Source organism: Ciconia boyciana, chromosome 13, assembly GCF_034638445.1.
Source record: "Ciconia boyciana chromosome 13, ASM3463844v1, whole genome shotgun sequence".
Taxonomy (NCBI): domain Eukaryota; kingdom Metazoa; phylum Chordata; class Aves; order Ciconiiformes; family Ciconiidae; genus Ciconia; species Ciconia boyciana.
The window spans coordinates 12,197,238-12,441,030 of record NC_132946.1 but is presented as its reverse complement, the minus strand read 5'-3'; the positions used below and the strand labels follow the sequence as shown (position 1 = coordinate 12,441,030).

The 243,793-nt window shown below is 37.7% G+C and overlaps 6 protein-coding genes and 1 long non-coding RNA gene across 43 annotated transcripts; 3 read left to right on the top strand and 4 right to left on the bottom strand.

Moving 5' to 3' along the window:
* Positions 1 to 20,740: 20,740 nt before the first annotated feature.
* SNN (stannin) lies at positions 20,741 to 31,807 on the top strand. The gene is made up of 3 exons (XM_072878704.1): positions 20,741 to 20,864; positions 21,937 to 22,065; positions 29,011 to 31,807. Exon 3 carries the CDS (start codon positions 29,090 to 29,092, stop codon positions 29,351 to 29,353), a length of 264 nt encoding a protein of 87 aa, XP_072734805.1. The 5' UTR covers positions 20,741 to 20,864; positions 21,937 to 22,065; positions 29,011 to 29,089; the 3' UTR covers positions 29,354 to 31,807.
* TXNDC11 (thioredoxin domain containing 11) lies at positions 25,711 to 66,019 on the bottom strand. 4 transcript variants are annotated; one of them, XR_012045062.1, is made up of 15 exons: positions 65,770 to 66,019; positions 61,612 to 61,686; positions 61,105 to 61,321; positions 60,271 to 60,368; positions 58,178 to 58,307; positions 50,506 to 50,599; positions 49,172 to 49,284; positions 47,748 to 47,948; positions 44,379 to 45,162; positions 41,734 to 41,879; positions 40,384 to 40,493; positions 38,299 to 38,379; positions 31,809 to 32,466; positions 26,213 to 26,347; positions 25,711 to 25,984 (listed from the first exon to the last, which is right to left on the bottom strand). XR_012045062.1 is itself a non-coding variant. In XM_072878702.1 (14 exons), the coding sequence occupies exons 1-13, from the start codon at positions 65,913 to 65,915 to the stop codon at positions 31,842 to 31,844; spliced, it is 2,820 nt and encodes a 939-aa protein (XP_072734803.1). In that variant the 5' UTR covers positions 65,916 to 66,019; the 3' UTR covers positions 26,201 to 26,347; positions 31,809 to 31,841. The 4 variants fall into 4 exon arrangements, 3 of the variants coding, with proteins under 3 accessions (XP_072734803.1, XP_072734802.1, XP_072734804.1); XM_072878702.1 differs by lacking the exon at positions 25,711 to 25,984 and having other exon boundaries at positions 26,201 to 26,347; XM_072878701.1 differs by lacking the exons at positions 25,711 to 25,984; positions 26,213 to 26,347 and having other exon boundaries at positions 31,247 to 32,466; positions 65,770 to 66,018.
* A 603-nt stretch (positions 66,020 to 66,622) lies between these two features.
* ZC3H7A (zinc finger CCCH-type containing 7A) lies at positions 66,623 to 97,782 on the bottom strand. 3 transcript variants are annotated; one of them, XM_072877882.1, is made up of 23 exons: positions 97,713 to 97,753; positions 90,394 to 90,497; positions 89,163 to 89,202; positions 88,092 to 88,289; positions 87,380 to 87,538; positions 85,620 to 85,700; positions 85,492 to 85,533; positions 84,623 to 84,656; positions 83,780 to 84,060; positions 81,625 to 81,832; positions 80,547 to 80,611; positions 79,599 to 79,791; positions 77,721 to 77,882; positions 76,875 to 77,071; positions 76,525 to 76,622; positions 75,270 to 75,451; positions 73,137 to 73,213; positions 72,461 to 72,594; positions 71,980 to 72,085; positions 71,355 to 71,463; positions 70,309 to 70,442; positions 69,773 to 69,936; positions 66,623 to 68,454 (listed from the first exon to the last, which is right to left on the bottom strand). In XM_072877882.1, exons 2-23 carry the CDS (start codon positions 90,459 to 90,461, stop codon positions 68,265 to 68,267), a joined length of 2,922 nt encoding a protein of 973 aa, XP_072733983.1. In that variant the 5' UTR covers positions 90,462 to 90,497; positions 97,713 to 97,753; the 3' UTR covers positions 66,623 to 68,264. The 3 variants fall into 3 exon arrangements, 2 of the variants coding, with proteins under 2 accessions (XP_072733983.1, XP_072733985.1); XM_072877884.1 differs by lacking the exon at positions 97,713 to 97,753 and adding an exon at positions 97,209 to 97,341; XR_012044908.1 differs by lacking the exon at positions 66,623 to 68,454 and having other exon boundaries at positions 69,796 to 69,936; positions 70,309 to 70,458; positions 97,713 to 97,782.
* Positions 97,498 to 133,293, top strand: PLA2G10 (phospholipase A2 group X). 19 transcript variants are annotated; one of them, XM_072877897.1, is made up of 9 exons: positions 97,554 to 98,529; positions 100,429 to 100,527; positions 100,821 to 100,917; positions 101,102 to 101,193; positions 111,655 to 111,819; positions 114,485 to 114,542; positions 124,336 to 124,501; positions 127,299 to 127,405; positions 132,090 to 133,293. In XM_072877897.1, the coding sequence occupies exons 5-9, from the start codon at positions 111,817 to 111,819 to the stop codon at positions 132,233 to 132,235; spliced, it is 480 nt and encodes a 159-aa protein (XP_072733998.1). In that variant the 5' UTR covers positions 97,554 to 98,529; positions 100,429 to 100,527; positions 100,821 to 100,917; positions 101,102 to 101,193; positions 111,655 to 111,816; the 3' UTR covers positions 132,236 to 133,293. The 19 variants fall into 19 exon arrangements, 9 of the variants coding, with proteins under 9 accessions (XP_072733997.1, XP_072733998.1, XP_072733999.1 ...); XM_072877898.1 differs by having other exon boundaries at positions 101,074 to 101,193; XM_072877896.1 differs by lacking the exon at positions 111,655 to 111,819 and having other exon boundaries at positions 97,549 to 98,529; positions 101,102 to 101,699.
* Positions 110,876 to 118,508, bottom strand: LOC140658886 (uncharacterized). The gene is made up of 6 exons (XR_012044919.1): positions 118,450 to 118,508; positions 117,826 to 117,987; positions 117,007 to 117,139; positions 113,245 to 113,538; positions 111,323 to 111,745; positions 110,876 to 110,973 (listed from the first exon to the last, which is right to left on the bottom strand). It is a non-coding gene; the product is annotated as an uncharacterized lncRNA (long non-coding RNA).
* Positions 133,294 to 134,370: 1,077 nt separating the features above from the next.
* BFAR (bifunctional apoptosis regulator) lies at positions 134,371 to 141,098 on the bottom strand. 10 transcript variants are annotated; one of them, XM_072877892.1, is made up of 9 exons: positions 140,933 to 141,098; positions 140,355 to 140,440; positions 139,011 to 139,288; positions 137,954 to 138,155; positions 137,404 to 137,573; positions 136,601 to 136,745; positions 136,178 to 136,348; positions 135,459 to 135,661; positions 134,371 to 134,563 (listed from the first exon to the last, which is right to left on the bottom strand). In XM_072877892.1, the coding sequence occupies exons 3-9, from the start codon at positions 139,274 to 139,276 to the stop codon at positions 134,371 to 134,373; spliced, it is 1,350 nt and encodes a 449-aa protein (XP_072733993.1). In that variant the 5' UTR covers positions 139,277 to 139,288; positions 140,355 to 140,440; positions 140,933 to 141,098. The 10 variants fall into 10 exon arrangements, with proteins under 10 accessions (XP_072733993.1, XP_072733995.1, XP_072733987.1 ...); XM_072877894.1 differs by having other exon boundaries at positions 140,355 to 140,427; XM_072877886.1 differs by having other exon boundaries at positions 139,011 to 139,341; positions 140,355 to 140,451; positions 140,933 to 141,097.
* Positions 141,099 to 145,505: 4,407 nt separating this feature from the next.
* Positions 145,506 to 209,400, top strand: PARN (poly(A)-specific ribonuclease). Of its 5 annotated transcripts, none has more exons than XM_072877838.1 (24): positions 145,511 to 145,674; positions 146,086 to 146,163; positions 147,050 to 147,129; positions 148,910 to 148,977; positions 149,072 to 149,153; positions 149,879 to 149,939; positions 150,644 to 150,809; positions 151,022 to 151,087; positions 151,851 to 151,889; positions 153,826 to 153,868; positions 154,533 to 154,613; positions 156,786 to 156,842; positions 157,902 to 157,979; positions 159,166 to 159,209; positions 159,695 to 159,737; positions 161,451 to 161,526; positions 163,785 to 163,895; positions 163,981 to 164,050; positions 170,769 to 170,824; positions 175,576 to 175,662; positions 183,171 to 183,245; positions 198,603 to 198,792; positions 205,600 to 205,793; positions 208,482 to 209,400. In XM_072877838.1, exons 1-24 carry the CDS (start codon positions 145,656 to 145,658, stop codon positions 208,532 to 208,534), a joined length of 1,917 nt encoding a protein of 638 aa, XP_072733939.1. In that variant the 5' UTR covers positions 145,511 to 145,655; the 3' UTR covers positions 208,535 to 209,400. The 5 variants fall into 5 exon arrangements, with proteins under 5 accessions (XP_072733943.1, XP_072733940.1, XP_072733939.1 ...); XM_072877841.1 differs by having other exon boundaries at positions 145,514 to 145,661; positions 147,050 to 147,110; positions 208,482 to 209,399; XM_072877840.1 differs by having other exon boundaries at positions 145,514 to 145,661; positions 208,482 to 209,399.
* The last annotated feature ends 34,393 nt before the right edge of the window (positions 209,401 to 243,793 follow it).

Below are 243,793 nucleotides of genomic sequence, written 5' to 3'. Positions count from 1 at the left end.
GACTCTTACTCCAACTTCAGTGACATTATATAAATGTATTATACTATGACCAGTTCTCTGCCTACTTCAAAGGCTTGTGTATGCATTTAATTTTATTTCTACACACATAATGGAATATTTTCTTCTAAAAATCCTTCTCATGGTTTTGCCTCTAGACACACTTAAAGGAAAAGCATCTTTACAGATATATAGTTGATTAATTGTATTAGGCTTTCAGCTGGGCAAATTAAAACATTTAATAAACTTATATTTTATAGTAAATTCTGTGTTTCTGCTTCAAGAACTAAAGTGAATCACAGAGCAGCTGAACTGTTTTAACAGAATCTACAAAAATATATTAAATGCTTAATCTCAGTCAGAGTAACATTTACAGGCTTCTCATGCACTGTTTGTTGTTTTTCTGCATCCCTCTGTGTGTAAGTTTAAAAGCCAGTATTCATTCCTCTTTAGCATATTAACATATGGCAATTCCATTTCTGTAAGTGCTGGTGCATAAATAATTCATCTGGAATTAAAATATAAGCTCTCCCAGAAGAACTGTATATTTTATGAAGACTTTATACATAAAAAGAAATGCAACAGCAGAGAAAGACAACTCATTCTAGCTCAAAGGCTGGAAAAATATCCATAGTCACAAGACACATCTGGTCAAGTATTGTTTGGCTACAGGTATCTTCAAGAAGGTTTTTTTCAGTGTATTAAAGAGACAGCACTTCATCTAATTTGTTAAACATTATGAATGTCTCATAGAAAAAAGGTAAATTAATATAAATGTGAATTTTCCTAACAAAGGCACAAAACCCATCCCTGAACAAAATCTGAAGAGAATGAATAAAGGAACAGATAATTATTCGTATAGTTACAATTTCATAAATAGAAAAAAATTTCATTTATCTTCATTTACACAATATCCACACAAGATGAAGAGATGTTTACTATAGCTGCAAATTGATTTGTCCTGTAAAGGGTTGTGCTATGGAGTGGAGTGAAGGAATAGGGCAGAAAAAAACCCTATAATTAGGCATGCAGCAACATTTGTGTCTTTTCAGTACAGATCAGACAGTTTGCAAACACTGAACACTAAGTATAGGAAACAGAAGAAAATTTTATAGCTATATAGGTAATATTGCCTCATTAGCCTGCATAAAAGTGACAAGTTCAAAAAATAGCACTGTGTAAAAAATTCCATTATTTTGCCAAAAAGGTTTTCTTGCTGTTTGTTGCAGGGTCTGTTCAGTCCAAAAATGTCTCTCTGGTCGTATTAACCTTCCTCACAGCTATTTCTTACTGCAGGGAGTAGGTCCCATTTAGAAGCCTTGGTAATATCACTAGTAATTTAACTTTCAGAAAGCCGCCTAAATATGCCCCATTTCCAGACCCATGTTCTCCACTCTGTCTTGAAAATACCAGTAAAAGGATATGCTTTGGGAAGCTTACACTTTTGTGTGTGTGTTTTATTGAGTAATTTGGACTGCTACAAAAATTCTCTGTGCAGTTTGTCCTCATGTCAGAAACTGAAGGTGGAACACAAGAAATGAATGCAGTCTCAGCCGGCAAGTGTCTCTTCTTCTGAAGATCGTATTCAACATGAATTGCACTGAAACAGTTGATGTATTCCTTATGAACAGTTTAGTATGTGAGCTAAAGGAATCATATGAACCATACCAATGGCTGCAAACACAACTTTCCAAAGTAATGCTGGCAAAACTCTTCAAATGCTAAGTATAGTTCTGAATATAAATATTTTCCAAAAATAGGTAGTGCATTGCTGATACAATTTCTGTCAATGCATTGGTTCTAATATTCACTCAAAAGAATGGAATCATCTTGTGCAAAGACTGGGAAGTTCCTAATCTAGCCTAGCAAGCATTCCTTGACTTTGCCATTCAAAGAAGGATAAGCTATTTTTATTCATTCTACATAATAGCATTTTCAATAGTACTTAAATATTTTGGTCTTCTAGGCCAATTAATTTGTCAGATAGATATATAGTTACTCATCTGCAGCTGCAGGTATATACATAATGTGGCTGAGGGCTAGATATTTTCTTCTCCATATCTATCACATCCTGAATAACAGGGCAAGATCTCTGCAGGTTTAGACTTTATGAGCTCTCTCAATGAAATCTTGCTCTGGCAGCCAGTCCATATGGCAGGGAGTGCAGAGATCCTTCCCCTGAGACAGCAGATACCAGACTTGTCACCAAACTATGAAGCTACTTCAAATAACATAATGCTGCAGGAGTGTTTCTGCACCTTCACTATTTGACATTGTGTTGTTACCTCTTTGTAGCCTCTCTTTGCACTGATTCTTTGCCCCTGATTCACTCATTGCCTATGTGTAGTAATTTCTGCATTGGTATGGTTCATGTGATTCCTTTAGCTCACATACTAAACTGCTCATAAGGAGCACAGCAACAGCAGAAAATGGAGGTATCATATAAGGTATTTTCCAGAAGAGATGGGGTCTTTGTGGGGGACCCTCAATTGAAGAGCCTAACAAAAATTTCCATTTATAACAGGGCTGCTGATTCAATTTTGAAACTGTGCCCTCAGCTGATTCAGCAACAACCAAAAACGATGAGCCAAGATGGACTTAAGGTGCCAAGTCCTTGATCTGATTCTGCTATTAAGTGTATTTAGTAATTTGGTGTCCTAATTACAGCTCTTTCTCTTTTTTTATAGGCTCTTCTCTGCCTATTAAAAGGGAAAGGCGAAGCAAACACCGGGAGGAGGAGGAAATGTAATATCTACAAAGAATGAAAACTGCTTAGATTCATTGGCATGATTAAGTCACTTCAGAACTTACTGGGAAATTAAAGAGGGCAAAAAAACCACTTTTAGCCCAGGAATATGTTTAGTCTGCCCTGAAAAGAATGGAACAGAGCAGGATCAAGACTTCTCCTGCAAAAGAGCTCAATTGCACCAAAAAGAGCTCAATTGCACCATTTGATAAATGTGCTATAAAGAAATATAAATAAGTGATAATTATCACTGGAACTGTGTAGCATGTATTTTATGGCTTTGCAAGCTATAATAATATATAATCATACAATCTATGATCCTCACTTTGTTTCCCTCCTGCCTTCCACTATGAAATAGAAGTGACAGCACTTTAGGGGAGCATACAACGTGGTGAAAGTACATATCTCAAATACAACAGTCTCACAAAACACTTGTGCCCCTACCAAGCATTCCTCCAGGTCCTCGTCTGCCCCAGGCATTGCTCTGCAGCCAGGTGCAGGCAATGGTACACTAGCTCTTCTCACGCTCCAGGGCTCCCAGCCAGTTCTGATTATGCTGGCCTGACAGCATGCCTGTGTTAGTGTACGTAAATGGTTTCCCAACCAGAAGTCTGTCATGCTTCACAAGCTCAAAACCTAGGTAAATCTAATACGGGACTGTCTCTGCTTGACACCATAAACATGTCTTCAGCCATCTTTACTTCTCATGTCCTGAAAGGCTTAAACAGGTGAATTGCTCAAAAGTTTCTATGTACACCACGGTAGGATGGCTTGTTGCATAGCAGGGGAGGTAAGTGTTTAAAGTTAACTCTTCCCTGCTGCTAAGGAATCTCTTTGCTGTACCCTTATTTAAACACAGCTCCAAGCTTTCAATTTGTAGTTTGGATTTGTAGAGCACCGCACGTGCCATCTGAAGAAGCATCATGTCACAGTATCTTTACCTGAACAAAACTGTGCTACAAGCAGTGACCTGGAAGGTGCAAAACTGAGCAAGTAGAAAACCCACTGCTCCTCAGTTAAACAAGCTTTTAATCCTTTCTACTGTTTGCATAGGCACCATCACCTTAGCCTCATGAAGTCATAGCAAAAGTTCTGGCTAAGGAAAGGGAAAAAGAAAAAAAAAGAAAGAAAAAACAGGTTTGTACTAGCTAACTTTAAATGTGGTCTTCACTGGAAGACCCTCACTTGACTTTCACTTACTGATTTGCCTTTTCAGTACAGTAAATTAGCTAACATAAGAGTGTGGGCCACAGTTTCTGTCACTGGCTGCTGCTACATAGACAGAGACAGAGGGTGGTGTTTATTTTTACTAGGCTATGTATTATGTAATCAGAATACAAATGTAGATTTGTTTTTGCTTAAGTGAAAGGACAGGTTTGGAGAAAAGGAGAAGAAAAAATTCAAATCCCTAAAACTACATACACGATCAATAGTCATCTAATACAATAGGAAAGGGGATTCTAAAAAAATCCCATCCGTGGGTTTGAATCCATCAATTTGGCTTCAAAAACAGGATTCTGTCTAATTCTAGGGTTGAATAACTATGGTAGAACTTCATGCTGATGCACACAGAAAAGGATGCTTGAACGCAAAGTCTAAGTATTGTCCAGCTGGCACCAAAACTCACTGCTCTGCCAATTTTTAGTGTGAACACAGGATGTGCCTGGCTCAACACAGTCCACTCCACTTCTAGCTTAGAAGAAGTGAGTATAAGTGTTTGGTTTTGACACAGCCTAAGCATGAGTGTGAACTGTTGATGTTTTGTGGCATCAGTGTAACACTGTGTGGCTGCTAGGTGCAAATGCAGGAACTGCACCAAGTCCTGCCTGTATTCACGCATTTTAAAAAACAGACTAGCAAATTTAATCTCAGCAGCTACCAGAACATGTGAAGAGCTTTCACCATCTTGCTGTTAATAGTCCAAAAGTGTGACAATCACTGTTTTATTTAAAAACAGTGCAGGCAAGGATTCCACTTTTCTCACCCTTCCGACACACATAAAATTGTTTGCAAGGAAAAAGGTCAACTTATTTCAGGGAACACAACCAGCCTGCACTGGAACAAAAGTGTTTCTGCCAGGAACATAGAGGTCTGCAGATATGGGAACTAATGCAAAGAAAAGGAACAGCCTAAGGAGTAAATTAATTGCCTTTCTAGAAGTTACCAGACCATGCCAACAGATCCCTACATAGATTTGGGTGAGACTTTTCATCACAATCAGTGGAAATGTGACTGAAACAAATCAGCAATGGAACCAATTTCATCACTTACTAGCCTATTAGTGACACAGAGTTGCTACCTCATCCGCAGTCATTCACTCTACACTTGGGTCAAATACCTTCAAAGACCGAGGCCTGTATCACCAGACTAGCCTATTGACTCCCTATCAACAAAAAAGGCAAAGCACTATCTATTGATTTGTTGCAGTTCTTTTTTTTTCTTCAGAAAGGTTATCCTCCAGCTATGGTCTAGGCGCAAATCTGCCTGAAGTTAACTATTAACCTTATTTCACAGAATGAGCAGCCTGTAAATACTGCTGCCAGATCCAGTTAAGAGGACGGCTTAAGTATGAGTCTGATTTGCTGTTCTGCTGTTTCCTCAACTTTGTTTTCGACGGTTGTCCAGTAACTCCTCATATAGGCTTGTTCTCTAAGGAGGAAAACCTTAAAGTTGACTGAGGCTTAACTCAAGGGTTTTTAGACACTGCTAGAAAAGGTTTTCTGAATTCCCTATGCAAGAGTATACTTAATAAAATATTATCCTGAACAGAAATTCACTGAGCCTTTAAATTCCTTGTAGTAGTTAGATACCAATGCCTGATACTGAAATTGAGAACAACTTAGTCACATTTGATTGAAGACTAGGATCTTTGGGAAAATTTAGTTTAGCAGCTCGATTTAGAATTGTGGTCTCTTGCTACTGTCTCCAGCTTTCTGATACAGTCTTTTCTTTAAGTCCAAGCCCTTGGAAAGACAAGAATCTCAGTTTTCATTATTTTCAATGTACTCTTCCAATCTTCCTGGTTACAAAGGAAATTTTGAAAATGTATTCAAGCTAACTCTTTAAATGGAAGGAAATAACGCAATATTATTCTTCTTTTCTGGCATTTTAATCCCCTCTCTAGGGGCATTTGGCAAGAACGTATTGACTCATGGGTTTCTGAGCTTAGCAGTACGGACTAAAATACTCCTGTGGGAATACATACAAGAAAGCTGGAGAGGGACATCTAGTTCCTGGCATCTTTTGAAGTTATTTGAAACAGTACTGGTCAAGCAAATCATTAGCTTTGTACAAAAGAAACCAGAGGAAAAAATCAGACTAAAGGGCCTAGATACTAGGTCAGAGGTTCTGAACAAACTCCTTTAACTGCTGCAGGTTACTATCCAAAACAGTTATGTACAGGCTTTTTTGTCATCTTCAAATCTAAGAATAGTTTACAGAATCTTGATTTATCTTGACTTTGTGATTCCAGCTTCTTCCAACCTGCAAGTGTCACTGCGGGCCTCTCAGCAGCGCCTGCAGTGCAGGAAGGCTGTGTCTTACAACGCTGAGCAGCCAGGCATTCTTCTTGTTTGGTTGCTTGTTTTTGTTTTATCTGTGGGTTTCTGTCTATCAAACAAAGGTGCCACAGAAATCTGATAGACAGTAAATGCAAGGGACAGGCAGACACCACCAAGAAAAGCAAGACTCAAATAGTTCTCCCTGCAGTTTATTTTGTAACCTTTTTTCTGCTTAGTACTACTCATACTACAGGTACCAGAATTTATAAGGCTGGTTGCACCATTACAAGACCTAAAGTGTTTACTAATTCAGAGTGTGAGACTAAGTTTCCAAAATGTTTCCAAAATGTTTCCAAAATGATGGGAAGAACTGAAAGCCATTGAGAACAGCATCACTGGGAGCATTTCAGCCCTCATTTCCTCAATAAGAAAGTGGGTAGATAAAGCTGTTGGAGAAGGCACTTAACCAAAAAGAGAAGAAAAAAAATTGCTGCCAAGGTGTTTATAGCTTTTCCTAAACTAAGACATCATTTTTTTTAGTTCTTAATGGAATACTACAAACCTTTACCTGAGACTGAGGAATTAAGATGAGGCAAATGCTGAAGCTGAATTCTTCATCTTAAGTGTCAATCAAAAAGCTTGCTTGGGCCTGCTGCTCTTATAGGAATACCTTAGCTAGGCTAAGAACATTTATAATAATAGATTTTGAGCATATTTTCTTCATCAACAATTTTCTAGCATTACTACATTTCTTATGTTGTTCATCTCCTACAACTCAGCATTTCAGTAGCATGCACAGTTCTAAAGCATATAAGACTCATAATTACAGTTCAAATAATAAAGGAGAAATAATATTCTGCATATTTATAGGAAAAGGGGAAGCAGGAGATTTGGGTTCTGTTGCTGGATCTGGCACAGATTTCCTATGTGTCCTAGGACAATTTGCTTATATAAAAATATTCAAGTGTTGCCAGGGGAGTTGGAAACCTACAGTAGGCCTGGCTTCTAGAACCAAACCCCTTAGTACCATGTACTTTTTTCAGAAGCACTGAATACCCACAACTTCTGTATGTTTCTGCTGTTGCATTCAGCACCTCTGGCATGCAGTCCTACACACCAAGTTGGGCCCACAATCAGTGGAACTTCAAAACTGTGAGCTCTTTCATACCCAGCTGGGTTTTATCAGCTGTAACAACTTTGCCTCACCCAAGACAGAGAGAACAATATTAATCTATTTAACATAGGTAGCAGAAGACTATTGATGATTACAAGCATTGATAACCTTGAATAGTTCTATAGAAATACAGTGTTGATATACCAACATAGACAGCAGCTATCTGTAATGTGATAAAGCAGTGTAAAACCAAGTAACTGCCAAAAGCACTCTGCACATATGCCTAGGTAATATATTTAACCATATTTTTATAAATGGATTTTTAAAGCAAATGGGTACAGGAAACTGTAACTACCAGGAAAGTAATGTGTAAAGAAGCTGAGGTTTTGTATGTTCACATAGTTTATGGGAACATCAACTAAAAACAAATGAGCTGAGGTAAATAAATATGCAGCTGAATGGAGAACACTGTAACAAATGAACATCTTATTCAGATATTTCCATTCAGCATGCAAAAGAAACAAGATGACCAGAAGACTGACTTGCATGCTAATATTACTAAGGTCTACAGTAACATATTGGAAGACTTTGATTTAATCAGTTTATCATGGAAAATGTGTTGAAAGACACAGAGAAAAGCTGGAGTCCCTGTTCAAGAGCAATGAGTGTCATTTTTCTGCAAGGTCAAGGAGGATTCATCAGGATTAGGAACCTAAAGCAGGAAAAGGCTGTTAAGTGAACATTGTAGCTCTGAGAAAATATGACAAGGTCAGATAACTTAATTTTCCTGTTGGTGCAACTGAACGATTCTTCCTCTGCAAGCCAGGCAATCTGGAATGTTGGCCCCTGTTCTCCCTCACTTGCCACTCTGTTCCCTCTTTTCCTCTAGTCGATACCCAGCTTCACAGGACAGAGAGGAACATACATGTTCTACTTAAACCTTTGAGGCAGTTAAATTGCGTGACTCTGTTGCACAGGCTCTGATTTTGACAAGGTGTGAGTTTTAGCTAAGGATATACCTTTGACTGAAGACTGAGCTGAAACAAATCAATGCCCGTTAAGTTTGCACATTTAATTTTCCTGAGCACCCTCTCCTAGACAAGCTGATTCTAACTGCAAGAGGCAGTGCTTGGAAGCCCTTGATATGGCCTGACCATACATAACAGGACTAGGGCTGGTACTGCTGCACTTCCAAACCCCCATAAGCACAACAGATGAGATGATGTAGTTAACTACAGAAGACAAGGAACCATGAGGAGTCTGAGTGTAAAGGAGAGTAATAGAAAATAGAGATTCAGTAGATCAAGGTCTCTGGGACATCTCACTAACTGCCTTGTCTGGCATCTTCCTATCACGGAATAAACACCTTCCTATTCCTGGCACATCTATACTATAGATGTCTCTAGGTGACACTCTGGATGTCAGATTTCCATTTACAAGGCTTTTTTCATTAACTCAGCAGTAAGAAACAGGTCTCTCTAGAATGATCTGTTTACATTTCTGCCCAGCATTGTAAAAAGAAGGATATCAGTTGTGTCTAGGAGGCTTTCCAAGTGTCTTGAAGTTAGATGGAAACCTGGTCTAAGTGCTGTGTTGGGTCTGTGATAATCTTTCGTGTCACTTCCAATTTGATTCTTTTTAGAACTGGCTGTCGGAGTCTGCTCTGCCACAAGCTAAAGGTAAAACCACTGGATTCCCTTGTGTCTCTAGGTAACACACTGATTTCTATTCCAAACTGTTCTTGGTTTTGTTTGTTTTAAATACACCTAAATAGCATTTGAATGGCTGAAGAGCTGTATAATAGATTTCCCCAACAGTTTCTTTTAATTTTTTCAACCCTCTGAATTGTACTGCCTGCTACTCTGGAGATCACACTCACATCCTCTAGTGTTTTGACTCACTATCTACATTTCATTCCTATCAGCCATCTGAGCACATTGTAGATCTCTCAGCTACGGCTGTTGATCTGTATTTAGTAAATAACGTCCCGTTAAACAATCAGAAAATACATGACTTGGTCATATACCAGAGGAACCACAGAAAGAGCATTTCAGGCCTGTATCATAAGAGGCTGGAATACTAACTCCATCAAAGCTGTTAATTTAAATTTTTTCCTCTATATTATTCAAGATTCATAGCCAGGTTAAATGCATCTTTGAAACATATACATGAACACCAATGGGCTGAAGGTGCTCTGCACTACTATAGAGGCTTGAGTAACAACTAAGTAATCTGAATAAAACACTGAAAAGCAATTTAGGCTATTAATACAATCTAAGCCATATATGTAGACATGAAATTTATCTGGCTACACATTGACACTCCAGCAAACAGAAGAAACCTGTTACTACTTAAAATGGAAATACGAGAAACAAATTATCACACTGGTCACAGCCCTACCCAGACATCTGTTAAGAAATAAGCTCCAAGGGAAACCATACTATACTATGTAAAGCAAAACTGTTTGCGGTTATATCTGTTCACAGATGTAAATTGCACCTTAGTAACACCTTTCATGTTTGAATACCTACAAATTTTGTTGATTTTTCTGTTAAAATTGTATACCTAATGCCAGAAGACTGTTTCCAGAATCACTTCATATCTGATATCCTATACCCCACCTGAAGCTACATTCAGAGTCTTTCCATAGTTATGATGCCCCAAGAAGAAGTAAAACAGAAAGGGGCTATCATGTTTGGGATCATCTGCACAAGTTGCTGGGGTGGTACTGTCACTGTCTCCCAGTACTCTGTATTCTCCTTTAGCTTTTTAATCATTTTTCTTGTCCTTCAGATTGCCGGTTCTGTTTTTCCTGCTAATATTCTCACCATAGAGTTCTTGACTCTTCACAAGCCTAAAGGAGTTAAGGGAATTGCCCTGTATTCATAAATAACTGTTCTCTCCAGCAGCACCATTCACCATATGTTCTGTTATCTAATTTGCAATATCCTACAAGCCCCAGTACAGCATGTTGTCTTTGCTAGCACTCAACCAGTGCCATAGGCCAGCTGCTAGCATGGGGACAACTACGGTGTCTAACTCTGGAGAGGTCTAGGCTATCCGGACTATCCATTATTAGCATAGCTGCAATAACGTATAATAGCAGAGGAACTTCATGGGAAAGTCTAGTAGAGATGAGACTCTTCAAGAGACACAGAGGTCTCTAAAATGGAGAGCAGGTATTCAGTCAGGGTGTAAGGGCATCTAGGGAATAGACAGGAATAAGAGAAATGTCTTCATTGTATTTAAAGGATAACAGACTTTTCAATGTAGTAAAGTGATCTGATTTCTTACAGCAATTAATATCAGCCTCAAAGAATATGCACTTCAAGTTTTGGAATTATGAAATACAGTGGAAGAAAAAAGTTCAAACATTTCCTGCAGAAGTTGCCTTCCAGGGAATAAGTGCTGACTGGAGACCTCACCGTAAGGAATACCGTATAGGTTTTCTTTTACAGAAAAATGTAATGCTGTTTTGAAGTCTTGTGCATTCACCCTGGGGAATCTGCGGGGCACTTTGCATTGTAAGAAAGTTATCTTGTCATTAATGACTAATGACTGGTGGGTAATCCTGCAGCACAGTCCCTTTATCTGACAGGACTGCACACATGGATGACTTGCAGCAAGATTACCCTAGCATGGTTGCTAGGTGGCGAATGTAGTGCTGAGAAAATATTTGATGCTGACAGCTACTATAAACTGTTTTGTAGGGAACAGCTTTACCAGTGCATTAATTCTGCTGCAATAAAGGATTTTCTAAACTAGAGCTATTCCAAACAAAAACATCATAAAAATCAAGTTTACACTGAACTTTTGACATATACAACTTAACCCACATTTCTCAAAGGAAAGATTTATAAAAACAGAATTCTCTCACAGCTGAGTCAACAAGACAGCTAGGTCACTAGAGAAAAGGCTGTTCTGCTCCTTGCCCACAGATTATAGGCCTGGATCACAGGCACTCACAACTCTGCCCTCCCTGAACTTTGGAGGGAGTTGGCACTGTTCAAATAAGCATCTTAGCTGATGAAACAAGGATGTAAATTTTACTTGCAAAACAGTCAAGCACAAATGTACACTTCTTGTGCACTGCTCACCATGCAGGGTTAACACCTTGAATTCCTTTGTCTTCAAACCCTCTCTCCCCTAACGGTTTGCATATGCTGGTAACTACAGTACAGCACACCTCTCTCCCTAGATTCACACTCTGGTATCCTTGCAGCTTACTGGCCTTCCTCAGGAGATGTGGTCCTCCACACAGAGACCAGTGCACGACCTACCACAGCAAACTTCCATTTAACACCCTCTAAGGCCCTGCTACTCCTATCTAAACTGGTCACAGAATACTACCAATAATTATAATGTAGCAAAAGTCATGTACTCTGACATTTAGGATTTAACATAGCATAATGCAGTTACTGCAGAGCAGATTCAGTTCAAATTATGTCCAGCTGCAGATTTTCAGAGGGAGAGTACACCTAATTCTAAAAAGGACATTAAAATGTCTTTACTCGAGACTTGAAACAATGGAAGTAAAAGGAAGAGGGGAGAGTTACAGACAGATTAATTTGCAGGAATGTGAAGGAGAATGAAGGCCTTTGCACAAACAGCATCAGAACAGCTTACAGCTCAGCTTCTAGTACAGTAAGCAATTGCTGGTATTCAGGAAATTAACCTGAAGATCTTAACTGCAACTAAAACAATTACTCATAATCAGACTACTATCTGTAATAGTCTTTCCTACTAATAGATAAAATAGCTACTTCATGTATTAAATATTGCCTATGTTAAATGTTCTGATTGTTCTGACGCAATATTCCTGTCCTGGGTTTCATAGGTTGTGGGTTACCTTCCAGGATCCCAGAAGAGTAAACAACAATGTCCAGGCAAAATTTACCAGGAAACTTGCAGAAAAAAATTGGTGACCAGAGTTATCAAGAGACTAGATGGAGCTGTCTGAATTGATTTGCCAGTTTGGGTTTAGGTTTCCAGATCATTTCCACCTTCCCTGTTTACGACACTCAAAAACTATTTTGTCTCTAAATCACATCTAGCTTCTCTACTAACATCAGGCAGTTGTAATCATCAAGTACAGTAGCAAATGTTTTCATTAGATTTCTATTCTTTGTAGGTATCAGCCATATAGTGTTTTCTGGTTTTCTGTAATGGCTGACATTTCCAGTTTGAACTGTTTACTGTGATTCGGTTTCAGGAGTGCTCCTAAACTTCAAAGCGAAATAAGGCAAGTTGGCACAAATGTTGAGATAACAAGGGATTTCTTTTTCTCTTGGCTACAGTAGGGAAGGTTCAAACTAGGCTTCATCTGGAGAGATGTTCCACTGCAAGGCAATCTGTCACAATAAATGCAATACACTGGTGTAAACTATGATTTTCATTAGTGCACTTACACTGTTTCAGGAAGCGCTTGCTGTAAAAAGCACAACTATGGTGATAAAATCTAGTAAGACTGTCAAGAAGTTACTAAATATTTGACTACACAGCCTCAAAACAACATCACTCCAATCTGAATTTCTAGCTCTATGTGGATGTAGCTCAAGTACACCGTGAAGCATATGGACCAAATAGTTTATTCTACTCTGTATGCTGAAAAGGTAAAAAATGTGTTTTAAGCATGCAAATTAGCAATCTAAACAGATTTTCTTTGGGTTTCCCCAGCTAACACATTCAATATGTATCTTGAAGACCAGACAAGAAATATGGCCTAAGTAGGTAAAGCAGTAAACAAGGAGAGGGTTAAAAACCTGGTAGATGTTCAAAACTACCTTTTGTTTATTTGATCAAATGCACTTATAGTGGTAAACTTGAAAGAGAAAAGCTTCAGTTCCAGTGCACAAGATGGGGTATTTACCTGTCCATACCTCCAAAACTGGCCAAGGACTTATTATTAACAAGGGCCATACATATACACTAGGACTTCTTTATAATTGGATTTTTTAATACCTGGAAGAAAGAAGAAGATACTCAGTAAAATTTAGGGGTCCATAGCCTAGAGACCTTGGACTCTTAGGGACAAACGTCTCCTCAGTGCTGCTCTCCCTGTGCTGCCCCCCTCTTCTGGATTCACTTATGAATGTGAATCTGTTGTTCCCTTTCTCCTTCCTCTTTTCACTCACAAAAATAAAAGAAAACTTGGAGCCTTCTTTATAATGTGTAAGTGAAAAGGTGGAAAAATGTGACTGCATCTTGGGTTTGTTGTTTTTTTTTAAAAAAATGCAGGTAATTTTCTTTAGGGTTTTTTGTATAAGACATTCTGGTATTAGTTATAACATTTCCCTAGGGGAGTCTATGGTGGTCTGGAGAACTGAAAGAGGTGTAACATCAGAAATAAATCAATAAGTGAAAATGAAGCAGAGAGAATGAAAATTGAAGAGATTTACAGCCAAACCATTTTGGTTGTGTTAATACTGTAATTATATGATTTGAACAGATGAATACTTTTTTAAACCTATACACCTGCATCTCTTCTGGAAAGGGTGGAGATAAGAAGAACACAACCAGGAAGTCCTTCAAGAAGATTCCCTGGGAAATCTTTACAGAGAAAAGGAGGAACAGAAAGCCTGAAGTTCAGAAGTACTGTAAGCCTCTGCAAGCTTTGAAGGAATTAATAGATTAAAGTTAGGCCCAAATGACTAAGAAGCAAAACCAGAAGAGAATGTATTTTGATTTCTTGGGGTGCAGGGTTTACATTTACTGATTTTAGAATCCTGATAAATCCACCATGATGTTAATATTATCTAGTAAAAGGAGGCTAATGTCCTTTCTCTTTACATATTTCCATACTATTCTATAGTAGTTCATGCGGTCAGCTCTTCCAGAAAGTAGCTCAATCACCCCATTTATCAGGAAATGTTTCTTCATAAAAAATGAAAAAAAAAAACCCCTCCACACTTAACGGTTAGCAATATCATTTTTAAGACAATTTTTTCATTTTGGTCCCTGCTCCTCTGGAGTACCTGCAGGCTATGAAGGAGGCTATGCTCTTGCTGATCTAATCATACCCATTTTTGCAGTCCTTCAGTTTCATACTAAGAAACTAGTCAGGAGCTGATTGCAGACTGTTTGTCCCACAAAAAGAGATTGCTTTGCCAAAGTAAAAGCATATTCTGGGCCACACTACTGATGACAGAAGGAAATAGGAGTGTGCTAGGTTCACCAAGAAGAGGAAAAGGCTGCTACATACAGGAACATAAAATATGTGGTCTTTTTCCATGGATAAGAGGAAGAACTAAAATAAAAACTTTTTGGCTCTGCCTCCAGTCTTGGAACAGGGAATAGCTTTGTTGCTTTGTGGCAAAGTTAAATTGAAGGAAATACTGAACAACTCTACCAAATGTGGTTTCCAAATGTATATCTAGGAATCTATTTTTCAGCATAACACAGTTACGTACAGTGCCAAGCAAACTCTGCTCCTGCAAAGGGAAGTTTATTACACTGCCAGATCTTTCAACTAGGAAACTGTCACCTCTCATGTCTACTACAGACAGTTCCTGCAACCTAATTACAAAGCAACATTTGATTTCGCTAAAACCTGTATGGTGTCATGTTTAAAATAACATGCTTTAAAATAACTGTTGGATTCAAAGTAATAACCTGGAAGGATGGGAAACTGTCTGTATACACCCAGATACACTGAGTGAGCCTGAGATGGTGGCACTATCATCAGATGCCTTTTCTCAGTAGGCTTCATAACTCTGGCATAAAGCTTTATAAATAACTGCTGCAGAAAGGAAATGCCTTGTACCTTGCTCATCAGCCTTCAGATGCAAAACCAGCCTCCAAAGCATGGGACAAAGATGTTTCAACACAGCAAAAGACAAGAAATTTCTCTTTTTGCATATTTTGAAGCAGTAGAAGTGAATGGGAGATAGCTGTGTTTCAGCAAAATAAAGATGAGACTTTTCTGTGTCAGTATGACATATAGCACTGTTTTCACCTTTCTAACTATCACCTGTGTAATTACATACAAAAGCTGCTCTTTCAAGACAGAAGGCAAAGCATGCAAGCAGAAACACCTCTTGTCCCAAGTTAGGCTCTACGCCAAAAAGGGCTTCAGCCTTCAGAAGCCTGAAGCTAAGCTTACGCTCAAATGGGTTTTAAACAATCCTTTTTTCCTGGCCTGGATTCACAGTCTGTCATCATGAAGTACCACTTACAGCACCAATCAGAATAAGATAATTCATCATTGCCGTTACTGCTGTCACATAAGAACTATGTTTTGAGAGTTTTCTTTTAAACAGATAAGGTGGGTATTCCTGAAGGTGGAATTAATGCTGAAGTGAATTGATTCTACTACTCAGATATACAGTGAGTCTATTCTCACACTAATCTTAAAAGTGCTTTTACACTTTGTGAGTCATGGCAAAATGAGAGTAAGGTGCAGCATGGACACAGAAACATATATGTATAATTACAAATGGATATTCAGAACTGCACAGGATAACCAGTGATGTTACTTTGTAATGACTGCTGAACACTTTTAAATAAAACAACATGCTCATTCCCCTATTCCCAGGAGTATCAATTGCCTTCATTCTCTCACCACGGAAGAGCAAACACACCACACTTTCTGAATGTGATGGAAAATTAAAATAGTGGTATTAGTGGAACCTGTCTTTCTTCTTAGAATATTATCCTTCTTTCTTTCCTAGAAAACTGGAAATTAGTTTCCTTCACTATGGACAAATACTCAGCCTTGGGCCTCAGGTTATTCGCTTGCTATCTATCTAACGCAGTAAAGCTGCAATGACATTATGTCACACAGTAGCTTTAGCTTTGCAGGCATGAAAAAAAATGCCCCAAGTTTAGTGGACATGAAATAGCAAGCAAACATAAGCAGGCAACTTTCTAATATACTAAAGAGGTGTCAAACAGCTGAAATTTAAAAAACAACCTCAAACTTTCAGACAACAGTTGGAGCTGTAGAGATCTCGGCTTCATCCATGACTGAGTACAAAAATCAACAGATGCTTTCTTAAGCACAAGGCTATGGGAAACTGGTAGGCTTCCACAGCAGAAGAATGCACGAAAAGCTTCTGGGGCATGTACAGCACACAGAGGAAGCAAGAGGAAGCAAGTCTTGCTTTAGTATTACCCTGTGGGTTTTATAAAACTTTTAAACATTAAACTAGACAGACTCTTCATATAGTTTCATTCCTCTTTGTGTGCAGATGTGGATTAATAATTTCTCATTCTCTTCTTTCAGGTGAAATAAGAAAAGATAAAACTTACCCACCCAAGCTCCTGGAGAGATTCAGCTTGAGTCCCGTTTCTCTGTGATATGTGCTCTCCAGTGGACCTGTAAGTAAAGGTGCAAGTTGTCACTTACACCTCCTTGAATAGAGATAGTGGCAATTTGTCCTCTTTAACAATCCTTCTATAGACTTGCAAAACAGCTATTTCTAAGGAACAGTTAAAACATACATAAGAAAATGTTCTGTGTGGACCAGTCTGTTTTCACAATGCACTTTCTAGGGTGCAAAGATGATTACTGAACACATTTTGCAGCAAGGATTGCTACAAAACAACAGAAAATTGAACAGGTATTATAGGTGTAATATATGTCTGTTGCATATTTGTTGTCTTTCCAAGTGGGAATGGAGGAAGCACGTGTTTTATTTTACTAGTTACCATTTCAGAAGTAACACAACCTATGCCCCTAATTAAAGGAACAAATACTGATGGTAACCGTTCAAAATGTAAAGTGAATGGATATACAAAGAATATACTTAGAGGTCACAGGGTGTAACTGACAGAAAGAAACTCCAAAAAGAGGTGCGTTTAAAATAGCCACATTAGCTATCTGAAAGCTGTTGAAAGACAAGGAGTCTGTGATGTGATTTTGCAACAATGGAAACAATTTCTCTCTAACAAAATAAAATACAGGCAAATCTTAATCTGATCATGGATTTCTCTGACAGTAGTATAGTCCCTGAAGAGAACCCAAATAATCTCTATAATTAGTAACACTTAAAATCAACATTGCTGGAAACTATGCTAGGGGTCAGAGGAGCTCCAGCAGAGATCCTGATGACTGTGACAATGATTACAACTGACCCCAGAATTCTTCTGCAGATAATTCCCAGTGAAGTCAATAAGCATATATAATGGTTTAAAATGTTGAGTCCTGTGATATGAAAACATCAAAGCAAGAGGGTATGCTTTAAATGATGGTATAAAATTCAGCAAATTGTTAAATCTGTTCATATAAGTGATGAATATTGGGGGAAAAATCTTATTGATAAACTTATAATTTTTTTTTCTAGGAAAAGAAAACTATCTCCTATACTAGCATGTTGCATGTTCACAGTTGTCTATTACTTGTGCACAGCTAAGGAGCAATAATAAATAAATGAGAGGGAACTCTCAATTTTTCACCCCTAGCACAGCTGGAGAGCATGTTACTTGATTGCTTTAACTGAATCTGCCAGTATGTTTCACAAGCTCTGGGTAAAGTATAAAGTGGGTTCTTTCTGCTCCCCACTTGTGAGGATCAGAGATCACTAGAGCCTTGCCCCTGCTGTAAGCCTTAAGCATTAACTGGGGACAGGTGAAGGTGGCAAACTAAGAGAAGCTTTTAAGCAATTCTGAAAGATTAACAGCCCTGTACTTTCTCCACAGCAGACTGGAAATTTCCCATGCTATGAGCCTGTGCAGATCAAGCAGCCCATTTGCAAAGATAAGAAACTGATGTGAATGAACCTGCTTTGTTCTCTGTCCAATTTACTAAATATGAGTTACAAAATCACTATAAAAAGTTTCTCAAAGGCAAGAAGTTTTCAAATTATGCCAAAAGAGATTGCTGGTCTTCTCTTAAGGCAGTGCTATTACTGGATGGCTTTTACCAGTCAGATCTCTTGTAATTGCATTCATGCTTTTTGTACAAAAGGGCATGACCCTTCTCACTGAAGTGGATTAGGACACTCATATACAGTGGAGTCTACATCCATGGTTCTGTAAGTAAAACAGGCATCTCCACAGAGATTCAAATATCTAAATGGGATTTAGACATCTTATTAAAGTACTGGCCCAAAGGCTACTTCTGCATCTGCTCACTTGACAGAAAGAAAAGTTACTGCCATGGCCAATATTGCTCTGCCAGACAATCCAGACCATTAGTTACTGACAGTGAAAGTAACCCAGTGTTGGTGTTTGGTCTTCCACTTTCTTTCAAAAAAGATTCTGAACTTTTAAGGATGTGTTTAGAAGTACTTTATTATCTCTTTTATGGTGGCTGATGCATAAAGACAATAGAAACTGATGCTGTGCTACACTCATTAGATCCAAAGCTTAAATAAAACATTAAATTTACATTAAACAATGACTTTTCTAAAATGTTCTTGATTGGCTGTGGCATCTCAGGTATTCCATGCCACCATACATTTTTGATTAAACAAAACTACAAGATGGTGTGCTTAGGGCAGTCTGTACTATGAGACAGCGTCTCTGCTAATGCTGCAAACTGGCTAGATAGGATTCGGGAACAGTTCAGAGTTACCTGTTATCTTAGGAGGGCCTCCTGAGACACCAAAATGCGTGAGCGGGGCTGTACAGCTTCCAGGCAAAAGATGGCTCATGTCTAGACAGCTTCGAGAGCAAGCAGGGGAGGTGAGGCATCTGTCTGGGTACTGGGCCAGATTTAGCTTTTCACTGAATGAGAATGGAAAGGAACAACGCACTTAGGACTGTCACATGCTCATGGTGGACACTGTGTTAATGCAATGAAAAATTACTTTTACTCCCTAGAAAATTGTGCATGATTGTGCTGGTTTTGGCTGGGATAGAGTTAATTGTCTTTATAGTAGCTAGTATAGGGCTATGTTTTGGATTTGTGCTGGAAACAGTGTTGGTAACACAGAGATGTTTTAGTCCCTGCTGGGCAGTGCTTACACAGAGTCAAGACCTTTCCTGCTTCTCACCCCACCCCACCAGCGAGGAGGCTGGGGGGGCACAAGAAGCTGGGAGGGGACACGGCTGGGACAGCTGACCCCAACTGCCCAAAGGGATATCCCACACTATATGGCCTCATGCTCAGCACACAAAGCTGGGGGAAGAAGAAGGAAGGGGGGGACATTTGGAATGATGGCGTTTGTCTTCCCAAGTAACCATTACGCGTGATGGAGCCCTGCTTTCCTGGAGATGGCTGAACACCTGCCTGCCCATGGGAAGGAGTGAAGGAATTCCTTACTTTGCTTTGCTTGTGCGCATGGCTTTTGCTTTACCTATGAAACTGTCTTTATCTCAACCCACGACTTTTCTCATGTTTACTCTTCCGATTCTCTCCCCCATCTCACAAGGGGCGAATGAGCAAGCAGCTGTGTGGGGCTTAATTGCTGGCTGGGATTAAACGACAACAATAATATAAACCAGCATATATATTGTAAAACAGGTGTTTATATAAGTCATGGTAACTTCTGAACTTGATCTTCTGTCAGAGTCTATTCCCTCAAAACTCCTTTTGCCAGAAACCTCTGAAGACTTTAGATGAACCCCAAACAAGATGGGATCTGTCTTACCAGCAACTATACTGCGTCAGAGGAGTTGCAATCCTCCGTCACCTTTTTGCTCTCTGGCATCAGTAAGAACCAACTTCAGCAGAAGGGTGATGAAATCCTGTATTGGGCAATTTCCTAATGCCCTAATTTTCCTAATTTACATAGTTACTGCACCACCACCACGAGGTGAATTACTAAATATAATGGACACACTGGGAACTAGATCCTACTAGACGTTTAAGAAAGACGACCTCAGTGAGAGTCAGGGAGGCCTGTCATGCTGTCTGCATCGAGTCTCCGGCAGGAAGGCCTGGCCTGGGCCGGCCGGTGCCTGCCAGTGCTCACCAAGCACCACGGCGGCTCTGGGGTGGCCGTGGCGGGGACGGCGCCCTTGCCGTACTGCACGGAGAGTCGAGAAAGGGCCTTTTGCGGGGTCAAGGCGGTAGCTGAGGGGTTTTACCCCCGCGGAGGCTGGCGAGGGGAGCGCTGGGGCCGGCGCAGAGACGTCTGGCACCCTCAGTCCCTTCGCGGGGGTGGCTGCGGAGCTGCCCAGCGCGGGCGGCGTCTTCCCGCCCGGCCGCTGCTCCCTCATGCCCTCGCCTCGCTGCCGGTCAGGGCTGCGGGCTGAGGCGGCCGAGGGCGGCGGCGGGAAGGGGCACGCCGCTCAGGGGAGCCCTTTACCTCAGCTTCGCCTTCCTCGGGCCGCCCGGCCCCGCTCCCCGAGACCCGCCAACCCCTCACGGGGCGGGGCGGGGCAGCCGCCCGCCGCTGTCAGGGAAAGGGAAGGGAGGGAAAGGAAAGGGAGGGCCGAGCCGCCGCCGCCCCGCCCGTCAGCTGTTGCTGGCCGGGCCCTGCGCGCCGGGCGCCGATTGGCCGCCGCGCGGCGCCGCCCGCCCCCCGATATAAGGCGGCGCGGGCGGGGAAGGAGTCGTTGCGCCCGCGGTGGCGTCGGTGGGTGCGCCGCGGGAGGGAGTGCGGCGGGGCCGAGGCGGACGGTGAGCGCCTGGGGCGGGGGGCGCGGCGGGATTGATCGATCCGGCAGCAGGGCGGGGGGAGGCTGGGCTGGGCGCCGTGGGAGCCCGAGAGCTCGGGTGGGGGGCGGGCCCGCCACGCTGTGGGCCGGGGCGGGGGTCGGCCAGGCGGGCGCGGGCCGCGTCTCGGGGAGGGTCCCGCGCTGGGGCAGGGGTCGGAGCCTCGGGAGCAGCGGAGGGGCCGCCTGTGCTTTTCCCCCCACCCCTGGCCGGTGCTGGCCCTTCCCGGGCGCCGCCGCAGCGGAGCCGCTCTTTGTGTCTGCGGCGGCCCGGCGGGAGGGGTCTGCGCCCGGGCGCCGTGGGCTCCGCTCCGGCCCTGCCTCGCTCCCGAGCGGTGCTGGGGCGCCCCGCAGGCCCTCGCGCGGGCCCCGAGGGGCGGCTCGGGGCTGCCCAGGCCGGGCGGCAGCTCTGCCCCGTCCTCCCGAGCGGCCCGTGCCGCCTCGCCGCCCGCCCGGGGGCTCGGCCCCCTTCTCCCGGCGCGGTTGCAGCTGCCGCTGCCGTGCTGCAGTCACAAGGCGATGCCTCACGGCTTGTCAGCGGCAGCTCGGGGTGGGCGCGGGCCGTGCCGGCCGCCAGCCGGGCTCCTCTCGGCCGGAGAGGCTCGTCGCCGCTCGCTCAGTGCCGCAAAGCTTAGTGCGAGGAGTTAAGTACGTGCTACAGAGCAAGTCCAAACGGGCCGTGATGTCGACAGTCCTGGGAGTTCACGGTAATGTGAGTTGTTAAAAATGAATCTTGTTCCTTCCTCTGAGCATCTGCAGTGTACCGTGCTGTCTTGTGCTCTTCCTTTTCCTGACATGAAGGCAGGTGTAGACATCTGTCAGTAGATGTTGCTTTTGAATAGACCTAAAGAACTCAGAACAACCTGTAAGACCTTTACCTTGATTAGCAGGTAGGTGAAACAGTATTGGATCTTCTTTCCCTGACTGCCGGTACCAGAAGCTAATGGTTAGATGTCATTATGTAACTCTGGAAAGCCAAGAGAAAAAGGGACTTGGGATGCAGAGCATCTAGAGACCAATGTGATTCCTCTCCACAGGGGAGGAGCGAGGAGGAAGACTTTCCGGACAAGATCCAAAACCAGTGTGACCTTCACTTTTCTAATAAGGTGATTCTGAAACTCTGAGTAGAAGACTCCCAGCCTGAGCTCTTGAGCTACTCGGTACAGGTATGTGATAGGCTTTGGGGGTTACTTGCAGTCTGAATATTTGAGCTGAGTATAAAAACTGCTTGAATATCAAAAATGTATGGGTGCTATCTGGCTGCTGTTAGATAAAGCCATTAAAAAAAAACAAACCCCAAACCACACATTTGGAGAACTACTTTGAATGTGTAAATAGAAAGTTTTTTATCAGCAAACTTAATGTTGCTATCTCAGCAATTTTTCTAATATATCAAGAATTAAGCTATGCCACAGGCATAGCTATAATATATAATTAAGCTATAACACAGCATGTTACTTCTGATAACGGAATGTCAGAAGTGACCCTGTTATCTTATCAGGACAGACTTCTCATTAGAGCTCCATGTGAATGTGACACTGACAAATATAAATCTTGAGTGTGACAGATGCTTTGCCAGCCATGCAATTGCCTCTGAAGCAAACACAGTCTTAACACTAGAAACCTGCTTCAAGTTCTGTATAAACTGGCTGACTTGCCTGATAGGCAGTTACAGCATAAACCTCTTCCACTTGCTATGCTACTGAGAAGGTCTGCCTACTCTTGAAATTGTGTTGATGTGTCTGGGAAACTTCCTAGACTGCTGCTCTCCCCTCTCTTCATCTTACTGTATTTAAAATATTGACTTCTGTGTGGTTTAGCTTGGTATAAAGCTTTAAAAGTGATTCTTGATTAAGTGTAAGGTACTACTACGCCTCATGGGGAAACTAACTGCTATTCCAGTCAATTCTGTTGGGTATCGGGTTTTTATTCTAGTGTTTCTAACAGTTGCTTGAGTGCTAAGTTGTTGGAAGACTGTCCATAACTAATTAGCAACAGAAAGCCTTTTTTAGCTGCCTTCCCTGTTCTTTTATTCCTCGTAACAAGTATAATAAGGGTTGGGAGGAGAAGACTTGCATTGAAGGCTTCTACTAACAGCTCCCTGCTTCTAAAATAGCCTCTGGCCAAGCCCCAGTTTGTGCAAGGTAACTTGGCTTTATCAGAAAGAGGTGTCATTTACTGGAGTTAATTAAGAATAACAGTGATCCCACTTTTTTGGAATTGGTGAAGCCTGAGCACTCCTGTATTGTAAAGGCCTAGCTCTCTGTGGCTGTGTAGCATGGGTGCTGTATGCACCTGTGTGCCAGTGGTAGAATTACAGCGCTGATTTCCCCAAAGGGTTTTCCCCTCATCTTCCATTGTCAATAAGGATGCTCTTGTAATGAGTATGCAGCATTCCTCAAAAGTAATCTTACTGGCATATACAGGAAAAAGCATTTTTCACAATTAGTAGCATCTAGTGCAAGCTGCTGTTACTTTGTCTCTTAAAGATCTTAACTTGGAGGCTTTTTAACTCAGCAGTCATTACTAATCTTTAATTTTTTAAGCTGAAGGTCACCCTGGCAGCTTTATTCTCATTTCCTTTGCCCTGCCCCATTCAACTTTAGGTGAAATAGTGTAATAGAAAGTATACTTCCCGCCTTCTCCCCTGCCCCCAACCCCAAAAAACCAAAGCCCAAAGACTTAATACTTGCACCTTAAACATAACTGCTTGAGGATATTTGGTATAACTGCTTTGGTATATTTGGGTGAACTATAGTAGATTTACCTCTGAACCCTCTTCCTATAGCTTTGGCTTCTATGGTAGCAGTATTTCTTTTCAGAAACATGCTTGCAGGCATTAACAATAGTGAACTTAGCAGAATGCCTATAATAATGGAAAAACTTGGTTTAGAAACTAATGCCAGCCTTGCATTGAATTTGTCCCCTAGCAGCCTTCTGCAATTTGAACTGCCTTTCTGTTTGTCCTTTACTTATAGCTTCTGAATTGGATAACAAAACTTCACAAATGAAGTTCTGAGTAGAAGCTGGTATTAAGCAAAAAAGAAAAGAAGCAGTTATTTATAGAATAATGGTTTATAGCTGCTGTTTTCACTGCTTGATTGCTGTAAGAACTGAGATAGCCTATTTGCAGTTCCCACCAGTGAATCTGACTAATCTTGCTAATGAGTAAATATGCTTAGCTGCTTGCTTTGATAGCAAGCTGGGGGGGGGGGGGGGGGATATAGCACTAGAAGTGCCACTAAGTATGTATGGATGGTGTTAGCAATCCCTTTGAAGATCAGGAATTTACAGCCTTTAGTATCTTACAGTAAAAGTGATAAATGAAGTCAGTGCTGTTCCTGGTATGCTTATGGGCTTTTAGCTCAGGTATGCTTTAAGGGAAAAGTGAGTCTGAAAGCTAGTTGTAATCTCCTTTAGATCAATTTAAGGGGATCTACAGAATGCAGTATTTCTCCCATCAAGAAGTGGACTCTGAAGACAGCTTAATCTTGATTTCAATCAGTTGCTGGTGGAAAGAGTAGTGAGGTTGGAGTTCTGTGTCTAGAAAACAACACAACCCAAAGGCCTCTTTGGTACTTCTTACTAGTATAGTTACAACATGCAAAGGTACTGTGCTAAGGATAGAATTAAGGCTGCAGGAGAGCTTTAGCTCTAGGTATACAGTGACCTAAAGCCAGAAAAATAGCAGCATGAGCTAGCAACAACACTGTAGCTTTCAGTGCCAGAACACTGCAGGTGTTTGAAACAAAACTATCCAAAGCTAATAAAATAACAGTGCTACTATCCCAGTTACTATCATGCACCATTAACTAGCTGTTTGTGCCACTGTAAATCTGTACAGATGCTTAATACCTGACTTTATATAGGGTGCTGGCTCCAGACTCCTTGAGGGGGAAGGAGAAGAGGATATGCCTGCAGAAGGAATGACTTCTACACTTTACCTTTATCTCACTGGGAAGTGGAGTTGAAGTGCTTTCAGCAAGCAACCTTAAATTTTATCTAGTTGTCCTTTTCTTAGAAGGAGAATGTCCATGGAATAATCTTTCCAAAGATATGTAGGCTTGTTTTCTCCTACAACTCCTAGCATTAACTATGGTATGGTGCAAAGATGTGAGGAGCTTTCCAAATAGAAGCTAGAAAGGGCTTCTTGATGCAACCTGATTATCTTGACAGTATTAATGTGAGATCACACTTGTTTCTGTGCCTAGAGAAAGGGAATTTACTGGGCAATACATCCAGAGGAAGTTGTGTTCTTTTCTGTCCCAGAGTTCAAACTGATGCAGATCCTTTGAATTTTTAATCAAATCAAAAAGCATTCAGAATTTTAAAGGTAAAAACCTATGGATTTGGCCAAGAAGGATCTCTAAGAGGAATCTGTAAGTTCCTGTGTTGCACTCAAATTTGGACTGGAAATTGTTTAATAAGGGTAAATCAGTCTCATGCATCCTGGAAGTCCTAGTTCTCAATCTCTAACACTTTGTACCTTGCCATATCAAAGCAAAATCACTTGAGACACAGGAGAGCTTAACCCAGCCAGAAGTAACTTTCTAGTGTAAACAGAGTGAGCATTCATGTAGAACATCCTACCTCAAGGACAGGTCCTGCAACTTTCTGTTCTGTTTATATCTACTACTGTTAACATCTTGGTTGTCTTAGAGCCCTTCTAGTTAGTTGGTGACAATAAATACAAATGACCCCCTTAGACTGGAAGAATGAGTCTGATAATATTCTTCATTGTGTGTAAAGTTAGGAGCAAGACTTCTAAAAGACAAGATAATCTCCCAGTTGTTAAATCTGTCCTTCTGTAAAGGATTCATGTGAATTTATTCTAGAAGGAGCTGTCATGACTAAGCTGAGTTGACTTGCTAGAGCAGTGGATAAAGAAACAAAGTGTCATACCCAAAGTAATCAGCATGCTCTTCCTGGGCAGCTCTGCACCTTGAAACTCTGCTTAAGCTCTTGACTGGCATCTGCTGAGAACTTCATATACTCTAGAAGCATTAGCTGTGTGGGAGTTCCCAGTGACTGAAGTCACCCACTCATGGAGTACATGTGGGCCTGCAAGGTTCTTCCCAGTGCCTGCTGAAAAATAAGACTGATGGAGCCTTGGGTCTGATCTTTGTATAGTTTAACATCAGGGTTTTTCCAAAAGGTGGAAGTAGGGCTTAAACTGCCTCACAGCTTCAAGCAAGCAGTAGCAGTGTTATTAGGCAGTAATTGTGGTCTTAAACAGAAGTGTTCAAGAAGAGTAAATAAGAATTAAGAAAGTACTATGCAGCTCTTCACACAAGGACAGCAATAAATGCCTACCTCTCAACTCCTCTGAACTGCTCCTGTGCATGCTTTGTTCAGAAAAAGCACCTTCCCAAACAGTGGACTTCCTGGTCCAGCTGTACTCCTCAGGATCCCAAAAGAAACAGGAATGGCGAGAGCCCAGTGTGTAACCTGATAAGAGAAAGCCTTGTCTCAAGACAGAGGTCTGCACCTTTAAAGAGCCCCATTTCTCCCTCAAATAGGAACTTACAGATCTGCCTGTGTTTTCCAGGTCAAACTGAGACCATTGCAGTCTGTAGCTGTTAAAAAGGGGGAGGGAGAAATACATTCTCTTGCAGTCCAGATAGATGTAGGTCCTTTGTTACACGACACTGGATGGAACATCTAGCTCTTGCTTTCAAACTTGTTTCTCAAGACTGCTTGCTAGCTATTATGCTGAGGTCTAAAAACAGCTTACCAAAAGATCCTGGTGATACAGAGGATGGTGATGTGCAAAGTTTCATACCTTGTATAGCTGATGCTGTCTACTCACTCAAAGTCTGGTAGAGTGGTAGCATTTGCAATGCTAGTTTCCAGTATTAAAAGCTATTTTCTAGGTGACATAACTGTTTAGTTCTAATGTAAGGTTATGTGCTGCACCAAGCTGCTGTAGAGAAACAGTACTAGTAGGTTGTTATTGCTGCTAGGAATTGTGCAAGCTGCAGAAGACAGCTTAATGTGGACATGCAGTGCCTGCATGAGGAGCAAGGTAAACCATCTTTTAAGCTGATGCTGTACTGTTGTGGCTAGATCAAACAGTGCTGCAGTTCAGACATGCCCTGAGGAAAATGAACTACATGAAAGTCACTCTTAATCACCCTCAGCTGATCACCCTGTGTTGAATAAGCATTGCAGAACCAAGATCATGATAAAAATCATACACCTCTCTGGCTCCAGTGGGTATGTAGCTTTGCTGAGGGTGTGTGGTGTGGTTAGTTTTGTTTTTCTTACTTGGGCAAAATTGGGACTGCAGGACGTGGTTGGTTGTATCAAGTACACTACAAGCTATTGGTTGCTGTAGTTCACAGGGCTGGAAATGGAGCCAGAGTGTGCAAGTTAGTTATGTGACACCGGACCCTAATGGTACTCATGCTGAACTTCTTTGGGGGATGTGTCCTTACTGAAACAGCTATGTGGCACTGTGTGTGGGTCTGCCTTTCCATGAGGTGTTAGGGAATAAACTTAGTCTCTAGCTTGAGTTCTGTTGGTAAAGATACTGCACTGTAATTGCCTTGACTCTTTCATGTTGAAATGCTGGTGAGAATTCAAGTGCAGTAATAATTCACATTCACAATAACCTAATGGTTCTGGCTTGAGGTTGGTTAAGACTGACTTCTCCTGAGGGGTACTTGTGGGAAGATGCTGCTGCTGCAGCTGAGAGACTGCAACAAGGATGGTGAGTAAGAGCCTTTCCTGGAAAGGTATGTGGCCCTCAGCAGATTGTCACTTACGGCAGCCAGAAGATACTCCTGTTATTCCATTGCAAGTTAGTGGCTACATGTCAGCTGAAATGCAGACATTGTTCTGCACTTGCAGCTGACCTCAGAACCACTAGGGACTATATCTGTTGTACCTGAAATTGTAGTATTGAGCCTAACCTGATTCCCACAACAGTACAGAGGTAAGATGTTCCTGGGTAGGACTGGCTCTGGTCTCTACTAAAGTCTTCTATGAGTTTCTGTCTTGTTAAAGAGCTAGGGTAGTAGGAAAGAAAAGGGAATGAATGAATGAGTTATGTCCCAGTTGAAGTGGAGCAACATAAAGCTACCAACTTCGTAAACAAAACTTTGAAATTTAAGGCAAGGCTGACATGACCCTTTATAGTGCTGTGAATTTGGAAGTGGAAGTAACAAAAGACATTCCCGACACATTTTTGTCCTGCCAAAACTGCAGCAGACTAAGGAAGTCTTGGAGCTCCTCCTCTCCCATTTTCCTGCCTGCTGCCTCTTCCAATTTCAGCTGCAGTCCTAACACACTACCTTGCTCTTGTAGTTCAAAAGCCACTAAGAGGAGTGGAAGTTTAAAATAATGATCTTCCCCTTGTGTTTTGTTAGTCTTCAATAAATCTAGCTCTACCTGCTTCTTATGAAAAATACCTATAAAGCAACATCTGGGGTTTTTTAGTTCAATGAACAACCAATTACCATGTAGTCGACCCTTCTAAACAGACCAGTGTTATGGACAGGCTTAGAGTAATGCGTTAGCACTGCAATTACCTTTGCAATTAGCTTACCGATCCTGGAACTGTTAGTATGTAATAAGGATGTTTGTAAATTAAATTTTACAAAGGGCCAGACTTCTGACTCTCAAATGTACTGTTTCTGTAGGATTCCTTTAGGAAAACTAAAGGTAGCTGAATTGTACCTTGTTGTGGACTTGAGAGCTCACCCATGATTTAGTGTTTGTATTATAGTATTAAAACTCTCTATACTAAACTGTATAACTTCCATACAGTCTATTATGTGTCTGTCTTATCTTCTGTCTCCTTGTTCTGTCTATCAAGTAAAAATTGTTACCTCTTAGCAGGCTGACCATGTGCTATCTTGACAAGCATGTCAAGAGTTGGAAGTAAGTTTAGCTTTTGTTTGCTTTAGTTTGATGTAGAAACCTTAATCTTCAAAGGCAGTTTGAAGAAATAGCTTTAAATGAGTAAGAACTGTAGGAGTGTGAGAAGCTCAAAGCACTGAATGCAAGAGGGTCGTGTGCCATTGTGAAGGATACCAACCATGAATATAATGTTGCTGAATATGGTAAAACTGCACAACTTCATTAAGTGTCTAATTTTTCCACTGCAGGAGTCTGAAGATGCAGCAAGCCTGATAGTGAGGACAGAAGAATCTCCTTAAAGAAGTTGGACAATCTGAAATATTGACCATGTCTATTATGGATCATAGCCCCACCACTGGAGTGGTGACCGTTATTGTTATTTTGATTGCTATTGCGGCTCTTGGTGCCTTGATACTGGGCTGCTGGTGTTACCTGCGTCTGCAGAGGATCAGCCAGTCTGAAGATGAGGAAAGCATTGTGGGTGAAGGAGAAACCAAAGAGCCCTTTCTTCTGGTGCAGTACTCTGCTAAAGGACCTTGTGTAGAGAGGAAAGCTAAGCTAACTCCAAATGGCACAGAAGTACATAGCTAACTTGGAGCAACACATGTATATGGACTCTGCTTATGATGTATGTAACCAGCAGAAGAATCTCTATACTGTGAAAACCTGGTCAAATGTACACTACTCATCAGAAAACATCCTGATGAGGATTAGCTAAGCTTTGTTTGCAACTGCATGCACTGAGAAGTTGCACTTTGCATCAACTGTGTATCCTAATTCCTCTGACAGGAGCTGACTCACCTGGCATAACGTCCATTGCCGGCAATGGACGCAGGGATATATTGGTGTGAAGAGACTACTAGGGTGTTTTGTTACTTGAATGTTTAGCTGAGCCTATTTTGATGGAGCTACTACTGTAATGTGAACTACTTTACAACTGTGAACTGTAAATAGGCTGCCAGAAGCTTTTTGCTTTGTGTTCCACAGCATATGGGAATAATATGATGCAACTGTACATAACACAAGGGGACTCCTGAACCACAACTGTAGATGGGATTCCAGATCTTCAACACCAAATCTGCAGTTAAAGCTTGCTGCTGCTACTAACTTGAGTGCACAGCCATAAAGTCAGAACTCTTACTCTTAACAGTTTATTGGACTGATGCAGAATACTTTTTTTGAAAAAAAAGGCATAAGCCTTCAGTAACATGTTGAGGAGCTACAAGAAAGGAAGTTATTTCCTTTAGTTGCAGCTAGGTAGGTTAAGCTTTTTGGCTGCTAGAAGTGAGTTCTTTATGTAGCTACTGCAAGGAAATTGCCATTTTGATAGATTCCAACCTGGGAACTAATGATGGATACTGAACCCTCAGGGATGGTCCAGAAGGTTTCCAGGAGTTTGAAATGGCAGTAGAGCAGGCTTTTCTCTTCTGCAGGTCTGCATGCTGAAAATGTAGAAGTGGTTACCTGTTAAAACTGGCATAAGTGCAACTGGTATGAATTTTTCCTACAACCCCTGTTTTGTGTACTTAGCAGTTGGGGTACATTTTAACAGCCTGTTGTAAAAAGGCATCTTAGTCTACAGACAGTCAACTATAGAATTCAGTTAATGTTCTTGTAGATAACTCTTGATTTAACTGTACTACTATAAGATAAACTTCAGTCTTTCCTACAAAAACAAATGTTGATATGGAAAAGGGAGATTGCTGGTCAGTTTGTAAAAAGTGTTTAGCTAGCAATGGCAAAGTCCTTCCAAATAAGGACATCCCTTTCATTTCCTGCTCTGTGCTATAGTTCAGCTATAGGAACTGTAAGAACATGTTAAATGGGGAGTTCCGGACCTCAAAGGTTTGGGGGGAGGAGAAGGAACAACACTGAGCCACCAATGACAGCTTATGTATTCTAAAACTCTTAGGGTAGGCACACATGCTTTGAGGCCCCTAACCTGTTTTCTATGACTTTATACATAGCTTCCTTTGCCTACTGAAATTTTTAAATACTTAATTGCCTAGGAAGAAAAAAAGCTAGTGTAAATCTGTTCCCGAGAAGTTACAAATAATTAAGTCCAAGTTCTTCAGCTCTATAGGAAGCATTAGACTTGCTTCTTGTACCTGTATATACAGAATAACTAAGTAACATAGGCATAGCAAGCTTGCTTCAGAATTGTTACTATATGCAAGGCAATAATGGTCTAGGCAAAAAGTCTTGTCCCTTTCTTCTACAGTAAGATGTTGTCTTGCATTTTTAGTGCTACATGTGCCTTTTAATTGAAGGCTATAATTTGAAGCAAAACTAATGCTGTCAGTAGCAAAAAGCTCCTGATGTTGCCTCTTGAGTACAATATGGGGTACAGCTGATAGAGGGCTGATCTTACCCTGGCACATGTTTTTTAAGATACTAGTCTCATGAGACTTGCATGTATAGTGAGACCCATATACTTAACTGCTGTATTCTAAACCCCTTACAAATCAAGGCAAAACGGATTAATTCAGTAAGACTTTTTCTTTAGTTTTCAGTAGAGAACAGTTCACATGGCTCTTGCAGGTTTCAAGACAGTCAGATAACTGGTACACAAAAGTGATACAAAGTGCTGAAGTTCTAGAACAGAATAGTTGTAGCAAGATGACTTTGTCCATTCAAGTTTACTGATTACACAGATGAAGTATCTCTATTTTAATTCAGCAAAGAGAATGCAGTGTAAAGGGCAGACTTCAGAAATTATGGAAAAGTATAAATCAAAGGTCTAATTTCTCTTCCAGCAGCTGTAAGAGAAAGCCAGTGAAAAATAACTGGTCCTTAGTCAGAGGTGCTTCATACTGCTGCCCCTAAAAATCAGCATCTTTAATTTAAATGGATAGGTGTTTGCAAGTTAGTGCAATAGTAAAGTGCAGAAAGTGTTTTCTATTCTCCTCTTCTCTTTACATGTGGGTATCTAATAAGTTGTTCAAGTATACAAAAATATTCCATTTGACTTTTCTTTTTCTAGATCATGTGGGGGAAGAAGTCTTTATTTACAATGAATTTCAATAAAATTTGCATAAATACCTACCCAATACTGCATCATTTGACTCTGTGTAAGCAATCATTCTGTCCTGTTTTCACTACTGTGCTCTGTCTCTATGGTATCAATATTATCAATCCTTTTTTCCTCTAAAGTGGCAGTAGCTGTTGAAACTGATACATCATCTTCAGAAAGTATTTGCTCTGACTGAAGAGGTTCTTTAATGTCATCTTTGCTCTGTAGCTTTCCTTCCCTTGATGCCACCAGGATTCTCAGTAAAGTGTTCTCTTTAAGGAGGTTTTCTGATGCATCAGCTAATTCTTGAAGCTTTTCAGCCATTTCTAGTAATTCTTGATTCTTTTGGTCATATGTGGCCTGTAACTGCTCACTGTGGAGCTGCAGAGTCTTGTGCTGCTTTTCTAGTGTGTGTTTTTGCTGCTGTAGTCTATGTTCTTCTCTCCTAGCTTCAGAAAGCTGTGCTTCAAGCTGGTCATGGGCCTGATGAAGGGCAGTGATTTCTGATCTTAACTTCTGAATTTCTCTCTCTAAGTGGGAGATGTGTCCTTGCTGTAGAACTGTCTCTTTATGTAGGCATTCTTTGGTACAGGGCTCTGCTGAAGAAAGACTTGAGTGATGTAAAATAAATTTAAGGAGATTAGGAAGGTTCACTGAAAAGTCTTCAGGGAACTTCACACTTTGTTCCTTCCTAGAAAGACATAACAAGTTAATATTAAAATATTCAGATAGGTAAGCAATGACAATTTTATCTAAGCATCTGCTGTTCACCTCTAACCTGATTATCTTGGGTTTTTTTTATCAAGAATGGTTCATATCACAGCTAAGAGAAACCTGAACTCATGTAATAAAGATAGAGGATATAGTATTTTCTTTTGATGAACCCTTTTACCTGTATTCCAGTCTAGTTACTGTAAGCATATCTGCCCTGGATTGGTATCTGTCTGAGAGCAAAATTTTCTGTCAAACTGCAGGAAACAAATTTTACTCTTAAAAAAGTTATGAGCTTGAAGTACATATGGTAGCATCACTGTTGGGCAGGTGTGAGCAGAGCATACTGACATTTGTTAATAAATTGAAGGAGAACATTTAAGTGTTCCTAATTCTACATACATTGTTAGAAGTTAAGTCCAGATGTATAAAGCTATCTGATAGGAAATTACTATTTTGAGCCTATATATGTTATCCTGGAAGAAGGAGCTTAATGTGTTCCAACATCAGAAGGGTATTACAAGGAGCAGAAAAGTACAGTTTGCTTTTTAAACAGTAAACAGTCACTTAAGTCAGAAGCAAGGCCCTTTTGCTGTCAAAAAAACCTGTATCTTTTTACTTGTTCTTCTTAGTTCTTTGTCTTTATGCCACTGAGGTGATCCAAGGAAGCAAACCAAACAAGTTGTTTGTTTTTTGGTTTTTTTTCTCCCTGAAGCTCATTATATGGCTGTGAATACTAAGCCCAGCATATGAAGAGGTAGGCCCATTGCTTTCTGCTACAGCATAAACTGTTACTCTTAACCTGACAAAAAAGAGTTCAAGCTGCTTGAAGACCAACAAGTACCAAATTTCTTCCTCAAGACTACTACACCAAAAGACACCCACAACATCCAGCTGTGTCAAATGTTAAAATTATTGCCCTTTTTGGACAATGTGCATACTTTACCACAAAACATAGGAGGTTAAACTGTTCTCTGAGGACTAGACAGGAACTAACTCTTAACCTTCTCTTTCTGAACCAGTTACATCTTCAACCTTCCACTCAGCATGTTCCAGTATAACATGAGTTTGCTGCCTCCTGACTATTGCAGTAGAGCTACTTCAGTATGTTTAACTGGGAAGCTAGCTAATAGCTTATCACGTTGTATCGTCTCTAACCTTTGCCAGTCAGAAGCATATTCTCACTTTCATTAGGGAGCCATCAAAACAGAGAAGAAAAGCTTAGTTTACTTCCCTTTGGTTGCCAAAGTTGTAGCCAGATTAGTGGTAGGTAGCATACATTCAGCCATGGGTTAATTACACAAGTCAGAAAAAGGACACACCCAAACAAAAGTTATTCCACAGCAAGAAAGCCAGATTCCAGTATAATGCCTGATGCCTCAAAGTTTACCAGTACTGCTCCTGTACAACACATACCATGGACAACTCCTATGTCCCCACATGTGACATGATATTTCTGAATTGCTTACACTGTGCATCTGGAACAGGGGGGTTATTCAGTTACCAATTACAGTTGCCTCAAAAACACTTCCTGTGAAATCTAACTCATTAGCATATGGGATATAAACATATGCTAAGTTCATTTACTGAGAACTACTTATTGTATTTCAGGTAGAAGACAGATACCATATTTTAACAATAATTCAAGAACTTCAGCCAGATGAGGCTCCTGTTCATCAAAATTAAGCTATTTCTGGAAGTGTAAGCAACATGATTTTTCTTCCCCTGCAGACTTCTGGTGATCAACCAAGTTACTCTTGTAATTACCATCAGCAGTTTCTCAGCTGACAATCAGCTCACATCCAAGTTTAATGAATCATAACATGATTTAGGCAAAAAAATAGTCTACGCTAAGACTGACTCATTATACAGTGGTAATATTTTACGTCATCATCCATTCTTATTGATCAGAAACACATGTATGTATCAGAAAAGTATGTATCAGAAAAGCTGAAAGGCCGTTTTTTAAAACAAAAAGCAAAACAACATATTAACAGCACATGGCGGAAAGAAATTGAGAACAGAGTTAATTTGCAAAAATTTTCTCATAAGGCAAATGCATAAGGCGCTGCACAGAAAGCCTTAATATGAGGCACCTTTATATCCAAAATTAATATATGACTACTCTAGTAGTGCTACTCATACTACAAATACTATCAAAACCTCATTTTCTTGGTTACCTAGATGCAGTAAAATATAAAACACGCTGGAGAGGAAAAGCAGGAGAGAAAACAATGACTAGAGGTAAGGTACCTTTATGCAACCAATTGGAACATTATAAAAACAATCTTACTAAAACTATTAAGTCTGTCCCTCCAGAGACAGTCTAGAGCTGCTTTATAAAACAGACCAAGGCAAAATGAGTATCTATGGAAAGAAATAGTGAACACTGGACTTCATAGTAACACAGGGAAAATCGTCAGTATTAGAGGAAGCTTCACTTACCATAAATTATTTTACTGCCCTAAAACCTGCTTGAGCTATGCTTTAAAATAATTCAAGAAAAGCCTTTTCATCATCTTATATGTGACACTCACTCTGTCCCCTAGAAGGCATGGTTATGCAAACTAGATCCTTGTTCAAAAGTGGGAGGGAAAGTCACTTGACTCAAGTTTCCAAATAGTATGTTGGGGCTCATTAACTAGAACAATGGTCTTAAAACTGTAGCCACAACAATATTTGGAAATCAGTTTCTAACTTTTTCTAGCCCTAAAATTAATCACATTAGTATGGTTGTTAATATGGTTAGATCTAGTAGATCTTCAGCTTATGCCACTTGACCTAATAGAGTAGAGGACAACAGCATACTACTACTACTACTTGTCTCAATTGTCAACAGCATCTTTTTTACCATTACCATCATTTTACCATTACCATTTGCTGATGACAGAGTTCTTGAGGGAGAAGGGTGAAAATCAATATTTTTATTTTACATTGCAAAGAGGTGGGTATTTATTATAATGCTTGTTTTCATGTCCTTCCTATAAAAACTGTGATTGTGTAAGATTATTAATATTTTAAAGAAAGAAAAACAAAACCCAAGGTCAATCAAGTCTAATGCATAGGGCACGCATGTAACACCAAAAACATATCTGAAACAATAAACTGAGCACTTCTGAAAGCTTGTGGCTTGCTTGCATCTAATGTTTCTTTCCTGTTCCTCAGCCTATGAGAGGCTGTGTGCACCTGCACTGTGTGTACTGGTACAATGCAGAAATGACACACAGGTTTGACAGAGGATTTCAGAATTTCTCCCTGCTGCAGAGGAAGAGTAAGATTCAGGACCCTTGTATGCCATTCAAGGTCCCGTCCCAGTCCTAAATGTACTCTCCCGCCCTTTTACATCCCTAACTTTAGAGTTCCTTTTTTTCCTGACTCACCCTTTGTGCCTTTCTCTACCCCACCCTCCTTTGTCTTGCTTTTTTATGTTCACCCATTCATGAATCAATTCCCTTCCTCCAACGCAGCTTGCTTTCATCATCCCAGAAATTATTCTCAATCCTAGTTGTCTCCTTGAAACTACACTTCCCTGTCCTACACTCTTATTTCTTGGCTCTTTCTCTGAAGTCTTGCTTGCTGTATATAGTTTCACTTCACAGCACGTACGCCTTGTTTTACTGCTAATCTCCTTTAGATATTTTCCTCTGTAGGTGTTAAACTGCTACTGAAGCTTCATTTGTTTTCTGTTTTAAAGAAACAACACAAGGTTTCTAGAATGCCAACAAATCTGCTGCTACTTTTCTTCTGTGAAAAGTCCAGCACTTGTTACTGAGTCAGAATGAAAACTAAAACATTTTGGCAATATACACAAATTCCCATGATGTAATTCTATAGTATCTGTAAAACCAATGCTGTGTAATTTTTTTTTTAAATTACTGCTAAAAAAATTTAGTCAATAGCATTAAGGAGACTAATGACAACTAAAGTATCTGTGCTATTTCAACAAAAAATTTTTTAGAACTTTGAAAAAATGTATTTATGCTCAAGTGAAAGAGTGAAGTAAGTGTTGTTTTAAGAAAGAAAAAAAGATATTTCAATAACTACAGTGTTAGTATACACAGGAAGTTCTTACATGAAATAACTTTACTTTCAAGCATGGCTTTCACTTGAAGACTGTATCACACCATTTGAAACATTCATAGTTTAAAAAAATTTTTTTTTAAATCTTATGTTTAAGAAACAGTGCAGTAGAACAGCTCAATAAAACCCCCGAAGTATTTGCAATAGGTTTTCCAGTTTATCTAGGCATGCAACATGACAATCTTCCAATAACTTTTATACAATTTCCAAACAATTTTGAGAATGTTTTCATTTTAAGTACATTTTCTTACTTTGCTTCTTCAACTACCTTTTTTCACTCCATCCCATATTCTCTTTCTACTTGATCACAACATTCATAACAGTTGTTTGGGGGTTTTTTGCTTCATGTTCTTTTTATGGCAACACAATGATGTCACCAAACAAGATTAATGATATCACAAAAGCAGGAAAAAGAAAGTAATTCTACATTCTGATTTTATCAGGAATGAAAACACCTCTTATTTAACATACATTTCATACATTGAAATTTCTTTTAAAACGAAACTTATTTCAGTACAAAAGGGAACATAGCTGACATATAAATGCAATATAAAACAGAGGAAAATTTAACCCTTATTTTTATTAAATCAGGACAAGATATGAGCTATCTCTATATATAATGCCATTCCTATACTATTTAAAATCAGAGATTTTGCTTTAGATATTAGCATCTCCTCTAGAGAGCTTATAAAGGACAGAATTATTTCAAGTCATTCTCTCTGCCACTGTTAGACTAGTTCTTAACTGATGTAACACTTCCATGGTTTATGCAGACTGCCAAAGAATCCGATATCCAAAATACAGGTCCAGCTAGACACACATACATTCCCCCCAAAAGCCAAACATCAGAACAATGAGAGAAACGCAACCTGAAAAGAACTTTAGTTTGAGCCATGAACACTCCGAAGTCCCTCTGATTACATTACATTCATTGTACCACAGAGGAGTGAGGGAGAAATAAAAATTTACAGATTAGGAACACTGTAATATTTCCAAAGGATGCATAAGCCCTCCTTTAGTACTCAGATTCTCTACTTTTTTTTTTTTTAGACGAATTTTTAACTTTAAAAACATGTAACAATCTATCTCCTCTCCCTCTGTAATGTCAGGATTGTTAGGTTTTGTTCTCTTAAACAAGACTAAGCTTGGGCTGGATTACTTACTCTCCATCTGTGCTTATTTTTTATTTTTCTTCATTAAAAAAACATAGCAAGCAAATCCTTGCATTTTACTGCAAGAATCCATTAAAACATTCTTTGAGATCTCTCTTTGTTTATCCAATTAGAAGCGATTAGATACAAGTTGCACTAGATCTACGTTGCACCACCATCTACATAATTTCTCGCCCTTCTTCCTCTCCTGTAGTCACTCATTAATTTATTTGGACCATGCCAAAATAGTAATTTTAAATACAACCAAATAATAAGGAAAATTAACTGAAGAATAAGGTTAGTAATGCTGCTGTTCATAAAGACTTACAAACAATTAAATAATGACCTTTGGAGAGAACATTCACTATCTGCATACCATCAGCTATCCATGTGTGTTGGGGGTTTTTTTTGTTGTTTTGTTGTTGTTGGGGTTTTTTAATTAGAATATGCATAAAGTAAGAATGCATACATGGAAATGAATTACTGTTTGGCTTTTTTCTCTACTAAGACATGTAACCAGATAGTTATTATAACTTAGTAAAATGAAAGTTAAAAATCTACAGGGAAAAGAATTACATTACCTCTGATGAGGAAAAAATAAAATGGTTGGGAGATGGTCTGTCATAAATTCCCATGGAAGGTCATTTCGAGTGATATCAATTCTGTTAAGAAAAGACACACTGATGAAGAGAACAGGCAGATGAACAATCTGCATTTTCTTGCAAAACGCCATTTTAGGGATTGGGAAGAAGGAAATGCAAGTATCTGTGAAAGTAAGTCTAAATGTGTTATGTCAAAAATACATCGTGCATATGAGTCAGCATAATTAATTACCAATATTCAAGATGATGAATCTCAGTTTAACAAATATCTGTGGGGGGGGTTTTTTGCTAGAAAAATATGTACAGTATTCCAACTGCTCTTACTCAGCAATTAAATCGCACAGTCACTCATTATGTGCACATCTTCATTATGCACACACCCTCCTTCTCTGAAACAAACAGACCTGCCTAACAGTTTCAACACAAGACTGAAGTTTCTTCTATCCATTAATTTGTTCCTCAAGTACAACTCTACGAATATTTTCCCCTGAAGTAGTTTTGGGAGTAAATTACTTCGCTTCTTCCAACAACAAGCACATTCTTAAAGGCACAATTTTTTCTAAAGCTCTACATAGAAAGGAACGCCAGAATTTGTGAATGAAACACTTGTTCAGTTGCTTGTTATGTTTTTCTCTGCATTTTTAGGGTTTTTTTAATTACAAATAAAATTCTTATTAATTACAGCAATTTTATTATGGAAAAAAACATAGTTGATCACATCAATAATACTGCAATGAAAATAATGCAGCAAATGAGAGAACTTCAAAGTCAGGAAAGACAATGGGTGTAGATTTGAGAGTAGCATTACATCTCTGGGAATAAAGCCGCAATTATAAAAATCTGGAGTTATCACCTGTTTAATTGAATTTTGTTTCCCTATACATCTCATGCTGCCTTCTGGAGTACATTCAGTCAGAATGAAACAATGATGCGATCAGAGCAGATGTTGTAAGTATTGATGTATTATCAAATACATGAACAAGAATGTTTGGGTTGCACTGAAATATTAAAAATCCTGGAAATGCCAAACAAAAACATGTCTTTTTTTATACACATAAAAATATACTTTAATATATATATAGAAACATATTATACACATGCATATATATATATATAAATATATATGTCTATAAACTGGTTTTGGCTGGGATAGAGTTAATTTTCTTCATAGTAGCTAGTATGGTGCTATGTTTTAGATTTGTGATGAAAATAGCATTGATAACATAGGAATGCTTTGGTTATTGCTGAACAGCGCTTCCACAGCATCAAGGCCTTCTCTGATTCTCACTCTGCCCCCACGGTGGATACACTGCGGGGGTGGGGACACAACCAGGCAGATGACCTGAACTAAACAAAGAGCTATGCCATACCATATAACATCATGCTCAGCAATAAAAGGGAAAAGAGGGGGTCTTAGGGGGGTTAGCCATCTTTCACTTGGGCACCATCTGGGCATCGGTCTACCCCCAGGAGGTGGTGAGTGACTGCCTTTGCATCACTTGTTTTGCTTTCTTCTCTCTCCTTCCACTTACCCTTCAATTATTAAACAATTTTGTTTTGTTTTATCTGACCTCCGAGTCTTCTTGGTTTTATTCTTCCTTTCCTCTTCCCCCGTCCCACTGGGGATGGAGGGGGGGAAGTGAGCAAGCAGCTGTGTGGTACTTAGCTGCTCACCATGGTTAACCCACAACAATATGTATTTTGCCTATCTCAAACAATTTCTCAAATACAGTACTACAGGACATAATTATTTGCTACAAATTATCAGAGGGGTAAAAATTATTTTCTGCTGCTCTTTTATTGATTTACTTCCTGAAATTAGGAAGCTTCAAGGTTAATTGCACTGTTTAAAAATTCATTTTAACTAAACTGCATAAATACTGCAGTGAGATTGAAAATTTATACGGAGGAAAACAAAATAATGCCTTCAAAGAGAAATGAAGCAGATGACATTCACATCTACTATTGCAAGATTGTAGAGAGCAAAAAAGTAGTTATTTTCTAGGCTAATGACCTCAGTGAACTTACATTATTCTAGAGAGATGAAATCAGAATCTTTTTTACCTTGCCACAGTGAAATTATCTGGAGGCAAAAGCCGAGCAAGTTGAATAAAGATGTGATTAAGAGAAGCACAGAATCCACACCACTGTGCATAATAGAGCAGCAAGACATTCTGGAAAATGAAATGGAGAAGAGTTTGATTATCTATTGTAGTTAATCTGCAGTAAAGGAGGACTAATCTTCACAACATCTAAAACTTGGAACCCTTAAAATGTGAAAGGAAACTATATCCTAATGTTAATAAACTTTGTTATAAGCTATTTACTGATGCCCTCTGTCTACTGACTTTCCACACAAAAACTCTTGGGGAATTCTCTTTCCATAAAGAAAAAGACAAAATGAAGAGGATTATTTAGATTATTCAGTTTAGGATCATTCCCTTTAAGTGAAAATGCACCAAACTTTACTGCACTTCCCAAGATTCTTTTGCAATCTTAAATTCCTATGTATCTAACAGTGACTGTATACTTTGGGGTGGAAGATCATGGCTAGACTTCTGCTTTTTGCCTCTAACTAGCAAAGCAGGAGTTAGGGCTGCTGGAAACCAATTACTGGAGATTCATACATTCCCTGCAGACCTGAAAGACAATGCATATTAATCCTTACTATCACATCTTTAATTTCTTAAAGTAATTTAACTACTGTTCAGGATGACATCTTATGTAAAGCAATTTCATGGCATGCAATTGGAAAGCTTTTACCTGTGAGTTTTTTTGCTGTGTGCTTTCAAATAATGCCTTAGGTTTAAAACCTTCTATTTTTTTTCATTATGTTTACTTTGCAATAATGTTTAACTGTTTTTAAAGTAAGTTTAAAAAAAAATGTAATATATAGAAAAAAAGTTGTAGTATATTTATTTCCTTTGAGGTATGAAACACAGAAATCTGAATATTCTTCAATGTTACCTCAAACCCTATGTATTTAGCATGTGCTCCTGCTACAGTGGAAGAACGGAAAAGAAAAAATCAGGTCACGGACACTTTTTTTTTTTAAATTAAAATCTATATTTCAAACACACAGGAAAAAACCCACACCTCTTCCCCCCCAAAAAAACCCAAAAAACAACCCCCCAAAACCCAACAAACCTTGAACTGTGGCAGAAACCTGTCAGGGAATCAGTTGCACTCACTTTTTGATTATTTTAACACCAGAAGATGATCTTTTGCAGGTTTACTTAAGATTGCACTATTCCGAATTGCCTTTTTTTAAAAAAAAAATACTTTTGAATTGTTACAAAATAACATATCTATGTTACAAATAAGCAAAGCACATCAATGTAAAAAGGAATGAGAACTCCTCCTCAAAAGTCTGAGCAATGATTTGCAAGAAACTTTTTCAGTAATGAGGTGTACCTTTTCACTCAAAAACACAGTATCATGAAAGGTATTAGTAGTCACTTCAGTGATTACACGCTGTTCATGAAAATGGACTGAAGGGTCATCAACAAGATGCCTTTTCAAGGGACTGTAGAGAATACTGAAATTTTTAATGAAGTTCTCTGAAATGAAATTGATACATAACAAAATTATTTCAGTTTCACAAATATGTGATTTTAGCAGTTTTTGCTTTGGAATTCAGAACAACTTACAGAGAAAATACAAATTCAAACCTGGTTTCATGTCATTACTTTTTGACAGTTTGGTATCAACTCTTGAGTAACCACCACTTATGTGAAAACAAGATAAAATTTCACTGTTTTTTTGTTTTGCTCATTACAGACTTCTTTTCACTTGCCAAACTACTCTCTAATCTTGCTTCTACTCCTATTCAACATACTATAATAATAGTTCTCTACCCTCCTAATTTAACCAAACACCTGGTAAGTCATAAATAGGATCCTCTCACCATTTTTCAGTTTCTACATAGCATTGAAGTATTTGACCCTTATCTTGAAGCTCCACTTAATTCCACATTTATTGGCATTTATTCTTTCATTTTTTATGACTTTCCCTGTAATTCTCCTTTTGTTTTAGACCTTTAGAGACTGTGCTATTCCCATGCCAATAAGACCATCCATCTTTTGTATACCAGCAACCACCTTCCTCTTCATTCAACTTTCTCCATAGTTTTAAGATATTTCACAAGTAGCTGACCAGTGGTAAAAATTTAAAACAAGCTCCAAAGCCCTCAACTACCTTCAGCTACACTACTCTGAGCCTGGACCATGTTCTCTAAATTGCTGCAAGATATCAACTGTACCCTTCTTTTCAATTTAGATAGAGAAATTTTATTCTATGCATTATAAAATAAGAGTATTCAATAATCAAAACAAAAGATATAATACCAAACACACTAAAAATAATGATTTTATCAAATAGAAACATCTTGTGCTGGTATTCCAGTCCAAAAACTAGGCCCAAGTAAAACTGGCACTTTTGTACAAAATACAAAATACCAGATCATCAAGTTTATCTCTGAAATGCAAACAGCACTACATTTAATTTTATATTTACTATTCAGTATTTCATTAAATTCTCACACCAGACCAAAAGAGGTTTTTTCTTTCTAGATCTCCAGATTTTGAATATATACACAACATGATTAAGTAATAACTGAAAGGAGAGGGCTAATTAAAAGACATACTCCTGAATTTTAGAAATAATCTGTAAAAACTGAAATCTGTTAAAGGTATTAAAACACAAATCTGTTTCGTTATTTTAAAATATCAAAAGTTAAGAGGCTTAAGGAAGTAAAATAAAATTTAAAAAAAAACCCTCAAAGCCCAAACATAAATCAATCACAGTGACTCCTTGACAAAATACTTAGAAGCAAAAATTTTCCAAAAGTTCAAATGACTTGGAATAGAAATATACTGAGTGTTACTCAGCAGAGAAACCCTCATCATGCTCAGGAAATCCTGTGACCTGAAAAGAGTTTGAGACAGAAAGTACTGAGAGCAGAAAGGGGAAGGAAATTTATATCTCCTCACTCTGATCTTAATTTTTCCTAAGCATCCTTTTATGGTCACTGGGGTTTTTGTTGTTTTTTCCAGAGTGTTTTTCTGGGGGGTTGGGATGGAGACAGGATACAGGGCTGGGTGGGATCCTTAATAAGAACACTGCTATTTGTTCTACGTTGTGCATACTTTTGTACTTAGAGATTTATGGCAAAATGGAAACGTAATTAATGCTGTAAGAATTATATTAATATACCTTCTTGAAGAATTTATTTTAATACTATATTCACCTGAATTTACTTCCATGTTTACTTACACTGCTAACATTAAAAAACCCTGCATTTTCTGAAGGTGGACTCAGTTTTGCACATCATGATGATAGGTAAATGCATGTGGTTAGGCATGTTGTGCCTTATTCAATAACTTGCAAATAAATCAGAACTGCAATCACTGGGTTGGTTGGTTTTTTGGTTGTGGTTTGGTTTTTTTTTTTCCCCTCCTCCAATTCAGCCAGGAAATAGAGTATTGACAGATTTGGCCAAAACCACTTCAGCTCTACCTTGAAAACACGCATACTTTGCAAAATAAATTTAAAACAATTTCTAAGTTGGTTTCAGAGGACAAGAGGAAGGGCTAGTCTCTGCTGATAACTGGGCAGTACCTCATGAAATTCTGGGATATTTTAGTACACAGAACAGCTGAGCAAACACCAACACCACCACTAATATACAGATGTCTTCCGTAATATCAAATGTGTTAGACGCATAGTAATTTTTTTTTCCACAAGCAAATTAGTTTAGATTTTACCAATTCCTTCAATGCATCAATGCATCAAGACAGTCAAGAATCACACATTTTGAGGTTCACTTCTTCTAAAGCAAATTACTTTCGGTATATGAAACTTAGTTACTAATACTTAGGAATATCTAGAACACAATTCTACTGCTTGATTAACTACTAAATAAATTAGAATAGAATAAATTACAATTCACAATGTTGAATATAGTCTCACTTTTCAAAATGGCATTAAGTTTTCCATTCTTAAGTTTGCAAGTAAGCTTATTTTTCTTATTTCAATCATTTGTATACTAGATACCATACCCAGGGTAGATCCAACAAGTGACTGATTTTGATCCAGAACATAGTGCACTTCTTCTTTCAGGTCAACAATGGCGGCAAACTCCTTAAGATGAGTAGATCTTGATGCTCCTAGTCTCTCTGCGTATATCCAAAAAAGATTTGAATCCAGTAGATAGAGATTCAAGGTTTTGTTGGTCCTGCAGCTCAGACCAGTAATGTTAGTGCGACTAATATGAAGGTCAGGAATAAACCAATTCCTAGCCTCAATATGAGGAATAGAATGTTGGGCATTATCTTTCTTCCCATGGGAAGAAAATGCTACTTTGGGGGTCTGAAAGATGGTCTTCTCAGAACTAATGAAACTTAAAAAATGCCTGTTTACCGTCCTGCAACATGCAGTGTAATAGCTAAAGGGACTATAGAAACTTAAGAAATTGCTGCATTCTATGGTATTTGATATAACTTGAAAAAAGGTATGTTCCTGGAGGTAGAAAGAGTCCAAAGCTGCTTCTATCTCTAAAAAGTTACAGTGTGGCACATGGACTTTATTTGGTTTGACACCAAGTGTCTGGTTAATGCAAAGCTCACAGACATTGTGAGTTCTAGATATTGAATGCCACTGCGGAAGCACCACTGTGTTACAGCATGGGTACTTGGTTATTGAAAATGTTTCTGATAATTTCATATGTGCATCTGGTACAGAGGAATCAAAAGCTGGTGAATCAGTGTCTCCTAAGTGTTGAAGACCTGGCTCAACTGCCTGGCTTTTATTACAGTTGCGGTATTCCAAGGCCACTTTGGTAATCTACATGTGGGGGGGGAAACAAAATAAAAAAAAATTAAAAAAAAAAAAGAGAGAAAAAAGAAGCAAGATTAACTGTACGTACTTCACTCAAATGCAGTTATCTGTTGCAGGTTTAACAACATATATGCAATTAGAGATGGAATTTCAGAAACATGAAGTTGACTACTCTTCTCCTTAGTTCTTATAAGAAATTATAGGAGGCTCTGACTTGATAACAAAGTTAGATTTTCAGATATTTCATCATGTAAGAATTAAATGTACAGAACAACAAAAAGCCACTTCAAAATTTTTTCAGTCCACTAAACTGATCTCAAGGTTCTCTTTGCATCTTATTTATCACAGTGCAATAACGCTACATTTTAAGGTTAAATCCCACTACATGAAGCATTAATCAGTACAGGTTCCTGAATTTCCCTTATTTACCAATACAAGGAGAAAATAAATAAAAGCATTCCCATATGAAAAGGAAATAGAGATTGTTCCTGGTATAGATGGTGCACAAATTTTGTAACAATCGCTAACAGTGTTGAAGCAATGTTAGTATTCTCCCAGCCATGGGCATATAGTTGTAATACTGCAGGTGTACTTTGCATATAGTAACGCATGACTTATTGGGAGAAGAAAAAAAAAAAAGGAAAAAAAGAAAAAAGTCTGCCTCTCATGTGTGCAAACATTCCTGTGCTGCATCACTATTTTGTTTTTTATAACCAAGGGGAAACAAGCAGCGCAAAAAAAGGCATGTGTATAAACCACAGAAGGAATTCCCTTTCTAGGAGATAAATAACAGAACATACAAGAAAGGAAAATGAAAGAGGAAGTTTCCCTTCATCCTCATCTATCACATTAAACATAATCAAAATACAGAACATACACACATTGCTTGCACAAGAACACTTTGATAGGAATCATTATAATTATCAAAGTAATGTTGAAATGTCACATCTAGGAGGGGTGCTGTCACAGGACCATCAGGATTAAGATGTGGTGTATAACAAGTTTGTTACAGTCTTTAAGAATTCATTGTTAGATGTTTCATCTGAAAATGCTCAATTAAATACTTAAAAGAAACTTGACCCCTCGTACTATAATCTAGCCTGAAAATTTTGACTACCTACACAGAGAAACATGAGAAGAAATTATGAACAGAAAAACAGATTTGCGATAAGAAATCTCATTTCAGTGAGCTATTATCAGAAAAAAATTTTGTTCTGAGAGCTTGCAACAAACAACTTGACAGCCTTGTGCTTTGCAACTGCCTTACAGTCAAGTGGTTTCATTGCTTGATGAAACCCACAGGATGGCTGCAGTAAACATCTCTTCCTATGGTAAATAAGTTGCATAATCTCCCTCTATCAAAGTGAAGCTATACAAGATCAACTGGATTATTTTGTATCTCATTTCACATTTTGATATAGATAAATACTGTTATTTAGCAGAATGAAATCTGAAACGGAACATCTTATGTTGCACTGATTTGGTCTAAATAAGTGGTACATGTTACTAGAATGTTTAATCTGTGACAAGCATCACTGAATTAAGTCTGCCAAAAATAAGACAGGTTAGTACAAGAATAATCGCAGTTCTTTTCCCACCTTTCCGCAAAGATTTCCCCAACCCTATCTTGTAGCAGTCTACCTTTTATTATGTCTGTTTCTAGTTTGGCTAAATATTGTGTCATAAGTTATTTTCATTTTTTTCCTCATTGCTTCAGACACTGCAATATTAATTAGACCTCCTCGTGGAAACCACACATTCCAGGACATAGATGCCATATATATAAGTCAGCATTGCCACCAAAACTTAGCCCTGCTTTTCATCTTCCACAGATGCTCATTTCTTGTTCCACACTGTCCTTAGTGCTATGCGTCACCACTGTGATGTGCAGCTGTGTGATACACTAAATGGGACAATGGGTTCCAGCTGAAAAATAGCCCAGGGAAAAAATTATTTTTCAGCCAAGTTAGTTTCCCTATCTCATTTACTGCACAGCTACACAAACTCCTGTCCTACGCAGTTCAGAAATGGAAATAATGGCAGAGGAAGAGAAAGTTGGGAGGCGATTAAGGAACACATAGGATATAAAAATCAAATTAGTTCCGAGTAGTTTTTCAATTGGGCTATACTTCAAATAACACTCTGGTTTAAGAAAAGGTCCCTTCTTCCTTGCATAACCACCTCTGGAAAGACGGAAGGAGAGGAGAAATAGAATGGGGTGGACAAAACACAAGTTCTGCAACACTCAATACATTCTTGCTCTTTCGTTTGAGCTATGTGAGCTGGAATAGAAGATCAAAGATCTGCATCTCTCACACAGCACTCACCACAAAAAGAAAGAAGTCAAGGAAAAGAGTTACGTGCTTGTTCCAAGCAACTGTTGACATGAGATAAAGGCATGTTGTGTGGGATGCAAACCAGTGTAAGGGAGTTGTGATAATGGCTTGAGAAAATGTGTTTTTAAACAAAATTCAATACTTGGAACAGTGAAATAAAATGACACATATGTAACAATTAAACTCAGAACCTTGACTAGAGTTCTTAAGTTCCAGTATTTTTGAAGGAAAAAAAAAAATAATTATTTCACTTACTTCATCTAAAAGAGGATGAATTTCTGCTAAGGGATTGTAAGGTATAAATATAAGAAGTGCTGGTCCTTTCTTCAGCTCATTGTTTAGAAGAAGGCTTTTTCCACCATGTGGTCTCAGCCAGCGTATGAGCATCTCTCGATTTTCTAGAGCCCACTTGCAAATATTCTCAGCAGTATAGTTCATGATGTCATTTGGATAGACCTTGAAGGGGGAAAAAATAATTATTTGTCCTCACTTGGTTTATAGTAATGAATGCAGTTCTCACATATGGCATGCTTTGTTACTGTAATGCCTAAAACTCTCTTTCTAAATTTAATGACACTATTCAGCAAGCTTCAGCATTTCATATACCCGTTCACTTTGGGAAATCTTTCCAAATGCTCATCAGATCATAGTAACACACACAATCTTTCAGGCAAAAAGTATTCTACCAGGGAAGCTCCTCTTTCTTTTACTACATCTTTATAATCTTTACTTTTCTCACTGGTATAAATTTTCTTTAGAAGTGAAAGAGCTCAGTGTCTTAAGTTGGTATCATCATATATCTCAATTTACAGCATATTAGAAAACTTTTTCCCACTACTCATTCACCATATTAACTCATTTTAAATTAATCTTTTAAGACCCCAGCATCGAGACTGCATTTAAAACTGGTATTTCTTATTACTGAATGTGGGGAAAAGAAATGCATAATAAAAAGTGCTCACAGCTTCTAGGGTCATTTTAATAAATTAAGGCAAGTTTATCTTAAATCATTTGCACAGACAAAAGTAGTTTTATGCATTTACCAGTAATTTAACCTGAAAAATCCATGTTTTCCCTAGTCTCAATTGAATAAAATAGACATTACAATACTTAGCTTCACAGAGTTTCCACTCATGGTAGCAGTGTGGATAGATAAGGTCTCTATGCCAAACAGTAAATCTGAAAGTTAGTATTTTCAGCCTTAGTCTTCCAAAAACGAGGCACTTGGATTAAGACTGACTATAAATTTTCAGTGAAATTAATTTGCATGATTTTTCTAGTCAGTGTAATGTCATACCTTTAAACCGAAATGCAAGTTTTCACTATTCCTACTATCTCTCCACAAAATCTCTTTGTCCACATGCTCATTCAAGTAGCCTTCTAATTCTGACCCACTGAAAGAGGTAGAAACTTTAGGAAAAAGTCTTTGTGTAGTGATTTCTGAGGTGCTTGGGCTTTTTGGGTTTTGTTTTGGTAGAGACGATCAACTTAGGTCTCAGCTACTCTTTAGAACAGCTGCTGACTGGTAGAATGAAAATGTGTATTACTGTAAAAAAATATTGTTCTTAAACATCCTGTAGCCTAAAGCTCCATGAAACACTTATTCATGGTCTACTACGACAGAGCTTCAATCTCCATGTACTGTCTCGGAGTCACTGCAACATAAATACAATACTCACAAGAGATGCGTTGACATGTCTGTGCAAATACACACTGCCTGAATGCACCAATGAGATCTTCTCTGCAACACGTTTATCCGTGATCACTCCAAAGCGTATTGTTCCAAGGTAATCTGAAAGGGCAAATTTTCAGTTTTTAAATACAATTATACACACTGAACTTCTCTCCTGAAAGCCTTAGAAGAACACCTTCAAACCAAAACACAGAACATTGCTGTGTAAAGGCACAGAAATCTTACTGAATAGCAACTGCCAACACTGGTGATTAAGTGAGGCAGAAGAAAGATGACAAGAGCGGGCAAGAAGAACAAACGTGTTCCTCTTCTGCAGTCTAGGTATAGAGAACGTTAACCTGAATTGTCCAATTTCTTGATTTGCTTATGGTATCACAGATGCACCTGGGTACATGTTATGGCATCTCAGAAGCTAAGATGAGATATACTTAAGGAAAATGTATGAACGTTGACTGTTTAGATGATGTACATTTACAGTAAATATATATTATTTAAATACGTATTATAGTATTTCTATATTTATAAATACGTACACACAAGGATAGAATGCTTCTCATCTTTCCATTGCAAAGAACTATCCCAACATATAAATGGGGAAATTACAGAACAAAATATAGGAGAACAGGCTCTATATCATATACCAAGTCAGTGGCACAGTAAAAATCAGAATAATGGTATGAATTTCCTTCATTTGCTGACAGGAAGAAATATCCATAAAATGTGCTAATCTTAAAGTTCTATCCAGAATTTATGACCCCCCAAAAAAGGTATTAATCATATACAAAGTTCGAATATTTAAATGCAAGAGTTTTTGTATTTTAGATTATTAATGCAAAACAACAGGGGGAGAAAGCCCTTCTCATCATGCTATCTTGTAACAGCTCTATAATTCCATTCAGGAAAGCACTTTGTTGAATTCAGTTACTAAGTATTAACAAAGTCACGTTCATCCTAATGCATCTGAACCTGACATTTCAAATGTTGCACACAACAAACACTCTTGGATTCAACTTAAATAAGTGCTAGTCTGATTTTGACTCTATATGGGTCACATTTAGGGTTTTGAGGAAACTGTATCTTAATGTATCATTGAATAGCAGCCTGTCCTATACATTACTCCATGACGACAAATCACATAATAAGCCTTTTATGGAAGCAATCCTTGCACTATAATAAAAGACAGTCTCATAATTAGATTGACATCAAGTAACACTCAAAAGGGATTAATTCCCAAGTTAGAAAATCTTGCAAAAAAACTACTGATGACCATATACATAACTCATTCACAGATGCCTTAGATTATGAAAATGAAGCTTTTACCTTTCTTTAATGAATGTAATGCTGACGTGAAGAATGTTAAATAACCAGGCGGTTGAGGCGAAGCATTGAACTCAAAATATCCTAGAACTCCAGGCTGAAATAATTAGAAATAGAGTTAGTTAAGCTATTTTCAAGTATAAATATATGGTGCACAGCAATTATTTGCCTACAGTAAAACACAACAGATTTTAAAAAGACAATAAAGTTTACTGAAGAACAGTCACTTTATGCTGCAAGAAAAATTTTAATATCAAAAGATTGAATGGAAATCAGTTCTAAAGTTGTCATTCAAAAGCTATGTATGAGAGAGGGGTTTTATGGCTGTAGATGCATGTTTCAAACCGCATATTTCCCCATGTTAGCTATTGAAGTTCACTAAAACCAATTAATATTTGCTTCACAACTATTATATGAGTCAGTTCCAGCACCAACATAAGAACCATAAGCATCATAAGACTTCTTTTAGAATTGGAATATAAAATGTCATTTTTCAGAGTATGAACAACTTAAACAGTAACACTTAATTGTTCACTACATTCCACATAATTAGCAACAACAGATGAATTCACACATTTTGTGCGTGAATACTTGAACTGCTAAGCCAACTTATCATCCCATCATTAAGCTATCAGTCATTGTAAATTATTTCAGTATAACCTGCAGGAGTCAGTGAGAGACCAGCTGCACAAAAATAATGAAAGAGCCTCATATCCCACCTGCATATCCATAAAGTTCTTCAAATTGCCAAACAGACAATTCAAAATTTAAAAGACCTGAACAGCTTCATATTAAATTCAGGAAGAGAATCTGGGAGAAGCTGACTTGGAACAGAGAGGCGCGTAGTCTTTAGACTTCTCTTGTTCCAAAATTTCAATTAAGTTTTGGTTTTAAATTTTGCAAAATATAATCCATTAAAAGTTATTACTAATTATGTTTTTTAACATGTCGCTCAAATTGTCTTAATAAACTTTCAGAACAGAGTAAGTGATAGAATTTGGTTATTTTGTGTTATTTGTTTCCCAGTTCCACCAGTGCATACAGAAAGAGCATTTGATACACAAAGCAAGAGCACTCTAGGGATTGCTGTGGAACAAAAGATTCCAGACTCACCGATCACCCATTTGTGTGGCAAATATATTCCCACATAAGTATTTCCATTTGGTATTTCAGAGGCTGCTTTATTTTTTTATTGAGTTTTACACATAAAATCTTTTATTTCTTTTTAAAACATGAACATATATTTTACCTGTTACTGTCATCAGTGACATGAATTCAGTTATTCACACCAGCCATATGAATTCATACCACCATTCAGTATGAATTAGTGATCTCAGGATGCTCACCGATAACAACATTGCCCATTCCAACTAATGACCTGCTCTTTTTAGGCAGGAATAATCTTTCATGACTGAATGCTAAACACAAGACCCACGTTCATAAAGACATTATCAATAATAAAAATGAGATACAAGCAATTAGTGAAATTTCTGTAATAACAATTGTCAAGAAGGAAATAAAAATATAAATAAAATAGAAGTGAAAAAATACAGCAAAATAATAGCACTCCTTCTTTTGTAAACAATAAACAGGTTAGTAATTAGTGTTCATCTTCTTCTCCTAGTACCAAATTAAGACAGTAAAAAGAAACAATCCCTTATAAAAAACTTTTAAAGCATTCAAGCGAACCAAAATAAGGAGACAGATAAGATGATCAAAGTTCTAGTTTCCCATATCCTAGGACCATTTTTGAATACCATTGCTGTATTAAGTGAACTTATGGCACCAAATAGTGAATGAAAGAAGAGTGACAGTAAAATGCGACAAGAAGCCAAAAGTCAGATCTAGAAATATTTATAAAGTAATTAAAAAAGGTGATGTACTGATTCTGACTGCCAGTTCTGTTGTACACTAATAGCAGCTTGAGAATTCCAGATTGTGAAGAATAAGATGCTTCCATGAGACATTTTTGGAAAGTGTTTTTTCAATAAGAAAAAATTGTAGGGGGAGAATATATACTAATGCTATATGCCTAATCAGTAATTTGGTTAATTAATGTCCTTTTAATGATCATCCCAGAATAGTTAAAATTTCCTCCCTATTACAGGCTGCAATTATACATACAAGGAAAGTGTCTAAAATGCTGTATTTCTTCTAAAGTACCATGCAAATTTTCCTGTTCTTCTGTCAGAACAAAGAGATTATCCACTTGCTAATACCAACTACTCTGTTCATTTTAACAAAATTCAACACTTCCAGGTGCTAGCAGCTAACAAGGAATCTTGCTCCGTACAAGTGAGATTCAAGTCTTACAGAAGAGACACCTCGATGTAAATGAGAGGTTCCTAGTTTTGAATACAAGTATGCTAAGAGGAGCTTGACGGCAGCAACTCCCACTTCCTTTCATGTAAGAACCTCCAAAACAATCGATAACTGCTGTAGCAACAGCTACCTGCACACGGTTTATGTGGGCATCTACATACAAGCTGTTATTGATGATCAGCTGCTTCCAGGCAACCATCTGTGTGGAGGTATGGTTAACGATCTTCTTGCAGGCAGTTAGGAATAATCAGTTGAACAGGATATGACTTGCTGCTATCTAAAGTTGGAGGATAAAATACTGGAATGTGACACAGAGGTAGTCTAAAGACACCTCTTTAGGAGCATTGGCGTTGCTATAGTGGAGCTTACTGGAGCTTTTCTTTCCATGAAACAATTTTCAGCACCTGTCTCAAACCGAGTGCCTGTAGGAAAGGTGTTGGAACAAACCTGAGGACACCAATAGTGAAGAGTCATTAGTACCATCTCCTAATGAAACTCATATATGGAAATACAAAATCATTAATTGTAGCATAGCCTACTTCTTGTTTGGTCTCTACACCAGAGGAATGGAAAGTGATGTGTGATGCCAATTAAATCAAATAATAGACTTGACAAGAATCTCAACAGTTACAGAACAGCAAGTTCATAGAAACTTTAAGAATTAACAGAGATCTTCAGGTGAGTAATTTTTATTGGAAAACAGCCAGCATGGTTTTATTACTGAACCATGCCTCAAGTCTATAAGTTTTTTGAAGGAATGAGCAAGCGTGTAAGTGACTGATCTACTCAATGCAGCATACTGTAATTCCCCAAAAGCCTACAAGAAGTTACCAAACACACTGGAAGAAACTAAGGTGATAAGGAATAACACGGATGGTCTTTCTCTAGATTAGTAGAAAAGATTAAAAAACTATAGGTAGAAGTTACTGTTTTTCCACAGTTAAAGACAGCTAGCCAGGATGTGTACTGATGCTCATATAGTTCAACATTTCTATAAACACTTTAGAAAAGGGAGAGAAGGGTGAGGAACAAAATTTGCAAAGGTAATTGGGAATCATTGAAACTACAGCTGACTCGGAAGAGGTGCAGAAAGACAGTATTAAATGACTATGCGATGAAAGAGCTCTGAAATTGAAAGGCCAATAAATGTGAAGTAATGGGAATAGAGAACAGGAAAAAAACCCACAGCTACTGATTAGCTTTTACAATTACATAAATGCTATTACTACTCAATTAAGTTATTTCTATCCCAATATGTATTTATTTATTTTCATGTTTTGGCTATATTGCATTGAGGTAAAGAAGATTATATTTTTTTTCAGTATGTCTGACTTGTGCAGGCAGGCAATTCCTGCCTCATTTTATCTGTGAACACAAGAAAGAAAACAGCAAGAGGAAAGGAATGTGTTATCTCTGGGGAACAGAAGAAACAATATTACACACCACTAATTCTATGCTGTAGAAATGCAAAGAAGAAACTGTTGATTTATATTAAATTAATTAAATTTACAAGTAAAAGTCTGTTCATTTTCTAATGATGTTAAAAACATTGTGTATCCAGAACTGAAAGCAAATTTTCACATCATCATTTAACATAGGCACCGCAGTACCCCACACAAGAGCAAGCTATTAAGTCAAATCCACTTCTGGGTCAGATCCTACACAGCCAGTTAACGCTCAGGAAGCATTTCTACACAAATAGAGCAAAGAAGAAAACTGACACCATGTTAAAACACATGCCAGCTACCTCCCAGAGAGACCAACTCCTCCCCACCTCTCCCGAAGCCAGAAAATGATGAGCTTCCTGGGCACATTTAATTTTCATAAGTGAATGAAGCTTTTTGTCTAACTACAGAAGCTGCATGTTTTCTTCCTCTGTGCCTCAGAAGGATGAGGCCATTTCTAATAGCTGGGTTAGTTAGGTGAGGAATGAGACATGCCAGTTGGGATTAAAATGAAACTGTTACATCTCTGCAGTTAAGAAAACAAAAGAATTCTGATTATAGGTACTCACAGGTATCTGGAGTTATGGTAGGAACTGCATATCTTTCTCCTGATGTAACTCAGATATTTGTATACATTCAAAGATTTTAACTGCTTTCAAATGGGTATTTTTCCTTGCTCTCAAAAATTAAATTATAATTCTTATCCAGTTCTAGTTTTGCACTAGTATCATTCCACAGCCACAAAAAAAAAAACTTTAAAAGCATAAGAAAATGCAGAATCTTAACTTTCGAGTCTTCAACCAGAACTTCTTTCACGGGGTTTGGGCGCCCTCTTGTGAGATCAATACAGCATCTCACGATAGTCATGATTTGGTTGAGGAATGGTCATAACACCATGTAACTAACACCATTTGCTCTTACATTTAGCTGGATTCTGTTCATCAGTATTTCTCAGAAGTAAAAACATGCTAATTAACATTTGAATACAAGATTAAATACGGCGAGATTTCAGTACCTCTTGGTGTGGTTCAACTTAAAAAAAATGCTTTGAATGTTTATCTTGGTACCTTTACAGTACTTGTTAGTTCAGGCATGCTAATATGGTTAATGGATTTTGAGATTCAATTGAGTGTGGGTAGAGCTCCTGCTTTTCTTTGCTAGATGCTTTTCCTGTCAAAAGCTGGCTACTGGAATTTGAACACAAAATTAAAGCACCAAAAGCTGCACAGATTAGATGGAAGAGGACAACTATGGGCTTGAAGTCCTAGCTATCAGTAAACTGACAGGCAACAACAAAATGCCCTTGAAACAAGAAAAGAAGGGTGCAGTAGCTCTTTTAAGTGTGAAAATACATGCTGAGCAGAACTTCAGCTCAACATGATGCCCTGCAAATAATCACTCATCTACTAATAACTTACCAACCTATTGCATACTCCAGATTATATGTAGTGCTGTCCTTGGACAGAGAAACAAAACAATGAGGACTGAAAGTGAGTGACAGGCAACTGCTCTGCAACCTAGTGCTTCCTTAATATGGGAGACCTTAATACCAAAGTAGAATGAAACAGCCAAGGAAGAGAATGGGCACTGCCTAAGCGCAGTCTGGGGATCACCTACAAAGAGGTTCTTTTCAACCAGAATTTTCAAGTCAAAAGTAAATACCCCTAACGTAAGTTTGCAGAACCCATTCCCTAGCAGAACACAGGACTGAAAATTAGGTACTGATAATGACGAATCTTTCAGAAAATATTCTGAGCTTCAAATTAATTAGCTTTTCAATGAAGAAATCACAAAAACCTGATCAAGCAGCAGACAGTGGTCAAAATGCCCAATGATCTATCCTTTACAGTCTTCTCTCCTTTCCCTTCTGCTAAATGTTAACATTTTTAATATAAAAAAGATCAAAAATCAAAGGAAGACACTAGCCAAGGCTCTCAAAATAGCAATTAGTTTGTGCCACACATGCACTTCCTGTAACCTACTCTACTCCTCAAACTTTCTCGCTTCTTAAACACAGGAGTCACCTCCTGGATTGTATCTTCTCCTACAAAAGGTATAAAGTCCCTTGACTCGCATGGAAAACATGAGAAAATGTTCACATTTCTAACTGTTTAAAATGCTGAAACAACATGTTTATTTTTGATTTTAAACTAACTTTTCCTTTGTGCCTGACTTATGTTTCCCTCTCCATCCATCTTCACATACAATTCTCTATTTCTTAGGTCTTCTCTGTATCCCAGCTCCTGATCACTCAGCATTTGCTTTTCTTACTGCACTCACCTGGCCTTGCACTAGCCAATGCTCTGTTCCCTGAATGGATCTTACTGCATGAGTTGGCTGTTATTTTTGTATCCCCTTCTCCCCCTCTTGCTTAACTTTAAGCAAGACACTGAGCACCTAGTGCCACAGTCTGGGCAATAACCTCAGCCTCAAATGACTGTGGGGCAGCATGACAGATCAGACTCTATTCTTAGTCCATTTCGGAAAAAAGAACTAACAAACACTGAACATAAAAATAGATTGGGCATTTGGAGCCACAGAATTTGAAGCAATGGAAGGGGAGAAGTTTGAACATAGAAATAAAAATATCTGTTCAACTGCTAAGCAGTATTTTAAAAAGTATTTTCTGATGCCCTCATAAATTTGTCTTTTATCTTAGTCTTTTTTCAATGGAAGTGCACCACCTATTGTAATGCAAATTTAAGCTTAATGACACTATGCTTACTAGTTACCTTTTGCAGACTACCAATAAATAATTCACATAACAAAGACCAAAAAATAAGCATGACTGTTTTCAAATCTCTATAGGAGGCAAAAAAATAACAGTTTTAGCACGGCAAAACTGAAGCAGTGAAAGGACAACAGAATTGCTTGTGATCACAGAAAGTATCAGCATCAGACACAGACACACAACTCACTACTCCTGACTCACAGTCCCCGCTTAAAACACTGGAAAACTAAACCCATTAATAGCTTCTGAGGGATAAACTGAAACGTGAACAGCACAGCACCTACCCATGATAACTACCAGTGTGTGTCCCCTTACGCTGTGGCAGCTTTCATTTAACACCACAGGTCGTGCTCCATCCTGCAGTAGAACCAGTCACTGGAACACATGCTAATTCAAAGAGGAACTCTGCTTCATTCTGAAACACTGGAAAGCCCTTCACATGTTCTGGCCACTACTACAGCATCAATTTGTTGATCAGGTTTTCCATTCTGCTTTAATAGCTTGGGTTTAGTAAGATTATGGCATTTCTCCATTGTGCACTACAGAAATGAACAGTTATAAAGGGATTATAAATGGTTCTGTTGTAAGCACATTTTGTCTCATTGGAAGTTATTAATCCACTAGTATTGCTAACAATCTTGGCACCTCTGAACACAACAGACTGAAAATTAATAAAACACAATGTACCAGTGGATTAAAATCATGAAGTTACAGCATACAAAGTGGTTAGAAGCCGTTATTTCAACTGATTTCACATTTGTTTTTACTTAACAGACTTATCCTATTAGTAAGGTTTAATATTCCTTTAAAAATTAAAGCAATGATTTTATATTTCTCAAATGCTTTCCCAACTTAGACTGCAAGATTTTTGCAAAAAGATTTCTCCCTTCTTTGTTGTTCATATGTAACTTTTTGGTGAGGAACAACGTTGATTGTTGTCTCTACATACTAAAGTACTGTAAATTAAGAGCATCACTAAATCACAAGAGTCGCTATACAGGGAACCAACATTATGAATTTGTCATTTCATACTTTTATGATTTTAACAAATTTACAGGGCACTGATCGCACAATCCTGAAAATAAACTAGTACTTTGGAGCAGATCAAATTTAATTGTGAAACAAGTCAAACTCTTTCTGAACCACAGTGGTAAAGCTAGAGAAGAGAGACAAGTACCTCATAATTTGAGAGGAAATCTAGTAATTTTGATCGAGACGAGATGTAGAGTAGTGGTGTCATCACCCGGCGAACAAACTTTTCAATATAAACAGCACTCATAGGGCCTTTGTATTCAATTGGTCCAAAACTAGTACCAAAAAAAATAATAAAACATTAAGACTTAAATTAATAATAGAGAGTGTCCTTCCTGGGGGTGGCAGAGATAGGAGTTACATAGACAGCATGCTCAGCCTCTAGGGAATTGCTCTCTGTGTTGATTAACAGTGGCTTCTGTAACTGATAGAGCAGTTGTGTTACCAGACTTGAAGTACAGCGCAGAAATTGCAGTGACTCTAATGCAGTGTCTATGGGTAGGTGCAGTGTGTTGGCAGAGACGAATGGATGGAGACCACCTCTGAGTCCCATTAAAGAAGCTGGTAAAATGCAGGTATGATCATATGAATCATATCATCATATACATATCTTTCTGCTTTGTCCGAAGTAAATACATGTGACTTTAAAATACAGATCTCAAAAATGTCACTATTTTCACTTGATTTTTTAAAATCTTTAGAAAGTTCAAACAGTATCAATCTGAAAAGGTGCAATATTTTGACATAGACTTTTACAAGTAGCACTCAATAAAGCAGGGACGAATCCAGTCGCACTGCTGATGAACAGACTCAGCAAGTCTACAGTTTCTCCCCCAGCCATCTGATAAAACAGCTCACACCACGTTAGGTAGTGCCAAAACAGAAGGCAGGCCAGGCCTTGTGGTTACGATTTCCAGAGGTTCTCCTTCATCCCCTTGAAATCCTGCATCTGATTTATTATCATTAGGTTGGACAAAGCATCACAGTCCAAAATGAAATCAAACACAAAAAGCATGAGGAATTAGTCCATTCCGACTGAAGAACTGAATGTGATGCATTTTTTAATAGAGTTTATACATAGAGACACTCTGAAAAATATCAAACTCACACTGAGATACCTACATTCAGATGCTCTGAAATGGTCTTCTACAGCCCACTAGATTATTCTACATCCTACACTGGTTTATTACAAACCTTTGTCTTAACAGCAACATGCACTGCTTCAACATGTCACATGCCCAGTACACAACATTCACAGTTTAATATCTCAGGTGTGAGGGGTGCGTTGCCCTATAAAGTATCAATATGAATTTACATCTCATCTTGTGGCAACTCTGTTTAAGGTTACTAATAATACCCAAGTATATCCACTTATTGTGTTGTAATTTCAAGATCAAATAAGTTTAAGTCAATGTACATCCAAGTGGGATTGTTGGGGTTTTTTTGTTACAGTTTAAATTATGCCAGTGCCATCTGTGTCTATTCCAAGTTCAGCTGACAAAGATCAGGATTGTTCCTCCTCAATACATAAATCCTCCCAAAAAACCAAAATCAGCCTCTGTAATGGAAGAGAGCTGCAATTCAAGACTACACAAGTAAAATGCAAGTGGTAAACTACACAGCATCCAGCTCTATTGTACCTAGCATTAGAAAGTGTGTTTCCTTACCTTCTGCTCCACACAGACACAAAAAAAAGGGATAATAAATAAATACTAAAAAATAAAAGTGAGATTATATAAAACTTTATACAATGATATCTCAACATCTGGAGCATAAAAAAGTGAGTGTAAAGTTCAAATTTAGAAGAAAGTCTTCTGTACATAGTGCCATTTAAATATGCACTTAAATTCCACTAACTTCAATAGCTCTTAAGTACATACTTTACTGCTGTAACAAATTGGGACCAATCCAATCCATCTACAGAGCAAGCAGACAACTGAAATTAATATATAAATTTGAATTCTTTACTTTTCCTTGGAGGCAGAACTTCCAGGAGATGCACAGGCAAAAGAAAATTTCCTGAAGGATGAAGAATTGTGCAGCATGTCATTTAACTGACATTTACAGCCCTTCTTGAGAGCTGTAAGTAGCATACAGGATGAGCTTCACCCTGAATCTCCTCCTCTACAACTATTTACTATAGCCATAAATATAACATTTTCAAAATGCAACATTTTATACAATATCTGTTTCCCAAAACAACAATAAAAACCCCAGACTGTACGTATGAAATCTTACCTCCGATGGTATAAGTGTATCACAGGAAAATAAAAGAAATGCTTCTGCTTCCTACATTTCCCCTGGTTCCACCAGCAATTTACAGCCACAAACAGCACCTGCAAAGCAGGTAAAAATTCACAGCTAACAAAGTACATTACTATGACCTTCTTTATCTAACATGTATTTTTTCCAATCCATTCCATCTGCTATTTTCAGTGTCTTTTCAGTGTCTTTTCCTCCTCTTAATTCTATCACACGACTTTTTTTTTTTTAATTATTATTATTTTTAATTTTTTTTTTTGTCATTTTGCAACAGCAGTCCTTTTGGTCACTTTTCTTTCTAGTTTTTAAGCTTCTTAATCTAAATACTTCAAATTTACTAACTTTGTAATAATCTGTATTAATTACTTTTTCTGCAGAGCGGAGCTCAACAAGCGGAGGTTTAGGACAGCTGTACCTTTGAAGTGTTCACAGGTAACCAACTGCTAGAAAGCAGTGCTATAGCTGCAATCCTATATGATTACTAGTGTCTCCAAGGATCCTGGAACTGGAAGCAAACTCCATGTAATTTCTGTCTGAAGGTGGATGAATAAATCTGAGAACACTTTACAAGAAGAAACTTGTAGAGCTCCCCGTTCAGGAGCAGAAATAACAGACAACTAAGCAGAAACCACAAGTTTTCTCCATTTATTCTAACACTCTGTATGGTAAATTAAGACGACTGGCTGAGTTACCCCACAACGTGAGCATTCAAGTCCTACTGGTTCCCATGGGATGACAGAAATTAGCATCGGCTTGGAGATTTAAAAGATATCAGGTGACATTTAAGATTCATATCTTCTCTGGAGTTACCTGGTCTGACAATCTGCTGGCCACATGTTCTATTTCTTCTCTTGCTGCAATGGACTGGCCACACCATGGCGCATAGAAGAAATACAGCACAATTTCTGAATCCTGACGAAGGTGATCTGCATAGTCTAATTGTCCCCGAAAAAGATCAATGACTGGAGATCTTGTGGAGAAAAAGTTCACTGGAAGCTTCGCTGGCATTGTTACATCTTTTGCTCGGCTGCAGGAAGGAAATTAAGAGTGGTTATTGAGACTGTACAGCAGTAGTTAAAAAAGTGTGCCCAAAGCCCTAATTTTTAATCTTAGCAAAGGTCATGCAATGACGAAACTTTAGAAATAGATGCAAATGACTATAACTTACATTATCTGAGTTAGTTTCATGAAATACCAGAAAAATCTAAAGATCACCCTTAACAAGCTTTAGAAAGTCACGCTGTGATACCATGCACTATGTTTATGGGTATGTTAGCTCACACTCTTATTGCTGGTTGCTATCAAGCATAAAATTACCAGGAAGAATGATTTCTTTGGATTTCTTCCCTGGCCTCATCCTCTTTTAACACTTGTACTTTAGGTAACAGCACCCTGATAAGAGAAGAGACACTGGTCACAAAGTTTTGTGATGTGATTTTTATATAAACAGAGACTATTACCCTGCCTTATGCTTTGCTTTAAAGTATTCTACACTTCTATTCTTTTATATTGTATTAGGAAAAAATATCTAAATGTGTGTTAGTTTATTTTACTCATTAGAGCAGGGACTGCAAACTGTTCAAGGCACATTTCCTCTTCAGTGTAAGGACAATGTCAACAAATAGAGCATCTCAACGTGAAGAGATTATGACAGATTAAGTTTCTTAAGATAAATTAGTTTGACCAGTAGTATCAAGAACATAAACCAAATACTCAGGAAACCATTTTCTATCAAGTCAGTAATCAAACAATCCAGAACTCAGCATTTCCAAGGTGTTCAGAAGTTGGTATGGTATAAACTGTCTTAAATGCAAGTGAATGATCATATTCTCTTTTTTTCTCTTAATTCCAAAATTTTCCACTAGCTATATTTACACTAGGGCATGTCAGATTAAAAACTGGACCACACCACTGTAATGCTCAATTTTGACATGGTTCCTTATGTGACAGGAAGTTCTAGGAAAGACTGCATTCCTTTACCTTGTATCACAATAAAAAGCTAATACAAAAATCTTTTTACCTGATATTTGATCCTTCTCAGGTTACAATTTTAGTAACTGTGATAAAATTATTGAGCCCCGAACACTGTCAAACTCATACGCTAAGCAACCTCCTAACAACGCTGCCACATTTTCAAACTTCACAATCATTCTGGTTTGTAGAAGTACCTTTGTTTTTACAATACAGACCCAGAAAAGCCACAGCTCTTCTCTCATTTCCAGGTTACTAAGCTTACACTTAAAGCTCAACATTTAAGAATCACTCCCAGTATATTTTCTAAAAGTTACAGAAATTCTTAATTCGTATGCAAGAGATAATATTTGCTTCAAAATCCAGAATTTTGAAAATATTAACTGGTTCCTCATGTTTACAATTCATTAATTCCACTACTCACAAAATTATGTTTTCACACAGATGAGCAAAAATCTAGTTTCTTCTATGGACTTCTACCTTTGTTCCTTCCCTTCTCCCCCAGTCACTAACCCAGCACCTCCTTCCCCAACAGTTTGGTTCTTATGTCACCTCACAAGCAACACCTCTGGCTCCCTCCCATTCCTGCACCCCGCGCTTATCCAAACTGGTAGCTTCTTCCAGTGATTTCTAACTGCCAGCTGGACAGGATACAACACTGATGCGCTACGGCTCTAACTCACAGGTCAGCACACACACGCTGATTAGCTACTGAAAGCGAAGCACGGCAGCCCAGTGTTGATCTCACACTAACACATACTTCTTCAGAGACATTAACTAGAATTTCTCCTCTTTAACTAGTGTAATGAAAATGGACAACCTAAACATGTTTAAAACCTCTGCTTCCTCTACTGAATTAAACTGAAAGTGGACAATTGGTTCAAGAGTTACAACGTAACAATGTAAAAATGAGATACGAAATTGGCTCCAAATTGCAAGAAAGTGTAAAACAGATCAACAGAAGTCCCACGATGTGAATGAGTTAGGAACTACATGGCTACCTTCAAAGATGACAAAAACTCCAGTAATTATTAAAAAACAAAACACAATAAATCAATAGCTACCAGTGTCTTAAGCTGATTTGCTCAGTAGTGTCTCCCCTTGCAATACCAAAAGCATAACAAAGTACTTTTACATAATTTCCAGGTTTAGAAAGAGAATAGTGCTCTGAACCCCTAAAAATTGCACGAGTATAAACTGAGGATTACATAATAAATGTTTATACAAACATAATAATTACATACTGTTTATTAAAACACTGATTGTGTTATTTATCTGCTGCACAGAGCCTATAAAAATTTAAATTCATTTCAACACAACAACCTGGTAATAAAGAAAAGCACATGCAAGTGCCTGTAGGATCAGCCCCTTTGACTGCAAGGTCTTTAGAGCAGGGTTGTCTCGAAAGACATTTGCATAGTGCCAGAAATAATTCAGGTTCTAAACCACAGGCTTTCCATAATACGTGTTAGGTCAGGCTTTATTTGGCTATTCCTTGAGCCACTATAAACCTGCAATACTTCAAAGCTCACTAACGGATTGCCTTGTAGTAAAGGAATTTTCCCTTCCCATACTTTTTATCCATTGGTCTCAAAAGTTACGTGTTGAAAGCATAGTGGTGGTAACTGTACTCTGGTGCTGAGATTCGCCTGCAAACCATAGTGATGTGTGGTGAGAAACTGTGTACTGTAATTAACCATCCTCCAAATTGCATGTGGAATTTTTACACTTGAATTTTCTATGTTTCTGACAGCAACAGAACAGGGGATGCTCTTCTGATATTAGTTTGTCTATGTAACTACAATGTGAAACGCCAAACCTCTTTAATCAAACTTCCTGTACAGAGTACAGGGTGGCGAGAAGCACATTCCAAGCACATTCCATGTGTGAGCTTTCAAACACAGCTAGCAGTAAAATGAAAAGAACACACAGGTTTTAAATAAAGGAGAGCAGGAAGAAAACAGAAGCATCGTTGTAAGTATTAAAAAAAATAATAATTTTTTAGTAATGGACAGTAAAACAAGGAGGTGATTAAGTTCAGAAATCCTTCACCATACATTCTGTAATATGCAAGAGCTTTACACTTTCTTCTAAATTATCTGGTCACTGTGAGATACAGACTACTAGAACAGAGGCCCTGCTGCTCACAGAGCAACTCATTCATAGACTTAAAGTTCACTCCGATTCAAATAATACATCTTCTGTGGACAGGTGAGAAAAGAAGGCCTTAGTATTTTTCAGAAGAATTACCTGTGAATCAAGTGTTCCTTGGAATAAAAATTTGTCAGATACTGCAGAACAGGGAAGTAATCAGATCCAGCCTTCTCTCACTCCCAAAATTAAACCCCAAATGCAGCAGATGTTCTTAAATTAATATAGTATGACTTGAAGGATGTAACAGTCACCATGACCTAAAACCCATCCAGAACATTCAGATCCCAGTTTAGGCTCCAAAAACAAGCTGCCCAGCTGCAGTGCATTTACGTGCCTACCATGCATCACCCAACGCTCCCCGCACTTCCAGCTACAAACATCATCTGGTTCCACGTACCCACGTATACCAGCCTCTCAGCAAACAGACACCAAAGAGACTTTTGCGATGAAAAAAGTTCCAGCTCCCAAGAGGAGCACCACCAGATTGGGGGGAAAAAAAAAACAACCCGCAAAGCATCTTTCTGTCTGAAGCAGATGCAGGTAACGGGGGGTGTCGACACTAACTCATGAGGCAGAAGAGATCTCTTTCCCCCTACTTTGTATCCCCACACCGACGCAGCCGGCTGAGCACACTGAGGAAAGGGTTTCAGCCCTGTGCCCCCTCAGTCCTTCTGTGGCAACGCGAGGTACGAGTTATTCTCTGGAGATGAGGAAAAACAGCTTTCTCAGCAAAGCACCTGTCCCTAAGGTGCGTGTGCATCACCTACGTACCGCCACACCCCGATGAAGGCATACATGTCTTAAAAATACCGTCGCTTCTTCCCCACCCCTGTATTAACGCGGGGAGCGGGGGCCTCCCCCAACGCCCGGCCAGCCCCTGCCCGGCGCGGGTCACTGGGCCCCGTGTCCCCCCGCCGCCACGCCGCCGAGCTGGCAACGGTGCTCCGCCACGACACGAGAAGGGCCGTCGTTGCCATGGCGATCGCATGCCGTTGGGCCCGGGAGGAAGACGTCTGCCACCTACCCCAGGAACAGCCGCTGCTGACACGGCCCGGCCTCGCGCGGCGCCTCACGGAGCGCGGCCATAGAGCGCAGGGAGACGCGCGGCCAGAGCGCGCACAAGGGGTCGCGACCCGGGAGGAGCCCCGGCCCGGCCAGCCCCGGCCGCCCGCCCCGGCACAGCCACAGGCCCCGGGGCGGGACCCCCGCAGGCGGCTCTGCCCTAGGCCTCTGGGGCACGCATGGCCTCCAGGAAGAGCGGAGGGCAGCCGCTTCCCTCGGCCGGGCCCCGCGTGCTCCGGGTCCGCCCGGCCCCCGCCCGCTCCCCCGAAGCCGCCCCCCCGCCATTACCTGCAGGTGACTTTGAGGGCGACGAGGAAGGCGCAGCCCAGCACGATGGCAGCGCCGCACAGCAGCTCGGGCCGCCGCGCCATCTGGGCGGCGCGAGGCCGCAGCCGAGGGGCAGCCGCGGGGCCGGAGCCGCCGCATAACGACATCACCCCCGGCCGAGGCGGGGAGGGGTGCGGGCCCCCGGCCGCTCCCGCTCGCACACGTCTCCCTACCGCCCGCCTGTCAGCCGCGCCGGGGCGGGCGGGGCGGCCCCCTCCGCCGGCGAACCCGCCGCCGCCACGTCGCGCCGCCCCGAGCAGGCGCACAGGCGGCCGGGCCCGGCCGGGGCGCGGTCCCCAGCGGCAGACGGGACCCCTCGGGAAGGCGAGGGCAGAGCGGGTCCCGCCGGGCAAGGGCGCGGGGAGCGAGCCCGGCGGCGGGAGAGGCCGCGGCGGGGCTGGGAGCGCCGTGAGGCCGGCGGCGGGCGGCCCTCGCTCGCTCCCCGTCCTACCCGCGGCCTCAGGAAAAACGCGTCAAGAATTCTTGTGTTCGCCTCCTGCTCTCCGTGCAGGACCCCGTTAACATTCCCGTGGCCGGGATCAGCGAGTCAATTATTCCCCAGTAACTCCTCCGTTTCTGCGAGGACCGAGCCCTCTCCGGCAGCTACTCCCCAACAGCCCCCCCCCCGCAGTCATTAAAGATTTCACACTGTCCTTATGGAACACGGATTTCATGTTTAGTTTTGTCTAGAACTACTTCCAATAATTTACAGAGCACTTACATTAAACAATGAAAGCATAAAATTGAGAAAACAATTCAGAAAGGCACACGATACAATCGGGTTTTGTCACAGAAATAACAGTGTCCATAGTACTCTATTTCAAGCTCAGTTTATTACAAACAATGTAAAAAAATTAGCATTGCAGCAGGTGGTATTTGTATGCATACTGTACATCGTATTCAAATATACTTCAGCCTAGCTTGTAAGGAACAGTTACTCTGCAAGTTCCCCTAGCTACGGCTGAAGAATAAGGTGGTGTTTTAATACTCATTGTGCTTTTATTTTGTGAAGTGAAAGGGACACAGCATTCAGGCTTGTCACATGTATGGGTATCACTGAACTTTGGTTCAACACTTTTTACATACACAATATATGGCCAATGACTACATTTAAACTACTGAAGTCATTCTTAAAGCTCTTCTAATTATAAGGTCAACCAATAACAGAGAAAAATACTGTCAAGAGGATGGAGAAGTCAGTCATGAGGGAAAAAAAGAAACCTAGCTTCAGCTATTTTGAATGAATGACTGGAAGAAGCTTAGGTTAAAAAAAAAAATTAAGTGAACACACAAAGAAAGCTGAAAGCACAATCTGCAGAGAAGCCAAAATGCAACAGAAGCTCCAGCAACTGTAAAGCTAACGGGCTTGTCAATCAGAAGTCATCTCAGCCCGTGGATGGTTTTCTATTTCCTGTGGTCTGCAGGAAATGCAATTTGAAGTACCATCCAGCTTGCAGCCGAGGTCAAAAGGCTAAAAACGTGTCCCAGCACCGCGCAGCTCCAAAATGCTTGTCTACTTCACAAGTTAGTTGGCCATTTTTGCTATTTTAGTGATGTGATGAGCTAATGACAATACAGAAAACTGCAAACAAGCAGCTGGAGACACAAATACCAACTTAATATGTTTTTAGCTACAGGTGCTCAAGCTTTTACTAAGAGGCAAATCATCGTTTGTTTGTTTTTACAAAATCTCAATCCTGAGAGGCTACATGCAGAAAACAGCTTTGTGTAAAGTTCTCTTTATTACAGGCAATATTAGTCCATACAATAATACACAATACTGACATACAAGTGTAATCTTTCAAAATCATCATTTAAACAGCAAAGACCAAGAAACTGAATTTTAACTACTTCATTTTCAAAAATTAACTTTTTTCCTCCCAAGATCCTTTTTCAGTAAATTATATTGAAACATACAAATAGAGAAAAAATACCCATTCAACATATATTGTAGTTAAATGGTTATTTTGTTTAAAATCTTTAATACGAAAATCCTTTTTAGCAACCTACATATAGATAAGTAGCAAACTTTGTTTTAAACAAATCCTCTCCATTAAAAGATCTGAAGAATTTTCATCCATCATTTTCTTCTTAGCCCATAACGCTCTGTTTTGTAATACCTTGATACCTTAAAGTTTTTCAACTGAAGGACTGATTCTAGGGGGCTTCCTAGATATTATAACCTCTCTTCCCCCCCTTCTATTTCCTAACTTTCTGTCCAACAGAAGGTGAGTAAGCACGTAATACTTCAGATTTTTTTAATCACCACTCTGTTTCATGAGAGCATAGACAGGTCTGCTCAATCCCCCTAAATCTAGTATATTTTGCTGTTCAGGAGGAACAATATATGCCAATAAAAGCAGAAAACCTGCAGCTTTTCTGTCACATGCTTTTGATTATTGTCAAATTTTCTGGTTTATGCTTCCAGCTGATAACATGTATGTGTCATCTCAGTATTAGTTTAAATCTTTAAACAAAAAACTATATTTTCCAAAGTCATTATCACTGGGAGCAATCAAGTGGTCTTTTCTTGCTTTGTTGAGCTTCATTCTTAAAACTTGTCTTCGTTCTTCCCACTCATGGAGTTCAGCATTCCCATGGGCAAATTTACAGTTGTTTCCTTCAGTGCAAGTACCAGCCATATATCTGTTAAAATAGATTTCAAATAGTGTTTTCATAGAATTATCATGATCACTATTGTATCTAGGTATTTTCTTCTGGTCATGTTTTTCAAATATGCTAAAATATTAAGGACAAAAAAAAAATTGGAAGAGTATTTACTTTTTAGGTAAGACCATACTAACTCTGTTTACCATTTGATCATATTTTTCTTTCCCAGCTGTCAAGTATTTATAGAGGACAGGAGATGGCTCTTTTCTTTCTGTTCTTCATGCTACTACTTTACTAAGTAATTTAATGCTTGAAACCTTTAATTTCAACAGGTCAAGTTATCAGGTAAATTAATACCTTATCATTTAACTCACTAAGCTAAAGAACTACTGTTGTTAAAAAATCCAACTAATTAATAACCAACCCTTTGTTAACTAAATTTGGTTTTTAAGTATTCAGTATGACTTAAGAAACTATTTTATCCTAGTATTTTTGTATTAAGTTATAAGCATGACAGCTTGTATTCACTTTATACTGCATATCTGAGGTCTGTTAGTGTTCACAACATCAAATAAATTTAGGATGTTATTTAAAAATTTAGTAAACGGGGCATGTAAGCTTCCATGCAAAGACTGCAAACAAAAAATAACTTGCTTTATATGCTGTGCAATTTCTCAAGATCTCTAAGGCATTCAAAATCTTTAACAAAGGTATCCCTACCAGCAAATTGAATCTTTAACTCCAGAATGAAGATTCCAAAGTTTTTAGCCTTCCAAAAAGATTCCAACAGTGGAAAGAACTTTCAACAGATTTACAAAGAAATCTACTGCAGTCAGGTAAACAGGCTGCATTTAAGAATTAAAGGGAGCAGCAAAACATGCTGGGGAAAACCAACAGGTCTTGGAAGTTCTCGTCCACACGTTCATAAACGATTTCCAATAACAAATACTCGACTGTAACAAATTTGTTTGGATGCTAACAACATTTCTACTTGCCTTAAAGCTCCAATATCACTGTCCAGCTAGGTACTGTTCTTGTGTTCCACAGGTAATTAATATGCAGATGCCTAAGTAAACTTGTAATAATGCCAACATTATTTTGTGCAGCTGCAATAAACTTGCGACCCTTTATTAACATCACACAAGCAATTAATTTGGCTCCACAGTTAGGTACCTTGTCATTCCCTGAGTTCTAACAGTACATATTAAAATACTGTTAATTAATTTCTTGGTGAAAGATGTATGCAAAGCAAGGAATATTATAAACATTGTCTGTCAAAACTAATAACCGCCTTAATTATTTATACTATGAACTGTCATTTTCCAGCATTTTTGACATCTTAAAAACCACATACCTATCACAAATGCTAAAATAACCAGTTGGAAAGCGATACTGCCAGCAGTTTTGATCGTCCTCAGTGTGGAAAACCTTCTCTTTATGCTTTTCAGAAGAAATGTGACCCTGCCATTGCTTCTCACTATTACAGTTCTTCCCACACATCCAACAGTGAAAATCCACCTGTTTTACAGGGAATTTGAAAACAAAACATTGAGAATTCAATACGGTAAGCACAGAACTGCTCCTAATACATTTTGAATGTTTTCTTTATGTTGGCCTGTAAGTTGTTGTTTACCTAAACAGATACAGTTAAACAATCACCTGAAGTTTATGATCGCCACTGGCTTTAGAGGATTCAGAAGAACTGCTTTACAGTGTCAGTTAAAGTCTGCATTTAATGTAGCTAGCTATGATCTGATGAAGCACCAAGAAAATAAGGACAACAATGTATGTTACTGACTGGGGAAAAAAAACACCAAAAAACCCAAAAAAACCCACAAACAACAAAACCCCCACATGTTTGAATTTAGAATTATACCTATGATTACTTACTGTAACTTCAGCATAGTCGGTCGGCATGTGAATTTGCTTCCCATTTTCTTTGTTTGCCTGAGCAGCTGTATCATCTCCTTTTTCTGGTTTTTGACTTTTTAGCCATATGTCGTACAACTGCTCCAAGTCTTGAACTAATGAGAGCAGAAGCTAAAATAAGTAATTAGCAATTAAGGCAAGAGTTTGAGAATACTAGATAAATGACTGAGCTTGCAAGCATAATTCAGTCCCCACCTATTGTAAAAAGAAAAAAGGAAGGACACAACGTAGACAGTTACACAGTTTAGAGATAAGAGCCAAGGGCAATATGAATCTCTGGCTACTTACCAAGATGCATTTCTGCCTATCTAGGGGAAAGTAAGACGTTACATTTTTCTTAAGAGGCACCCAAAGTACAGATAACAACTGTGCCACTATATAACAACTGTGCCACTGTGTATCAATATCTGAATTTCAAAGTACTAATACAAATTGTGCTACAGTTTGTGGTAAATTTAGTCTGCTTTCTTGCAGATTTGCTTTAGTCTTTAGTCTGATTTCTTGCAGATATCATCATTCATGTCATTTATTACTTCTGATTTTCGATTATTTCTCCCCAGTAACACTCTAATGGGATAAGTAGTCAACAACAGAAAGTGAATAGTAATTCCCAGTAAATACACTGAGGGGGAGAAATTCTTCCACAAATAGCTTGCCCCCATACATTATCAACAGAATCCTAGTGTGTGCACATGGCAATACAGAGTATAAACACCAAACAATATTGCTGCATGGATCAATATACTATTTCTAAGACACCTAAAATAACTGATACAAACTACTCTATTGTTAAAAAACACATCAAGCAACAAATATATAATATAGCTATTTTTATTTAATCCTGGTTTTGGATACCCAGTCTGGGCTTATTCAAATTAAAAAAAAAAAGGCACCTGCAAAGTTTACTACAAAAGACAGTGAAAGGAAGTCGACTAAAAAGTAACTGAGGAACAAGAATGAAAAGCAGAACAGTTAGATTGACATGTTAGATTTACTCTTCTACTTACTGCTGTTCTCCTTCATATAGGTCCACATCTCTCTCTCCTCAGGACTGTGAGCAAATGAGCAGTTTCCATCATACTGACATTTCTTGCCTGAAGCAATATGATTGCACAACTGGAACATGAATTAAAAGACATATCCTTATGAATATAAAGTAAAATGCATTATAGTAGAATTTGGGGTTTTTTTTCAGTGTTGGCTAGTGTTTCCCCTCCCAATCAGACATTTATATTACATGAAAAATAAAATCATGTTTATTTTATAAAAACCTCATATATTGTAGTTAGAAAAAGCAAACTGCTGGAAGCAAGTACTATGACTGCTTTTTGCCTCCTACCAGATTACCAGACCACAGATACGTTTAAACTATTTCTTAAATATTTACTGCAAATAGTAAGAACTTAGTTAAATCACTTTAAAAGTTATTAACTTCCACTGATGAGAAAGGGCGTCAGTAATAACGTGTGAGATCAGTGCTTTTCTAAGGCTGAACTCTGTAGAAACACTATAAAACATAGTCCCACCAACTCCCATGGGAATTTCTGCAGAACTGATGAAACTAGCCCAATTACTACTATTTTCCAGTTACCCTATTTTCTTAACTAAAACATTAGTTTTAGGTTAACATACGTCAAATTGCAGAGGCACTTGTTTCTTCGCAGGAAGAGGACGAATGGTCATCCACTTCTTACGTTCATTAGACATCACTAGCACCACACGGCGGTCTTTGGTCCATCTAAAAAACAGATGTATTCAATGAAAGAAAATACTATTAAAGAGACACACTGTGTACACAGAAGCAGAACCAGGAAAGCCCAGAAAGGTTCTTTATAAAGAACCTTTCACCATATCTTTGAGATTTAACTAAATTCTACTGAAACTTTACCATAACCGATAATGAAAAAAAAAAACAACCAACCACCAAAACAAACAACCACCAAAGTGCTTCCTGTTACCAATTATTAACATACTACAGAGAGATGACTGTGTTCTGCTTCAGTATTTTTTTTTAATTCCTTGTATGACTCTTTCCTGAGCAGTAACAGTTTCCCAAAAGAAGTTTTAAATAGCTAACAAAACAGTAAAATTTTCACTGTTTGGTCTTACTTACGGGTGTCTTGCCTTTGCACTACAGTATTTTTTGTTTCTGTCTGGCTCATTAACTTGACCATTTCTCCAGCACTGACCACAAACAAACTTCATCTTCAAATTAAGTGATCCATATTTCATTTGGTTCCCAAGGATCTTAAGCCAAAAAAATAACAACAACAATAAAAGGTATTTTGTATCTGCAAAGAAATCCATACATAATTATGAATTACCCCCTACAATAAAAGTTTACAACACATGTCTGGAAGCAGATGTTACACTGTATGCCTTTAGCTTGTAATTTCAAACTAGACATTTCTTAACAAATGCATTTTTATTTAACTTATTTCTGATTTAGGTATATGTAACCCAGAAGTTGTGGTAATATATATAAACTAAACACACAAAAGTCCTACATATTGAAAAGATAAGTAATTGCCCTATGGCAGCTGACTTTGAAATTATATTTAGGTTTTATGTTCCACCTATGACAGAATAAGCAAAGCAAAAAAGGAATTACATAGAAGCAAAGCAGGCATTTTAGTGTAAGTGAAGCAAGCCGAAGAAAGCCTACAGTGAAAGAGATTATTTGAAGAGAGCATTAAAAAAGTAATTTCTAAAATAAGCTATATTAGACATAGAAAAAGAATTATCACCAAAGTCACTGTGGAATTAGTTTAATGGAAAAATGAAAATACCTGTGATCCATGTGCACTAGCTTCCATGTTCTGCCAGTATTTCTTTGATTCTTGAACAATAGTATCATGTGAAATACCTGTAAAGGAAGGGAAAAAGTTCTTGAGCACTTATGACTATTGTAGAATTACAGACATGCTCAAACTGGAATGCTACTGAAGCCCCAAAGCTTTTATTTATTTTTCTTTTTATATATTGTATACATATACACACACTCACATGTGGGTGTGGATATACATTTACATCCATACACACACACATATATATACACACTTCATCTCATGAGGGCCTCCAAAACAGAAATATTGTATATATCATCACACTGAAAAGCAAACATAGAAGTTTTTTAAATTACAGATTGCTCAAATAAGTTAAGGTGCATCTTTGAGTATTTATTTAAAAATAACATACTAAACCTCTAATGACAATCTAATTAGAAAACCTACATTGTATTATGGACCAGAAAAACTATCCAAAAATGCAAGCTGACAGACACTAGATTGTCCCTGCCTTCTTTACAAAGATTTTAAACAAGCCCTATTAATTAGGTTTTGTTTCAGGGAAAAAAAAACAACACACCACTCAAATACTTTGGCTAAGGTTCTATGGGACCTATACCATGTTCACACATACTGTAACATCTACTGCTCTAATTCCACACAAATACAGACTTGTCATCTGTGTTTGGATTTGAGGGCTGGTAAAATGTTTCTTTCCTGAGGTAGCATTCCTTTACTTCCCACACCATACATTCAGAAGAGGAACCTCATTCAAAGAGCAGAGACTGAGCTTTAACTGACTTTGGCGAAGCATGAGGGCAGCGTGAACACATCATAAAATAAAAAATATGCCTTCTGTGGTGAATCAAGTTTCTTGGAGAACCCAACCCTTACTTCAAAATAGAAATTACAGAGTTAGTATTTGCTATCCTTGACTTTGTAGGGGCAGCTGGTAAGAAAATAACTGTTTTACTTTCACACAGAAACTTCTAAAGGCTCATCCCAGGAGAGAGAACAGGAAATCAGCGAAGCCGCTCTCTCTATTTTACTTTCTTCCTCCAAAATTTTCAGGTCAGTATGACATCTTGTGTCAGTATGCCTGTACAAGAATCTAGATAGAAAGCTGAAGCAACAAGGATCATCTTCTTCAAAGAAGGGACAGGTGAGGAACAATCACAGGCATAAAGGGGCAAAAAATGCCAGAAACACTGTAACACACTGGGATTGCCACATTTCCTTTTTCCTCCGTGCATCAGAATGATCCAACATGATTACTCAATATGTAAAGTACTGCTGTCATACAGAGCAAGATAGGAAGAATGAGCAACTGTTATGTGGTACAAATTATTTACTGCTAAAAGTTCAATTGCTTTTTTTTTAAAAAAAAAAAGTCATGGAGAGTTTGGAACTAATGACCAAGGAATGGGCTGTAAGTACAGAGACATGTCGTTCAAAAGCTATCAGCTAGAAATGAAGTAGTAAAATTTGTTATCCTCAAAGAAGCCAGCAAAAACAGGCCCAGATCAACAAAAAGCAGCCAAAATGTCCTGTGTAAGCAAGAACAGAAGAACAGTTAAGTTTTATCAACACATATACTAATAAGAGAGTAGCGAACTGGAAAGATTTATTTTCTGGCTCGCTATATAAGAATATCAGAATGGCAGTAAGCTAAAAGAAAGTTTTAACTGTGGAAAAACTTGATTCTTGTGCTGGGAGATAGAGGGGAAACAATGGCATAAATATTTCAAGCTTTTCTTTCAGTGCTCTGTGAAAAAGGAATTTTACCAAGATCTTCCAAACTTTGAAGGTTTCAAAATAAAAAACAAATCTAGTTTGACTTGGATTTCGTATCTGCTCAAGACTTCTCATTTTATTTTAAGAAAAAAAAAAATCTGATCATAATGAGCAGTTTTGACAGTTTTTATTATCAAAAACTTGCTAATTTTCAATAGCTAGTAGCCTACTCAACACTTTTTATCAGATTTACATTACTGTTTATTGAATATGCTGTATGAAAGATTCCAGCAAATTGTTAGTGAATGCACTGATCCCAAATTGCTAATTTCAGAAGGGAGTTGAGACAAGGAAGAAGTGGCATTACAATGAAGAGTAAAGCAAGCTTTTTACTAAACTTACCTGTTTCCTTTTGCATTATCCAGACTTTAAGCTCTACCAGACTGTGAGCATAAAAGCATTTATCCTCTCGTAAGCAGCCATAATGCACCTCATGTCTGCACAGGTCAAGCTGACATCGAACTTGAAAAGGGCGGATTTTGGAATATTTCACCATAGTTTCTCGCAAAATGTGGACAAGGCACCTGTTTTGAAAACAGTCGATTTCAGATATTCCTTAAAATGACTTTGTTCATGTGTGGAAAAACAAGTAAAATAACCATCCCTCATCACGGCTTATTCAAATGTCTTTTTAACACTTTTTACTTGAAATCAGAAAACCAAAAAAGTTTCTGGAAGGAAGTAGCATCTAATTATCATTTCTAGGCTGCATAAACCAACATCACAGAACAGTACTCTTGTGAAATCCAAAGGTCCCTCTTCTGCAAAGCATTACTGAATTCAATCCAGCTGGATCACTGGTTTCCAAGAGGGAAAGCATATCATGTCCACTTTCAAGTATATATCCTGATCTAATTACAAACACAAGTACTTATTCTTTTGTAGAGCACCATTAAAGAAAGAGTTGATGCATCACAGTAACAGCCTAGCTCTTATAGCTGTAGTGTTTCCTCAATATAGGGAAGTAAGAGTACAAACAAGGCAATTAAAATGCTCCCATTTATGCTTCCATCATATAAAAATGTAAGTCTATTAATTCTCCAAAAATTATTTAACACTATTACCACTATGAAGTCTTTGATAATTTTCAAAGAATAATTAAAGACACTTTCTGCACACTATTTTTAATCAACTGAATTAATAAGGATTATGGTCTATTTCAGACACTGTAATTAAGGTAAACCTGTTCTTAATTGACTGAGTTAAAACTACAGCAAAATAAGCAAAACAGACCAAAGAAAGAGCAAACTTATGAATTCCTGTATTAATTTAACATCACACATCCATTTACATCAATGCAGCTCACCAGGAAGATAAGCTATTAACAAACTGACACCAAAACCAGTAAGATTCAAACATGAGGGTGGATACCACTAATTTTGAATACATTGATAAAGAAATAGTTCACTTTCAATTTAGTTACCTGAGACAATCCTTGTTCAATAAGTTTGTCTTACCAATACCACCAAAGCATAACAGTCAAGTCAGTAAGGAAGAGATGTTAATCAACAGGTAAGAAATGAAAGTCAGTATTAAAAAATGCCCTGAAACCTTTGCTTTTAATTTGAAACTTAAAGAGATGGTATTTCAGACGTACTTGTTATCTTCAAAATCATGCATAGCAGGGTGAGAACAAGAAGATGAGTTATCCTTGTTCCTTTTGCTTATTATTCTGGGTTTGTGATCAAAACATTTCTGGAATACAAAAGCAGGTCATTATAGAGTATGTATTTATATTAAAGTGTGTATATTTATATTAAAAATATACCTTACCTTAAAGATTTTAACAGAGACTTCAACTAGTCTCTAATCTAAAGCTAGCCAGATTATTATTGAACATGCATTTCAAAATTTACAAAGTAGTCATGCATGAACCAAAGCATTTCTTTCCAGGTAATTTTCTTATCTATTATCATTTTTATTGTGTCATTAGAAATAAAGCAGCACCTCACAAAGAAACATAAATAATCCATGATGTTCTTGAAGAAGTCGGGACACAGTCAGGTTGATCTTTCCATTTCCTCCAAAAAGAGCTTCTCGACTAAAGGCTCCTTTGCGCTCCAGTGTCCACACATCTATCTCCTCTTGGCAATACGCAAACGTGCAATGACCTGGATATCTGCATTCCTCTTCAGCAGCAACATCTAAAATGATAACATTGAATATGACATTGCTTTTACACAACTTTTATTGGAAATTCATCTTCAAACTTCCATTATCTCCATTTCAAATGTTTTTAATAAAGAAGCTACATCTGTTGTAAATGGGTCACTTAAGTCTAGCAGACTGGAAGCAAAACCTCATGCTGAATGACTTGCTCAAAATGTAAAACTCCTCAGAAAGACTGATGCACACCTCCATCAACTATCCTTTTCTAGTCTAAGGCAACAATGCCGAAAACCCAGAATATCCTTTGCTTAAATACAGTCAGATACAACTGTTAATTAATCCACGAGTCATCTTGCTTACAATGTAAGTAGAGGTTCATACTGCACAAGTCTAACAGGAATGCTTTTTTGTTGTTGTTTTGAGTAGTAATAGCCCAGCACTCAGAAGCAAAGTTATTCATGAAGAAGAACAGTACGGAAGTACAGTGCATGTTCTCTAAATGATCCCATTAATGGTCAAAATATGGCTCTCCTTACAGCCTTTGAAAATATAAACAACCCCGTGAACTTCCTTCTTCACCTCCCATGAGCAAGAATAAAAACGCATTCTATACTTCACTGTGGAAAAGCTGAACTATATTACTTTGAGTGTAGGCATTAACATTTTACTATCTATAACACGTACCTTTACATATATAATATGGTCCCACATACTGTGTCTTTGTTGGTCTTGGACGTATTTTTTTCCATGATTTATCTTCAGAGTTTTTTATTCTGCCAATTAGAATATCCTTCTTACATTTATGTTCTAAACTGGGATGGTAAGCATAATCCAATAATTTAGGACCTGAAACAACCACAGATAATTGCTTATATTTGCATACATTGCAGCATACTTTTAATATTTCCATACACAGACTGGCACATAATCCCAAAAGCAAAGTACACAAATACACTGTATAGAATTCCTACTTGCACCAGCAACTCTGAAGAACCAAAAGTCATTAACAGCCATGTCGAGCAGAATAGACAAAAACTGAATACTTACAAAAGGACCAGTCTTGGCAAGAAAAAAAACCACAAGTTATTTGCAGAGGGATGCTGTGTTACAACTTTAAGATTACTTTGGGACAGCTTTTTTCAAATTCCAAAGTATATGTTTCCATAACACTAATTTAAAACTTAAATTGCTTATTTATACTAAGTCAATGCTGATGAAATCCAAGGATCAGTAAATGGCACTGTCAACCTTCAACTTTTATTGTATTAGAACAGTTACTACGTTCAGAAACAAAACACGCTAGGTAAGAAGTACACACGTGCCAAAAATATTAATGCTGATCCCAGAACTTTGTGATTTTGGAAACAAAAATATGCCTAGCTTTAACCTCTGTCTTTAGGATGATACTAAAGTGAAGATTACATTGCCACTAAAATTAAGAAATCAGAGGAGAGTCTGAAGATGAGCAATGCTCGGTGAATTTTACTATTTAAGGGACTACAAAAAAACCAAGAGTGTGACCCAGTTTCCCTGGACAAGAAGCTGATGGAACAGTACAATTTTAAAAGTAGGTAGTAAAAGCAGGAGACACTTAAAGGCTTTCATAGAGATGCAAAGAAACAGAAGAAATAGATGCTTTGATACAAAAAGTCAAGAGAGGAACGTGCCAAGTACTTCCACCAATATTTTGTAGCTCATGCTTTTAACAGAATGTGTTCTATGGTTTTTCAAACATCACTTCATGGATTTTTTTTCTTGTAAAAACAATTTTAAACTAATATATAAGTTCTTAAAACTACAATAACCATTCCCTAAATGTCTCGATACAATTCTTTATAAGATCTGTTACTACGCTGCACTTCATTAGTGTACCAATATCAATGACACCTATGACTTGAAAGACAATGCCTATTTTTAAGATTAGTCTTAATAAAAGCTATTGCCTCTAGAATACAGCTCTGTTTAACAGCAACAGCTCAGGCCTAAAAGATTAGTTATATTAAAGCCCATACTGGTTAAGATCCTTTGAGTCAATACAGTGGAGTTAATTATTACTAAGGTTTGGAAGCCTCAGGATTATGATTTAGAATTAGTTTGAAAGAACAATAAAACAGATGGGATGTGAAGGTTACCAGGTACTTTGAACTGCGGTTCAATTCCCCATGGCCAATCAGAGAGAGTACTGCAAGTTTTTTTTAGTCTTGAGCAAAGGTGTCATTCTTCACAGTACCCTGGGGGTTGGGAGGAAAGCGAATACAGAATGTGAATGACCTTGCATAGCAAACCTACAGGTTGGGGAGAGCGTGTGGTGATTTGTGGTGGCTTTAGGAACCAAGTATCTATTAGGACAAGAAATAAAGACAAGAAGAAAGAAGATAAAATAGTTGTTGAAACACTTTACCAGTTCCTTAATCATAAGATCGTACTACATCTGCAAAGAACAAGTCAGGATCAACACTGTTTAGAAGCCAACAGTATTTTAACTTATGAACACTAAAATTTTAAATGTATGCTTTTTAATTTTTTTAAAACTCAACCCAGTTGAGTCCAAAAGCCCCTTACCTTTTTTGACAAAACATAACTGGCAGGCCTGTCTTAGCTCATGTGTGCCTTCTAATGGGTTTCTTCCCGCAAGTGCTGAAGATACAGGTATATTAGCAGTTGCACTGCTAAAAACATTTGAAAAGTCATTTCTAGTTTGGCCTGCGATTCCCATGTAATTTTCGGACCCAAACAAACTACTAGGGCCATTTATCTGTTGGAAGAAAGCATATTTTACTCGATCCATATAATTGAATTTGTCTACAATTAAAATTTAACCTACTGAATTTATTCTTCAAACCATAGGAACAACCACACACAAGAAATTCGTAATACAAATTTAACCACATGTCTAAGAAGGGGACACAGAGATCTTACAAAAGCCATATACCCAGCACAGACTAAGCATATAACAAGACCCAACCAGGTACAGGGAGAACAACAGCACTTGCCAGGCTAATTACTACTGGCTCATGAGCATGCAATCCTTTATGCCACCCTTCCCCACATAATCAATGTCCAGCAGCATGATTGCAAATATACAGCATGACTAGAACACAGAGACCAGATAGATTCTCAGACACAAGGCGATCTCTGCCCTGTTCTTGTACTAGGTCAGTTCCCCAGGGTTCCTAATATTTAGCACTCAGATAAGAGATTTTCTCTCTCTCTGGCTGGTTATTTTACTCTTCCACAGTATTTTACAGCAAGTTTCTCAGAATGGAAAAGTGGCTATGACAGTAGTCAAAGTTTGCATATATAAAGCAACATTTGTAAATTTTTTCTTGTGTTCAATTACTGTTGCCGTGAGCTACTATACAACTGTTTTCCAAGCCAGAATCCTATTTTAATGGTAAAAGTGCCATTTTTTAAAAAGAGAAACTTCTACTGTAAAAATCACAATCTATGTTAAGCCTTCAAGGCGTTAACATTTGAACTGATGTGAAAGAAAACATGAAAAATACTTACAAACAATGGGGAATTATTGCTGCTAAGTGTTGGTGTTCCATCCCTAGAAGCTGAACTTGAGAGGTCTAAAGGAATAAAGAGTTTTAATTATTTCAGTTCCCCAAAACACCCTATGCAAAAAATTATTTATCATTCCTGAGAAGTAGAAGTATCAAAGGTTTGGTTTTTTGACAAACACCAAAGGTTTTTTTTGTTTGCTATGGATATTTTTTTCACTTATGTAAAAGTCCCTTGTAAACATCTGGGCTGAAAAATTGCTAGGCAATCATCTTCAATATAACCATCTGATTAACATCAGCACTAGCTTCACAGTCATATACTGAAGCAACGTGAAGATACCTGTGCAGTACAAAAAGGGTAGCTAGATAAGCAATACCTGACTATCAAAAATGAGGAGATGAAAGAGGGTTAAGAGGATTCTTCTATTTTTAATTTTATTTTGTAAATTTGGCTGTGTTCTAAAGAGAGCATGCTCCTGTCACACTGGTATTGAGAGACAAAACTTTATTTTATGTTTTCTAGTTCACTGGCTATTTATATCTTGTTATTTCACTTACCTGATTTTACTACATAATTATAGTCCCTAGAGTTTGAATCCAAACATGTAATACTGGTATCTTTTCAGAGTACACAGTTATATTAGCCTTTTAGAATTCTTGTTTATTGCCAAATCGTCAGGAATGGTTTAAGCTATAAGAACACCTTTGTGGTTTTTTTTTAAAAAAAAAAAAAAAAACAACCAACCAACCAAACAAAAAGTTTGAAGGAACATGGTTCCTTCTTTATACTTATTCACTTGAAACAACTAACTTGCACAATAAACGCAGACAACCTGAACAGAGGGAGCTTGGAGCACGCTTATGCAGACCCCAAGTAAACAAAAGCTTTATTTATAAATTCTTGTGTACAACCAACACCGATTATCAATACTCTCAAAAATTGTGAGCACTGATCAAATGTTATGTGTTAAATAGTACTGAATAGTTGTGAAAACTCCTTTGTTAAAAAGAGAAGCCAGTTGGCTCATGCACAACTCTTGCTCGTCATAAAAGGTTAAATATTAAGACTCATTTCTTACCTCTTTTTGGGTCGCTGATTGAAAAGGTGCTTAATGGTGAACAAAAATTTTCCAGTGAAGAAGCCAAAGGCTGTGAAAAGATTTCTGAAAGAGAAGGTGAAGGAACAAATCCTGCACTAACTGGCAGTGTCCCCAACAAAGAGGCAGAGAAAGGTACACTAGGAGCTACACTTCCTGCAGGAATAGGTCCTCTGGCTCCTGTAGTTTGCTGGAAAAAAAGAAATTTGAAAAGAATGTTCACACGCAGCCAAAAAACCTCTCAAGAACACAATGTGCAATAGCGTTTCTTTTAGTAAAGTTTTTGCAAAGTTTTTATATACCTACTGAAAGACAACAATAAAAGGTACACTACAGTACTACAGTACCGTACAGCGCTACAGTACACTTAGAGAACTACAGTAATCAAACCCTAAACAATGTCCTAATGCAAGGAATTATCCATGAATCCACCACTTTAAAGGTTCAGTTAGCTGAAGTTTATTAACCTATTAACAGATTTGGATTTTTTTTACGAATCAGATCAGAGCTGAATTTCCAAATTATGTTAGAAACATAAGACAATAGGGAAGAGCAGGAAGAGTCAGAAATCTACACGATTTTTTTCTAAAGAAAGAAAACATAATTCAAATTGCAGTACCGTAAAGAGTTAAGAGTTAGCTTTGAAATAAATCCTCAGATACAATCAAATGATACCATGTTCTGCAAAGGCCAGATCACCTTTCCCCCCCGCCATGGAAAATAACATATCCTTCTGCACACCTTTGTTAAGGACATTACCAAGTGGGGGAGTTTCCCTGCCTCCTCCCTGTCACCCCAAGAAGCTCCCCCATTGTCTGCAGGCTGACCAAATTGGTCTGCACAGAGTTTGGCCAACGTGAAACTCCCTCTGTTCCCCAAGTTGTTAGCCTACAACTCACTCAAGGTTCTACATGATACAAGACTGCAGTCTATCTTGGAAGATTGTATTTCCTCCTGGCTTTCACTATAGCAAACTTAGAATCGAAGAGAATAGACTATTTCAGTTGGAAAGGACCTACAACAATCATCTAGTCCAACCGCCTGACCAATTCAGAGAACTTCCTAGGATCTCTTAAAAACAATTACTTTCTGCATTTCCAAAATACATCCTACAAAACAAAGTGCATAAAACAAAACTAGAAGCCCAAGCATTTTTTTATTTAAAGATTTACAACTGCATCCACAGCTGAACGAGGAGTTAAAATCACAACTAACTGAAGAATTAAATATGCCACAATCTCATTTAACATTGCAATACTAAGGGCTTCAAATGACTGGCAGGGCCACAGCAGAGAGTCAGTAACCTTGCTAGTAAGTTCAGACATCTCTGCTCATCAGTCAGAGCTCTCATTTTGACTAACAGTTGAGGAACTCTGTATGCTTCACAGTCTGTTCTAGCTCTGGAATGACAGTGTAATTAGGAACCACTCTTCATATGCCTAAATTTCTCTAATAATCTCTTCTAAAAAATATAAAAAGTTAGACTCATGGTGGTTTAACTATTTCTGGTTATCCAGGAGGTGGATCTGGACAAAGTTCCGATTGCAGAGATACTGGTGAATGCACTAGAAGACCACAGCATAAGTACTACTGTCCCGCAAAGCTATTGGCATAAGTTTAATTATAGTTTCTACAGCTACAGCGTGGGCACTCCAACACACTCTCAGGTTCTGAGAAGGTTTATTTGCATCTACGCCCCCACAAAAAAAAACCCACACAAAAACCAAACAAAAAAAAACCCCAAACCAAAACAACAACAAAAAATAAAACCACACAAGCCCAGACTTCAAATGTCTACTTCACTATTCATAGTATTTCCTTGAAGTAGTATCCCTCCTACTGTGGTAGTACTGGTAGTAGTATAGCAGTACTTCTGAAGTAGTATCTCTCCCCCAGCAACCTTGCTCAGGTTTTCCAACACACAAAACCAATACAATAGTCCTTGGAGCTCTGCTGGGTCCTGGTATCTTTACAGCCACATCTGCAAGAATGTGAACCTGAGAAAATCAACCTGACCATGCACAAATACAGCTCAAGGTAACTAGGAAAGTTAACTCATATTTCAGTACTAGCCCACTTGATAAAATACAAGATCCCACTCATAAGGACAGTCTTTTGAGAAAGAAAAAAGTCTTACCATTACACTTTCATCTGGATCAGGCACAGAATCAAGTAATTCATCAAGTTCTTCCCCAATAATTATATCTCCATCTCCACAATCTAAACATGCTTCTGGCATTGAGAAAGAAACATTCCCTCCATTTGCCAACACTGCAGAAGGCAAAGAAACCTTTTCCACTTGAAGAGGCATAACAGAAGATAAAGATGGTACAGGTACTGATGACACTTTAGACACTTCAGAAACAAAGTTTGATGAAGAAGCAGCAGAAACCATCTCTTGCTTCTGGTCAGATAAATCTGAAACAGGTAAGATGGGAATGACTGGAACTTTTGTTCAAAGATGTAAAAAATATCTGGCATAACTTTTACCCTGACAATGTGGGGGTGAGCAACTGGAGAAACATGAAGAATGTTTAAGCAAAACCACATTAAATGTTTTCAGCTTCCACTAACTTCCAATTCATGTCTACTTGTATCTCAGTGTTTATATATTACTCAAACTAAAAAAGACAGGAAAAGTTACAGACTTTACTAAATCTGTACTGATACTTTACTAAAATACTGATACTTTACTAAATCTTTGGCATATTCTCCCCTCCCTATTTTTCCAAGTTAAAGATAACAGTATGAGACAATCACTATAAGGAGCAGTTACAATCATATCAAGTTGAGGAGACTGAAAGGAAATTTGCTTAGCCCCTTAAATATGTAATTTTAGAGATAAACAGGTCAGACTTTTTACCATAGATCTTTCAAATGACAAGAAGAATTTTCTTAAGAAATTTCATAACAAATACAACTAGATATGCATGGCCTATCTAGCTTCCTAGCATTAATATTGTAACACAACAAGACTCACCTAACTCAATATCTTCTACAGAAGAAGAAGAATTCTGTAAGTGAGAAAAAATACCTCTCAGCACTTTGCACAAGAGCCATTAAAAATTTTCTAATACATATTTACAGACTAAGAATGTAAGTTCTCAAATTTAGGTTTTATTGAAATCTGAAATCAACATTTGAAATCTATGAAGTCTAATGGAATTTAAAGGTCAAATAATTTTTTAGATAAAACATCCATTTGCAGACTGAAATCCACTCACGGTATCACTAAAAACCTGCAACCAACCAACCAACCAAAGTGAGTGATATTTCAGGGAATTAAAAAGTCTAAACAGTATCTTAAATGAGCTGTTCCTACGTTTCCTCATTCATTTACAGCTCAACTGTCTATATTCCTGTGAAAAAAGTCTGTAAGATAAAGCTGAACTCCTCTTCATCACTGCTATTCAGACACATTACAAACAGCAAGATAAGTGCAAGTTCAGCTGCTAATGAAGGTTGAATTTGGAAAAATGTATAAATTAAAAGGGATTTCATCCCAGCACCCTTCACTTTGATAACTGTCAACAAAATAAAATAAATAAATAAATAAGCACATTAACCATGCTCTTGCCTCAAGATATTAAAAGTAAATATATTCGTTGCACTGGATTTAATGTTTTAGCTAACATTTATTCTACAAAGATAACTTGAATGATAATCTTATGTCCTAGTCTGCCATAAATATATAGCAAAACTGAATAGGAAGATTGACAGAACCCTAAAGCCCAAAATAACAACATCTTATATAAAATATCAATTGCACAATTCATCATCATGAAATTATGAAGCAATTATTCTCTGTAGTTTAAAGTCAGCTTGCACTTGGAACATGTAAAACCTTACCTGAGTTGATACATCACTAGAAACTGAATTTGAGGAGGGTGGCTGCAATGAAAAGATACCTTCATTAAATACAAAATTGGTATCAAGAGAGGGAAACCTCAATGTAAAGTGTTAAAATAAAATCTTACCTTTGCTCTTACATATGCTTTCCTTATTTTTAACCCTAGTTTTTGAGCTAGTTCTTGGGTAAGCTTAATCACACTTTCATCCTAAAAGACATAAATAAAATTTCCTAATTTACACATATTGACATCTAGTCAAGACATCTGTTTACATCTTGGTCTATATTCTGCAAGATTCCTATATGCAGAATCTCTCATAACGCATCTTTCTTCTTTCACAAACATATGGGATTGCAAGCTAACACTGAAAAATACAGCTACTCTCAAGCAAAATTACTCCAATATTTGCAATTTTTAAAAAGCCAGAAAATAGACAGTATCCTTCTCTTTCATTTATTTGAATTTAAAATAATGTAAAGATTTTCCCAAAACCAGAGAAGTTCAGAGAAGTGGGGTTTTTTGTGGGTGGGTATTTTTTGTTTATTTGGGGAGTGTGTTTGGTTTTTAAGGGGATGGGGGTTTTTTGTTGTTTTGTTTTTACACAAATTGAGGGCCACATTTCTGATTACCATAATGTCAGCTACTACATAACACTGCTGAATATTTAATGAGAACTTTGTATTTTGGCAGTAATTGCATCATACAACTAGAAAAGTTTGAGTTAAAAACCTGGTCATATTTCACTCTGTCCTATAGTTATAATAACTATTCATTTAAATTATTTTAAGATTTAGTTTTCAGAACGTGTTCTACAGCCAGAAAAAGCTATTTACAAAATTTATATAAAGGCATATAAACCTTAAGCGAAAACATTCATATCTGGAGGTGCAAAGTGAGGATCCGAAGTCCAAAGTTACATGTTCAGATAAACTGCTGTGTCTTAGAAAACACAACTGAAACCTTCTCTATATCAAGAGGTAAACCTATGCTCAACAGTTTGTCTAGCCATTTGACTGTAATTTTGATGTAGAAAGGCAAAAAAAATGCAACTCGGTATTCTGTTCTGTGATCAGTCTATTTTGAGCAAAGCATGTAAAGTTTCCATCAGCATTTTAGTTCAAATCAGGAATGCATTTCTGAAGTGACTCTCTTAAGCATCCTCTCACTGCATTTTAGTTTGCATCATGAAGTGTCTCAGAGAGCCAAATTAGATTCATTTTGGATGAAACTAAATTAAAAATGCTTCAGGAGTGCACTTGATGCACTCCAACTCTTAAAGAAACAAACAAACAAAAAAACAACAAAAAAACCCCACCCAAACACAAACAACCATGGAGATGAGATCCCCAGGACCAGCCTTTCTGTCTACAGATCCTCGCCTATTATACCACACACTGCTTGCTAATATAGATATGGCCTAAGATTAGAGGTGCATAGTAAGCGATTCAGATGGAGGACAATGCACAGATAAGAATGTTACTAAATGCTTGGAAAGCTAAAATAATTATCAAAAGAATCAATATTGTACGTTAGAATTATGAGTGGTTTTCCCTTTATGTTATGAGTATACTTCTGACTGTAGAGAATTTTAAACAATCAATTCAGTGGTTCTAGTGTTTATTGCAAATATTTATGGCACTTGACCTCCACTGCAAATTGACTGTTTTCTTTTGCTGAAAGTTTCCACAACAAACTGAGCTCGGGGACTTCAATCTCTGCTATCAGTCTTCACTTCCACAACAAAAAATAATTCTTAGAAGAATAAAAAATATTTTACTGCACTAAAAAAAACCCCAAACCAACCAAAAAACCTTCCATGGTCTTGATGTAAATATGTTTTCTGTATTAAATCTTTAATAATAATCATCAATATATAATTTACCTACCTGCGGCACAGCAAGCGAACATTTTGCTACAGCATCATAAGCCTTCTTATACCTTCCCAGTTCATTCAAAGCCTTTGCTTTCCGATAGAGAGCTCTGAAATTGTTTTCATTCAATCTTAATGCTATCTCACAGTCTTCTAAAACTTTTTCGTGCAATCCCTATGAGGAGAAAAAAGAAAAAAGGCACTAATCAGAACTATTATCATCAAAATACCAAATTTAAACTGTATTAGATGAAAGTACTGAAACACTATAAAACATTCACCAAGGCCACTGCACATGGCATGCATGAGTTTTGCTAAGTCACCAACTTATGCAACTAAAAAGAAGCAGGGCCATCATTCATGTAAAATCCAATAATAGTTATGAGGACAATTTAGCTCTTTCACAAAAGCCATCTCATTCCACAGAGAAAGCAGCAGACTCAGGTGCAATCAGGAGTATAAATGGATAAAAATACTGTTCCATCAACTTCCAGGCCTAGCATGACTCTTTTATGTTAATATTCTAGTATTAGTAACTAAAGATATCTTGATGATTATACTTGTAAAAAGAAGAGATTAAAGAATATGCCAAAATGATGATTGGAAACATGCCAATTCTCAAACCAACACCAGGAGCGTTACACTCACTAGGAAACTTTCCATGTCTTCATACTCTGTTAGCGCATACTCTGTTATTGAGAAATCATACAGTTTAAATGGAAGCTTACCATATTTGAAAAACATGCTATCCTGTTCACGTGCAGCTTCTCTAAAATATCATCAGAAACATGGATTTCTTCAGAATTAGCATAATCAGCTATATTTATAGCTTCTGTATAGTGACTCAGTGATCCTCTCCAATCACCCTCTCGATACACATCATTCCCTTCATTAAAAAGATTTCTAACAAGCTCTCGTATAAATAACTGGAACAAAGAAAAGAAACACTCATCAAGAGCAGTAGTTGTTGTTTATCTTCCATATTTCCAAATACATTTTTAAATAGAAAATTTATACTTGTAACTTCACAGAATCAAAATGAAATGCACAACTTTTGTCTATATTAGTATTTTTCTTCTGACGTTTTTCCAAGACAATCTCTAATATTCAATACCACAATATATGTAAATAAAAGAGAGGCTGAACTGCTGACAAAAGAATTACTTTGTATAAGTAAGTTTAAAAAAAAAAATAAAATATATATATGTATGTTCCCTACATTCTTTTAGCAAGCAGCAGCCACAGCAACTGGCAAACCACTAGTACACAAAGGCTGCTCTTGCAGAGCAAAAGTTTTTTTTTTTAATCTAAAATGTGAACAATTGCATTTTTATCTAATATGTTCTCAAATCCAATGAAACCTCCTACCACAGGATAACAATGTGAAAAACATGAGCCTGAAGATATAAATCAAAAATTATGCAAAATAACAACATGTACAGAAACAAAATATGTTATGAAGATTTATGCGACTGAGGTCCTTTTATCTCACTTTTGCTGTGCTACTCTAAACTTTACTCAGAATAGCACATTGTCTTACCCAATGAATGCCCCAAATTCATCCCTAACACCAGTAGAGAAAGAGTTAATCTGAACTCTTATATGAGTGAATTCCCAGCATCCAAATATCTGAACACCTGTATCACAATGTAAGTAGTCCTCCAATTTCAACATTGAGACATTGTAAATTACCATTGATACTATACCATTACTTAAATTATTATTAAAACCAAGAATAAATATAATAAGATAGGCCCATGTTAAAAACCCTTCTGTAAATGCAAAAGTAATTTCATTACCTCATATTGTTCTTGTGTCCCTGGATAGGGCAAAGTAGATCTAGAAAAAGAAATTACAAAATTTACTTATTACACATATTGCTTAAAAGACAATCACACTGGAGAATACTGGTTCTTACTAAAAGCAGTCTCACTTGCTGCAACAGGCAAATCTCTAAATATTGCCTATTGCCTGCACTGAACAAGGCAGGAGTGCTGTAGATCAGTTTTGATTAAACAACTGTTTTCTTTTTCCTAATGACTCATTTTCATGTAAAGTTACACAGCCAGTCTTAACTCTGCTGTTCAAAATGTATTAAGGTTTTGAATGCTTTGAGTTTAAAACCTCAATGTTGTTTGTTTAAAAACAATTTCCTTCCTCTCCTCCACTGTGCAGAAACAGATTATACATGAGAAGAACTGCAATCTTCTTGTAAGTATTAGAAAATGACAAATTATCTGTCAAAAGAAAACATCCATTTTAATTAAGTCATACCAATGACACTACAGGAATTTTAAGAGTTCTTTTGTATGACACACAACAGAGATTTTCTCTAGCACAGAACAGAGGTATTTGCTTCTAACTTCTCAGGAAGAAGAATAGGAACGTTTTCCCTTCCCGTATAGGTTATCTGAGAATCCATTTCTAAATAATTTTTAAAAGGGCAGTTTTCTTTTTCTTTCTCTTCTTTTTTTTTTTTAAAGAATGCCTTATGTGAGCAGTGAACTAGTGTGAAATTTCACAATTATTTTAAGCTAGCCAGGATCCTCTAGAGAAGAATTTGGCATTGATCCAAATGAACATTAACTACTAAGATGATTTTTCATTAGGTTAAATTTTAGCTCCAGATAGTTGAAACACTTAGGTAGTGGTGATTAAACCCATCCCTTTCAATAGCAGCCTAGTCTTTGGTGTAGCTGTCCATAAGTATAAGGTAGATTTTCAGGCTATCAACATTTTCCACACACCAAAAAAATTCAGCATTGATTTTTCTCAAAGGCAGAAAAGGAATACCCTCCCACCTTCAGTCTGCTCTGTTTGGGAACAAAGAGGGGTTCTGTCCTTTCTTTAAGACTGCTCTCCATTTCCATGTTTGTGTTAGCAAATACTCTGAGGAGAAACACAGGTCCTCTTCCTTCCTCTGCTGGTGCTATATGAAAAGGACTTCCCAGAACTATCCCGCGCGCGCGCGTGCGTGTGTGCATGTGTGCGTGTGTATAAGCATACAAGAATAAAACCACAAAATCATACTCTATAAACTGGAGTCCTTTCTTAATGTCCTGTTGTCTAGTGCTTCTCTCTTCCGACACATTGGACATGTTATCCTGAACATCCACTTTTCGGATATGCCACTCCTCAAAAAGGAAGAAAGATAAGTGGCTGTTAATATATAGCAGTTTGCAGTTGGACCGGAAGGATCCAATCTCACATCAACAGTAAGTCCATCATACGAAGACGATACTGCACCACAGCTTCAGAGAACACACTCTGAAGAAACTTCAGACAAACACTGCACTGCTTACAGCAATAACACAGCCAACGCCCGCTCTGGCAGTGCCCAGCTACACAACACTTCTACAGAAAACCTTTCTTCCAATTTCTACTTTATCTTTGGTTTTCCACTTATTTACTCTAGATCATGCAGAGTCATGTTAGTGAAACTAAACCAAACTACAAGCATAGCTTGCATGCATTACTGCTAAACCAAGCTAAGGTTCCACATTGTCCCCCTTTAATAGCTTCATACTTCTTTTATTTGTTTGTTGAAGTAGAAATAAACTCAAGACCCTGGCATATTTATTAATAAAACCCAAAATTATTAGAAAACTACCAAAAAGTCTAATTCTAGTCTCTCATCATCACCCAAGCGCTACAGTGTAATTAGAAGCAAAATACTACTGCTTTAATAATATCTACCAGTTGACCAAGGCGAAAACCTTGGAAACTTTACCAGTAGCAAAGACTACCTACTTCATTTGAAAAACTGAATTACTTTACTGTAATTCCACATTGTCATTTGACAACTTTAAATGTCAACTTGACATTTAAATCCAATTTAAGTAGTCTGAATCAGTGATTTTTTTTTCTTCATGTCTTTCATTTACTGGATTTACAAATATTCAAGTTAAATAGGCTAAAACAATCTGTATAAGCTTCAAGATAAGGCTATTTAAAGTATGGTTTCACAGCTGCATACAGTTGTGACTAATTGCAATATAAGAACACAACTTTTTTTTGAAAAAAAGTAGGCCAAAGTTTTATTCTGAAAATACTGGAATTCAGAAAAAGGGTTTTAGCTTAGGGAAACACGTATTTTTTGTGAAGAAAATTATTTTTTGTAGGAATTTATAGTTAAAAAAAAAAAGAAGGAACTGCATGCAGTACATTTCTGTTAGTCTTGAAACTAAGCTAAAAAAAGCCAGTATTTTCTGCCAGGTTACCATTTCACATCAATGACAGAAGAATGAAAACCAAGTAAAACAAAAAACAAAATAACCCCCAGCAAACTCAACAAAATCCCAAGTGAGAATAAAAACCAGCTGGAGAAGTTACCCTACTTCCTCCGAATTATTTGGAATAATGAAATAATCTGAAGAGCTTTCAGCTCTAATAATGTTTACAAACCATTCCAAAACATCTTAAATGAAGTCTACACCATTTCAAGTCATGAAGAGTTAGCCCCATTGTAACACAATCCTAAAACAAGCATAAGAAACTGAGTAATTTTCCTAAGGTCACTAAGCAAATTAGTGGAAGCACTCCAAGGTCCCCATTTCACCTCACTTCCTACTGTGACCTCTAATACCAGCAAGCTTTAAAAAAAAATTAAAATAGGGATCAGTCTGTAGATAAATATCATGGACAGCTACAATAGTTCACTGACATGAATTGTTCAGACATTGCTTGTTTAGGTATATAAATAGCACTCAGTAATCTACTCTCCAGAGAGGAAATAACCATGAACATCTTTTGTAACTGTTTTTCATATTATTTTATGCATCACCTTTTCTTCCACAAGTTAGTAATACATACTGTGCTTTTGGCATATATATGAAAGACTTTTATTATAAGATAAATGTTTTAATGAATAACAATAGCATATCTATGAAGAAAACTAAATAGAAAGGCCAAAAGGAAATTTATTGGGAATCTGAGTATTTTTTTGTTTACTCAGTCATGGTTTAGGTTTCAGAATTCAAACGAAGGCTAGTGAGAGTAAGAAATTCTCACACTAACCAAAGACAGCAGCAATATCAGCATATGCTTTTCCACAAAAATACACAAGCTATGTAAAACATGTTTTAGTCCCCTGAATTAACAACTGACAAAGCTATAACTTGCCAACACAAGAGTCTTGCATATGTCAAGATCTGGGCAAGTATTAAGATCAGCTTTACTCTATTAATTTTAATCAACCCCAATACTCCACACCAATAACTTGCAAAGAGATGAAAAAAGTCCAACATAGCACCAATTACATTTATTTATCACCTCTAGCATAAATATTAAAGAATAAATCATATATTGAAACTTGAGGATGTGCAGATCCAATTTCTCCATAATAATAAAGTTAAGGGAAATGTTACAAACTGGCATCACAGATAAAAGAATAGCTAGCAAATGATGAATATATGTGAGTGGTATAATTTATTATTCAAAGCAGTTTTCTATTTTTTCCTACTTACTCATCTGCATCCATAAGATGTTCAGGCAAAAATTATCTTTCCTTAACATACTTTGACAGTCACATTGCCCCAATATTTGATGATCTTGCAGAGGATTTAAAACTGTTTCAGATAGCACCTCTAACAGCATCTCTCCCATCCAAATTATTCTTAGATCCTCTCGAGCCACCAGAAACACGTTAGACACATACAAGGAAAATAACAATCGCATCTTGACTTTTAATGTCATCCATCCACTTTCGAAGTTTAAAAAAGCCCTACCTATTTAGCAACAGCTTTTCTCCTCCTTCTGTAGGGACAGAATTTAAAACAAATATATATACGTACATACATTTAAAAAGTTAAAATGCTGCTTTGTTGCTTTTAACGATAACTAGAAAAGCAACGCCTATACTATTGTTTTACTCTCTGTACAATTCAGTGGAAGAGACAAGTTAAACGAAAGGAAAAAAATAGTACAGGATCTGAAAAAAAAAAAAAGGCAGACTAACGTATCAGTAATTAGGGTCACAGGCAGAACCGACTGTTGCATTAAATGTTATATTTCTACAACTGCTGCTACATGACCAATACAAGCTCAATTTACTAAATCTAGTAAAGCAAAAAAAAAGCTGCCCAAACCCAAACAAGTTGAAGAACATTTTATACTGTTTTATCTTTATCACAGGCTTCAATTCATCATGTTTCACAAAAGCCAAAGCCAAGTGACAGAAAGTGCACAGCCAGTAGCCAATGTCACCTTTTCTGATACATGCTGGTCCAGTTATACAAATAGGAGATATGGAGGAAAACAAGTTTGTGCCAGCTCTAGCAGACAGGAATACTTACACTCTTCTCTTATACAAAGCCACTTATGCCTCTCACTGGTTATTTGCTTTCTTCCTAGCACAGGGCAAGACAATTTTCTTGGTTTCTGTATTTTGGCACTTCTGAGGCATTCAAGGTAAGTTTTAAAGGACATTCACAATATTTAGGATATGCTTAGGATAATTCTTCAGGCACAAAGGCACAACTGCTAGACTATCTTGCAAAGCAAAACTGATCTTTGGAATGCAAGCCAATAAATTCATACAGAATGCAGACAATTGAGTTCTTCTGTAGATGGAATACAGGCCTTGGTTATTCTGAAAAGGAAGGTCACACTGCCTAAAATTTTGGACAGTCTAGCCTTCCCATTTCTAAATTGCAAATCCAGGGAGCAAGTGTCTACAGTTTGCCATGCACACAAGTTCCCCGTTGAAAATTCAGTCCCGAAGGATAGGGAACTGGGCAAGACTAGTCCTTTCTCCTGCTGCATACAGTTGTGTAGACAGCTTATTTAGAGATGAATGGAGAATAGAGGAAAAATGCATAACATTATCTGGGGACCAGGACTACTACCACTGGGAATTCATGACCTTCAGCTGACCAAATAATTCTGCTATTGTTCATTATCGACATTAATGGTTCCAGCTATTATAAATACTTCAAAAAAGCATTCTCTGCACCTTCAGGCCTAAATGCTGAAAACAACTGGAAGTCAGTGGTCCTCACTGCACTTCCTTCTCCACAGAGCTAAAACTAAAAAACTAAGTGCAGTGTATAGATGTGTTCTTTTAAGATACAGAAGCATATCCTCTTGCCATGCATCACTGAGTTCACTATTAATGCAATTACTGGGTTACAGGAATCTCAAATTAGATCTTTGTACAGTACAAAGCACATTGAAAATGTTATCATAATTGCTGCTGATAGATCTCTACCAGCCTCAGTGGTTCAGCTGAATTATGAACCTTGACTGGGGTGCAAGTCTAGTGAAAATCACACTGAGCAAAGAGACCCCCTTTTGTATTCTAGCATCAGCCTTCTCCCCCTCTTTATGACATAGGCAGGAAAGAAGGTAACAAACTCAAAATATTCAATCAAATCAGTCAAAAATTAACCCATCATCTACACCATCATATGTCAAAACTTTGATCAGCAATCAGAAGTTGTGAAATCAGAAGTCTGTGTATAAAATGAAAACATGAACAGTTCACCAATGTTTCCACATAGGAAAACTGTACTCCAGAAGAGAGAAGTTACACCCTGGGTCCTAGAATAAAGGGAATACTGCAAAGAGAATGGGGAAGACTGAAACAGAACCATAGGAGTGAATATATGACTAAAAGGCAAGCAGTATAAATCCCTTTCACCTCTAAGAAGCGAAAGCCCATCTCTGCTGCTACCTCCTGCACCACTAACAGCAGCAGCAAGCATAATGTGTTCAGGCATCTGGATCCAAAATGCTATATACGTATAATTCCCACCCCAGGGGCACAAGAAAGCAAGCCCCTACCTCAACAGAGACAAGTGAGAAAAGGAAGTGGCACACACGCAGCTATACCCTTACTGCTATACCCTAACTATACCCTAACCAGTATAGCAGTAATAATACTGCTATACCCTAACAGCTATACCCTAACTCCTAGAGAGATGTCACCAACAAAAAGATCTCCATTACCCCCCATTCCAACCCAGCCAAGAATCAAACCGGACACCAAGCACCTGCCCAACGTAGAATAAGCCTGACCCAAAGCAGACTTCTCAAAGCAACTTTATTACTCATCCTAACCATCTAACGCTTTAAATTAATAATTACAGATAATAAACTACAGTGCAAATTAAAATAAGCCTTACAGAGATTGTATACTCCTCAACAGACCTGGACTGGCATCAAGATGAGAAAGGGAAAATAGAAATCTTAATACAAAACCTTTTTAGAAATATCTTCCTCAGGCACCAAAGATGCAAGGTTCATGCTCATGCATCGCTGGGCCATTACGTAAGACATTTCGAACATGTAACATGCTGGGGGGGAAACAGGGAAAACAGTACAGGACACACATTTCAATAGTTTTGAGTTAATTCCTCTGCTTAATCTAATTCTTCTGGTCACAGCCACACAACTCTGTTATGTCAGCTGAAAAAGCCACTTAATAACACAGACATAACCTAGTTTCAGTTTTTATTTCTGTAAAGAGATACAAACTTGACTGTCATCAAAATGAAATATCTAAATAAAAACAAATGAAACCGAATATACAGCAACATTCCTTCCACATTCTTTATTTACCTTAAGTATTTAGTTGCATCTCCTCCCACTTGTTCCCTACCCACAAAATAATAAGATACTGTTCAAGGTTTGTTTTCTATTTTCATAGCTTTCCTACATTTTTTTTTTTAATCCATGAAAGAAACAGGAGAGAACAAAGACGCTTTGTAAAAGTCGCTTCATTTCCCTAGGAAATTAAGAAGTGGGGCTGAAAGACTTTGGTTTATGGTTCCCTTAGACATTCCAGTAAAGAACATGTCCAAAATTCAAGCTGAAGAAGGAGCATCTTATCAATAAATCCAGATTCATCAACAGAATTTACACCAAGACAAGATGTGGTAATCGATCTTGATAACTGCAATTGACAGTCTTTGGGGTCGTTTTTTGTTTTTACTTCTCGTAAAACAGCTATGACTGTCTGTAAGGAGACAGAGACACTGCTACCTGACCGAGAATATTGTCCTAACAAATTAAAGCAACGGGAAACGGGCATTGCTTTTCCTTTAGTTGGATGAACGACAGCACAAGTTACAGCGCGCACTTAGCACAAACAGACTGAAAAACTCGCCACGCGTGGAACGCGACCGCGGCGGCGCGGGAGGACGCGGGGGCACCGGAGGGGGCACCGGAGGGGGCACCGTCCCGCCCAGCGCTTCGCTCTCCACTCTTCCTGTCAGACGCCGGGGTTTTGTTCCAGCCGCGAAGCAACAGGAGAGCTCTTAAAACGCCAGTTTTCCTCCGCGGAGCGCACCCGCCGGGCCCGGGTCAGCCCGGGGCTGAGCGGGCCCCGGGCCCGCCGTCGCCACCCGGAGCCCCTCGGCGCCGCCGCCCGCACCGCGCCGGGCCCGTCTGCCGCCGCCTTTGTTCGCGCCAACCGGCTCCTGATCGCCGACGGAAAGCCCTCTCCAGCGGCGCCCGCCGCCCGGCCCGGCCAACTTCTCCAGCGAAACCGACAACGGCCGCAACCGACCGCGCCCGCCGCCTCCCGCGCCGGGGGGCGGGGGGGCACACGCGGCGGGAGGGCCGCCCCGCTCCCGCGGGAGAGGCGAGACGGCATACCCCGCGGCGGCGGGGCGGCGCGGCCCCACCCTCGGCCGGGGAGCGGCTGGCACCCGCGGCGCGGGGAGGAGTGGGAGCGGCTCCCCCCCCCCCCTCGCCCCGCCGAACGGGACGGAGAGGGAGCGGACCAGCCAGGCGGCGCCGCCCGCGCCCGGACGCCCCTGCCTCTAGGCGGAGGGGCCCCGCCGCGCGCGAGGGCAGCGGAGCGCGGTTCCTCCCCTCCCCCGCCCCCGCCGCGCAGCCCCTACCTGCTCCTTGGGCCCGCGGGAGCGCAGCGCCGCGGAAGGCGGAGCCAGCGAGCCGGACGCGCGACAGCGGCGGCGACAACGACGACGACAACGGCACCGCCTCCGCCGCTCTGCCCTCCGCGGCGCCGCCGCTGCCGCTCGCTCCCGAGCGCGCCCTCTGCTGCCGGGAGGCCGCGGGCACAGCCTACGGGCGCCCTGACTCGATTGGCCGAGCGCTGGCACTGCGGGCTTTCCCGTTGGCTCGTCACCCTTGTTTTGGAAACCGGCACTTCTGATTGGTGGCGGCTGTGAAACTCTTGGCTGCTGATTGGCTGGCGGCCTACACCTCCCCCGCTCCTTTTTCCTTTCAGCTGGCTGCAGAGCGTAGCCCGCCCCTAGGCCCCTCCATCGCCCCGGGTGAGCTGTGGCGTGTGACGGGTTGAAGAGACCACGTCCGCGCCACGAACGAGCCTCTCAGCTGCCACGGCCCGGAGACGCCGCTCCGGGCAGCGCGACGCTGCGGACCTTTAAGCCTCCCGTTGGTTCTCCCGGAAGCAGCGTGACGCAGGCAGCCTGCTCGCGGCGCCCCATGGGCGTCCTCGCGCCCAGTGACGCCACCCTCCTTCCGCTCCGGCATGGGGGGCCTACTGCGCGTGCTCCGGGCTGGCGCGGCGCCGCGCCTCTCGCCTTGCGCGTGTCCGGTGTGCATGCGCCCTGAGCGGCCGCAGCCTGTGAGGGGGTCTGAGGCGGCGGTGCCGCCGCTGGTGTCCGGGCGGAGCGGCGTCCCCCGTGATCCGCTAACGACCTTCTTCTCGCTGGGATGGGCGCGGGAGAGGCGGCAGTAAGTGGGCGCTGCGTCGAGGATCGGTGTCGGGCGCTGCGCCGTCAGCCGCACTGAAGCGAACGCGGAGCGAGCCGGCGGGTGTGAGAGCCTGGCGGGAACGGCGCTCGGTTCTGCGAGCGGCGGCCTGGACGCTGCCCTGCGGCGTACAGCTTCCTCCATTCCTATGCACCCGCATGACCCTAGGTTTTCTCCGTCACTCGCCTGGGATGAGTATTTATGAAGCCGGGAACTTGTTCTGTCTTTTGACTCTTTACGTTGGAACTCACAAAATGCGTTTATGAAAACTCTTTTGCCGAAGAGTAAAACACCAGTAAGCAGGAGGCTTAAGGAACGTTTGTTTTGTCATTGCTTTCTCAGCAACAGCAGTGGCTGATCTCGCCGGTGGCAGGGGGAGGCAGGAACACCTTCCGCTGGGACAGGCCCTATGTGCCGCTTCTGGCGCACATACCGTGCCGAGGGAGTTGCTGAATTACAGATATCTTGAATGCTCTCTCAAATGTGAGGACTTAGGGTTTTTTCCTCTCCTACAGTGGACGTAATTGATGTTCTAATAATACTAGTTCCTTTTTTCCGGTAGCATTAGTGATGGCAACGTCAATAGTGCAGCTGACCAGTCTTGTACAGATGTCCCCACAAATAACGTGATAAAAAACATTTGAGATGCTGATGTGGTGTGTATGGTAGAACTGTAAAAAGAAAAGCTTTCCAGGTTTTAACGAATATAGTATACAAATCATACTATCATTAACTGAGACTGAAAGGAATACAGCCAATTAGTAGTTTATCAGGTGGATTTACACTGATGAAAGGTTCCCTGACCTGGTGAAGCATACCTGTATTAAATTTTGTTCCATTATTCAAGGAAGCTATTTAAACTGAAGAACTGAGGCCTGCATTCCAAAAACACCCAAACTGCACTCCAGGATTCAGTCACTGAAATATGCCCTTGTTGCTCTGCCACTGGTTCATCATATCTTCCAAGCTTGCTACATTTGTGTCTGTTTTCGGATGAGGCCGAGCTACAGCTTGAAAAACATACAATCATAGATTTTTTTTTTTAAATAGTAGTTATTAAGACAGAAGAAAATACATATTCTATCATTTCCACTGCTTTACAAGTAGATGTGTTCCTTGTTGTTAATCTTAAGTTATGATAATACCTTAAGATTTATGATTGAGTAGTTAATTTTAAAAAAATCCTTCATGAATTCCCTTGTTTTAAGTAAAGTGATATTTTGAGCTAAGGAAGAATTGGCACTTACAGAAAATGGAAATTAAGGCATTTATGCAGCTGCCTTTTCCCAAAACATGGCCAGCTTTTTAAACATTTTTTTCCACAATAAGCTTATAAAACAAAACAAGCAAAGGGACTTCTCTTGAACTCTAAAAAAATTTTTGGAGAGGAAACAAAACCAGTCTGATTTTTATAATTCAAATGTTATAAAGTAAATTGCTTTGGAACCCATATTTATTATGTGCTCACTGATCAGGAGGGGTATATAGCTGTGAATGATAGTTTTAGATGAGTGGAAGACAAGTTTGTTCAGTGCATTCCTTTATCTGCAGCATCTGAAGTCCTTATCGTGCAACACTTTCTGACATTAGTATTACAGTTCACTGGAATTTCTGATGTAAATAAGTTAGTTATGTGTAGAGATAATTCCAGGAATGCATTCCCTTCAAAACTGTTTTGGTTTTGCTGTTTTGAAAGAGTCCTCGATTCTTTCCCAGACCCAGAATTCTATTTATATATATATATGTGTGTGTGTGTGTATGTACGATGACATTGCTCTCTTTCCTTAAACAGTGTTGGAATATGGAATATATGGTTATTCCAACTCCACGTGTATTTTGGGAAGGAAAAAAAATTATATTTCCCTGAATAATTAAAACAGGAAATTTCAAAAAAAGGTATTTTTTTAACATTTGTAAAAACAGTCAGTTTTGGTCAGACATCAATATATGTTTTAGCTACTACCAAAGGAAATATTCAACAACAAAGAATGTATACATAAGTTCTATAAATACTTCACCAAGATAGAGCTGTATACAAAACAACAGTATGAAATACAGAACTCCTTCAATGAAGCCATGCTCAGGAGTATTGACCTGAATTAACCAGATTGAAACAGTTAAGCCATACTGTATCTTTATGAGAAGAGAAACCTACATAATTAAACTGAACTAAATTAGGTTATGAATAATTCCCTTCCAAAGGCAAGTGACTTAACCAAAATAATGCCCTTTATTTTAAATAATCATGTATAGATTATAGTTTAACATAATCCATTCTAAAAGTCCATCTGCAGTTGTTAGGTTTTTGCTTGTTTTTCTGGGGTGCCCACACTATTATTTTTCTATTTTCTGCCACCACTTGACACCCTTCTTTTTGCTTAGGATACCCAGAGATGAGTGAGCATTACTCTGACCAAAATAGGAAGACCTCTTGCACATTTTTGTAGCTGGCCAGCATATGAAGGAGGACTTCCACTAAAGGTATTGCCAGTCTCAGGTTATGTTTCTGCTTTTTTGTTGGTAGTGATGGATTCTTAATATCTCCATGATAAAACATTGAATATTGCATGCAAGTTTTATTCTCTGTGGTATTTTATCTGTTCTGTCATGTGTATACCATGCTGTTGAAAACCCTAACTCACTGCGTTACTGAAACAGCAAAAGCTTTTCCTTTACAAACACTGATGAAATTGTACGTGGTCATTTCCAGCAGTTACTGGTCAAATTAGGGGCTTGACCCTTGAAAATAAGATGTACTTTCTCTTTTAAAACAGCAGCTACATCAGTCTACACTCTTTTTTGAAAGCCATGCAAGAACAGAATATCCTGTACTAGACAACACTTATCTCTGTAGAAATAACAAGGTTTTGGGTAGGTTTTTTTTTACTTTTTTGTTTATTGTTTCTTATATTCTATATTATTAATTACCCTTAGACTTGAGCTAAACAGCATAACAATATTTTCATACACAAATGCCATGTTGTCAAGTTGTGTTTGTGACTTGGTACTCTAAAAACTGTGTTTCAGATACAGTTCATTTACTTTTTGCATACAGTGGTAATGCCCTAGCAGAGAAGTGATTTCTGCTGTCACTAAGAAATTGACGGTGGCGGAGGGGCAGCAGAGTATTTGGAGAACAGCTACAAGGCAAGTTAAACTGTAACTTTTATGATATGAGCCTGATGTTAGTTATGAACATTTTTAAGTGCCTTAGGAAACTACTTAGCATTTTTAAAATTAAATTAAGATTTCTTGCTTGTTAAAACGTTGGAAATTGTTTAAGCCAGTGAAACACCTATGGGTTTTTGCGTAGGAGTTACTGTAGGAATCTATCAGTCATATCCTTTACATAAAAATTATTAGCATACAATAGAGAGTATCTTGGTTTTGTTTCAATGTCTCAATCGTAATCCGCAGCAAAAACTAAAAGCTAGTAAACAGTCATTCCCTAATGCCTTGCTGTAACTTCTGGATTATTTTACTAAATGGAAGATGAACTTTTTGCCTTCCACAGTAGCGAAGTCACGATCCAATAGACCAGCAGAGGGCATGTAGTCGCACGCCTGCATTTCCTGGTGGTGGCGGCCAGGAGCTGAATCCTAGGGCATAGCTACAAGTTTATGTCTGACCTGAATCCAACAAAAAGTAGAAAGGTAACAATTCTTTTAGGCTGAAAGGTTCAAAATTAGAAAGGACTTCTTGAATTAAAAAAAAGTCAAGCAATTTCAGTGCAATATTTTAGCACACAGAAAACAAATGCATTAAGCGGGGCTAGTTGAAATTTGTTAATGCCAGCCACCATCCTGAGCCTTAGCTTCAGGCCTCTGAATAGCCTCTAAGGATAATAATGAGTAAAATATGTTGCAGTGTGACAAAGTTGTGGATGACTGGTCTAATGAGGATGTGAACAGAAAATATAACCATTTTTCAAAATGTATGACCTGTAAAGAGGTCTTCTGTTAGCCAGAAAAAAAGGAGCAGCAGTGCGGGGGGAAGTGCTGGTCTCTGCTTTTAACCTTCTCTTAAGAATAATAAGGGTTGTAATGAGCAGGTGGGAGAAGGATCTAGGGTTTTTTCCCCAGCTAGCTTTACTCCCTTAGGTAAGTTACTTAGACCTCTCTTAGTATGTTTGCAAACAAACCAAAATGCACCACCTTGCTTTGGCAGGGGGAAGAAAAAGAAGAGGTGTACTGCTTAGGCTGTCAGTGGTATTACAGTTTAGACTATCTCCTGATGTTGTCACACACATTTAAACAGGAGAAGTGGCAAAACTGTAACCACATGAAGCCATACCTGAAAGTGCCTCTAGAGCAACTACCCAAACCCACTTTTCAAGCACACTGTCCCAAAAATGCGGTAGTTAAATTTTTAATCATTACAGTCAAGGTGCCTTGCTAAGATATCCTTCCTAAGTGTTAGTTGTAAAAAGTGTGTAAAAACATGCAAATAAAACTTGTTGCTGGACTAGAAAATTCAATATTCATTTGCAGAGCCACACAGCTCTGAAAATGTGATTTAAAAATGAAATGGCAGATGTAGGGCATTTTGTATTAATTCAGACAAGAAATACTAAAGAGTAAATAAATTTGAGAGACTGATACAAATAAAAGTTCTGGTCTGTAAGCTCTCAGTAGATTAACTTCAGTTTTCCAGCTTACTGAGCCTTAACACTGCATACCCTTAAGATCTGTAAATCTTTTAAGGTGCTTTACCATTTTCTTAAGGGAGTCATACATTTGCAAAATTTCTTATCATCAGACAAATGTATCTCTCTGGACATAAAGGCTGTATTTCAGTAGGAATCATATACATTGCTTCAATTCTTGATTTAATGGTATCTGATCTATTCCAAGTGATTATAGGTAATTTTGGCCGGGGTAATGAGCAGTCAGAAATTCAGACAGTTCTGTGGGCAGTTTTCACAGCACCTCTCTTCATGTCCAGTGAGCTAAGGACAGTTTCTGAAAGCACAGAATGTACCTTGAAAAATGAGATACTGATTTATATGTATCAGGATACTTCAGGGATTCAAGGAAAGCACATCATGAAGGTATTAATTTGTCAACTCTCTTCTTTCTGAGCTTTTAATTTTCATTTTGTTAACATTATGGTAGTCTTTACAGTTTCCCTAAATAAAAGAATAACAGAACTTTTCCTACCCTTTAGAAATAATCTTTTTCGTATTATTTATTGTGGTTAAGAATGTTTAAATGTAGCAATCTATGCCCACTTAATTTATTGGATTATTTTATTCTATTTCATTTTCTCTATACTCTTGTCTTACTCATTTGTACGTTATAAACAGGCATTGGAGATTAAGCTGAGGAACATTACACCTATTTTTCTGCCCTGTTTGCTAATATAGCATTTACATCACTTGTAACTAGCTAACCCATTATTGTGAGCTTCAGCTGTTTACATCAGCTGAATTACATCTTAATTTTATCATTTTCTTTACTGTAACTATGGCTGTGCTGATTAAATGTAAGGTGTGTCTGATTACTTCCTTTGGAATAGAGAATGTCACTGCATCCACTGTTAGCATGAATCTCAAAGCGTTTTATTCAACGTATAATGCTTGTTGTAGCTGTACTTCAGAGCTACACGTTTTTGTTAGATTCAATATCTTGATTTTTCACCTCAGTAGTCCTGTCCTTATTTGCTTGGCTTTATGTTTAGAGGTTAACTACAACAGATGTTTAATGCTAGAGAATTCTAGTGTAACTGAAAAGATGGAATATGGGTAAAGTGAATTGATCTTTTTTCTATCACAGGTTATATATGAGGTTTAAATCTGCCCATAAAGAAGATGGGGGAGGGGAAAACAGTGGTTTATAATCCAACTCAGTTAAAGAATGGTGTTTTAGCAAATAACACAGGCAGAACTGAAGAATACCTCTCTACCCAGGGAGGGTTCCCTGCCAGAATATCAAAAACCAACTTTTTTTTAGCTTTGCCAAGATCTAGGAGGTCTCAATCTCTTAATAATGTAAAAGCCAAATTAGTGTGAATTCTAGGAGCTTAAATTTAGTAAGGGTTGTCCAAGAGAGGCCAGGGAAGTTACTGAGCAAGGTGTATGCTGACTCTGCTATCTTTGCACATACTTGTTGTGTCTACTTTAGCAAGTAGACTAGTCCAAAAGAAGCCCATTTGTAGAGCAAAAGTTACGTGGATGTCAAATGCTCAGCACCGCTGCACATTTCAGTGGTTTTACTTTGGAATAGCTTTAGTCTGAAAGCTATGGGTTGAATATAGTGGTTGGAGCATACCTTCCTGTCTCACTTTACCCCAAAGGAATCCAGGTCACATGCTCTGAGACAACTCTAAAATAAACCAAAGCACAGTACATAGGGACAATCCATTTGGCTCACTTCTGAGCCAAACTAAAATGCTAGCATAGACACACACTTTGCCAGTTAGATTGCTCTTAGCAGGAGTGATATCTCTGAAGAAAGTTTTGCAGGGGACTTTTGCATAAACAAGCAAGGATCAAGCCAGATTCTTTGCAGTCAGGTATCCTAATCACAAGCTAGAGTGTCACTGGTGTATGTTTCTTTCTCTGTCACTAAACAAGAGACACTCTTAATTCTTTTCACAACTTCAACAAAAAGAGTAGAGGCAGTAGTTGCTTACAAACCTCTTTAAGCTGGCAATCAGGTTATCCTTTTCATAGGTGAGCTAAGTAGGTTAAATACCTTCAAAGCTTCTAAACTGTATCTCTCATATCCTGAAAGCTATTAACACATTGGCACTGTGTCTGCTTCCCTGCAGTCTTATGTCAAAATGGCTAAATGTTATGCCTCTCTGCCTTGTTTAATTGTATCCACATGCCTAAAATAGAAAGTCCCCAATCATCATATTGGCTCTTACAAATTCTTAACTCTCTCCATATACTATGGAGGAAGCTCAGGCCCTTCACATAGAGAACCAGCCATCACCATGCTCAGTTATAAACCAATACCTTAAATCCTGCAAACAGTATAAGCAGTTATTCATCAGCTGATCTTAACTGTCATCCTTATTTCAAAAGGTCAAGCAGTCATCCAAAACTCAGGTTTATAAGCACTAGTAAAAATGGCAAAGTATTTTCAAGCTGACTGAGTATAAAAACATGCTTAAGGAATTCTTCAGGTTTACCTCTGACACATTCCAAGGAATTGGAGTTTCAAGTCCTTAACAGTAGTGTTTACTTTTTGCTGTATATCATTCTACTTCATGTTGGAGAACATACTGAAAAACAAAATTGTTCTAATAATCTGTCTCCTAAAACTTAGTGAAACAAAAGCCACATTACAAAACCTAACAATTTTGCATGTACAGTGAAAAACTCTGACTGACTTTAAATGTAACTTTAAATGAGGAGTGGCCAGACTCGACTAGGTTCTTTCAAAGAAAATACCTTTGACAGAAAAACAAAGGAGAATGAAGTTAGCTAATGCATTCAATCTAGCTTATTTCTGCTTATTCCTGTTTTTTTTATTGCTGAGCATCAACCTGATGAGAGGTTTTTCTGTTTTCTTTACAACCACTACTGAAATACAGGATTCAAAATACGACTCTTTCAGAGGGCAGGGGAGAGAAGAGTCTTCACACACACACACTCACTTACTTTTCCAGATAAAATTTGCTTCTAGAATTCACCTTTTATTCCTTCCTCGCAATCTTCATATCAATTCTTGACTTTTCTTGAGCAACAAACTGTCTTAAAATACAAAAAGGATACATAAATATAGCAATTTCTTTTTTAAAAAAAAACCTGCAGAAATTACTGATAAGTAATGCTGCTGTGTATTAAGAATTATAAATGGATACAGGAATATTTTGGCAATGTGTAGATCAGTCGTCATCAACAGCCATTTTACTAAGTGATCTAGCCAGCAACTGAAAATTTTAAAATGTGTTAAAACGAGATAGAAGACACTTGTACGTTTTCCTTTCACCTCTCTCTTCTATGGAGAAGCAGATTCTTTGCCTCAAATTAGAAAAAAACGCAGAATACTTCATAACTGAGATTCTGTCAAGAGCGAACTATTTTAAAACAGTATTTTAATTGTTGTTTGTCAAACTAGAAAGATTACCATTTTAAGGAAATCATAGAAGTGGAGCAGAAAAGCATGAGAATGCTTTGGATGGGGCTTTGAGCAACCTGGTCTAGTGGAATGTGTCCCTGCCCATGGCAGGGAGGTTGGAACGAGATGAGCTTTAAGGTCCCTTCCAACCCAAACTATTCAGTGATTCTATGAATGCTGCCACAGACACCCTAAGAAAGTATGTTCTTTAAAGAATCATACATTGTATCCCTCCCTCCAGCATCTGGGTATTCAAGCTGGTATAACTCTAAAGTTATAAGATCTCAGGGATTTAATTGATTCACCACTAAAGTTGCTATATAAACAACACAATCATTGGAAGTTAGTGATTCCACACAGAATTATTCTGAATAAATTAATATCTGGAAAAATAAGGTTAGCGCATTTTCTTCTTATCTGAAAGAGTCAGTATTCCCCAGTATGCATACTGCTCAAGAATTTTGGGAAGCAAGTGTAAACTGCTGTGCTACCACTGCCTAACTTAGTAGCGCTGACATAACTTCTGCTGTGAGCTGTATTGTAAGCATCTAGGTATATACAAATTACTCCTATAAATATATGCAATTTCAAAAGTGATAAGAGTTCCATGACAGTGGACTAACACAATATACTTAGTTTCACAGAGTTCTAATTCTGAAGTATGGAAGAGAATCCAGATGAATAGGCAGTTTACAGTGGCCACTGCAAATAATGGCACTAATGGAACAGCAAGACCTTTCACAACAATCTTAGTCCTCATGGGTATTACAAGGCAGGATAGAGGATAGGTGAAGTAATGGCTGAGTGTTTTTAGGAAACAATTGCAATTGCAACAGAATTGCACTACCATTAACATAGAAGTTGCTACAACAGGCAAGAGTCCTGCTGTTTCTCATACCTTTGCGCTAATCAACTTTTCATTTATTTCATGCTCTTTTAATCTATTTTATAAAGCAATTTTTGTGTTTCTAGCCACTTGTGCTTCCACAAAATTTGAGTTTTGAGCTCGTATGCTGTAAGACTCAAAACAAACCTTAGATGGTTGGGTTTTTAACTTGAATACTGTACCCTAAAATATGGCACCCCACCCATTGGCTGTATACAAAAGGAGGTTTTAAATTGACAGGAGAGTTAACATTGTTCCAAACCTCAGTCTGGAGCATGTATAATTACGCTAAGTCATTGTTAGAAGCTATTTTAAAAGGAAATGTTGCCTGCCTTCTGAGGTTTTTCTACACATATAGTTTGGGCATGTCAGTCTCTCTTTAAAACTACATCATTATTATTCTTGATAGAATAAACAGCACTAGCACACTTTAAAGCACAGAAAATAAGACAAGCAACTAGGCTCTTCCAAGTTTATCTCTCTACCTTGCCACTGATTTTTTTATAGAGCTTCAGTTATCCTAGTCTCATTATTTAAATTTGTAACATTGAGCTTTCAGTTTTTCAACCTATGCAGCTGTTGTAGTGATTATTTGTTTACATAGAAATGTACTTTCTTCTGTAAATTGCTGAATCTCAGGTATTAGATAGTTTTATACATTTTTCTTTGTTACCTTTTAGAGATAGTAGCAATGTACTGGTTTAACTGAGGACAGAACCTAACCTGTAGTAAATACTGTTTACACTTTATATTTTCTCAAGACTAAAGTTTCTCTGGCTGTCAGTTGAAACATTTTAGTATTGAACTTACTGCCATTCCTTCCTTTTCTCAAAGGAAATTATTACCTCTAACAAATATTTTAATGAATAAACCACCTTTTTCTTGCTGAGAAAAAAAGGTTGTCTCTATTAAATTTTATTTTTGTTATAAAAATATGACCCACTTCAAATGTGCATAGTCCCATCTTACTGTAAGTCAATCAGTTTTAAATAAGCCTTCTCCTAACTAGGCTGTCCCATTTCTACTTCTGGTGCCTACTCTTGATTCAACTTTTTTCCAGCCACAGGCCCCTTACAAGACGTTCTTCTGTTAACAGAACAGGAAGTTCCTTATCTTCTAAAATTGTGTGACTCCAAATTTAATTATATGCTTTAAGCAGATAGAAAATATGCCTTGCTCAAAGAGAAATTACTTGGGCTGGTACAAGAAATTTCAGGGCCTATGGCATACAAGTCAGATGAGATGATCTGACCTTCAACTCTTTGAATAAATGACAAGTGACTTCAGAAGCCAAAGAAGAAAAGATGATGGGCAGAGGCCAAAACAAAGAGATGAAAAACAAAATTCAAAGACCAAAAAAAATTGAAAGAAGTAGGCTACCAGTAAGTAGTTACATTTGTTTCGATGGCAACCCTTCTCTAAGGGATTGTGCTGCTCAGTGTTCTCACATGTGTATCTAAGTCCAGTATTTCAAGTAAAATTAGGACTGCTGCAGCTCCTCCTCTTCCTTCAACTTGCAGTCATAATGATCATAAAAGGACCCACCTAATTCCAGACCTTCCAGTTGTGGGGTAATCAGCTAATTATGCAGATTACAGAAAACTGAAGGAGGGGATGCAATATATGCGCTATGGTACAAAATATTTCTTTCTTTATATGAAAGAAAGTGATGGGTTAGTGCTTATATTACTTAGTGCTTCCTTTCTGTCCAAAGGAAGATGCATTCCCTTCCCTAGGATGGGAGGGATGAAGTCATTACAGAGAATTAACTACTTTGCTTTACATTTTCATTCTACTTCATTGCATGCATATGCAAACCACGTTTGCACACATCCATAGGCAAACTATTTGTTGCTTCAACGAAATTTAATAAATGAAAAATACTGCTTGATTGGAAGTGAAGAAAATGAACCTTCAGCAGCATCTCAGCGCACAATTATCCTTGAACTTCCATACATTTGAAAGAGTGATATACAGTATTGACTTTTGGTTTTTAAAATAAATACTATACAGGTATTTTATTTGGTGGCTATCAGGAAGAAGAAATCTAAACAAAAATTTAGTATAGTGTTTTACAGAATAAATACTAATTAAAATTGCTTATGTAATTAAGTTTGGGTATGCCTCCCCTTGACTCTCCATTCTAAATAAGACTTGGAAACAAGCAAAGATTATTTGTTCCTGGGAAATCCTTCCTAGGGATTACATGGTGCATAAACTAATAAGGGTTTATCTTTTCTTTCAGAGAGAGGAAATAAGTAGAGCAACATTAAAACATTATGTGGCATTAAAGAATTCCAAACAGAATTAGGAAATTAAAAGGTTAGGATTCTCACAGCAATATCAAATGACCATTATGTTTAAGTATGCAGATCTTAACGTGCAGACCACACATGAAATTCAGAACACTCCGCTTATGCAGTACTGTTTTGCTCTGTGAAGTAAAAATGTCGAATATGCATAAGCTGTTTATTTTTAAAGATCATCTGAATATGGTCGGCATAAAATTTTGTATGCAGCACCATATTATTCATATTTTTTGGGATGCCATAGTCACAAAACAAAGCTAGACAAAATTTCTACCATTCAACATAATTTAAATGAAAATACTTAAGTAACTGAGACACAATTAGAATGTGCTAAGTTTTACACCATAAAAAGGTAAAAATTATTTAATACTTGCCATCTGAAAGAGTTTGATGATCACTGTAAAATGGCTATTCAGGAGTATGTCTGTTTATTTCTGCAAACTTTGAAAGGCTAATCAGTGAAAGCGACAACATAAATTTGAAACTAGGAATTTACCAAAGAAAGCCTCAGAGGAATGAACTACTTTGTTACTAGTCACCTTTTGACTGCTGGTTCTTGAGATCACCTGTGACTTGATACTATATATATTTTAGGATAAGTGTTTTAAAGAATTTAAATCCATTTAGCAAGATTCACACCTCTAACAGTTGAAGAGAACACTATTCTTTTTAAAGCTTTACTGTGACCAATTCCTTGCTCCCCTGTTTTTTCTTGCTATCTTGCACATCCTGATGCCAGTTAGCAAGGCCTATTACACACAGTAGAGCAAATTCCCTTATTCTGTATAATAAATGCAAAGAGAATGACAATTCCATCACTGCGAGTACAAATGGAGTAGTTCATGGCATTTGATGACCAAGGCTTAAGACTGCCAAACCCATTGTTTGTCCTAGTTTTCAATGCATACAATGGAAATTATGCAACATTTCTGTATGTCTTTGAAGATTCAGTGAACTCTGCAGGAGTTAAGTATCATCATCTTCCCTGAGCACTGTCATATTTACAAGGTACTGGGACCTCACTTCTGCAGCTACCTTCAGACTCAACTGTTTTCTTAGCTTTTTCTGACAATGAGTCTACAAGTCTTCTGCTCATAAGTGTCCTGAACATGTCTTCTCTTGTCCATAACTGATCACCTTTAAGGGAATATAAAGCCTGTAGAATCATAAACTCTTTCTTAGTTTTAGGAAAAAGTATTCTTAAGCCAGTAATTGATACTGCATCTTTGCAGCATAAGCTTAAGTCTTTATAATTACAGGATATATAAATTGTTCTAAATTGTTTATATTATATAGTACCCATGGCATCTGCTGCCTTCCAAATGCAGTGGAAAATAGGCCTACATAGAAAACTTAATAATATGTTTGTCATGATGGCCCAGATTTGAGGATGCATTTTAAACTCTTGCCTTCTATTGAGATGAGAGTCCTCGCTTCTCACTGGGAATCAAAACAGCAGCTAGTGTCAAAACAATAGCAGCTAAGCAAACATTTGACTGAACATTGACCTGCATGTTGTGCACTTACACTCTGTGCATACTCCTCAGCACATGACTATTAATCTTTTGGCTTCTTTGGAAGTATCTGGTTTATTTCCGGTATAGTAAATAATGATTTTCGTGCTGACAATTCTCTGGTTCAGTAACTCTTCATCCCAACCACCCTGCAAAAGCAAAGAGTAAAGATGGGAGACAATCCAACAGCAAGAAAGATATCCAGAGCCTGCTTGACAAGTGACACGTACTCACTTCTTCAGCACTATTGAGCCCCTTTTTGATCCCACATGTCTTAAGATACCAGATTTCTGGTATTCACTTCTTTCTGCTCATAAATTCTCTAGCTAATCCCAGTGTTCCCCATCCCTCAGTGCTTCCAGGGTTTTTTTGTCTCTCAACAATACATTCAGTAACTTCCCAGTTCCCAAAGCAGTCTGGATGGCATTTAAGCTGTTTAAAGATAGATAGCTCTTGTGCTGATTAGCCTGGAACAGTCAAGGGCTACATTCTACTCACCTTTCCTTTGACAGCCGCATAACTTCAGGCTTTTAACCTCTGCCAAGTGTCCAATTGCCATAAAACTCTTCACAGCTAAGGAAGCAGACATCATGAACAGAAATGTCGTGAAAGCAATCTGTAACACAAGCAGACCAGACCAATAGGGTGTTGCACCATTGACAGGATGAAGAACAAAACAATAAGAGGTGAACAAATAAACAGATAAGAAAAATCTGCTTTTATTTTTAAGCAATTTAAAACATTTAGAGACAACGAAGAGCCAGTAGACATACTAAAAGGAAAAGTTACACAAAATCATAATATGTGCATCTCTGTCTCTTCCCTCTTAGTGGAACGTAGTCTGCACAGTCTCTGTAAATCCATCATCTATCTTCAGCTTGAATACTCTGTACAATTCTGCAGTTTCCACCCCATCTAGAACTGGAAGAAGATTCAGAAATGGTCAACAAGGACAAAGGCATAGAAATGGAATTTCAGAACAGTGAGTTAAAATGGTAGGAAAGTAGTTCTTTATGAAAAGGGCACTGCTTTCTGTTTATGACAAAGCTGTCTAGATAATGAAGGTACGCAAAGTTTCAACTCTCTTTGAATTCAGATGATTTCTCCTGTGCATTTGCATAGCTTAGTTGGTGATATGTGGAAAAAATTATTATCAATTAATTCGTTATTGCAGTAGAATAGGCCTACTGTTTTCCCTGCCTGCAGGGCATAATCTCATGAAAACCTTCAGGCAAAAGGAAGAGTGGTATTGGAGTCTCTTTGGCTGGCAGGGTGGAACTACCAGTTTGAAGCTCTCTGCTATCACATCACAAAATCATAGAATCGCATAGGTGGTAAGGGACTTCTGCAAGTCTGCAGTCCAACTTTTTGCTCGAGGCAGGTCCCATTAAAGCAGGTTACTTCGGGCCATGTCCAGTTGAGTTATGAATATCTCCAAGGATGGTGTTTCCATAGCCTCTCTGGGCAAGCTGTTTCAGTATTTCACTGTCCTTTGTTTAAAAAAAAAAAAAAAATTGTTTCCTATATTGAATTTCCCATGTTGTAACTTGTGCTCATTGCCTCTAGTGCACCCCTGGGAAGAATCTGGCTCCACCTTTTCTACACCCTTCCATTAGGAAGCGGTAGACAGCAGTATGACCTCCCCTCACCATCACCGTCTTTAAACCTGAGCAAATCCAGCGCTCTCAGCTTCTTGTATGTCATGAGCTGCAGCTGCCTGAACAGTTTGGTGGCCCTCACTAGCCTTGCTAGTATGTCAATGCATTTCTTAAAATGAGACACAGAACTCCAGATGTAGTCTCACAAGTGTCAAACAGAGGGGAAGAATCACTTCCTGCCAAACCTACCAGTTATACTCAGCCCTGTATGCAGCTGGACACGTTTGCTGCAAGAGCACACTGTTGACTCACATTCAACTTGTCCACCATGACCCCCAGCTCCTTTTCTACAAAGCTGCTCTCTATTTAGTCAGTTCCCAACCCGTCCTACTGCATGGGGTTATGCCAACCCAGATGCAGGGCTTTGCATTTGCCTTTGCTGAACTTCATGAGGTCCCTAACAGCTCATTTTTCCAGTCTGATTAGGTCCATCTGAGTAGCAGCCCTGCCCTCCAGTGTATCAACCAGTCCCCCCAGTTTGGTATCACCCACAAACTTGCTGAGAGGTCACTCTATCCCATCATCCTGGTCATTACATCAGCCATTTCAAGAATCTAAGTTGATGTAACCAATATAAAAGAAAGCAAGTCAAACATCCTTCCAGAGATATGCTAGAGATTTCAAATTTTGTTTTCAAAAATGCAAGAGTTGCATTGCTAAGTCTCTTCTTCTCTAGATATAAACAGTAGCCCTAGGTTCCACAAGATGCAGGCCCTGGGTCTTGGTTTGGGTGCAAATGCTGAAATGTAGAACTTCACTTACAGTGTGTAAGAAATCTTCTGGAAGGCAGAGATGACTGTCGAAACTTAAGAGCTAAGCAAGCCAGAAATTATTTATAGAGTCCTTCCCCAGAATCTTCCAGCCTGTGGCTTTGCTCAAAGAAAGACAGATGATATATTTCCACGTCATAAACGTGGACAGAGTTGCATCAGTATATACATGTATACATGGTACTCCAAGAACATACTTGCAATCTTGATATTTGCCTGGCTGATTGTATGCACAGGATGGACTTTGCACTAGTAGCCATTATACTTAAGGAGCAGAGGGTAGAATCTGGAACAGAACAAAACAAAACAAAAAAAAGACAGATGAAAAAAGAAAACTGTAGCAGTAATTTAGCTCCTATGCATACATTATAACTGTAAACCAGTTTCAAGAACATTTACGTAATAACAACCTTTCCAGCATGTAACTGTCGGTTATGGGCAGCTACGTGCTAGCACAGTATTTTTGCAGAATGGACAGAATAACATTGCTGCCAAAGGGCATATAAAGGACAACGCTACAAACATGGTTCCCAAAATTCTCTCAGAACATATTATGCTACTCATAGGCTTATTATTACCAAAGATATTACAAGTTATACTATAGGCTGGTCTAGTCTTAAATCAAAGTTGGATTTTGTTTGTATGCTAGAAATAGATTTGAGATAATACCAAGTACATTGGAAAATACTATAAAGTGGCTTAGCAGAATGTTTTCTGATCTTCCACATGGAGCTTGTCTCTCCACACTATGCTTTATAACTCTAGTAGTTTTTGGAACAACATTCCCAACAACATGAGCTGAAGAAACCACTGGTAAACAGGAAGCATTGTTTGTGAAAAGGAACTAAGAGAAGATGAAAAGACAAGAAAGAGAAGCAAGCCAGCCAAACCTCTCAAAACGGGAACAAAGGCACTGAATGTTTCCAAACAAATACTTGAATAAGTCAGGCTGTGGTTTTTTTATGAAGACAACGATAATAAAGAAGTTGATTGTGTACTACTTGGACATTCGGTATCTGAAGCCACAAACACTTGTAGGAGATGTATTCCAGGCCAAACCTGTGTCCCAATCCAATGTTTAAGAAAATGTGGGGTAACTTAGGGACCTTTGCCAAGTATAGCAATCAAGTAAATACAGTCAGTTGACTACTGCTGGGAAGCAGCTCTTCAGTTCTAATTGTTCTGATACCTTCACAGTGAGGCATGTGTTTTCTTTCCTTATTTTCCTCCAGGAGTCAGTGCCACAGAAGAACCCAATTTGGGACTTAAGCTGGTATGCAGAACACCAAGGTGCAGTTTCCCAGCTCTGCTACAGCCATCATATAACACCTTGAGCAAATCACCCTGCCTCCATTCCCATCTCTAACAATGGGAAAATAATTTCTTTCACCATTCTTTATTAGTTTATTAATTCAGTGGGGCAGCAAATATGTCATATAGCTTAATTGTCACATGCTTAATACAGAAGGATCCTAATTTTGTAGGACTTCACTTAGATACCTACAAACCCTAGTATTTCTGTACTCATCATCATTACTACAGATCTTCATAACAGCTAAATGCAGAGTATATATAAATTTGACCAAGGTAGGTGGTCAGTGCTTTTTCATTTCTCAGTAAAAATAACTGCTATTACTAAATAAAAAGTGTTAATGGAACCACCTTCTTCTGTGACTAGAAAAATACAGTTTTGCAGATGTTTAGTCAGCAGTAAATATACTGTTAACACTGCTCTCAAAATCACTACCTTCACCTGCTCACAGGGAAGTGGATAACTTGCACTTACGTTAACCATATTTTAGACCATTCTAGCACTTTCCATCAACATTTTAACATTTTGGGTTAATATACTCTTATCATCTTCCTGCATGTACAGAATCATAGACCCTGAGAAACCAGGCTTTTACAACTAACCTAGCAAGTTTGCCCATAATATTGTTATGCTGTGAGAATATTCCTCAGTACAACTATGTGTCTCAGTTGTATTAATCTATTCCTCAGATTTAAAAACAACTTAATTAAAGCAACCACTGAGCACATGCAACCTTTTTTGAGAAAGTTTATTTGAAAAGCCAATGCTTCTCCCCGCCCCTGCACTGCTCCAGTTGACAAAAATAAAGAATTCATCAGTAAGAAGGAAAATGCCATTTGTCACGTGACTTATACCAGCTACCAAATGCTTCAGGTAAAAGAAAAGGAACACTACAAAAAGCAAATATGACAGGTCTGCACTGCCACATAATTTTTTATTTAAAAATTTAAAGGGAATTTTAAATCTCATTTTAAAAAATCACTATATCATGGTAATCCATATTAACTTCCAATACGCTACTAGTATATTTTCTTAGCCATATGCCATGGCAATTAACTGGACAACCTAACTCTCCCTCAATAAAAGTATTTCCTTCTATCAGATTTCTCCCCCCACCCCGATTTCACTAGATGTTCTCCTTTGAACTTTTACTACAACTCGTAGGAAATAGAACTCCTGACTTGCATTCCTTACTTCATCACTTCATATAGTTTTTGTCACTTCACATCTTTGTCTGCTTTCTGATAGAAGCAGCTGTAGCCTGAACATTTCAGTCTCACTTGATTTTTCAGTGGTTTTAAGATTACTTTCCTTCCTTCAGAGAAAAACGTATCAACTGCACTAATCCAGCATCAAGTGCATTAACACATTCCATCAGTCTCCTGAAGAACAAACACGAAACGTAACTCACGTTGCTCTCCTGGATACTGTTTTCATTGTCATATCCAATGGTATGCTGGATGGGATACTGTTCAACTGGAAGTTTCACTAAACTGCTGTTGACCACTATTAAAATGTTCTAATAGGTGTGACTTATTGACCGGAAGAGTCGGTAAACAAATGCAGTATAAGTGACAGTATGAAAGTAGAGTAACAGTAATTAGCGATGTGACTCCATGAGTAATAGCAAAATTGCTTTGACCCAGTTGATGACAGTAGCAACAAAATCTTAAAACAAACATTTTTTAAAAATTTATCCCAAATCGATGGGTTTTCTATTATGACTTGTACATTACCAAGACTTCTCAGGGTCATTGACAACATTTATGGTTGCCACACATCCTGTTTCGCTAGTATTCTAGTCCATCTCTGTTGGGAAACAGAGTGGTAGCTGGGGTCCACTATGTTAGTAACACCCAAACGATGGGGATAGACAGACTAGCTGGCAGCATATCATAGCACCTCGTATCAGAAGCTACTTAGTATTGACCAGCAGGAAGTCATGGTCACATAGCAAGCCTCCAACTACTTTCGTCTCTTTGCAGAGTACAAGCTCTCGAGCTGGAAACCCTGCTTTCTTCTGGTTTGTCAAGTTCATACCATGATCCCTTCTGCTTTTTCAAGCACCATGCACAGTTTTGACTGGACTAACATACCATTTCTAGTGTTCTGCATGTAGTTGCACAAAGGTGTATCACTATCCCACCTTAAATTGATGTGCTTCCACATTTATCCCACGCTACCCTAACTTCAGTGCCAACACAAACATTTCATTGAGCGTGGGTTAACGAGAGCATAACAAAACCAAATCTGTCTGTGCATGCTTTTTGTCTTTTGGAATCAGACCACATATGATTTTCTACTTCTCTTCTGATTAAAGAGGAATGATAAATACAGAAACCAGAACATTCTAATGCAAAAGTAGAATTATCCTTCAGTATGCACATGAAAAAACATTTTATTTCTTTGATGAAAATAGCATTCACTACAAAAAAAACCTACCAGCTGCTCTCCAATAGTAAGATGACGTGACCAAGAACAAGTTATTGGTATGTTCTGTAAAACAACTTTGTTTTTATCTCTCTTTCCTTATCCTAGCAGTGTTGGCTCAATGATTTCCACTGGGGGTCATATCCTGGAATATAATAATGCCAAAAAAAAAAGAGGAAAACAAAACACACACACACAAAAAATCAATACCCAAAATTTTAAGGGTCCTGATTGACCGACTTGACAGGACGACTTGAACGACTGACAGGAAATGCAGTGGTTTCAGTGCAATAATAAAAGGTCTGATGAAATACTTGGAATGTATGACCAAGGAAAAAAAAAATCACACAAAAGCAAGTGGTATTTTCTGTCTGTTGAGAGGGGCAATGAAACTGTGATTGCAATATGGCATCTAGTTGTAGGTTTTACAAAATAATACAAGAGTTGGACAGGGAATGGAAAAATTATGCAAAGATGACACAATGTACAAAAAAATACTGAGTATAAGACCCTATTTTGGTTGAGAGAAGGTTAAAAAGTTATTTTGATCAAGCTACAAATATCCATAACCAGTTTAGGAGTTGGTTGCCCTTTAGTCCTCCAAGAACAGTAGCAATTGGGAGGTGAAGTTTGGCAAATTCAGACTACAGGTACAGTGCATGTGTTCAGCACTGGTTATAATCAACCACTAGAATAACTTACAACACAGTTCACTGCCATCGCAACTCTTCAGATCTAGACTAAATTATCTAGGAAGGGCTGTAATTCAAAGAGAAATTACAGCTAGCAGAGCAGGAAAGTCCTGGAGGAGCTGTGTGGAGGCCCCCTCACCAGAGACCAGCAGGCAACCTGACTACAGGGCTCCCTCTGTGCCCGCACGGCGCTCCGCTGCCCGAGTGACAGGTCCCAGCTCTCCCCAGGCCTTCCAGCGGCAGCTCCTCCCTTCTGGCCAGACGGACAGCAGCATGGTCTTCAGCTCTGGCTCCGGGGGACCTGACTCGGGGCAGAAAGCAGCCTTTTATAGCCGGCACGCAGCTGCTCTGGCTCGCACTTCCACGCCCTGCTCCCGGAGCAAGGCACTTCTGCCGGGAGCCCGCACCCCTGCCTGCCCCCGGGAGCTGCGCAGACCCGCCCGCCGCGCTGCCCATGGCCCCCCGCCGCCCGGCGCTGCCCCTGCTGCCGCTGCTGCTGCTGCTCGCGGCCGGTGAGTTGAGCGCCGCGGGGCCGGTGCCGGGGCCCAGCCTGGGGCAGGCGGGGCTCCGGCGCCGGAGGAGCGGTGCACGGCGGAGCCGGTCCTTCCCGGCGGGGACGCGCCCCGTCCCGCGGCTGCTGGGCGCGCTCGCCCTTCTCCGGGCGCTCCGCAGCCTGAGGGATGGGGCTCGGCTGTGGCTGGGGAAGGTAGGAGGAGGGGGAGAGGAAAGAGCGTTAGGAGAAATGATCACGGCAAGTGACTACCTTCACACGTAGTACTTCGAAAGATTGTCCAGCGCGCCTGGGCATAACTTGGGTGTAACTCGCCCAAACGGAAAATGCTGAGGTGCTGGCTGACGGCTGTAGCTGCGCCGACAGCCCGTCCCCTTCTCAACTTGCATGTGCAGCGTGGGAGTTTTGCTGGAGGGTCTCACGTTACTTTAAAAAGGTTCATCAGAAACGTGCAAGTGCGTTAAAATGTTCGGTATTTACAATCAGACTGCAGATTGCACGTGTAATAATAATCTTTCTACAGAGCAAATACATTTACCTACACTCTTCTTGCGGGTGTTAGCGCGCGCTATCTCAGAGCTCTTAAGTTACAAACCAGTTCAAAAGCTAGGAACTGCTAGAACTGAGATTGCCTACAAAACCATAACTGGGTTATTCTGAAAGAATGAGTCAGTCTTTATGAATAAGTTATGATGTGAGAATGTAATTAAAGGACCCCTGCCTCATACCTGAGCATAGCCAACTACTCACTTTGCAAGTATTTAATTATTTTTTTGTCTCATATGTCCTATTTATTAAGCAGTATTAAAGACCAGTTGTAATAATTTACAGTCCATTTCCTCATAGGTTTTCTGAGGTATTAATCAGTATAGTACCTAAATGTACTTATTTCTTTCACACTTCTGTGAAACTGTATTATCATCCCTCTTTTTCAGATAGGTAGGTGGGCTGACACAAAAAAGCATCCACTAATTTTAGGTTCCCATGGTGACACGTTAGAACCCGATTTTTCCTACGACTACTTAAAATTATGTAGAACTTCAACTAGTCAAAGCCTGGCTCTTACCGAGTAGTGCAGTTAGTTTGGTACTCCAACCCCAGGATATTCAGCAGGCTGGGAGCACACTATTAGTAAACATTGATAGGCATTGTTTTGAAGTGATTAAACTGACCTCGTGCTGAACCTTTGTGACAGCTGTAAGGATAAAATCCAGTTTTCCAGAATAGCATTCAGCTGCCTTAATTAAGAGATTCTCTTTTGTCTTCCTGCACTTTTTTAATACATTCCTACACAGCTTGCAAATTCACCAACCCGAATCTTGCAAATAGAAGGATCCCAAGGACAAAAGCCTCAATTCATTCTTATAACAGATTCTGTGTGCAGAACAAAGCAGGGTCGGGGGGTGGGGAAAAAAGGCAATCGCATTATTAAAGACCATAAGGTAAGGTGCTTGCATAATGGGGCCAACTTAAGGTCCCACCAAGCTCACTGCCCCAATTCTACTTCCTGACCTCAGCATGCCCCTATTATTCCTGCTGCATTTTGACCATCCTCCAGACTTCATCCTTTGCACGGCACAAACCTCAGCAAGAACATCAAGGAAAGCAACAAAAGACTGTTTCACTGCTTCTGCCAGCCTAGAGTGATCATTACAGACAGCCTGACTTCAGTCCGATAGCTCTGAGTCAGGCTTCGCAGTCACCCATTCCATAGGCAGTGAGGAGGAAGGGAAATGCAATTTACCTGTTTCTCAATGCTTGGTCCACAGTATCAAAACAGGCAAATTTATCCTTTCAAAAAATTTACATGTGACCATAGTTTGTGGGATAGCACATCAGTAGTCTGGGCAACAAGATGAGGCAAAAAAGGCCATTCTTGATGGCTTATGAAACAAGAGGAAAAAAATCTAAGGAAAAACAAAAAAAGAAGTTTCTATAATGCATACAGGTTAAAGGTTTCCACTTCTGGCAAGATCTTGGAGATGCATCAAAAAGTCTACTTATTCCCAGGTTTCAAGTTCTGAACTACTGGAACACTATGACTGTACAAAGGAAATATCACTACAGGAAACCTTACTCATATTTAACTCAAAAAATGTTTCTGTAGCCTCAGTGTTTGAAAGAATGGCTTAAAATTTATTTTAAAACCCACAAAACATCATAGACTGTATTAGATGCTAATGATTAATGTAGTTATGCATCATAATTATACACAGCTGTGCATCTCAATAAAAATATAATTATGTATCTGCAAAAATAATTATTATGTTTGCATTGTGCCCATTGCAAAGAGTAAAATGTTATGGGAAATATGACCTTCCACAAAAAATTCATGTGTTTCTAAAATAGGTTTTTTTCCTCTATGCATATAAAAATTTAAGGGACTGGATTTTTAAATACTATTGTAAGCTATTCGGAAAACTAGGAAAAAAGGAGAGTAGGAAGGTATAGTGGAAAAGATCTTGCAGAGACATAATGTACAGCATTTCGCACAATCTGAACTCTCAAGAGCTTATACAGACAAACCAAGACAGTGTGATGAAGCTGAAACTCTCCACACACAGCAGGGCTCCAATTCGGGCAACAGGAATTACAGTTTTAAAATCAAGCACAACACACATCTAAGTGGTTACTTCCTGTTACTTTCAGGCAGTCTTTAGTGTTTACTTAATTTCAGTCTTCAGAAAGTCACCTCATAGCTTTTGATCTCTCTGGCTTATTCATTACAATCACAAAGACAACTGTGTAGGTTTGTTTGGGTTTTTTTCTTTCCCAGTCTGCTATTTTATGGTGCCTAAAGTAGCCTTATGATTGGTATGGTTTTGGTTTCCCTTCAACCTTTAAAGCAGCTACATCACATCCAGTTAAATCCAAGTTTGCTGATGGACTAATCTCTAAGTTTTTTTTTCCCCGCCCAAATATCTGTCTTTAAAGTTTTCTTTCAAGAATTAGAACAGTTGAAACTTTAACCAAGTTCCAATTCCTATTATGCAATAAACACTGGAATTAAATATTACAAGAATATTAAAAGCCATAACAAGAGTAGACTCAAATTGTCTAACTGTAAATTATTTTTGTACACTTAGTTGTACTTACTTCCTGTGACCTCTAGCTATCAAAACTATGTGGTTTTGATTTTTTCATACACATTATAAAGCAATGAAATTAAAATAAACACGATCTGGTTCCCTCCCTTTTTCCCCACCCACAATATTGTGTTCGATAGAGCTGCACACAATCTGCATGACAAAAACAGAAAACAGAAAACAGAGTAGACATAGAGGGACGACACTACTCATTAGGAATGCATAATCAAACCTATAGGAATACTCTTGTCCATAAAGATAAATGTGAAGTCTTCATAAAAACAAACAAAACCACACAGAAGATTTTAAAAACATAATCATGAAACATTTGGAAATACACAGAATGTCACTTCATACTCTGACTGTATTCCACAGAAGTTCTGATAAAATACTTTAGCAATTTTATTATGTTGCTAATACACTAACCTACCATCATCATACTGATACTCTTATTGTTTCCATAGCTCTATGTGTTCTAGGATGGTCTTCCGTCGCTTTTATTAAACTCAGGTTACAAAGCTGTTGGGACAGAGACTTTTCCTTTGGTCATGTTCAGAGTATCTACAGTACAACGCAGTCTTGGTTTACAACTGGACATCCACATGCTGTAACACAAATAAATTGCAAGGATAAAAAGTTCACGTCCTTTTCTTTACCTTACATGGCACATTTTAAAGATTTACACCTGAGCTCCTCCAGGAGTAGAGAGTTCATCACTTCTACTTTACATGGACTTAAATCAAGGGACTGGGACTTGTCCAAAGTTAGCAAACGATTCTCTGATGCAGCCAGGAATACGACTTGGAAATCCTTCGTTTCCTCTTCCTGTCTTGTACCTCTCCTACACCATCCTTACCCAGTTGCCAGGAACTGAGGCACAATGTAAAAATGCTTCAGGGATTTCTTCAGAATCACTAACGCCATGCAGAGCAAACCCAGCTTTGCCATTAACCACTAACACAGTTCCTTCAGACATCACTGGCTAGCTACAAGAGTCTAGCCAAATCTTACTAAACATTTAAGAGTATCAGCAGTTGTCATTTGTAAAGCTGCAGCCTTATTGCAGGTTTTTTTCAGCTGGGAATTTACTGAACCTGTACTGACAGTGAAGAGAACACTTTCGACACTTTGTAAAGATAAGAATCTGGTTATACTCAAATTAATGCTTCTGCTACCCAGAGCTGAAACATATATCCAGAGCTACAACGGAATGGGAGACGATCATGTGTCAGTTCCACAATGTGACTGTTATTTTGACACCTAGAACTACAGGTTCCAAAGAGTCCACCCAGTACACCTTATAGACCCTTTGGGAAAGCGTGAGAGGATCTTTTTACCAGAAAACCTACCTTTTTACCAGAAAACCAGGTAATATCCTGGAATGGGAGCCATGACACAACAGATACTATTCACTAACTTCGCAAGGAAGATTTAGTGCCAATGAAACAAGCTGCAAGCGACTACATAGCCAAGGAAGCTTTGTCAACTCCTCAAGATGCAAGCGCTTCTAATCAATGGCCAAAGATGCACATGCAAGTTTAAGCACTCGTTTCAACATCCTCTCCTCTCCCTAGATCACATGCCCACAAAGCAGGAGGGAACAAGATCTGGGAGTAGTCGCCAGTCGGAAAAGTACTAAATACTGTCTTACGAAGCCTAGCTATTTTCATAAGTAAGGATTAGCTACAAACATTCTTTCTAAAGCTTTTTTTCTCACATACAAAACCATTCTCACATACAAACCAGTTGTATTTCTTAGTGAGGTGATTTCATGAGGTGTTTAAATTCCTTTGTTTCATGAAATTACAAATGCTGGAGGTCACCAGCATCCCACGCATTTCAGCTGTGCCGGGAACAATATTTTTCTGGCAGATCTTCCATTAACTGATTCTAGTTAATCATATAATCTATTACAATAGCTTAGTCTATTATAATAGGTTATATGATTATATGGATTAAATACAAACTGTATAATCACATAGTTATTCTGTAGGAAAATAAATATCAAAGCCTTCAATGACGAAGTCTAAATATTTTTTCTGCTGTCTGTCTCTCTCACAGATATTATCAGTTATTAAAGCTTAATGTCTTTCCCAATCTGTATCCAGTACTGGGAGTTAAGGTTTATGAACTGTTCTCATACCAAAATAAATCATTAGTTTAATTAGTAAGACAACTCTAATCAGCAGCCTTCCACTAATTTGTTTTGCACTCATTCAACTTCTTAAAAATCGCTGCAAATAGCTTGGAGCCTGAACTGCAAGTAAATGCTACCTATTACCATTCAGGTCTTCGATGCTTTAGCTCAACCTGAAGCTCTAAGAAAAGTCATGTGGTATCTCAACATTTATCTGCTGCCCTGGGCCTCCTGCTTTAGTACTGACACGGGATAGTTAAAATAAAGTTCCTAAATACAGTCTTGTTCTGGAGAAATAATGGTGAGAATCCCTTAAACAACAACAACAAAACCCAAACAAAATGAAACAGAAAAAAATAAGCAACACTTCTTCTAATTTCCCTGGAAATAACTCCAAGCATCCGCCCCCTTCCCTGCTCTACACCCACCCCACCACCCCCACCAGTTATTTGGCTTCTTCCTCTAAAAATGAGGAAAAACAGAACCCCATCATAGAGGACATATTTGTTCAAATGTAAAGCATTATATTCTACAAAATAATATGGCCAAAATTGCATGTTATAAGGAGAAAATACTGCAACGCTGAGCGCATCTAATCTTAGGAGATTAGTGACCTAGACCACAGAACACATGCCAGCCCTTGCCAGTTTTAAGACTGGAAATGACTGAAGTCTGCCATTGTATGCTGCCTTGATGGGAGGAAACCACTGCAGCTATTCAGAATGTTGTTCAATATTCTGCTCGCTACAGATTGGGGTAAAAAGGGACTGCGTCAAGCAGTATGGCCCCAAAGTGTCAAAAAGAAAACTATTCTTTTCAAATACTGACATTTATTATCGAAGTTTTTAAAAAATAAAAACTGTTTTATATCTCCATGTTTGATTCAATTAAAAAATAGAGGTTTTTCTTCCACAGTTTATGAAGGCACTTTTGGGGAAGCCCATTTTAGAAATCGAAGAGGAATTCTGGAATTAGCCGGAGCCATTAGGTGTACTACAGGACGATCACCTTTTGCCTACCTACGTTATGGATGCTACTGTGGTCTGGGAGGAAGAGGATGGCCCAAGGACAGAGTAGACTGGTAAGAGTAACTATTTATCTGAGTGATTAAGTGCTGACTGTATGCAGATGACTGAGTAAAAGAACTAAAATATGAACTAGGCCTATTTAACATCAGGGAGGGAACAGAGTTTAAACATACCTCAGACTGCCAAGAAATGCGGAAGCATTAAAACTGTGTTAACTGTAGATCTACATGAGTCTTACTTGCCTTTAACTCAAACTCTCATTGCATTAATATTGGATTCACAGTACAATTGAGTTTCTTGGCTGTTGCTGTTTGGTCAAGAGCTGAGGAACTAAAGTCTTCTTGGAGAAGCTTTAAAGCTCAAACATTCAAGCTATCTATAAAAATAAAAATTTAAAAAAACTCTACTGAAAAACCTTTTGATTCTACTGCCATCCATCCCATTTTATTGGTATTCAAAATAATACACAAAATTATGCAAAATTCAACCTGTTGAAAAATAACTTCTGAATAAAAGGAATTATGAATTTTTACTAAAATAATTCTAAAGACAGACCTTTGTATTTATTACTAAATCTCAGCATATTGATGACCATCAATTTAATTTATAATTGAACATTAGCTGACAGGAAGATGATTTTCTGGTTACAGTAGTTAAGTAAAGGTTTTATATTTTCAAGTTTATCATTATAATGATACATTTCCCCACCATTCTGATGTATCAGACAGATAGACAGTAAATTAAAAGGAAAACAAACATCTGATATTCACATTTAGGGCAGAATATATGGCAAGTTCAAAATTTCTTTTTTTTTTTTGCGTGAAGATTCTAGTCATGATTAGACCTAAAACTTTTAGAATCCTTGCCTTTCAAATTTTTGGATGTGTAATCTGTCATTTTAAAGACAATTTTGTAGAATGTAGTTGCTACTTTAATGACTGGGAACACACACAAAAAGAAGGGACTATTATTAGTTCTGGTCATCTGTATACCTAAAGACAATGATGGAGAATCTGCCGTTTGCCCATCTTTCATTGTAGGCCATTTTTTCACTTTGTAAAAGTCCCACAGTAGCAAGAAGCTGCTTCTTCATAAAACATGGGTAACTATTTGTGGTGTGGTTTTAATAGCTACAGAACATTAAGGACAAGCCAGAAGTGAGTGTACATACTCTACTGCATTTGAACAAAATCAAGAATTGCACCGATTGAATGTAGAGACAAACATTCTTACCAAGTTTGGTTTCTTAAAGTTTTGAGCTACATCGTGGGCTGCTTACATTCAGAATAATGCCTGAAAACAAGTTAAGTGAAAATACAGAAATACTTCATTTGAAGTAAGAACGTCTGTAATGGAGTTATTCAAATAACAGTTATTGCAATTTAGATGTTTGCCTGCCACTTATAAACTTTCAAATGGAGACAATCATATATTACTTTCATAAGATAAAATGTAAAATCCTTAAGCATCTATTTTTATTTAAAATGCTTAAAAGAGAACTAAAGTAATTCTAAACATTTTTGTAAACACATGAAGATAGACTGCACTATGGCAAAAGCAGCCTTATTTCCTGGTTTGTTTACCTTAGTACTGCTACAAAGACTCACTAGAAATCAATTTCTTTTTAAATTTTTTTTTAAATTTATTTCTACACATGAAATGGATGTATTGAGCTACTTCACAGGCATGTGCTGTTCAACTGTTACGTGCTGCAGGATCTTTAAATGGAGATTCACGTGGAATTACCAAGTAATTATTTAATAAGCACAGGAAAAAACAGTAATTGCAAGTGAGAGCTCACAGCATTAACTTTTTCTATTGCAGACACAAATTCCTCAGGCAATCTAAAAGCCATCTAAACATCATGTGCCTACTGTAATATGATGGGTTTAGGCTACCAGGAGGAAACTGAATGACTAAATGCAAAGAGCTTGCGGATACATTCTGTTCTTCCCCCAAGTCAAAAAAAAACAAACCAAAAAACTATGGTTTGCAGCAAAAAACTTAGAAGCCATCTAATTTCAGATCCTTGTGTCCTCCCCTGCTTGCTATTCTGGGCTTGCAATGACTCTACACCAAAAGAGTAATTATTTTTTTAAACATTAAAATATGCCATTAATGCTTACCTGTACGCTTCAGTTCCACAATGTGATAAAAAGTCTATGAATACATTGTCCCAATTATGACAAGGACAATTTTGAAATCATCATTTTGGGCAATTTTCCAAATTTTCTCATGATACTGAGCAAACAGTTTTAGTTATATTATGGCATTAAACAGCACCCGTTCCTATTTATTTGTGAAGATTTCACCTGTTTTCAGCTTTTCTGCCACCATCTAAGGACTTTGCTATAAGACAACATTTATGATAGTACGCTACAGCCTAACAGATCTTCTTGTCCCTTCCCTATTACTAACTGTTAAAATACCATCAATAACTGGCAGAAAAATACATCATTCATTATCTGACAGACTATTCTGGCATTTACTCTTTTTCTTGGAAGGGGCTAGGAGGGAGGCATACCCACACAGAAGGTTGTTGTGTTTAAAACTGAGAATGCTTTAAAGATTCCTTGTATTTTCACCTGTGAGGAAGTTCAACTAGATCAATGTGTATCAGACATTTTCCTCATCATTGATTACATGAAAGAGAAGCCATTTTTTCCAGATGATCTATTAAACAAGGACCTTGTTTTGATTCCTGAGCAGGTAACTGGTTGCACATTCACCTATGCTGACTGTTTTATTATTTCACAGCCTGTAGAAACATGCTGATAAAAACCAGCCAAATTAGGTGACCATAAATCACCACAGGATGAATTAAGGCAAGCCCATTTCTGTTACTCTCAGGTGCTGCTTTAACCATGACTGCTGCTATGGTAAGGCAGAACAAGCAGGCTGTCACCCCAAGACAGAAAGTTACCACTGGGAATGTGAAGACAATGCTGCTGTGTGTGGTGAGTGAACAGTTCTAGTTTTTGGTTGGTGGGGGTTTTTTGTTGGATTTTTTTTGGTTGGTTGGTTTTTTTTACTTCTACCGATTGTCTCATTGACTTCATAGAAAGACATTTTCTTAATTAACTGTAAAATTCTTATTTTACCATCCTTTTGTGACTTTTTTGCCAGGGTAAGCTGTGCCTCCAGAAAGCACATGCCAGCCAACTGAATGCAGTTTCTTAATCCCCACATACTGACATACATAAGCAAACAAAATTCTGATCTACAAGCTTCTATCACCCTTTCAGAAAACACTACGAAACCCCCCCCTCTTTTTACTCAGCATTTACATATGTTGAGGAACCCATGTTATGCTACTCCCTGCAGGTCTCCAACTGGAGAGCAGCTACAAACAGGAGATTAGAAAGTTACAGCTGTTTAAAAAGGATCCTTTTTATACTTCGCAGAAAATATTTCACACCATTTATAAGTTTATGATAGACAAGTTTTTGGCATACTTACCACTGATCGGTTGCACAGCCCACTGCTAGGGGCTTCAATTTATGAATGAATTCACAATTACAACTTAAAATTTCAAACACTGAGGTAATAAAATATTTGATGAGTATGTTTATTTATGGAAGTAACATGTCCACAAGCCATAAAATGTTAATTTGAAAATATTTACATAATTAGTGTACAAGTTGCAACAGATGGCTGACCATATCCTGGTAAGTTTTGTTCGATTGCTCTGAAATATGAATGTAATATACTTGCCATGCTATAGTATAAAAGAAAAGGACAAAGAGATATCAAAGAAACAAACAAAAACATGTTTATCAGGAAAAAGCAGAATTTCTTTTATATTATTTGTTCAACTCCCTAAGTTTTAGCAAATATTTTCCAATACACTTCAAAGACTTTTTGAAACTATAACTTCTCACAAGCCCCCAAAATTTGCAAGGTTTTTTCTTGTTGTTTTTAGGTTTTGTTTTTGTTTTGTTTTTTAAGTCAGGTGCTAGGTCAAAGTTACTTTGCATGTAATTTTATGCTACTACCTAGAATGCAAATCAGCTTGAGATTTAGTTTATTATTTGCACCACAAAAATGCAGACCTTTCTATAAACTTGTTTACAACGAGTCTGAGTTTCTGACTGCCATAGTCCAAAGGCAACACAGTAGGCCGTTCAGAGAAAACACAAAAACCTCTCATTTCATAACTCAGTTTAGAATTTACCTGACCTGAAATCAAATGAAAGTTTTTGACAGAATCACAGAATCATGTAGGTTGGAAAAGACCTTTAAGATCATCGAGTCCAACAGTAAACCTAACGCTACCAAGACCACCACTACACCATGTCCATAAGCACCTCATCCAAACGTCTTCTAAACACTTCCAGGGATGGGGACTCAACCACTTCCCTGGGCAGCCTGTTCCAATGCTTGACAACCCTTTCAGTGAAGTAAAATTTCCTAATATCCAGTCTAAACCTCCCCTGGCACAACTTCAGGCCATTTCCTCTCGTCCTGTCACTTGTTACTTGGGAGAAGAGACCAACCCCCACCTGGCTACAACCTCCTTTCAGGTAGTTGCAGAGAGCAATAAGGTTTCCCCTCAGCCTCCTTTTCTCCAGGCTAAACAACCCCAGGTCCCTCAGCCGCTCCTCATCAGACTTGTGCTCCAGACCCTTCACCAGCTTCGTTGCCCTTCTCTGGACACGCTCCAGCACCTCAATGTCTCTCTTGTAGGGAGGGGCCCAACACTGAACACAGTATTCGAGGTGCGGCCTCACCAGTGCTGAGTACAGGGGCACGATCACCTCCCTAGTCCTGCTGGCCACACTATCTCTGATACAAGGCAGGATGCCATTGGCTTTCTTGGCCACCTGGGCACACTGCTGGCTCATATTCAGCCAGCTGTCAACCAACACTCCCAGGTGCTTTTCCACCAGGCAGCTTTCCAGACACTCTTCCCCAAGCCTGTAGCATTGCATGGTGTTGCTGTGGCCCAAGTGCAGGACCCAGCACTGAGCCTTGTTGAACCCCATACAATTGACCTCGGCCCATCGATCCAGCCTGTCCAGGTCCCTCTGCAGAGCCTTCCTCCCCTCCAGCAGATCAACACTCCCACCCACCTTGGTGTCATCTGCAAACTGACTGAGGGTGCACTCGATCCCTTTGTCCAGATCATTGATAAAGATATTAAACAGGACTGGCCCCAGCACAGAGCCCTGGGGGACACCACTTGTGACCGGCCACCAACTGGAGTAAACTCCATTCACCACCACTCTTTGGGCCCGGCCATCCAGCCAGTTCTTTACCCAGCGAAGAGTACACCCGTCCAAGCCATGAGCAGCCAGTTTCTCCAGGAGAATGCTGTGGGAAACCGTGTCAAAGGCTTTACTGAAGTCTAGATAGACAACATCCACAGCCTTTCCCTCATCCACTAAGCGGGTCACCTTGTCGTAGAAGGAGATCAGGTTGGTCAAGCAGGACCTGCCTTTCCTAAACCCATGCTGGCTAGGCTTGATCCCTTGGTTATCCTCTACATGCCATGTGATGGCACTCAGGATGATCTGCTCCATCAGCTTCCCCGGTACCGAGGTCAGGCTGACAGGCCTGTAGTTCCCCAGATCCTCTTTCCGGCCCTTCTTGTAGATGGGTGTCACATTTGCTAATCTTCAGTCAACTGGGACCTCCCCAGTTAGCCAGGACTGCTGGTAAATGATGGAAAGGGGCTTGGTGAGCACTTCTGCCAGTTCCTTCAGTACTCTTGGGTGGATCTCATCAGGCCCCATAGACTTGTGAGTGTCTAAGTGGTGCAGCAGGTCACTAACCATTTCCCCCTGGATTATGGGGGCTCCATTCTGGTCCCCGTCCCTATCTTCCAACTCAGGGGGCTGGGTACCCAGGGAACAACTGGCCCTACTATTAAAGACTGAGGCAAAGAAGGCATTAAGTACCTCAGCCTTTTCCTCATCCTTGGTCACTGTGTTCCCTCCCCTGTCTACTAGGGGCTGGAGATTCTCCTTAGCTCTCCTTTTGCTGCTAATGTATTTGAAGAAGTACTTTTTGTTGTCTTTTACAGCAGTAGCCAGACTGAGCTCTAGCTCAGCTTTGGCCCTTCTAATTTTCTCCCTGCGCAGCCTTGCTACACCTTTGTAGTCCTCCTGAGTTGCCTGCCCCTTTTTCCAGAGGTCATAGACTCTCCTCTTTTTCCTGAGTTCTAGCCAGAGCTCTCTATTCAGCCAGGCCGGTGGTCTTCCCCGCCGGCTTGTCTTTCCACACCTGGGGACAGCCTGCTCTTGTGCCTTTAGGACTTCCTCCTTAAAGAATGTCCAGCCTTCCTGGACTCCTTTGCCCATTAGGGCTGCCTCCCAGGGGAATTTACTGTCCCCTCCCAGGGACAGTATTTCCTTTCCTCCTTTTCATTCAACCTTTACTTTGCCCAAGTGTCTACCTCATGCAGAATCATTACTTTCTAATTTCCTCCTCCACTCCCAAAGTACTAAGCATCTTTTCTCTCAAACTACCTGATTAACTGTCAAGTTACAGTCCACCTGTATTTGGCTGTAAATGTTCTGCTCCTGTTCCAGTTCAGAAGCTGACAATATTTTAAAATACTGGCCAAGATAATAGGCATGTCATCAAGAAACAAAGCTGAAACAAAGTCCCTGGTGTACCATGGAGAAGATTAAGTTTGGAGCAATAACAAGAGAAGGAACAGTTCTTCTCAGTTAATTTTTTTTTTTTAATCCTATCATGGTTTATGCTACTTATGCTATTGAATAGTTCTTAGGGTAGCTAGTTGCAGCATCAACATATATACATTAAGGACACTTCCATTTCATAGCAGAATTTGAGCACTTGTTCTGCTCCTAGACAAATCTCAAGCAGAGATTCGGCTAAGCTTTCAAAATGTTAAATACTCAGACGAAGTATAATCAAGGATTTTTCGATTTACAGACAGTTGCAGAGAGAAAAAACACGCATTTCTGGGTTGGCACAATAAAATAAAAATATATTGCTGTAGAAGAAAACATTCATGCCAAAAAGAAATGTTCATGCCAAGAAATCTGTTAAGTTACAGCACTAAATTATAAAACAAATATGGCCAGACATGGATCTTACTGCCCTTAAACACACCTTACCTAACTTCTTACTGAACACCTTAATAAAGGTGGGTGATTTAAGCTGAACATGGAACATCTTTGCATCCCTTATTTCACATATATAATTTTAATGCTACATCCTTCAGTAGATTAAAGCATGTGAAATGGAAAATATCTTCCCAAATTCAAGTTTCACTAGAGCAGCAGGGTGGGCAGGGAGGGTCACATACCACTTCTAAAGAGGAATCAGTTATCAGCATTCCTTTATTAAAGAAGGTGAAGAAGAGTATTTAAGTCTTTATCCAATTATTACATTTTCACCTGCCAAGATAGTTACACTGATTACCAACAGTCACTAAACCAAACCATACTTGTATATTCTCTGTTGCTGAGATGTCCTAGCATGGAGTTCTTCCTAAAGAGCACGAAAGAACTGTGAGTCTTATTAAAGCTCAGTAGAATTCCTATTGCACTTGAAATGTAAGAGCCATTTATATGGCAAATATGGAATGTGAGGTAGCAATTCTTGGTATTCCATTTGGTATTTTTAATTACTTCAGACTAACATCAAACTTACTGTGTTTTCTTTCAGAATCACTAGAAGACAAATGTCAAAAAATGGCATGTGAATGTGACCGTGAAGCTGCCAAATGTTTTTCTAAAGCTCCCTATCACACAAAATACCTTTTGTGGCCAGACTTTATGTGTGGTGAGATTCAGCCTTGGTGTAGGTATTAGACAGACAACATCAGTCTTTATGAAAACTCTGTACCTATTTAAACCTAAAATGGCTTTTTTTTGTCACAGTAGTGACAACAAATGATTTTCCCCTTTCTTGATCCTCCTTCCTGCCACCTCAGCCTCTTTACCCCAGAATGGCCAAAGTAAATATTTATCTTCTTATTTACCTTCTACAGTGCATGGACTAAAAAGCAAGTTCATTAGTTCTGTCTAAGCTTTTATTGACTAAATAGGAATTTGAGTTTATCAGCTCAAGGAGTAACTGACTTAATTTTGTTTATATTCAGATTCACAGATTTTTCAGTTTCATAATATCATTCACTGTAAACTTTTCATCCCCTCTCCACTGGCTATAAGATACAAATCAAACTTTTCCACTAACATTTACTTTAACATTTGTTAACTTCGAACTGACCGGAAGAAATGCATGAAGTGACAGCATCAGCACAAAGAGCCCTCTCATCTATATTAAACACTTATTATGAAGCCTAATTTAACTTTTGCATCGCATTCATCTTAAGTAGTCCTACCTGTATTAAAAACTGCCTAATATAATTATTTTTTCCTAGTATTTACTTTTTAGATACAGTTTTCTAAGAAGTTGTTCATTTGATATGACTCAAGCTCCTTACTCTATGTACACCTTGAGTTTCCCGCAGGCACAGGGAAGAAGTTCTACCCTTAAAACTTCAGAGACAGATTTAAAAGTGCAAATGCAAACCATCACCAAGACAGATACCTGAAAAAAGTCACAGCTGCCAGGACCAACTGCCTTTCCCATTAGTGTCTGATCTTGGACAGCAAGAGTTTGCAAAGTTCAGAAGCATATATACCTCATAGGGATGTAAAGATGGTTTTAGGTAGGGTCACTTCATAGTTTTTTGAAACCTTTTAGGAAGAGAAATCAGTAACACAAATTGCTGAATATTACTTTTTCATAACTGCTAATTTTAACAGTTTAAGAACTGGGAGTGTTTAATGTCTACTTTCACCCACCTCATTTAAACCTGCAGGGCTACAGAACAAATTTACACAACTCAAAGCTAATGACAAGTACTGCAATATTAAAAAAAAAACCAAACAAACAAAAAAACAAAAACCAAAAAACAACACTTCTTTAGGAAGGATAAAGATTTCAAAAGAGATCTTTAATCTTTAAAAATATTCATAGGCAAATTTAAAGTTTATATTAATGATACACACGAAAAGCCCAAAACAATGTAGAATGCAAGGGGAAAAAGCTCTCAAAAAATTCAACTTTTGCTTCAGTCAAAAACCATACATTAACAAATGGCAATTCTGTTTATATGAAATAACTTTCCAGCCAATATTTGCTCACAGATCTAGATACACACATTATATTGCAGTAAGAAATAATTACAGTGTCAGGTCACTTTTCCAAAATACTCCTTTTAAGGGATAACCCTGAATTTAAGAATTAACAACAGACTTCAAGAGGAGAGCATTAAAAGAAGCTATTGATGAAGTCTAACTGATCTGAATAAAAAATTTTGAATGGCAATCACCACATTTTCCAGAAGACAAGAAAACTCAAGCAGTCTTTGCCTCCAAGAAGGGGAATTTTAGGACAAACTATACTGTGATACTCTGTATTTGACGGTCACAACTTTACACGTAAAGCTGACTGAAAACACTGAAGTACTTTCAATATCAAGCCTATCCAGGAAGAGCTTTCCTTTGGCAAACTTAAGTTGAGGAACAGGTTGCTGGTATGAAATGCTAAGTTAAAAAAACAAAACCAATCAAAAAAGTCACTGCAGCTGTTCAGAAGACACTGATTTTAAGGCAGGCTTGAAAATAACCAGAATGCTCAAGACAGAACAGAGAAGTTTGATTTGATCAAAAATAGGGTGACATGGCTGTGTAAGTTTTACATGGCTAAATTAGGAATGTAAATTTTTTTTTTTCAACAGAAAATTCCTTTCAGATAATAAAGCCCATCCTCAGAGTTGGAATCAGCTGGTTTAAGAGTAACTTACCTTAAGGCTTTTTTGTATGTTTAAGTTAACATAATCCACCACTTTCACTGCCACATATATAAAGAAGAAAAGCAAAGCATATTTCAAATGTCCATTTTTAGAAGCTAAACAGCTCAAAAGTTCCAATGCCAGTCACTGCACTTGTGTCTCCAGACGCCTTAATTCTTTAACCACAAGATCAATGTTTATAATTGGGTTAAAGTACAAGGCCCAGTAAAACAAACAATTGCAAACAAACTGAGGAATAAAAGGCCAAAAAATGGTAACAAAAAGACCCTGGGTTGAGACTTTCCAGAAATGTCTCCACATTCTGTGAGGAATAGTCCTGTGAAAAAGGAAAGGGAGAGGCTTAGAGGAACTTTCCATTTTGTTTTTACCCATTCTAAGAAAAGCTAGTATGTGCTGCAGCCTCAAATGATTTAGCACTTACTCAGGTACCTGTAAAACATCATTTTGCACTCCAGAAAAACTTTCTTAAAATACAGCAATACTGGATTTTATATAAGGAAGCATTAAGTCAATTTATTCAGACCACAAAGCACAGGAAGTTAAAGTGGTCAAATTCCAGATTTGTCGTAGATTATTTCTATGTACCCTGTTCTCTTTTGAAGATGTTCTGCCCCCTAGCTGCTGGCAGAGAGTGAAAACCCAGTATACACCAAAACAAGAATTTCTCCTATGCAAGTGCTAAAAACTATAACAGATCACAGCAGTTATGAAGTAATATTAATATGCTTGAATTAAAGCTAAAGCACTAACTGAAAACAGCAATTCACCTATCAGAAATACTATCAGTGTAACTAAGCTTATTTATGATCCTGAGGACTCATCCTTTAATAACTATGTTGTAAGCATATCATGACAAAATTCTGTAGTTCTCAGCTGACAGCTAATACCATTACCATAAAAGGCAATTCTCAAGGTAAGAGTTAGTATTTACCCAATGGTTAAGAACATGCTTATTACCGTTACTTGCATTTGCTACATCTGATCAGTGAAACCAGCTGTAAGAAACCCTTTCAAGTATTCACAGAAATAAAGATATTCAAGAGTGAGTGCTAGTACATGTGCGGATTCAGATTCACATGTTCTTACTATCCTCAGAGTTGTGGTCAGACACTGTTTTTTCAGTGAGCAACCGTGAAATCGTTAAGACTGTTACTTTCTATTTATAAGGCCACGTACTTCCTACCCTCTTCAACAAGCTCAGTAAGACTTACTTCAGTTCTCTTCTTGACCAGAGCCTCCAAAAGGAGAATAATTCCAGAACAGAGAGCAACATGGCATTTACAATTATAAATCTTGACGTCCAGTAGTGCACATCCAGCCAATCCCAAGCAAATTCAGCTATCAACTGGTATGGCAAAAAGAAATACTTTACAATGAATTCTCTCCACTGTTTCCAAGAAGGATCTTTAAGGTCCTGTAAATTAGGGTAAAAAGACTGTTAATCAATTTCCTATTAAACAGACACAATACTGGCTTATTTCCACTACTCTTTTGTTGAAAATTTGTTTTTTCATACGTTGAAAAAAGTAATTTATCTTTAGTATACTTTCTGGTAGATAATACTATAACCCAGTAATTTCCATTAGATTAGAATAAAACATCACAGACAGCCAGACCTTATAATGCCATTTGTTAAAATACAGGTATTTTGGGTGAACAGCCTTTCTATACTCATGTGAACTTCAAAAAAAATGAGTTTCACAGATTTAAAGTCTTAAAAGCCTTACATCAATCTTATTAAAGGTAATGGTCACAACACTGGTAATCACATACAATAAAAATCAAGAAACTGCTTACTTTGTAGGACTTTTTTTAAGTTGTATTGTAAAGAAATGAAATGATGAATAATTACATCATGTGTTTTTATGCTGCTAGTCTTAAAATGCTTATAACCAAAGCAAGTAGTGTATTTAATGTTTTGAACACTTACTACTAGTTTTGTGACAATATCTTCATACTTGTCTTCTTGCGTAGGGCAAATTGTGTGCATGAAAGGTAGGAAAGCTTCTGCATAATCAAACAAATATAAGTATAACATACTGAGTCTTGGAGAACTCTTCAGTGCATACAGAAGAAAGAGTGATTTTCCTGGATTTACTGCCTGAAAGGTATCAAATTATCAAGTTTCAAACAATGAAAAAATAAAATGAAAGGGAGATGCCAGTTCTTAGATTTTTCTGACAATCATTTTTCAAATGATTATTTTTCAAATACAACAGTTCATTAAACTGAGCAGTTTTTACAAGGGTAATTCTACTACCTTAACACTCCTCCTGGCTTTAAGAGAATTTTCTTTTAAAGATATTATTTGAAAAATACTTAATATACATGACAGACTTTATGTAAAATTTACCTTATATTCCCAAAGGTTCTGTGGTGGTTTAACGCCTAAAGTTTTCACACATTCCAGTTCCGCCATAATAGCTTTTCTATGGTTACCGTTCTCTATACTGTAAGGCTCTTTTGCGAAATCCTCCTCTGTCAGTGTTAGGAGGAGTCTACAAAAGCAGAAGAATTCAGAAGGTAAACAGTGCCTCTTCACCAAAAAGGTATGACTAACAAATCAGCAATTACATACTGAAACAGTAAGCTACTGATAGAAGGTATCACCTGTTGGTTTACATTCCACATCAAGTGTTCTGAATCAACTGCATCTCAGAGCCTGGGTTTTAAATATCCTCCTTTTCAAGTTTTCTTTTGCCTGCTTTCAGCATGCAAATTTATCAGCTTGTTGGCTATTATTGAACACAGTTCTTCAGTACTTCACAGATCTAGTCTGGTCTCCTGAAATCAAACCTAGAGCTCTTGGGTGGAATGCAACAATGCATATAGCATATGCATATTTTCACAAGAAAGAAAAGGTGGGAGGGGTGGATAATACATTAGTAGAATTTTACTTTCAGTATCATTTCAGTCTGCATTGTCAGCATTTTAAAAAGTTCTTAGAAAATCTTCAGTTATCTTGCTTAGTAGCTACTACTAAAGTTTTCAACTACAAGTGTTAAAACTTCCCCTGAATTTTATTCTGATACATCAACAAAATATTCCCACAATCTAGGGAATGAAGTACGGTCATTTCACAATATACCATCCTTAATGAAAGCTATCCAGTGGTCCAATCAAATGATAGCTGTTCTTGACAATTAGGCCTCTCACCTTCCATTCACTTTCTCCAGTAAAAATCTTTCTTTATAATGTGAAGCCCATGGGCCCAGCTGCTCTAGCCAAAGTATCACTTCCTCAGCAGTCCATTTAGCAACAGGCTTGTGGACAAGAAGATCTTCTTCAAATTCTCTGCTACTCCAGTGATATCCAAGTAGAACTACCTATAAATAGATTTTTAAAAAGAAAAAAAGGAAAAAAAAGGAAAAAAAGGAAAAAAAACCAAGAGATCCTTTACCTGCAAAGCAAATATATTAATGATACAAATTAACACTTGGGGCTTTAAGGGGCTTGACATGTAGAATCTTCCATTTTATGGACCCTAGAATACTCAGGTTATAAGAAAGTATCTCAAAGTTTTACCCCATTTGTGTAACTTCTGTTTGCTGTATATTGCAATTGTAGTTCCTGACAGACAACTCTGTTTACTCCGCTCAGCTGAAGTCTCTTCTGTGCTGACAATTTTTTATGTACGTGTAATTTAAGTATATTTGATTACATGCTTAATTAAGTAAATACAGAAAACCAACCAGATGAAACTTACTGCTACACATGTTAAAGCTGTCAGAACGCCTGAGAAAAACCCTCCTCCTCGAGGATTAATTCTTCCTGTGTTTGGAACTGTAGGGATCTGGTCATTCCCATATTTCTGGAAGGTTGCTAAGCTGCGTGCTACATCACTGTTTTGTTGAATATCTTCTTTTCTTTGTTCAATGGCATCAGAAAATAGCTTTTCAATAACATCCCTAATGGGAAAAATATTTGTCATTGTACTACAACCATTGAGGCTTAACACTCATAAAAGGGACTAATTTTTGGATTAGTTTGCCAACCTCTACTAAAGACTGTAATCTTTGAAAGCAAGAAAACATTAGTTTATTAATACTTAGTAAAGTTAAACTCAAATCAATTAATTCCAAACAACATTTTCCTTAGCTTCTAAAGACAGAAGAAGTTAAAATATCACATTAAAAAAAAATAAATCCTTATTTCTTATATAAAACTAGACTTGTCTGTGCTACTGGCAAGCCTCAATTACTAAAAAATGCTAAGCAAAAGACAACATAAGAGCCTACCTCTATTTATTAAAATATTATTAACCTAAGATAAAGTATTATTAACACAAGAACTTGTGGGTAATTCAAGACAGCAAATTGATGTTTCTAGCTTTGTTCTGCAATAAGATCACATTTCTTCCTATAAATAATTCCTATTACAGGAATAATTACACAATTATCAAAGATCATTCTAACTTTGAATTATTAGGAAACAACCAGCTGTATTAAAAGATGCAAGCGTCTCAATAGTAAGAAGGGACCCCTTCTCTCCGTCCCCCAAAAAAATCGGGGCGGGACGGGGGGGGGGGACGGGGGACAGGGACGGGACGGACACCAAAGCCAACCAACCCACCCTTTAGTTCCATGCAGAAAAATGTGCTTGAACAGTTCAGTACAAGTGCAGAACATGAAAGACTTCAGGATTTAAACATCCTTGCCACAGTTCAGATTACCAATAAACTACAAAAATCTGCAGCAAACTCAAGAAACTAGACAACTAATTTCAGTGGTTTTAGAAATTCCAAAATGGCATAGTATACTCACCTGAGGAGGATGTTGACTTTGGGGAATCCTTCCCATTTTTCTCTGCATTCGGGGCATTCATTCTTCTTGGACGATACCCACCACAAGGCTAGGCAATGTCTACAGAAACTATGCCCACAGTTCAGGGTGGTGGGATTGACCAGAATGTCGTAACAGCAGTGGCAAAGGAACTCACTAACTGATATCCGCCGACCGATCTCAGGAGTAGCTTGTGTTTCAACTTTTGCCCTCTCTGTTTCACCTTGTAAAGTCTCATCTTCTTCCATTTTCTTTTATGCCTTATGCAAACAGAAAGCTCTCTTAGATCTTGAAAGCAGGTAAGGAATTACTTCTGTAAAGCAACAAGATAAACCTCATTAAGAAAAAAGTTATTATAAAAGTTTAGAATAGCAAGCAGTATAATTTATCATTGTAATTCTTTTGTTGCTCTGGTGGTTTTAAACTTTTTAACTAACTTCGCTCTCCCCAAAATGAAACATGATCTTCTACTTTTTCAACAACATATTCATTACAAACTACAATCAAAACCAGATTCTAGATGTAAACAGCTGGGCTCAATCTCCCTATATTATCTTTTCCTGTATTACATAACACATGAAAGTGAAACAAAAAAACTCACTATGATTCAGATTACTTTTGACAGTATCTTTAATCAAGGTTTTAGTAAAAGACACCAATCAAAAGAAATATAATTAGAAAATACATATCATAGAGAATACAAAAATAAAACACCAGTATAATGTAATGATCTAATTTACTCCATCACTACTCTTTTCAAGCACATGGAATAAAACATTACTAACAAAGGTCAATGCTAGACATTGCTGTGCAATGTTAAAAAAAAAAATTCGATCCACAAAGTCATATGCTTCAGAATTATAAGGGATTGATCTGGATTGATTTGCTTGCCATCTCAGTGAAGGACTGAACTCTGTATTAACTTTACTGGTAATTACTCTTTGCTAGTATTTCAGCAAATGCACAAATAAGAAGAGTTTAAGATTGTTCCAAGCTTACAGAAAAGATAAACCTACCTGCTTGATGTTCCTACTATATTCTCTCAGGTGGCTGTATCTAGTTTCTTAAGAAAAACACCGATCCAGATCACTTACTTACCAGTCATGATATGTTAGAAGCTATCAAAAACTATAGTTTTCTCCTCTCAGGCACTACCAAACCAAAATATGCTTACACCCTCCACCACGTGTCTCCTGCTTACTACTAAGTTACCATCTTTCCATCCAGATCAAGCACCAAGAGGTAAGCATGCAAGTTGGTAAAGAATAACAATTAAAAAAACCTCAACAAAACAAAACAAAAAACAAGCAGTACAGAAATACAAACCAATAGTGCAACTAGGATCCTCAGACTGCTTACAAAGATGTCTTTTCCTAGCAAAGCAAGGATTGTTGGCTTTCTGAAAGACAAACCTGAAACATCACTTACAAGAGGAGAAATAAAAAACAAAGGTTTGCACCTAAGAACGTTCTTCTAGTTTTCCTAGAAAAGAGAGGCAACAGGATTTCTGTGGGTGCAAAAATATTTCACCACTCAGTCTCTGCACCAAATAAGAGAAGGGTCAGAAGTAGAAAGCTCCTCTCCTGCCTCCTCTTTCCAACTTCAGCCTGCTTCCTCCCTCTGTGCTGCTACCAAAACCGAGGCACCGACGGTTCGGGCCTGCAGCGACGTGACGGTCATTTCCCCCCTCCCCCGCAGGCAAGGCAGGGCCCATCTCGGAGGCGTCACCAGCCCATCCCTTCCTACGCTCCCAGCAGCAGAGGGGAGCCCAGCGAAACGCCGCCGTTCGGGCACCCCCAGACAGCAAGCACAGGCGAAGGCTCCACGGCAGCCCGGCCTGCCCAGCCCCAGCCCCACCGGCGACAGGCAAGAAGCCGCGCCATGCCGTGCCCCGCCCGACTCACCCGCCGGCCGCCACGGGCGCGGCGCGCAGCGGCCTCCCCCCGCCGCTTCCGCACAGCCGCCGCCGCCCTGCGGGGGCGCGCCCGGCCCTGGCGCCGCGCCGCTGCTCCGCCGCGGGCCGGGGGGGCGCGCAGCTGCCGCCGCTCTTCCCACCGCCCTGCGCCCGTCGCCTCACGGGAAAGGCGGGTGAGCGTCGTCTCAGCGGCGGAGGGTTTAGCTCCCAGCGGCCTCCCCCTCCCGCGTCCTGCGACGGGCTCCGAAATGAGAAGGGCACTCGGGTAGGGGTAACCGCCACAGCCTCCTCTGCTGCCGAGCTCCAGCATCGGGCTTATCGATACGGTCTATATAAGCAGAGCCCGTTTCTTCTTCATCTTTAAGCGTTGTATTTCAAAGCTTTTAAAATCACCGGACAGGAACACTCACATTTTTGTTCATACGCTGACTTCCATATTCGCGAGAATTGAGCTACGCTTGGTGAATGTATGTCTACGCACCCGGGTAAACTTCCTTCACAGAAACTTTGCTTAAAGTTTATTTTACAAGTTAAGAACGAGAGGGTTAATCTCAGAAGTAAATTAGACTTTTAGATGCTAGTTTGACTGCAATGCTAACGCATACTGCACCAGGTTGGTTCACACAGAGACTATTTTTACCACGTGAGAGTATATCTATATATACACACATTCACAATTATATCAGTCTCTGTTTTTGACTAGAGTTTAAAGAAAATTGAGTGATTTTTTAAAGTACTGGTGAGATGTATTTTTTGACTGTGCAACACAGTAACATTTTCTTAAAGATTTTGTTCTTACTGCAGATTGATACAAGCTGCAAGTCCAGTTCAAATGACGTTTGAGTTACCAAAACCAAATCATTAATGTTTTAATTATGCCAGCCTATTTCAATAAAGAAAATAATACTCTGTCATTGTTTCCTCTCCCATATTATCCAGAGGACAATTATTACCATGCTGACACATACATAGCTCTGGTTTTGTTTGCTTTAGAACTATCCTAATCAGATTTCTTATGGGACAGAAAAACATGTAGCTGAAAAGTTCGTCAACTGTTTGAGCAATGATCCAATATTTGCATATCACACTTCCATATTTAGTTGTTTTACTTAACAGTTATTGCTTCTTTACTCGCACATGGAGTTCTGTTAGCAAGACTGCAGTATTATTCCTCAGATCTGTTTGTGACAAAAACAATCAAGATCCAATTCTGGCCTTCTTTAATACATTAAAGTAATAAATTAAATACTAGACAAATTTCCTATCCACATGGAATAAACAGGCATTTATGCTCAAGTGTACATGCCATTTCAATATTTTTTTAACAAAAAATTCTAGCTATAATGGTTGAGGGGTCACAGGAATGATTATGGATTCCAAAGTAGTTTTCAGCTTTAGTCAAATACAAATTAAAACACCACTAGCAGCACAGAAGAAGTGCGGACAAGCAGGTAAGTCTGTACAACCTAGCTTGCAAGGCTTATTTTATGAAAAGATCTACCAATGAGCTCATACTTAAGTTTACTTGTAGTTTTACTTAAATATTTGAAGTTAACTCCCAATCAGCAAATCTTTTAACTACCCTAGTATGGAAGTATTAAACCTCTTCTAGATCAGAGAAAGTTCATCTAAATCTACCTTAGTACATGGCAGGTGAAAATGTGGCCCAGAATATTTAGGCCTTGTTCTAGAATCTAGTTTTTTACTACTTTTTTCTGTGTGTGTTTTCACTTAGCTTCACATTAGTAAAGTATGTGAAGTAAATCACAGAATCACAGAATTGTATAGGTTGGAAAAGACCTTTAAGACCATCGAGTCCAACCGCAAACCTAACACTACCAAGGCCACCACTACACCATGTCCATAAGCACCTCATCCAAACGTCTTTTAAATACCTCCAGGGATGGTGACTCAACCGCTTCCCTGGGCAGCCTGTTCCAATGCTTGATAACCCTTTAAGTGAAGTAAAATTTCCTAATATCCAATCTAAACCTCCCCTGGCACAACTTGAGGCCATTTCCTCTCGTCCTTGAGGCCATTTCATCTTGTCCTCTCCGCAGAACATACAAAAGTGTTTGATACAGTCTGTGCTGCAGATTTACGTGATGTTGTGGAAATGTGGCCTTTTTGTTCTAGTTTATAACTGTCATGCATAAAAAAGCAATGTGGTCTTGTAACTAGCTGATTGTATTGCTCTCTCCCAAGAGTACCCAGTAATTTGGAAACCAGCCAACCTTTTCTGCTGTCATTTAAAAACTGAGAGATTTGAAGAACTCTGATTACAAACTACATATTCATAAGTGCAGCTGCTTTAATACATACAGGGAAGAGAACCAAGCAGGTACTTAATTAATTAGGCAAGTATGTTATCTTTTGAAACTAAACAAAAGTGAAGATGTATGCTCTCTGAAACATTTCTTGACATATACAATGGCAAGCAGAAAACTAATTAAGGAAAACTACACAATAATGGGGATTAAAACTTGAATAAATATTATGAGAGTTCTAAATTCTTCTTAACACATAATAGCATTTCATTTTTATTGCAATACATTATATACAGGAAGACAGTAAAGAGGAGACTCTTCCTAAAGAGGAACAAAGCCAGAGAATGAGGCACCTGGGCTGTCAACTGCACCATCAAAAATTAGATTTTTCTCCAAACCAGATCTTCTCAGAAAGCAAAAGGAAAGTGAAGTACTCCCATCTACTCAAGCTCTAGTTGTGCAGTTTGGGACACTAGTAATGATAGTGGCAAATGCAAACAGAAGTAATCTAATAGTTAAAAAAAAAAAAACCCAACCCAAAAGTAAATCTGAGGGGATTAATTGGACATTAGACCTTCAAAGAGAAAAGATGTCTAGTATCAAATGGTAGTTCTGACTACTACCAACCAGACAGAAATTGGTTGAGATGGGTAGTTGTCCTAATTCAGCAGAGTACTTTGCTGTTACTGTAAAACATTACTTTGTATCCTATATGCAGGGCACATTTCCAAGATGATAGCACCAGAAAAAAAATAGAGCATACAATATTATATCCAAGGTAAAACTGTATTAACTCATAGTGTGGATTATTGCACCACATAAATATTTTTGGAGGTACTATCACCAGAGTCAATGCTAACTATAATTGTGCTGGTTTAGTCCTGCTATTCAAGTTCTTTACGCTTTTTCCTCCTTCCAAGTTAAAAATCACTTTTTTTTAGTAACTATAACAAAAAGCCAAAAAGATTCACTTAAGTGTTTCAAATTTTCCTTCTAAATACATAATAATACATACATGTTGAAGTAGAAAATGTCTAATCTGTAACACATAATACTTCGATTCCTATTAAGTAACTGCACATTATTACAGCATCTTACATTTCTACTTGCAGTTTAGCTTTATTTTGTAGGTGAATGAAGCAAAGAGTTCCTGGATTTGTCAGCTACTTGGGTAAAAATGTCACGTTTCTAAAAGAGCCATCAAGCCCTTTAAAGTTCCATGAGCACTTTAACTAGAAACTGCAGGAGCATTTCTTAAAAAATAGAGGAGTAAGATAAAAATATTAGGTTTCAGCTAATTTACTTCAAAATAGAAAAATCTCTACTACTATTTTAACTAACCTCATACTCAGCACCATTTAATCATAGAGATGATTTGCTGAGAGTGCATGTAAAGTAAATTTCTTATATTGAAAAGGCAAAACTTAATCTTGAAGAATCTTTAAAATCTCTCTCCGCTCAGTCTTGCATAATTCTCTATCTTCTACTCTATGCAGAAATTACCTCCCAATTTACAGAGAATTTTCCATTTGCTTTCATTCTGCTGGAATTCTGGAAAAGATTCTTTATCTTCTGCGTGAACTCTAAACCTGCAGCACATACGCTAAACTCTGCGTACTGTCCTTGCCCACAACTTCTGCTTTCTGCTTTTGTGCAACACCTGATCTCTTGGGCAGTTGTTTCCTTCCACACCACAGGTGTGGGGACATCTTGCTGGGCGTTGAGCTTTGTTTACAGTTATTGTACAATGATGTGTAAAAAGTGCTGGTTTTATCTTTTTAACAGGAAGACAAATGCTTCTTCCATAATACTTCAAGCCTACTAGTTCCTCCGGACTTTTCGTCATTAAGGCATAATCACCAGTAGTTCTCCACTATCCTCCTGGTATCTCCTCAGCAAATTCGCATCCCTTCTTTCTTGCAGGTGCTAGTCCTGCCTTTCCGGTCTGAAAGGCAAAGACCGTGTTTTCCAACATCCGTGACATTTCAGAACACCCCACAGAAAATCAGCTGGTTTAGGACTCCTTTTCCGCTCCGCAGCGGTTGGCAGGGCTGTCCTCTCCCGCCGTTATCACGACGCGGCAGGCGGCTGAGGGGCACTTTTCAGGCCTAACGGTCCGCGGCAGCAGCAGCAGACCTGCTGCCCTTCACAGGGAGGCGGGCAGCCTTTCCCTGCGGGCGCCGTTCCTCAGCTGCCCCGCCCAGGCAGGGCGGGTCTGGGGCCGTGAGTAGGAGCAAAGGGGCGGCACGCTGAGAGATCAACCCCCGCCCGCTGCCAGGCACCGCCCCAGGAGAAAATGGCGGCCGTCCCGCCCGCCGCCTCAGGGCGCTCACGTGGGCGCTCACGTGCGGCTGGGCGGGAGGGGCGGTTTCCGGAAGCGCTCGGCGGCGGTTGCGGGTGCTGCCGAGCCGGGCCGAGCCCCGGGCGGGCTGGTGCGGGCGCGGGATGGAGGTGATCAGAAGCAGTGAGTGACCAGCCGCCCCTGCGCGCCGTGCTCGGGTCGCATCTCGCGGCCGCGGCGGGAGGCTCTGAGCCGGCGGCGTTAGAGGACGTCCCGGTGTCCCGGCTTCCTTTCGCCAGGCTGGCGGCGGGGTCCGGCCTCAGTCTTTCCTTCAGGGGCGGGGGTCTCCGCTCCTCCCCGCGCCCGTGAGGGACAGCCCTGAGGGGGGAGGTGCGGCGGGCGGGCCTCCGCCCGCGCCCCGAGGCTGAGGGTGCGGCGGGCGGGCCCCGGGGCGGTAGGCCCCACCGGCCCCGGCCCTGCCACCGGCCCCGCGCTCGCCGGCAAGTGCGGGCCGCCTCTGCCCGCCTGAGGGGCGGCGGGCTGCGGTAGGAAGTCGCTAGTAGTCTCAGGTATGTTTTACCCCTTTACCCGCAGATTTTAAGGATAACCTGAACAAAGTTTATGAAGCCATTGAAGAGTCGGACTTCCTGGCCATTGATGGGGAGTTTTCAGGTACAGTCGCGCCTGTTTTGTGTTTGTGAACTGTTGGCAATATCTGTGTGGGGTCCCAGGTGCCTGAGTTTGCTCATGTAACGTATCTCAGCGTTGGCTTGAAACGGCTAAAGCTAAGGCTACCACAGAATGATTAAGCCACTTATGTGTGCAATAGCAAGGTTTTGGTCAAGGAAAGGTAAATGTCATATACATGTTGTACTCATGCTGCTTCTACTTCCTCCCCACAGTAATCTTAGCATGTTAATTGATTTCAGCTGCAGCTCAGGAAAAAAGATTTTCATATGTGTCATGAAAGCAAGAGATTGGAATAGATAAGGGAGGCTCTGCAAGTGTTTGGACAGGGAAAGACAGCAGTAAGAACTTTGGCATTTGTAAACTCTGAAGGATCTATGCATCGGAGAGATGCGTTAATAAGTGCTTTAGCTTTGGGATATGGAGTTCAGTCAACCATGAAACATAAATGTGATCAGGATTAGGTTTTGTTAGATGTGGTGTTTATGGAAATATGGTTGTTATTTGTATTGCTTAAGGTGACTAAGCCATTCAATAAATCTATAGACAGCACTCTTTCCATTTTTAGTTTGACTTTGATCCTGCATTGTGTTGTAAAGACCCGTCAACATTATGTTACTGGTAGATCTTTTCATGTTACTGTCATTTAGAATAGGAACCAGAGCAGCAGAGCTTTACTGCTAGAACACTACCATTAAACTGGGTGGCTTTTATGCTAAGGTGCATACTTTTAGGAAGTAGAAAATCTTTCTCAACTGAATTAATCTTAACATGTACTTTCAGTGAAAACATTTTTATTAAATTGCCAGTTGTTGCATTTCTTTGCTGTGGCTAATTTTGAAAAGCTTACCCAAAGCAAAATATGTTTCAGGGATCAGCGATGGGCCTTCTGTTAGTGCATTAACCAACGGCTTTGACACTCCAGAAGAAAGGTATCAGAAACTTAAAAAGGTAAAGTGTTTACCTTGACTAAAATGAAAATGCTGAAAAAAGGTTAGAACTCCTTAGTTCAGAATGGAGCCAATGTAGGGAAATATGACAGAGGTCTGTAAGATTGGCGTAGAGCAGACAGGGATTGCTTGTTTAATTGTCTCTACTAATACAAGAATTGGGCAGTGTTGTGTTAAATTTGCAGAACTCATGGTCAGAACAGACAGATTCCTCATGCAAGAGTTAGTAGATGTGTAGAACTTGTTAAAGGATGTTGAGAGTGTTAAAATTTATCATTTCAAAGCGGGACTGGATAAGAGAACTTCAGTGACAGAGAAACTACATCAGGATGAGGGTCCTTCCCAAACTACCTCCCCTGCTAGCATGTACTCTTCCTAACAAAACTTAAATGCCAGCTGTCACCACCACCTCTTGCCTCTCTGCAGCCCCCCCAAAAAAAAGGTGCTGGAGGGCATCGAAAGAGTTATGAAGAGTAGCCAAATGACCACAGGAGACAACGTACGGTGTGTGAGAGTCAAAAGGTCAAAACTGTGAAGTTTTGGGTTGTGGGTTTGGTGTATGTTTGTTTTTTTTTTTTTTCATAAGGGAAAGGAATAAGAAAAGAGAAATGCTAAGCATCTCAGCATATGCTGTTTCCTGAAGTGTCCAAGGAGTCAATAAATGCTATTTAGTAATATTGATGAGGGAATTACTGGTTAGTGCTCCTACTGAGAAACTGGCAAAAACTGGGGAGGAGGGTATAGCTAAAAAAAACCTCCAAACACTAAAGGAGACAATAAAAGCAGAGACCAGTCCCTGAAGAGCATCCAAGAAGCTAGAGGATGCCATAGTCTGTTAATCTGTCTGAATATGAGCCTTTGAGAGCTTCAGGGTAGCTGATGATTCAGGCTCTTCAGGCGCAGTCAGTCTCCGTTGCTCATTGTAAGAGGTCTGGTGTATCAGAAGCCAGCCCCAAATTCTTTGTTGTCACCTTCTTAAAACTTAACTTTTACCAGCTAATAAATTAACTTGATGGTTGATATTTTTGATCTTTATACTCAAAGATAAGAGAACTAATTTTATATGTCCTGTTGCCTCCCATTCCCCCACCCCCCCACCCCCCCCGTGATAGAATTGAATAATCCTATGTCGTCTTTGTGTTTAAAATGGGTGTATGGCCCTCGGGAAGAACGAGTCTTTCAATGAGACCACAATGCTTCTTCGTTTTCTTGTACACTTGCAGTGGTGTTAAAAACCTTTCCGATATTTATCCAACAATTGTGAAATACTAGAGGGCATGATGATAAAGTGCCTAGTGACTATGCTAGTACTTCTATCACATTATCCACTGTAAGCCACATGGATCAGAAGAACATTAAATGTATTATTACATGTATTTGAAAACTATATACAGCCAGTTTCCCTCAGCCTGCTCCCACACCATGGGGAATGTAAATAAATGTTGAGAAGGAGGACTGACAGCTGCTTTAGATGCAGCATCTCTTGTGTGTGAGCAATAGGTGGAGAGAGATGGGACTTCCCTCAGTTCTTGTCTGTTTAGGGAACGGAAGTGCATACTACAAGTCATCTTTGGGTAGTAACATGAGTAAATGGAGATGAAAACTAGTTGAAAAACTCTGGTGTATTTACTTCAAAATTACCAACAGAACAAACATTGGTTAAGATTCAGATTTGCTTAATTTTGAAATGGAGAGAAATCATATTTATTGTGGATGCACCCCAGTTATCTTTAAATGTGTACGATTTTTATTCTCATTCAAAGTTTTCTTTTCCTTTCCAGCATTCCATGGATTTTTTGCTCTTTCAGTTTGGCCTTTGCACTTTTAAATATGATCACACAGAAGAAAAGTATGTTATTCTCTTATTCCTTGTTTTCTTAATTGAGAAATTTATGAAGTAATATTGATAAGCTGTAATGACATGCAACTCATCTTTTTCACAGGTATATAATGAAGTCATTTAATTTCTATATTTTTCCAAAACCCTTTAACAGAAGTTCACCAGATGTCAAGTTTGTCTGTCAGGTTAGTAGAAAAGCAAGTTTGATTTTGGTTGGTTAAGGTATACCTGCAGCAAACTTCTAAAAAATATTTGCAGGAAAACTCTACATCATTGTAGAGAGAGGAGTGGTTGGTTCTTTTAACAGCTTAAAAGGCAGATAAACATAAGTTTCTGGGGTTTGTTTTTTTTCTTATAGAAGAAATAAGCATCAGTTAAGAGCAATCCCTAAAAGTGAGCTTTAAGGGAATATCTTTGACTTGAGTTTTTAAATCTTGTTACACATTACATCGTGTGGTTTCTGGACTTGGAGATAATGTTCCAAACCTGGCAAGATGATTCTATTTTTGTATTCCTTTTTTGTCTGACTTCCTGCTCCCTTGCTTTTTCTGTTTGATCCTTTATTCCCATCTACTTATCTCACTTTCACTGCTTCCTGAGCTATTGCCAGCATTTTTCTGGTCTCAGATTTGTTCTCCTGAACCACATTTTGCTTTCTTTAATTTCCACTCTCCACAGAGCTCGTTCTTTCATCTTTATCCCTTCAGTGTATTTATTGTTTTGGTACTTTATGGAAGTTGAAAATAAATAACAAAAGTAGCATAGCGTAAACTTGCTGTGGCTTCTTTAGGGTCACGAACTTGGTTGCTCTTGACTTTGGACCTAGTATAATTTCTTAAGAAGTGTAAAATTTATCTTTTTATGCCACAGATACAGTTGCCAATTGTAACGCTATTTTCTTTTGTTGCAGAGTTCAAGTATAGATTTTTTAGCAAACCAAGGATTTGATTTTAATAAAGTTTTTCGCAATGGTGAGTTGTTTTTGTTTTTTCTCTTTCTTTCAATGTCTGCAAAACTTATGATGACATCTTTCTTCATTTTCTGCAAAAAGAAAGAAGCAGCCATTCATGATACTCTCTTAACACATAATGAAGTTCTTAGAATTATTCTTATCTGATCTACAATTGTGCTGATAGTTACTCCCTTTCAAAAAATTAATGGTATAGATTCAACAGAATAGAATCCCTATTTAGTTAAGTGCTTAGTTGTTTATTTTTGTTTGGTGGCTAAACATAAATAGGTAGATTAACAAGTTATGTAGCTGTGTAATGGATCAGTAATGACATTTTAGAAAAAATATCAGTGCATTGTAATAGGTGCTGCTGTGGTCTATTATTAAAGCGATGCAGATAGCAAGGAAGAGGAGTGCTAAATATTTTTGTAATTGTGATCTACAGCTGTGCAGTCCTCAGGCTCGTGCCTTGTGCAGATGAGGCATATAGCTCTTAAGAGTCCAATGGTACCAGCTCATCTGGCATGTGCTAGAAGGAAGCCTGTATATGCACAGATAAAAATGGGGTCTAGAACAGATAACTGAAAGGGAAGGATGTGTTTTGAGCCTTCAGGGGTGTAACACTGGTAAATGCTTGGTTAGTAATAAGTCTTTGCTAAATCATACCTCCCTAATTTGTCTCTAATTATGATGAGCTTTTAAATGTCCTTTTTTTTTTTTTAGGAATTCCATATTTAAATCAGGAGGAAGAAAGACAGCTGAGGGAACAGTATGATGAAAAACGTTCTCAGGCCAATGGTGCAGGATCACTGTCATACATTTCTCCTAATGCCACAAAGTGTCCTGTAACAATCCCTGAAGATCAGAAAAAATTCATTGAGAAAGTAGTGTAAGTAAAATTGTTTAATATCCTCTGATGTTGTTGAAACTAAAACATGAACAATAGTGACATGTTCATATGTTGAAGCTATTTTTATTAGTTCAGTAGTTGTGAAATAGATCTCTTTTTTTTATGAAGTGTTTTCTTGTCTTTTGGGGAGAGCTGTAAACATCATAAAAAGAAAACAGTAGATATAGAAGGAAATAATTTATTTCTTCCAGGGAACAGATAGAAGACTTATTAAAGAATGAAGAAAATGAAAGTTTGGAAGTGGAGCCATGTACAGGGTCAGTTTCTGAAATTACATATCTTGTAAAAAAATTACTTATTTTGGCCATACAGAATTAGGGGAGTGACAAGGAAGAAGAATATCTTTACTTGGTTTAACTGTAGCAAAATCTACATTTGACTAATCTCTGAAGGTTGAGAAAACATGGTAACTTATACAGATGTCATACTCTCCTTTGAGCCATAACTTCTGCATGTAGTGACAACATATTTAAGTGTAGCCAAGAAGTCTTGCATACGTGAGTCTTCTTTTGCTGTTGCTGAAGTGCTCCATAAGCCTTGGATATCTATTTTATAAACAATTTTCTCAAATCTATTGAGCTATCAGTTATTCATAGTTGCCACTGTGTATTGAAACTGTTTTTAGTGGGTCTCCTTCCCAAAGTCTATTTAGCTTTGGAGTCCACATGATTGGAGAGTATGATTATTAAAAAAAAAAAAAAAAATTAGAAATACTAGAACATTGTGAAGCTGGTGGTAAGGTAACATCACTGTATCTGTATTCAGTAATCATGACTACAGAATATTTGCTTATGAGAAAATATGTGGATAACTGTACAAAATAGTGTAAATGCCTTAACAGCTTGGCAACAGAACATCAGAATTCAGTAAAACCCTTCCAAGCCTATAGGTTCTGGTAGCAGTGACTTATGCTTTAAAAATCTTTCTACAAATGAACATGGAGCTGGCTTTGTGAACATTATTACTTTGAAACACTTTTGTAAGTGGAGTATTAGTAACACAATTGTCTTTTGATTTCAGATTTCAGAGGAAGTTAATTTATCAGACCTTGAGCTGGAAGTAAGTTACTGATAATACTGCCTTACTGTATATTTTTAGTATTTCAGATGAGAAATCTAGGTAAGGTCTGATCTACTTAACCTCAGAGGTGATTAATTTAGACTTTTTTTTTCCCCTTTAAGAGAAGACTTCTATAATGTTCCGAAGATAAGTTGCATTAAACTGTTTTGTGATGATTCGTTTGAATATTTTAAAGCTTAGTATTTATTTTATCATTCCTATCTAAAATCTGTGAATAGAACAGCACAGCCTAGAATTATGTAACAAATGCAACTTGACAGGTTTTTAGTGAACAGAAAGTGCATGTGCTTATACAGATTGTGGGCTTTACTTGAAAAACTACTAGTTCTATAGTAGGTACGGGTATGTTTATAATTTTCTGTTAAAAGCCCAGTATAAGCGTTTCTGATTACTTAAAAATCTTAATTCTGCTAGTAATTCTCTTCTCCTTTTTTGGCTTACTTTATCCCTCATCTTTGCCTAAATATATCCCTTAAGGCCTTAGGAGAAACTGTAAGGCCGGAGAGATGAGATTTTTCATTGTTCTGACTGCTCTAGTAAAATGTGGAAAATACAGTGGAAATCTTTTTTTGTACATTTAGTTAATTCAGTGTTGCAACAATATCTGGCACTCTGTTACTTACACTGGAAGTGGGTAAAATAAAGCTTCTGTCTATAAAATGGAATCTCAAGAAGTGAGCTTGAGAACTAATCTGAAAAAAAGAGGTCTTTTCAAGAATTTTTCTATGTGGATTTTTTAATATATTGATAGAATATCTATAGCTTCCAGTAGCACATAGTGTTATGTTTCTCTGACACTAATTCTTGCATCTTCTCCCAGTGGATGGAAGAGTGTGTTAATGAATTGTAATTTTTTTAACATTCAGCTGTGTTACTTTATGTGTATACAGCTGTGTACACTGTGTGTGTATATTGGTGAGAGAAAGCAAAGTTGTGAAGTCAGCATGGAGATAATTAAAGCAGAAAACAGTGAGGTTATTGATTGCCCTTGTCCTGAACTCTTCACAGGTCATTTTCTCTATTGAAGTGTTCTGTTGTGCAACAGTGTTTTGATGCATCCAAGGTTTGTGACATGAAACAGCTTGAAAGTGAGGTCTAGGTTCAAAATGATGTGAGAAGTCAGGGTGTAGAGGACACAACAGTACTGTGGTATGTGTTCTCTAGTACTAGTTTTAATAGTAGCTAGAGGATGATGGAAACCTGCTGGTTCTGCGGTGGTTATATAATGGTGGTTAGTTTATTATGATGGGAAGATCAGAGTAATATTTACTTGTTAAGTAGTGAAAGACAATATTCTCTGACCTTACTATTGGTTGGATTCTCTGTGGCTTTGTGTATGGTAGTACTTTGGTTATTAAATGTGATTGTGGCAGAGTGATGCAGTCCTGTAGCAGAGGTAATGACGTTTGTATTAATATTTCCTATTAGAGCTTACTGTTAGCAGTAAGTTCAGGGTTGTTTATAAATCCTAGAATAAGTGACATATTAAAGGCATGCAGTCACCAAAGAAGCTGTCTTCTGGCTGCAAGTAAATGAGAGCTTTCTCACCAATGTTTTGGTTTTGGATTTCTTGAAAGCAGAGATTCTAGATTGTGATGAAATATCTAGATGGTGTTTACTTAATATTACTAAAATAAGAAGTTATAGGTTCCAGAGCAATAGGATGGGAAATTGCATAAGAAAATACATTTTAGTGCTAGTTGCTGTTAGGTAATGTAAGGAGTCCAATTTAACTAGCCTATTGCTTCAAAGTTTCCATTATTTTAAATTAAAAAGGAACTTTTAATAGTTCTTTTGCACTTAAGACTTATAGTAATAATGAAACATGAAATTACTGAATCACTGTTGTGGTTTCAATATGCTAAATGCAAAATTAATAACTACTTACATTTACTTTTCATTTGTTTTGATGTAGGTATCCAAAAGGTATCCATGTTGAAACTCTGGAGTCAGATAAGGTAACTAGGCATGTTACTGCCTGTAACATTTGTTCTGTTTAAAGGAAATTGTATTTCTGAATTTTACCAACCCTCCTAACTTTTACATCTAGCTAGAGCTCTATTATGCAAAATGCAAAACCTTTTAAATGTAATACAATGAACTAGTTTCTAAACATTAAATCTGACCAACATATGAAGTGTAAGCATGTATTTGTGTGGCTTAATATATATATTTTTTTAAAGGATACTAAAGTATCCTAAGATGTAGTGGGTCTGACGTTCAATATTGGTGAAAAGTAAGTCTATTGGTGAAAAGTAGATCTTGATCTTAGAGGAAAAATAGTGGCATCACATGCTGTATCCTCACTTCCCAGCACAAATCCCTGCTTCAAAGGATATTTGAAATCCACTATTTACAAGGAAACACTGATAACCTTAGAAGTAAAAAGTGGATTTAGTAAAAGTTAGGTGTGGTGGATGAATCTAATACAGCTTTTTAAAGTAGGCTTTTGGGAGTAGGTGATAAAGTGATGCTTACAATAGAAATAGTCATGTTGCCAGGTAACTGCTGCTGAGGTATGACTTAATTTTCTTTACAATGTAAATGTACAGAAACTTGCAGTGGTCTTAAATATGAACTGCTCGGAGTCATTCCTCAAACTGTAATTTTTTTTTCTTTTAGAAGGAGAGATATATTGTTATTAGTAAGGTAAATGAAGAAGAACGAAAAAGAAGAGAACAGCAGAAACAAGCAAAAGAACAGGTAAATAAGTTGCATTTCATTAGTTTACATGAAAGAGGGAGGGGGATAATCTATGACTTCAATCAGCTATGCAAAATTGTGTGATAGCATTTGGTAATATTTCCCTTTTGTTTGACTGTGGCTGTTGTCTGAAATTGATCCTGCAAATTCTACCAGATAATTTAGGCTTTGCAATAGAGCAAGAAGAGTTGCAAGACACTCTACAAAATTTTAAAGAATGAGTAATTGTAGAATACTGAACCAATATTCTGGAGCAGTGAATTCCTCCTTATATGAATCTGCTCTATCAGAGAAGCATGGTCTAGTAACAGGAAACATCAGTTGATTGCATTTATCAGTGCTGTGTAACAATAGTAATTGCAAAAAGTCTTGCAGAAGTTCTCGAGCAAGTTTTCACGTTATTTGGATTCACAGTCTGTTCTTGGAGTAGTACTCTTACAAAACTTGCTTGCTCTTAGTTGTCTGAGTTAAAATGTCGTGTACAATTAATATGACATCTGACTTTTCTTGATAGAAACATGCTGCACACGACTACTCTAGTAACAAGTTGACTGGAAGGTCATGTCTGGTATATTCAGGCACTCTCAGCATTGTTTATGGGACTTGATATTTTTTGCTTAGAGTCTGACGCAAATTTAAAGAAGTCATGAGACTTGAATTGTGAGAATTCTTGATCACACTCGTGATTTGTGCTTACATGTGTCAAGATAAAGTCAGCTTGGGTGGAGCAAACAGTGCTTGAATGCAGAATGCTTCTTAAGAGGGAAAGAGATATCTAACAGAGACCTCAACTAATGTGACATCTCTTTTTCTAAAAGGCAAGTTGGGGACAATTTACTACTATGGTAGCTTTTTCTGAAGCAGTCTTTATAGGTGTATTACTCACTCTGACTAGTGGCATTCAGAGCTGAACTAGAATAACAGTGAATGTTTTTATTGAATTTCACTTCTGGTTGAACAAAGACAAGTAATGCAAGGCAGAAATTACTTCCCTAGACCTGAAAAAGAAAAATCTGTTACAAAAAATTCCTTGAGTGAAACTAAAATAGAGGCTGTAGTCAGATCCCCTCAAACCAATCTGAGTCAGTTTAAAATGTGTAACTCACATTATATAATATCGTATTTGTATAATATTGTAGTTGTATAATATTTTGTATTTTTGTTTATATAAATAGTGAGGAATGTTTCTTCCCCAATCTCAATGTTAGCATAAAAATACAATCTGATTTAATATCAATAACAATCAGGATTCAACCTGTTGCATCTGATAACAACGTATGTAAAAAATATGGCTGAATATACCTAGCTTAATTTCAGTATTTTCTTCAGCTGTTTGCAGTCTAATAGCTGTTGAGCACTATTGGAGATACTGTATTGACAATGAACTGACTCCAGCTGTATTGGTCTGGTTGGGATGAAGTTAACTTTCTTCATAGCTGCCCATATGTTGCTGTGCTTTGCATTTGTGGCTAAAACAGTGTTGATACCATACAAGTGTTTCGGCTACTGCTGAACAGTGCTTGCACAGTGTCAAGGCTTTCTCTCTCTATTCGACCCTCCCCCAAAAGCAAGTAGGCCGGGGGGGGTGGGCAAGAGGTTGGGAGGGGATGTTCGTGGTTATGGTGTTTATCTTCCCAAACAACCTTTAAGCAAGCTGAGGCCCTGCTTCCCGGAAAGTGGCTGGACATCTGCTTGCTGATGGAAAGTGGTGAATGAATTCCTCTTTTTGCTTTGCGTGTGCAAGTAGCTTTTACTTTTCTTACTAAATTTGTCATTATATTGATCCACAAGCCTTTTTGCCTTCCTTTTGAATTTCTTTTCTCTCTCTTTTTTTTCTTTCTTTATTTTTTCATCATCCCTATCCCCTAGGAAAGGGGAGTGAGCAAAAGGCAGAGTGGGTGTTTGACTTCTGGACAGGGTCAACCCACCACAATAGCTTGTGATTTGTCCTACTTTACAGTGAACTAGAGCTACATATAAAACTGGAATTCTGTCAGCAGCATCCTGCTTTGACCTCATGTATCTTCCAAATATTGACATTTCCTCTGTGGTCTGTTCTTGGTTATGTCTGAGAAACAGTTTGAGCCAAACTGGTGCATCTGCCAGTTTGCAGGTACAGTTTTGACAATATTTGTATTTATGTTTCACTAATGTCAGAATCTTTGTTTACAGGAAGAATTGAATGATGCGGTAGGATTTTCCAGAGTCGTTCATGCCATTGCTAATTCTGTAAGTTAACGTGATTTTTTTATGTACCTTTGGTTGTAAGAAAAAAATTTAATTAATTCAAAGAAAGAATTCTTTTGCTGTTACATTTTGGAAGATAAGATTAAATACAAGTCAAAGTGGCTTTTTTTATCTTTTTTTTTTTTTGAAGTTGATGTTGCTTCATGTTTTACAATGGTTGAGTATGGTAGGTTAAGTAAGCTCTTAAACTAACGACATGAACAACTTCTCTATCTGTAAGAGTCAACAATACCAATTTCTTAGGGCTGTTAGCAAGATTCTCTTAAGTAACTAAGCTTTGAGGGCTTTTTTTTCTCTGTCCTGAAAAGATTGTTGGTATCTTTTTCTCCTGGCAGTGAAAGGCTTAATCAGAGATGGTCATCTGGTTCTCTTCTACTTACATAGTTAAAATAGGCTATAGTTTTACATCTGTCCCCTTCAGCCCTATTATTTTCATTTAGTTGTTACAGCCTGCTGTGTAGAAAGAAAATATGTCTGCATGTTGTTTTCTCTAGCAAATGGAGGATGCAGGGAAGCAGAAAAGGTTACCATGCCAAATGAATCAAAATTAACATGTAAAAAATTTCTTGTACTTTTTCAAGAAGGAACTTGCTTGTACAACATCTGGCATGAAACGTTCTGCACTGTGAGAAGCCAGATCATGCCCCTAATAACTATCGTGTATTACAACCATAAATAATATATTGTGAGTTGTTGTACAAGTTGTAAATTAAAAGGTAGTGGACTGAGAAATCACTTGACTTCAATCTTAGTTTCCAAATGTAATGTATTTAAGTTGTAAGTAGCTGTTCTAGTGCATCTTCTCAACATTTCAAGCTGCTGCTGAAGGCTGCGATAAGTGGTTGGGCACAGAGGAAAAAGGAGTGGCTGCTCTGAGAGAATGGAGGAGTCTGTGTGGCAGGCAGAGAGCAAATGGGGAGGTTTGACTTGTATTTGTTCCCAGCTGCCCTCAGCTAGTGTCTGGGATAGGTGCTTTTCACAAATTGCCCTTACCGTGGCCGTGATTGGAAGTGTAACTAACATTTAATGTTCTCTTCACAGGGCAAGCTTGTTATTGGGCACAATATGCTACTGGATGTTATGCATACCATACACCAGTTCTACTGTCCCCTACCTGATGTAAGTAATCTTCTGAGTGTTCAGATGATGAAATAAATGCCTTAATGTATTTGTCTTTAGTCTTATCTCCAGACTTTCTTGTGAATGGAAGCATATGACAGTCTGTTAAGAACAACAGAAAAGTATTCAAAAAGAACAATTGTTACTTCTGGGCTACTGCCTTATTTTCTTAAATCTTAATGTAGAAAGCTTAGTTGGATTGAACTCTTCTCCCTTAGATTTTTAAAATGTTCAAATTAAATGTTGGACTTGAATTGTGGTTTCTGCTCATATCTGTTAGTCCTTCAGAAACTGCTTGGATAATGGCAGGTAAATTTAACTGACTTGTTAAGATAGTGGTTTGGAGCTTCAGCATTATTGTGTGGCATTTTTCCCCCTGTAGTCTACAAAGTGGGAATACATGTTTTCATATAATATAATGCAGTTAATAGAATAATAAGAAATCTTGTAGCAGGATGATGTTCATTGGGGTGAAGAGGTGGAATGTCTGAGTAATTGGAGGGAGCATACTTTCATAACTGCAGTAGGGCAGTCTAACAGTTCATGACTGCAATAGTCTAAGAACTAAGTTAAACTAAGCAATGCATTGGCACCGAGGACATTGTCTGAAGGAGCCAAAGGTCTCATTGGAAGGATGGCCCACATATAGTTATATTACTTGCAGTCCTCAAGGGCTTGTGGGTGTTATGGGAAAGACTTGACTATGAGATGGGACAAAGAAGTTTGGGACCTGTTTGGATGGTGCTGGAACATAAGCAGTTGTCAGTTGTTCCTGTACTTTTGAAACTGGGAAGATCTAAACCTGTAGGCAGGCAACTGTCCACCTGGAGTGACTGCTTATATTCCATTGACATATTACATGCTGGGAACATTTAAGTAAAACTGTTAACACAGCTGGAATTAGAGGTAGTCTAGGTTACATAATAGGATAGGGTATTGGAGGTGATAGAACATTTCTCTTACGAATCACAGACAAATTAGAAATAATTAGTCTGTAGTTCTATGTAAGTGCAGGTGGTATTTATGGTAATGCTGGCAAATACATCTCTTATGAGATGAGAATTCAGTCACTGTATATCAATTTTAGAAGCTGATTAGATAATTGTAGCTATTGCTATCTATCATCATGAGACTGATAAACAGTTAACTTATTTGGATTTTATCTTCTGGTTTTATGTTAAATTAGGACCTAAGCGAGTTCAAGGAAGTAACATCATGTGTCTTTCCCCGGTAAGTTCTTAGTTCAAACTTTCAACTGTTTTAGTATTGTTTTAGCAAGCTGATATTGTTTGTTGTAGCCCTGTAACCTAGCTGTTACTGGAAGTAAAAATGGGAACAAGTTAGATAAATACAGTTTTTAAAGTATTATGTAGCATCCCTTTTTCAGAAAAGCAGTGCTATTGTTCTACTTCTTGGCAAAAGATACTGCTTTGCTACCGCCTTGTTTTTGACATGATGTTTGGTGTTTTGAATTTGCACTACATTTGGAACAAGATTTATTTGCTACTTGTTTGCATCTCTTGGTATTGCATAGTTGCTGTCCTTTTTCATGCTGAACAAAGCCAAGGAGTGTTTTGGCTGCTCTAAGATTTGAGAGTAATTTTTCAGTAGGGAGAAACTGCTGTTTCCCAGCTAATACACCAAAACATTTTTGAGGATTTGGCAAAATGGATGTTCTTCCATTTCAACTTATTTAGCTCTTACTTTGTTTCTAGGCTATTGGATACTAAACTGATGGCAAGTACACAACCTTTTAAGGTAAATTAATATACTATTATAAACTGATTTGAAGATACAAGTTTGCATTAGGTGTGTACTGAAACAAATGTGTTTTTTAGAGAAAAATGTCTAACAATGTTTTCTGTGATGTTCCTTTTTTGTAAAAGAATGATTTTTCTTAACGCCTTATCTAAACTTACAAAACATTTAGAATATAAATTTTACTTTTGTACAAGTGACTCCTGTGTTTGTTGCAGTTTTAAGGTAACTTGGCAGCTTTGAATTCCAAAATATGTACAGTTTTTGCTACTTAAAATGTGATTAGCAGATTTTTTGTCTTGTAAATTAGCATAAGACTGCATGTCTCCTGAGGAGGAAAAAAAGTGTTTTTCGTGAACAAATAGGACCCGGAAGCTGCTTATATACTCAAAGCTTTAGAATATTGTGAATGCTGACTTAGATTTGTCTAGAAAAAGGTGCTTTAACATCATCATGAGGTTCTATTGTGGCCTGCTGTTCAGTGGGTAGTCAGCAGGAGAAAAAAAATTACAGGTTTCTCTTAAAACCTCTTGCAGCATGAGTTTTATTCTTCCAAAGAAGTATTGAGATTAGTGATCATACTCTCTTGCTTTCCTGTGTGCCTTTGGAATGAATGAATTGAAAATCATGCAGATGAAGCAGCATCTATCTTTCTGCATACCTCTCTGACTTTAGAGCATTGCATACCAGAAAATCTCATTAAAATTTACTTAGTAGATATTTTCAGGTTTGTCTGGCATAATACTGTAGTAAGAATAGAGGCTTTTGTATTCTGAAAACTAATAATCCTGCACAAGTTTTGTGTTTGGTACAGTTATGTTGGCATTTGTAATTTTTACAGTAGATACTTGGGGTTTAGGCTATTGTTATCAAATGGTGCTTTGGGATGGCAATATAATGCATCATTTGTGCTTGTTCATTGTACTGAGTTCTTGATAACTTTTCAGACCGCAGACTTGATGATAACTGTAAACAGCTGTCTTGATTTAGAATCAAAGGAAATTTGGTCCTCAAATTTCAGACAACTTTAAGAAAGACTGTGCAATATTTTTGGTTCTCTCTTGCTATTGATTCTGCATGTTTTTTGCATTGTACTGATTGACAAAGTATATTTGATTATTCAGAAAGTTTGGTTTGAAGAAATGAATAATCTATATATCTCTTTGTGACATTTTATATACGTATATATAGATTCGGTAATGCAACTTAGCTAAGCTGAAGTGTAGGAGCAGCTTTCTGATTGTCAGGCTTCTTTCACTGTCTTTGTATTATTTTAAATCAGCAGTATTTACACTTATAAAACTATTCAAGACTGTCCAGTCAGCAAGCGCACTTCAATACTCACTTTGAACGCCTTCAACCATATTTAGGATATTTTGCCTTGCTGTTTGTGCTGCCTTTTCACCTGCCACATGTACCATGCATGGAACCAGATTCCAATAGAAATATTACTTTGGCATGATTCATCATCAAGGATTCTGAAAAGTATTAATAAATGCTTGTGACTCATAGATATTGTTGTAGGTGAGGCAAGTCAACTTTTTAAAACTTGTCTTGACGGACTTTTCTGGTGTATTAGTTTGAAATGAGGCTGTGTATAAATCCTTAGAGAACACAAGGTGGCAGCAGTAAATACTTATTTTATCCTATTTGATTTCAGTTTCCAGGGAAAATGTGCTTCGCATTGGCAGTTAATGGTGTCTTTTCTTGCAGGAGATCATTAATAATACATCCCTTGCAGAACTGGAAAAGCGTTTAAAAGAGGTTCCATTCAGCCCTCCTAAAGTTGGTAAGGATATATCAAAATGGTCTTATTTCTGAAATGTTTTCCTCTTTCAGAGGAAAGGAAGTGTTTTGATTATTTTTGTTCTTGGTCTGAAATGTAAATTTCCCTATTAGTACTTAGTGTTTTGATGAAAGGGACTTTAAACATGGGCAGTATACATATAGTGCAGTTGTTGTGTTTAGAACTATTAGTGGAAACCAGTAGGAATCCTTCCACTTTATTTCAGATAATAGAAGAATGGATGTATTCAATGAACAACAGTTTAATCATCTAATTATGACATTTTGGTTTTTAGCTTGATTTTTGATGAGTAACTTGAAATTGTTTTAAAACTGTTTCATTTGGTTATTATTGTCCTTCAGATCAAAGCCAGAGCACTCTAATAGGCACTTGGACAAACAATAAAAAGATAACTTACACAGTAGTGACTAGTTATGTGTGTTCTAGCAATTATTAAAGTTCCTTTAGAGCTTTCTTTGCTTTGAGGTGAAAGAAAGGATATTTAGTCAAAGGGCAAGCTTATCTCAAGGTTCTGGAATTTTTCTTAAGCTGCTGATTTAGAAAAGGGAGAGCAATATTGAACAGTAGAGTATATTGGAAGGGAAAGTCTCAATGCTTAATCAAAAACAAGATGAGTGATACTTTTTTTTTTTTAATATTACTGAATGTGCAGAGCAGATGCACTTAAGCTGTAGTAACAGCACAGATAATAAGATGGATAATGTACAACCTTCTTGGACAATGAGCAGGAGCTGTTGGTGCCTAGACCTAAGTAATACCATGCATATGGAGTGTACAGTTATTGCATGCAGAGCTTTTAGTGGTGTATCCTCTGTAGCTTCTTCTCGGGTTGTAACATAATTTGGCACCTGTCAGGTACTATTTTTTGCTTATGTAATAAAAAATAATAATTTTACAAAATTTTTTTTTCTTGAGTATGACCAAAATATGACCATAACAGTTAACTGACTCAGAAGTGTTAAAATTTAATCAGAGATGATTAATGTGGTTGAGAACATCCGAAGCAAAGCATGTTTAAAAATACTAGAATACTTTTGTTAACTGTTCATTTATGTTTTCTTTTGGATATGTGTCTATTAAAAAGAAAATTAAGTTAAGCACTAAGAAATGAACTTTTCAGCTCAGCTTGTATAGTTTGATGTTGTCTCAATCTCAGACAACTATTTTTTAAATAGCTATTACAAGGGCTCATCTGAAAAAAGGCCTGATGTTTTGCTACTCTAGTTTTATATATAAAACTTGGATTTGAGTTTTTTTCACAAATGCGACAAGTATATATGCTTACATATTTCCATTGTATAAGTTATGCTCATATTTCTGTATCACTGTTTAAATCCTGGGTATGTTTCATCACTGTTTTAGTTTCTTTTGCTAGGTTGAATGCAATAAATTAAATGGAATTATAGAGTTCACTTTTCAGTCTGTACCTTAATGTAAGGGTCATGATTTTGACTTTTTAAACAGTTAATTTTGGACTTCCAGTCCTATTCCCAGTATAACTTCCAGATGAAAATGAACCAGCTTTCTAGAGGTTGAGAAGCTAGCTACAGAGGTGAAATAACTTTGGTGTTGGGAGTGGGAAAATTTAAATGATAAAGAAAAAAGTGTGATGTGCACATATTTCTCTGTTACTGAGACTTGGGTACTTTCAAACACTTCTCTTCAAAAAAGTGCCTATTAAGGTTCCCACTTTCAGAAGTGATTCAAGGGATACTTCTCAAGGTCTTCACATAGACACCAAGCATGATTGTCAATAAAGTTGTCAATAGAGACATCCTTTAATCACTTAGTTCCATCTTCATCACTTAAATACCTTGAAAAAGCTGACCATAGGTCAATTTGGTTAGCAAACAGGGTAATAGTAGAGTTTTCAGTTAGCCTGAGTGTCTGTTCTCTTAAATGCAAGACAGTCAGGAAAAAAACAAGCTGTGTGGGGAATCCTGCTGTCATTGTGTTAGAATTAATACTCCATTTTGGCTAAGTAGGTATTGGATTAATAGCTTTTTAATGGGAAGGAGTTTCTATCCTAGGAGCCTATTCTTATTTAAAAATACAAAACAAACCTGTACTTTTTTCAGAACTCCTGAAATTTCGGAACTTCTGAATTTTCAGAAATTCTGAAAATCATATAAACTTACCCAAATGATGTTATGCTCAAACAAAATAAGTGTGTGGGTAAGCATACAGGGCTGCCTTTAACTTCTGTGATAACGTGTTTACAAATTATTTTTTCTCCTCAGAAAGTGCAGAAGGGTTTCCAAGTTATGACACAGCTTCTGAACAACTTCATGAAGCAGGATATGATGCTTACATTACTGGACTGTGCTTCATCTCCATGGCTAACTTCCTAGGTATCTATATAGTCTTTTTCAAACCCTCTCCTTAGTGCTCTCTGTAGCTGCTTATTACACACTGAATTTTTTCTTCATTCATCAGGTTCATTCCTCAGTCCTCCGAAAAACCATGTGTCTGCTAGATCAAAACTCATTGAACCTTTTTTTAACAAGTAAGTAGTTGTTGTATTAAAAGACCTGCTAAAACATGGAAATATAACACTAGCCTTAGAATATACGTCTCTAGCCTCAGAATCAATGGCTAGCTGCATTTTTCTTAACACTTCAGTTTTGATTGGCTTTCTGGTTCGCGCTACTAATGCTGCAGAAAGGCCAGAATTTGTAAAGTAAATACCTTTTCTTTTGAAAAGAATGGTTTACTTTCTGCTAACCTGTAAAATGACAATTAGAAGAGTACCTGGACTGCTTTAATGGCCTTGTCCATGCCAGTGTTGAGAATATGTTTACAATTTAGAAAATTATTTCTGGAGTAAGCTTTGGGAGTAGTGGAACTGAAGAAAAACTGGTCAGGTGTTCTTTATGTTGTAGAACACTGTCAGAAATTGGTGATAGTTAAAACTGAGTACACTAAACAGTCTGGAAAAACTAAAATATCCCTACTGTAATATCAATCCAAATAACACAAAACTATTGTATTAATATTATCAGGTAACCCATTTTTAACGAGGCATAATAAACATATGATTAGTAGTTCATGGCATGATGCTATGATCAATATTTTGCTTTTGAATTGGATCTTCATGCAAGTTACTTGAACAAATTGAAGAAAGACTTGAGAAATCTAGAAGTCTTTATGCAGAGATTTGATTCTTTGGATATTTAATCTGTAGATTTTACCTTATGAAGCTTCTAGAGATAGTATAACCTGTCACATAAGGGGAAAGGAGTTGAAATTAAAAAGCTGCTAGTGCTTTAGTCTGTCTGTTTGTTTAAATTCAGGAGAAATTCCATCCTTTCAAACCCTATTATATAGGAGTTAGCAAAGGTAATTATTTTTAGCTTCAGATGGCCCACACAAATGAGGGAATAATCATGATCAATGGCTTTAAGCTTTCATTGGTCTGGAAACCAAATGCCTATAGTGACAGCAGTTAGGTGATTCTCTTGGCACTGAGACATGTGAGGCAGTAACTCCATATATTCTAGCAGACGTTGTAAATTGTATGTACATTCCTTAGATTGAATATGGACCTGCAGTGACAGCTTGATTTGAATGTGAAGGTAATGACAGAATTGATCAGCATAATTTCATTTTAAGATAGGATTTATCACAAGGTTCTTTTCAGTAACACCAGCACACACACATGCCAGCTAGTAGATGCCAATTGAGGGGATTATTTTTTCAATCATTAACCAAAATGCTTTCAGTTCTTTCTAGAGATGCATATCTGCAACAAGTACAAACTGAAACTTCTCAAACTGTCACAATAATATGTTAAATTTACGCTTTTCACATTAAGTTGTGTACTTCAAATGTGACATTTCTCTAACAGTGACATTTCAAAGTTTTTAGAAGAAGCCTGCTGTGTCTGTTCTGGCTTCAGAGTTAACACTGCCTAACTGTAACAAAAGGGAAAATTAACAAAAAATTGTAGGGAGAACAGCAGCTTTTTTCTTTTTCTTTTTCTTTTTTTTTTTTCTTTAGCAAGAGCTGAAGATGACTGCTTACAAGAAAAAAAGAAAGTTTATCCATTCTGTCATTATTCAGAACTTGTAGCTTCTTGTTTCAGAAAAGTAATATATTATTTTTAAATCATGAAAACATGTAAGACTTGCCATGTCTTTCTTTTACATGATCTTAGAAGCTTTGCCATATTCTAACTAACATTTGCCACCTCACCTCCGTCAGAGCTTGGAGATGAGGCTCTGTCACCTCTTCCTTATAGTAAGCAGGCCAAGGCTTGTATTTTTAAAGCTTTTTTTTAACTATAATGCAAAATAACAAAACAGAATAAGACAATTTATTTAATTTTTTTTTTTAGAAAAGAAAAAATATTTACCTCCATGTCAAAAGTCAGAGCTGTTGGATATTTAAATGAACAAGTCTTTTGCCCTGTTCGGTATGTCCTTGCAGACCAGATCGCTATTTCCAGCACTTGGTCTGCTTAGCACCTGTAAGTAGCATCCAGGGCTTGTGCAACTTACATAGTTATCTTAAGGTCCCTAGTAAGTATGCTGCTTCTGGGGCTTTTTTGCAGGTATGCTCTGGGCTGCCAGCTAGCTTCCTGCTACACCTAGTTTTCTCTAGTTTGTGGTCTAGAAGCTTTCCCTAGCTGAGCATCCTCTCTTCCTCCTGGGGAGAAAAAAAACTATCTTCCTCCTTCCTCCAGAAGTTCTACCTGATCCTGTGGGCAGCAGTCAGAACAAGGAAACCTTTTCCTTTGTGCTGTAGTCATGTTCTTCAAGCAAAACACAAACTACAACATGCAAACAGTAAGCTAAACAAATGAAAGTTATGCTATCTGTCACAAAAGTTTTTCCTGAAAGAAGCTGAACAGAGTAGTTTATTATAAGGCAATTATTTAGAAGCAATGTTCTCAGTTTGAACTATTATCAAGATAGTCTTGAAAATGTTCTTTAAAGCAGACCACTTTATGATTTTTTTGGGGGTTTCTTATAAAGTCTTAATTTCAAGATCTCTGAATACTAGGTGTTTAAATACAGTTTAGAGATTAAACTTCTACATAAGTGATTGACTGATAGGATTTTGGAAATGTTTTCTGTTTGAATAGACTTATCACTAATGTGAATAGTGGGAGTAAATTCAAAACTGAAATATCAAGCTTTGATTTTTACAAACTTAGCCTTCAAGGAAGGTAATACTTTTTTCAGTAGTTATTTTGACCTCTTTTGTTATGTCAGCAAAGTTATGGAACTTCCTGGCTTGCCATTCAAGATTGGTGGCCAGCCTATAGGTTAATGGTCATATAGGTTAATGATGAACATAGGTAAAATCTTTAGTTTCAACTTCTTAGTGGAACTGATTAAAAACAGACTATGCCTTAGGGTTGTTTGGCTCTTTTAGGCATAATGCAGTAAGTTATATGATAAACAACTCAATAAGCCAAGAATTCCAGAGATGCATGTCTGTAATCTTTATGCTTCTTTGTATATACAACATATTTGAAAAATCACGTTCATGTGAGCAATCTGCTGTGAGTAATCCCTGATGAACGCTTAGGAGTTGAGATGATGGGACTTTTTATATTGTAATATCTAAACTCTTCTGTTTTGGGATGCTATATTGTGTTATATGCTTTGGAGTTGAAGTTTTTTGACCTGTTTTGCTTAGAGCAACATCTCTTCTCTTCTTCCATACCTCCCTGCCCCCACCTGCAAGCCCCTCCTAAACTTTTAATGACAACTTTATTTCGGATCTCTTTGGATTGTTTGAATGTTGATTTTTTTCTTTTGATGTAGCTGGAGGTGAAAGAGGTGTAGAGAAATGAAAACACCATGTTTTATTGAGCTGAATAGCATGATGGTCTATAGAAATATAAATGATCTTGGAAATACCTTTTTTCATACAAAGGGATATCAGAAACCAAAATTTGACGTATGTGGAAGTAGCTTGGTTTTGTGCTATATTTGTGGAAAATGTCTCACCAGGAAGCTAGGTTCTCTGGCATGTATTGCAAATCAGTTAATTTCTCCCTCTGTTTTTCTATATGAATTTATTTTTCTTTGCGAAATTATTGCAGAAGAACATCAGTGTGCTTTTCTGCAGTTTGACCAATAGCTTTTCAATCACAGCGTAGGAATAATCAATTGCTGTCGTGCTTTCAGCCACATGTGGCTGTACTAGTTACTGAGCTGGGTTGGTAAACTGGTCTGGGTTTAAAAAGATGCCTTTTCTTTTTTCAGCTGGATCAGTTTCTCTACACAGTTCATCACACAGTTGTGAAAACTTTCATCCTAGCTCAGTGCAGAGGAAGAATGTTGACTACTTGAGACTACTTATGCATTGCTGTGAAGTGGCATGATCATAGCTTTGCTCTCCTTATCTTACTTGACTTGCCACAGAAACAATTGTCTTCCAAGTGGCTGTCTCAAAATACGTCAAAGTTCTTAGGATATTGTTGTATATTGAGAAGTAGACCTCTGGCCATGTGATCTGGCTGTAGCCTCTAAACAGTGTAGGAAATAACTTTTTTTTTTTAAGCTTGGTCAGTATAGCTTTTAAATAATTCTGAATTAATGTAGTGAAAAGCAATGTCATAGCTACAACTTCACAAACCTAGCTAATTTAATATGAAGTAGGGTTCCCATTGTCATACAGAACAACCTTATTAGTTCAAATTTTCTGCAGATAGATGAGGAATCTTACAAGTGTAATTATGGATAACTAATTATGGATTATGCTGCAGCTTGGTGTTCATAATCCATGTGATGTAAGTTAGTGCTACAAGATGCAGTTACTGCTGTAACATATTTTAAGCACACTTCATATTAAAATCAGTACTTAATACTATCTCTTTAGGGAATGTGTGTGTTTGTGTATGTTCTGTTTAGAGACATAGTTCTTTGACCAAACAAATGTAGGATTTGTCTCTGAGGATAAAAAACTTATCTTAATTAATCTCAGGTATATGTGTGTTTTGTTTTTTTGGCAAGTCTGTTCTTGCTGTTGGCCACTGTATTGCTTTCCTCAACATGATCAAACCTGGGGGATGGCAGCTTAACTAGTATTCTCCCCAGAAGTTTTTGTTGTATTTTTAGTAAACTTCATCTTTATTTTTATGAAAACTGCTACCTAGGAAACTAAACTAGTTATTTGAGTACTTTAAAAAGTAACTGGGTCCAAGAATTATGTGAGGGCTTTTTCTTCAGATAGCTCAACTTAAACCACATCTGCCTTTTTTTTTTTTTTAAAAAAAAACCACAACCTTTTGCTGTCCTGCATGGATGATGGACAACCTTCATCCAGTGAAGACTAAACTCCTTTTACTGACTAGCTGAAATACTGTATATTTAAGCTATGGTTATGCCATGCTCTGGAGTCTGAAGAAGGCTGTGGCTTCTACTAACAGTGACATTGACATTACCTCAGATGAAGACATGAGCACAAATCATAGGTAATAAATGGAACTGAGCATCTTTTGACAGGCTGAAGTGAAGCCCAGCTTACTAGCAGAGCATAGATCCCAGACCTGCAAGTTCTTTTCTGCCTAGCTAGGTGCTTTGTGATGGTGGTATGATCCTGCCTGATGCCTTCCACCAGAGATGGAATATAGTCACCTCCCTTCTACTCCTCCTTGGAAGATGTGTCCCATGCTCCCTCTTTTTATTCTTCCTTCCTCAGTCTCATAAAAGATACCCATAGGGCCTGATCACCCGTGTCTCCTGTCTATTGTTTTCTGGGTGGATGGCTATTTTTGGGTTTTTGAGCAATAGCACTGCATGTCCTGTCAGTATTACCCTGGATCCCTAGGAGATGTCAGAGTAAGGACACTTTTTCTCTGTTTCCTTGTGGAAGCTGTGATCTGAAGCTAGCTTCGTTCTCACGATGACACTCCTGTCCTGTTCAGACAGATAGCTATAATGAAGCCAACGCTATAGGAGTATGGCACCTAAGGCTAAACATAAGCAGAAACTCTTGACTCCTTTGTAAAATATCTTCATTGCTCAGTGCTATGCTGGAATTGTTAACATTTCTAAAGTTAATTGATGCTGATGTTTCTAATTTTTACTGATAAAATTCCTTTTAGCTTCTGTAGTGCTCAGGGGGACACTGTGCACATTATACTGTATCTTCCCTGAGACTCAGGAAGAGAAATTAGATGGGACAGTGTGTATCATAACTGGTGCGAGTTCTCTGAAGACCCTCTGGCTCACATGTCAACCTGTCATATAGTCCATTTTCTCCCCAGGGTTGTGTGTTTTGGGGGTTTTTTTGTGTTTTTTTTTTTTTCCTTTCTCCTGAATATTTATAATAAAGACAAGTTATCAACTGCATGCCAGTAGACTTTTCAGTGATACAAGTAACCATAAGGACATAATATTCAAACTCTTACCACAGTCACTATGAGTATGATACAAAGAATCTCTAGGGAATTACAGATCAGTCTGCACACTTAAAATGTTTTTATCAGCTGTTTATATCAGTTATTACTTAGTTGAGTACTGTAACTGTAATCTGATAAGCATTTTAGAAGCTTTTTGAAGCTATGATCGAAAAGTTATTTATTTTAGCCCTCCAGTGAACGCTATACACAACAAATGTTTTGTAACAGCAATGTGGCATCTATACCTATGACAGGATGTTAGGCTATTTATCTTATTTTGGAGGGAAATATTTTTCAGAGCTGAATATGAGCTTTTATTGAAAGCATTTCTCAAATGTTTTGAGAAACTCTTCAGTTACATGTTAAAGGGCAAAAGACTCATCCTGGTTATCTCCACTAAAGTGTCATGATGGCTTTTGCAGTTCTAGGGTTTTAAGATCCATTCTGTCTAAAGCATGATGCAGTGCTCGGAAAATAGGGAAGTACATGTGCATTTAGAATGACAGCTTTTGCACTATCCACCATGTAACTGGCTCTTACTGCGCAGAGCTGCTACTTTCTAAATGTTCCTTTCCACACTTGTTTTAATTGTTTTCAGCAGTAACAGTTTGGGGCTTCTTTGTTCTTGTTTTGTTGAACAAGTAAAATTACTAGCATGATGCCAAGTAACTTTTTGAATCTGGATTGTTAGATAATAGATTGGACTTAATTAGAGAGTCTGTTTGTTTTAATATAGCTTAAGATATGGTTGGGATGATTAATTCTGCTTCTTCAGAAGCAACATTTAAAAAACTATAAAAAGGAAAGCTTATTAAAAGGTCTTTAGGCAGAAATTTGCTAATGGTGCTTTTCCGTTTTGCTTCAGGCTATTTCTTATGAGAGTAATGGACATACCATATCTCAATTTGGAAGGACCAGACTGTAAGTAGCTTACTTCATTGTAAACTTACTACCATTATGACAAACTTCCTGGAGGAGGAAGTGTAAAGATTAATTATCGTATATCTAGAGCATGGGACATGAGCTGTGTTTAGGTTATTAGCCACTTGTCAAATGAACTAAACGGCCCCCTTTTTTTTTTTTTGAATGAAATAGTAAAACCGTAAGTTCTTCAACTTTGACCAGAGAATCTGCATTATAAAGGGGATTGACTAGAACAGATTAAACTATTGTAACTAAATGTAACAGAGTTTGAAGTTAACAGCTTTATGGTTATTTTGGATCACTATTCTTATGTATCATACAACATATAAAGTGGGGTCTTAACACTTTCTCTCTATCCCCTCACCCCAGCAGTAAATACAGGATGCAAACTAGTGAATAGCAAATGGTTCTGAAAAATCTTCTGGCCACTTTCCTTCACAATTTGAATGCAGCAGTACTTCAATCAAAACATCAGAGTTTTTTGCCACATGAGATCATGATTACGTAAATGGAAAAATATTACTTGAAATATTTTTACATTTCAAGTTATTTCAAGTTAAAGACCTGGGGCTGTAATAACTTGCTAATACATTTAAATGAAAACAGATTTTACTAATATAAAGATCCTTACTGTTATGGGATGTTACACTATGAGGGAGAAAACTTTGGATGGGTGTTACCACTGATGTCTTACTTGTGAAAATGTGGAGCCCTGGAGGTCAGTCTAGTCCTCAACTAGATAAAAGCTTAATTTTATGCTGTGAAGTCAGATACAGGAAAGTCTTAAAAATGATACCCATCTGGAAGCAATATTGATGTGAAGACATTTTCCAGTCCATGTATCGGAAAGCTCAGACTGGAGGATGACCTTTTATTGGCTGCTAGTTTAATAGTAACAGAATGCAGTTCTAGAAAGATGAAAGTAACTACTGGAGAGGGAAATATATGCTGTAAGGGCATATATTTAATTTTTAAATGCAGTTAGGTGATCAGATCACTGAGCTCTGGCTCTGCGGAACTATTGGAATGGTTATCTAATTATGTTGCATACTTCCTTCCCCAACTGTTTGATACTGAGTGGAAGAATGGGTAAATACTTTGGGTCATTGAGAGAATGCCAAAGCTACTAAGCTGTAAAGATGCTACTTCCACTTGCTAGCCAACTTACAGGATTGTTTTGATACTTTGCCAAGAAGAGTTGCCAAAAAAGAGTCTGCCTCTGAAAATCTGTCTCTTTTATCTGAAAGCCACTCCTGTAGAACAGACTGATGCAGATGTTACATCAGAATATGAACCAGGGAGACTTTCTAAGCTTCAAAATGGAAAGCACATCTAGAACGGCATGTTTGTCTGGCTGCATTAGAAACTTTTATTTCTATTTTGAGATTTAAATGCTACTGTAGGTTGAGGAAGCTATCTGATTGTTTGTTGTCTGTAGGGAGCATTTTTGCAGAGAACTAAAGCCACACAAAGAATAAGGCCATGCTTCTGTGGTAGATATATTTGGAGACTGTGTTTAAAAAAAAAAAACAAAAACAAAACACCACCAAAAAAACCCACCACTAAAAAAACCCAACAAAAGGTGAGGTGCAGCTAACTAGGTTACTGTCATAAGTTTTGTTGTGTTTGTCAGTTTGTTTGTCCTGTAGTGTTATAGCTAGTTTGTGCAATTTTTCCACAAATAATGGAGTTTGGTAGCATACGCTAGGTCAAATAGTATTGAATATGTGAAAGTGACTTTCATCATCATCTTTTGTTACTGTGTATTAAAAACTCCTTTAAAAAGAATGAAGTTGCTGCACAAAATGACTGCAAAGCAGAATATGAATCAAATATTTTTCACTTGAGTAGGTAGAAGGTATAGAGGTTTAACAGGATTCATAGTGAATTTAAGAATAAACTGATACTGGAGGGTTAGGAGTAGTTTCTTCTCTCTAATCAATAGAAAAAGATGTAACATATGAAACTGGAGTTGTTACAGTTGCAATTCTCTACTACTGGATTGCAAATAGTTAAATCTTTGAATTGCTAGCTGTTCATAGGCTATACAGCAATGAATTGATCTTCATTGGCTTGTTAAGACAACTTGCGGGGTTTTGGTGTTTGGCTTGTAGAGTGCTAAAAAAAATGAATTCTGATGCTTAAAAAATTTTGTGTCCTTTTTGGTTTTTTGAAGTAGCAGATTTAAGGAACGAGACTTCCCCTGTGCTCATGAAGGCATTACTTATTTAGCTACTTGTGTCTCCATCCAATCTGATGCTCAGGTTCTATGCAAACCTGTAATTTCTTAGCAGGGAGTTTCTAATAAACTTGTGCTAGCCCAGCTTGTTTTGAGCGAAAAAGATTAAAGCACTTACAAGCAAATCACAAGTGGCTGGAGGCTGGCAGCTATAACATCTTCAGTTAATACTGTTTCATCTGGAAAAGTCTATATTCCTGCATAGCTGTCTCCAGTATCAATTTTATTTCAGCCGATATGATCAGACAGATTAAAAACTTACCCTTTTCTAAGCTGCACTGATTCTGCTGACCAGCTAATTAGACACCATGTTACAACTTACCACAGGGTCATGTTCTGGTCTTCCATTTTTTTGAACTGAAAAATTAGGTTCTTTACTTATGTGGAGCAAAACAAGTAGTTACTCAAAACAAAACTTATGAAACTCATTTTCCCCTGACTTCATTAAGCATTCAGTATTTCATTAAGCATTCAGTTACGAGATGCTGAGTCACAACTGTATTTTTACTGTTGGTACATGCGTAATGGCACTTCTGTAAAGTTTTTTGGGTGTTGTTTTTTTAGTATTTTGATACTATAATTGAGCTCATGCTGCAATCTCTTCCTTAGAAGACGTATGCATTTGGAAATCTCCGTCTTATTTTCATGACGTGTTTTGGTTAGGAACTTGAGTTTTAGAGGCCTCTGAGTAACTGTTGTGTTCTGTTGAGTTTATGCAAGATGTTAAAAAATTATTTGGGAATAAAAACTCCATTAACCCTTTGGGCAGGTGTGGGAAGGCTTAAAACCAAACCGCATAAAAATCTGTTTTATCTATTCAGGAAATGCTGTAGCTGTTGAAAGCTACAGTTCTCAAGTTCCTGCAAAAATGAAGCCTTACTTGTGGAATAGAGTTAGATCTAGAAACGTATGTGCTTTCTACTGTAAAGTACATATGAGGCTGAGGACACTACCACTTACTGTATTTACTAGTCATAACTAAATTGTAGTAATTGCTAATGCTTAGCTGTATTTATGAAATTAACAATCCACAAGGTTTTAATCAGTAACCAGTGCAAAGCTGTATCTTAACCAAATGTGGCAAGAAAACCTAACAGGTTTGCCCTTGTATAGTGGGGTCAAGTACACATGAAAGTTGGAGATAGCAATAACAAGTGGTTGATGGTCCAGTTTTGGACACACGTGCTCCATGAATGCAATCCACCTTGAAAAACTCTCCTATTTTAATGCTGAAAGCTAAGGAGATCAGAAAATAGAAAAGTTTGTATCACACAAGAATTCAGGAGGATAGTTCACTAAGGTGAAAGTCAGTCCCTATATCTCTGTACCCAAAGACAAGAGCAGCTCTTCCTGAGAGTTTCCATGTGGTCAAGTTAAAATTTGATCAGATAAAGCTGTGTGTAGTTAACCCTTGTATTACCTTTAACAAACTGGAGCGGTAAATTATAAAGTGGAACACTCCAATGGTTCAGCCTATGTCTAACATCAAACATAAAATGACAAGGGAAGATCTAGCAATGTGTCATGCATAAAAACAAATCTCTGCAGATACCTGTGGAGAGGCTCAATTAATGACTTGTAAATAGTTTCATATGAAAATGGAAAATATTTCAATATCTTTGCACCTTAAAATATAGTATTCCACTTGCTGCTTTTTAAAATATGATAGGCATTCACATGTTCTAAAAGCTCAAGTGTCTGGTGAAAGGAACTTCAGTTGCACATAAATTGTGGTGATTTCTTATGTACAAATGATCTTTACTGGGCGAAGTCAGAGGTCAGTGGTCTTCAGTAGCCTGCCTCTGATGATGACCAAAACCAGATGTGTAGGCGGAAATGTGTAAAAGTAAGGTAAATGTATCATGACAATTTCTGCTGTACTCTAACCTTGTCCAACAGTTTGATTTGGATATTCTCTCTCAAATCCACAAAGCTCCAAATAACTTCCGGTATCTACCAAAGACTTATTTTGCACTTCTTTAGGTGTTGGCCTTTATATGCTATTTTTTTCTTGATGTAGTTTTTAATAAAAAAAAAAAAGTCTGTTGGCATGTATATTCTGGCTTGTACCTAATGTTATATGAAAACTGAATTGAACATTGTTTCACAGTAAGTTTTTTATTGACATAAAAATGGCAACATTGAATTATTGCTAGGAATTTTTTAAAGATAGAGGTGGAGCATGAAGAGGCTGTTGTCTTTTTCTTCTGTCCTTGAACTTGGTGCAAAGGATGTGAAGGACTGGATTTGTGGGCATTTCCCACTGCATGTAATGCTGTTTCAATTTCTTAGACAAGCTAGTAGGATTTAGTATGTCTATTTCATGCATAATTGCAGGCACATTTTCACTGGTGCCTGATGTAGTTTCATAGATCTTGGCCTGTTTTCTTATTAAAAAAAAAAAGGGAAAAAAAAAAAAGCCACATGACCATATTGGATAGCTTTTTTAGGATATTCTAAAGGTACCAGCAATGACTCTTATTTTAACAAATGCTTTTTTGTTTTGCAGTGCAGCCAAAACGAGATCATGTTCTTCACGTGACTTTTCCCAAAGAGTGGAAGACTAGTGACCTTTACCAGCTTTTCAGTGCCTTTGGTGAGTGGTATAGTCTGTCTTTCCTTATACTTCCCCCCCCTCCCCCCCCCGGCTTTGTCATTAGCAAGTACCTCTGGTTTTGTTTGTTATTTTTAATCTGTGGATGCAGGCTTACTCCTAGTATAGGTAATGACAAATTGCATTTTGTAATTTTTGAATGGTGTCCTGTGGACTTTCTTTGTAATGATGTGTTGAAAATGTCTGCTGTGGTGAACTGCTCTTTAGAAATCTTTTTGTGGTACTTGTTGAATATTGTGGACCTTTCATCCTTTTATTTACAGCCTTTCCTGGGAGGAGGTAAGAGTTTATATAGGTGGGTAAAGGGAATGGAGATTGGTGTGAAAGGCAGATCAAGGCTTTAGGAATAAGGTTCATCCTGCAGCCTGTTTAAAGCCAGATACTAACTTAACTGAGTCTAGGCAAGCAAGCTTGAAAACAGCCAGTTTGATTTCAAGATTGTGAACATCATGCAAGTGAGAAGAAACAACAAAAAAGCTATCTAATGACTGGGGACTAGTAATCCTGTTGTTCCTCTACTAAGTATTAGTTTATGATGTAAGGGCATGGAGGTTCTAATTAATTGACAGTGATCTCCTGATACCTAACTGTTGCAGCAGAAAACAGTGGATATGCTTTGTGTCCCTAAATCAGAACGAGAATGATCTTTCATACAGCCCTGTGTTGGATGTTGTTTCCAAGGTTTTCATTGCAGATTGGTTTCTAGTTTCTTATTGCTAGGTAAGGTAATGCTCCAAAGTAGATCTTTTGGGCTTGCAAATAATTTTAAATAATTTTTCTGGAGGTGGTTTTTTGTTTGTTTGGTTGTTTTTTTTGGTGTGGGTTTTTTTTTCTTTTTTTGTAAAGGGTAACTTCTTTCCATTTCTTAAAACATTTAATGTAAAACAAAAATTATCACTCTTATTAAAATAATTTTCCATGATTTTCCAGAAATATTTGCTTGCAATACTTATGTTATTGAAAGTACCTTATTAAATGTTACTTATAATAGACATCTATGCATCTTGTCTTCCTCAAATTCTGTAATATGGATTTTAATGGGAAATTGCTTTTAAAAAAAAAAAAAAAAAGAAAAAAGAGAAGCTATTTACCAAAGTGTTTATTGGGGGGGATCGCGTTCTCATTTAAAAAAATAAAATCTTTGCTTTACATTACATTAGTCTTGGCAGCTCTAAGCAGAGCATATATGACTGAATTTGTAATTTCCCTATTCCTAAAAATTTTCTACTTGGCATTATGGCACTTTCCTGCCCCCAGTCTTAAAGTCCCAGTACTGATTTTGTCCACTGGATGATAATCGCTGTAAACACACATGTAAAAATATGCAGTTTTTAAGTGACTAGTTGGCTCTCTATTATGAAATGGACCTTTCTGCTTTTGGAGACAAGCAAATGAAGAGATGTCTGGTTAGCTAGTACTTGATCGGTGTACTGCAGTTGTTACAAAGTAATAGAATCATTTAGGTTGGACCTAGTGACCTTTAAGATCATTGGGTACAACTGTTAACCTGACACTGCTAAACCACGTCCGTAAGCACCACATCTACATATCTTTTAAATACCTCCAGGGATGGTGACTCGACCACTTCCCTGGGCAGTCTGTTCCAATGCTTGACAACTCTTTCTGTGAAGAAATTTTTCCTGATATCCAATCTAGACTTCCCCTGGCGCAACTGAGGCCATTTCATCTCATCCTATTGGTTATGTACCACACTTAATGACTTAAGTCAGAGTTTGTAGTGTGGCAAATGGATTCAGGGCAAACCTGAACCTAACTTCCATTGAAATAATTGCTGTGGTATCCATAAGGACATTTAAACACCAGTAAGAGGATGGACGTCCAGTAAGAGGATGGACGTCCAACAGTGTTGTCAGTCCTGTGCTTGCTGTGGGTCACCACACTAGTTTACAGAATGATACCGTTGTTCTCCTCTTCACCTAGAATTGTTACTTGGTAGTCTGTGCAGAGTCTCTGGATCTATATCAAATTCACTCGGTTCCTTCTGACTTTTTGGTCTGTACTGCAGCATGATGCCAGTATAATGCTGGATAGGATTTAATATTCCCGATTGGGAAATGTAGAATGTGGGAATGTAGAAAGTTACTGAAATTCTTCTAGAGTTGCTATTACAGCAGTAAGAAACAACGCAGTTTGGACACTGTTTCTATAGGCTTTTCAAGACTCAGTCATATAATTGTTCTTATTTTATCAACTACCCCCCTTCAGTGTTGGTGTGAAATGCAAGCACTCCCACCAGGGGTCAGACTTACACATCTCAAAATACTATTTAGTTTTGAAATTCCCATTTCTCTCACTTCTCCAGATTAGAGCTGAATGTCTTCATACCTGGATTTACAAACTCCTGGTATCTGGGGCGTAGTTAATCTATATTTTGGTTTAGGTCGTACTGCCGTGGTATCTCAAAGACTGCACATTATTCCTTCCAAAATTCTAGGAGTACCCATGCTTTTTCAGTTGTAGCTGGACAGAGTGTGGCACAATGTGAGGTTAAGTGATTTGCCAAAAACCCGAAAAATATGGCAGTAACAGACACGAATTATCCTGATTTATTACACCAGTTAAACAAAAGTGTTTTTAAATTAAGCTTTTACCTGGATTAAAAATCAATTGTTAAGCTGAATAGCAACATTAATTAGACCTTATAGGAAAATTTTGAATTTGGTTTAGCCTAGTATGAATTGAAGCAGAGTTGTAATCTTCCGTGAAGCTTCTAATGAAAGCAGTGAAACAGCTGAAGGGGCTGCAGTGTCAGACTTAGAACTATTTTATGTTTGCTAGAAGGAGTGTTCATGATTCTGAAGTCTTTCAGTACTGCATGCATACCAAGTGGACACCTGTTCATGTGAGATGTTTTTATAGTCTCATGGGTGAATGTAGTTTCACTGTACAAGTACTTACAGTACTATGCAGGCTCTTAAAACACTTTCTTTAAATTCTTAAATTGGTGTAGTTTATTTGGTCATGCTGATGTGAAATATGAAGGTATTGATATAGTATTTGCTGGAATACAGCTTTTGTATATAGCCTTCACTTCTACTTAAATAAATGTCTTTGATGGGCTTTAAAACACTTACTATAAAGTATTACAAAAACTACTACTTAAAAGTTTTCCCAGTGAGTGGAGTCAAACCTATGTGTTGTACTTTGTGAGAGTGTGAGAGTCGTCTTTAAGAAGGAGGTGAATACTCATGTAGTTCATGGAGTCATAGTGATCTTGAAGATGCATAAATTACTTCTAAGATTTAACAAGTCCTTAGTGTGTTTAAATCTTGTTCTAGTAGTCCAAGCTGCTATATAGGTGAATTTTAAGTGACTCTTAAATACATTTTTGAGACTCATTTACAAGTTCCATACACGATGACATCTGTTCCTGTTAACTCCTATACTGCAAACTCACTGTTTAACTTTTCTCAAAAAAAAAAAAAAAAAGTGGAGCTTGAAAAATGTCACTTTCAAAGATGAACAACCTAGTTTAAGGAAAACTTCCAGCACACAATATATATATATTAAGTATTCTTCTGACCTCATGTTCACATAGACATGTGAGCTTTGAGTGTTGTTTTTGTGGTTTGAGGGAGTTTTTAGGGTGTGGGGGTGTTTTTGTTTGGTTTTTGTTGCTTCTTTTGTTTTTGTTTGGGGGGCAGGTGTTAAATTTTAATCCTATTTTTCTCTGCATTTCTGCCTTTCCTCCTTCTTCTCATGCCAATATTTCCTTCAGCTGTTCTTGCTTTCTTTGTACTCTGTCTTCCTGCCAGAAAGGTGGAAGCTCTGTTAACCCTTTTCAATTATTCACCAGGAAAACATTGCTTGTGTTTAATATATGCTTCAACCCTTGCCCGTAGACCAAAAGCTTCAAATATTTCTGTTGTCTGATGTAGTCAGTGTCCAGAAACTGTTAGCAATTCTATCATAGTGTCAATGTGGTCAATTTTCTCTTTATTGTAAGAAAGTAGAACATATTAATAAACATTTTTCGTTAAATGAAGGTCCGTAGAGTCCTAATACCTATCCTAAGTGTTTAATTGCCACTAACAGTTGTTTAGGAAATGTATAAGAACAGAGCCAAAGCAAAACACCTTTCCTGCCTTCTAGCAATCTATGACTTAGGGACTCATGAGCTAGAGGTCACACGTGCATCTTTTAGTTTGAGCCTTTCACAGCTTTCTGTAAGTCAATCTAAAATCATTCTTTATCCCATTATATATTCTTGATATCCACAGCACGTGATGGCAATTCCCTAACTGCAGTTAAGCATTATGTGAAAAATTCTTCTGGTTTTAAAACGTCTTTGTATTTTATTAGATGTCCCTTAGTTGTTTTATAATGAAATAGTGAAACCCCTCTGTACGTCTTTCATATAATTTCTGTTCTCATATCTTCCCCATAAACAAGTATAGGCATCTTCCTTAGAATTGTCTTTTGAAGGCTGAGTCCTAGTTTACTTAGTCTTTTATATGGAAGCCTTTCCATACCTTTGGTCATTGTGGTATAAAAACTGAAGGAAACTCTGTTTGACTGACATAATCCATCAGTATCACTTTATTCGGTGGATTTTAATGTTGTTTGTGTGTTTGTGTTTAAATAGAGAGAATTTTCACATTTATTTATAGAAAAAAACATGTTACTTTGCACCTTCATCTCGGAAGCAACAGATCAGATTTTCATCTCCTATTTGGGTGAAGATGTTTTATTTCACTTGATAATTCTTTACTTGACATTACCCTTTTTTTTTTTAGCAAGGGACATTGTTTGACAGTGCATGTAGCAGCAAATAGACAAGGGGTCATATAGGCTAACAATGGTGTTCTTTGAAGTATTGAAGACATTTGACCTATTCTAGAAGTGTAGAGAGAGAAATCTGTTTTATTTCTCTAGAGCTGGTATTCTATTACATTGCTGTTTATGGTTTATTTGGATCAGCTTTGCAGTAAGTTGGCATGTGGCTATGTTGATTGCTAAATATTGTACTTCAAGTGCAGATGCATTTGCTTTTCAGATTTTTATTGCCTTTTCACCATACTTTTGAAATGCACAATATTTACTGAGTGCTTAGCAATATTGCTGAATGATCTAATTTATTAATCCTGTCTGTCTTAAATTCTTATTTCTTAAAAATAATGAAATGTGACATAGTCTGAAAAGAGTGTCTTTTAAGCGTGGAGAATTGCATAAGAGCATTTGTTGCAGTTCTCTTCAGATTGCAGCTCAGTGTCCACTATTTAATGTTTGACTTGTTCTTAAAATTATATGTTTAAAAAGTATAAAGCTGAATATAAAGGCAGCATATGTTGGCAGGTATTGAAACCCTTAATTATGTAAAATACCAAAGTCATTTAGAGTGCAGCAGCCTTTCTGCAGCAATTAATAAGTAACTGGTACTGAAATGATGTGCCATCAATAGGTTGGATGTTTATTTATTTATTTTTAATTGGTACTTAGTGAAAACATGGGCACTGAAGTCCATTTGAGTAGCAGCTGAACTCCTTCAGAGATCTTAGTCCATCACTGATCCTCTTTGATATTTTATGCTAAAGGCACAATTGCAAGATGTTCAGGAGAATTTTTCTTTCTGATCTTTCTTTTGGTCTATTCAGGGTAAATACGGAATGAATTAACTATATATGTAGGAAAGGGACAGAATCTGGACAGCACTTCCATGTTGAAGAATTACAGAAGAGTATGGTCTCAAATGATTGTGTAGAAAACTTTGTGATTAGTAATGCAAAAAAGGAGGACTTGATACTCAAATTCAGCATAACAACTTGTCAATGCATTTGGAACAGTGTTAAATTGTGCAGTATTTTCTAATATTTAAAGGAAGCTTGGTGTCGGGGTCCTACCAAATGCACTTCAATTTTGAGTTGCAATCATAAATCCGCTTGGGCTTTTCCTGTGTTGTGAAATGTTAAGTGTCCTGCCAAGAGCATGTTCTCCCTGTAGTAAAGACACTTACCCGTAGGCAGCAAAGATCTATGTTCTTCAAAGACTGAATTATTAGAAATTGAATTTATTTGCCCTACAAAGTGTTTAAAGAAATTCTAACGTTTGACTTCTCAGTGTAGGCTCTTCTTAATAGCAGTCTTAGCCCTTTAGTATAGGGAAATGTCAGAAACCATACTGAATTCATTATGGTCTTGGCAATGATCAAAATTATTATAACTTAAAGTCCTAAATAGCTGGCTACTCAAATGTATAGCATGCAAACTAAATCTAACTAGGCTTTTATTTTTTATAATTAGAAAATCTGTTTATTATCTGGCTGGATTTCAGAAGACTTGTATAACCTTGTAACCTGTAGGCTAAATTAGATTTAAATAGGTTAAACATTTGAAAATAAAATGTGTTTTAAGCCATTTTGCATCATTGTTTTTAATCTTTTAATGTCTGAAGGTTAAACGGTGGTGTAACATTATATGTAACTTGATTTCCTAGTCTGCCTGAAAAAAATTGCACCAATTTTCAATATCTGAATTGTACAAACAGTAGAGCACTTAGATGAGGTCAGGAGATGTAAATGGATTTCAGACTATAATAAGACCTTGTGTGTGGCATGGGAATCCTTTCCTCCACTTTTGCTTGATTATGAGCTCTTTTAGTGCTAATGTGGCGCTTTAAGCCAGTCACATAGAAAATGGACTAGCTGCTTGATGAATGGAGGAACTTATTTCCAGTCACTGTTCCATTGTCACAGCTTCCAAATGAGGTCCCTGATTTTGTGCATTTGTCCTCATATTTACTCAAATTAAGTTTTTATTGCACATCCAGGAAATGGTATATAGTGTGATCCAAACAAGCCAGAGTTTGAAGATTTAGACTGTTGCAATAACTGGAGTTCTCCACTTGTGTGAACTATCTTCCCCGGCCCCCATCCCCGCTCTACCGGAATTTCTTATCTTGTGTCTCTGTACTAGTAAAGGAACAGTGAGTGGTAACTAGAGCTTGTCCATGCTGTGTCTTTAGGAAATGCTGCAGTTCTGAAGGATGGATAGGTTTTAAAACCCAAAGAGCTGTTCTTTATTTTGGTACAGAGCTGAAATTTCCTGGAAAAAATTGCTTCAATTTTTGTTGTAGAATTATACAGAACACATGAAGGGAGGACTAAAAAAACCCCTAAGATTACTTGAATTGTTACAACATTAAAAAAAAAAAAAGAAGCTATGAAGAAGCAGAAGAATACTCTGGGAGTGAAAAAGGCATTAGACGTGTCTCTTTTTCCTTTTGGTCCTTACTCTAGTGGGTCTGAAGGTATACAGGATGCGTACGCAGCCCTAACAGTCACTGCTTTCTGAACAGTTCCAGGCTCATGTACAACTGTGTATGCACTACGCACCTTTACAGTGGACAAAAGCCTTCTCAGGTGAAGTTACTCTTAGTTGACTATCTTCTTTTATGTCATGGCACATCAGATAAAATCTGTGAATAAGCCTAAGATTAAAAATAGTCATAATAATTTCTTTCGCCTTTTCTAGGTAACATTCAGGTTTCGTGGATTGATGATACCTCAGCATTTGTATCATTGAGCCAGCCAGAACAAGTACAAATAGGTAAGTGTTTCTGAACTTACTTCGATATTAAGACTTGACTTCAACTGGCTCCTGTAAAATGCTCTGAGCCAACAGGGTCTGTGATTCTAATGGCAAAACTACTGACTTGGTTTAGGTGCTATAGGGGGAACTAAACTTTAACAGTACCAGCACGTGTGTTTGTAGCAAAGACAACAAGCCCAAACTGGACTTGGTTGAGAGAGGTTTGTGTTTCATTCCATGACCCTCTAAGTACCTCAATCTATAGGTAGAGTAATGCTAGTTTCTTCACTTGATGCAGTATTTATTGAGGTTATTTACTGTTACTTTGCACAAAGCAGAGCTATCAAAGACTTTTATGGTCTTTGCCTTCCAATATCCTTTGGACTGATATACGTTTGGTTTGGTTTACATTTGCAAGTAACAAGTGCAGCAGAAAGCCTTTTGGTGTATTGTAGAACATGTGCAAAATAATAGTCTTCTAACAGTCTGGACTGCTAATATGTCTACAGTTTGTGTATTAATAATATGCAATCTGTCCAGACCTTAATTTTTTAATTTTCATTTGAACTTTTGAGCTTAGCTTTGAAAAAAGTTCATGGAATTATACATGTTTAATTTTTTTCTTTGAAGTTGATTGGTTTTGGGTTTGGGGTTTTTTTATATATTGCTTCTTGGTTTGGATTTTAGGAGAGGGATTAGTTTACAGAAAAAAATTTGTGCATGACTACATACACACTCTTAATGAACCCACATTCCTAATTCACATAATTAGGACAGATAGCAATTTTTTAATATTTACAATTGTGCAAGGTACTCTAGAAAGAACCATTTCCAGTATAAGAAGCTGACTGAAAGCATAGAGCAAAACATTATCTAGGTATTATAAGAAAAGTGTGGAATAAGTAACACTCTTGAGAAATTGTCAAGAATTAAGTAAAAAACATAGGAAGAGACCAACATCTCTGAATTTACTGAAAACATTGCTTCCAGTTACGAGGAAAAATAATATTTTTGGGGTGTGGAGTTTTTGTCTTGGTGGGTTTTTTTTAGGTTTGTTTTTTTGTTGTTGTTTTGGGGTTGGGGGGTTGTTTGGGTGTTGGGGGGGGGATTTTTTTGTTTTCTTGGGGTTTTTTTAAGGTTTTTGATTGTAGTTGGATCCACAAGCTCTTAGTGGTTTCTGTAGTTCTTTTGGGCATATATTTGAGGGCTGACCCATAAACTTGCTGCTGAGAACAATGACTGGAAGTGGACCATTATAAATGATTATCTGAGATACGTTATGGTACTGTCATCCCTATTTACTCAAATGCTTGCATGAAATGCTGTGGAGCCAGTAAGAACAGCAGTATACATAGAACTTTTGATTAAGTGACTGAAATTTTGTTGCACTTAACAGCTATCCTGCCAGAATTCTCATGATTAAGTTCTAAAAAGAAAAAAACAAATTAGAAAACCCCACTGAGTTCACCATCATCTATCTTACGAAGCTCAAATAAAGAAGCTTTCAGGTTCTGGATGCATAATCAGTGCATCTCTAATTCATTATTAACATCCTGTGAATGTTTATCATACTTCCTCATACATACATATCTCTGCAGAGGATTTTGAGTGCTTACCAGCAGCCTCCTTACAGCAAGTGCTCCATAGCAGCAAGAGCCATTGTTTCTTCATCTATATATAGATATAAGGACCATATAACTTCTAGTGAGAAGTTCCAGATAAAGAATTATGTCAAAATAAATATGGCCCTATTTTAGCTAGCTCTGTAACTCAGGAAAGTATTGCTAGCACTTCTTGCATGTGTTGTCTTAGTTTCTTACCTCTGAAGCATTAATTTGTAAACTGTATGTATTATAGTTAGTGGTGATACCAGCGCACCATCAAAGGTTTAAGGGAAATGCTGTTCATGTAGCAACGAGTACATTACAAGATTGGAGGGAATAAGCCTTAATCTAAATTATCTTAAGTAAAAATGTACTGAGCTGTGCAATCACAAATGATATGCTTGTGAAGTAGCAACTTATCTGAAGTGTCTGAAGCTTTTTATTTCAGACCTGATTAATCTTACTCAGAGTTTCGTCTCCATGAGTGAGGTATAGGCTGAGAAAAAAATTGAATAAAGGGTTGGAATTGTTCCACCTTTTCGTCTTTCCAAGAGTATTTGTCTTTGTGGTGAAATGCAACAAAGTTGTGTTTTCTGCTTTTTAGTTCAGACACCCTGATGTACAGAATATCTATAGGTCATTGTAAGTTTGTGTATCTGTGCCTTTTTTCCTCTGCTTTTTTCAAGCTGATTGCTTGTTTCTCTAAGTGGGACTTGCAAGACTATTTGTTTTCAATAAAAAACATGTGTTTTATGCCATTTTATAAGCTGAAAGCCTTCCTAGATTTTGCTACAGTAACTTCCCCACTTGCTATCACCTCAGTTAGCTATTGTCTGAATGCTTGGCATAGACATTCACCACCACTTTTTTTTTTTAATTTTTATTTTTTGTTATAGCACCTACATATTGTGGAAAGAACTGAATGTCTGCAGAATATTTAAACTGAATCTTTCTGGCACTGCTCTGTGTGTGTGTGTCTTTTTATGCTTTGACAAACAGGGAGGCTTGTTCTGTGGCCTGCATACTAGGAAACAAATTATTTGTTTGAAAGCTCAGGTGATTATAGTCTTTCATAGATTTTTATGAAAGCAGGTTACTAAAATCTCATATACTGAAAGCAGTCAGCCAACCAAGCTGATAAACTATAGCAACCTCAATTACCAAAAAGCTGTGTGATTTTTTTACTGTAAAATCACTTAAACCTCTTGGGTTTTTTTTCCTGTAATAAATACTTCATAAAATCAATTCTGTTATTCTATTTCCTGATCTTAAATTCTTTAATGAACTGCTTTGGCAATAAAAGTCACTATTTGTACTTGTGATTTAGTGAGCCGTGTTTAAGTGAAGAACCTAGGAAAAACCAATTATGTGGCCTGTTTTTTAACCTGTTTATATACATATGTCTGTATCTTCTGGACTATATAAAAAGCCTTGGAGAACTGTCAAACAATATGATACAATGCAAGATGCTCCTGCAGACATATGTTTATGCTTACCTCTTAAAGATGTTTCTGGTTTTGAGCTGGTATTAGTATGTGGAGTTAACAAAGCACACGTGCAACAAAAACATTTATGGAAAATAAATGGATTGAGAACATGAAGGGTGTGTGGAAGTTTCCCCGTATTGATGAGGTGGTCAGATTTGCATCATATATGAGTCTAAGCACTGTAAAAATATCCAGACTTATTTTGCATCCTTTTAATGAGGGAACTGTGTGGGGAAAAGCCATGGAAATAGGATCAGTTTTGTAATAATCTGGATGGAGTGTTAACTGATTCTAGGTCTACCAAATTTTTTTAAAGTCAGTTCCGATGTGGGAAGTGTCTTTAATTTTCAGTTGCAGCAGCGATTCAAATACTGAATATTTAGCTGAACTAATGTAAAGTTATAGAATTGAACAGCAGATCATTTAAAGACTGATCTGCAGTCATCCCTTGATGTACACACTCAGGATAACCAGTTGATGAATCTGGCTTGTTTCTTAAACTTTTCTCCATTGCTCTTTTATTTCTTTCAGCCTTGTAGATATTAAAACAGAATTTGAAACGTCATTTGTCCATATTACTAGTTTTGTGTAACTGTATCTAAGGATTGTATTGAAATTGTGATGGTCTTGTGTCCTAAATACCGGGGTTTTTTTCCATGCTGCTTCAAAAACTTTGAAAAGTTGCTTTTTGAGATTAATTTTTACCTGATTAAAAAAAAAAGGTGGGGGGGGAGGTTGGAGGAGAGGATTTTTTTTTTCTTCAAGCTCTTTCACATTTCAGATAATTAATTTTCATGCTTATGCTTAACCTTTACATCAAACAAATGACAGATCTCTTAAAATGTGACACTTTGTATAAGCTGTTCTGTGCTGTTCGGTTGCTTCTAACTCTCCTGGCTTCAGGTATTTTAAATGGACTGAAAACTTGTTCATCTACACCCTGGGAATATGTTGGATTTCTCATGTTAATATGCACAGAAATCCATTTTGAATATGTAGGTAATAAAATGTATCTGTTCATCCCCCAGTGCTCTTTAAAACAGTGTTCCTGAGTTATGTAATATCATGGATGGTAACCATTAAGACCTAGTCAAAAACTGATTGATAAAACATTGGTCCATATGCTTTTCTGTTTAAAAAGTATAAATCTGATTAGCTGAATTAAACTAATGAGTAGCTCTTCAAATTTCACATGGTAATCGGTAGTGTGTATGTGGCCAGGAAGAATGCACATTGCCATTTTTTTAATTGTTAAAGTGTTACCCCGAAGGACCTATGAATCTTTGCATAGTATAAAAAGATTTGTTCCCTCTTCCACTTATTTCCCTCTGAAAAAATAAGTAGGGGAAAGGGCAGTGTTTTTATAGGCAATTTTGGAGCTGCTCCTAAGTTTCAAACTGAATATAGCATGCTTAAAACGCATAAAACAGAAACCTTGGGAAACAAGAAGCAAATCCCTTAACCTTCTCATTTTGCTGCTTATAATAATGTCCAAGAATCTTCACTTTATTTGGTTATTCATGCGACTCGCATATTGGCAGACTCTTTAATTTAGTATGAGTAGAAAAGGCTTGTTCTTGTATAAAATCATACTACTCTTTACACTTAGAACATAAACTTCAGCTTGAAGTGGAAGCTGCATCAAGACAAATGTTAGTTAACCATTTCATAATCCCCACGCCGTTAGGTGCCTGCCATGTCTATACATGCAAGTTGTACCTGCATAGTTAGTGGGGGAAGGTTGTTCTTGATTTCTAGTGGGCTGTGTTCTCTGTGTCAGTTATCCCTGTTCAACTGCTATGTTGTCACATTAAAGCCAATAATGAGTTTGTGAAAGTGGTAGTTTAGATGGCTCTAATTTGTCACTTTTTGCAATATGCTCTGCTGTAAACTGATTTCCAGGTTACAAGCACCTGAAAACAACAATGGACAACAAACACAGTCTGTTTTGTGTTGAGGTTTGCTGTTCAAGGCAGGTAGTAAATAAGAATTTGTTAAATGGTTGATATTCCTGTAGCTGGACATCTGGGAGACAGAACTTACTGTTGCTAAATTGTACTTCATGTGGTCTCAGCATTTCTGTCAAACATGGAGTGTGTGACAAAAGATAAAGCAGTGTGCACTCTTATAGTTGATAAATAACAAGAAACTTCTGAACGAACTTTTGGTGTACAACTTCTGGCTCTTATGACTTTCAGCTTGCTAGATAAGCTTGCTTTTGGATGCTGTTCAGCTTCATATATTTATAAAGTTGGCTTTTCATCTGGAAAGGTTAGTATGAAATAAGTAGTATTTCAATGCTTCTTGACTTACAGGGGTCTAGACTTCATACAAATAGTCTGGAAATGGTGGGGAAGATGGGAGAAACTTCAGCATGTCTTACTTTAAAGTAAACCTGGTATTTTATTTTAATTAATAAATTGGCATAACCTGAAGTATTTCAGTGTTTCACCCATTTCAGTATCTCAACCATTCTGGGCAGTTAACTAGTTTGTGAGTCCTCAGTTAATGCTTTGTATCAATGATAAGCTCTTGTTATTCATTATTTCCTTGAATTTTGTTGCCAGCCAACTTTCAGTGACTATCTAGGTCACTGGTCTAGAAAGAACCTAGATGCACTCTTAAAGGGAGGTTTCTTTAGATGTCTTTGCCCTTGTGGAGTCTTTATAGGCCATCTAAAATGTACTCTTAAAAAATTGCTGTTACTTGAAGGTGGGTTAATTTCTAAAACATGGGAAAAGTCTTATGTTAGATTTTTAAAGTGCTTGAAAGTGAAATTGGGTTTCCGTTCTGAGACATTTGACATAGTTATATGTTAACGGAAATGATGGAAAAGTTTATCAGTGGTACTCCAAAATATACCTGGTTTATTTTCCCTTAGCAGCTAATGCTTGCTCTTAATTCTCTCTACCTAAGGCTTAGATGCAGTTTAATAACATCTATGTTCGGATTATGAGCAACTTCTACAATATTTTAAGACCACTGGACTTAAGAGTAATTTTAACTTGAGAATCTTCCTGAGAATTTTTTTCTTGCTGTTTTAAAATGCAATAAATACACTTAACCTGAAATCTTAAATACATGCGAAAAGCAACTGCTTGTCATAAATGGCAAGCATTGAAATAATGTTAAGTTGTTCCATGTGTTAGTGCCCTGATACATGAGCTCACATAGAATTTACTGTGTGCAAGATATCTTCTTCCTCTAGGCATTGAGTAGACCAGTGTATTTAGACAGCAGGGGAGCAATGCACTAAAGCAGGTGCAGCAGCTGAAATTGTGATGGCCTTTCAATGTTTCTTGTTTAAATCATTAATCTTTCTGAACTTGTGAGTTTCTCAGACAGGGCTAGACTTTATGGTTTATTAGTGTTTTATAAGGTTTACTATAGAACCTTCTACTTAGCATGAATGCTTACCACCACAATTCAAAAATATACACATGTATTTTGAGATTGTGTGCATATCAGTCTCTTCGCACTGAATTTGGGGAAATGGCAGGTAGTATCTACTGTATTACCCAGATTCTTTGAAAAATTATATTTCACATGACTCTGCTCTTACCAATAAGAGACTCTGGGCAGGAAACTTCCTTAATGTAGACTAAGGAAGTTGGAGTCATACTGCAGTATGTCTAATCTCAGCCATTACTGTTGTTTTACTTTTTATTCAAACTATGTGCAGTCTCAAACAGTTTCTCTAGCTTTTTGTGATGTCCCCTCTCCTTACCCCATCAAATTTTGGATTCTTAAGAGCCACAAGGTTTTGATGTTTTAGGAAAGCTTGGTTTAAATTTAAATAAGATATAATCACCTTGTAGATGTGTGCTTTTACATTATTTTCATGCAAGTTGGATTTTTCAAAAATATGTTACCTTGAAACTGCATATAGTTTTTCAAAAGATCATGATGATTTGTTATAAATGCCTGTATGCTATGTAAGGACTTGAATGAAATGGTTTCACTAGGAAGACCTGAGCAGTTAGTCTGTAGGTTTTGCACTCCTCATGGGTAATAAGGGTTATCAAAATGGAAAAGTTAAAGATTTAGTTTTATTTGGGGTGCCTTTTTACATGGGGACAGTATCAACAGACTTGTTTGATGCAGTAGTGAATATGTTAATTCTGGTAATGGGCTGCAATCATTCCTGTAGCAAACTGTATCTGATGCGTGAACTCATTATCTGGATAGTTCTTTTTGAAGCACCCAACATGTGGAGCTTTAATAGGCACTTCAGTTGCAAGTGTCTGTGTTAATCTTGAGCAGTCTTCTGGACAGCACTGCATTGAGGATATCTCCAAGCTCAGTTCACTAGTTCTTGTTCTGAAGTTCTTAACAAGTGTCAGAAATGTCATCAGATTTTGCAGGAGTGTGCTTCCTGCAAGTGCTCAGCCTCAGCTGAAATGTTTAATTTGCTGGTATTAAAATATAGCTCATGGTTTGTGCCAGTCTTAATCCTTCATGGTTACATAAAGGCCATGACTTTCCCCACTCCAACAGTGAGCTCTCACTGCTTTTCTTTTGCTGGTTCTGTGTCCAGAAAAAATAATAAAGGAAAATTCCTGCTGGTTCAGTGAGGTAACCTGGCTCATCAGCAGGTCAATGAATAGCAGAAACACTGTAAAGGAGGGCAGGGGCTAAGGAGCAAGGAATGGGATTCTCCCATTTGGTAACAAGCTGTTAGATTAAATCAGCTGTCTAGCCAGACCGCGGGTTCCGTTTCTTTCCGAAAAGTCTTTCAGATCTGACCTCTCTGTGCTTTGAGTAATAATAGACATTGAGACCTTCTGTCCGACTAGAAAGGAAGTGTTCTGTACATTTTACACTTTTAATTTGTAGATTAACAGGTCTGAATGCTTTACTATTACTCCTGGAAATTAAAATTCTCCAGTGTTGATTTAAAAGCATTCCTGTACTAGTAAATGCAGAGGAGGAGATGTGAATATCTACTTGTGTTGTTCAGGAATCTTGACTATAACAAGAAAATCAATTGCTGGTTGATATATTCTAGTCATTGTTTTACAGTGGAACCTGTGGTATAAATCCTAATATAGATAACTATTTTACAACTTTCAGTGTTAGTGATGCAGAATTAAGAGGACCAATTATAGACTTGCCTTCAGGCACCTGCAGCTATATTTTTTTCTCATCAGTTAAAAAAGCAAAACAAAAAATCCCCTGTGCCCTGTAAATTTGAAGATAGTAGGGTTTTTTTCTTAATATAATGTTGGAATTTTTTTTACTACCTTTGATTTGGATTTTTTTGAAATGGGTTAATACATTTCACAGCTTTTGTTTCAATTATGGAGGTATTTAAACAGGGTGCAAAGGTTAAGTAGCTTGAATTCTTTCAGTAGTTAAAAAAACTGCGTCTAAAGTCCTTTATAACAATTTGCATATGTGTGCATAGTGTGAACTGTCTCAGTGGACTATACTATCATCTGTATTCTTTGTCAAGATAAATTTTTTGAGTTTAAAATGTTGTCTAAGGATCCTTCCTCTTTTTCCGCCATGCTTTATACTTGGCATTTTTTCTTTTGTAAAACTATTTTCTTTCAGGTCACCTGTTCATTTTGTCATTTTCTCCAAAATGGAGAGTCAAAGACTTATTTTGGTTTGCTCTGTAACTTGCAATCCTTCTTTGCAAGGTGAACAGCTGCTCTGTCACCACATTGATCCTGTTCCCTGCTCTGGATTCAGATGTCAAAAGAGATTATAGTCTTTGTAAAACAGTCTTTTTAAAAAAGTCTTAAAAGTTTTAGAATCCATATAGGGACCTTCTGCCAGCTTAGGCTAATACAGGAGAGGAAAACAGAAAGAGATGGTCAGCACCATGTACAAATTGGAGTTTTCAGTTTTGATACAGCCTGCGGATAGTTGCTATTATCAAATATAATTCAGAGACTGTGGATCCTTGAAATTGTTAAATTACTTTTCTCCATCATACTCTAGTACACAGATTCCTTGGAGCAAGGAAATACATCTTCACCAACCTTAATTTGCGTTTCTGTGCAGTCAGTATGCAGCTTGTGAAATTAGGTACGGAGTTAACTAACAAAGTTGATATATTTTGTAACGTGGAAAAATGTTGTCCTAGCATAACAATTTGTCCTTGAACATTTTGTACTTAATTTTGTACCTATGTCTCGGAACAAAAGTGGGTTTTGCAAAGTTAAGATTTTCTTCATGAGTGCCAAAGAATAACGTAGTATTTTACCTCAGTTGTTTTGTTTTGGGGTTTTTTTTCCTAAACAAAAATTTTTATGCATCTGAATTTCTAAGCATGTGAAAATGATCAGTCAAGTATTGTTTGTTTTATTTTAGTAAATGCAATGCAGATGATTTCAAAGAGTTGTGGAAGCACACATATTTTATGATTGAATGCTACAACTGGTACTAAGAGACTTGAGACTTTCTAATAGTTACATTGAGGCTGCTTTCCTTATCACTGAATAAAAGACAGAATAAATCATTCTGCTGATCTCTGAGACGGTCAACTGTAGTTATATTTCTGGAAGTATGTTGACTAAGTAAATACTTTTTAACTTCTTCAGGGCTTTTGAATTTTTCTAAAGTGATGCTGAGATCCAAACTTACACTGCATTATAGGTTTCAAACATTAGGCTCTGGCTTCTACATGGTTAAATGTTTTTTAATCAGTAAAATAAATTGTAAGTGAATTTTAATTATCTCCTGACCTTAGAGCAAACACAGACTTTCCCTTCATGATGCTTCAGTGCAGGATGACCCTAGAGGATCTTTCATGAGATCTTGATACCTTGTTTTATTTAATTCTCTAGGGTTTTGTTGTTGTTGTTTTTTTTTTAAATAAACTCTTTGCAGTGAGGGTTTTTCTTCTCTTTAACCTTCCTTGAGGACAAGGATCTTGAGAAGCATACTGATGAAGTGTTACTTCATTCAGCAATGCTGGGCAAGTCTGCTGTAGTTACCTTGGCATGTGCAAAAGGGTTTTGATGCAGCAGCACAGCTATTATGGAAAATGGAAAGCAGGCGGTCAGGCTTTCTGTAGCTGAATTAGCAGTTATTTTTGACTCTCTTCAGCCACAATCGAAATATTTGTTTGACTCCATTAGAAGTAGACCTGTGCAGGACACATCTGTTGAAAGTGGAGAAAACTATTTTCAGGGTAATGTTTCATCTCAATAAAAGCTTTAGCAAAGGGTATGCTGAATACATCCAACTCAACAAAATACAAAATAGCTGCCTTGCTAGTGCAGGTTGATGACCGAGGCTTTAAAGAACCCTGTCTGTCATATGTAGGTGTCTTACCCTGGCAAATTAATGAGGCCTTAGATCAGTTTTGACAGTAACAGTGTTAGATGGGTTTACTCTCCTAAAACTCCACTGTGCTCTTCAGCTGATTAGTGATGAGTTGATGTGAGCATTCCAGATGAAAATAATTAAAAAACCAAACAAAGAAAACAAACCCAAAACCACAAACAAAACCCCAACACTGTAAAAGCAGGATTTAAAGAAACATTCAGGTTTTTCTGTTGAAATACAAATGAATTTGAATTCTTCTGACCTGCTAACTGTCAAAAGTCCCACAGTTTAGCTAACTTTTTTTGTAACCAGACTTCAGAAAATGGTCTAATCCACTACATTGGTTTGGTTTTTTTTGAAATTACTCTTTTGTAAGGGCTAAGAGTAATATACTACATAGGACAATTATTCCCAGGATCACTTCTTTCCTGCTAAAGAAGCATACTTGTTTTGTAGTCTTCTAGATTCTTCTACATGCCTGTGAAATTTTGAAAATCACTGAATAATACAGTAAAGTAGCCAGCTAGTTTAGAACTTCATTCTCTGTATGTACTGGGAGAAAAGAGAGCATAAAGATTGTGAGATTTAATCTGTGCTATATTTCTGTATTTGAATGAGTGCCATTCATAATTAACTCTGGGGTACTACATGGACTTAACTCCAAGTGAAGAAGCATTAAGAAAGAAAACTGACTCCTACCTATAAATTAGTGTATTTAGTATAACCTGTCTCATTCCTAATCCTAAAGATTGCTCACTGTTTTAAAAACTGCTGCTCACTGTTTTAAAAACTGCTGCTCACTGTTTTAAAAACTGGTGGGGGAGGGAAAGCTGTCCCGGTGCTGTCCTTGTTCTTTACAGTGTTCTCTTTTCTGGCTTTCAAATCAGACTATTTTAAGAAAAAATTAATGGTAATGGAGTAATTTTTATCCTATGTTTTTGTTTGCTTGTTTGGGGTGTGCTGGTCCTTTTGGAGGTGGACCAAAGTTGCATTTTACCAAGCTTTTTTGTACTACTGCATAGACTAGCGCATGGTTCCAGGCCCATTGCCAGCTCTGCTTCCTTGTTTTAGGCAAGGGATGGCCAAGGAACTGGTGAATGGGGGTGAGATTGGGAACTAATTAGAGAGGCTGTGATTGGACCAGGTTTGAAAATAAACTGGTTTGACACTAAACAAAAATGCATTTGATGAGGACTACCCTGCATGAAAAAAAACTGGGATAAAGAACCAGAAATGGATAATGGGATGTAGCTTGGTTAAGTTGGGGAAAACTGGTGCCTAATGGTAGCAGAGACAAACAACTTAAAAAAGGAGGTAGGAGTACAGCCTTGCCAGAGAAAATAGGAACTAGTGAGTTTAATATTGAAGAACATTTAGGGTTATGATAGATTGCAAGACCAATATGAGATAAAGACACACCCAGAAAAGACTGAACTGGGAAAAAGACAAATTGAGGAGGGTAGGATAAGAGCAGAAATCAGCAGAAATGTTAGCTAATTAGTGAGAACTCTCTCAAGTTCATGCATCTCTTTCTGAGAGAAGCCAGCAGAGAGTGTGCCCAGTGCTTTTTATATTAAGTCAACACTAGCAACTATCAGTAGGTTTCATAATTCTAGTGGGAGAGGCTGGAGAAGTGCATTTAAAATTTCTGGCCCAACTAATGAGTCGTGTGTGTAGCAGTGTGATGCCTTGAAGCAGAAATTGTCCAGGTATGCTTAAAGGTCTGAAAACTCCATATAGGCTAAAAAAAAGAACATTAATATTGCAATGCCAATTTCACTAATATTTGACATAAGATAGGCGAATTATGCTTATGCATTCATAAAGTCCCTGGCCACATGGTCACATGCTGTTTCTTTTAGAGAATTTTGATTTATGATTTCTGTGGGAATATGTTAATACATTTGCTGTGTAGGACCCCAACCCTGATTGAATGCTCTGTGTAGTGGACAATTTAATTCCATTTAGGTTAATTTAAAAGATACCCTCTGATTTGGGATGTTGAGTCTTTACTTCTGCTTTCTGTTTATAAAATAGGCACGTAGTACTGCTGCTTCAGCTCATGAGCTTTACTTTGAAACACTGGATGATGATGAAAAAAGTACACGTGCAAACTTCTGATTTTTTAAATGGAGCCTTAGAAGTCAGTAAATAAGGCTGTGGAACCATACAATGGGTAATGAGAATAAAACAAAATACTGAATTAGCTACTCACTAATTGAACACTGTTGATCTGAGGCAGCAGTCCCATGTTTTTAGTATATGATCAGATAAGACTAACACAGCATCTATACAAAGGTCACTTTAAGGCTTCACAGGTGAATTTTTATGTTAGTATTTCATAAACTTGAGTGTTTAATATTGCAGCCTTAATCTGTGTAGTTCTGTGTATTTATTTTATTTATATATTGTGCGGTTTTACCTACACAGTTCACTTAAATATTTGTCTATTTATTAAGAGACTTAATGCTGTCAGTGGCCATCTGTCAGGATTTTGCTCTGCGTAAGAGCAAGGACTTGGTGAAAGAGTATCTTTGTACACATTCCTCTTGGATCGCTCAACATCAGTCACCCTGTTTAATAGCTTGCCTAATAACTAGGGAAGGTGCCATCCTCTAGAAATGTTTTTCCTAAAATAATGTGCAATTACTATTATTCTACTATAAGACAGAACCTTCACTTTATGGCTGCAACTAGTGTAATGAAATGCAGCCATGTGGTGTTGGTTACTAGGTCAGGTTTCTCACAGAAAGATTTGTCTTCTCTTTTATAATTTAAATAAGTAAATAAACCCCCTAAGTTCTCTTTAGTTTGTTAGAACTCACAAAGCATTCCAGCAATGCATTTCTTCTATTGGCAATGCAGAGCGATGTAACTGTATTTTTGCTTTGGCAATATGGACAGCATTCATCAAAAAAGCATCAGAGAAAGTGTATTTTAAACTTTTACAGGGAGCTGCTCTTCAGTTCAAGACCATGCAAGATTGCTTTATCTGTGTGGCTCTGTAGAATTCTCCCTATGCCTTCATTTCAGTTGTTCAATGCATGAAGCAATATATTCAGCATATAATTTTTATATTAAAAATATATACATATATATGCATATATTTGTGTGTGTATGTGTAATATGAATGGGTTGCTGTAAAATACAGGCCTTATTTCAGGAAAGCAGAGTTGTCTTTGTTCAAAAATATTGACTCTTACACAGATTTATTTTAGAATTATCTTTAGGCTGCATAAGGATGATTTCCGCCACCACCACCCCACCCCCACCCCCCCAAATACAGGCCAGGTTTGTCAGGGAATTAAATGGAAGAACCAATAATGTGAAATGGTTATTGTGTTTTAACAAATCACTATTTATCAGATGATCCATGGTAACTATGTGCTTGATTTTAGCAAGTAAAAATATGCTTGAGTTTAACTAAACAAATTTTACCCTGAGGAATGTGGGCTGGCATGCAGTAACTCCAGTGAGCATTATTAATTCATTCATGATGCCTGCACCATAACTTCACGGGCAATAAATATACTCCTAATTCTTACAAACAGATCCTGTAACTTCACAGTTCAAAACAAACATAAAGGGTGTGAAAGAAGGTATGCATAACATCTCTTTGGTTAGTGCAACAACCTCATGAGGCTATTAATTATAATTGCTGGTATCTATTCTTGGGATTAAAATTAAATTTACAAAGCTGTTGCCCAGTTTTATGTGCGTTTGAAAGACTTTGCAGCAGCAGCAGCATCTATATGCTGTGAATGGTATTATAGGTAATTCATTTCACAGTAACATAGCCAATATGCAGAATAGATGATCTATTCTGAAAGAGGAAAAAACCAAATCCACTCATCTTCCTCAGCTTTTCTGAATTGTGATGTTGGAGCTTGCTATTTTTAGTACTTGGGCTAGAGGTAATACAGAATACCTGTATTTAAGGTGATAACACTTCAGCTAGAATCAGAAAGTTGGATAAACATCTGAAATTTCTACAAAAAGATTGGAAGTACATAATAAAATCAGGATTTTGTCTCCACTACAATTATGGTATTTTAAAATGCGCAGCCCAAGTATATGAAAAACAATCTGGGTTGGGTTTTTTTTATATTTAAACTGGATTGCTGGTTAGTTTAAAATGCTTTCTTTCAGTGAGTTAGGCTGAAAACAGCAGAGGACACCAGTTGACAGTCAGTTTAATTTGCTGATTCATCTGTTACAGTGATGGCTTCAGGCCAGAGCTTGGCTTGCAGACTAAAGGCTCAGAGCTGTGAAGATGCTGGGATTTGAAGGAATGTTGGTAAATTGTTGCTGAGTGAAGGCAGTGAAAGTTTTTTCTTTATTTTTGAAGTGATTCTAATTTTGCATTGACAAAAATCTTTCTACCTTGAACTTGCAGTCTTTTTTTAGTTAGATGGAGACCAAACATTAGCAAGATACAAGGATGGAACAGCTGGATATTAGTTAAGTGCTGCTTCCACGGATATCTTGTGCAACCAAAAATGCAGCTCAAATAAGCTTATGTTTCACAGCAATCAAACAGAGTTTTGGCAAAGCATTGCAAATGTCGTCTTTTCCTGGCAGACTTGCAAAATAAACCTGCTGGGTTAAGTAATGAGACTAAAAGGGAAAAAATCCAGGAAATCTTTTCTTGCCAACAAGCAATCTGGAAGAGGGTTACGACTGAAGAATTGATGGTTTCTAATTTAAAAGAAAAGTCTTAAGTAGTTTTAACCCTTTTTGTATGAAGTCTGACTCTGAGAAGAGTTTTGAATATCTAATTCAAACATACCATGTGAATTTAGGAGAGTATGGTGTTTTCTGTTTTGGTTTGGGTTTTTTTGTTTGTTTGTTTTTCTTAATCACTAACAATGGTACTAGATGTCATTTATATGAACAGAACAAATAGCTCACTGCCTTCTGCTTTTCAAAATAAGTTCTTTCAGGAGAGGGCATGCTGTCATTTAACAGTGTTTTGTATATAACATCACTCTTCTTCTCCATAGCTGTAAACACCAGCAGGTATGCTGAAAGTTATAGGATCCAGACATATGCAGAATATGTTGAGAAAAAGCATGAAGAAAAACAGGCAAAGAGAAAATGTACAGAAGATAGTTGGAAGGAGATGGAGAGAAAGCGGTTAAAAACTCAATGCACACCTTATGTTTCCCAGAGTCGATACTACTGTGTTAACAGGTGAGACTTTTCCTGCATTGCCAACTCTTGTATTTTTATTGCATTTTAATTAGAAGTCTAGCAATTTTCAGGTAGTTCTTAACCAATAGGTGACTTTTTTTTCTGTATATATTTATTTGCATATAAATCAGTAGTGGTACATCAGCTGTCACAAGATCATAGGTAAAGGAGCAGAGGGAATTTGGTCACAAACGTGATTAAACAAATTTTTAAAATATTGGGATATTGAGGGCAGGTCAAATCACAGCTTCTGACCTTGATATGTAGCAGCACCATTTCTTATAACCAAAATAAAAGAAATATTTTCTTTATTCATTTGACACCTCTGAATGGTTTGTGTCATCTGAAAACTTAGCTGACATCTTATACCCTTGTAAAGGCCGTCTTGGTTTTTGAATGACTTTCCATGTGATAGTACTGCCACAGAGAAGGGTATAGATTACCATCCTGAGCAGTCCTGATGAAGTTATCCTTATGCTTCAGAAACAGGCAGGCAAATTATGATACTTGCATGGCTTTAAGTTTTTGGAGTAAAACTTGAAAAGGGTTTTAGTTCATTATTTAAGGACAAAATTAAGTCAGGAGATGCTGGTTTGGATTCTGGTACACTATGTTCCTGTGTGTATTTCTTGTTCCGTTTTTACCCTCTGATATTAATGACAGGTTTTGCATATGATGGTAACAGGAGGCTTCTTTCTCAGTCCTCTGTGTAGCTGGGAATGGGAAGGATCTTTTAGTGTTAAGATAAGTATGTAATTAACCTATCAATTTATTGCTATTTACCCCCCCCCCCGGAGATTCTATCAATTCTATATAAAAATAAGTTTCAGTGGAATGCATAAGTTGCATGTAAGGTGGTGGTTTTGGTTGTTTTTTGTTTTGTTGGGTGGGTTTTTTTGTTTGTGTGAGTCGTTGTCCCCCCTGTTAGACAGACCAAATGAGATGGTCAGAAGACCAGCACTGAGGTCTTTCTGCTTCATCTTTCTTGGGAATTCTATTATAAGTTCTAGCTCTCATTATATCTTCCTGTAAATGTTATCTGTCATGTAACAAATATACTAAACTTGTTCTGTTCTTCTCACTTACATGAGCTTATGATTTGCCTACTTTGCAAAATTAAATGCAGGTGTCTATTTTGGCTAGCTGTCAAATTTTCATGGCTTTTGTCAAAGTGGAAATTCTAAATGTGTTAGAGACGTGTTTGATCCCCAAAAACCATATGGAGGAACCGGGTGATAAAATCCATATCAAATGAAGTTAGTTTAATTGAACTGTTGTACTTAGGAAGACTTGGGAGTGTGTGCTGTGAAGAGATGAGGAGCTCTAAAGATTGTCCTGGCACTAGTTTACATGTGGCTAAGGTTTAGGTCTATAAGTCTGTATTAAATAGTCTGAAAATACATATCACATCTTGAGTCTACTGCAAAGAAATACTAAGTCCTAGTTTTATTTCTACTAGAGGAAGTATCTCTCCTCAATGAATATTGTTTTTTGGGTATCTCGCAGATTCTAGATAGATGGTAAGAGTGGCAGCTTATGGTTTGAACCACAGACAACTTATTCTTTAACCATATACTTTGGAAAACAGTAAATGTGGAAAGCTGATTTGTTGTTATCTTGCAAACAAGTTTGAGGACTACCACAAATTAATTATTTGGAAAATTGCTGAAGAAAATTTTCAGTGAATTCTTTCCTTAAAATACACTGCAATGATTAAGCCTAAGCACTTAATCTCCTTGAGAATTTTTAATCTATTTTTTCTAGTGTTGTAAAATTCCACAAGAAGCAGCCTTGTTTTTACATGATCAATACTTTGATAGCCTTGGATAGCAGCCTTTATTTTGTTGATAGAACTTCTTTTGTAACTGATGTTACATGAATTTTTGTTTTCTCGTTATTCCATTAATAAAGTGATTTGATTCTGTCCCAAATTCCTTTTCATGCAGGTCTTTTGACGTGTTTTTCTTAATTTTGTTTTTATTTGTTACTAGTTAGATTGTGTTCTTCTGTCAACTAATCTTTTGTAGATGTTTCCTCTTAAGTGTAATCTGGTTAAGTACAACATGGAACTGCAAACCTTGTGGTCTTTCAGTTCACTCAGGATGAACATTTTCCTCTTGTTTCCAAAGATATCTCAAAAATATTTATCTGTTTATACATTATATATACCCATTTGTATATGAAATACAATAAATATAACAAATATTTATATGAAGCAATCAGGACAAATATATGTGTGCATGTATATGTGTGTATATTTGTCCAGATGAATTTGAATCATATATAGTTGAGCACTCAATACTGTGATGTATCCAGCAGCTGATGTCTTATAATAGCTTCATGTTACTACATCCTTTATTTATTTATTATTTAATAAGCTTACTGCATCAGTCTCTGCCAGGGAGCACAGCTGCAGAATAGCTGTTCCTCTCCATGATGACAATGTATCCTTGCTACTTTTTCATTCACTAATGAAGTTGTTGGGTTTTTCTTGTAAAGAACTTTTTGTCTTAAATTGACAGATTGGTAAGTATGTAACAAAGGTGGTTCAGTTCCTGTCTTACTAACAAATCTATAGTCCTGTCATATAGAGGAACTACTCTTCAGAAAATATATTGTAATAGTATTAATAGCACTCACAAGGTAAAATCACTTACAATTAACATATACCCTTATATATAACTTATTACTACTGTTAGATATCAAAATTGATTTTAATGCAAATATGCCTGATTAGTAATGTCAGATGGAGAAGTAGAGGAAAAACTGATGCATTTGACAAAACTTCAAGTAGTTAATAAGATCCCCTTCTCTACAGCCGTTCACTATTCAGAATACACTTTTGAAACAGATGGGTCATGGCCTCTTGTTTGTTATACAGTACCAGCTATGTTGTGCTTAGCAAATAACTGCCTGCCAGCTCTGCCATGACTGTTAAATGCATGGATTTAAGATCTTTTCCTTAGCAAAATAGTGGTAAACCATAGCATGAAAAATCAAATAGGGTATGTTCTATGTAAAACTAGATATCCTGCTCTACTTGTAGTTACTTATTCTAATTTTCCTGATCATCATCTAGGAATGAGTAAAATAAAATAAGGCCAATGGCAAAAGACTTACACTAGTATGAAGTACAGGAAAGTGATACATCATTTTGCCTTACAAGTTTTCTAGCTAAAACCAGGAGTGCTGCATCTTCTGGCAAGTCAGGATGCTGTTTGTAGAACCACTTCCTTGAATGTCTTTATTTTGCTGAAGATAGTTTGTCTCCTTTTTGAAATGTTCATGTATTTCTGCTGATGATTCTTTTGCTTTTTACAGAAATGGTTGTTTATAGTGGTTTATTGCTAAATAAAGGATAAGAATTGGGAAATGCTGAGTCCTTAAAGATATAATAATTTGCTTGCAATATTTATTATCCATAGTATTCTAGTGTTATTACAGGAGATTTGACATGCTCTTAAGCTGCAGTGACTGATTTTTATGATGGGTCAGTAACTACGCCCCCCCCATGTTGTTCAAAGTGGCAAGAGAGCACAGGGTTTATTGTTTAAATGAAGTTACTTGAAGTTGGGGGTCTGTATATATCCAGGCCAATTCGAGACGCTCTGTTGTGATGGAGGTAAGTGGTCCTTTTAAAGGTAGGACATGCTTTTCCAAAACAGAAAATGTTTAATGCTATGTCATCATAATTGTTTTCCCATAATTGTTTTGCCCCCCCCTCCACTTGCTGATTCTTTCAAAATAATTACCATAGTACTAGTTGGATTGCTGCTATTTAGTAGCTGAAATGACATTACAAAGTTCATGGGTCGTTTAATCAGGTGGAGTCTGTGCTCTTTCTGACAGTGATACATAAGTCCTCCACATCCTGTTGATTCATCTAATGCTAGTCATACTGCTGGAATTTAACAAAAATACTGTATTCTTTGTTGATTAGGATTGTACTTAATAGGAATAGAAATTGAGAATAAAATCTAGATTTTCTGTTTCTACCACCTTCCTCCAGTGGCATTCATCCTCGTCAGGTTTGCCTGTGGGCTGGCATTAAAATAGGTCATCAGAAGGGACAGGTTGAGGAAGGACTAGTGGAAACTGCCGTCATTGAAGACGCTTGGAATCCCACCTACCATCATCACTGACTGATGTGAAAGCTATATTGTGTTCACTAAGTAGATTTGCCAACTGGCAATGCATGATAGGCTTTTCTTGTGGTTTTGGTTTTTTTTTGTTTTTTGTTTTGTTCCCCCTTCCCCCCCCAAAATAAAAACCGACCCCAAACTTGGCTAGTAATTTTATTTTAAAAATGAGAACAGTCTCCATTTCAATATACAAAAGAAATTCCAGAACCTTCTTAAATATATTATTTAAAAAAATTTAAAAATTTTTTAAATTTAAAAATTTAAAAAAAAAAATTATTGCCTGGGTAACTGTACATGTGTATTTTGAAACCTAAGTGCTACATTTGTTAATGATGTAAGTCTCTGTCTCTAAATGGTTCAGGTATCCAAACAGTTGAGGAGTATATCTGAATTGAACAATTACTGATAACTATTAGTTTGTTTGGTTCTTCCACTTTGTTTAGTTGTTTCTCAACAGACTAAGGAAATTGAGACAGAAATATGGACATACTCCAAAATAGCTGGTATAATTAGAAAACTGAACTTTGCTGTGAGTAGTGCTCTAACTTGTATATACAACCATACTGATGTGCTACTATTGCTAAGTGAATAAATAAAGTTGCTGTAGTCCTTGAATCTTATTTTCAGTCAAAGAAGAATAGACACAAAAAAATCAACCCTCAGCCATCTAGAATCCATGCAATCAATCAATGAATGTAAAATAAAATTAATATTTTGGGAGAAAGCAAGAAATCAACAGTTCTTGATTATAAAATATATATATTTTGGATTTTGTGCTGCCAGTTTTTTGGTGGGTTTTTTCCCCTTTGAGGTACATGCAGGAGGAACATAAGGCCTAAAATTAATTTTTGTTTTGTACTTTGGTACACAGCTAAATGCACACTAAAGGTCAAGAACTTGTTTCTTTTTATTTGCAAAAACTTCTCAAGAGTCTAAGTTGAAAAAAATTAAATTCAGCCATAAGACCTTTCAAAAAGGGAGCTTCTTCCTACAATGAGTGCAAGTTCCCTTCTAAGAGCCAAGTGCTCATAATATGTCTAAGAAATCCTGGGGTTTGAGTTTTTCTTCCTTTATGTATTTTTCATAATATCTTTCCCAAAAGTAGAATTCTTACAAACTTTCCTAAATGTTTTAAAAAATATATATAGTAGTTTTTCATTTTCTAAATGCTCTTTCTTCACTAGACTTTTTTTTTTCCAAACCTAGTTTTTGCCTGTTTTACAATATTGAAGTGTGTATGTAGGATAAACAGTTCTATCCAGCTTTTTGGCTTGCATCTTTTTATTGATGGTCGTTGTGGTGTGACTCTAAAAGATGATTTGTAAGAAAACATGCAAGAAGGCCTTCTGTGTGTGTGAATGTTTGGAGAAAAAGCCAGCTATTCATCAAAGTAAATGGTGTTTGTGCTCCTAAAGTGGAAGTAAGAGCATGAGGCGTAATCATATGTTTCATGTTTGTTTATTGCCTTTGGACATCCCAGAAAGAGTCTGTTTTAAATTGCAAAATGTTCAGCTGAAAAAATTCCACTTCCAAGCCAAAACTATACAGCCAAATTTAACAGTCCTTTAGCTGAAGCCTTATTGAAATACCATAATTCCCTGCTATTATTGATTAGAAAGAAGAAATAAAATAGCTTGTAAAGCTTTGTTCTGTAACTCCGTATTGATTTTTACTTAAATAAAAGAATAGAACATGGCTTAGATGCATACAACCATTTTGTGTAGTTCTTAATCAAAAACTAATGGTTTGTAATTCTAAAACTACCTTTTTTTTTAATTGGTTGTTCTAAAAGAGCATTAAAATAGACATTTAAGTAGATGATATTCACATATCTAGAAGTTTGTAATGGGAACTATTTTTTTTAATTAACCCCTTTGCTACTGCATTCTTATACTCATGCTAATTTGATTTTAATATTGTAATTTGTTTTTCAAGGAAACTTAACAATAGCATTTCAACTGAATGAAAATCAATGCAGTGTTATTTCAGTGTATGCTGAATGAAATGGAGCTCTAAGTTCATCTTCTTACTGTATTAATCAGCGTTAATTCAAATACTACCTATGAAATAAGTGTGCAATTTTTTGTGCTTTTTATTTTACCAGCCCCGTGGGATGGTAGGACTCTTCACTTCAAGGCCTGATTTAAAGTTTATTTTATGGAGCTTGATGGTTTTCTCTACCTTTATATAATAGAAATGCTTTTAAAACTGCTTATATTTCCAGGAGAGAGGATGAAGTTAGCATGTAGAATCCTTCAATATCAAGATGTATATTTGAGGCTTAACAGTTGTATATAACTTAGAGTCTATTGAGAATGCTTTACAAGAGTTTTCATAACTAAGAGAATAAAAATTAAAATTAAGCAGGGATAGAGAACAGCTTTAATTACATTTGAGTTGAGTGATCTCATCAGAATAGCAGCTAAGCCTGAGACATCTATAGTACAAAGAATGAGTAACTTCATCTACATAAGATTGGATTAGATAGCTAACTTAAGGAATTTTATAGTTAAGTAAGATCTTCCAGATTATGTAATTTCATGGTACGCCACTTACTACAGTTTATTCTACTGCCTTCATAAGCATTTAGTAGATGTACAACAGCTCGTACCTATGTAATAGTTACTTGTGACATGTTCATAGTCATATTTCTTCTACACTTCAGTTTTACAGGTACCAGTACAGTGGGAAAGAGAAGCATGAGTCCTATTCAGGAAGAAACTGGTTCTGATGATATGGAAGAGGGAGAAGGCCAAGATCCAGAATATGATCAGACAGACTCCTGTGCAGAGTCCCTTACAGATGGTAAGAAGAGAGCCAAGAAGTTCAAAAAGATCAAGACAGAACAAATTCCAGCAGGTAAGCGCAGTGTTTGTGCGCATGGCTTATTGTTCTGTTTGGAACTACCCTAGGCCTGAACAGAACTGAAGTTGTTTTCTTGAGTGTCTTAACTTTTATGGACTTCTATGAATGTAATGCAATAAGTCACTCTTACAAGTTATTTTGCAATAAGTTATTTAAACTGAAGATTGCATCATACAAAACCTTTAAACACAAAACCCCCACAAACAAACAAACAAAACCCCACCTGAGACCAACCAAAGGAAGCAGGATGTAGCTGGTATCTTACTTGCTTACTTTCTTCCTTAAAATAAAGCTCTTTGAATATTTTTAGCTATTCTTAATATCTTTTTTTATGTGACTTTCTAGTTAAGGTTACCCAATGCTTTTTGCCTATCATAAGCAAAATTGAAGGAATTCTGGGAGTAGGATTCTAGAGTAGATTTCCCTGTTAATCCAGTACTTTATCACGGAATGTAAGGTTAACTTAATGTGGACATTTTCCCTTAAGCTTGATTGGATGGAGTCATGGCATAATTGAATGCACATAGCTTGACCTGCCAGATGTGTTATTAGACAACCTCTGTTGCTTGCAAATGAGTCCAGTTTCAATAAACCTACCTGCTGCCCTGAAAGCTAATATATGTGCCCTTTTAAGTAGCACTTTAAGACTATATATCCTCATAATACTGTACTAACACCCCTTATTTACAGTTATCTGTGAGATAAGGTATTTCTGTAAGTTGAGAAAACAATGGACTTTCTCAATATGGTCAGAATATTATTTGCCTCTACCATTAAGCCAAAACTTTGACAGTCTACCTGCCTGCCCCTCACCACTCCTCTGGCACACCTCTTGCCACAGTGCTGTTTTAGATTGAGCGCAGTTTGACCCAGTCAGACTGCTGTTTTACATCCCCTGGTACAAATAACTAGGCTGCAACTCTACTGAAACCCTTTCCTCTCTAGAACACTTCCTGAGAATGTGTCGACTTTCTGAGACAACTCAATGAAGGAGTAAGCTACCAGACAGATGCTGATCTACTGGGCTGTTAAACTTACACGGGCCATTTAGCTTTCTGGGTGCTTTGCATTTATGAATCACTTAGCTGTGGGTTTTTTTCTGATAACACTTGACAAGATGGTGATGAAAAGTGAGTGTGTTTAAAATCCCTTCCAAACATTTTGGACAGGTGGATCATAGTTACCCTTAACCGTTCTTGCAGTCTACCACATGCTCTGAGTAAGCCTTTGCTTATTTGAAAGGCTTACTGGACCATGAGCAGATCATTCACATTTCATGGACTGCTAGTTGTTGAAGCTTGAGGAATCTCAGTTTCAGGAGATGCAGATTTTGAAAAGTAGAAGAAATAGTAGGTTTTTGCTGTAAAAGTGTCAAATTGTGGATTTCCCCAAGGGATAAATTTTTTTTCTTCTATGTGTTATATAAATTGGTTTTTTAATCTGATTTGGAACTCACAATGGTTGAAAAATCAATAGTGTTTATAATACAAATTATAAACCCAAATAATCTTTTTCTTTCTTCTAAAAACTGTTTTGATGTATACATTAGTATGTGCAGTGTTCTGTGTGGTGTTTGTAACCATAGCCTTTATTGTTCTTTATTTGGTTGAAGACTTTTCACCTAGGATTGATGTAAGAGGGTTTTTGCAGACTTTAATACCTACATTTTTTTTAGCCAAAGTACTTTGAACTGTATGTCTGACTAAACACAGGCAGGTGACAATCATTTGTCAAGATTACTATGTTTCACCTGATGTTTTTGCTATGTTGTGTGAGTTATTGCAGCCTGTACAAAAAAAAAAATTAAATAACCTTAGGTCACATGAATTTAAACCTCAAAAGATTTGATTTTTTGTTGATCTGTTTATTGTTGATTTCATTTCAACTTTTGTTAGTAATTACTTGCAGAAATTGATTAGACTATATTAAAAAAATTGTTGTCTTAATTATTGGTCATCTGGAGCACTGCTGGTATTGAAGTATATTCAAATATTAATAGTTAAAACTTCATTTCAATATCTGCTCTAGCCACTTTTATCCAGAAAGTGGTATTGTATACCAAGCATCCTTTCTCCTGATCTGGTAGAGTAAAATTTTTCTTAGCTGATTCAAAAGCTGTGCTTGGAAGTTGCTTTCTTCTTGTAGTTCAATAGGTAATTGGGCCATGCGAGCATATGCAAAATGACAAGACTGTCTACTGTAATTCCAAGTATAACATTCATGCTCTGTATTTGGCATTAAGGAAATACACCTTATCAGTATTAGTGTGATTCATCTTTCTTGTCCAATTAATTTGGGCTGGAACTATTCTTTACTGTCTTACTTGCCTTAAACAAGAATAACTGCAAGTACACTTGGAAAAATAGTATTATTTAACATTGTCATCCCAGTTATTGCAAAAACAAAATTACTTGGATTGAAAATATTCATTAATTGCAAAATGTAATATTTACCACTTGGGTAAGAATCTTGACATTAACTTTTTTTTTTAGTGCCTATACTCATAAACAGTCTCTTTGTTTCCCTTTGTAAATACTGGCTTGCCAGTAATCTAGAGCCTTGCTCTAGAGGAGCAAGTCTTTGTATGCTCCAAAAGAATAAGATTCTTGATTTAATTTTTATTCCTATCAGTGTTTGTATATTGAAGTCTTTAATATATTGTTTTGTGACTCTGTCTTTTAGGAAGCCTCACAACTAGTTCCACTGGAATTTTTGAAGTCCCTGAAACATGGTAGGAAACAACTGCCTTAAGTGGAATTGATTGAAAGCAGTTACGAGAATACACCTCTTGGAAGCCATACTTTATTTAAATAAAGTGGTGTTAACAAAGCAGTATGTGTCCTGAAAATCAGTTTAATTATTTTAAACTGTTTATTGAACAATCACTGTCAATTTTACTTGTGTGTATATTAACTAGTATATGATTCATTGTTGATCATGTGAAATCCTTGCTGTCGTAAATGATGTTAGATTTAAGAAGCAAGACTAAATGTATTTTCGTCACCTACTTTGGCATGCTGGCTATGAAATGTACAAAAAGAACTGGCACTCTGATTTCATGCTAGGCTGTTTCCTGTGCTTGAGGGGAGTTACCACAAATCTCCCAATCTTTAGCTATTTTTTCTGGCAATATCAGTATGCTGTCAACATTCTTGAAACAGGTAGAACTGCAGTTTTGCATATTGCTTTCTACCAGTTACTTTATCTGGAAGTCTTTTTCAGTTTTCTATTCTCTACCCCCCACGTCCTGTGCAGCCAGTATTCATCTAAATACCAACTTTACACATACCTTATCCTTTCAAAAAACTGTAACTTGCAAGTTTCTCAAACATTAATTTCCTGGTGGGAGGTAGGGTTTTTTTGTTTTCACATCTGTTGCTGTTTTCATTCTTAAGTCTTGATCTGTTTCTTCCCTCCTTCTTCCCCAGCTTGTGGGGTTTTTGTAAAAATGTTTTTTGGTACCTGTGACAAACCTGCTAACTGCACCAGCCCTTTATTTGTTTAAAAAAGGATCTGCATTGGTAGATTTCAGAAAATGTTTGATATTTAACATTTTTGTATCATGGAAATAAAAACAAAAGATGTATTTCCATAAAATGAAAATTAAAGACATTTTCTTAGAACTGGTTTGTTTTTATTAGCTTCTGAAATGTTTTTAGTGAACTCTTCTTTTTTTTCTTCATAATATAACAACTTTTTTGTCAGCCTGGGATTAGCATACCCTTTTGGTCCATGGACTACTTTCAAGATATTTGTGAAATGTAACCAAGAAAAGCAAGCCTGTTGTCGTAAGATTTAAATTGCTCTGTGTTTCCCTTGGGGGGGGGGGGGGGCAGTTCTGCAAATCAGCGAGTTTAAAACTATTGTTGTGGAAGAGTGGAATATTAAGAAGGCTTCATCAGATTGTATTTACATTGGAGTGGGAACCACTGTCATTTAAACAATGCAATAACCTGTTTGAAGTTATGCCAAAACTTGTGTTTTTTTAAATGATTGAGAGCTATCTTGAACTTGCATTGCAAAGGGGAAAATTTAAGGATGTTAAATTTGAAATATTTTATTTCTAACCTTAGAATGCTACCAGAAGTAGTATAATTAAGTTGTTGGTTTTTTAATAGCAGCCATATCATTACATTCTCACACTAAAATGTGGGAAAGACAACAGTGTTATTAGTGATGCAAGCGGAAATTAGTAACTGAACTCTTCTGCTCTCAAGGATCCGTAGACTTTTCTTCTCTGAGACTCATGACCTTAGGAGTTAACTACCTAAATCACTTTTATCTTGAGTATACAAACCTACAAAGAAACTGCAAATTTAGTTCTGAGAATATATTCAAGACGTAAAGAAAAACTGTATAAAATATTCATCTCTTATGGAGATGATTCAGGTAACTTATATGGTGTTCTATGCAAATGTTGCGGAGGGGTGTTATTAACTATATATACTAAAGAACTGGCATAACATGATTTGGGAGGGAGTTCAGAGTCATGATGTCGAAAGGATACAAAAGCATTTAAAGGGATTGTCAGAAGTACAGGTTGAGGCAAGGAAGTCTCTGCTCAAGAGCTAGAGAGGCTCGTGCTGTTGCAGAGAATCCACCTGGAGTCTTTACCCTGAGGCCATTAGGATCTTTATGGTACTGACTTCACTCTTGAACAGCAATACTTACATGCCTGCAGGGGAAATATGAGTTTCAATTGCATTACAATACAATCCCTTAAAAACCTGTTTCTTCGGAGTAGGCTGTGTATATCCTTCTCTAAACTACAAAGGTTAATAGATATTCCCACTATTTCTACCCTCTTCCCCTCCCAAATTGTCATTTTGAGGAGCAGGATGTTATTTATCTCTACCTGTAATTAATAACTCTTAAGAAAATAGCGTTCTTCCATTTTCTAGTCATTGTATGTGTTTGATTTTACCACTTAACACCTAGGTGAGCTAATAAAATGGGACTGGATGTGGGGCTATAACATTTCTAAGACGAAGTGTGGGTGGAGAACTGTCAGGGGTCAGTGACAGGCAGTGTCTTAAGAAGGAACCGGCCCCGCTGATACCACATTAAACCTCATTGTTCTGCAGGGTTTGGTACACTTCCCTTCATTTTAAATGAAATCATTAATTCTAGAAGGGAAAGAATGTAGCTTCTTAAATTAGATCCACATTTGTTTCCTAATGTATGTTTAAAATATGTGCATAGAATTTAGATCTCTACAGCATTTGTTTCTGAAAAACAAAGCTGTCATCACTAGTCTTCATGGCTGCGGAGATTTCTGGGTCTTGATCTCTGGGGGTTTTATGTACTATTACTTGACTCCAGAGCATGGCAAGGCATTGGTCTGGCTGCTTCGTTATTGAGCTGGGATAGCTGGTAAGTTGCTGAGAGGCTATGTTTTGGCCCAGTAAAAGGTCAGACGCATCTGTGTAATACTTTAATTGAATTTCTTTTTTTAATTACTTTTTTTTCCTTCATTCCCTTTTTCTCCCTGGAGGGGGGCGAGGGGGAAACCCACGGATCTGTTCATTTTTAGAGCTATTGTTTTTCCTTCTATTTGGAGGAACAGCGATGCCTGCACCTAGTTCAGTGTCCTGCACAGTTGCGCCTGCTCAGGGCCAAACCAGCTCGGGGCAGGAGGGCCCTCTTCTGTCCCTTTGAGTTTTGTTGGCGGACGGGGGGCGGTCGGGGCGGCGCGGCCTCCCCTCAGGGCCGGGCGGGAGGTGGCGAGGGGGAGCCAGGGCACGGTGAGCCGTGTGGGGGCAGGGGCTGCAGCCGCCTTAAGGGTTCTTATTTCTGCCTTCCAATTGTGTAAAACAGCCAGTATTACCTTGCTGTTAGTAGTACTGAAGTGAAAGATTTTCTTCGGCAAATGGCCGGGGGCTTTACTGTAACCGTGGGTGTCCTGTGGAAGGTTGTCTTGTGGTGAGGTTAGAAGTGGCCTGTTCCTCACCGGTGGCTGTGAGGGGTAGGGACTTGGGAGGTGCGTGGGGGTCTGGGTCTTGGGGACCCTAAGGGGGATGTTAGAAGCAACAAGCAACAACATATAGAAGTGCTGGAAGTAGGGGTTGAAGAAAATGAGGAATTTCCTTTAGAAAATGAGGGAATTCTGTGAGTAGCGTTCAGGAGAAGAGATGAGGACTTGGGAGCGTAGACCTGAACGGGAGATGATCTGAAGAAATGATGTGGAGGAACATGGGGGAAGTCTGTCTCAGCCGGCAAACGAGGTAGGTGGGCTGAAATCCTGCCTCTTCAGAGGAATAAGAATGTGTTTATTTCACTGAAACTTAAACTTGACAATGATCATTGATCCATGTTGATTGAGCACTTCATTGTTTGCATCAGAAAGCAAGTTAAAACTGTATTTGAAGTAATAGTTTGCAAATCCATCTCAAACATTTATGGGTGAGATGTATTAACTTGTGTCAGAACGCACAGGATTGAAAGCACAGGGTACAGGAAGTTGCTGGTAGACAAGAAATATGGAGAAAAAGGTAATTGCGTAGTGTAGAGTAAAAGGGAAGAGCGTGAATGTCCCTGTAGCATAGATCTGAATGGGGACAGGTAAGAGAGAATGAAGACTAAGGGAGAATAAACTATCCCATGTAAAATTGATTGGTGGGTAGGAGTGCAACAGCCTATGCCTGATCTCAGTTTTGAGGCTATGGTTTGGAGCAAAAAGCTAAGGGCTTCAGATGATTTAGATGGAGGACTAAACTTATCCATCCAGTGGAGAAACCAAGAGAGAGGTAGAAAGCTAAAACTTCTGGTGATTCTGGGGAAAAAAAAAAAGTTATAACTCTTTCTTTCTTTAAACGTTTGAGTTCTGTCATGGTGCCCAGAAAATGTCTGGTACCCTGGATGTGTTCTCTGTCTTTAAATCATGGTAAACGTAATGCAGACAAAAATGTCCTCTGCAACTGAGCTTCAGAGCATACACAAGAAGACTCCTGATAATCAAAAGTTCTTGGCTTCTGAAGCGTTTAGACTATTGCCAGCTGAGCAGATGTGTACATTGAAGATTCCTCAAGTTACTCCACAGTACATTTAGTAAATGAATAAACACACACTTGTCTGTATTGTACTGTTGTGGCTTTAAACTTACACTAAGCTAACATTCCCAGTGTGCTTTACAGAAATACTGCCACACTTTCATTGGATGAGGAGCAATAGATGGTGGGTTAGGCTGGGATTTAGAGGGTCAATATACTCATAATGAAGATGTTCTTTTTGCTTTAATAGGTATGCATAAAGCTCCTTTAAAAAATATGTTTTTCTAGCAGAATAATTATTGGCAAAACATAGGTGCTTCCATGAGCACTACAGCAGATCATGGGTCAGTCCCAGCTCAAGACGAACTCATAGGGAATGCATCTATTCATAAATGCAATATAGAAAACATTCAGCCAAACTGTGAAAAGTTAATTTCCCTGCCCTTACATTAACATCTTAAAAATGACTGATAGTGGTATTTATACATGAGCAGTCTATAGTCTGCAAGTTCTTGCAAACAATTTTCCGATTTATTACCAGAGTGACCCTATATGATGTGGCTGGTATTAGTGTGCAGCTGAATAGGAAAATCCGGAGGTTGTGGCTGTTTTAGGATGGAAACCAGTTGCATCCTAATCTATGATCTGTTCACAACCCATCAAATGGCTGAAAATACAATTGTGTTAAAGCTAATTACTTCAAATTCAGCCTTTAAAGTTGCCCATTCCTTATGTAAGCCTCAAAAAAACTTTGCACTGTTACTGTAGATAAGAACAGCTATTTTGTTTGATTCTAAAAACTTTGTGAATAACTTTCTCTCAGTAATGAGTGTAAGTGTTAATGCGTATGTACATATATATATTTTTTAACTTTTACCTTGAACATCTTTGTCTCTTTCAAATGTGATTTTAAACTTAGAATGTTCAAGGAAGACTGAACATGTTTAGTTCATTTATGTACTCAGTTACCTTTTTTTTTTTAAAATTAGAAGGTAGATGTCTTCATTGTGGGCTGCTTCTTACTCTTCAAAAAAATAACTGCTTTGAGCATGTACAGTATGCATGTCTGTAAGTCTGCTATTTAAAGTCTTTGTGTTAGGGGAAGTTGCTTGCTGCATTCATAATAAATTACTGATACATATTTGCTGACAATTCCACAATAATTTAAAATTGGCCCTCCATTTTGCTTGGAAAAAGTCTACACTTCAACCTTCCCTTTTAATTCTCTCATATGCTGGATTTAATTTCAGTTATGTATTTTTATGTGCTGTTGAGAAGCTGCCAGTTATCAATAGAAACTCTTTACTACAATAGCGTAGAACTACTGAAAGTGGAAACGATTGTCTGGTCCTGTGATGAGGGTGCAACTCTAAGGTGTTCTAAAGCGCTTATAACATCTTAATAATTTCTAATGTATATTTGCAGTTATGCATAAAGGAATGTTTGAGACTCACACCTTTGGTTTGAATTATGTCCAGGAAGAGGAATTTAACATCTAATTGATCATCTGATACATGTCTAACATGAAATTTGGGTAAGTGCTCACTAGGTTTGAACATTTTCTTCCTGTGCTTCATCTCCTCACATGTCAGCAAAACAGTCCTGCGCTGGAGTTTTTTGACCCTTGTCTGCAGGCAATAGCACTAACCTCCCCCCCGCAACCGCTAATATGGTGTATGTGTAGTACATTAGTACGTACGTTATGTAGTACCTAATGTTATTATCATGCTCCCATTCAAAGGCCTTCTGCTTAGAAATCTATTAGTCTATAAAATATGTGTATATGTAAACATAGTCCAGTTGTTCAAAAACAAAGCCAAGTGTACAGAAAGGAACACTGCATTTACAGACTGTTAGTTGAATAATAGTCTGATAAAGGAAGTGCCTAAAGTAAAATGGAGATTCAGTGGCAGAATCACTTGTTTAGTACCCTTTAGTCTTTTTATGCCTTGCTTTTCTTTGGAGGAAAGAGCTAGAAGAATTAGACTAAATATAAACTAAATATGAAAGAGTATTTTAAACTGACAGTTTTAACAAATACTTATTTCCCTTACAACTACTCTGAAAGACATTTTTAAACACTTGTGATCACAGTAATAATATGCGATTGAGTATGAGTACTAGCTCATACTAAAAGCTAAATTTAATGTAACTTATCTTAAAACCCTTACAATAGCAGCTACACAAACTTTAGGAAACCGTTTATGTTTATGAAAAGACTAAAGAATAGAATGATGCTCAATTTAATATATTACCATACTAGTACCACCCTAAGGTTAGCAAGGTGGAGCTATTTTTTCACCTTGGAAGGAATCTTGGAAGGAATCTACTCCAACATATAAAAGTCTAATAAGTAACAGTAGAAAGTAGCACTTTTCTGAGGAAAGTGCACTATTTTTCATGGCAAAAAAAGGATGCAGTGTTATGAGAGGATTCCCACTTATAGTCTGACAATTTTCAAAGACTTGATGAATGCACAAACTCAGGTCTGTGTTTTTAGAAGAGAACTTGTCTGGTTTCTTTTTGTGTATATGATACGTAATCTTAGGGTATGTGTGTTATAAGCAAGAGCTAGAAGCTTTTATATACGTGTTCCAGTATCTTAAAAAGCAGGCTTTCTTACTCTGTCTTGCCAAAACATGCACTCAGGCCAATGTATTTTAGTGCAACAGAAGATTTTCTATCAGTAGATACTTTTCAATCTAGTGTAGATGTTTTATCAGTTTAAATAAGGAATTTGGAAAGTTCTGTGTATTGCTTCTACAGGAGTTCAGACGAGACAGAGTTGTGATATATTCTGAATTCCAGTGCTGGAATTTCTTACAGGTAGTTCCCTGCTTTCCTTCCCATGCATACTTCAACAGTTTAATTTAATGCACACCAAATTTAACAATGGCTACCACATTCTCAATCTATTTCTATTTACTAAAATGCTCACTCATTTTAAATAAATCAAACACTTTCTTGTTCCTTGAATACTTTCCTGAAAAACAAACACACACATAAACACAGCTGTACTATTGCATTCAGAAGGCTTTGAAAAATGTTTAATGTTTACACTACATATAGTTTTACTTGTGTGTATATTTCCTTTATATTTAGGAATAAATTATGGGGATAAAAATACTCCTGTGAATTGAACATAGAGTACAATTTCAAATGTAGGCATACAGTCTAAGGTAGATTTGTGAACTGTAATCAGTATTTAGATCTCCATTACTCATTTTGGCAAATAGATTTCAGCTTGTTTCCTGCTGCAAGAACTGAAATTATCACTGTGTTTTGAAATTGCAGTCCCTTTACCTCTCACAGGCTGTTTTATGACTCAGGCAATCTGTGTAATCTCAGTGTATTAATGGATAGAGCACTCCATTTCCACATGCAGAATATTTACATGAAATGGAACATAAAATTAATAATCTGGCATGGTGATTATTTAGCATACTGCAAAGGATTGTGGAACTGATGTGTGGCTGTTCAGCCATGCTACCACCAGTGCAAATGAATTCCTGCAAGCCAAGGCTGGAGGCACTGGCAAACTGCTCATATAACAGCCTGAAGAACAGTACATTGTCAAACATTATAAAAGCTGGAGAAAGCTGGAAGAGTTTTTCTCCTTGGAGGCTGAAGAGCTAACCCAAAACCCAAAAAATCCTAAAATGTCCTAAAAGAAAATGGACAAAGGATATCAGTAAAGATGAGAAGTTAATTAGTTAGAATTTTGAGTACGTCTGCATATTTAATATTTCTTAAATAGAACTGAAAAGGCTTCTGCAAATAAGACCTTATGTAGGCAATGTTCAGTGATACCCTTTGACAAGGAAATGACTAGTGGAGATTTAAATGTGACACTAGATTGAGAAAATAAAGGATAGAAGTGTTTTCATGTTTTGTCATATAACATGCAACTATATTAATAGTACCTGTAAATGTTGAGTACTCAGCTGGACCGCAGGATATAGATGTTCTACACTGGAGCAGAATCATACCTTCTGTTTAGGTGTCTTGTCCTGATTAGGGGCAATTAATACATAGTCACTCACATATTCTGTAACTGTTTACATGCATGTAAAAGTCTAAGAAGCTCTACGGTTACTATTTATTTCCCATAGCTCTAATGTTAAATGCCAATAGTGTAGTATTCATAGCACAATCTTTACGAAGTATCTAGATTTTGTTTAATGCTAACAAACAATATGCAAACAGTTAGTCAAATAGACATTGGAAGATGAAAGAACCAAGTGGTTTGTATTATACAAATTCCTTTCCTTGCTTCTTTGTACATTCTTAATAAGAACCTGAGCACCTCACTTAATCATCTAATTTCAGTTTGTAAAAGTGAGCAATATTTTTCTTACCAAGCATTCCTGCTAGGTTTACTATCTGTATGTTTCTTTGAGACAGCTGGAAGACTGTATATATACTCTAAGTTTTTCAGTTTTCTGCTTAATTTTTCAGTTTAAAGATAATTACTGAGGATGTTACCAGATTTGGGGGAGAGAGGCATCACTACAACAGGGCATGTTTTTCTTAGCAGTCGTCTTTGAACAGAATATTAAATTTCTATTTCATTCTGTTTTTGGTTTTTTTGGGGGGAGCTTGATTGTATTGCAAGACACATTCTAAAAATAAAATACGAAACTGTGTTGTCTAGGTCTAAATGTAAGTATTTGACTGCAGTCAAATGGGTATATGGTATGAACAGGAAGAATAAGGCCAAGCATTGGCATCTCAATACTGTGGGAAACAGAACAGCGTAAATGATCTTTTTGGCCTATAAATCTGACTGAAGTTATATTTACTAGCAGTCCAACTGTAGAAACTTCTGGGAAAAAATAGCAGGAAGCTGACACTTGTCTAGTATTCTGAGTAACTTAAGTGCTAGCTAACTCATGTTCAGGAAACTTGTGTTTTGTCTTTTTTTTTTAATGCTAAAATTTATTTGCATTTCAGATAGATTTAGAGTTGTGTCTGGCAAAATGGTCAGATGATTTTCAAGTTTCGTCTAAGGAGAAGTGAATTGCTTTCCAAGTTTAATATAGCCTAACCTAGAAAAACAAAAAGTAAAAATGTTTACTGTAGTGAGATGTAAGTACAGGGACTTCTAGTGGATGAGAAAAATTTGCAGGACTCTTGTATTAGCTTTACATTTTTTTCCATTGCTGCTCTTGTGCTGTATATTCTGAACCTAACAGACATAGATGTTTACTCCGTAGATTAGAAGAGCCTTACTAAGATCTATCCACACTGAAAATAAAAAAAAAAAATCATCACACTGAATTTTCAAAGCAAGCAGCACAGAATTATCATTGTAGATAACAAACTGACAGAGTGCTGCCGTGTTCCAGACTTTTTTTGTGTGGAATAGAAATAAGAGTGAATGATACTAAGAGAAAATCTCAGCTATGCCACTGATCCCTCTGGGTGGGTGGATCCATTTTAGCATGCTCTGGCTGGCTTTTAGGTAACTGAAATTAGTACTGGAAACTGGAATGGAAAAAATGGGTAATATAAATAAGTTAAAGCATCCATAATCATAGGTACACAGTATCTACTTAATAATAAAATCAAAGCAGGAACTTAACAACCCTTATAACATTCCAAATATCCAAACAGAAGAATAACTGGAGAATTTACATAGTTGAGTTGAAAATCTTGAGTGCTTTACTTATATTTCATTAGAAGAAGGTAATGGCTTAGTGATTAAATAATATTATGCCACATTCAAAAGCACAGTTTCCCACTCCCCCTTCATTTCCTGAAGGTTGAGCCCTGTTTAAATCACTGTAAAACTGCTTGGCACTTAATCATATTCAGACATGCCAGTTCATGCACTTCTCTGGGATCCAGCTCACTCTCACGTGTCTGCAACTGTCTCGCACCTTTCATGCTCTGAAAGACTTTTTTTTAGCACTGAGTTGACTGGGAGCTACAAATGCAAGCCTCGGAGTTTAAGCAGCTGCATGCATTCCCTTGTATAATGCCCAATTCTCATGCAATATGTGCTGCTGAATATTATATTCTACAGAATCCTAAACTTGGAAGCTGAAAAGCTGCTAGAAATCATTTGTCTGAAACTATAGTAATTCTTCACTGAGTGATTTGTCTGTATTTCACCCTGGGATGTTTATCTGAATGTTAACACTGAAATGCGTGGTCGGTGGGAATCTGCAAACATTTTGATCTGTGTTTTTATATGCACTTATATCAGATTTTGTAACAAATATGAATAATGACTTTTTATTGTCCTTTAAGTTCACTTGTATTTCCACTGCTCTGTGGGGGATTATACAGCAGCGTACAACTTATCCTGAACAGTTCACAAATGTATTTTCAAACTTAGTGTGGAATAAGATACAATTTAAGGGATTCCCTACTTGCCTTCACAGTGCTTTTAATTCTTGCAACACAATCTCATTCTCCAAAGATAGAAATCTTCTTTGATAACTGGAACTATATGTAAATAGCTATGGCTGGGAGACTTTAAAGTAAGTGTCTTCTGAAAATGCATATAGCTTGTAGATAATATTTATTAAGATCTAAATTGTGTAATCAGTACAGATAACAGTGGCTTTAAACACAGATATTTTTTTTTTCCATAGTGGTGATAAAATGTTGTGAGGATTTATTTTGTATTAAAAAATCACTGCAATCTCAGAGATTCAGGATTATTTTTTCTGGTGTGTCTATATTTAGCCATGAGCTGGATGAAACCTCCCTCCTGAAAAGTTTGCATTTTTATGTTCATGCTGCTGTAGCAAAGCTCATTTAAGTTAAGCTAATATTTTCATTAGTTTAGACTTAATTTTTGTGAATTTCAGACAGAGTTCTGACATTCTTTCTTCCTGACAGATAAAATTATTCTGCTTTTAACTTACTCTTTATACCACTTCTGGGGTATATCTCAGGACATTTATTTATGTGCGGTTGGACAGTGCATTAAGTGAAGCTCAGCCACTCAAACCTACATAGGTTTAAAGTGTTTTGTAAATGTGAATTTAGTATCATATTTAGCTAAAGTTTCTAGTTGAGGATAGTTCTTTAGTGAATCTGTGAAGATCTATGGCATTATGAGGGGAAACAGTACAGTATTTCCTATTTTTGCTAGCTCTATGTAGAGTAATTGCCCTGGCAATTTTACTGGCACTTCTCTTCTTTCAGTTTACCATAAAATCATATCACAGAGAACTTCACATTTTCCCAACAAAATAAAAACAAAAATGTTAAGATTTGATAGATCCCGGGGGTAGACTGACTCCAGCACTTAATCTGATTGATATTGTAGAGCTGTTTTACTGCTACAAAGCTAGAAGAGGATGCTCTGCTTGACTTTTATGTTTCATTAGTGTAATATAAGTGTATTCTATTGTTTTGTTTTGTTCTGTTTTTCTTCCCTTTAATAGCTACCTAAAAGGAACAGCCACTGAAATGCTAAAAATGAGGATGAATAACACATTGTAAGGAAAGAGGCTGCATGCCAAATTCCACACGTTTACACTGCCAACATTTATCCACAATGTTGGCAAAGTGGAGAAACACTTCTGAGCTGCTCTGTTATTTATGAGACAGATAATTTTTTTTTTCCTGGTAGGATAGCACTGGATAATCTGATTTTTGTCACAGTCAGCTTAGCCACCAGTTTTTAGTGTGACATGGGGCAACTCACTTTAACCCATCTATGTCTCTATTTTCTCCATCTGTAATATGGAGGTAATAGTTATGTATCTGATATTCATACTCTGAGACTGAATTCAGTTGAGATCCAGGAGTATATTGTATTTTTATGTGAGGCATTATTACATATGAAAAGAATCATTACTTATATGAATTTAATGAGTGTTTACTCAGGATGTTGTGAACTTTGTCCATAAAAGCAATACATGGGGAATTAACTGTTTTTCCATCTATTAATAAGTGTTTGACAAAATCAGGTACAACAATTTTCTTCAGTTTCATTTGACAGATATGACCATACACACTTAAAAAGATTCTGCCTCAATTGTCTTTCTGAAGTCATTCCAGGATCTGTCTTCACAGTGAAATACCATGTTTTGCTGTCTTGGTCCTTTCCCTCCCCTCTGTCTCCCCAGTGGTATAACTAAACTGTGTTATTGTGTGTTCTAATTAAATGTATAGGGATGGTGTTATGTCTTAGTTTATGGAATGATTTTCCACCCCCCTTTACTTGTCCTGAAAAGACCTATAATGCAGCTTTTCCTGGTATTGTAAACTCCTACCAGAGAGCATGAAGTTAGAAATGTATCTTCGTTCAGTGAGAATGTTAGTCTGAATAATGTGTACTAACTCCTTGTGCATGTGGAAGTTAATTACTGTGTAAGAGATTTCATATAGAAGGTCATTCTGGGAAGTTGCCTTAGGCAAAAAGGACAAATTCTTACTTTTTGAAATGTCTTCACTATGGTAAGCAATGAAAGCATGTCTAAGTTCAAGCAGATAAATATTCACTGTAAACGTAACCTGTGTAGTTACACTGCTACACAGAAGCTGTTTTTCTGTGCAGCTTGAATACTACATAGGAATAATCCAGCTGGGAGGAGACAGGGGAAATGAAGTAAAAGAACAACTAGAACAGCTATTCTTCAAAATCATAGCCCAGGTTTTCTTGGTTAATACTAAGTGTGTATTTGTGTAGGAATGGAGATCTGTGGGACAACATACCCTTTTCATCTTGGTATTTGTAGGAAAAGGCATTACTTTTTTTATTCCTTGAATAAATATGAAAAAATACTTTCCAGTGACATTTAGTATCTGCTACAGTTCTCTGCAAATATTTTCCTGATACAGTTTAAAGCATCATGTAAGCACAAAGAGAAAGCTTTATCCTGTTTAATGTGGTCAAGTGTTGTTAGACATACTAATTTCTTTCAGTTCGTATCTAGTGCATTCAGTCTTCCAAAACAGATAGACCAAGACTCTAAGGTCCCATCCACTTATTGCTATAGCTCTGATTACCTTAAAAATAGGGATAAGTTGAATTTTTTTATTTTGGGGGGTGGGGTGGTGGTGTTCCCTCCCGGTATGTTTTCTCTTGTGCTTTGTTTGGATTTATTAGAACTTCTGAGTAAAAAGTAGAGGTTTTTTGTTGTTGTTTTTGTTTTTAAAGGTCACATACATTCTGCCAACTAAGAATATTGTTGGTGAGCCAGATATCTCCAGGAGAATGCTTATAAAGGTGGCTTGAAAGTGTCTGGGGTTTAGAAACCACGCAGTATAGAAACTCATAAAATACATGATTTATGCAGAGAGAGCGAGTTCTTTGAGTCTAGAGAAAAAGTCTCTGGGGCTCAGAAAGAAAGGTAGCAAACTCTGAAAAACATTTTTAATTTGCTCAGGGTATAATTCCTCATGTATTATATGCATTGCCTGCAAAGTGCAGTATTTGACTCTGTAATAGAAGCACCTCAAGCAAGTCATTACTTGAACTTAATTTGGTCCAAAATAATTAATTTAGCCAAATTGAATATACATAAGTAACTTATCCTTTTTTTATAATTTACAGTGTAAACTTTAAAATATTTTGCTGTGATGTAAATGTTGAATGTGTACAGTAAGAGAGGGATTTTTGTGCAGACTAACTTTAGCATTTATAGTTGCCTGATTTTCAACTGACTTTTTTTTTCCAAATTGCACTCTTAGATTGCTGCAACAGAAAATCACCTCTACAAACAGAAATAAAGGAATTAAAGCTTCTGTTTAAAAGCTAGTAGAATCTTTGTGTACACAGTGATCTCAATTTAAAAGGTGAACAATTGTTAGTTTTCACATTATTTCCCTTACCCTGAAGGCAGAAGTAACATCTATTATTTATGTCAATCAGAGAGAGATTACAAAATTTGCAATCCCTCCCTCAGCTCCCCAGGAGCCATTGTAGTAGGTGTTAGGTGTGGATGAGCTTTGTGATGGGCAAAGTTTATATTTTTCTCAAAATTTTAAATTGGCAAAATGAGTTTCCAAACACTTCCTTTCTGCATTAATTTGTCTGCTCTTTCTAAGGATGAGAAACATTTAAACATCTAGTCCTAAATAAAAGGCTGAAGTACTCATATTCCAAATATAAGAGAAGGATTAATTTCACTGAAACGTCTAATTAAAGCTTCATCTAGTTAAAGCTATGCATCAGTTTCAATAGGAACAAACCATTCTGGAGGATGGTTCATCTCACGCTAACACAGGTTTTGTCTGATGAGAATGAATAGTCTTCTGGAGCTGCCCAGCTCTTTTCCCGTCAGCTGCAGAGCAAAAGCAATGATCAGAGCAAACTGATCTTACCTTTAAATGACACTTTATTTGAAAGGAATCTTACCCAAAGTGCCCAAAAGGGAATTAATCAGAAATGGTAGCTGTGGTAAAAAGCTCAAGTCTGTGGCATGTCACATTCAAGGATTTTAATTCTGTCTCTGAATTAATTCATTAATTTTTGACTCAGAAGTAGTGCTTATGCATCTATAATATGTCAATGAGAATTATGCGTGTCTGGAAAGTTTGGTACCTTCTGAGATACCATGAAAAACCTGAATAACCATTGATGCTTGTGAAGTACGGGAGAAGCCAGATGGTATATGCTCTTCTACGCTACTAGCAGGGGAAGAATATAACTTATGGAAACAAAGTAAATAGTGCTGTTTTTTTCTCCTTTCTATTTTGCAGCCCATTGTAAATCACTATTAATGCAAAGAAAGTTAATTGGTAACAGATTATGAAAGCAGAGAGGCACCTTAATCATCTGTCTGCTAAGGAAGGACTTTTGGAAAGTCCAGAATGTCATAAACATAAGTGAACCTACAGAAAAACAAGGTAGAAAAATAACAAAGTCAACTAGGCATTGCTTTTTCTATGCACTGTTAATATTACATTTTTTGAGAAACACCTTTGCCTTCTTTAGATGTCATTGTTTCATTCTAAAGAATTAATAACAAGGTATTGGAAAGAGGAAGAAGAGCTTCTCTTGCATGCTTACACTTGCATGTAAGCAAGGCAGTGCCTATAAGGCACCATGATGGAGAAATCCCTCAAACCCTCTCCAGGAACTCAAGGTGCTGGAGTTGAGTTCCTGGAGTGCCTTTATACTAGTGCACACAGTATGGGGAATAAACAGGATGAGTTAGGGATCTGCATGTAGTTGCAGGGCTGTGATGTTGCTGGGATCACAAAGATGTGGTGGGTTGGCTCCCATGACTGGAGTGTTGCAATCAAGGGATATGGCATCTTTAGGAAGGACAGGATGGGAAGACAAGGCAGGGGAGTTGCCCTTTATGTGAGAGAGCTGCTGGAGTGCATGGAGCTCTGCCTGGGGATGGATGAGGAGCCAACTGAGAGCTTATGGTTTAGGATTAAAGAGAGGACAGATAAAGGTGACATTATAGTGAGGGTCTGCTATAGGCCACCTGATCCGGAAGACCCAGCAGATCAGGCCTCTGCAGACAGGTAAGAGCAGCCTCAAGTTTCCAGGCCCTGGTCCTCATGCGGGACTTCAGCCACCCCAATATCTGCTTACACTCATGTAAGAAGGCTGTGCATTGACATAGATTATTCTTGAATGTATAGGAATATGATTTGTACTGTTGCTGCAAACAGAGGGACTCAGTTGCTTCAAGTTTCAGGTTCTGTTCTTCATACCCACTGAAACCTGACAGAATTAGTATGTGGACATGCATGTAACTTCACTATCACAGGAACTTCTAAAGAAATATTTCCTGTCCTTGTGCTGGGTTGTTGGACCCTTGTGCAACAATGGGATAGAAGACACTGCTGGAAATGGAGTGTGGGTGGGAAGCAACTTGAACACCTTATGATGTCTTGGAGGTAAAGAAAGGGGGGGATAGAAAAGACAGGTGTGACTGAGCAAGACTAGCAGATTTGCAGTATTGAAACACCACCTAACATGCTTGCTTCAGTTCAAGGTTATTCCTCCTTAAATATACAAAGAGAAGATTTTTTAATATAAAGTAAAAACACTTAGAAATACCTTTTTTTTTTTTAAAGTAATCTTTAGTTAGTTTCTTTAGTGTAAATCACATAAATGGGGTCAAGACGCTTTCCAAGATCAGGGAACAAGAAGATGCTACAAACTGTATTGTAAGAACTGTTCATCTTCTATAAAGGAATAGCTACATTTTAGGACAGCTATTCCCATTACAGTAAAAACTATCAGACTAACCTTTGACCCATGCAAACACTAAAGTATTTTGATTTTATGGGTGGACATATGCCACAGAGTTGGACCTTGTGATTCTGAATTCACAATAGTAAATTATCAATGTTATGCATTAAGTCCCTTATGATAAAGGCATACATCAAAATATGAGTGCGGTTAAAACATCAGAGTGATTTTTAAATAGCAAGCTTTCCTTTTGATTTAAGATAGCAGGCAGGAAAAGTGTATTTTAAACCACCTATTTTAAATAATTTTTAAGTACAAAGCAAACTTTCCTTGATAGTCTGATTCTTAACAATTATTAAAGCATCAAAATATGTGATCAATAAATGGGAATTAAGAAATTATCATCCTCACTTGCAGAAGAGCCAAATGATGTAAAAAGTCACTTTTTATTTCAGGATGACCTAATTAGGACATTAAGCTCAGGGTTTCCAAGGACTCATTGGTTTGACCTTCCTGAAAATTTTTACTACAAGCACATACTGTTTTTAATATTTCTTTCCCAAAAGCATATTTTAATTTCTTTGACTTCCATTAAAGATTCTAAAGTGCATCTTTGTGGACTTTGTGTATACTAAGTAAACAAATGCTTTTTATTAAATGCATTTTAATAAAAAGACAAAATTCATGTACAAAACACCCAAACCAAATGTATTTAAGGTTGAGCTTAATTTTACTTTTGCACAGGCCTATGTAAACCAATAGATCTTCAAAATGACTGGGTTAATAAATAACGATATTTAATGAGATATTTGGAAACTAAATCGACTTCAGAAGACAAGTTAGAGTTCAAGCCTTGTGCAAACAGGTGCAATTTAAGTGGCTTGAATGGATTTGATTATTGACATTTCTTAGGAGGCTGAAAGAGACTGAGATAAAGCTTTTTGAAAGGCTGTACACAAGGGAGAGTCACCAGTGTGTTTCTCCCCAGAATTTTAAGACATCACTTTTACCTCCTGGGCAAATTTTCTGTTTGAAATCTTATAACTTTGCCATTGTTACACTTGCCAATATTGTGTCACATTTGCAGCATGAAATTTACTAACTTATCGTGGGTTAGCTTGAACTATTTTGCACATATACAATTAGAAATGATTAAATAGGATTTCAGTTAAACAATCTTCCCCTGAAAAGCTTAAGCAAAATTTTATACCAATAAACCAAACCATTAGGAAGCCATCTGTTTGAAAATGATCTAGGACTTTGAATTTAATATTTGTGTATACATTACCTGTTATTGAATTGTTGACTCTTGTATTCCTAATTATGTGAAACCCACAAGCAGGGATATATAAATCTTGGGATTTATATACTGACTATAATAAATTTTTGTGATTATTTGTTTGCTGCTATAAATTGTCAAAACAAGAATCAGTCAATCTCCTAACTCACAGTTCCCTAAAGAACTGTAATTTACTCAGTCTACATCACTTTCCTAACCTTTTTTTTTTTTCTCATAAGTTAAATGGAGAAATAATGTCATACACACAGCAAACTGTTAAAAAACCCTCATGTTTTGTTACCTTTTGCTTAGCAGTTTCCCATTTGGTACTTTACTTTGGATGGTATATAAAGCCAATAAGCAGGGGGAAATTGGGTCATAGGAATCTTTCTGGTGCCAAAAACCAACTTAATGGAAATTGTTGAACATAGCTGTGTTTTCTAAGGAGCTTTTCTGTGCTCATCTGATTTTGGCATAATATTCTGTATTATGTATGTTTGAAACAATTGTAAATTAAAGCTGAATTCATTTGGCTCTCATCAGCTCTTGTCAACAGCAAACACATTTCATACAGATACGTGTCCACTGGAAATAGGAAATCTTTTATTTGAAATGTTACAGCTTTACTTTTACATTTTTATGATCTTTAAATTTCAATATTCTTAATCTAGACAAGAGCTGAAGCTGTAAAACTCCAGTCTACTGAAGGCTGTTTATTAGGTTAATACTTACTTTTAATATTATTAAATGAAAACAGGTTTTTGAATAGGACTGACAGTTGAATGGGTAGATTATATATATGGTCTATTTATTTATCTGTTTTTCTTTTTTTTTTTCTATCTTTCTCCAAAAAAATTACCATTTAGTAATCACTCTCATAGTTCCACAGAGATCAACAGAGACACTGTCATGATGTTAATCACTATGAAAACTATCTTGAAAGCTGTCATTAGCTATAGCTAATTGTTGTGGCTTAGCCCCATTTGGCAACTAAGCACCACACAGCCGCTTGCTCACCGCCCACTCCCACTCCCACCCCGCCGCCGGTGAGATGGGGGAGAGAATTGGGGGGGGAAGTAAAACCTGGGCGTTGAGATAAAGACAGTTTAATAGGACAGCAGAGGAAGAGAAAATAATAATGATAAAAGCAACTGCTCACCACCCGCTGACCGACACCCAGCCAGTCTCTGAGCAGCGATCGCTGCCCCCAGCCAACTCCCCCCCAGTTTCTATAATACTGAGCATGAGGCCATATGGTATGGAATAGCCCTTTGGGCAGTTGGGGTCAGCTGGCCTGGCTGTGCCCCCTCCCAGCTTCTTGTGCACCTGGCAGAGCAGGGGAAGCTGAAAAGTAGTAGTATAAGCACTGCCCAGCAACAACTAAAACATCAATGTGTTACCAACATTATTCTCATACTAAATCCAAAACACAGCACTATACCAGCTGCTAGGAAGAAAATTAACTCTATTCCAGCTGAAACCAGGACACTAATTCAGAATAAAAGCTTAGTATTTCTCAAATGAGACCCCTGACAGCTGTCTTGCTGCACTGGTCAGACCTGATCAGCATGGTTGTTCCCGTCTCTGTATGACTCAGACTCTACCTGAACATCGTATGTTGGCAAGGAGCAAGGAAAGATCAATCCAGAGTTCATCCATGTTGCTGACTTTATGTCTTGGAGACACCATTCTGTCCCTCCTGGGAAGAGTATGCTTAATAAAGCTTGGGAAGATTTTTATTTATTTATTTATTTATTTATTTGCCTTTGATCCTAGATATTCGGCTTGAGTTCTTCTGAAAAATGTTTAGATGCACAGGGAACTTTGTCCTGGTGATAACTTCAGGTTCCTACAGAGGTCGGGTGATTAAAAGGATCAGCAGACTTTTGGACTTCAGTATCCAAGTACACTAAATCTTTTTGTCCATACAGGCCTTATTCTTTGCACAAGCTGTAAGACTGTACTTAAAACCAAATTACAGTATTTTCATCGATGTAACTGGTATTTCAGAAAATGTATTTCCTGCTATTTTTGCAGAATAATAATTTAAAGTCATCAGATAATTTTTATCTCCAGGGAACAAAATGCATGTTCATCTGCAAAGTGAGTTGTAGTTGCAGGTAGGTGGTGTACAGCAGCACTTGTACGTCAAATAGTATGTACTGGCTGGGTAGAACAGGAAATGACACCCTACTGTGGATGTCTTAATCTTTTTCAGATCTTTCTTTTCAGACACGGTACGTATTTGGGACAATCTAGTGTCTCTTGAACTGTGTCGCCTCCTCAGATTCCTTCCCAAGATGAGAGGAAATAATAATGTATCTTTGCTAGAAGTCAGGTCTTACTTGACCTTATGACCTTAGGTTTTCCATGTCTAAACTTCTTACCAGCTAAATACCACTGATGCTAGCATATTATCAGTTATTAAGAAAAACAAGAAAGTAAGGTAATACAGGTGCTAAAATCTTCAAAGCAATATCTGTATTCATACAATTACCAATATTGACTAAACGTTCTAATTGAAGGTTTACTTAATGCTCTCCTAGAAATTAGAATGGGATTAGTGGGTTTGGATGAAAGAGAAATTCATATAAAGTTTTGTCCACTGAAAGCAGGCACTTGTCCTAAGTACTTTATGTAATTGAAAAAACTGAAAAACAATAAGCTTTTCAATTTTTTCTCACCCCACATTATTGCTGTGTTATCTTTTGGATAAATTTGATAACTGACTCATGGTTTCCAGATATCAAACCCAGAACTGTTTCTGAAGAAATAAGGTGTAACTAAAGGGGAAAAAAAATTAAATAATTTCAGATAAGGAGGGTGGGTAATCTGGCATCCACAGGATGTCTGAGTCCTAATGTATGTTAAAATGGATGGACTAATTTAAATGCAATAACTGATTCTGGGCCTCTTGGAATAGGAAAGCATCTGTTGGTTAAAAAAACAGCATAGACTTGCTTCAGAAACAAAAGCAATGCCATACTTGTTGCCTTCACTTTAAAACGAAACAAAAATAACCTCTGAAATGATTGTGAGTCAACAACACTTGATTTGCAACACAGGAGAATGAGGCAGTAGCATGTTTATGAGACACATCAACACACATACTCTCTCATTACTTTTTTGCTGTTTAATTATTTTCCTGATGGATTTTTTTCCAAACAGAAAAGCTTCTTGTTTATTCTTTCACTTGGTTTTCACAACTTGCGTCTCATACTTTTATGCCTCCATTAGCTAAATTTCCCTAATTATTTCAGAGCTTGACAGCAATGATATTGATTCTTAAAAAATAAACAAATCTCTTCTGTTCAGTTCTGACAAAAGTCAATGTAATCTCTCCTGAGTCAAGATGCAAAATCAGTGGGTCATGAGTGGCTGGAAGAAATAATTGAACAGTCTAGATTGCTGCCCAGTTATTTCAGAATAAATGTGAGGTTTAGAAACCCCGGGTTAGCTGCAGGTGTGGCATGAGCCTGCCCGCAGCAGTCCAGGAAGGATGTCTGAGTTAAGCCTTGTCCCAGTGTGCAGAAAGAGTAGAAAAGGTGGTGATCTGCCCAGTAGTGGGCTTACAACTGCAGGTCGCAGCATTGTCTGCCTGACAGCAGACAGGTTTGTCAGGAGGAATTACTGATGTGTGGGCAGTGAGACTAAAGAAAGCTAAATGTACCCACATTTGTGTTACTACCATTACAGTTACTTTGGCCAGGCCACTTTATAAAAGCCATTTTCCCAAATGTGAAAACTGTTGACATGTAAGCCCAGTTCAGCTTTCATCTACCTAGCATTCTTACTTCTGATAATTAAATAGTATTTTGAAAGAATTATAATTCTTGTGTCTCACCGTTAAGTTTAGATAAGTGATAACTTACAATTACGTCAATGGATTAGGAAGATACTGATCTAAGAAATTTAATTCCTGCAAATAAACCTTAGGTTATATAATTTTTTTAAACCAAATAATTTGTTGCTGTAATTTGTGTAAATTGTTTTGGAACAGAGATGAATTTGTTTCTTTTTCAGAAACATTTACCCAGAACAAATGTGTGTTATACAGCATTTTGTTTAGTTACTAGGCTACTTAACATAATTATATCTTGATAGGATTCCATTGCTAAGAGGGATCAACACTTTAATCTTACCCTCTTTTTGTAATGCGTTGTCTAAAATTTAATAAGGACACACTATTAGTGCTAAAAGGTGACATGCAGGACATATGGCAGTATACAATCTTATGAAATAATCTGTTCTATCCAATTAATTTAATTCATTGTTATTAATTATTTGTACTGTAACAGCTGGTTTTTGGAGTAATTGAAGGAGAAGTGGAAGTTTTTAATTTGTCACAAATATGGTTTGTTATGTTCACAAGAAAATTATAGGTGATAGAAATTCTGCAAGTTACATCCTTATGTTATGATGTTTTTAACATAAATATGTAAAAGATGAGTCTGTGGTAGGTTGATTCCCAGCATTCATTTTTGTCATTAGTGTAACTGGAGTAAAAACTACAATTTTTTTCATTTTGGGGGTTATTTAGTTTTTCTTTATTTTAATGCCTTTTGTGCTAACCAATTTGTCATCAGATGTTCACAACATTCCTCATGTCATTACTGGGCCAACTGTTTGTTGTTTTTTTTTTAATATCAGCACAATATGCTAACATTATTTACATTTGTAATAGTTAAAATCAGTGTTACCTCTACTTAGATTTGTGCGAAGTGAACATTTTAGACAGTATGTCATCTCTTTGTGAAATGAAACTTAATGCAATTAATTGCGTTTGATGCTATATAGTAATTGTTTGCAGTTGTTAGTTATGATTTGCTTTTAATAATTTTTGTAACTAATTGAAAAAAGCCACCTTACAGGGTTTTTTGGTTGGTTTCAGGCATTTCACAGTATGGAATTACAGGCGTTCTGTTAAACTGTCTGACAAAATACTAAGAGATTTCATGCATATCATTAAATTGTTGATGTTATTTTTACCATTGCATTGTGAGACTTGATGTTCTAGAGTTTGTAGCTGGCATAGGGAAGCTTTAATGTCCTTCACAAATTCTTACTATTTAAAAAATAGAAATAGAAATTAAGAAATAATAGAAAAAATATAAATAAAAATAGAAATTAAGAAATAGATAGAAATATTCCAAAGGAAAGGTTTGGGTTTTTTGTTAAAAACTTCATTTCAGCCTTGAGATGAATCATCCTTTTGTTGGATTACTGAATAGACTAGACAAAGAAGGTGATATCTAATGTTGCACAAAAATCTTAGATTTCCTAGTATTTTCATACCTGACTTTGACTATCTGTCTTTTAAGACAGATTTTTTGAAAGTTAGTACACAGCAACTCCTGTTGCTGTATGCTTTTGGTATACAAAAGTGGTAATTCAGTGAAAGATCTCAGATGTTGACTTTGCCATCCTGAAGTGAAGAGCTTTTTTCTAAATGAGTACAGGGTTCCAAAAGATATCTGAACTTCATATTTCACTCAGCTTTGTTTTTCCTCATTTTTCTGCCTTGAGATTCAAGCCTCCAATTCAAATGTATTCTCAAATAGATATTCATAAAGAAAAAAAAATTAAAATGCATCCTGTACTATTCTGAGCACTAGTAGCACGACTAGGCTATTTTACTATAATTAAATGGATATGTGCTTTACATAATTCTTTTTTTCTTTTAAGAAAGGGGTATGATGTTGGGATTTGATAGAGCATCTCCTATTCTACACTGAAATAAGTACATTCCTTTATATAGTTAGAATAAAAATCGGTTTTATATCTGTAAGCAAAACAGTGAAATTCTGTAGAGGCAATATTTCTGGAGAAGTATTGTACAAAACAAGATTTTGCAAGCAGTTGTCTTTTTTTCCATACGGTTTAAAGAATGGTTTGCTTTTAAAAGTTTGGACAGATGAGTGGTTTTGTTTGAGGACATGCGGATCTTCTCATTTAGTATGAATCTGATGACAGTCCTTGAAATGCCTTTCAAAAGAAAAGGCAAAGATTTCATAATCTCTGTATCAGAATTTGTGGTAATGCAAATTCATTATATACGTTAATATTTCCTTCATTAGCTTTGATGTATAATTTTACAAACCATTGCATTTTCTATGAGCTAAGTGAAAAGGATTTTGCCATACTTTAAATTTTTTCTAAGTAATAAGCCCAAGAGAAGAGAGAGTGCTCTGGGATGAGTTACACCAAACTTCGTCAGATTTGGTGACATAAAGGGTTTCTCTTGTTTATCAGGATTTGTCAGAGAGTTAGGAGTGAGTTAAATCTGTACCTGGAATTTTAGCATGTGAATCACAGTGAAGTGTCTAATAACAAATGTTTTGACTGAGTGTCCCAGGTGGAAAAAATTGGCCTCTTAGATCGCACTGAAGAACAGTTCTATAGTTCTCTCTTGACCTTATATTTCATTAATGTTTTATTGTTTCCTGTGTGGAGAAAAAAAACCCCAACATTCACACAGCGTCTTTTATGGTCATGATTCACCACTATGGAAATCAAGCAAAGCTTGGAAGAATACTGCGTGATGGCTTGCCAGTGCTTTGAAGTGCATGGCACTCAAAGCTATTTGGACACGGTTTAACTTGAACATTGTGCTAATGTGTGATTTCCAAAGTTTCTGCCTGTGGTTCTCCACCCAGAAAATAAGAAGACAATGACAATGCACCCTCGTGCTTTTGTCCTAAGAACACATTAGAAATACATAATAATGAAGAGGAGTTGAAAATATTAAAAATGCAAATGATTATACTGAAAAGTTGCAGTCAGATGATTCCTATGAGTAAAGAAGTCAAGGACAGAATTAGTTACCTATAATGTTAAGAAAACAGCTCTGAATGTTGTCCTTATCTATTTTTGGTATATCTACAAATGGTTTGAAATTCCAGTTTAGTAGCTTGGGTGTAATTTTACAATATATTGAAGAATATGCATTTTCATTAGGAACAAGTACTTATCTCAGGCAGGAAATCTGCCTCTGGCTAAGAACATAGGAAGAATAGCAAGATAAACAAATAGCAGCTCAAATTTTGTTAAAGTTATTTAATGAAGAGCACTCAGGTAGTGAAGAGCCATTTGCAAGTATGACTGCATGGAGCATTTCCTAAAATCATCATAACTATGTTAACTTTTATTGAAAGTGAAAATTGGACAACCGACCTGCAATTTTCAACTCATGCAATAGTGAAAAGAAACACAGGCTTGTCACAGGCTTGATAATGTCCTGTCAGCTGGAAATGGACTGGATTGCTTTGTTTCCATTCTAGCTCTCTAAGCCCATATACCATTAAGCTTTGTTTGATCAGAGTTGGAAGCAGATTTCTCTCTGGGTCAGTTTCCAGTAAGGATTTGTCTTCTGTTCCTTGGTAAATGTGAGACTTTACTGGCTATTTGCACATGCTCCCCCTGCCCCAAGGATGAGTACTGACAGCTGTGTCCCCAGGTTCTCTGAAAGATTAAGCACATCTTTTCCTTTAGCCCCCATTTTACTTCCTCAGAAACATGCGATAGTTGAAGTAGACAAGCACAGATGTAAAAATTCCATAAAATCAATGGTTCTTTATATTAGCTGGCACAAAATATCATACAGATGAGAAAACACTAAATATACTGTGTATACTTCCCTTCCTCAGTTTTGAATGTTGTTTTGGGCATAGTCTGTGTGCTCCGTGTCATCCATTTCTGTACATAACTTTTCTAAATTATGTTGCATGCATGTCTGTGTCAGAATTCTGAAGCCAGTTTCCTTCTTGCTTGGCTGGCCTACAGTTAGCAAAGCATGCCTCGCTGTTCCTTCTCCATGCACAAGTTTTCTGTCTCCGTGATTCATGGCATTTCCCAAATGCTTTAGCTTTTGAGGTCCAGTTGTAACACTTGATCTTCTTTTCAGTTTTTTGGGAAATTCCATAGCTCCAAACCCTGGCTTGCAGGAAGAGTTTGGGTGAATTGATTGCTGTCTGGCTCAGGCACCCCATTGTCCTTTTATTTTCCCTCTTGATTGGGAGCTGCTAGGGTGGGATGTTTTCCACAGTCCCATGTCTGAGACACGTATGACTCAGCCCTGAGAGCATATGGTTGACTTCACATCCTCTGAGGTATTTAATGATACAGCAATTTCATAACCACAACCAGGATTCATACTTTGTACAGGGATGGATCTCCCACATTGTGACATATGCTATTTCAAATGTAGTTTCTTAACGGTTTTGAGTATTTTACCTACAAGTTGTACTGGGGCATTCTACATTTCACACAATACTTACTCACCTGACTGCTTCTTATGTGCAGAATATGTAAACAGGTATTAGAGTGGAATAAAATACGAAAAGTGAGAATTGACACATCACATAACTTCTAAGTAGAAGGATTAGTTACAAAGCCAGCAGCTACTTTATATAAACCTTAAAAAGATATAGTCAGTAATTCTCTGAGCAGAAGAATCTCACATTGATTATGAATCAGAAACATGAGAAAAACTGATGCAACAAAAGCCTATTCCATATCTTTCCAGGTTTGTTTTAAACAATTCGGTGTTTGCTCCTAAGATAAACTGACAAGAAAATGGTGAATGTGTCTTAAAATTTTCCATAACACACGTATAATGTGTATCTCAAATTAACATAGATGTTATTTATTGGACGGCAAACATTTAAAATAATCAGCATTTTCATAGCTTAGTTTTATGAGAATATACATAGGTCTCAGAAGGCAAGGCGCTCATGGAAATTGTGCCTGACCAACATGGTTGGCTTCTGTGATGAAGCAACTGGCTCTGTGGAAGATAATGTAAGTGATGATTCCCCTTGTCACCAGCACTTGTGAAGCTGCATATAAGTACTGTGTCTGGTTTTGAGCTCCCCAGAGATACTGACAAACTGGAGAGGTACCAGCAGAGAACCACCTAGGTGACCTGGGGACTGGAACAAGGCATGCAAGGAGACACTGAGGGTGTTTTTCTCCCCAGAAAAGGCTGGGGTGGGTGGAATCTAAACTTAACTAGACATATTCCAGAGAAACCTGCTCTAACTTCAATGTTAGTCATGCTTTGAGCAGGAGATTGGATTAGAGATTTCTAGCAGTCACTTTCAAACTTATTTTCTATAATTCTGAAGTATTCTTTTAGTAGTAGTGTGGGTTTTTTGGGGTTTTTTTGTTTGTTTGTTTGTTTAAAAATCACATCATAAAGGTCCTGAGCAGCATCAGGTCTTGTGTATCACACCTTATTTCTTGATGCATTAAGAATAATCCATTTCTATATGCTTTATTTCCTGATTTTCGTGACTCAAAATAACAACTGAGTCTTATTTAATAATACTTCATAGATAAAAAGATGATACCTTCTAACCACATAGAAGGCTAGAGGCTTGGAAGCATAATTTTTGCATTTGTCACCCCTGAAGCCACAATTTTTTCTTTTTTCTTCTGCTATAGCTTCAAAGAGAATAATAGCATCATCCGTTATTTTTGACTTGCACACAGTAAACTTTCTGCAGAGGCCTTGGAGCAACATCACTTCTGCTTGGTTTTGTGCTACCCTTAGTGTACAGTTTGCATATCTGGCTGAGCCAGTCTAAGAGCTACTCCTGATGGGAACAGTCATCTTGATCCTGGCTTCAGATTCCTGCCTCTCTGTTATACCAGTTCAGGGAACTAATCTGGCAGAAGATGATTTCCTTTGCTGTAAGGATAATGTTTTGCTTGCTTCACGCCCTGAACTTCCTGAAAAAGATTGGAAGGGTCCTTCTGACAAGGATCTTGTCAGAAGATGATGGTACAAGGGGAGGGAATGAGAATGTGTGGCCAGAAGCAAGGGAAACCCTTTATGTCAGCACCTATGTCATTGTATTGACTTAGCTCCATTGTCCACACTTTCACTGTCATGTTGACTATTTTCAGATTAAATTGCTTTACTTAAGATTTTTCCAGACTGATGTACATATGAACTTATCAGCTTAAACTCATAGTGTTAAAAACTTTTCAGATAGCAAATGACTGACTGAGTTTCAAGAAGTGAAGAATGCTAATTAATGTACAATACAGCATTTAGAAGAAAAAATTACTGAGGCAATTTTAAGTGTTCTAATTTTACATCAGTGTACATTTTATTATGTCTGCTTGTAATCTTGTAACATCAAATATCTTTCTTGCATATGAAGAATATAATTGAGAATTAAAGAAATTTTAAGTTTCAGATTGTGGAGGGTTAATGTTTTGGCACTTGGTCCAACCATCTAAATATTCTAAGTAAGTATTCCTAGAAGTTATGTTGCTGTACTTAATATCCAGATATGATAGCCTGGGACTTAGTTTGGCTAATTCTGAATACCATAGCAATCCTTAAAAAAACAAACAAACAAACCCTCCAAAAAACCAACTTGGAAAATAAGCTTTGACCCATTCTTTGTTTGTAGAATGATTTACATTAATAATACATTAACTATTAAAAAGGACAGACCATAGAACAGGAATCTTTTGTATTTCCAGTGTAAACATGGTAAACTTTTTTTTTTTTTTTAAATTAAGCTAGAGGCCAGTGTTCTGTATTGTCCTCATTAAAAAACAAAGGTCTGGCAACTTTTTTCTTTGAAATACTGAAATGACCCAAAGGCTTGGAATTGAGATTTGATGTTGGCAGGAAAGTGGCCTGCCTGTTGAGCATGTGCTTTTTGTTATTTCTGTGACAAATCTACATATTTAACCAAGTTTTAACCCTTTTGGGCATAACTACTAGTATGATCTCTGCTTGCTAGATTTTAACAGCAAAATCTTTGATAATTCTATTCCCTAATTGTTCCCACAACCTCTCTCCGCATGGAGTGTATGCATACCAGCTCCACAGAGCTGTTCGGTACGCTCTGTCTCCTTAGAGGTCTTAATGTGACTAGACTGCAGGTACCTTTCGATGTAGATGTAGTGGCATAATGAATTCAGTCATCTTTAACTGTTGTTGAAGGTGATTCAACTGAACCGAACTGGCTCAGGAAGTCCATTTCACTTACTGGGACTTGAGCATGGTAAAAAATTAGTAAAAGAAGTAACATCTTAAAACTATCACAGCTGTTTCTAAAGTGTTTGACCACAGCTGGGGAGCCCCAGTAGATGAATTTTTTGGCAAGCTGGTTACAGAGTTTACTGCATCTATCTGTCTGCTCTGCAACTCAGCTGGCAGTGCCTGTCCCATAACAGGGCTGCAGAACCAAAGGAATGTTGGCTTTGCGGTCATTGCAGTTCACAGCTCTGTATGTTAAAATTTAACAAATAGCAGCTTAATTTCACATGCTCAGCAGTGAACTGTAGTAGTTTTTCACCCAGTTTTTGCTCTGAGGAATTAGCATAAAAAGTTACGGGCCTAAGCTGTAGATGTGGCTAGCATGAAAAAAGTAGAGTGTGTAAAAGATTGGCCTTATTTGATGTTACCAACAGTTAATGGTTATAAAGCGTTTGTGGTTACTCAGTCTTTTCGCCTGCTATTAAGAGAGTTATGAGACATGACAGTTATATCTGATTATGGTGGTTTAAGGAACATAATCTGTCGGAGGGATTCTGCAAAACCACTGAATTGCAGAAGTTCTGAACTTTCTTTTTAAGTTAGAGATTTTTCTTTACAGTATCAGCTTTACATGTGAACCACCTTACATGAGTTACAATAAGGTAGCTGTATAAATAAATTATTTTCAAGGCTTTAGCATTAATTCTGCTCTCTGTAATTCCTGTCACTCCTTGTAGTGGTATGTTATTAAATAAGTACTAAAAGTGTAATGATTTTGTAATTTAGGATTTTTGTAATAATCCAGATGTTTGAAAAAAAAATATTTTTTAAAGAAGTAATTCACTGGGAACATGAATTTAATGTTGACCTTCCTCAGACCCTAATCATCTTTAATAATTAACATTTTTGGTGACTAATTATTTATCATTACTCTGTTTAAATATTGGGTTCTTCACTGCACTATGACTAAGCAGTCTGGGTGCTTACATCTTAAACTAAGAGCAGAAAGAGTTCATCATTCAGACAAAACTATGCAGTGGATTAAATCTCAAGCAGCAAAAATCAAATCATCTCATAAGCACACATAAGTGCACATATAAAGTTACATGTGTAACTTGCAAAGGGGTATCAACAAGGAAAAGTCACCTCTCACCTTGTGATATCTCCAGTGTCTGTTAGATAACAGATAAAATTACTGCAAATGACTGTCAGAAATACTGAGTAGACAATCTTAGTTTTACTTACAGTTTGCACAGAAATGAATATGTATATGAAGTGCCATAAAGGAGAGAATAAGGCCCCCCAGAATCACTGCCTTTTAACTCCAGATACTTTTTATTTTATGTTTTCATTTTTATTGACATAAACATAATATTTAGAATTAAATAATCTACATTTAAACAATTATTTTATATTGATTATATTTATCTCCTGAGCATATTGAATCATTGCAAAGCTTATGCTGTAGAAAAATATCCTCTGTAAGTCAACTATTATTTTTCTTACCGCTGATTTATAATGAGTATGACAAACTGGCAGAGGTACCTCTGGGATTCTAGCACGCTCCTCAATATTTTGCTTGTCTGCTAAAAACTCTCTCCAGTTGTCCTAAAAAGTTTTTCAGTTCCCATCAGTCTCTGGAAAATACTATTTTTGTAGTAACTCAAAATGTTTTGGATAGCTGACTTTCTGATAAGTTACTCCAGTGCCATAATTAAACTCCAGTGAGTTTGCTGCATCCCTTGCATCTTGCAGCTTCCAGTGCCTATTGGATCCACCTTTTTTTTAAGCCCAATGGAAGTGTCATTAGTTATGGGATGGTGGATCTGAGTATGGGTTTAAATTCTGCTCAAGATTTCCTTTTTCTTCAAACATTACAGCCATGTATTTTAAACATGTTGGATATATATACTTGCATGCATTTGTGCACTGTTCAAATATGTATGTTGCTTTACTTAATTTCCTCCCATCAGGTCTTTGAAAGAGCCCTGGATTATTCCAGTACATAAAAGATATAACATTTAGGGGTGATAGTGGAAATACTTGAAAGCAAAAGCATTACTTCACCACCGGTCACTGCAGCAGGTATCTTACCAAATTGGTATGAACACAACAGCCAGCAATAGCAGCAGCCACTGAACTTGTTGAAGTAATTAATTTACTTGTAGAAATATAGCTCTAGAGAAAAGAATACAAGTACATGTACTTCTACTTACTTTACTACTTAAACTTGTATATTTAGCATCATCCAGGATGTCATGGATGATGTCATGAAGTTTTTGCAAAAATGTAATTGAATTTCTACATAATCTAAAATTTAAGTATGTTAAGTGCTTGATTACACTTTTGCTTTTTTCTTGTATCTTCTTTCTCTCTATCTTGGGAGATAGTTCTCATAGTAGTTATAGCCAAACTTTTGTCTAAAGTTTTTCCTTGTCTTAAGCCTGGATCTAAATACCACCTTTTTTCTGTTATGTTCTGTTTACCTCAATAAAAATATAGCTTTGTGTTGGTACATTTCTGGCTTGGAACAGAATCTGGCTTTGATATTCTGCTCTAACTGAAGTTACTACAATTTTGCTGTTGATTTCAGTGAATAAGATTCCAGGCTGGCTCTTCTTCTGAAAATCAGTAAGTTATGCTTGTCCAAAGCTAGTTGTTTTTTATTTGTTTCTTGACATGCACTAATTACTGTCTAGCTTTCTGTGTTTCTTAACTGAATGAGATAAACTGGTTCACTTTCCTCCTACAATACATTATTTGAAAAGAAGCCTACTTAGCTTTTGTTGGATTTAACTTGAATCCAGTTTGTCATTTCATATGGAATCCACATGGTCCAGAACCCTGGAGATCAGTCATCTTTGTCAATAGGGAGAGGGAAGCAAATTTCATTACACTTTTAATTTTAAACATTAAATTGTGGAGGTCGTGCTGCATTTGTTTTCAATTTCTAATACATGGCTTAAAGTGTGAGCATTAATTTTTAAGGTTGTTCTCACAAATAATCTGTGGAGTAACCTGAACATTCATTTTACAGATGCATAATCTGACTTGTAGTTTCATGTTTAACAGTTTCATCCACAGTCTGTAGGATGGTACTTTGATTTTTCCAGCTCTTTGCACTTTTGGGAATATATTAGTAGTATTTACCTGTTGACAATTAATGGGTGGTCTTGCAGTTTGGATTGTGAAGGTCTTTTGTATACTATTCTTTTTGAACAGATTGAGGATTTATTGATTACCCCCGCCCCCCTAATTTTTTAAATTTATGAAATTTTCAGTCTTCCTTTGCTTTTTGTTTCCTTCTCTATTTCCTGTTGCCTTGCATTTCACTTCAGACTGCTGGGTGTGTCCACCCTCTTTATTTTCTCCATGAGTCCATCATTAAGTATGAGTGACAATATGAAATAGTTTGGGACAAACATTACTGTTAACCATCTGAGTTTTGTGGCAGTGGTATTGCAATCAGAAGCTAACATCTTGAGAGAAGATGCTATCCTTACAGCAAAGAGAACATCGGTGGACTGATTTGTAATGCATATTTGAAGTGTTTACTTGTGAACCCTCCAAAGAATATGGATTCCATCACTGAACCATGTTCATATGCAGCACAGAAAAACCATTATAGTTAACATGCTATACCAAAGCTCACTTTAGGCTGGTGCCACCCTCTTTAATTAGCAGACACAGGACTCAGAAGGAACATTAAGTCCAGAAAGAAGCAGATGGAAACTGTGGTAGAGAGATTAATTCACTGCAACATGGTAGCATTGGAAACACTATCTTCCCCTTTTCCTTATAGATGAGGAAAAGTTAACAACGTTACAGAGCTACTGATTACCTCAGGATCTTACTCTGGAAGAAGGGGCAGGCAAGTGAGGAGGACTACAAAGGTGTAGTGAGGTTGTACAGGGAGAAAATTAGAAGGGCCAAAGCTGAGCTAGAGCTCAATCTGGCTACTGCCGTAAAAGACAACAAAAATTACTTCTTCAAATACATTAGCAGCAAAAGGAGAGCTAAGGAGAATCTCCAGCCTCTATTAGATGGGGGAGGGAACACAGTGACCAAGGATGAGGAAAAGGCTGAGGTACTTAATGCCTTCTTTGCCTCAGTCTTTAATAGTAGGGCCAGTTGTTCCCTGGGTACCCAGCCCCCCATGTCGGAAGATGGGGACGGGGACCAGAATGGAGCCCAAATAACCCAGGGGGAAATGGTTAGTGACCTGCTGCACCACTTAGACACTCACAAGTCTATGGGGCCTGATGAGATCCACCCAAGAGTACTGAAGGAACTGGCAGAAGTGCTCACCAAGCCCCTTTTCATCATTTACCAGCAGTCCTGGCTAACTGGGGAGGTCCCAGTTGACTGGAGATTAGCAAATGTGACACCCATCTACAAGAAGGGTTGGAAGGAGGATCCGGGGAACTACAGGCCTGTCAGCCTGACCTCGGTACCGGGGAAGCTGATGGAGCAGATCATCCTGAGTGCCATCACATGGCATGTAGAGGATAGCCAAGTGATCAAGCCCAGCCAGCATGGGTTTAGGAAAGGCAGGTCCTGCTTGACCAACCTGATCTCCTTCTACGACAAGGTGACCCGCCTAGTGGATGAGGGAAAGGCTGTGGATGTTGTCTATCTAGACTTCAGTAAAGCGTTTGACACGGTTTCCCACAGCATTCTCCTGGAGAAACTGGCTGCTCATGGCTTGGACGGGTGTACTCTTCGCTGGGTAAAGAACTGGCTGGATGGCCGGGCCCAAAGAGTGGTGGTGAATGGAGTTTACTCCAGTTGGTGGCCGGTCACAAGTGGTGTCCCCCAGGGCTCTGTGCTGGGGCCAGTTCTGTTTAATATCTTTATCAATGATCTGGACAAAGGGATCGAGTGCACCCTCAGTCAGTTTGCAGACGACACCAAGTTGTGCGGGAGTGTTGATCTGCTGGAGGGGAGGAAGGCTCTGCAGAGGGACCTGGACAGGCTGGATCGATGGGCCGAGGTCAATTGTATGGGGTTCAACAAGGCTCAGTGCTGGGTCCTGCACTTGGGCCACAGCAACCCCATGCAATGCTACAGTCCTGGGGAGGAGTGGCTGGAAAGCTGCCCAGCAGAGAAGCACCTGGGAGTGTTGGTTGACAGCCGGCTGAATATGAGCCAGCAGTGTGCCCAGGTGGCCAAGAAAGCCAATGGCATCCTGCCTTGTATCAGAGATAGTGTGGCCAGCAGGACTAGGGAAGTGATTGTCCCCCTGTACGCGGCACTGGTGAGGCCGCACCTCGAATGCTGTGTTCAGTGTTGGGCCCTTCCCTGCAAGAGAGACATTGAGGTGCTGGAGCGTGTCCAGAGAAGGGCAACGAAGCTGGTGAAGGGTCTGGAGCACAAGTGTGATGAGGAGCGGCTGAGGGACCTGGGGTTGTTTAGCCTGGAGAAAAGGAGGCTGAGGGGAGACCTTATTGCTCTCTGCAACTACCTGAAAGGAGGTTGTAGCCAGGTGGGGGTTGGTCTCTTCTCCCAAGTAACAAGCGATAGGACGAGAGGAAACGGCCTCACGTTGCGCCAGGGGAGGTTTAGACTGGATATTAGGAAATTTTACTTCACTGAAAGGGTTGTCAAGCATTGGAACAGGCTGCCCAGGGAAGTGGTTGAGTCCCCATCCCTGGAAGTATTTAGAAGATGTTTGGGTGAGGTGCTTAGGGACGTGGTGTAGTGGTGGTCTTGGTAGTGTTAGGTTTACTGTTGGACTCGATGATCTTGAAGGTCTTTTCCAACCTATATGATTCTGTGATTCTGTGATCTTACATCCTGCTTTTCTGGAAGCCCTTCCAGAAAAGCCCCTCCCCTTCCAGGGCAGCCGTTGAGCTGGTCTGTATTCTGTTGTCTTGCTGCACCCTGTGATTCTCAGATAGCTGTATTTCACTACACTTATTTTTGAAAGTATTGATTGTCTTGTTTGTATTTGTTGTCTGTGTTTGAAACCTATTAAATCAATAGGTCTTATATTTTATAATCCTCAAAGTCTTCTTCAAAATCACAGAAATGATTACAGGCTTTCATGCTACAAATTCTCTTGATGCCCATCTGTACCATGAAGTATAGTAAGGATTGCAACATCTCACTTTTTTCTCTACTATGGAAATTTCAAGAGTTTTAGTTATGTGGGATAGGATTCTCATTATTGTTTCACATTTTTTTCCATTGTAGCATACATATAAAAGTGAGATTCTGCAAAATGGCTAATGTTCCGCTGAGGTATGTAAAGCAATTTTTAATTCCCATGAAAGATTGTAGTTGAGAATGCTTAACATTTTGAATGTCTTAAACTTAAGAAAGATGGATAATCACCAGTGTCAATGATTCTGGAAATTACAGAAAATTAAGAAAAGTTATCACTTCAATTTGCCACTTTTCTTTTCAATTGTCTTGCATAAATATTTTGGTTAAAACATCTCTTCAGTAACAATATATTTCCTGAAAACAGCAAGATGATTTATAAGTTAAAAATATGAAATTTCTAATACATAACATGTTACTTAAAAAGAAATTTACAGTTTGTCACTTATATCAGTTGATTTGTGTGGTCAATATATTAGAAAAATATAACTAAAGAGA

Excerpts from the sequence above, each read along its gene's own strand:
- SNN (XM_072878704.1), top strand. The coding sequence starts at position 29,090 with ATGTCTATTATGGATCATAGCCCCACCACTGGAGTGGTGACCGTTATT.
- ZC3H7A (XM_072877882.1), bottom strand. The coding sequence starts at position 90,461 with ATGTCCAATGTGTCGGAAGAGAGAAGCACTAGACAACAGGACATTAAG. Across the intron at positions 80,612-81,624 it reads AATCAGCGACCCAAAAAGAG|ACCTCTCAAGTTCAGCTTCT; the intron begins GTAAGAAATGAG and ends TTATTCCTTTAG. Across the intron at positions 76,623-76,874 it reads TATTTATGTTTCTTTGTGAG|AAATGTTTTGATCACAAACC; the intron begins GTGCTGCTTTAT and ends TTTGTATTCCAG.
- TXNDC11 (XM_072878702.1), bottom strand. The coding sequence starts at position 65,915 with ATGTCGTTATGCGGCGGCTCCGGCCCCGCGGCTGCCCCTCGGCTGCGG. Across the intron at positions 61,322-61,611 it reads CAAAGAAATCATTCTTCCTG|CCGAGCAAAAGATGTAACAA; the intron begins GTAATTTTATGC and ends TCCTTCCTGCAG. Across the intron at positions 47,949-49,171 it reads GACATGTCAACGCATCTCTT|GTCTATCCAAATGACATCAT; the intron begins GTGAGTATTGTA and ends TCCCCCTTCAAG.
- BFAR (XM_072877892.1), bottom strand. The coding sequence starts at position 139,276 with ATGGAAGAAGATGAGACTTTACAAGGTGAAACAGAGAGGGCAAAAGTT. Across the intron at positions 136,349-136,600 it reads AGAACCTTTGGGAATATAAG|GCAGTAAATCCAGGAAAATC; the intron begins GTAAATTTTACA and ends GATACCTTTCAG. Across the intron at positions 135,662-136,177 it reads ATATTGTCACAAAACTAGTA|GACCTTAAAGATCCTTCTTG; the intron begins GTAAGTGTTCAA and ends CCTAATTTACAG.
- PLA2G10 (XM_072877896.1), top strand. The coding sequence starts at position 101,667 with ATGTCTGACCTGAATCCAACAAAAAGTAGAAAG. Across the intron at positions 114,543-124,335 it reads CTGGTATGCAGAACACCAAG|TTTATGAAGGCACTTTTGGG; the intron begins GTGCAGTTTCCC and ends TTTCTTCCACAG. Across the intron at positions 127,406-132,089 it reads AGACAATGCTGCTGTGTGTG|AATCACTAGAAGACAAATGT; the intron begins GTGAGTGAACAG and ends GTTTTCTTTCAG.
- PARN (XM_072877838.1), top strand. Across the intron at positions 175,663-183,170 it reads CCAGCTTTTCAGTGCCTTTG|GTAACATTCAGGTTTCGTGG; the intron begins GTGAGTGGTATA and ends CGCCTTTTCTAG. Across the intron at positions 205,794-208,481 it reads GACAGAACAAATTCCAGCAG|GAAGCCTCACAACTAGTTCC; the intron begins GTAAGCGCAGTG and ends TCTGTCTTTTAG.